Source organism: Ornithodoros turicata, chromosome 1 (assembly GCF_037126465.1).
Source record: "Ornithodoros turicata isolate Travis chromosome 1, ASM3712646v1, whole genome shotgun sequence".
Taxonomy (NCBI): Eukaryota; Metazoa; Arthropoda; class Arachnida; order Ixodida; family Argasidae; genus Ornithodoros; species Ornithodoros turicata.
In genome coordinates, this window is record NC_088201.1 from 92,142,998 (window position 1) to 92,431,355 (window position 288,358).

Here is a 288,358-nt window from a genome sequence, read left to right on the forward strand (position 1 = left end):
CACAGCCATCCCGAAAACTATGCCCATCTTCGTTGATGCACCCACGAATCCACAGGAAGACCGCCGAGGCTTTCCCACTCGGATTATCTCGGAAGTATCTGTACCTTGAACTGTGAACAGTTTGGTGTACACTACAGAAAACGAGAACAGCTGATTGCCGATTTCATGGGCGCGGCCATGCGAGCCGACAAGGACAGTTCAACAGAGGAGCAATTTGAATGCGAATGTGGCGCTAGTGGTAGGCGCAACAATTTGCACTTCAAACGACGTAAAGTGACCAAAAATTAAGCAGCGAGGATGCGTGCTTGCTCATTTGTGATTATTTGGGCCTGTAATCCACATCACCGTTCAGAAAACGGGCAACGTCACGACTCACGCCCTGGGGGAATTTTCTGAACGGTGATGTAATCCACATCACCGTTCAGAAAATTCCCCCAGGGCGTGAGTCGTGACGTTGCCCACATACGTGAGGCCGACAACGGCAAGCCCTATCACCACCACCACCACCACCACCACCACCACCGTTCAGAAAAGCTGCTAAAAATGTCGATGACTGGCACAAGAAAAACGAGTTTGCAATGTTTTTTTACCCGTTGCGGTTCAAGCGAATATATCTTTTTTGTGCTTCCTTCCTCTTTTTTTCCTTCTTGTTTTTTCTTTTATTGTTTTTTACTGTTGTCGGTTCGTTCCGGAGCCCTAGCTTGGAAAGCTGCTCCTGTTTAGTTTCGGTATAAATCGGAATGTGGGGGCAGGGGGAACAGTCCACCGCTCCTCGAGTTTTCACGGTGCTGGCTCTGCCCCCCCCCCCCCGAATTTTCCCTCCAAGGACCTCTTTGAAAATGCCGTACTTCTCAATCTCCAACTCCATGTCCAGCAGTGCTCTCCTTCAGGTTAGGTTAGGTTAGGTTGGGTTAGGTTAGGTTAGGTCAGGGCTCGTTCCCCCTTGCCGACTTCCGAGTTACTACGAGCGAGGTATCTCGATAATGGAAAATCTTTAACGGTACACTAAAAATAAATGTCACCTCTGTGGATAATAATTCGAAGCATATAGATGAAGGATTCATCTCATATCTAAACCGATTGCCAGCAATTATGCTCTTTCTGTTTCTCGAAGAAAGAAAAACAGCGTCATAAAAAGAATATATCTTAGTGAATTATGCAAATTAGAATGCCAAAATACCTTGCAGATAAGGTTTTCCTCCACTTGCGTACGCGTAAGTGCGATGTACACATAGTCCTAGTTGTTTTATTTTAAAAAATATTAAAAATGGCTGCGACATGCGTTTGTGGCACCCCGTTTATTTTGTGTGTGTGTGTGTTTCAGCTTGGACAAACTTTTATAAAAAAGTCACGAGAGCACGTCATTTTAGCACAGTTTAGTTCTACGGGCGCGTATCTTTTGCAAGAGAGACTATAATGACTGATAAGGATATGACTAATCAATTAAATTCATTAATTAACTCTAATAAGGACGTCTTGAACAAAAGCCAGATACCGATATGAGAGACTGTCCTAGTTAAAATCCACGTTTAAAAATTTTGAAACGCGTACGTGTATTAAAATATCAATACCTGAATTTTGACATGCAAATGGCCAAAACCGAAACCGTGGCAACCACGTTTGGGGTAGTAGTCTTCACGGTACGGGATCTGTATGGGATACTTGTGTAAGTCAACTGCGCTCGCAACTATATTGTCTTGGCTCAGAAACCGTATCTTTCTGGAACGTAGAGAGGGAAAAAGGAATCACACAACACGAATATACTTCAAGTACTCTTCTCCTTGGAAGCGAGCAAGCGAAAGATTTATTGACTTTACGTTGCACTAGTGTCAGCGCGCTGAGCGGTTGAGCTGGAATTGGAATTAGAATTGGAAATGAATAAAAAATAATGATAAATATTACTAAAAAGAAAAAGAATGAAAACAGCGTTATCTGAGCTGATCGAGCTCGGTTCACTCTGGAAATTGTTGCACCGACGACTGGCGCCACGTTCGAACTTACCTAGAATTGCTCCTCTGTTGAACTGTCCTTCTCGGCTCGCATGGCCGCTCGCATGAAAGCAGCAATCAGCTGTTCTCGTTTTGTGGAGTGTGCACCAAACTGTTTGTAGTTCAAGCTACAGGTACTTAATACGAGTGGGAGAGCTTCGGCAGTCTTCCTGTGGGTTCGTGGGTGCATCAACAAAGATGGGCATAGCCTTCGGGATGTCTGTGTGTGTGACAGCCGGTGTCTTTCTCCGTCTGTTACGTCGCGAGACAACTGAGATCACCGTCTGTGTGCGCTCAGGAAGCTTGAAATCTGCCCTGATACATATACAGTAATATACACCTTCAATATACGCTGATACATATACGGTCAATAAATTGGGACTTGCTCCACGGCAATCTTTCCCGGAGTTCACAAGAGACACTGTTTGTGGATTTATGCCTTACATTTAATCTATCGCATGTCGTTCCACATCCTACCCGAATAACTCATGCCACGCAGTCAACCCTTGACTTGGTTTTAACCTCCCATACTGAGCACATCACTTCTTTGCATGTCACTGATGGTCTCAGTGACCACAAGGCCGTTCCCTAAGATATCTCTTCAAGTAGTCCAAATGTTCATAAATTCAACGATAAAACCATATACGACTATGCTCGAGCTAACTTCCAAGCCATCAACGAGGGTCTTGAAGCTCTGTATGAAAATTCGTTTCATGGCACCTTGCCTCACTCCATTGAGGATAACTGGTCCCTCTTTCGTGACAACATAAACTACCTCACCGAGTACAATGTTCCAAAGATAAGAGTGAAATCTTATGATCACAATCCTTGGTTCACGAAAAGTCTTAAAATCTTGCTAACCAAGAAAAAGCGCTTATTCAGGAAAGCAAAGCGTCTTGGCGACAACGTATCATGGGCTAAATTTCACTACTGTGAACGGGAATACAGGCGCTCGATCAAGGAAGTGAAACATAAGTTCTTTACCATAGACCTCCCGTCTCTCTTGACGAATAAACCAAAACAATTTTGGAAAAGTTTATCGCCACCAAAATCCCACCTTATCAGTCTAACTGACACCCGCCGCCAACGACTGCGCCAACGCTTTCGCTTCCTTCTTTTCATCCATTTTCAACACCGATAACGGGTACACCAAAACTCCATTATCAGTAATCGCCTCCTCACCTATGGTCCCCATTCATATCAGCACTCATGGCATTTGTAAAATCATTGGGTCACTTAAGCTGTCGTCAAGTGCTGGTCCGAAGGTTCTATACAACACGAGATCTATTCCCAGCAAGATTCTATGTTGCATATTTACTCAGTCACTCCAAGATTCTGCCATACCGCAGGACTGGAAGACGGCGAAGGTTGTCCCTATTGACAAATCAGGCACATCGTTAATAACTACTGCCCCATTTAACTCACTTCTATAGTATGTAAAATTCTCGAACGCATACTCCAACGTAGTTAAGTACCTTGAAGAAAAATGCTTCTTCTATCCCTTGCAGCACGGGTTTCGAAACCTCTTTTCATGTGAAACTCAACTAGCCAGTTTTGCAATAACAAACAACGTTGGGCTAGTTGGTAAGGATACGGCATGGTAGAAAGCACACAGAAACACGGACAAAAGAAGACGACGAAGAAGACAAAAGAAGACGAAGCGCAGGTGGTGTCGTCTTCTTTTGTCCGTGTTTCTGTGCGCTTTCTACCATGCCGTAGCAAGTTTTGTTCACGACATCTTTCTCCACGCGGACAATAATCATCAGACCGCTTTCTTAGACTTTCGCAAGGCCTTCGGTATGGTGCCGCACTCTAAGCTTCTATACAAACCCTATTTGCTTAACCTCGACCTGTATGTCGTCCGTTGGATAGCTCAATTTCTGACTAATCATACGTTATTTGTTACTTGCAACAACCACCTATCCCCAGATGTACCTGCGCTTTCTGGTGTCCCTCAGGGTTCAGTCCTCGGCCCTCTCCTTTCCCTTATCTATATAAATGACCTTCCTTCAGGCATATCTTCCACGATTCGTCTCTTTGCTGACGACTATGTAGTGTACAGGCAAATCCTCTCTCCTTCTGACCAACTAACCTTACAAAGCGACCTTTCACTAATTCGGCGTCGGTGCAATGAGTGGCAAATGCCTCTGAACATTGCAAAGTGTCGCATTTTGTCGTTTTCTCGAAGACGGGTCTCCTGTCTTCCTCCCTTCCTCTACATTCTAAGTGATATCACATTAGCCCGAGCAGATTCTTACAAATATCTTGGAATCCACCTTTCCTCCAACCTAACTTGGAACGAGCACATCAACCACATAATAACTAACGCTTCTCGCTCCCTAGGCTTTGTTAGACGCACCCTCAGGTTGGCGGCCTCCATCTTAAGCTCCTAACCTTCACGGCTCTTCTACGAAGCAAGCTGGAATATGCATCACCCATTTGGGACTCTCCCCAAAAGTATCTCTGCGACGCCATAGAAGCCATCCAGAATCGGGCTGCCCGTTTAATTTCCAACGACTACTAATTCGATACCTCTGTAACCGCATTAAAATCAAATCTTAATCTCGACTCACTCGAACATCGTCGCCGTCTTGCCAAGTTAGCCCTCTTCCATAGGTTCTTTTTCATCTTGCTACCGCACCAATTACCCATCACCTGCCCGAGTGTCATTTTTCCTCGCATCGACCACGCTAATAAGGTTTCCACGCTACTACGTTACCACGCTTTCATTGTAATACCAATGCATTATCCAGATCATTCTTTTGTTCAACTGCTATCGAATGGAACAACCTCCCGTCACCTCTCACAACTATTATCGAGCATACAGTATTTTGTAACACCCTCTCCCGTTCACTCCACCCACAAGACCACCACGCTTGTATGTCAGTTGCTATGAAAATTTTCACCTCCCCCGTATCATGTTTGTTAATTATCTGTACTTATGTGAACGAGTTTGTACTGTCGTCGTTTCTTTATTTTCCTGTTTACTTACTGCTAATCGTGTTGTTCTTTTCTGCTTGCTTGTTTGTTTCTATCATGTTGCTGTAAATGTATCTTACGCTCCAGTTCCCACCCACCACGTAATGTCCTCCGGACCCTTGGGGTTCTCGAAATAAAGAAATATGAATGTAATACTAGTGTTTGCAAGTAGCGTCTGATGTAGGTCCACGGTCTCGTCATGATACAGTGAGGAATACTGCGACACACTTGATTCAAAGCATTGCTACGAGTTAGGTTGTTTCCCGACTGATTGTGCGCTGAACTGAACATGCATTTTTGTAAAACGACTTCAATATAATGCAGTCGTAGAGAGATAGTTTCCTTGGTTTTGTGGCATATTGCGCTCACTTCATCTGCTTTCTCTTGTGCCCCGTTTGGGCTATCGCGGCCTCAATGGGGGTCCTGACACACGGTTTGGGAAACACTGAGGCATACTGTATATTGTTACATGTTGTAGTGTACTGAAGCCAGCTTCACTGTTGTATTGTTTCTTCGCATGGTTACTTCTTCAACGTTACTTGAATGAGGAATGCGGAGAATTAGGAAATGTATGCCTTGCATGTTCTGGATGTGCTCTAATTGCTGACCCCTGCTGTTGGGCTAAAATCCAGCAACTACACAAAAAAAAAAAACTACACTTAACAAATGCAGAACAGGAGACAGTAACACGGACACAATGACATGATTGAGATCATGATATGCTGTCAATCATTTTCTGTGTCTCTGGTTCTACAACTTATGAACATGCGCCACATTGCCAGCGCCCTTTCCCTCTAGCTACGAAGAGGGCCTCTCAGTAATAAAAGTGCAGGTTGTCAAATGCATATAAACAGTGCTTACATTTTTGGGGGTCTTTGCTCATCTAATGTTTATGGCAGAAAATGCTCCTCTAGTTCACATTGCATACTGAATATGAGTTGCTCCACAGCCACAAACCACATTGTAAACTAGCACTGCAGTATGTTTATCGTCACACATGAAATTACCCTTCATAAGTGCATCATGCAAGCTCATTGATTCTGATGCTAATTGCTCACGAAATAACACGGGGCGGATTGAAAGACACTGGAATCACATGTTGCATCACTAGCAGTGTCATACTCACTCAGCACTGACATCACAAGCAGTGATTTTTCACTGAAGCCCGCAACTCAACGATGTAATTCACATCTCGATTGCAGAAAAAGTAAGCACATGTTTGTTATTACTTGGTATACAGTTGAAACTTGTTAATGTGATGACGGTCATTCTCGTGGATTTTGGCAATGAAACCATTTTAGGATAAAAAAACACCTGTCAAGGTGTAAGCTATGAAAATAGTGAATTGAGTGAAGCATTTTAAATTGCCTTTTTTTCCTTTATATTTTCAATGCTGACATACATCAGCTTGTATAACTGTCAATCTGGGCTGTTCCAGCCAAAACCAGCCAGAGATGTAGCTTGCCTCTCTTAAATATCAAAGGGGAAAATTGTGTGCATTTTTTAGACGATGCATATATCGAATGTAACTCATCATTTTGTTTTCTTGAACAATGGGGGCGCATTAAACTGTACCAAAATATGTAGTTGTCCATTACGAGCTTCTGACATCTACATATACATCATTTGTGCGCTTTCCTTGCCTGGTGTTAGAGGGGAAGCATGAGTCTGCCATCCCAAAGGGCATGTAGAACGAGCATAAATATGGTGACATAGTGAGAACTCGAGAAAGGAGCACATTTGGGGTCAAGTTTACAATAACTTTCTGACAAATTACCATTCTTGAAGGAACCCCAGATTATTTATGCTTGTAACTGATTGCTTGTGATTAGCTTCACATAAAAATATCAAGCTGATCTACAGGGTGTCCCAGAAAACGTGTCATTGAATTATAATAAAAAAACTACACCACCTAGAGTCATGCGGTCAATGGCATTTGTTCTTACTGGGTTTTTGCCACCTCCTCATGTGAATGTCGTGTAACGTAAGTTTAATTATGTAAATTTTTGCGAGCTTAAGTCGGAAATTTGCCTAGTAAAGGTCACTTTTTTACCCCACCAATGTGAAGAGCGTGTCTAATTTAGTCAAATTAATGATAATTGACAGGGATATTCAGGGGCTATCCCATCGGAAAAAATAGCCGAACATCATGCCCTGCGGAGGTCGCACAGAATAGCGCACGATGAATTTTTCAGCGCAATCTTTGTCAGTCCGACGAAAGGAGGTTGGAAACCCAGCCCTCCCCGACATCGCAGAAAGAGATAAAACAGGCACGGCTTATCACGTCTATGGTGGGCTAGAAGGACTGGTGAGCCGTTCGGCGGTTGTCATATGTACCCGCCGATGTTCCTGCCGAGAGATGGCGCCAAGCGTATCTCGACGCTATGCGATCTAATCGCCTCTCGCGGCTCATTTCAGTGCTACTCGTCACGTGATTACACACCTGCCGTTAACCCATGAGCGCGCCTTTTCTTTGCTCTGCATGCAAAATGCCCCTTGAGTGTCACCTGCAGGAGCAAACGAATGGCACACCCAGATATCAGTGCTGACATTCGTCGGCGCGTCCCTATCAGCCCTCGGGTCTGGGACACGTGTACTTTGATAACGATAAAGACGTGTTCGAGCAGCCGGTTCTGCCTTTGGGTAGTGATATTCGTGATATGTGCTCATCGTTCCCTTCATCTGAGCGACCTTTACCTTCCAGTTTGCGAGGTCCGGTGACGGGGGATTGTGATAGAAATGTTTAAGTGGTGGGCTATAAGCGTGAGATATACGTTAACTGCAGCTAACCAACGGAAGCGATAGAACTGCTGATTACAGTCTGCATATGAGCAGTCAGTAGAGGGAAGGAATCCGGAAGACAAAGGGGACGACACGAAAATATAACGATTTATACATTTATTTCAGAATACCGGTCCCAGAAGGAACCTAGGAAGGAGTAGGGAACGTACATTAATTATATAATATATACACACAATCAGTGACGGCCAGTAGTTAACTACATGTAGTTAAACTACTAGTTAAACTACCAGATTGTAGTTAAAAAGTAGTTATCAACTACTTGCAGAAATGTAATGGCAACTACTAGTTAAACTACTATTTCGAGTAGTTAACTACACTAGTTAGGTTACTGAAGGCGCAAACTACTTCCGATTTTGCCGCAAGCTTTACGGCACGATTGTGGTTCCGACTTTTACCTTGAGGTACTTGTTTGATGAGAACGGAGGTGCAGAGCAATTGTGTCGTGCATGTGTACTAAATCTTCACTTTTAATGCTTGTCCAGCAGTGTTGCAGATTTAACGAGTCAAATCGGATTTAAATCAAATCCATGTTTTTCGGGACACCGCAAATCAAATCCAAATCAAGTCCGGATTTAAACTTGAGGCGACAAATCAAATCATTTTAAATCCGGATTTGTTTTTGGTGTGCTAAATCAAATCCGGTTTTAAATCAGGATTCATCAAATCCGTCAACGAATCCGAGGGCTAAAGTTCCCGAAATAACTGTAGCATGCAGCTGACCATGTGTACAAGGTCGTACAATTACTGCATGCATTCGCTGGATAAGACCCGTGACATGGTACAAACACCTATAAATCTCACCTGCAGCGAAGAGTATGAACAGCCAACATAGCGATGCCAAGGTTGACACTGACATTTTATTTTCACGTGGATATCGGAGTAACATATTTGTCAAATACGCTTACTCGGCACATATGATTAAATGTGACGGCTACGTGCTGCACACCGCAGTTGTGTTATAACAAACTCAATAGTACATCCGCCCAACACGCGTAAGCAGTCTTATTCTCTCAGGTTCTTGTATAGAAAGACCAGCTGCTCCAATGTAGGTGCCTGCAGCTTGTTTCTTTTCGCGGTCTTGATCAGGCTGGTTGCAGAGAGCACTCGTTCAACTGCTCCAGAACTTGCAAATATATGGTTCGCTACTTCCGAAAGCAGCGGTAGCGGGCCACTGCGGACATCCAATACAGAGGGGAAACAACATCATCCTTTACTGTACACTAGCTTAAATAGACGACTATTCCGTCGTTCGTTCTTGCGGTACGAGTTCTGCGGTGGCACCAAGTTGACCATAAGCAAGCCACTATGAAAAAGGGCAACCAACATTCACATTCCTGTTCCTGGACACAATGACCTCATACGACTGGTTCTCATGTGGACATTTCGGGACTTATTTTAGCAATCTCTGGGACACCAGTACGCGACATCAGTCGCAGTTCAGAACCAATAAAACAGACAAAATACGTGTATGGTAGTCCTTTTCTCGAACGTACATTGCCTGAGCTCAGTGCACCAGTGGTGTGCTTTCTCCAATGCGTTCCATTTCTAAGAAATTATAGAAAGCTGTGATACCGTTGTGAATTAGACATCGAACTACCCATGTGATTATGTGTGAGAGTATGACGTACCTTTAGTGCTCGGAAGGGGAGATGGCTATAGGCCTTAGAGGTGGTCTGTCTGACAGACAAACCAGCTCTTAAACTTGAAGCAGTCTACAAACAGTGTCCGTAGACTGCTTCACGCAATCAAAAAATCATGGGATATCTTTTTAAACGAAACATAACTTTTGGCGAGATATTGGGAACCGAGATGGAGGGATGCAAGGCAAGCCATCTCAAATCCAAAAATTTTTTAGACCTTCTCATCATTAAGAGTTGCATTGCATCATGTGTAAACAAATGTGAAATGCAATTCAGCCAAATGTCTTGTAAAAACGTAATTACAGAGACGGCCTCAGATACGACTGACAAAGAATATGCCCGCCCGTCAACGTCAAATTTCGCAGCAGTCAAAATCCAACCATTTTCCTTCAGGAGCTTGACCAAATACACATCCAATTCCGTCGAAAAAAACGTGACTCAATCCAAATCCAAATCATCTGCCAAAATTGTGATTAAATCCAAATCCAAATCGTCGCCATATTTTCCTCGTAAACCAAATTCCAAATCAAATCCACGAGCCCTTTGATGGATTTATATGAAATCCCCGGATTTAAATCCGCAACACTTTTGTCCAGTGAAGCCTCATTTGCTGTGAAATAATTATGCAACTTAGTTTATCGCGTAGGCACAGAAAGAACCCCGCTGCAAGCTTTGTATTTGACGATAGTAGCAGTGGCTTGAGCCAAAGTTTATCATTGCTTATGATTCATATTTAGGTGTCCAAGAACACTACAAGGGATTGGTGTTGATGGATAACGTTAAGTAGTTATAGGTGTAGTTAAACTACATTGCAGTAGTTAAAGAAGTAGTTTCTACTAGTTAAAGAGTAGTTCACTACTCCCCTGAAAAGTAGTTGAACTACTAGTTAAACTACTCCATCACGAAGTAGTTAGTAATTATAGTTAAACTACTGTAGAAGTAGTTAGTGGCCATCACTGCTTAACATATCGTGCATATAGACAAGAACCAGCAAAAGTCTCAAGACTGACTCCTGTCGTATACCCCAGGTGTATGGGGTTCGATCAGACAGGGAATCAGACCCGAAGCCAATCCATGGATCTTGGTATTATGTGTCAGCTTTCTATAGGGTACGTACACGGTCAAATGCCTTGGAGAGATGCAAAACCAATATTTCAATTTGTAGGTTATTATATAAAGCAAATGCAAAGTCGTGGATGAAATCAAACAGGGCCATGACAGCGGAGTAGCCCCCACGAAAGGTATGCTGCAAGGAATGCTGTTACTTGATCATGATGTTAATTGTTTGGAAAAGATGTGCTTTAGCAATTCACAAAAGCTGGAAAGAAGAGAAAATTCGAAACCAAAGTCGGGACTCCTGCCTTACATATCGGTTTTATACGAGCGCATTTCCATTCGTTCGGGACAGTCCCTTCGTCCAACGGTACCTCGAAAATAATTTTGAGGAATTGCGCAGCTTACTCGGCGTACCTTCTAAGTAAATCAGCGTAAATCGGCGTACCTTCTAAGAAAATCATTCGGAATATTGTCTTGCCCAGAAGACCACAATATCGCGTCCTGAAGTAATCAGTCCCGAGACTTCTTGAACTGGCATATCCACCTTTTTCCTTTGCCAAACTACCCGCAGAAGACTTCTTCCTGTTTACCTCCCACAGTGGCATAATAAGAAATAGAGACACAAGTGCTGCTTTAAAGTCATACTAATAATAATTCGGGAGTTTAAGTTGTGCGGCAACGGTGATAGATCTATTAGGAGTTTCCCACATCTTCTATATAATCTGTTCTCTGCTGTACGTCATTTTGTTCCTCTTTTGCTCGATACTTTGAGTAGTCATATGCCAAATTTGCTGGGAGTACGCAACAAAGACGTAGCTATAATATTTCTTTGTAGTCTCACTTAATTTCCTCATTTCCTCCTTCAGTGCCTTCGTCAAACCTGAAACCAGGGTTAGTTTCCATCGCCGTCTAATTTTGTTTATGCGACGTTTAAGATGCTAAGCTTCGCGTGTCAGCCATGGTCTTTGAGTGTAAACCTTGTCCTTTTCGTTTTCCCCGTTTTTTCCTTTATCTTTCCTTCCTTATCTTTTTCGTATTTCCCGTTTTTTTTAATAGCAAGCCGGCTCTTTGCCTCGCTAGCCTTTCCTTCTTTTTTTTCTTAATAAACATATTACCCCATCCCCCTGTAAGGCTTCTTGGACACGAACTTTCTTGTGGACATGTGTACAGTGGCCTTGAAAAAATTCAGGCCATTTTAGGCCATATTAACATTTCTCGAGATGCTACTAAATTTAAAAAAAATGTTAAAATTTGTACAAGGATCTGCCCAAGGAATATCGTGGAATATCTGGATTTTAGGTCTATCATGCTTAAGTTTTATATGGTGCATCTCAAAAACCATCTTGTGATCTGAATGTCAACCAAGTACTTGGAAGTCCCATTTCCAGTGAAGGGTGTTAGGCACCAGGAACAGATCACGTATTGAAGCAGAAGACTCTTGACTTCTAGTGTACCTCATAGCAAAATGCAATATCAAGGAGTGCATTTTCATTTATGAAGTCTCAAACTCCGGTTGGGGTTTCCTAATTTACACATCAACATGGGACCATATACTGAACAATCATGACATTATATCCTTAACCGTGTTCAATGTCAATAAGTTTCATTTGTAACTATGTTACACCCTTTTTAATATAACCTGATGATGGCGGTGATGAGGTAACAGAAAATGATGGGGATATGAGTCGCGACAGAGTCGGGGCCACCCCAGGACGCCTACAAGCGACGAAAATGCAAACAGGTGCAAATACGGTGAACGGATCAATTGCAAAATGTTGCAAAATGTAGGACAAAGGTCTCAGAACGAGTGAGGGTAGTATGACACAAGTAATATGGCGGGGGGGGGGGGGCACACCAAGCGGGCACTTCGCAAGTCATAGGGCATATGTATATTACGCTTTTCAACTTGAATCTTTATAATCTACAATGACGGCATTAAGGCTGTCGGTTGTGGGCCACACACCCAGGTGGCGAATTTCCCCATTTATCATCATCAGTGTATTTGTTGTTATTGTATAATGTCACGCAAACAGTGCTCTTAGGCCGCTCAATCAGTGGATAAAATGAGTTTAACATGATGTTCTAGGAACCCTTTGTATAACATCAATTCCATTCAAGAATTTTCGGTTAATAATACAAGTGTGGCATTCTTTTCTTCTCTCTCTCTCTATATATATATATTGTGAAGAAGACGAGCAACGGGCAGCCGCTTCGCTATCGTTGGGTTAGCACCCGCCGCTTTCGAATATTGAGCGTCGCTCAGTAAACGGTCTCTTGCCCTCCTATCCTGCCTCTACTGTCCTGCTTACAATATATATGCAACAAAATAAGGAGCAAGGAAATAAGGAATATATCTTTCGCGCTATATATATATGACTCGGTCGTTCTACTGGTCAACAGTAAAACCGTGCGTGCAGAGAGAATACTACTGCGGTGCTACAATTTCGTTTTTTATGGCCGATACCATGTTCGTTTATAGTTACATAGGGAGCAAAAGAATTACATAACATCTAAGATGTGCGGCGAGGTACACTGTATAGAAAGCGCCATGGTTTAGCTAATCGCCAATTTAGTTGAACAATCTACCATCGGCTTATGTTCCGTGACAAAGTGTTCCCAGCTTCCTGTACACAGATAATCTAGGCTGAAAAGAAAGAGTGAGAAAAAAACCATCAAGGAGGCGAGCTCTCGGACGCAGTAGCCGCCCTTTATTTTGTTTTTCGACCCGTCGGTCATCATCCAACGAAGATAAGACATGCGGTCACGTGCTTCGCAACATTCCGATATCTTTGGCTTGCAGGGATCGTCGGCTAGGCAGACGTGACGGTAGCAAATGTCACGTGGTTTAGTTACAAAGAACTGCGGATGCTGGTAAACAGTCAGTGCGGCAAACCAACGTAGTGCTGGTCCAAATATATCCACTATAAAAATAGTCAAGCACACATACACCGTCACACACGGCACATGTTGGACTAGTTCAACGAGAACCCGCTTGGTTCGCAGCGAGCGCATAGAGCAGGAGCTCAGGAGCTTGGCTTCAAAACAGGGGCATCGCGCATTCCATGTATTGAATATGGCGGTAAGCACACCAGTCTTTCTAGCCCACCATATCACGTCCGACTTCAGCTGGGATAATGCGTTCCCTCTCCCTATTTTAGGAACTGTTGCTTTTTCTACTATCACTCTGTGGGCTGGCTTCGGAACCTCCTTTCGTCGCACTGAGAGCGATCGCGCTCAAAAAGCCATCGCGCGCTATGGTCCGGTGCTCCGAAAAGCATGATATTCGGCTATTTTTTCCGACGGGATAGCTCGTGAATATCACTGTGAATTATCACGCATTTGAGTAAATTCGGCACGCTCTTCATATTGGTGGGGTAAAAAAGTGACCTTTACTTGGAAAATTTCTGAGTTCAGTTCGCAAACATTTACATAATTAAACTTGGAATACATTACATTCACATTAGGAGGTGGCAAAAACCTAATAAGAACAAATGCTGTTGACCGCATGATTCTAGGTGGCGTAGTTTTTTTATTATAATTCAATGACACGTTTTCTGGGACACCCTGTATATTCATTGTTTAACCATGTGTTTGAGAATATCAAGCAGTTGCAAAAAATTACTTTTTTTTTCAGATAGTATATTCACATATAGGTCGTCTAAAAGAAATCTTCCCTTATTTGTATAACTAGTCCTCTCCTGCAACATATTAAAAATCTAGAGGTTTATTTTTCTTTAAAAAAATTGTCACCATAATGTGCTGCAACTTGTTCGTCAGTTGAGGCCATCTAGGAAGCAAAAAAAAAAAAGATTGAGAACCGACAGGAGTACTTGCTCTTACGCAAGAAAAATGTTTCGTCAGCTCATTCGTATCCCATCTGTATGATGCTATAGCACACTTTGAACAAATTCCGCATTCAACCGTTCTGCCCAGTTCTACAGATTAATTGCAGTCGCTGCTTCATAACAGCTTTGTCAACATTTATGATTGTTTTCACATACCTGAAGTCATCTGGAAAGTGAACAAATCTCATCATTTCAAGGGCATACCCTCTCCTATAGCATGTGCAGAATCTGCTGGCATGTGTTTTCTGTAGATCTTATAGCATCAGCTGACCATATTGGCTCAGATCATGTCAGAATGCGACGTAACAGCTTTTGGAAACAATTTATTATGATCTCATGTGCCCTTCAACCACAACAGAAAAAAAGCCCACACTCTTTCTTTCAGTGGAAATAGGTGTTTTTGCTGCATTAACAGATGGCTCAAATTAATTGTACCTCCGTGTGGCCTGGGTGGAGCATGCCTCACTGTGCTTTATGTCCAGTAATTTCTTCTCCAACAGTATCTCTTTGGCAATGAGCCACAACGTATGCAGTCTTCAAGCTTTCTTTCACCCGGAAGAACAGCTTACAGCTCTGCAGGCATCAGAATATCTGCACACAATAGGGGGCTACAATCTAGCCCTATAGGTGCCAGCGTTTTAAATGGTACTGCGAACACAGTCATAGTACCCTATATCACGGCACAAAGTAATGGACCTTTTCCAGAGCGGAAAAGCGCCTCTAGCGGGAGGAGTCGGAAACACGGTTGGTGGCTCGCGCGACGCGCGGTGGCTGCACATTTGGTCGAACGCCGTGTGATTGGAGACATCTGATCGAACTCCGTTTGGTCGAAAGCCGGTTCATCGACACCGTTTGTTCGAAATACTTTTGTTCGAAGGGAGTTCAGTGTGTTGTTCACACCTATTGTTCTGTAACTTTTGACGGTACTCTCTGAGCGTACGTAGCAGGCAACCAGTGTCATCTGCTTTCTTTCTTTTTTTCTTTGCTTTTTCCGCTGAAGAGGGGAGACCACGGGTTATTTGCATATCTTTGTCTTTCACGAACAGCACAGTTGAATAGAACAGTGGGGAACAATCCAGCGTACCAGTAGGACACATCTTGAAGAACATGGCCTCATGTTGAGCACAGCCAATATTCCGTGCTTCCTCTGGGCACCCTTCTAATTGCTGGCGGCATATTTAAAGGGAACGATCTGGAATGGGATAGCCATATATGCGCGAAAGCCACTTAAAGTCTGTGGATGCTCAGAGGGAAATTTCGCCATGGTTCAACGAAAGATATCGAATTGTCAGGCATATAAAACCTTCGTCCAACCTTGTTTATAGTATGCATCTGCACTGTGGGTCCCTACACATGCACCCTATCAAAAAAGAAGAAAAGAAAAGACAGTACAAGGCTCTGCTCCCCTGCTTATATTGTCTAGGTTACGAAGGAGTTGTTCACTAACATGTATGCTGGAAGAGGAAATTTAGATTCACTTGAACATAGGCACAAAGTAAATAAACCAAAACTCTTCTCTCTCCTATACAATGGTCAGTTAAATACAAGCATTAATAATACGTTGCTAAAATTTGTCCACATTCGATGCGAATAAATCATCGAAAAATGTCATAGAATCATTTGATTTATTTATAAAAATGTTTAATATTTGACATCAATTATTATTTGACAAAGTGTTGGGGATTATGGAGGAAAATCATATATGGCATGTTCAGTCACTATGTGTAGGAGCAGAAAAACCTATCAAGTGGTCGAACGGGTAGGGTGAACAACCCAGGCTCTTGGACCGCTTTTTGGACGTGAAAAAGTGGGTTAGCATGAGGAATGTGTTTATGGGCAAGTGGATTACACACGGCGGATGTTCCTTCAGATAACGGCAAAGAAATGTAAAACAAGGTCCATGAGGGGGCCTAGTATACTTTTACAAGGCAGCAGTCATACCAGACACATTAACAACTCTTGGGTTTCTGTACACAGAATGGGTAGGGTGTGCGCCCTTTCAGCGGTACAAGAATGGCTTTTATGTGGTTGACGAACAAAAACAACCCATGAAGCTGAAGATAAGAAGGCTCAAATAAGGCAGCTAAGAGCTACATGCACTTGTGCAACCAACGGCAGCGCATCGTTTGGTTGCATTTTTCGCGCGGAATACGCGAACCAAGGGCGGGGCGGCCGTGCTATTCTGACCACCGAGAGCCACCAAAGATGATGGCGGCGGCGCGCCGCAGCTCGCGCATGCGTCGCACGTCCAACTGGAAAAGGTCCATTATGTCAAAGTTATGCTTGTGGAGGCAAAGCCATGCTTGCCAAAGCCAAAGAGGCAAAATGATGCAAATATTTACATACTTAAACTTGGAGTACATGACATTCACATTAGGTGGTGGCAAAAACCTAATAAGAACAAATGCTGTTGACCACATGATTTTAGGTGACGTAGTTTTTTTATTATAATTCAATGACACGTTTTCTGGGACACCCTGTATGTGACCACATGGAGGACAAAGAGGAGGAATTAGCTAGTTTGGTGTAGGAGCTCTCACACTGGCATAGCTGGTCAAAAAGAAAATGTGGGTCATACATCACATAAAACACAAATACCAGTATATTTTCAGCAAGCACTGGTTAATTTCTAGTAGGTGCGGTGCATATAGCGTGTCCATGGACTGATTTTTTTATTCTTAGAAAAATCATATTTTTGCAGTTATGAGTTGACAACATGTCCTACATCCAAAGTGGATGTACTAATTAGGTCACATTTAATTATTGGAAATAGAAGGTCGTTGCAAATGCAATGTCGGTTTCCCTATGTGCCGCTATAGTTTTCAAAAGTATGCTTGTGACCATTTAGTGTGAGGAGATGGCCCCGAAATAATGGTTGTGTGAGAGTAAGTCTCGGAGCGTTCTTTTTGCCTTTTCACTTGAACATGAGGAACAAACAACGCTGCAGAACTGCAAGCAGCACATTTAATGTAATGTCCCGCAGGATGCAAGTTTTACAGCGATTTCATATTTCAGCACAATATTTATAAGCTGTAAAAATAGGTGCAAGGGTACCATACAATGAAGTAGCTGGTACCGTAAATTTTAGACCTTATTTTAGAATTTAGATTTTAGAATTTAGTGAAAACAAAGTGCTTGAAGTATTATGTCTAGATACATCTTTTGCATGGCAAATCGTTGTCTAGGAAGGTGCGCGAATCAATGTGGATGTTCCTGAAATTAGAATCTTATTTCGTTACACTTTGAGATTACCGTATGCTGGTTACAAAAAATTAGGACCTCTGCTGACTCAAGTTATTCATCCGAGAGAAAATAGTTTTTTCTTGCAAACAAACAAACAATTTCTTCACATTCATATGCAGCTTATTTGCAGAAACGCATTTCGAGAGTCTGTCCAGTACCTGTTCCCTGCGTTAATCAGAACGTAGGCTCACAAGGAAAACCACAGGCAGGTTCCGATTTCACGATTCTACGCGGTTCTGAGGCTGGAACACACACAAAAACATACAGACGGATAAACACAACACATCCACACGGTATCGGAATCAGGCTTTTTCGTCGATCGTCACGTTTCAACGCTACGATCTTCACAACCAAGGCAGCTGCAGGAGAATGGCGATGTTCGCGACAATGTTCATAAAATAGCAGGTGTCCACCATAGCTGGGACCATTTGGTGACACCACACGAATTCAGAGTTCCACATACTCAAATTTGACAAGCGAGCAGCAGAACAAACAGAACAAATCAACAGAATCCTGATAGCCGGCGGAGAATACAGTAAACGATTCGTCCAGACTCGGTACTCTCGTTCCCAGCCCACCGCGAAAAGCCTCACCCGGCGAGGAACTATTTTGAGATGCGGGAGCCAAAAGCCTTCACTGCTCTGAGGCTGCCGTGCCTGTCGACCAATCAGAGACGATTTATTTTGAAAGTTTGAATCTGAAGCGTTTGTATCGCAAAAGTTGATTTTTACGGCTTTATCTTTACACCGTGGATTTTTTCGTGATTTATTTCGAGGTGTTTTTTCTCGAAGTTTATTTTGCGAAGTGTAAACCAGAGTGATCCCTCACCAAGCTTTGCCAAAGTGATTGTGAAATACGTGAGGAGCAATGTAAAGTGGCTTTGAGAATGTTCTAGAGGGTAGAATCATATGCATAATGCAGCATCCTTTGCTTGTCTTTGCAAAATATGCACAGGAATGACGCAAGCGCATGATGATATGAACTAATGCATCTCCATTGTGTGGAATTACTGCGTGGCCCGGCCGGGCCTGACTCTCGGGAACATATTTGTCGGCCCGGGCCCGGCCAGGCCCGCGGTGGTGGCGTATTTCGCCGGAACGGGCTCGGCCCGGCCCGGAGCACACAGCCAATAACAAGCCCGGGCCGGGCCGGGTCGGGGGCCCGGGCCCGTGCAGGGCTCTAGTAGACAGTAACTGAGTCAGAGTTCTGTTTTGCGGGCGAGTGTGTTCCATGATGGGGGGAGGGGGGGTTCGTACAACACATTACCGCGCTAAATCTGACAGTCACCTGCCGGCCATATTGGTCATATGTTGCGATAAGCGAATGCATGTTTATGGGACCGTCTCTCGCTATCATGAAAAAAATAAACAATTCATTCTGCCGCACTGTAATTCTCTCGTTGTTTACATTTCCTCCGCATTCGGCTTGCTTCCGCCTCTCGGCAGGGCTTTCTTTGATCACGCAAATTCACTTTCATAGTTACTTTTTGGTCCCCTTCATAGTAGGTCCATTCTTTTCCCCTGCACCCCGGCCCTGAACTAGTTCAAGCAGTGCAACCCTCTCACATTCTTTTCGCCATGGACTTCGCATGTATTTAAGAACTGGTGATGGACCGGTGCAGCACTTTCCTTTCGAAACGAATGAACTTAGTCTACGGGAAACAGCGAGACTCACTGCGACCTGTTAGTAAGAATCGAAAGCTACCCACGATCGAGCTTACTTCCCGCTCCAAGGAGTGTTTCCGCCGTTCTCGGCGGTCGAATGAATCAACACTCAACTATTCCGGTGCGGGCGCCATCTGTCGGCATTCCTCCGAAGCTTGAATATTGACAGGACACGAGCTCGATTGGCCACACTGAGAGCTTACCAGTTTGTGATTCGCCAAGCCCCACGATCTGGGATGAATCGGAGAGCACTGGACGCCCAGGACGCACATTCCCCCAGGGCGTGAGTCGTGACGTTGCCCACATACGTGAGGCCGACAACGGCAAGCCCTATCACCACCACCACCACCGGAGAGCACTGAAGGAGAGTCGCAAAGCCGGGGATCGAAGAACGATGAGAACTCATCTGAATCGAAGGAATAGGAGAACGAGGAGAACCGTTCACTCGCGAGCTGAATCGAAGAGCAACGGAATCGTTTGTTCTCAAACGGCGCACTGGTTCATGGGTTCTTCGGTTCTCCGCGAATCGCTGCGTACAATTGCGTTGTTCTTGCTGGTCTCCTTTGGAATCTTAGCGTTGGTTCACTACGGCGCGTCGATATCCAGCTTTGTGGCGAACGTCGTATGGGTGGAAGTATTCAGAATATTTGAAGATTTTTTGTTTATGATCGGCTCGCTCTACATATCGCTGGTGGTGAACTGCACTCGACAATTCCAAGTTATTTGTCAGGTATACGGGAAAAGGCCCTTTCTGGCTAGTATGTGAGATGGTGGACATGTTTTTCATGTACGTATTTAGTAATGATCAGTACTTAGAAATCTTAAACCAGTCCCCTGGTGCCTGCCTACTTCGAATTTGGCGCCTCAGTGGCTACGGTAGACGCTCCGCATAGAAAACTAGTAATGATCATGGTCATATGACCCACTGACGTCAATAATTCGCGAACGAATCTTTCGAACAAGTCCCTAATGTTCACTGATTTGAACGAACACATCAGATATTCGGGCCACGCGCGCTGAGCTTTGCCTGGCTAACTACTGCGCATGCGTTCAACACTGCTTTACAGCGACGAACATAGATGGCGACACGCGCACCATCGACTGGGGGAGAGTGGAGAAACTGTTGGCGATTTCGGGTGATGCATTTGGGGCACTTTTTTCTGCCCCGAACCCGAGCGGTAAATTCGGGTGGTGCGGCCAGAGCAAGAGCCGCGTGTTCGGATGATGCACTACGGAGCAGTTCGCTCGCCCCAAGAGCACTTTTTTGGCTCTTGCTGCGAGAGGCCGATGGCGATTTCGGGTGATGCACCTGGTAATCCGAGCGAGAGCGCCCAGGTCCAGTGCACGCTCTACACGAGAGTCGCTCTGGGGCAGTCATCACCCGAATTTGTCGGACGCTCTACCGCTCTTCTACGAAGGTCGCTGCGCTCGCTAGCATTGTGCGTTCGTCGTGTTCGTGAACTTCCGGCAGCGTCGTTGGCGTCGTCGCGCACTTTCACCTGAGCACAAGCATAGCTTGCGAGAAGCAGGTCACATCATCCTCTTTGTCATTCACATTATCGGTGTCAATTGAACTTTCATCGCTACTACTTTCGTAAAGATCCGTGCCGTCAATGGTGAACGCAACAAAGAGACAGATGACAAGACATGTGAGAGGCAGACAGCCGCAGGAGCAATACGTAGCAGACGACACTCGTGAGGCGCATATATGCGCATGCTCGCCGTCGAGAGCGGAAGAAGAGAGTTGAGGGCGGTTTTGGCTCGGCCTCTCGCAGCAAGAGCCAAAAAAGTGCTCTTGGGGCGAGCAAACTGCTCCGTAGTGCATCATCCGAACACGCGGCTCTTGCACGGACCGCACCAACCGAATTTACCGCTCGGGTTCGGGGCAGAAAAAAGTGCCCCAAATGCATCACCCGAAATCGCCATGCCAAAACCGCTCTCAACTCTCTTCTTCCGCTTTCGACGGCGAGCATGCGCATATATGTGCCTGGCGAGTGTCGTCTGCCACGTATTGCTCTTGCGGCTGTCATATGGCCAGTCATCTGTTTCTTTGTTGCGTGTACGCTTCCACGGCGGAGGCGTAGGACTTCTTTTGCTGCCGTAGCGACGGTGCCGAAAGAGCACAAAAACTCTGTAACGTATCATCTGATAGGCAGGGAGTCGAACCGAACCCGAACCCGAACCGAAAACCGTTATTAACCGTTATTTTTGACCGAACCGGAACTGAACCGAACCGAAAGAGTCGACGCCATCTTGGAGCTGAACCGGAACAAAACCGATAAAAAAATACCGGTTTCCGGTTCAAATAACGGTTCACACGGAATTAAGTCCGAAACTTTGGATGTTGTGCATGCACACAAAAACTATTTTTCGTACTTTTTCTTCATTTATTAGCTTCGTAGACATCCTCTTGCTTGCCGAAAAAGTCGTGCCTTGCAACAGTGATTTGGAACTTCTCGAGTCACGAAATAACAACAGATAGTAACTTAAAACTGCTAGGGCTACTAACGTCTAAGACATACACATGAATATACAGGGTGTCGCAGAAAACGTGTCATTGAATTATAATAAAAAAAACTACGCCACATAGAATCATGCGGTCAATGGCATTTGTTCTGACTAGGCTTTTGCCATCTCCTGATGTGCATATCATGTAACCTAAGTTTAATTATGTAAATTTTTTCGAACTGTATTTTGGGTAAAAAAATGACCTTTACTTGGGAAATTTCGGAGTTCACTTCGCAAAAAGTTACATAATTAAGCTTAGGTTACAAGACATGCACATCAGGTGGTGGCAGAAACCTAGTAGGAACAAATGCCGTCGACCACATGATTCTAGGTGGCGTAGTTTTTTATAATTCAATGACACGTTTTCTGGGACACCCTGTATAAAAGAATTAGGGATCAACAGGACATTAGGGACAGTTTTGGGTAGCAGTTAATAAGTGGCAGATATTATAATAACATATTAATCAGAGTCAGCTATACACAGGGTCTCCACCCTAGCAGCAGAAATGATCGCTGGTACATAGAACCGTCAATGGGAAACTGACACTCTCCTATGAAGTTTGTGTCAGAAACAGGTGCTGCATTTCAAGATCAGTCCGTTTGTAACACAAACCTGTCAGTCTTTCTTCGACAGCGCTACGTCTTCGATATCATCTCTACCGTTATCGCAGGCATCCTGTATATAAATGCGAATACGTGGACCAATCGACGTATATGTCGTCGGCTGCGACCTTCGGTCTCTCAAATATTCTCTCCTTCGTTTTTCTTTTCCTTCTTCTGTTCTCTTGTACGTAATGCATCGCGAAAGCAAACTACCTCAGCTCAGCTCTAGCACGTATTCGTGTGTACAACGCTGCACCATAATTCCCAACGTGTGCGCGTGCGAACTTACATAAGCCCCTTATACGATAGCCACACTGCAAACTTAATGAAACGGAATGCCGGTAAGTTCACCTCCTCACCAGCCATCATCTTGCGTGGCGTCGCTCTCTCCTGGCTTGTTGAAAACAGGGCGTGTTGAAAAACCTCTCCCCCGAAAAATACACCCCCGCTGCGTCGCAAGGGTGTCATTCGCGACGGTGGTTGGGCAGGAGGTGAAGTTACTGTCATTCCGTTTAATGCATTAAGTTTGTCGCGTGCCTAGGGTACTAGAAAGTAAAGCACCGGCCACACTCATGCTGGTCAGAATGAAAATAACGTGCCAAGTTGGTTTCTTTGTGAATTTAAAATAAAAGAAGCAAAAACGACCATACTGACACAGTATCTGAAAATCGCTAGTGGGTCTAAAATGAGTCTGTTTGCACTTCCTTTGTCTTTGTTCCACAGACACTTCACTCTAACGCCGAGCACGGCGGCGGTCAGTGCTGACACAATAACGTGCCCTTTACACATAAAGTCCCCGAGCTCACGATCGCACCATTCTAATACAACTACATACCACGAAGCGTCGTTATCTGATTAACGTGTATTCGCGATTCTGACTGGTAACCAATAATTTCAATTACTTAAATGACTTAGGCCAAGGTAGCAGGCTTGGTTGACTGTTATTCCTGGTGAGATTCTGCAAACAACCCGGTGGCCAACCAAGATGGCCAAATAAAAAGTCCTAACCAGTGTTGCCCGACGTGAAAGTAATTTTCCATAATCTGTGGATGATTGCGACGCACGGGCAAAACATGCGCCGATATAGACACAACAAAGTATCGTGCACCTTCCAGGCTTACAAATCTACATCACACCCCATGTCATCAAAGGATATAGGCCGGGGCGGCTCAGAGTCCAGTGTCAGTCAGAGTTACTGAGAACATCCAACTTGTGGAGCGCCTAATCCTCAAGGACCGACGGATAACATGTCTCGAACTGGCTCGAAAGACGGACCTTTCTGTGGGAAAGTTGAACACTATCATTCATGAACACCTCCAGTTTCGGAAAGTTAGTGCCCGTTGGGTCCCGAGGCAGCTCTCTGTGTATTGGCCGGCAGAGAATACTGGAAATCTCCCAAGAGCTAAGGTACCGTTTCGACACTGAAGGACAGCCAATCCTTGATCGAATCATCACGTGCGATAAAACGTGGGTGCACCATTTCACGCCTGAGTCTAAACGCGCATCAAAACAGTGGAAGCATCCGGGCTCGCCATGAGGTCATGTACTCGCCATGAGGTCATGAGCTCGCGGGTAAGGTCATGACCACGGTTTTCTGTGACAAGGCTGGCATTGTTCATGTTGATTTTCTGCCCAGTGGTACCACGATCAATAGTGCATATTACTGCCAGGTTCTCAGGGATGTGCATAAGGCGCTGAAGCAAAAGCGGCCGGGCCTCATCGCCAAATGAGTCCTCCTCCTACAGGACAATGCACGCCCGCATACCGCGCATCTCACGGCACGCACCTTACAGAAAATCGGCTGGGAGTTGCTGCCACATCCCCCTTACAGTCCAGACCTCGCCCCCAGCGATTTTCATCTCTTCGGGCCACTGAAGGCGTTCCTTGGTGCCGCCACTTCAGCTGCGACGACGATGCCAAGCATGCGGTCCGATCATGGCTGCTACGCGCCGGTAAGGATTTCTACGCTGCTGGCATCCAAGCACTCGTGAAACGATGGGACAAGTGCATTAGTGCAGCTTGAGATTACGTTGAAAAATAAAACTAATTTCTCCCCTGTAAGTTCATTTTACTTTCCCAAAAAATGAAGTCTCGGTTTGACTTGAACACCCCTCGTATTCCACTAGAATCCGTTATCCCTTATTCTAGTTCACTACACCTCCCTTATCTATTGCACTAGTATATGTTATCCTTTGTTATTTATTATCCCTTATTCTTGTTCACTACAACTCCCTCATCTATTCCACTAGAATGAGTTATCCCCCCCCCCCTTATTCTAGTTCATTATAACTCAAGTTCTCGGCGACGGCCGCGGGAAAACAGGGAATTTTGACACGACTGGAAAAGTCAGGCGATTGTCAGGGAATTTGGACAAAAAGCACCTAGAGTAAGGGAAAATCGCAGACAAGTGCTGTGACGACGGGTTGTAAGAATCGAATGCTGATCACTGGTTGAGCGGCCCTGCCGCAGCAATGTTGCCGCGAGCAGCATTTTGCTAATACGACAAGCTAGCTTGTCGTATTCGTCGTGTTGTGTTGCTCAGGCAGAAAAGTAGGACAGCCTTAGTAATACTTGATTAAGGGTATCTTTTATGAGAGATCTATATGAAAACGTAGGAGCAGCTAGCAAGTTCCCCCTTTATCTTGGGTAGGGAATTCGCTAGAAATAGTCAGTGGAAACCCCTAAAAGTTTTCAGGGTTCAAAAGAATTCAGGGAATTTGAAGGCTGCAATTTGGTAGACACCCTGAGAGTGAAGTTTGCACCTCCTGCAGAGGCGGAGAGTTTTCATTTTCCCAGGGGGGGCAAGGGCGCACCGCGAAGTAAGTACTCTGGCGGGGGGGGGGGGGATATGTTTATTAAGAAAAAAAAAAAGAAAGGAAAGCCAGATGGATGTCGGCTTGTTATTCCAACAAAAAAGTGAAAGGGGGAAGAAAAAGGCAAAGAAAAGAAGAAAGGCAAAAGAAAACAAAAAGAAGGAAAGAAAAGGAAAAGAAAAATGATGAACACAAAACTAAAGTTGAAGAATCACACACTCCGGCGGATCCTATGATGTATGCAGAACTGGTATAGAAATAAAAGGAAGGAGGAACAGAGAAAAAAAGAAGAAGAGAAAACAGAGAGAACGTAAACAGTGAACATGTGCACAACTGAAGGCATTACGCCTTTGAAAACTGAGTGCAAAAGGAACAAAATGCATTGAATCCTCGGTGTTTGACCCGAAATGCGCGCAATATATGAATATGAATATGGTCAATGAAATGGAGCAGTGGGAGTTGAACCCGCTCCCAACGGATATGCGTTCCGAAGATCCTACCGTTACACCTCGCAGCTGCTGGTACCTTTTCGACTGCTTCGTTTCATTGACCTGATTGCTTTGGGCGAAATTCAGTCTATGTGTTGTGCCATCCTCTGTGTTTCTTCGCCTTACCTTCTACTGTGATAATGAGTATGGTGGGCGGATACATATTTTACAAATTGCAAGATGCATTTTTGGGGTTGGTGCCTCTTCGCTCTTTTGACCCTGGCGCGCCGAGCCCCAAAGGTTGGTGTCAGTCTCTTAGCGGGACTTCCCGGGGGAGGCGGCGCCCCCCTTAGTTCATGTTCCGGGGGGGCAAGGGCCCCCGCGCCCCCCCGCAGTCGGCGCCTATGACCTCCTGCCTATCCGACTCCAAGGATTAAACATTACGTTTCCCTCTCTCCACTCGTCCGCTACGCGCTTTGACCCCCAAAAGTCAGCGTCCGGAAGGATGGAGATGTTGTCGGACTGCTCGGTCGCCGGACTGGTGCACGTGGTTTTCGATTGTGCATTATTTCGTAATGAAAGTCGTTTTTATGGTATGTGTCTTGGGAGGTCACAGAAAAGGGGCGAGACGCCTATTTAGTTGTGATGGTGAAAGGGCTCACTGTTGTCGGCCTCAGGGACGATATACCAGGTGTTGCTGCTTGCAGCGGGTAAAATCGTTTTGAACCGACGGGGAACCAATGAAATTTCACGTTGATTGGAAATAAGTCCGGCAACTCCATTAACATCCTTCGGTCGTTATGAACGTTATTGTCACTTTTTAGGTAACGTGGTCACACCCAAGGAAACAGTCTCGAACGATAAATTACTGATTCATCCATTAAGCATTTAAGTCCCACTCGTCCAGCTGCTATACCCTCAGATGCCATGACAGTCCTACTTTTGCCTCAGATGCTATTGAGGACTTCTCATTGCATAGCCATCGCCTCTATGTTTCCAACGTCTCATTGAGAGATGCTAGTGATCCAGCTGCAGATTGGTCTTCTTGCTGACATATTCCGATTAGCGCGGGATGGGTATTCGTCCATCACGTCCCTCCCAGTCACTCGTTACAACAACATTACAACACTCGCTGAAACACAGCTCAAAACTGGCACGGCCTTGCAGGCTCCACCGGCTCCTGTAGTCAAGTGTCCAAGTCAGTTGCTCTCCACGACGAGACCGAAAGGTGACCGGAGTTCGAATCCAGACACATTGTGTTCTGTCTCAGCGTTTTCTCTGACGCTGATAGCCATTACTGCCTTCCTGTAAGACTGACATCAAACGACGCGTGAAAGAAAGGGAGGAGGAAATGTTGTAGCACAGCCTTGTTGGTGCCATCCCGCGCTGACGTCTCGTGGCATGTGTCATATGGTAGCTTGTCGTAACGTGTCTCCGTTGTGTGCTTGTGGTGTTCTGCCGCTGCTCTACAATTATCTTGCATTGGGCTTCTCACAGTCTGAAGGTATGGCATCCGTTTATCACATTGTATTATAACCTAGCCACACGGGAAACCTAATGCATTAAACGGGATGGCAGCAACTTTACCTCCTAACCAACCATCATCTCGAATGGCATCGTTCTCTCCCCTGATTCATTGAAAAGAGGAGGCGTACGCCTTCGGTGTGACATTTATGCCGGACATAACTGTAACAAAAAAAAAAAAAAAAAAAGAAAGGCGTACGTCTCCTGTTTCCAACAAGTCAGGAGAGAGATGCCATTCGAGATGATGGTTGGTTAGGAGGTGAAGTTGCTGCCATTCCGTTTAGTGCATTAAGTTTTTCGTGGGGCTAGGGTAGTATAGAATGCAATTTGGAACCGTACTCAGCCCAGCCTGTACGTATATGTTTACCACCACGCTGCGTGGTGTAATGGCAGCGCTATTTCGTTTTAGCAAGTTGGGACAAAGCCGACTAGGGAGCAAACGACGCGGAAAGGAACAATTGCGGGACTTCCACCCTTAAAACTGAACTTCACCGCATACCACGCTCCTAGGCTACCATCATCTCGAGCGACATCGTTTTTCCTTCGCTGACTTGCTGGAAACGGGTGGCGTGCACCACTTTTGTGACAATTCGGAACTGCATAAGTATCCGGAAAAAGGCGTACGCCTCCAATTTTTAATAAATCAGGGGAAAGAAAGATGCCATTCGAGATGATGGTTGGCTAGGATCGTGGTGTATGCGGTGAAGTTCCCTTTTAAGACTAAGATAGGGAAGTTCTGGTACAGCCATCCTAGAAGCGACCTAAAGGGGATTCGGGAGCAGAGCTGTGTTTGTGATGTCTCCAGAAAAGGCCCTCGAGAGTCGTTTGCGCACGCCACACTGTGAGCTATGTAGACACGCTGTTGTGGAAACACACACACACACAAAAAAGAAATTGCAGGAAAGCCGACGTTACATGGAACGGCCCTGATTTTAGGTCGCTTCCGTCCCACAATAGGGTGCTTCCATTTTCTTTCTTCCTGCATGTCCGCACTACCACAGTGCGTACGTAGCGAAATTTTGTGGCCGAGGATATATATAATTGGGGGTTTACGTCGCGAGACAACTGAGATCATGAGCGACGCCACAGCGGTCGGTCTGTGGATTGCTTTTGCCCACCTGAGGGTTCTTTAACGTGCGATGAAAGCTCATCACACGGCACCCCGTATTTAACGTCCCTCGCGGAAGACGGCGTGTCTAAGCAACTTGTACCCTGCCACCAAGTTGCTGGCGTCCTCGGCCGGGTTGTGGCCGAGGAACTTGTTTGTTGTGTATAACGCAGAAAACAAGGACCGCATCACGTTAACTTTGTTTTAAATGAAATGATCTACTTCGAGTTCAAGTGCATGGTAGCGTCATGCTCAGTGCGCTTATTTTCTGAGAAAAAAAAACAGAAAAAGAAACGTGATCTCAGTCGGGTGGGTTTGCAGCTGCAAAGCGATAGCGAAGCCAGCGTGAATAAGGACGATGACATACGGAAGTCACTGAAAAGGTTAGCCAGCTGTAGGGCTCAACTCCACATCTTCTGGATTACCGGTCCAGGGCTCTACGTCCAGGGCTCTATAAGGACGTCCTGTGAATGATTCTGATCATAACTCAGCTCAGTAACAAAGACATAATTCTTGCCTTCACAATGTCCAACGCTTTCTTACTGATGTACCATATAAACAATCTGCACGTTTCGGTACTCGTGTTCAGGTGCTTGCCTCCGTTCTCGCATCTGTGTTTTTCCACATATTGATGGTGACATCCGCCACGGGCACGTTCGTATTACCCTACTGGCTCTCTACAATTAATCAGGACGTTTTGATAGCAGCGGTGGCCACTGGGTGCCTGCAATTTTGTGGAACAGATCTGTGTGCCTCATGCTGAATGTGTCCAATATGCCGGTACACAGCGCGTGCAGGAACGAACCCTTCTGGCCCGTTTTGACATGCTACTTCACAAAATCAGTTGTTTCTATAGACCTTTTCGCGTTACTCTCAAACCACCAGTCTCCGTGCGGTGTGGACTGCCAAAATCGCTCTTCCCATTGAGATGAATACTGATGGCCACCGTCCTTAATGAGTATGACTGACGATAACGTAACCGGCAAACATCTGAGTAGTGTACCAATGTTCGAAAGATCAAGGAAAAAAGATTGCTTGCTTCCGCGTGCGATATGCACAGTTGTTGACGTGAGCAGCGATGGCTGATGCGATATCTCTTGTACTCCGGTTACCGAGCGGGAGAAAATGAACGGACACGAAATGAGCGCGCAAATGAACGAGAACACACACGGGAAAATGAAGGAACTCGGCAAACGGCGGTCAACACGTACACAGTTAATGTGACTACCACGCGGTGTCAGCACTAATGGCTGAGCCCATTCCTTGAATTGCCTGTTGCACGACGTTTGGGGGCGCTCTGAACCAAGTCCTCGAGCGCCGCATATGGTCGAAAACGCGCAACTCAGTCGCTACCCGCGCAAACCGATCAGTTTCGGAATCATGTTGCGTCTGTACTGCGGGTTTCTGGAAATAAAAACCCTGAGTAAATCTGTAGGGACTCGAACTTACAGAAAGGAGAGGCGCTAATTAAGCACTTCTACGGATTAGAAGAAGATGTTTACGGCGACGCCGCGCTAATTAGGGGGTAATGCATCTGGGAAGTGAAAGACAGCGTCAACTACAACGTTTCTTTGAGCCCAAGTACCAGTTCCTCAAATCATTTACATAAAAGTGGGCGTGATCGGTAAAAAACCCTTTCGTAAGCCGTAAATCCGTATTCCGTTAGAGTGTAGCGCTCCTCTTACGTACTGCACTTGCATTCACGCGCACATGCAAACGCCTCCGGCGTTTGGAACTTTCGACTCTGTCCACAGTACGGGCGTTTCCAGGATTTTTCCAAAGGGGGCAAAGCGTGCACCTCCTCCTCTTTTCCTGGAAATGGGCGCTGCGGACTGTGTGGGTGTTCAGAGGTTCATATTATGACATCACAGAATAATCATGACGAACTATGTTTAAAGAGCCACAATTTTGGTGTTCCGGAAGGGGACACCCCCTTGCCCCCTTCTCGGCACGCTCGTGGCCCATAGCGTCAAGCGTCACAACACAATCTAACTTTAACAAGTTCCTGGGACAGCATACATATAAGTGACAGCGTGGTGCGTGAGTGAATGAATCACACAACAACGTGGCGTTTCGGTCTCTAGAGTCATATCCATAATCCCAGCTACCCCGCTTTGTCCCTCTTGTGGCATACCTATAATTCCTGAGCTGTTACCTCACACTTATAGCAACACAATTAACATGTTGGACTACGTGTCTATTTCTAACCACGTAATGACTTAACATTTGGTATAGGTTTCACAAGCCCCTCACACAGTGCATTCTGCCAGCTGCACCTGAAAAGCTGGCACAATTGAAAAATGCAAGCATGCTGCAGCTGAACAAGAGAGAAACTGATGTTCTGAGGCTGGAACAACATAGAAGGGACAGATACAAACAAAGCCTCAAATTGCCTAAGAAATCAACGATGAAAGATGAAAGTCACTGACTAACACGCCTCTCTTGTTCAACAGGTGCCGCTTGCGTCGATTTCCGTCGTATGAATGTGTGTATGAGTGAGCAAAAAATGTAACAGTGAAAGGAGGGTGAGTGAGAGTGAGTGGCTGGTTTGTCGTCCCTTCAGATGACGCACCCCGAAAGTCGCTTAGGAGAGACGTGTTAGCTTAGCTCAATTGGTAGAGCCCTGGACCGGTAATCCAGAAGATGTGGGTTCGATCCCTACAGCTGGCTAACCTTTTCAGTGTCTTTCATCATGCTGCAGCTGTTTGCTGCTACGTGAACAAAAGTGACAACAGTTCGTGCACCAGCATACCAAAGTGCGAAGTTGGGGTAGTTGATGTGACATTACTAGTTTAGGCTGCGAAGGGGGACGCCGGACAAAGTAGGAGACACGACAACAGAAATAGCTTTAGAAAAGAACAGAAAAGCTGTTTCTGATGTCGTGTCTCCTACTTTGTCCGACGTCCCCCTTGGCAGCCTAAACTATAGTAACGTGCACCAGCAAACCACAGCAATGGGAAAAACTAGAGATATGCCAACCGAATCCTCGAATCCACGAATCCTAGGCAAGGATTCGAGATTCGGGAATCCGAATCCCAGTGCCCAATACGGCGAATCGAATCTTTCGAATCCACAAACCGCGTATGTTTGTTTCTTTTTCAAATTGGCGCCTCCGGAGTCCGCCGAAAGCCTCATTGAGCGACGGGTGTTTTGTTTCTTTGTTTACGTTGCTCTGGACTGAAAGAGTTCCGGCAGGAACTGTTACATTACAAGTTTAAAAGTAATATGGTTTTGCTTTCGATTGTTGCTTTAGCCTTATGGAAATGAACTCGAGAATTTATGTATTTCTTGTTGTCGATCAACATATGTCAAGTAAACTATATCGGCATACTTTCTCCCGAAACTGAACTATTATTATTATTATTTTTATTAAACAAATGTATCATATCCTGCTTCAAAACAATCACCAGTAGAAGTTTTTTTCCTTGGCTTTTTCAACTCTTTTTTTAACGAAAGGATTCGAAAGATTCGAGATTCGTAAGATTCGTGGATTCGCAGAACCTTCCTTGGATTCGGATTCGGATTCGCAAAATGGTGGATTCGTCCCATCTCTAGGAAAAACCAACCGGAAAACCCAGGCGCCGTATGCTGCTGTCACCCGCGCTTCTCGCCTGCCTTTCTCTTATGGTTTGCGGTTCCACCCATTTACAGATCACAATTCCAACATGGCCAGAGTCGAGGTGGTCGGTTGCCTCAGCCCTGTAGTTTCCCTGTGTAGTTGCCCTGCAGTGTTCTGCTGGCCGGCAATCAATGTCTGTTTTGTTTATCATGTACTTGTACACCACTGAAAGAGAATCCAAATAAAAAAGTACAGTTTTGTAGTCGTTATATTGTTACGTATTGCCATGCTGGTTTTAGTGCGAAATATATTTGTTAAACAACGTACGACAGAACAAGCCCCATACATAGTGCGAAACTATATGGCATTGCACTGATAAACACCTCAGAAAAAACGTTTTTTCTGGGTGTTTTAAGAGCTGGTTCGAATAAAAGCATATTTTGTTCGCTTACGTGATTTCGGTATCTTGAGCCATCGTCGTGTGTCGTCCACCCATTCTGTGTCAGCGCTTACGGCAGTTACTACTTACATGTCGTACGTCCATGGTCATGATGAAGGAAGACGAGGATTTGCAAAGAAAATGTGATAAAGCGAAAAGGAAGCTCGCGATCGTGAGGCGGAGACTCCGACAGCGAGCTCGCTGAAGGGCGGCAATGGCGGAAGGTCACGTTACCTCAATATGGCGGCGCCCAGAGATTTATGGAGAAAACTGTCCATAATTTGGGGACATTGGATATCCTTTAAGAGTATCTTACGGCGATCTATAGGACATCGATTCAGGCGGTTTGTTCTGGGAGGATAACCGGACACCGGACAGATGTGGTTGATTGGGTGGCGCCAAAGTGCGATGAAAGGAGGTTACACTGACACACCATACGATGGGGAGGGGGTTAGCATCCCAACCCACAGAACAAACACGCGCGGTGAGTGTGGGAATCAGAGCTATCTTGTCAAAAACGAGGTCTCCCGACGTTTTGACAGGCAGGGAAGAAAATGAATTGTTTCATCCCAGCTTGGTGCTCAAACTAGGGCCGACAAAAAAGAGGCCTCGCCAAGGACTCATTTCCGCGGACTTTCGGCGAATTTATTTAAGCAAGTATCGCTGCGTTGCAGTGCGTTACAGGTGCTGCACCTAGTAAAGTGTCCACGAGGAACAGATTTCCGCAAAGAAAAATGGAGTTCAATTCAAGAAAGAAAGAAAAAAAAAACAATCAACCTTGACCGCATGTCTCCCCGTTGCCTACACTGTTAGAACAGAACTTCACCACATAGCACGCTCGTAGCCAACCGTCATTCCAAATGATAACATTATGTGCCCTTATTTGCTGAAAATGGGAGGAGGCGCCTATCTGGGACACATTATGCTTGTCCTAGATAGGCTCCTCCCCCTGTTTTGAACGAATCATGACACAGAATGATATCATTCGGTAGGGTGGTCGGCTAGGAGCGTGCTATGTGGTGAAGCTCTGTTTTAACCGTGTACGTTATTTATTTACTATGAATTTCTATCATGCTTTGTGGACCGCCCTGTAGAGTCGCAGGTCAAGTAAGAGATGGACCATATTGTTCTGTCGCTTTGGGGCCATTGCCAGAAGCATAGATTTGGAGTTGCTAAACTAAGTTTTTAGAAATCAGGAGAATGACGGAATATGGAGCTGTCTGTGTAGTTCCGACTTGTCTTCTTTCCGCGTCATGTCTACGTTTGAAAGCTACCTATGGGTTTGGCTTGGAGTGAGAGAGGAAGCAAATCTATAGTCCTTGTTTATGGTCTACGCGTCACCTTACAGCCACATTTTAGTGTTTAACCTAGCCAAATCATGCATATGGAATGCCTCTTCGGATGTTTTCTTACCTACCTAAACATGTTTCAGTGACACACCTGAACGCCATCTCACGGGAGCTACAATGTCTTCAAATGAAACGTGAGCAACGACATACCTCGCAGTACATGGGATGCAATTGTGCGCTCCTGGAGTAGGGCCGATAGGAACTCTTATGCTTGATTCGCAGTGGGTCGGTGCAGGAGGTCCGTACTATCCCAGGCTACCTCCAGGGCTACTATAGGCTGGTGGAGATCTTCATCTCGCTTATCATTAAGGAACCCAAAACTCCAGGTGAGTCATCACCTATTTCACCAGCGAAAGTGCCTATGACTACTAGAAATCAAAGACTACGCGCGCCGTGTCACTGTGGGCTGAACCGTGGGAGGCAGTATCAAGAGTTCTTCGACTGTGCTTCTGACTTTTTTACAACTGGGTGCAAGGGATCAATGATCTTGTTCACATGTTTCGCACTGATCTCGTGTGAAACAACTCAGTTGTGGGTAACTGTTGGAACATCCCTGATTTCAGTGGGCGAGTGGGTGGAAGTCATCGGTGGGTCCTTTGGTGGTGAGTGTGGCCTCGAACTCTGGGAACGGATGGGCTACTCTGGCAGTGCGAACCCCTTTCTATCGGAACGACGGCGGCTACTCCCAATTGCACGAATCATTACTGACGCGAGGCCCTCACCTTATTTCTTACAGAATATTTACGGTTCCGGGATTTCGGATTTTTCAGAAAAAGATCAGCGTTTGGGGTTTCAGTAACTGAGAGCAGGAAAAGCCACGTCCTGACGTCAGGTTCATGGGGTTTGCTTCTTTTCTTGTCGGGAGAGACTGCGTCGTATCTCGGGTTAGACGAGAAGGAAATGGGCCTTATTGACCCAAATCTGCTGTGCAGCTGTCTTTCACTTAAACAACGCGCGATGCACCCATCCGTGTAATGCGGGTGACCTCCGTCTTTGCTTAGAGGCACTTTGACATTGGAGTCACTGAATAGTCTACACATCTTGGTGACGGCATTTTGCGATAATTATGACCATTTCACAGGCCTACTTGGAAAAAGTCTAGAGTTTTCCGTTCTTTTTTTTTTTTTTTTCGAGATTGATACTTCCTCTCTTCGCGGCGGACAAGGGAGCACAAGTTGTTTGCTCGAAAGGACAGCTATTTGTTGCGATGGAATCAGTAAATCGTGAACAGCATGGCACGGAAAGTCGGGGAATACGTTCCGAATAGAAATCGGGACCGAACTACTTCAGAAATTGGAGGTTCTGGCCGAATACTATGACTGACCCTAGTGACTCTACTTCGTCTGTACGCCAACTTGGTCGACTGCTGCTTTCATTGTTTCCCCATGCCAGCGCGAGCGCACTGCTGTCCCAACACAACCTACACAGAAGGTGCCTTCTTTTTGAAAGAAATGTGCTGCACTCGTGCTGCACCAGTTCTGAAGTACACACGAGGTGTAGACACAGTTCTGAACCAGTCAGTGCCGTGTATGCCAAAAGGAGTCTGGCCATTAGGAGGAGCCTAAAAAAGAGGCTCGACCTGTCAATGAAACTTAGGCGCATTTCATTGGTTACTGTTTTCCATAAGAGCTGCCATGACACCAAAATTTCTCCAAAATGGAGGATGGTTCTTGAAACGGCGAAGCGGAGATTTCGTGACAAAAAAAAATTTCACAGACTACTTTAATTTCATACTGTGAGTATATATCCTCATGTACGCATCTGCAAAATCAGCTTGAACTTTCGCTCCGCCATTATTATTTACACGAACATGGGATGTTTCGCGCTAACGTTAGGCGTATAGTTAAGATCGTGATGCCAAGAAAATAGCAAGAAGGACGACCCTTATACGTAGGATTTTGCATTATATAATTTCGTTTTATTTATATATACATCATTGCTCATTTTTGATTCGATCTACTTACATTACGTGGTTTAAAACTTCACAGCGGCAGTCGTCTGCTACGAAGAAGCGGTTGTGCCGCTCTCCTGGCCAGTCACTTCTGCCAGCAACCATTTCTGCAATTCCTGAGCCTTCCCACCATGCCTCTTTCCATGCAGATGGCGTTGATAAAAGTGGGCGCAAAATCCGTTGTTTTAGTCTTTCACCAGTGATTCGATATCCGTTCCAATCAGAATCAATCGAGTTTCTCCAAAATGGTGGCACCCAGTAAATAGGGGTGTGGTATAAGTACTGGATGGATGTAATGATAGACAACAGTATTTCGACCTGTGATTGGCTAGATACCTCAAAAAGTGGGTGGAGCCTCAGGTATAGGCAGGTCCATTAATGGCCAGACTCCCTTTGGCGTACACGGCACTGGAACCACACTCTTAAAAGTGAACTTCACCGCATAGCACGCTCCTAGCCAACCATTATCTCGAATGATATCGTTATCTGCCCTGATTTGTTGAAAACGGGGGGCGTACGCCATTTCTGTGACACTTATGCTGTTCATAATTGTCACAGAAAAGGCGTACGCCCCCCGTTTTCAACAAATCAGGGCAGATAACGGTATCATTCGAGATAATGGTTGGCTAGGAGCGTGCTATGCGGTGAAGTTCATTTTTAAGAGTGCAGTTGCACTGACGCGACACTACCGGTTCCTAAAAAGAATGAGGAAGTGCAGACCTTGTCGTCTGCAACAGAGCGTTTTCTTGGGTGCGGTAGCATGGCGGTGTTGTAGCCTGTTTTTTTTTTTTTCGTTTGTTCGCGCTTTGTTTGTACTAAAAAATGGTCCCGTTCCTTCCTTAATGCCCGAATAATTGTTTCCGCAAAGTGGAATCTTCTGCTCTGGACGGCCAGCTATAATAAATTAAATACTAGTGATGGCGTTTCCGCGAGGTGAACCGGTGTTGTTCATCTGGGTCACGTCATTCTAGCTTATGTAGACCGTAACACTTCTCAGACACAGATGGAGACAGGAGGGGTACGAAAGAGCCAGGTGACGAGCGTACGTATTTATAGTTTGCTCTGCATTCACTGTGCCACGGCCACTCGATCGCTGCTCTGCGCTCCGCTGGTGGAGCGCAGAGCAGCGATCGAGTGGCCGTGACTGTGCAAACGTGAAGCATAAGAGGTATCTAAAAACCAAAACACACATAAATCTTATTTGATGTCACCAGTAAATACTCCCGAGCTTGAATGATACGCTTCCCGTTATCCGACGACACCGGTCCACATGCGATGCGCTCTCTGCCATCTTTGTCGTTTACTCCTCTGCACCCCTCCGTTGCACGACCGGGATACGTCGGGCAAGAAAATCGAGAGCTAGTGCAGAACTAGCCCAGCACTTTCCCAAAAAGGAATGGGGACGCGCAGGCGCAGTGTGAGATGCATGACAAAAATAATGCGAGAGTGCTGCACTACACCCTTAAAAATGAGGGGGGGGGGGGGGTAATGGCAGGATAGGCTCGCCGTTGTTGGCCACACAGAAGTGGGCGTCGTCACGACTATGGCCAAAAAGAAAAAAAAAAGAACACAAAACACAAAGAAAGGACAGACGGATGGAGGATAGAAGAGGATGAAGGATGGGGAAGGATGGTGGTGGTGATGGTGAAAGGGCTCGCCGTTGTCCAATCGGTGGTGGTGGTGGTGGTGGTGGTAAACCGGCTTGCCGTTGTTGGCCTCGCGGATGTGGGCTGCGTCACGACTGTAGCCAGGATGAGATGAGATAATGTGATAACAGGTGAAGGAATGAAGACGGCCGGAAGTTACGATCTAAGGCAGACACTGCCTTATGACACTGCCAGAGTTGATGAGACGTCCGAGCAGTGCTCATAGCCTTTGAGCGAGGCCCGATTCCTGCAGAAAGCAGACGAGGTTGCGAATTTCGGAGTATCTTTCCGTGAAAGCGTCACAATCCACCGTACAATCCATCATCCACCGTACAATTCCTGCAATGGCCAAGATATTTTTCCCGCACCGCAGCATATGCACCGCAATGCAGTAGGATATGTTCGATAGTTTCAATTTGCTGACAATGTATGCAGTTTGTGTTGTCTAAAGAGCCAATCTTGAGTAATTGTGATTTAGTGAAAGCGCTTCTTGTTCGCAACCTGAAGAGCAAGGTCTGTGCACTGAGGGAAAGACCTTTCAGTGGGAGATCAAGTCGACGATTTTCCAGGATTCTTAAAAATGAACTTCACGGCATAGCACGCTCCTAGCCAACCATCATCTGGAATGATATCGTTATCTGTCCTGACTTGTTGAAAACGGGAGGCGTACGCCTTTTTTGTGACAATTATGGACAGCATAAGTGTCACAAAAAAGGTGTACGCCTCCCGTTTTCAACAAATCAGGGTAGATAACGATATCATTGAGATTGGTTTTGGCTAGGAGCGTGCCACGCGGCGAAGTTCATTTTTAAGAGCGTAGTTCAGGAGGTGCTGGTAAAAAGAACGCAGATAGCCCGCTTACTCGTTGACGTGACGTACACCTAATAGTCAGTCAATCAGGATCGTGCTTTCAACGGCCGTAGCGAGTCACGAACGTGCTTCTAGCTGTCGTAGCCATGGCACGAGCTACCGTCAGCTGTATGGCAGCCACTGTCGTCTGGGAGTAATGAACGTCCCCGCGTACTAAAATGAAAAACAAAGTAAAAATAAAGATTTTGCAGAACAAAGCTTACGTTTCTTACACATCAATTTCACAGTTCAATCACACAGTTTCAGAAATGCTACATCAATGTAGCATTTCTGAAACTGTCGATGCCCAGAGACTACGAATAAAGTATTTCGTTCAAATGCCATAATGATAATGATTGTTCAATAATGTGCTTCATCACTCGTAATTGTCGACAAGATCCGCATTTCATACAGAAGGAGAGACACAATGAGGGAGCGCACATTGACCCAAAACTGTCGTGTTGAATGTGTGGCTAAAACGCGAATACAAGGTGCAAAAAAGAAAAACAACAACCCAACAGATCGAACGCCTCCCTTACAACGTACGCGGTACAACGTCCTAATAAACTGCACATTCATACATCTATAAGAAAAAAAAGGAGTACAACAGGGAGTAATTGCAGCTTCTACTCCCCTAGATTGCAATTACTCCCCTTTTTAGTCCCCTAACCCGACATTTAGTCCCGACATTTACTGCCCAGGACTGCAAATTGTCACTGAACTTCGCGAATGGTCTCCTGAATGCAACAGTCTACGTCAATATGTGCCCTTGGTCAATTTTATGGCATAAGGCTGTATAACTCAGCCAACGTAGCAATTTTCCAGCCATACACACAGAGTAAGAAACAGTTAGCGCAACTTTCTTCGCAAATTGTGCCCTATGTATGGCGCAAGATTTTATATAACTCGATATATCACGGTTGACGGTTTGCTTCAAAGTATTTTCATGCATGCACACGAATTATGTACCTGGGACTCTTACAACAGCGCGTGAAATGCAGTCTCCACTCTGTGACATTCATTTACTCCAGAAAGGTACTATTTTTTGTGGCAATGCAGTTAGTCCCCAAAAGGAGTAAAAGTACTGTACTCCTTTTTTTTCTTAGAGTGTACGGCTGGATTTCAATTATACTCTGAGGTAACTTCTACTGCTTCTACAATGACATGTTAGACAGGAGTACCAGGATACTGATTAGCTGATACATAACGGCGAAGACGACGATACCCGACAACACACACACAAAATTTTACACAACAAACTTTAATGAACGGCAAACCTCTGTATATTCAAAAACCTCGGAAGCGGGGAAAGGGGAATTAAGGAACGCAATTACCGCGTGTGGTTATCTGAATGGTTTCCTCGAGAAGTCTCAGCCACGTAGTACTTCCTTTGCACAATGTACGGGTTTCACAGAAAAGAGGTTTACGATTGTTGCATTCAAGAAGATGCAGGACAAATTCCTGTCGCTAAACGTTACAATAAAGGTCACCGAGTTAGGCGCCATTTTCGGAGAAAAAGTGAAACATTAATTTGGGAAAATTCTGTCACACCTCTGAAGAAGCATACTGTATGTAAGTCATTTAAATGTTTCTCGGTGTCACGAAAACCCGTGAAAAGAACCTCTAGCTTTATAAAGGTACAAAAAAAAAAAAAAAAAAGAAAAAGGAAAACACGTTCATCGCTGAGCCACCTGAAACTTGTGGCCGGCCTTCCGGTTCGCACTACTGCGGTCCAATAAACGCGAATGCGCGCGTGTGCAGGTTGCCGTGGTAACCAAGCTGTGCGTCGCCCCGCGCAACAGAACGCACGAAGAAGAACGTTTGCTGTCCTGTATTTTTGCTGCCGCTTCCTCTTCTTCAGTGATGAGACGGAATACGCTTATTGGTTGTGGCTTCTGGTTGCTTGCGGTGCCCGCATATATGTAAACGGTTTTCCTCAGACGGTTTCAGACATTTGTCGGCACAGTTCTCTTCGAAGTCTGCCCAGGGCGCACATTCCCCAAGGGCGCCAGTCGTGACGTTGCCCACCTCTGTGAGGCCGACAACGGCAAGCCCTTTCACAACCACCACCGCCACCATATCTGCAAACAGACAGACGCCCCAAGCAACAGCCTCTCAGGCTCAACAGGCTCGCGTGGCTCAGTGGGTAGCGTGCTTGCCGTGTCACGTCGAGTCTAGGAGGTACCCAGGTTCGAATCCCGGTGCCGGCTGTGCTGTCTGGGATTTTTCCTGGGTTTTCTTCTGACCCTCTCTGACATATGTCGGCACATTTCCCTTAGAAGTCAGCCCAGGGCGCACATATTCCCGCAAGGGCGTTAGTCGTGACGTTGTCCTCCTCTGTGAGGCCGACAACGGCGAGCTCTTTCTGCACTACCACCAACCAACATCGATGCCCGATCCTCCCTACGATAGTCGTGACGTCGCAAGCCTAAGCGTGACCGACTACGGCAAGCAGATCCACCACCATTGCCACCGCCCAACATATGTCAGCGCGTTGCTACGCATACGTACGCACGCACGCATTGGAACGCAACGGTGTGAACCGGACTTATCTCCATATGGCCTGCACAGTAGACGCAGCCACCGTATACTGGATGTCAATTTCCAAACATCTCGGTTCAGGTGAAAGGCTTCATTATGCGCAAGAACACAGCAGCCATAAATATGTTGGACACTTTAGCATACGATGTAACGCCCAGCCCAATTTGTTCCCAGCAGTTCTGGTAGCACGACACCGTTCGTTCCGATAAGGGGTTGCGCTGTCGGCGTTATTATCTTCACCGCTCATAATGCTTCTTTTCTCTTTTATGCAGCGCTAATAGAAGCCATTGTACATCCTAAGAAGGAGGAAAGCGGAATTTTTGATTATTTTCATTCTGTGAGTACATTTTTAGCGTTACCATAGATGCGCACGACAGCAGACAGCGTTGAACACCACCTACACTAGAAGACCTGCTTTCTCTCTTCTTCTCTACATGAGCACATAAATTTGCGACGTCGTCCACTTCACCTAATCGCCGCAGAGGGCTTCTAAGACAGAAAGCTTTTGGATACCAGTGGGAGCCCCTCTGGCGGATGGCCATTGTATAGGCCATTTTCATCCTCGCGGTCATGGCTGTGACTGCCAGACTCTGTGCTATCGATTAGTGCTCGTGCCTTATTTAGTATAGATGGCGTTGGCAGCGGCTACACGTTCTTAAAAAGTATATAACTAATTAAATACAAGTAATTAATTACTCCATCTGAATACTTCCAGACATGATGTAATTAATAGCGATAAAACCAGACGAAGAGACGAAAGCACACACAAATTGCGCACTAACAGGAACTTTATTACTTACATGGGATATGCTTAAAATCTTTGAGGAATTCCATTCAGGCCAAGGTGCGAGGTGCGTCCTGACTATGCCGATGGAGTATGCGGACCGGCATAGTGAGGACGCACGTTTACACAACCATCTCCCCCTTACTTCGATCAAAAATGCTTCCCAGACAACGAGAGGATAGAGAGGTTGATTTCCCTCTCCCTACCTTCTCGGAATCTTCCGAGGAATCCCTCAAGAAAGAGAGGAAATTCCTCGAAGCTTTTAAGGGAGTTGAGAAGCCAAATGCAACTAACTAAATGTATGGCATCGTTTCGTACGTTGTAGTCCATGGAGCCGACACGCAAAGTCCCACATTCATCACTTGAACGTTTTTTTTTTTCTTTCAGTATTGGCTTTTTAAAAACGGCATTTCTTTTCAAGCCACCGCCGTCGGTGGCGCCGAACAACGCTGTCAGACATTGGCAGACGAACAGGAAGTGACGTTTTATGTGTGCGCGAAAATCCCGAGGGTCACCGTGCCGAATTCGTTCTGGCGGCCGTCTCCCTCTTTACAACAGCTTACGTCGTCATCGAAACGGAAAATAATTGCGCTTCCTTTTTCGAACATGAGACGTCATTCCTAAAAATGCCAAGGAGGTTAAGAACTGATAGCGATGGAGGAGTTAGCTCTCAGTTGTCTCGCTACGTAAACCACCAATTATTAGAGGAGTTAGCTCGGCGCGCGACCTTTGGATTGCAGTAGCTTCGTAACGCGGGATCGCAGAGACTCAAAGCAGAGCCTTGTAGGGGATAATGGACCGTGGACGACAGTTCGAATCCCATCTCTTCGCGGACCTCCTGCACTTTCTGGGAACACATCGCATACGAACTACCGCTTACCATCCGCAAGCAAATGGCTTAGTCAAACGTTTTCATCGTCATCTGATGGCCGCTCTCTCGTGTACTCAAGACCGCTCATCCTGGTTCGATGCCATGCCAACTGCCCTTCTCGGAATCCGCACCGCCATCAAGCAAGACCTGGGTGCCTCCAGCGCGGAGCTTGTGTACGGCACTCCACTTCGGCTTCCATCCGAATTCTTCGAGCCTGCCGCTTCTCCCGATCTGGCGGATGCGTCTTCTTTTCTTGCACAGGTTCGTGCAATCATGTCTCGAATCCGGCCCTCCCCGACCTGCCGTCAGCTTCGAAGCCATACGTTCGTTGCGCCGGACCTTGCGACGTCAACGCACGTTTTCGTTCGGCGCGACTCACGCGTTACAACGCGCGTTACAACCACACTACGACGGCCCCTACACTCTAAGAAAAAAAGGTGTAATTTTCTACCTTTTGGGGTAGAAGTGTGTTGTCACAGATTCTCAACCCTTTTGGGGTAGAAAGTGAGGGGTAGAAACACTTCTGCCCCTTCATTTCTACCACACTGGTGGAACAGTTCTACCCCTGAGTGTGAAGAGAATTCTACCCTGTTAGTGGCAAAATTCTGCCCCTACATGGTTAACTGTTATTCCTCTGGGGGGCCTATCTTTTCTCTCCATATCGAAGACACCTCTACCCCAAGGATGAGAAATATCTGCCGATCTTGACGCTAAATATTCAACCATTCTCGGAAGACAGTTCTACCGTGAGTAGAACTGTTCTCCCTTATTGGAAGATAATTTTTTACCCGAAATGGTAAGAATCTCTGCTATTATTCGTGCCTACCGGTGGCATATCTCTACCCGTAATGACGGGGCATTTAGACCTTGTAGGGAAATATTTACTCCGCCTTTCATGAAGGACGTTTGCCCTTTTGAGAAGAACTTGACGTATAGTATTTGTGTGGATAAGATAGAATATATACGTAGACAACTGTTACTAGTCACAGCATTTTATTAGCACGTCACAATTGGAATCATACACTTGCGCTTACCAATGCGAAAGGTACATCCATTTTGAAGAAGCATGAGCACGGAGACACGAAAGAAAACACGGCACAACACAGACGACTCCATTGTTGCATCCATCAGACTGCACAGCACTTGCATTAACTGTCTTGCACATAAATTCCACATGCATGCACCATAACAAGGGCATCGGGATAACTTCTGAGGGCTTGACGTTTCAGACTACTGTGTCGCTCTAAATACACACGAATCTTCGCTCGGTGTGTAATATCTGCCCGGAGGAACACGTGGCAGGACGGATGATTTCAACTGAAATTAAATGTGTCATTAATAGAGCATTTAAGATAAGCGATAAATAATAATGACGGTACATGTTTCACTTCTCAGAAATATGTTTACATGTGTGATTCCCTATGAAATAAGCATGCAAAAAGAAGAAGGCTAACCTGGCAGTGGACAAAAGCCAAGAAAAAATAAATAAATAAATAACACAGCGCACATCTAAAAAACCATGACTCGAGCGATGAGTGCCTTCTCCCATCAAACAGTGGCTCACCGTATATGTTATGGCTCCGTTTCTTCATTTTCGAAGTGGATCCTGTAATCACATCCGGCGGGCGCTGATAAGGTGCCGTTCCAAAAGTTGTCATGGTGACCTGCGTGTATTACACAAACGCATTTGCTCATATTGCAGTTTCATAGGATGCTGAAAAAGTTTCAGACGACATGCCGGTCAACCCGAACACGCAATGCGCAAAACACATCTGATCACTGCATATAAGGCGCTCGGGAAGAAAAATCTTGAATATCAAAATTACTCACCTGATTCTGTCCTAACTCCACCTTGCTTATGTTCATACCATTGCAGCTGAACCGATAACACCTTCCACCATGCAGATGTGAATACCCGACTCAGCATAGCCATTAGGCCGCACGCATGGCCTTCGGTGCAGCAATGTCCACGTGCAAACCGACAGTCTGTCACTTTCAGCGTTCGTCTCTATACTGAGTACTGAACCCTTTTACACAATCAGGGATTCCGCGCAAGCGCACACACTCTGTGTTTGGTCGCTCTGGCTAATCTCTTGAACAGTAACCTCGAAGCTGGACCAAACGCCTTTGTGCGCAGGATTAGTAACCCTCAACTATTCTCGTCGCTTGAGTGACTCCATTTACACTTCCATTAGTGACCCTGCTACGAAACACACAAAAAGAAAAAAGAGTCACTTGAACCCTAATAGTGACAAGATTGCCACAGTGGTTCTACCGTTAGGGGGAGAGAGTTGAGCAAAAGGGCAGAAACAGCACAACTTCAACCTGCAGTCGGTAGAGGGAAAATAGGTCGGGGAGAACTGTTGCGCTTCTACCCGTTTTCAACCTTTTTTTCTTAGAGTGTACCTCGTCATGGAACGGCACCCTAAGTGGTACCGGCTGTCCATCTAGGGACGCCCGGACACAGTATCTCTCGACCGTCTCAAACCGACCCACGTCGAGGCCACTTTCACCCTGCCAGGAGACCTGGGCCCTGACACCCCTACCCATCCGCAAGGCGTCGCAACGACTACTACCCCTGCTCTCGTTCCTCCCAAAACCGTATCTTGGAGCCCCATTCTACGCCGTTTCATATCGCCCAGGCTTCTGACGTTTTTTTTTCTTTTCCATGGGGGAGGGGGAGTGATGTGGCAGCACCAATGCCAATTCTCGTCCCGCGCCTTTGATTTAAGCTACGCGCCACCGGCGCGAGAGCAGTTAGTTCGGCTCTGGCTTTAGGACCATTCGCCACATTAAAAAGCTACCTCCTCTCCAGACCTGTTTGTCGTGTCATTCACAACAGACTCAAAAAGCATTTTGATGTGCAGGTTAGGCACACATAGATCAATATGTACGAGGTGATTTCTTCAAAAGTTTGTAAATGGTTTCAGAACCCCTTTAAGCTTGTCCCATGTAAGTTTTTTGTTAGTGCGCCATTTGTTTGTGTTTTCCTCTCCTCCTCTGGTTTTAGCGCTTTTAAACGTGAAAGCAACTGTAAAGCAGCACCGATCAAATGTCATTTAGTGTGGCTATTCTATAGTCCAAGCCACCAGGACAAAAACTGCGCAAGTTCCGTTCCAATCGACGATGCAATTAATTAGAAAATTACAATTAAAGATTACGGGCAATACTGTACTAGGTATTCGAAATGAATCCGTACTCCTGACACATACGGCGGCACCCACATTGCATGCGTATGACACTGGGCCCGACATAACAATCGACCACAATCCACCACAAAATCCGCCCCTGCAATCCACACAACGATCCACATCTGAGGATAAACGGATAAGCGAACTGAAATGAAATGCTGAGCCGTTGAAAAAAATGTGTCAGACGTTCAAGAAGCCAGACAGCGTCGGGTCTTGTTTGTTCACAGAGCTATGCAGAGAAAGTCGTTCGTTCGAAAGAGGCCGCGAACAGAAGGAGCGCGCAGGCGCAGCGGAGAAGTAGGGAGAGCCTCCATCGAACAGCGGCCAGCACTGGGTTACTTCGCAAAAACGGGGGTTAACAGGTTAAACTGTTAACAGGGGTTTCAGAATGCATAGGTAAACAGGAAAACTAATAATATCGTTACTAAAATAACGAAGTTCCGATGTAATAGTGTGTAATACCAATTTTCAGTGTTGCCTGCTGTACAGGGGGTTGTTTGACACCAGGCGTCGCACCGCTCCACTACGCCGCATTTTTCATGGCAAATTAAAAATATCTATAGCGCGTTGTCGGTCGTATGGTTCCGCATATGGTGTTTAGAAGCAACAAATAGTCTCTAGTCACATCACCGGCATATCATGCTTGTCTACTGCTTTACAGTACCTTTAACTTCATGATCTCCTACCAACAGGACAAATTCGACGTTCTACGTTCCAGAGGAGCGTAACTGTATCTGTAATTTATTTACTTATTTATTTCATAAAATTTTCTCTGTAACTTGTACTGGAGGGGGAGAGTTCCATTCTGCTGTCTACAGCATAGGTGGGGAGTAACGCGTTACAAAGTAGTGCGTTACCGGTAACGTGTTACATTCGAGTAGTGAAATATGGTAACGCATTACATTTGGGAGAAAAGTAATGAGTAACGTAACGTCATTACATTTTTAACAACTAACGCGTAACGGCGTTATGCGTTACTGCGTGTTCGAGAGCTTGAAAGCTTGAGCGAGGACCGTGCCTGCAGAATCCGGGAAAATCCCCGATTTTTTCTATTCATCTTCAACAATGACAAGAAGGTCGCATCGACACCCACGAAGAACGCGAAAGAAGGGTTGTTGACATACCCTGGTTGAGGTGTCACCTTTGTTTACCACCTCTGTTTTTCACTCCCTCTGGTATTTTTCGGACGAATGGGGCAAAAGCGGCAGAAAAATAGCCTCTACCCTCTGAACAAGTAACAAAGTACCAAGGAATTGGCTGTTTGGATTTGTACTGTATGAGATAAAAGGTCACCGTCTCTGTCAACCTTGACAAGGAGCACTCACTGGTCATTAGGCGTCCTCTCAGCCCAACGGGCGAAGCTCACCAATGAAAATTTTGAACATCAACTATACTTCTGCGTTGCAATAAATCGTACGTGTAACTTGTGTTCATGCGTGACTCTTGTTTGTGCCCAACATTGCTTGTATTGATTTGTGGAATGCACTTATGTGACTCAACCAAAAATGGTACATATTATAAGGACAACTGGTGAAGTAATGCAAAAGTAACGGCATTACTTATCAGAAGTAACGGCGTTAGTAACGCGTTACCTACTACCGCAACAGTAACGAATAACGTAACGCGTTACTTTTCGAAAAAGTAGTGAGTAACGGTAGTGCACTACAAAATAAAAGTAGCTTCCCCACCTATGGTCTACAGCATTTGTCTTTTGGAACTCTGTCTTTTCTACTGCCCCCCGTTCAGGTTTTCCATGTTTCTCATAGCTGCCAGTTTCACACACATTTTTGCGTTAATTTCAAATATAATGTAGTGTGGATTGCGCATACGGACACCCATCTTATCTCGCAATGCAAACTCCAATTTTCATAAATTTAACTTGCGATAATCCGTATATCACTCCCTGACGTTCAGTAATGGTGCCATGAAATTACTAATTTAACATAGGTGTCCCGTGTGCTTTCTGTTCAGCGTTCCGCTTTGGTATTTATTTTGTGCACATAAGTTGCATTGTTCCAGAGGTGGATGAATTACTTTTATATGTTTATTTATTTATCTATTTATATCATTATTTTTTCAAGAGGTAACGCATTACGTTACTCATTACTTTTGCGTGGTAGGCAATGCGTTACTAATTTCATTACTTCTGCATAAGTACGCCATTACTTTTGCGTTACTTCGCCCGAAAACTTTATGATAAGCACCACCCGTTCAGCTGAACCAAGGGACGAAATGGCGGTGTTATGTCGTACAAACAGCTTCCTGGTTGTGGGATAGCTACCTAGGGATTTCGTGCTTCGGATTCCCAATGTCCGAACTCCTCAGAACGAAGGAGACTCCTCCTCTTCGCTTTGAAAAAGGCATCACCTGAGGCACGTGATCCATGTGGGACTGCAGTCTTTTACGCATCAGTACAAGTCCAAAACAGCCAATGCCTTGGTACTTTGCCACTTGCGGAAGGCGTAGAGGCTACTTTCTGTAACACTTACCCTTCCTCCCCCCAAAAGTGTAGGAGGGAGAGAAAAATACTGGTGATGGAAAAACTACGTGAACCTCAAGAAGTGTTAACCTACAGGCCTATAACCCTTCCTCGGTGCTCTCCGTGGGTGAGAGTGTGACCTTCTTGTTATGGTCAAAGGCTAATAGAATAATCCAGGGATTTTCCCAGCTTCTACACGGCACAATTCTCACAGTTCTTTAGAGTTTATCCAGTGAGGGAATGTTGTTCCCGAATCCTGAGTAACGCGCAATGCCACTACGCTTTCTTGGTAAAAATATAATGACATTACGTCACTCGTTACTTCTCTCCAAAATGTAATGCCTTTCCTCAACTACGCGTTACCAGTAACGCTCTACTTTCTCACTAACTCTGCGATTGTTCACATAAAGATTATGACAATCGTCAGTTATGTTCCATTTTTGTATTTTGTATTGTGTAAGGCAAATACTGTTCCTCTACATAAGTCCTGATCGGGGACGATGGAATCGGGGATTTGTGGCAGAGTGTGTAGTGCTTGGCCACGTTAAACGCATACGGCCTCGAGCACTTTACCTTGAACTTATAATTAGCTTTGACGAGTAGCTGTAACTGAATTTCATTTCAGTGTCAGTAACTTCGCCTGTGACGTAAATACTTTCACAGTAATGTACGTGTAACTTAATTACATTTTCTAGTAACTTGCACAGCTTTGGTCGTAGCTATAATGATGTGTCGCTATCGGCCACATGGGCAGTCAGTCACCCACAGAAAGCCTCTGCGGCAAACGGCTGAAGCAGGTGACATCCCGACTGTATGGAGAGAGAGCAGGCCTTCTATAGCCGTAGCGTCGGAAGTGAGGAATGCTATAAGGTGCCCTAAGCTCTGTATTAAAAGGGAGTCTGGCTATTGGGAGGAGGCCCCCAAAAGAGGCTAAACCTCACCTTCGGTTTGCTTTTTATTATGACACCCGAGTGCCACCCACAATGGTGACAGAAACAAACATAGTGAACCGGGAACTTGGTGATAACATTTTTTTTTTCATATACTACTCTGATTTTACGCTGCGCACGTGCATCTTCTTAGAAGCTTCTGGAAAATCAGTTTTACTTTATGCTCCGCTCTCAATACATTTTGTCCTCGTTGTTAGGCGTAGTAAACACCGCGATCACAGAAGTATCCATTCAATACTTGCCGATCATAGTGGTGCTGCCCGTGTGGGATATGGTGGACGGATAGTGAGAATAGGCTAACTGATAACGCCCCGTATTGCAGGACATCATTGGTCAGACAGCTCAAAATGTGGTGGAGCATCAGGTATAGGCATGTTCCATTAACGATCAGACTCGCTTAAATATGTATACACTCTTAAAAATGAACTTCACCACATAGCACGCTCCTAGCCAACCATCACCCCGAATGACAACGTTCTCGCCCTAGATTTGTTGAAAACGGGAGGAGGAGCCTATTTTGTGCCATTATGCACGGCACAAAATAGGCTCCTCCTCCCGTTTTCAGCAAATCAGGGGCGAGAACGTTGTAATTCGGGATGGTGGTTGGCTAGGAGCGTGCTATGTGGTGAAGTTCATTTTTAAGAGTGTACGGCTCCGAGGATGCCTGCATACTAGCTCCCTCTGTATAGGGCGGCAGTGATTAATCGAGATCCCTCCCTACCCCGCTAACACCCCCAAATGTTCAGCGATACCCCATAACTTTTACACCTGAGTACCCCCTACAGGGGGTGCCCCTGCGGTTTCAGTTTTAGACACATGTCGGTAATAATATGTTAAGTTGTAATGACGTAATTATAATAATCACCCCCCATTTTTTCCGACACCCCTCCGTGCTAAGGATTCTGGATAAACCACTGGGGTGGAGTAAGTCTTTGGAAAAGCGAGCGTCGCCAAGCCTCCATTTTGAAGCCCAGATTCGAAATTGTGGTGTATTGGTAAGTGTATAGCTACACCTACACTCTTAAAGATGAAGTTCACCACATAGCACGCTCCTACACTCTTAAAAATGAACTTCACCACATAGCACGCTCCTAGCCAACCATCACCCCGAATGACAACGTTCTCGCTCTAGATTTGTTGAAAACGGGAGGAGGAGCCTATTTTGTGGCCATTATGCACGGCACAAAATAGGCTCCTCCTCCCATTTTCAACAAATCACGGGCGAGAACGTTGTCATTCGGGATGATGGTTGGCTAGGAGCGTGCTATGTGGTGAAACTCATTTTTAAGAGTGTAGCCAACCTTCATCCCGAATGACAACGTTCTCGCCCCTGATTTGTTGAAAACGGGAGCCGGAGCCTATTTTGTGCCTATTATGCGCGACACAAAATAGGATCCGCCTCCCGTTTTCAACAAATTAGGGGCGAGAACGTTGTCATTCGGGATGAAGGTTGGCTAGGAGCGTGCTATGTGGTGAAGTTCATTTTTAAGAGTGTAGGGTCACTGAATAGCTTCAGAGTACTGCAACTGATGTTCTACAACTGATGCAAATGCAAGTTCTACGTCAGGGGGCGCCGTGTGGGGGCGCCATATTGGCCTCATTAAGTTCGTCTGCTATATTAATGACGAATCCCGTCTGGAAGCGTTCGTCCTTTATTGTTTACTCGACCACGCTTTTGCGTCTTCCTTGACGACAATGAACAAGGCCCTCTAAACATAATCGCAAGTGCTGTTACGGTCAACGCGCTGCAATGTCTAGTAAGTTTGCCACATCATGCGGCCTTTGCTAAAATAAACTGCACTCTTAAAAACTGAAATTTACCGCATAGCATGCGCTCTTAGCCAACCATCATTCCGAATGACATTGGTCTCTCCCCTGATTTGTTGAAAGCAGGAGGCGTACGCCTTTTTTTCGTTGTTGTTGTTGTACCGCTTATACAGTACATGAATGGTACAAAAAAGGCGTAACCCTCCAATTTTCAACAAATCATGCGCGAGAACAATGTCAATAGGGGTGATAGTTGGTTAGGAGCGTGCTATGCGGTGAAGTTCATTTTGAAGAGAGTGGTGGCGGTGAAAGCGTTCGCCGTTGTTGGCCTCAGAGGTGGGCGACGTCACGACTGACGCCCTGGGGGAATGTGTGCCCTGGGCCGACTTTTAAGGGAACTGTGCCCACATAGGTCTGAAAGCATCTGAGGAAAACCCAGGAACAACCCCCAGTCTCGACGTGACATGGCCGGCACGCTAACCACTGAGCCACGCGAGCTGTTTTTTCTTTTCTTTCTTCTTCCTTTTTTTTAAGAGTGTGCGGTTCCACTGCCGTGTCAACAAAACTCCTCTGAGTAGCAGATTTTGTCCAATGGGAGAGCGGCGCTCTCAATGTTGCCAGACGGCTGTCGGCATAGTGCCAGGGATGAGGAATGCAATACTCTGAGCGAAGCTATTCAGTGACTCTAGCTACACCTTTGTCCGAGTTGCGCGTGGGCTTCAAGATAGCGAAAATTCGTTGCAGAGGACGCAGTATCTTCACCCTATAAAGGGGGCGCCAGTATTCAGGCACTTAGATGACACCGGCGCTGATTTTTCTTCGAGGAGTTTGTTGTATGCTCAGATGATAAATGTGTGAACGATATCAAAATGGTTGAGGGAATGTTGCACGGTAAAAGCTTTTGGAAGCTAATATGTTCTACTAACATGATGCCTTGTGTTTAAGCTGACCAAGCACCAGCCTGCGGTGACTGTTATGGTGGTGATCAGTGTCTTCCTTATGCTCTGCTCACTCTTCGGAGGTTTCTTCTTCGTACTGCTTCGCATGGCTGGCGCGTTTGGAGGACGCAAAGTTCAAAATATCACCTCGTGGTACAGCACAGTCTTGCGGCTGCTTTCGACGTGCATGCTCATTTGTATATCTCTCAACGCGTACGTATTACCTGATTTTGTACTAGATCTAGTTGAGGATGGTCTGAGTGAACAAACAGGCAGGATGCCCTCTGGTAGCCCATCCCCCCCCCGCAAAAAAAGAGACAAAAATGAAAAATAAAACGGCCTCCCGATATCTCTAAAAACAAACATGAGGCTGTCCCAAGCATAATATCTGCCATTTCCCAATAGCCTATACGCAATTGATCGTGTCCAGCCTACGCATCCTGCGCCTCTAATACACAGGGCATCATATCTATCAAGCCTTTCTGGGATTGCACGTCCCGTGCCCAAAACTGGACGTTACAAATACAGAGAGAGAGAGAGAGAGAAAACGTTAGTCATAAAAATATATACAGAAATGGCCATGTTACTGTTCATTACACTTCATCCACTTCCTTTTTCTTTTTTTTTTCATATTTTTTTTCTACGAAGACTTTTATTTGAATTGTGTCGTGGTCGACTTCTTTATCGCTTGAAAACTGCGTCCACGAATACATTTTTCAAGACGGGAATTAATCCAAGCGAGGCCATGTCGGTGGACATTTTTGGCTAGCAACCTCGCTCAAAGAGGTCAGGTGGGCACGGACAGAGTGCCGAAGAAAACCAAACCGAACAACAAAAATAGGTTATTTTTCGGCTGAGCCGGAACTGAACAAGATTCAATAAATTATTTTATCGATTCACAAAAAAAAAAAATCAAAAACACTGTAGTTGCCTCTTTAGGCTCCTTTGAGCTTCATTGTTTTTCAACGTTACTCAGAGGTGTCTTTTACCGCTTATTTCTGATTACGTACTCTGTGATGCACAGTAGGAATCCCAGCAACGCAAGTGAACGTGAAACGAGCCTTTTGTCCTTGAACTGAAAAGGGGCTTACTCCTTGAAGTCCTGTCCTGGAAGAGTGGCTTACTCGACACTCTGGATAACTGCGCTTTGTTGTAAACTAGTAATATGTGCGTCGTTACAGGCGGCGGTATGATTGTTTCACTGCCCCCCCAGATAGCCTGGATTTATACTATTTTATCAGTTTGTTTTATTGATACGCTTTATTTTGTATGTAACTTTGTCACGTGCGTTCTTCCTGCTACATGCTTTCATTATGTTCGTCCTCGCAACCATAAATAAAGAGTGAAAAAACGAAAAACAAATAGAGCTTATCGGTGTCGTTATTGCATATATACTATTGGTATCTTGTAGATGGTACCTACAGGTTCATCGCGCATATTTTATACAACGAAACGGTTTGAGCAGATGAATACCTCCGTGTACTTGTTTGAGCTAGCCGATACAGGTGTCACCTTGGAGCTGAATCCTTTGTATCTAAACGTGAGCCGACAGAATTTTCAATGTTCTGCTCCCGAGAACTAATGGTGGAGGCGCTCGCTCTTGAGAGCTGGAAGCGAAATGTTGTTCAAGGGTCTGTATATGTAGCAACATGCAGAATAATGATGATGATTTTTTCCTCAGTTCTCTGATATGGGGTGCAATGCGTGCCTGATGCAACGAAACACATATATCAAAATGACACAACCCGTGTTTAGTCGCTCTTTATCTTGCCATCGGATTTTTCTACCTGCAATTTTCAGCCATAACTCATATAGACTGAGGATCTCGCGCTCAAGCCTACGAGCATTTCCAAGTTCTCAGAGCACAGGTGTTCTCTGTACTTCCAAAAAGGTGGAATAATGTTGAGAAAGTTTATTGCTGTTTAATGTTGCTTGTAAAGTTTCGTGCTGTCCGCTCGAATCTGAGAAAAGCACCACGCTGAGACTGTGAGTGTGTTCCACGAGAGATATATCAACATGCACAGGCACGCTATTTCAACACGTTCATTCATCTTCCTTCGTACTCCCGCAATGCGTCTTGCGTAAATACAGGAAGGTAGCCCCCCCCCCCCCCGTTTTCAGCAAATCAGGAGAAAGAACGATGTCACTCGGGATGGTGGTTGGCTAGGGGCGTGCTATGTGGGGAAGTTCTTGTTTTAGTTGTTTAGGGGAAGTTCTTGTACTGCCTGAAATATTGCACGCCAACATTCTAGATGCGCGCTCTGTCCCACTCCTCACTTTAGCCGCCGTCACTTCCTAAATGGTCACTTCCCTTTAGTTCTGTCGACGCTTCAGGAGGCAAGGCGAGCTTCGGGGCAGGCCACCGTAGGGGACCCCTACCGACCAGCTACGTGTAGCGTAAACATAACGCAATAATAAACGTGTAGCTACGTGTAACGTCACCTGTTTGCAAGTCCGTACGGTAGCGCTCGCTGCTGGCGTGCCAGTCCGTGGAAGGAATGCGGAGGGTGTTCCGTAAACTTTTGTCCAGCGCCGTACATAGGAGAGCACATAAACTCATGCAGTCATTGATACAGGCACCTCGGTGAGTGTTTCAAGTGGTACCTCGCGAAAATGGCCAAGGTTATGACCCTGTGGAGCAGTCACTACTTTCGAGGAGTGGCACATACATATCGAATGACGTCACCCCAGTACTGTTAGTTGTTTGGTAGCGCTGACAATACAATGGAATCCTACAAATGAACGTCGTGCACGCCAAGAGGACCTTCATAGACACCGCACAGGAAGAACTGGGAATTTCACCGTTTCAGTGGGATATTGGTGCTGCTGTCCTAGCACAGAAAATGATACCTCGCTGTCGCTCTCTCGGCATCGTCGTTATCGTTTGCTTGACCAGCTTTGTGCCTTAACCTGTTTCCATCTTAGTTCTCTCACGTCGTTAAGCGTACACCGTCATGGGTTCCTCCTCCAGTGAACATCTGCCGCTGTAACCTTACCAATTAACCTTATAAATGTGAGACTTTGCTTTCTTGGCCATTAGCGTTCACTTGTACGAGACTGCAATCGCTTGCCTCAGTCATTTCAATGCCTAGAAGTGTAGAGCAGATTTTCCCGTGTGAGACCTGAACGTTTCTTTCTGTCCGGACTGACATTGGATTAGCCTAACGTTCTAGAGTGCGGCTTCATCGATCTTCAAGTGGAAGATCCAGCGATCATAGAATGAAGTAAAATCCTAGGGTCGGGAACCGTCGATAGAGAAGAACAGAGTGTTTCACGAAAATACCCCGGCTGAATGATTCGAAAACGGTGCCATCTATCGGCAAACTTTTTTTCGGTTAGCATCCTTGGAAACTGGCCGCGCTCAGTTTCTCATTTGCATGTGCTCGTCCTCTTCTGACATCCTGAGCCTGACTACTTTGTTTTACTTCGCCGGGCTTTGGTACCTGTGCCGTAGCAATGGCACTCTGAGACAGTGCCAAACCAGTAAAAAAATAGCTTAGACATTTAGTGAATTTTTCGAGTAATTAACTGGTTTCAGTTTACAAATTTCTTGCGAGGAGCAATGCGGGAACGCGCTCAAATTCGTGTTCATCCGCTTGCATTGGTGGCGGGGGAGCCGCAAGATAAGGAACAGCCGCTAGCGAGGGTTTGATACGGCTTCTCGTTTTCCGCTAAACTCACAAACAGGATTGCGGTCGTGTCATTGGATGAGCCAGACAGTGCGCCTTTATCGCCATAATGACAAACACTTACCAATGGCGATAAAGCTATTTCGCGCGGGACGAAGGTGGGCTGCTGTTAAAGGGACAGTCGCATCGACCACAGATCGATTCCGAAACCACAGTGAAATGAGATTCCCCGTCCTTCACTGACCATGACTCCGAAAGTCCCATTCCCATCGTCGGAATAGTTTTTGCATAATTCGTGTGTAAGCGGCGCTACAGCAGACGGCGGATGCGGTCGTCAAGCGGAACTCCCTGCTGAGAATCTTTAGCAACGTCACAAGGAATCTGACCAATAAGAACGCGGCGAGTCAGAGGAGTCCCCGCGGCTTGCAGCTTGCATGAGCAAGGTCAGGGAGACGAAGCCGAAGGCACATACCGAGATGGAGGACTCGGAACGCGGAAGTGGCGAATCGTGCTGATCAAATGCCTTTAGTAATAGCTCCCGTGACGAATATACATGTTTGATGACGGCCCATATTCGACGGATCCGCTTCTTCTGCAAGTCGCTGGTGATGTACGTGCCGCAGCTACGTTAGCGCAACAGAACGAGCCTCAGGACCACTGCTTTAGGTACGTTCATGATCGGAGTGCTCAATACTTAATCCCGTGACATTCACACTACGACGCAGGAAACAATCAAAGTGTTGGTGCGGCGTCTGTGCTCCCCAGGAACCGGATGAGTACCTATATGAAAACCAATCATGTCTACCACATTCCACAAAAGTCACAGGTTCAGTAACAGGGAAAGTTTCATGATAACGCATCCGACAACGAGAAAAGCCAATCATGTTCATATGAATGACATCATGTTCTTTTACTTGTTTATTGTATTTTATTTATCTAGTTATTCATCATAGGTTAGGGGATACCTTACGTTGTACCGATTTCGTCTTTTGCTGCTATGTTACTCACGCGCAAGAGTGACAGATCTGATTGGGAAACTGCATAGACATTGTGACTTACTGTCGAAGTTGCTGGCTCGCTTTGTTCGTGGAACACTGTCGGAACGGCGTCAAGTTTCAATTCGTTCCTTTTTTGTGTCAATCCAAGTTGCACTTGCATGATGTTCTCATCCAGGTACACATTATCGGTGAAATGCGAGGAGCATACACGGACAGCATGAACACTCCTTGCTTCATCTGGATACCCGCTAGTGATGTAGCTGCTTCCAACTTTCGCTTCTTCTGGGGTCTGGCTGTAGCTGTATCCTTGGCGTGCGAAATCAAACATCGAGGTTTTCGAAGGAAGTTTTCCGGGAGTCAGGAACGCTGCGTCGGTTTCCAAACGACATCTCACGCGAAGGATGCGAGCGTAGAGATAGTATCCGCGTCACTAGAAAGTGTCACATGTGAATAGGGGCGACGTGCCGGAAAAAAACAAAGCAGCCCCAGACTTGGCGGCAGACGACAGCATCCTTCACAGCGGATTAGCCAGATTCCACCTTGCATCACGCGATGTTGTTGGCGCTGGCGCTTTCGAGGATCAAAACGAAACCGGATCTTTTAAATTCGATTCCTCATCACCCGGTCCGTTTTGGAAGGAGAAAATTTGGCAAATAGCTCGTGGTAGTGTACCGAACACATTGGTATTGGATTCGTAACCACGATTCCGGATGCGACAGTCCCTTTAACGTGGGCAGCATTGCCACTGGATGAGGCCTTTTGTAGCGAAATGCGCAGTTCGTAATCAGTACATTACAGTGTACTATCCCAAGAAGGATTGCTAGGTAGAAATAATATATTTTTATGAAACCACAAATAGCTTTATCGCCATTGGCAAGTGCTTGTCATTATATCGATAAATGCGCACTGTCTGGCCCATCCGCGTCAGTAATCCTGTTTACGAGTTTAGTGGAAAACGAGAAACCATATCAAACGCTCGCTCGAGACTGTTCCTTATCTTGCGCCTCCCTCGCCACCAATGCAAGAGGATGAACACGAATTTAAGCGCAGGGCAGCTGAGAGAAAGAGCGCATTCTTCCACTACTTCGCGCAAGAAATTTGTAAACCGAAACCAGCTAATTACTAAAAAATCACCTAATGTCGAACCTCTATTTTTTACTGGTTTGGCACTGTCTCAGAGTGACCATTGCTACGGCACAGGTACGAAAGCCCGGCGAAATAAAACAAACAAGTCAGGAAGTTTATTTTATTAACGCGCGCATGGAAATGAGAAATGAGTGTTCAGTTTGTAACCGGTGCATCAAGGATGCTAAAAAAAGGAGAAAGAAGAAAGAAAGAAAAGAGGAAAGGAAAACCCGCCACCGACAGGTGGCGCCGTTTTCGATTTATTCAGCAGGAGGATTTTCGTGAAACACCCTGTATAGACCCTCGGAGACCAGACATGCATTTCAGGTGCAACTCTCCAGCTAGTTACAGTGGAACAAAATTTTGGCTTCCGTAGGCAATAGTCCGGAATACTGTATGTTAGTCTTTGGCTCTGTTGCTTCCGGGTATTTTCTAGGTTTCCATTTTCGCTGCGTTTATTTTTAAGGAAGCGTCGCTTACCTCTTGCCTTGGTTATCGTACACCGTACAAAAGAGAACTTTACAGCATAGCACGCTGTGCGCCAACCATGACCAGTAATGACTGGATTATCACTTCCGTTTTGGGGAGAAAGGGGGGTACGCCTTTTTGTGGCAATTTTCACGTAGGCCCAATCTCTCTCTGATGAACAGAAGCGATAACCGACCATTCCTGGCAATGGTTGGCGCCAGACCCCGGCAAAAAAACTAATGAGCGCGATAACTCAAGATACGCACAATCACGATCGCCAATCGTATCGAGTGTTTGAGTCCCACTCGTTTCACACAGCATGGCAGCACCTATGCAATAATCTGCTATCACGTTGACATGGCAACGCGATTCTCGTCATCGCGCTCACGTTGCCGCGAGGTGTCATGTGCTTGCTTTGTGCACTCATGCTGGGACGTCACACAGCGGTACTAAGGGGAACCACTGTAGGGCTCCGATCGAAATCATTCCCTTCAGCGCTATTATCGTGCGAGTCCGCACTCATCTTGTCGCGAGGTCGCCGTTTTCTTCTACATCGGTCTGACGTTGATGCTCAAACTGCTACTGGCCGGTTTTTCACGTCAGTTCAGGCAGGGAGGGTCCCATCGACCTCTTGGATTTTCATTATTTTTTATATTTAGAAGCTCATCGTACATGATGACCAACAGCGGTGAAATGAATAATTTCTACGGAATAGTTTTCGCGCAAAAAAATCCAGGAAATCTGGCCCTGAATTCAACTGTTTCAGTTTTGCCATGTTTGCACGCCTATATCTCTCGAGTCTTAAAAGATACTGCAGTGAATTTTTTTATGCTTTAGTATGCCTACAGATCAGCAGTCCGAGCGCAAATTTTGGTGCGCAGGAGGAACGCTCTGTGATATAAAAAATGGCGAACATGCTCTCTCGTGCGGTTTTGTTTCAACTTCGACGCGTGATTTCTCTGACTGTAGATATTCCTCGCCACCCTGCTTGGTATCACTTCACTCAGTTTTAAATGCTCTTTCATCTGGTATATATATCATGCGTATACCCCCTACAGGTATCCGCTGAAACCGGCAAATGTTAACGTATGTTTCGAAAAAATAAGGATTCTGAGCGTCCGTTTCTCGAATAGGCTCCTTTTTATTTCTTTTATATTTTGCAAGGACATGGCCCGATGTTAGACCTTTCATATTACGTAAAAAAATTCTGCTTCAAAAGGCGCACACTGGCGATTAGCGCGTTAAAACGCGGCCCTGGGCTGCGTGCGTACGTGTCGGAGCCCGGCTGCCTGTACCGCGGGATAGCGGGCCTCGTGTCGATGCTCCCTTTGTTTGAGCAAGGTTGTCTGGCCTTAGCCTTACCTGAGCTATTCGTCCGCAAACTTTTGACGTCCTTCTGAAGAAATAATTCACTTCTAGGAGTTAGTGATTTCCAACAAAGCATCAGAATGAAATTCCACGTTGTCGTAAAGCCGTATTAAAGGCTAGGTCAAACTTAATGGTCAGCGAAGGTAAAACCTCACTCTTGCAAGCGCCGTACACGATGATACCAATACTGTACAAATAAATATCGAGTTGGGAATTTCTTTTTCCAGGGTTCCCGCAAGTTCCTGCGAAGCTTGCTTTACTTAATTTTACGATATTTTTAAGTTATGCAGAGGGCTTTTAGCACAAAATGCGTGTTCTGTGCTAAACTTGCAGCAGTACATTTCTTCTCAGAGCTAGGGAAGTGGGAGGGTTCTCGCATTTGTCAAAGTTACATTAGATACGTTCAGAGCAAAGCCATACGGGAGACGCACCTAATGCACTTCGATTTCACTCAAAACTGGACAGTAGCCATGCCTAGCGAAATACAAGCGTGCCACTGCGGAAAACAGATTTCCATATTCACATGTGTGGTGTAACAGCTGGCACGGAAACGCACAGTTTTGGTGTGGTGAGCGAAGACTTCTGTCACGATTCAGCACAGTCACTGTTAGCTTCCATAGCTATTGAAGAATGTCTTGACTAGAATGTCCCTCTTGCAGCTAATGATTTACGTTTCAGATGGAGCGGTGAGCCATTTTAAAAATCGCCATAGGCTCTATGAGCTCTCCAAATCTACTTTTGCGAGCGCGACATGGTTGTTCAGGAACAGGCCACGACAAAAGTGCGTGTGACAGGATCGGTGCACAGGATCGGTGCACAGGATCGGTGTGACAGGAATCAAGCACCATGCCGCGACACCTAACTCGAGCAAGACGTCATCTTAGAGTAACAAGATATGATAACGTGCTTGCCAAAACACCTAACGTGCGTCCATTTACTCCATGTACACTCTTAGAAATGAACTTCACACCATAGCACGCTCCTGGCCAACCATCATCCCGAATGACAATGTTCTCGCCCCTGATTTGTTGAAAACGGGAGGTGGAGCCTATTCTGTGCCGTGCATAATTGGCACAAATAGGCTCCGCCTCCCGTTTTCAACAAATCAGGGGCGAGAACGTTGTCATTCGGGATGATGGTTGGCTAGGAGCGTGCTATGTGGTGAAGTTCATTTTTAAGAGTGTACGGGCTGAGGACGTGGCTGCTTTTAAAATGCAAAAGAAAAAGCAATGGGTAAACCTATATCGCATCAAAGTGGCATACAGGGTTCGCATGCGTGGCAAAGCAAGACACCGGAAAGTGATCACATCTTCACCAACATCTTCTGGATTGTCGGTCCAGGGCTCTCCCAATTGAGCTAAGCTAACACGCCTTCTGAGCGACTTCCAACACTCTTAAAAATGAACTTCACCGCATGGCACGCTCCTAGCCAACCATTATCTCGAGTGATATCGCTATGTGCCCTGATTTGTTCAAAACGGCAGGCGTACACCTTTTTTGTGACACTTATGCGGTTCATAATTGTCACAAAAATGGCGTACGCCTCTCGTTTTCAGCAAATCAGGGCAGATAACGATATCATTCGAGATTATGGTTGGCTACGAGCGTGCTATGAGGTGAAGTTCATTTCTAAGAGTGAAGGGTGCGTCATCTGAAGGGACAAACCAGCCACTCTCTCTCACTCATCCTCCTTTCACTCTTACATTTTTGCTCACTCATACACACTTCACTCACTCATCATCACTTTGTGTATGAGTGAGCAAAAATGTAAGAGTGAAAGGAGGACGAGTGAGAGAGAGTGGCTGGTTTGTCCCTTCAGATGACGCACCCTTGGAAGTCGCTGAGAAGGCGTGTTAGCTTAGCTCAATTGGTAGAGCCCTGGACCGGCAATCCAGAAGATGTTGGTTCGAGTCTATGGCGCAGCGGTAACGCGTGCGCTTGGAGACTGGGAGGTCCGCGGTTCGAATCCGCGGGCCGGCTGTGCCGTCTGGGGTTTTTCCTGGGTTTCCCTCAGATGTGTAATAGGCGTATGCCGGCACAGTTCCCCTGAAGTCGGCCCATGGACGCAGCGTCCATGGGCCGACTTCAGGGGAACTGTGCCGGCATACGCCTATTCCCTTCACCCACCCTTCACCCTTTCCTCTCCTCCTCTCCACCACCTTTCCCTTCCCGAGAAACATGCCGCCTATTCAGGCAGGCAGACCTCTCGGTTCCTCCCAACGACAATCCTCCTCCTCCTCCTCCAGTCCTACAGCTGGCTAACCTTTTAAGTGACTTTCATCTTTCATCGTGAATTTCATAGGCGAATTGAGGCTTTGTATGTATTTGTCCCTTCTATGTTGTTCCAGCCTCAGAACATCAGTTCTTTCACCCCGGAAAGTCTAGGCCGAGAAACATTTATAGCTAGTACTGTGGACAGTGAGTACAGAAGAGTGACGTTCTCACAGAAAGTGAGTGAAATCATTTGTCGCTGTCATTCCAAAATACTGCTGTTTCGCAGTCTTGTAAATATATCGATATAAACTACCACTTTTGATTGCACAAAGTTGTCCCTTTCTTGTACGACATCGACAGGAGGCCCGCCGTCCCGCGGTACCGGCAGCCGGGCTCTGACAAGCACGCACGCAGACTAGGGCCGCGTTTTAGCGGGCTCATCGCCAGTGTACGTCTTTTGAAGCAGAATTTTTTTACGTAAGATGAAAGGTCTAACATCGGGACGTGTCGTGGCAAAATATAAAAGAAATAAACAGGGGCCTTTTCGAGAAACGGACGCTCAAAATCATTGTTTTTTCGAATCATACGTTAACATTTGCCGGCTTCAGCAGATACCAGATGAAAGAGCATTGAAAGCTGAGTGAAGTGATACCAAACAGGGTAGCGAGGAACATCTACAGTCAGACAAATCACGCGTCGAAGTTGAAATAAAACCGCACGAGAGAGCATGTTCGCCATTTTTTTTATCACAGAGCGTTGCTCCTGCGCACCAAAATTTGCGCTCGGACTGCTGGCCTGCGTTGATTGGTGTCTCACCCGTGCAACATTACCAGACGAGAACACACAAAAAATAAATCGTATCAGGTTTAATGAAACATATCAATACGAAATACATATAGTTATCACATATATTGACAACTCCAAGACAGAAGGGCACCGTGATGATCACACAGAAACTAGGAAGGTTCACTTAAGCTCCATTTCTCACCTAGAGCAATACGTACACGCAGTGATTAGACGTTTGCATTTATTCAATGAGTGGCCATTGCAACAAAACATGACATCGTTGGTGCATAGCTGATTCCTGCTAACACTCACGCTATCAGGCCGCTCGTCCCACGAATTTTTTATTTTTTTCTCGCGGGGCCAGCAACAGGGGATGCATTGTACTCATCAGTGCACACGTGTTAATCTTGGCCTACAGCTCCGAAATGTGAACGTCGCTTCCTGTCCCAAAAAGTGTACGAACTCCGCATTACAATGCACGGACACACGGCACGGATACACAGATGCACGGATAAACACGCACACTGTGATACATGCGTAAAGGAGAAGGATACGGAAATGTACTCCGGTGGTAGATGATTTCGTATATGTGCACGAGTGGGGCAACAGAAATTTTTTTCTACATTGAAATTATGAATAACCTATTAGTACGCACACAACCCATGCCCGCGTTCTAAAGTTTTTGTGTTTACGATCGTACCTCTACTGTCAACACGCAGGTATGGTGGGCTAGAAAGACTGGTGTGCTTATTATATTCAATATACATTACATTCAACATATTCAATACATGGAATGCGCGATGCCCCTGTTTTGAAGCCAAGCTCCTGAGCTCCGGCGCTATGCGCTCGCTGCGAACTAAGCGGGTTCTCGTTGAACTAGTCCAACATGTGCAGTGTCTGACGGTGTGTGTGTGCTTGACTATTTTTATAGTGAGTATATTTGGACCAGCACTACGTTGGTTTGCCGCACTGACTGTTTACTAGCATCCACAGTTCTTTGTAACTAAACCACGTGACATTTGCTGCCGTCACGTCTGCCTAGCCGACGATCCCTGCAAGCGAAAGATATCGGAATGTTGCGAAGCACGTGACCGCATGTCTTCGTTGGATGATGAGAGACGGGTCGAAAAACAAAATAAAGAGCGGCTACGGCGTCCGAGAGCTCGCCTCCTTGATGGTTTCTTTCTCTTCACTCTTTCTTTTCAGCCTAGATTATCGAGTTGCTGTGTACAGGAAGCTGGGAACACTTTGTCACGGAACATAGGCCGATGGTAGATTGTTCAACTAAATTGTCATTTAGCTAAACTTTGGCGCTTTCTATACAGTGTACCTCGCCGCACATCTTAGTTGTTATGTAATTCTTTTGCTCCCTATGTAGGTATAAAGGAACATGGTATCGGCCATAAAAAACGAAATTGTAGCACCGCAGTAGTATTCTCTCTGCACGCGCACGGTTTTACTGTTGACCAGTAGAACGACCGAGTCGTATATATATAGCGCGAAAGATATATTCCTTATTTCATTGCCCCCCCCCGCCATATTACTTGTGTCATACTACCCTCACTCGTTCTGAGACCTTCGTCCTACATTTTGCAATTGATCCGTTCACCGTATGTGCATCTGTTTGCATTTTCATCGCTTGTAGGCGTCCTGGGGTGGCCCCGACTCTGTCGCTACTCATATCCCCATCTTTTTCTGTTACCTCATCACCGCCATCATCAGGTTATATTAAAAAGGGTGTAACGTAGTTACAAATAAAACCTATTGACATTGAACACGGTTAAGGATATAATGTCATGATTGTTGAGTTATGGTCCCATGTTGAAGTGTAAATTAGGAAACCCTAACCGGAGTTTGAGACTTCATAAATGAAAATGCACTACTTGATATTGCCTTTTGCTATGAGGTACACTAGAAGTCAAGAATCTTCTGCTTCAATACGTGATCTGTTCCTGGTGCCTAACACCCTTCACTGGAAATGGGACTGCCAAGTACTTGGTTGACATTCAGATCACAAGATGGTTCTTGAGATGCACCATATAAAATTTAAGCATGACAGACCTAAAATCCAGATATTCCACGATATTCCTTGGGCAGATCCTTGTACAATTTTAACTGGATCTGTAGCATCTCGAGAAATGTTAATATGGCCTGAAATCGTTTCAAGGCCACTGTACACATGTCCACAAGAAAGTTCGTGTCCAAGAAGCCTTACGGGGGGGGGGGGGTAATATGTTTATTAAGAAAAAAAGAAGGAAAGGTTAGCCAGGCAAAGAGCCGGCTTGCTATTCCAAAAAAAATGGAAAAACGAAAAAGAGAAGGAAGGAACGATAAAGGAGAAAACGGGGGAAAACGAAAAAGACAAGGCTTACACTCAAAGACCATGGCTGACACGCGAAGCTTAGCATCTTAAACGTCGCATAAACAAAATTAGACGGCGATGGAAACTAACCCTGGTTTCAGGTTTGACGAAGGCACTGAAGGAGGATATGAGGAAATTAAGTGAGACTAAAAAGAAATATTATAGCTACGTCTTTGTTGCGTACTCCCAGCAAATTTGGCATATGACTACTCAAAGTATCGAGCACAAGAGGAACAAAATGACGCACAGCAGAGAACAGATTATATAGAAGATGTGGCAAACTCCTAATAGATCTATCACCGTTGTCGCAACTCCCGAATTATTATTAGTATGACATTACCTTAAAGCAGCACTTGTATCTCTATTTCTTATTATGCCACTGTGGGAGGTAAATATGAAGAAGTCTTCTGCGGGTACATTGGCAAAGAAAAAAAGTGGATATGCTAGTCCAAAAAGTCTCGGGACTGATTACTCCAGGACGCGATATTGTGGTCTTCTGGGCAAGACAATATTCCGAATGATTTTCTTAGAAGGTACGCCGAGTAAGCTGCGCAATTCGTCAAAATTATTTTCCAGATATCGCTGGACGAAGGGACTGTCCCGAACGAATGGAAATGCGCTCGTATAAAACCGATACGTAAGGCAGGAGTCCCGACATTGGTTTGGAATTTTCTCTTTCCAGCTTTTGTGAATTGCTAAAGCACATCTTTTCCAAACAATTAACATCATGATCAACTAACACCATTCCTTGCAGCATGTCTTTCGTGGGGGCTACTCCGCTGTCATGGCCCTGTTTGATTTCATCCACGATTTTGCATTTGCTTTATATAATAACCTACAAATTGAAATATTGGTTTTGCATCTCTCCAAGGCATTTGACCGTGTACGTACCCTATAGAAAGCTGACACCTAATACCAAGATCATGGATTGGCTTCGGGCTGATTCCCTGTCTAATCGAACCCTATACACCTGTGGTATACGACAGGAGTCAGTCTTGAGACTTTTGCTGTTTCTTGTCTATATGCACGATATGTTAAGTAACATTAATTGTAAAGGAAGTTTATTCGCTGATGACTGCATAACATATCGCGCGATATATTCCGAAAAACATAGGAGTGTCTGAACGTGCGTCCTCAATATGCCGATCGTTCTCTTTCTCTCTTTTTTTTTCTTTTTTTTTTCTGTGTGCTTTGCTTATGGCTCACCTTGCTCGCGTCACACATGCTCATCATCACATGCTCACATCAACGAGTGGTGTTACAAATTGCAAATCAATTTGAACACCGACAAAACTGTGTCTATGCTGTTATATGTAGAACAAAGGCTTTGCCAACATCATAGTATACTTGCAAGAGAGCTTAGTACAAATATCTTGGGGTCGCCGTCCCGTCCGATTTTAGATGGAATTTTCACGTGCGCTTAATAGGCATCACAGTCAAGAGAAAGCCTCTTCTATCTCAGAAGAACACTTCATTATGCTACTGCTGAGGTCAGACTACCGGTATATAGAACACTCGTGTTACCGATGGTCACGTTCGCTAAGGTAACTTGGGACCCCTTTGCTGCGTCTCTTTTGCTGGTTTCTTTCGAATTGTCGCCACTATACGAGTGTATTATGTGTATATATTATACGTTCCCTACTCCTTCCCAGGTCCCTTCTGTGACCAGTATTCTGAAATAAATGTATAAATCGTTATATTTTCGTGTCGCCCCTTTGTCTTCCGGATTCCTTCCCTCTACTGACTGCTCATATGCAGACTGTAATCAGCAATTCTATCGCTTCCGTTGGTTAGCTGCAGTTAACGTATATCTCACGCTTATAGCCCACCACCGACTTAAACATTTCTATCACAATCCCCCGTCACCGGACCTCGCAACCTGGAAGGTAAAGGTCGCTCAGATGAAGGGAACGATGAGCACATATCACGAATATCACTACCCAAAGGCAGAACCGGCTGCTCGAACACGTCTTTATCGTTATCAAAGTACACGTGTCCCAGACCCGAGGGCTGATAGGGACGCGCCGACGAATGTCAGCACTGATATCTGGGTGTGACATTCGTTTGCTCCTGCAGGTGACACTCCAGGGGAATTTTGCATGCAGAGCAAAGAAAAGGCACGCTCATGGGTTAACGGTAACGGTAGCACTGAAATGAGCTGCGAGAGGCGATTAGATCGCATAGCGCCGAGATACGCTTGACGCCATCTCTCGGCAGGAACATCCGCGGGTACATATGACACCAGCCGAACGGCTCACCAATCCTTCTAGCCTTCTAGCCCACCATAACCCAGGATCGCTCGCGCCTCATGATGGTAGCCTTGCCGATGGGTCTCATTTAGTATTTTCACTTGTTTTCGCTACCAGTTTAGATATACCTTGCTTGCCCTCTAAGTTGTTTCTGCGCTCCGCCGCAAGGTGGCGATAACAAATGAGCATGCGCAGGTGGTATTTTTGAAAGAGGCGCATTTCAGGAACTGTCACTTTTTCTACTATCACTCTGTGGGCTGTGTTAACAACCTCTGTTTGTCGGACTGACAGCGATTGCGCTGAAAACGTCCTTGAAGCATGATGTCCGGCTATTTTTCTCGATAGGATAGGTCCTGAATATCGCTGCCAATTATCATGGATTTGGATTTGCAAAGAACATAGTTTGTTTCTTGATACGGATCTGTACCCTGGCCAATGACCTGCCAAGCACCGGCCACCTTACATTGTGCCAAGATACCTGCGCCGTCACTCATATTCATACTCAATTGTCTCGCGGCGTAAGGTAACGACTAATCATTATTTGTGTTTTGCTCGTATATCTTTCAACGGACAATGCGCACGCTGTTTCAAAGTGGCAAAAAATAAAAATTGAGAAGGAGAATCATAAGAGCTCGCAAGACGCCCGACTAAAACCAAACAACTCACAAAGAAAAGCAATTGCATTTCTTTCCTGAGGAAGAAACATGGGTTGTCTGTCGAGCTTCCACAAATTCGAGAGTCCTCTTTGCCTGTTAGTCAAAATGAAGGGTGAGGTGTCTAAGTTTAATTCGATGTGGGTACAAACAATAGTGAAATGATGAATTGCTTGTTGTACTAACTCACCATGAAGATAACGTCTCTGTTCCTTACTACTTTTGGTTTGAGACGTTCACTTGGTCCATCAAAAGTCGAACTTATTCGCTGCTACACCATTCCGCGTTACCCTCTACCCAAGGCGACATACCGAGATTGAATCAAGCTTGGCAAGTACTTCGCCAACGAACTTGTTTCATGGTATGGATCTGTCCTCTGGCCGACAGATTGCCAAACCTCGCTCTGCCTATCTCTATGCAACATTGCGCCAACGTTGCCTAGCCGAATGAGTCGTTGGCCAGATGTCATCCGCTGTTTCGCCAACTGTCAGCCATCGGCTATCGCTCGCTTTAGAGCCCTGCACCATCCGCGGATGGAAGCGGATATCCGCGGATATCCGCAAGATACTTGCGGATTCGGATGAAAATTCCGAACTTTCTGCGGTGTGCGGATCGGATGCGGATGGCGCGAGGTCGGATGCGGATCGGATGCGGATACGAAGGCAGCGGATCGGTAGCGGATCGGATGAGGATATACCGCGTGCTGTAATTTTTCCACCAGCAATTTATTTGTATTGCGCTGCGACTACGAGCGAATGCTCGGGTTCACATTTGACCATGCACGGCCAAGACGGGAGAGAAGGCATTCTGGCGTCTCGAACCGCGCTAGCACCGACGAGGTAGCGTTCCACGCGTTACAGAAGGCTCTCCGTAACGCGTTTGTCGAAATGTTTACCTTTGCTGGTCGTCGTGAGTCGTTCCGTGACAGCATGGAGGCATCCGAAATTATACCAACATATGCTTCCGGCGGTCTTTACGCGTCCTTCGAAACGTGCGGATTTTGCGGATCGGATGCGGATGGTGCGCTTTGGTCAGCGGATCGGATGCGGATGTAAACTGTTGTGTGTGCTGCGGATGCGGATCGGATGCGGTAACGGTTGCGCGGATGCGGGTCGGATGCGGATGCCAAAAATGTCATCCGCGCAGGGCTCTAGCTCGCTTGCACATTTGATTTGATCGAGGAGAGACGTTGGCGATGGGAAAGTGGGAGACGTGTCCAAAAGCGCATGTTCGCGTCTCCTTTCTTTTGTTTATGTACATATAGTGTCCGCTCCGACCGTTAATTTCCGTGCTCGCGGACGCTAGCGGGTAGTTTCAATGGCTTCGAATGCTTCCGTTTAGATTGTGGAGAATTACTGTGAACGGGCGATCTGAACACGGAGTGTCCGATCCAGCTGATCACAGAAAAATGGAAAGAAGGAGGACATCGCAGGAAACCCTGCGTGTGCATTCCTTCTTCCGATGTCCCGCCGGTGAACGGTAAGACAAGTTTGGTGCTTTCTACTCAAGGAAACAATGCAGGTCTGTCGTGTGAAGCGTATTACAAGTAACTCACTAACGTTCGAGGCGTTTCAATGTGCGTTGCTGTAATATGTTCAGTTTGAATGCCGCTAATCAGATTGCGTGTGCTAGCTGTACTAGTTGTGTGTCACGTAGCAGTTATTTATCTGCTGTGATCTACGAACGCTTGTGACGACGTTGTGTTTTGATGTTCAAATAGGAAACCAGCATGGATTGCCTGTGCATAACGCCCTCACCTGAATGACTTGTCAGACTCAGCTCTCAATAATAGACCACTTCACACTGGATTGCCTCTTCTGCCAGAGTTGGGTTGAAAAGAACAGCTCCCCGTGTGTTGGCTGCAAGGAAATGGCTCAGTGTTCCCGTGACAATCGCCGAAAACTTCACCTGTACCTATTGGATGTATGGACTGCGATTTGCTTGAACTGCTCTTCAGTGTTTAAACGCGTAATGCTCCAGTGAAACCTGTCGCAAGATATGTGTATGTAGTGTTAGTTTGTTGGTACAATTTATGAAAGCAAATAAATTTTTGATTCATAAACCTTCATCAGTTTCGTTCCTGAACTTTGAGCAATACATTATGACGTTACTAGCAATCACGCAAAGAAAACGCGTGATGTTGGTGGAGCGGGTGCAGACGACAAACCCGAGGGAAGAACGGAGAGGAGGTTAGGAGAGGTGGTGAGCTTGCGCATGCGCACTTGACTCACGCGCTGGGACCCGAGAAGCGCTGTGAATGACTCCTGGAAATCACGTGGTTTGGAGGCCCTCCATTTTCCCTGGACCGTTGCGGCTATAGGGTTTATTCACATGACGTCATCCGTAGGAGACCGCCACTGTCGCTAGCAGGCAGATGTGCTGCCACCGGCCGCCATATTGTAGGTCCCATCCAAGCCGTCACCCATATCACACTCGCCGTATATTTGGTGTTTCAAAGCTATATTGTGCTGTGTGATTTGTAGCATATCCGAGTAATTTCCATGTTTGCGACGTTAATAGTCATCCAAAAAGCATATGGCAGCGAACTAATACGGGAATGTAACTTCGAGGGACCTACAGTATGGCGGCGAGGTGACATCAGTGAATAAACCCTACAGGAGCTTCCTGCGCCTAATTGTACTCTATCGTGTGCACTCAGACAAACCTTACGTGTAACATCACAGTACCATTACCATACCATCTGGTGTGCACTTCTCAACATCCGTACGAGTCTAAAGGTGTCACGCTTTGGCGCACGCCGCTTTCTTTCTTTCTTTCTTTATTTGGTAAACTAATTAGCCGAATACAGAGTCAGATATGGGACTGTTAGGGCGGACACTGTTATACAGTCCCTGAAAAAAATTAAAGGAAAAAAACATAGCAGCATACTGTCCCGAGAGGGCAAAGATGCTAGATATACCACATCTTGCGTAAATATGCACTTTTGGACACTGTGAAAAGATTACTTCAGCAAACACTAATTACAGACATTGATGACATTGATTACAGGCATTGATAACGATACATACATTGATTGCATAATAAGCATGGTCTAGTTTACGGATATAATTAGTTGCAGAGGAAGTATTTTCGACACTTGTATTTAAATTGATGAAAAAAAGTGAGATTTCTAATGTCTACTGGCAAATTATTTCGTACCGTAGAGCCGTATAATTTGAAAGAGAAAAAACCAAAATTAGTCCTCGGTGTAGAGATCTCAAGCATGCCCGTGTTACTTCTGAAAGCGTAATTCATGTCACGACGACTGGGTAAAAGGTGTAGAATGTTTACATATCCGGAGAGTATTCTGTGCATTAATAGGGACACTTTATAGCGGACAAGATGATAAATATCATAAACCCGCAGAAAGTTAAATGCAAATGTTATTGAATCCCGAGGGCTAATTGCCAGCATGATCCGAAGTGCTCTTTTCGGTAACACATGGAGCGGGTGAATATTATGGTGATAGGTGATACCATAAAGTTCAAGGGCATATGAGATATGGGAGTAAATTAAGGCGTAGTATACAGTAAGAAGCGTAGTGATAGGAACCAGGTTGCGAGGTCGGGCTAGAGCGTATAAGCCAGGCGATATTTTTTCACGAACATACAGGATGTGTTCGTGCCAGTGAAGATTTTCATGGAAAACAACTCCGAGGAATTTGACGCTTTGAACCCTGAGAAGAAGGTGTCCCCCGAAAGATAGATGGTTATCTTTGATGTTCAGCCGTTTCTGGTGGGGATGGAATATAATGTACGAAGATTTTTTTATAATTCGCTACCAACAAGTTCCTGGTTAGCCAGCAGTGTAGCTTCTCCAGGGTGAGATGAGCCTTAGTGTATAACGAGGTAAGGGTGTTAGCTTTGATGAAAATTGTAGTATCATCGGCGTAGAGATAACATTGCTCTGGGAGAAAGTCGTTTACGTAAAGCAGAAATAAGAGGTCCTAAGAGCGAGCCCTGAGGCACCCCTGTGTCAATAGGACGGATGTTTGAGTTGTGCTTGTTTACGACTACGTACTGACTGCGATCGTTTAAATAACTGCGAAATAGCTGAAGAGGTCTCCCTCTTATTCCAGACATTTCAAGTTTTTGTAATAGGATACTATGGTTTATTAAGTCGAATGCTTTCGATAGGTCGACGAAAATTCCCATGGAGATTAGTCTTTCCTCAATGTTATTTTTAATACATTCAGCTGCGCTAATGAGTGCGTGCGTTGTGGATTTTCCCCTTCGAAACTGGTATGGATTAAGAATGTTGTGTAAATTGAGAAAACCTTCCAATCTCGTTAGAAGAACTTTCTCAAAAACCTTGCTGAAGGAAGGTAGCAGAGATATGGGGCGATAGTTGCTAACGTCTGTCCGGTTGCCCTTTTTAAAGATAGGAATTATTTTGGCCTTTTTCAGTACAGTGGGGAAGACGCCGTCATAAAACATTTCATTCACGCTTCATGACCTTATCGGGCGCAAGCGGCTTACGTCCCTTAATAGAGAGTTTTAGTGCATCGTACGAAAGGAATCGCGTGGTGGTTCTGCGCAATGCGTGGAGCTTTATGTTTTACACGTGCGCAGATCCACCAACGCTATCTCTTACGTACGCAAAGGCGGCAGCGTACGATATACTAAAACTCACTATTTTCGCCCACCGCGTCTACGTATCTCGCAGCAATGGCGGCACATTTCCGGCAATATGTTCCGCAGCACGCCACCTACGATATAACTGCGCGGCATCCTTGTTGCCAGACAACGTCGGCGACATCACGTGAGACGCTGCAGACACTGCGCAGAGATGCATAGGCGTTGCTCCAAAGTCGTGCGGAAGGTAAGGAGGTGGTGGGTTCGAGTCCTACTACTGGCTGTGCTGTCTAAGGGTTTCCCTGTGTTTACCGGCAGAGTTTCCAGTCGAATGTCAACACAGTTGCGCTGAAGTTCGCCCAGGACGCACACCAGCCCCCTGTGCCCCATTCCTTCCTGCTGCCCTTTCTCACTCTATTGCTTCGTGGCGCTAACACAGGACGTTACGGTTGTGTAACGCGCATTTCAGCGACAGCTGTTGTGGATGAATGTTGATACTTGAAATTGGTGATGTATGCTCAACAATTTTGGAACAACTTATTGTAATGATGGGGAATGGAGAGTTTCGTCGCCAGAGGCGGTACTCTATCCCATTGCTGGTTGCGATGTGAACTACTTCAGAGTGACGAGTACTGCCCAAGGTAAATTTACCCAGGTAGCGAAGGCGAAAAAAAAAAAAAAAACAAATCTGACCCGGCAACACTGCCATCTCCGTGACTCGAGCGATCCTGGGTGTTGGTAGCACAGGTACGGTCGTAAACAAAAAAATATTTACGACGCGCGCGTGGGTCTTGTATAAACTAATAGTTTATTCATAATTCAAATATAGGAAAAGCTATTTGTTGCACCACTAGTACACATATACGAAATCATCTACCACCTGAGTACGTTTCCGTATCCTGCTCCACTGCGCATGTGTAGCAGTACGCTCGTTTGTCCGAGCATTCTTTTATCCATGTCGTGTACCCGTGCATTGTAATGCGGAGTTCGTACACTTTTTGGATTAAACAGGAAGCGACGTTCACATTTAGAAGCTGTGGGCCAAGATTAACACGTATGAACAGATGACTGCTATATGCATCCTGTGTTGCTGGCCTCGAGAAAAAAGGGTTTCGTCATGGCAAGACTGGCCATGATAGCGTGACTGTTAGCCAATAAGCTGTGCACCAACGATGTCATGTTCTTTGCAGCTAATCACTACGTGTACGTGTAGGTCTAGGTTAGGAATGGATTAAGTGAAACTTCCTGTTTATTTGTGGTTATCACGTACCCTTCGTCAAAACCTGTGATAACTCTATGTATTTCGAACTGATATGTGTCATTAAACCTGACGTGATTTATTCTTCTCTGTTCTGGTCTGGTATTGCTGTCGTGGGTGACTAGTATGGTTCGGTAAGGAAAAGGGGAAGGGTATACAACGCAAACGAAGTACGCGAATGCAAACGTGCCATGGCTAATTATGCACTACTTATTATCCATGCTGATGACGTCATATGTGACGTCATTTATGTACAAAAGTGGTAGTCCGCGCAACGGTTGGATGGCGCTGACAGTCTCTATCATGGCACCTCCATGCATGGCGCCATCTGAAGACTCATGACCCTATGGGAGTTTCGCTACCTGTCTATATATACCTTGTACTGCCTTCTGATATGTGAAGTAGGTTGTGATGTGGTCGATGTCCTTGACGAGGTCTTGGATCGTCGTCGATCTTTGACACAATCTCGGGGGAACGAGACACTAACGGCTGTCGCTGTAAAACGTGGCACACATTAGGGAGTTCTAGGACATCGGAAGTGCTCTACGAAAACTATACTATAAAGGAAGCTGCGAAATCAGCAACGTAATGTCAGCCGCATCGCAAGAATCAAGTCTTACCATGTTTTCGGAACCGTTATCGTATCCAATCTGTTCAATTTCGTCTAATCCTCGCAGTCCTTCTAAGCCTCCCCTTGAACGGGCGCCGCGATAATGAAGTGACGCGATGCGGATGCCGAGGCCCCGAAAGCGCGTTATAAAGTGTTATCGCGTTTAATAGCGAGCGTTAGTAGACCGCGTCTACCGCAGCCCGGTGGATAAGTTAACGGCGACGTTATCAGCGATCGCTATTAATGGCATCCACCTTCGACTGTCGATCTACAGCGCTCCATCTTCGACTGGTCAAAAGGGACCGCTCTGACAACAGCTTGGGCTGTTGTTTCTTTCTTCCATCTTCTTTCTTCCTCCAGCTCGAAGCGGCTTAGAGCATTGGTACCGCAGGTCGAAGGTACCATAAGTAAGAGATCACTTGGCGACTGCACGTATTTGGAAACTGACCCCAACTCCATATACATTGAGTTGTTTACATCTGTCTACCGGACAACTAAGAGGGGCATCGTCCTCATCGGTTCATTTCATAAAGCAGATGCGAGAGGTGTGGAACGCGCACTTCGTCACCGTAATGCGAGAAACGGTTGTAATACGTCGCCCATAATTTTTTTTAAATATGTAAATGAAGGCAATTTGGAACGATGTAAATAGGTGGTCCCACTCTTACAGCAAAGGGAGCAGGATAATAGTCGCGTAGGAAATACTAAAGCCGATGCTACTGGACGTCGTGGAAGGCATAACCTTTGAGAACCAAAGGTGTGACCGTGCTCTGACGCCACAGGTAAGAATTGTTCTTACTGGTGGACTGTGGTGCGGAGTGTAATAGTTGTCGCGTATGTTGCGCCTAAAAGGTTGCAAAGTTCTACCTTCTACCTAACTCTCAAAACAGAACTTCACCGCATAGCACGTTGTCCGTTAACCATTGCCACAAATGATAGGGTTATCGCTACTGATTCGGTCAGCGAGGTTGGGCGTACACAGTAAATTCAAAAACACCCTTTCTGGGTAAAAAAAGGTGTTTTTAAGCAAATATACCTTTTTTAATTCCACAAAGTTAACCAAAGCCCGAAAAAGGTGCTAAAAAAGGTGTATGAGGAAATACACTCTTTATTACACCAAGTGCTGTATCAAAAAGGGTGTTTTTATGCGTTTACACCTGTCTTTACACCCTTCAAGTAACACTGGTGTCGAAAAAGGTGTTTACGTTATATACACCCTTTCTACACTGGTGTTGAAAATGGTGTTTTCATTCGTGAGAGAAAAATTACATTGGCTTGACAGCTCCGCTCATTACGTAATCACATTATAGACGATAGCTTGAGTTGGAAACAGAATATTTGACAGGGAGGGTTGTCAGGAAGCTCGCTGATATCTTTGACTCGTTACAGGCGTACGTGTTAATTGCAAAGACACATTTTCGTCACCGTTACAGACGAGTTTTGCCGCACTAAGCTTAGCGAACGTACTCCAACGAACTGTATTTCAGTATATAATCAATCTGATACGCCAATTTAGGCTACCGAGGGTGCCCGGGCTCATTACTGGCATCGTTTGAAGATGGCAGCATCGTAACGCCGCTCATTTCACGAGCACGGACGGCGTTACGATGTTGCGATCTTCACCGCTTCCCTTACGCATGTCCAACTGTTTTGTTTCATTTTATTTGAATTGTTATTTTTTTTTGGCTCACTCACAGTGTTGCTAGGACGATGAGGGTTGCCAGTGACGCGCTGCGCTCCAGTTTAGGTTCTGCGGTGGAACCACGGCTGGAATTGTGCCGTCTCTAGGGTGGTTGTTGCCATACAAGCAAAAACGTCGGACTGCATGGCTCGGCATGCTGCCGCGGGAGCTTACACACTTTCGGAAGGGTGTAAGAGTGTTAAACACCCTCCTAAAAGGGTGTTTAAAGGGTGCAAAACAAGGCATTTTCAAGGAAAAGCACCCCTTCAAAGGGTGTTTTACACAGAATACACCCTCTAAAAAGGGTGTTCCAGATCATACGGTGTAAAAAGTGGTGTGAGTTATAGGACAAGCCATTTACACCCATAAGGGTGTTTTTCAGTTTACAGTGTAGGCCTTTTTATAGCAATTTGGGTATATGATAATTTCTTTTACCACCCTTTATCAGACGCCATGTTGACCTAGGTGGTAGCTATAGAAGTTATCACCTTTCGACACCCTTTTTTTAAGAGTGCAATAACTGCAGATATGTAAGTGTGTGGACTCCTAAGGGCGAAGCGTTTATTGCGCGCAGGACCTGCATAATCTGCATGTGGGGCAGCGTGGAATTCCTCGTCCTATTTTCCAGGGACAGTAACGCCGTCATGAAGGACGGAATGAAGGTCGTAGAGAACTACCTCGTCGACACTATAGCGGTAAGCTCTGTTTCGCATGGTACATTCGCGGATTCTAAAGCTTCCCATATTATGGCTCTGGCAACTAACTTACTCCACTCAGTTGCTAATAATTTAATGTATTTCCCGCTACTACGTAGGAGTTGTAATGGCAGATCTGGGAATAAGCGCTTTATACCGTGGCTGGTGCGACAATACCAAAAAGCGTCACGGCTGAGCCATGAGCACGAGTCGTCAAACGCGAACGCCACGCTGGCCAGATAGGCTACAAAGGACAAGAACAGTATCGCTTTAAGGATGTCCTACCTGTGCCTTGTATCTCGAAAGCTAGCGAACTCACGATGATACCTCGGTCTTGTACAACATCCCTCACACAACCCCGTGTACAAGGAACTTTACAGCACTATATGTTAAAGTTCTAGGGAATCACAAACGTAACATGGAAACGGTTAAGAGCATTTAAGGTTTATTTGAACGAGAACTTTCGTGCAAATAAGTCTTAGTAACCGTTTTCATGTTACGTTTGTGATTCCCTCATCGCTAGCTCCTTGGCAATGTTTTTTCTTCTTTTTTTTTTGTTTCCCATTTCGACGTATCTACAGCTTTTTCCGGCGTTATTAATCCTCTTGTCGTACATTTTAATCCTTATACCATGACATTTAATCCATTTGCCATCGGAATTAATCCTCCTTTCATTATTTTTAATCCTCATTTCACATAATTTAATTCGTTTCTCATGCACTTTAACCCAAGTGACTATGTGTGGGCTACGTGACTTTTTTTGTGTCATGAGAGAACTGTATTTTGGGACAATTCCCATGTGTACGCGAATTGCACATGCTTTTCACTAATATTGTGGGTTTCTGCACCATAATGGGATACTGTGAGACTGTCAATCTGGATTACGGTATAGTGGGACTATTCCCATGTCCACGAGTATTACCCATGGTTTTCATTAAAAACGTGGGTTTCTGAACTGTAATGGGATACTGCGGGACTGCCAATCTGGATTGCGACATTGTGGGACTATTTCCATGTCTACAGATATTACATATGCGTTTATTAAAAACATGGGTTTCAGCATTGTAATGGGATACTGTGGGACTGTGTATATGGATTACGATATTGTGGGACTATTCCCATGTGTACGGATATTGCCCATGCTTTTCATTAGATATGCGGGTTTCTGCACTGTAATGGGATACTGTGGAACTGTGGATCTCCATTACGATATTGTGGGACTATTTCCATGTCTATGGGTATTACCCATGCTTTTCATTCAAAATGCTGGTTGCTGGAATATAACGGGATACCGTGGGATTGTCTATCTGGTTTAGGATATTGTGGAACTATTCCCATGTGTGCGGGTATTACCCATGCTGTTCATTAAATATGTGGGTTTCTGCACTGTAATGGGGTACTGTGGGACTAGCAATCTTGATTACGATATCCTGGGACAATAAGCATGTCTATGGGTATTCCCCGTGCTTTTCATTAAAAACACGGGTTTTTGCACTAATGGGATACTGCGGGCCTGTCAATCTTGATTAGGGTATTTTGAGACAATTCCCATGTCTACGGGTTTCATTAATACGCTATTCATTAATAATGCGCGTTTCTGCACCATAATAGGATACTCTGGGACGGTCAATCTGGATTGTGTTATTGTGGGACTATTCCCATGTCTACGGATTTATACCCATGGTTTTCATTAAAAATACGGGTTTCTGTACCGTGCTACACATGCTATTCATTAATAATGCGCGTTTCTGCACCATAATAGGATACTGTGGGACGGTCAATCTGGATTGTGTTATTGTGGGACTATTCCCATGTCTACGGATTTTACCCATGGTTTTCATTAAAAATACGGGTTTCTGTACCGTAATGGGATACAGTGAGACTGTCAACCTTGCTTACGATATTGTGGAACTATTCCCATGTGTGCGGGTATTACCTATGCTTTTCATTAAATATGCGGGTTTCTGCACCTTAATGGGATACTGTGGAACTGTTATCTTGATTATGATATCCTGGGACAATATGCATGTCTACGGGTGTTCCACTTCCTTTCCATTAAAAACGTGGTTATTTGCACCGTAATGGCATACAGCGGGTCTGTCAATCTGGATTACGATATTGTGGGACTATTTCCGTGTCTATGGGTATTACGCATGCTTTTAATTCAAAATGACTGTTTCTGCGCTGTAATGGGATACTACGGGACTGTCTATCTGGATCACAGTATCTGATTACAGTGCAGATGTTTGCATAATTAATTAAAAGCATGGGTAATACCCGCACACATGGGAGTAGTCCCACAATATCCTAAACCAGATACAGTCCTACAGTATCCCGTTATACTGCAGAAACCCGCATTTTGAATGAAAAGCATGGGTAATACCCATAGACACTGAAATAGGCCAACAATATCGTAATGAAGATTGACAGACCCGCAGTATCCCATTACAGTGCAAATAACCGCGTTTTTAATTGAAAGCAAGGGGAATACCAATGGACATGCATATAGTCCCAGGATATCGTAATCAAGATCGACAGTCCCACAGTATCCCATTAAGGTGCAGAAACCCGCATATTTAATGAAAAGCATAGGTAATACCCGCACACATGTGAATAGTCCCACAATATCGCAAGCAAGGTTGACGGTCCCACTGTATCCCAATTACGGTACAGAAACCCGCGTTTTTAATCAAAACCATGGGTAAAATACGTAGACATGGGAATAGTCCCACGATACCGCAATCCAGATTAACCGTCCCACAGTATCCCATTATGGTGCAGAAACCCGCATTATTAATGAAAATCATGTGCAGTACCGTAGACATGGGAATTGTCTCAAAATACCGTAATCAAGATTGACAGTCCCGCAGTATCCCATTAGTGCAAAAACCCGCGTTTTTAATGAAAAGCGGGGGAATACCCATAGACACGCTTATAGTCCCAGGATATCGTAATCAAGATTGCCAGTCCCACAGTATCCCATTACAGTGCAGAATCCCACATATTTAACGAAAAGCATGGGTAGTACAAGTAGTAATTGGTCTGGCCGAGAGAAAAGCGGGATTAGTACACGGCGCGTTTATTGACCCCTGCGCCGACTTTTTTCGCGACTTTTTCCCCGTGCGGCGCCAGTGCGGAGGGTTGTCTGCGCGCTTATCGGTGGGGGAGGGCTGCGCGTGCGCTCATCGTAGCGTATTTTTCAGCCTGGGCAGACTTCTTTGGCCATACATGGGCCGACTTCACATATTTTCCGATACAACAGGTGAGCGGTTTACATGCAGAGACATGCAAAGAAGGGTCATACACAAAAAGTACAAGTGAAAATATATTTATTAATGCCAATCAAGTTGCCAATTGTAAAGCCAGTGCTGGGAATTGTGATGCCAATCAGGTGAAGGAGAAAAACCCGACCGAAAAACCTTCACAACCTGTAATAGAAGAAACACAACACACATAATAAAGAACATACTTACTCATTACCAATTTCACAGATATGGATATGACTCAATGGCATTAAAGAGGTATCTCTTATCAAAGTGGGCCAACTTCTTTCCTCATTTTTCAATCTGCGCCGAATTTTTTCGCGACATTTTCCCGTGCGCGACAGGCGACGCTCGGGTAGAGGGCTGCTGCGGTGGGCGGAGCGTGGCCGGAGGGCTGCGTGAGCGCTTACTTGCTCACATTTTTTCAGCCTGGGCCGACTTCTTTCATCATTTTTCAATCTGTGTCGACTTCAATCGCAATTTTTTTCCCGCTACAGCAGGTGTGCAGTAGGTGATTTACATGCAAAGGATAGCTATACACAAAAGTACGAGTGAAAATATATTTATTAAAGTCATTAGTGTCAGGAATTATATTATGACTCAGTGTGAAGGAAAAAAACTCAGTCAAAAAATCTGATGCAATAGCATTGAAGGGGTATTTTATTAGTGATAATCACGCAAGTTTTCAATTAAGCAGAAGGAGTAGCACATTTTTAATAAAAGAAGATATTTTTAATCAATATGATTACAACCAAAATTAAAAGTTTTATTATAAAAAGTCTAACATTATTATACGTGACCACCATACTGGAGCTTTAATTACAAGTGCCGATATATGTATGTGAACAGCAGAGAACATGGAAGACCATGGGACACGAACACAAGAGGAAATAAAATCTATAACACTACATTGGTTAATCAAAACAACAGAGGAGGAGACTATCATTTTAACTATCATAAAATCACCCTCGTGACTTCCCCATACAATTTTCATTCTAAGAGACACTTTGTTTTATGAATTCAACACAGAAAATATATTAAAAAATGAACTTCACCACATAGCACGCTCCTAGCCAACAATCAACTCTAATAATATCTGCCCTGATTTGTTGAAGACGGGAGGCGTACACCTGACAGTTATAAACATTTTCGAGCGCAATAGGGAAGATTATTCAAACATTACACAATTAATGAATTTCTTATTAAGTAAACAGCATAGACATACGGAAATAATGAGAAAAAACGATCAACAGCTAATAGAGAACCAAAACAGATCACATAAACAACAGACACATGCAGGAAAATAAATGGGAAAGAATCTATCAAAACGATCAACATGCACGGATGAATGGCAGAGAAACACTTTGAACGCCACATGATGAATAATTTAATACAGCACAGAGCTAACGCTAAGAAACACTCTAAACGGCGCATCTGCCAACGTGTAAACAACAGACAGGAAAATATTACTGAAACAGCTAATAGAGAGCCAAAATCCAAAACGCAAACAAGAGGTACACAAAGGATAAATAGTTGAAGAACAATCTAACAAAACAAGAAACATGCATGAATGAATAGCAGAGAAACACTCTAAACGGTGCATCTACCAACGGTAAACAACAGACACATGCAGGAAAATAATTGAAAAAGAATCAATCAAAACGATAAACATGCACGGATGAATGGCAGAGAAAGGCTTTGAACGATGCATCTGCCAACATGTAAACAACACACAGGAAAATAATAGCGAAACATTACAATTTGAAATAATATATCTTTTGAACTATCATAAAATCAACCTTGCGAGCTAACAATATCCTACTCAGGCACTTACCTTGACAGAGTTATCCAAACACGCACCACAGCTTTACAATAATACAACTAGACTCGAGACACGGTGGGGTCACTCTCTCCATCTATGCAGACCGGTGGGGTCACTCTCTCCATCTATACAGTCCAAAAAGCGGGGAGCCTGTTGTCAATCTGCGGGTGGGGAAATCCTCTCTCTTTTTCAAATTCTTTCCTCCAAAAAGGAAATATTCTTAGGACCGGTGTACAGAGGCGAAATTTTTCATTGATCGCAAATAGACATTGGAATTATTCGATTCTAAAGAACACAATAAGAATTATATAAAAAAAATCTAAGAATAGACTTTCTAAGCAAATGAGAAATATTATCGGCGCAAACAATACCAAATGAGAAGCGATGAATTTTATTGTATTTCAGATCAGACAAAACTATTAGGCATACATTATTCTCAACTCACAAATATCATTCGATTGAATATCTGAAGCAAAGAGAGAAAGTCAAATTTATTCAATGATAGAAACAATACTCATTCGAAAACGAGAATCAAATTTAATTACATCATTTTATGTTAACTTTGCAATACACGCAGAAGTCGCAAACAACTCATCTGAAATGCAAATTATTGTGTTTGCTATAGCGGAAATCAACGCACACAACATTCCCAAATAATATAATATTTTCATTAATATCAATCGAGTGATCACCTGAAACAAAGTCAAAAGCAGTAATTAATTTAGGCAAACATTTTTCGTAATCACACAGCGCAAATATACATCACAGAAACATGTCTTTTTTCATTCAGGACCCACTAGTGGAAACGAAGTGAGAGAGTTCCCGTACACATTCGTTAAGGTTACGCCCGCAGGGAGTAGGGGAATCCAAACAATGGTCTCGGTATACAAAGCCATAAAATCGCTCCTACAAGTCAAGTTAGGGAAGGAGGGTCTCTTGCGCTGTCTTGTACATAGAATCACTGAAAGCAAATGTTTTTCCTTTACACATCACATCTTTTTTGTAAATTGACTTTCATAATTCTAACGTCAGGTGGGAGATTATGAACCTGATAATAAAATTTTAATAAATAAAATTAGCACCAATATGATTTAATTAAATGTCGAGGCGCACTACAAAACAGAACAGACAATTGCTATACATTGAAGAGATGGACGGATTTTGTACTCGTTACCATACGTCATGGGAGGACCTGATAAAAAGCTGCTTCGAAAAGGAGGAGCCGCGAAACGATTCATTTATCGCTGCATTTCAATACGTCCTAGACATGGTCGTATTCGGAGATATGGCACAAATTATGGAATTCAAGATGCGAGAACTTGTATGCCGAATCTACAATAGTTATAAAAATATTTGCACGTCATCATCGGAAGGACCACTTGGGTTGATGGTGGAGTTTTTGAGGTTTGCTAACGAAGAATTGAAATACACTAGACCAAATGTAATTGTAATCATTGCAATGGGTATTGCATTAATCAAGAAAGCAATCAGATCAAATTATCATATACAAGCAGTCTATATCGCACGATTCATTACGGATTTGTTGAAATTACACCTAACGGTTGAAATGGAAAGTACATAAAAAATCTTATCACGTGGTATATCCTACCCTAGAACCTCTACACATTTATTTTATTCTACCAGTCAAGTATGTCGAATGAACAGAAGTTCAATATTGTCGTGCAAGGTCTGATGTATCATCACTTATTGAAACTCAACAAACATATCAATTGTGGTGGGCCACCGGACGATTTTCATCTAATACTCTCTTGTACGCCATTCAAGAATCTTCATACAAAGAAAGGAAGCATCAATAAGAGACTGTGCAAATTCGTCGCAACAAAGTGCAAGTTGTTGAAGCAATACAAACACGGCGACAACATATCACCTGCGTTAATCAACGCTGGATTCAAGCGCCCAATAATCAGAATAAATTACTTGATGTCTTCGGAATTCATCAATCAAGACAACAAACGAAAACTTCGAAGTTTGGAATAGAACTGTAATTTATCGAAATAAACAAGTGTATAATTGAAATAATAATTGTATTCTTTGTCATCATTCTAATGTATTCTACACAGCGCAACGAAAACAGCTTATGACTAGATTGCTAAGGAGACACTACATACAAGGATCTTCGCATGGAATCAGCGCCGGCAATCAAAGAGATTTTTTTACACGACCACACTCTATACAACACCGACACCCGAAGGAAAGAATTGTAGAAGAATCGATAATAGAAATTTAGAGGCATGTTACATCAATCTTTGTTTACAAAGAGGATCACTAATATTTTGCGAAAGCTTATTTTACGAATTAAATTGCACAGTGTATATATTTTCTCAGACTATTGGGCAGTTGACAATACTATATTGAAAGGAATCTATTATCAAATGACGCGATGCAAGTGATGGACATGCATGACGCGCTAGCGGAGTCTACAATTCTAATCATCATAACATGCGGCACACAATTCCAATAAGATTTTGGGAGAATCGAATCACGCAACTGTCATCAGAAATACTTAACCAATGAAGATGTGCACTATCCATAAGATATGTAATTATAATAAGTAAATATTCCTTTTGCAAACTTAACCAAAGCAGCACCCATAAACAGAGCTCCAATTCACAGAATGTACCCAAGGTTTTTAATTAGTCATACTGAAAAACTATGAGTCTGTTCATTATGTCACGACATATGAGGCACTACAAATGGGAATGGCATACTTTAATTTTAGGAGATTTTAGCTCATAATGAAACAAAACGCAAACTGCAACACCAAAGGTTCTTGTTTAAATTTTCAAAGCCAAAACTGTATACTCTTTCTTACAATTTTTTAATATATAGATTAAAAAGCTGTCTATATAGTCACACATTGTATACAATATATTTGTTTGTACATTAATTGCTAAAATTTATCAGATCACATTCCGGAGCAGTGGTGACTATCGGTAAGTGTTTAATTTGAACTGCTGCCGCAATTTACGAACTGAGTTGTAGAAAGTGTAATTTCACGGCTTTGGCTGGCTCACTTTGATACGCGAAGGTTTTAAGAAATCTTTCACGACGACAAAGAATTTAATCGAGCGTATTGATATTTTCTATGCACTCTATAATGTAATGTGAATTCTCCATGATGCAGATAGTAAAAGTTACGAATATTTTTTTTTCGAACAAAATTTACTTAAAACTCGGAGAAAGGGTCATCCGCGTCGTCGAACCCGTTTCTGGAAGAAAGCAACACGCTAGCGTGCGGTACCGCGTTAACGCGTCGGGCGCAGAATTGCGTTCGGTTTCGGGTACGGCATTCGGGAAAGGCGGCCCGGCGTGTTGCCGAAACGCATTCGACGACGCGGATGACCCTTTCTCCGAGTTTTAAGTAAATTTTGTTCGAAAAAAAAATATTCGTAACTTTTACTATCTGCATCATGGAGAATTCACATTACATTATAGAGTGCATAGAAAATATCAATACGCTCGATTAAATTCTTTGTCGTCGTGAAAGATTTCTTAAAACCTTCGCGTATCAAAGTGAGCCAGCCAAAGCCGTGAAATTACACTTTCTACAACTCAGTTCGTAAATTGCGGCAGCAGTTCAAATTAAACACTTACCGATAGTCACCACTGCTCCGGAATGTGATCTGATAAATTTTAGCAATTAATGTACAAACAAATATATTGTATACAATGTGTGACTATATAGACAGCTTTTTAATCTATATATTAAAAAATTGTAAGAAAGAGTATACAGTTTTGGCTTTGAAAATTTAAACAAGAACCTTTGGTGTTGCAGTTTGCGTTTTGTTTCATTATGAGCTAAAATCTCCTAAAATTAAAGTATGCCATTCCCATTTGTAGTGCCTCATATGTCGTGACATAATGAACAGACTCATAGTTTTTCAGTATGACTAATTAAAAACCTTGGGTACATTCTGTGAATTGGAGCTCTGTTTATGGGTGCTGCTTTGGTTAAGTTTGCAAAAGGAATATTTACTTATTATAATTACATATCTTATGGATAGTGCACATCTTCATTGGTTAAGTATTTCTGATGACAGTTGCGTGATTCGATTCTCCCAAAATCTTATTGGAATTGTGTGCCGCATGTTATGATGATTAGAATTGTAGACTCCGCTAGCGCGTCATGCATGTCCATCACTTGCATCGCGTCATTTGATAATAGATTCCTTTCAATATAGTATTGTCAACTGCCCAATAGTCTGAGAAAATATATACACTGTGCAATTTAATTCGTAAAATAAGCTTTCGCAAAATATTAGTGATCCTCTTTGTAAACAAAGATTGATGTAACATGCCTCTAAATTTCTATTATCGATTCTTCTACAATTCTTTCCTTCGGGTGTCGGTGTTGTATAGAGTGTGGTCGTGTAAAAAAATCTCTTTGATTGCCGGCGCTGATTCCATGCGAAGATCCTTGTATGTAGTGTCTCCTTAGCAATCTAGTCATAAGCTGTTTTCGTTGCGCTGTGTAGAATACATTAGAATGATGACAAAGAATACAATTATTATTTCAATTATACACTTGTTTATTTCGATAAATTACAGTTCTATTCCAAACTTCGAAGTTTTCGTTTGTTGTCTTGATTGATGAATTCCGAAGACATCAAGTAATTTATTCTGATTATTGGGCGCTTGAATCCAGCGTTGATTAACGCAGGTGATATGTTGTCGCCGTGTTTGTATTGCTTCAACAACTTGCACTTTGTTGCGACGAATTTGCACAGTCTCTTATTGATGCTTCCTTTCTTTGTATGAAGATTCTTGAATGGCGTACAAGAGAGTATTAGATGAAAATCGTCCGGTGGCCCACCACAATTGATATGTTTGTTGAGTTTCAATAAGTGATGATACATCAGACCTTGCACGACAATATTGAACTTCTGTTCATTCGACATACTTGACTGGTAGAATAAAATAAATGTGTAGAGGTTCTAGGGTAGGATATACCACGTGATAAGATTTTTTATGTACTTTCCATTTCAACCGTTAGGTGTAATTTCAACAAATCCGTAATGAATCGTGCGATATAGACTGCTTGTATATGATAATTTGATCTGATTGCTTTCTTGATTAATGCAATACCCATTGCAATGATTACAATTACATTTGGTCTAGTGTATTTCAATTCTTCGTTAGCAAACCTCAAAAACTCCACCATCAACCCAAGTGGTCCTTCCGATGATGACGTGCAAATATTTTTATAACTATTGTAGATTCGGCATACAAGTTCTCGCATCTTGAATTCCATAATTTGTGCCATATCTCCGAATACGACCATGTCTAGGACGTATTGAAATGCAGCGATAAATGAATCGTTTCGCGGCTCCTCCTTTTCGAAGCAGCTTTTTATCAGGTCCTCCCATGACGTATGGTAACGAGTACAAAATCCGTCCATCTCTTCAATGTATAGCAATTGTCTGTTCTGTTTTGTAGTGCGCCTCGACATTTAATTAAATCATATTGGTGCTAATTTTATTTATTAAAATTTTATTATCAGGTTCATAATCTCCCACCTGACGTTAGAATTATGAAAGTCAATTTACAAAAAAGATGTGATGTGTAAAGGAAAAACATTTGCTTTCAGTGATTCTATGTACAAGACAGCGCAAGAGACCCTCCTTCCCTAACTTGACTTGTAGGAGCGATTTTATGGCTTTGTATACCGAGACCATTGTTTGGATTCCCCTACTCCCTGCGGGCGTAACCTTAACGAATGTGTACGGGAACTCTCTCACTTCGTTTCCACTAGTGGGTCCTGAATGAAAAAAGACATGTTTCTGTGATGTATATTTGCGCTGTGTGATTACGAAAAATGTTTGCCTAAATTAATTACTGCTTTTGACTTTGTTTCAGGTGATCACTCGATTGATATTAATGAAAATATTATATTATTTGGGAATGTTGTGTGCGTTGATTTCCGCTATAGCAAACACAATAATTTGCATTTCAGATGAGTTGTTTGCGACTTCTGCGTGTATTGCAAAGTTAACATAAAATGATGTAATTAAATTTGATTCTCGTTTTCGAATGAGTATTGTTTCTATCATTGAATAAATTTGACTTTCTCTCTTTGCTTCAGATATTCAATCGAATGATATTTGTGAGTTGAGAATAATGTATGCCTAATAGTTTTGTCTGATCTGAAATACAATAAAATTCATCGCTTCTCATTTGGTATTGTTTGCGCCGATAATATTTCTCATTTGCTTAGAAAGTCTATTCTTAGATTTTTTTTATATAATTCTTATTGTGTTCTTTAGAATCGAATAATTCCAATGTCTATTTGCGATCAATGAAAAATTTCGCCTCTGTACACCGGTCCTAAGAATATTTCCTTTTTGGAGGAAAGAATTTGAAAAAGAGAGAGGATTTCCCCACCCGCAGATTGACAACAGGCTCCCCGCTTTTTGGACTGTATAGATGGAGAGAGTGACCCCACCGGTCTGCATAGATGGAGAGAGTGACCCCACCGTGTCTCGAGTCTAGTTGTATTATTGTAAAGCTGTGGTGCGTGTTTGGATAACTCTGTCAAGGTAAGTGCCTGAGTAGGATATTGTTAGCTCGCAAGGTTGATTTTATGATAGTTCAAAAGATATATTATTTCAAATTGTAATGTTTCGCTATTATTTTCCTGTGTGTTGTTTACATGTTGGCAGATGCATCGTTCAAAGCCTTTCTCTGCCATTCATCCGTGCATGTTTATCGTTTTGATTGATTCTTTTTCAATTATTTTCCTGCATGTGTCTGTTGTTTACCGTTGGTAGATGCACCGTTTAGAGTGTTTCTCTGCTATTCATTCATGCATGTTTCTTGTTTTGTTAGATTGTTCTTCAACTATTTATCCTTTGTGTACCTCTTGTTTGCGTTTTGGATTTTGGCTCTCTATTAGCTGTTTCAGTAATATTTTCCTGTCTGTTGTTTACACGTTGGCAGATGCGCCGTTTAGAGTGTTTCTTAGCGTTAGCTCTGTGCTGTATTAAATTATTCATCATGTGGCGTTCAAAGTGTTTCTCTGCCATTCATCCGTGCATGTTGATCGTTTTGATAGATTCTTTCCCATTTATTTTCCTGCATGTGTCTGTTGTTTATGTGATCTGTTTTGGTTCTCTATTAGCTGTTGATCGTTTTTTCTCATTATTTCCGTATGTCTATGCTGTTTACTTAATAAGAAATTCATTAATTGTGTAATGTTTGAATAATCTTCCCTATTGCGCTCGAAAATGTTTATAACTGTCAGGTGTACGCCTCCCGTCTTCAACAAATCAGGGCAGATATTATTAGAGTTGATTGTTGGCTAGGAGCGTGCTATGTGGTGAAGTTCATTTTTTAATATATTTTCTGTGTTGAATTCATAAAACAAAGTGTCTCTTAGAATGAAAATTGTATGGGGAAGTCACGAGGGTGATTTTATGATAGTTAAAATGATAGTCTCCTCCTCTGTTGTTTTGATTAACCAATGTAGTGTTATAGATTTTATTTCCTCTTGTGTTCGTGTCCCATGGTCTTCCATGTTCTCTGCTGTTCACATACATATATCGGCACTTGTAATTAAAGCTCCAGTATGGTGGTCACGTATAATAATGTTAGACTTTTTATAATAAAACTTTTAATTTTGGTTGTAATCATATTGATTAAAAATATCTTCTTTTATTAAAAATGTGCTACTCCTTCTGCTTAATTGAAAACTTGCGTGATTATCACTAATAAAATACCCCTTCAATGCTATTGCATCAGATTTTTTGACTGAGTTTTTTTCCTTCACACTGAGTCATAATATAATTCCTGACACTAATGACTTTAATAAATATATTTTCACTCGTACTTTTGTGTATAGCTATCCTTTGCATGTAAATCACCTACTGCACACCTGCTGTAGCGGGAAAAAAATTGCGATTGAAGTCGACACAGATTGAAAAATGATGAAAGAAGTCGGCCCAGGCTGAAAAAATGTGAGCAAGTAAGCGCTCACGCAGCCCTCCGGCCACGCTCCGCCCACCGCAGCAGCCCTCTACCCGAGCGTCGCCTGTCGCGCACGGGAAAATGTCGCGAAAAAATTCGGCGCAGATTGAAAAATGAGGAAAGAAGTTGGCCCACTTTGATAAGAGATACCTCTTTAATGCCATTGAGTCATATCCATATCTGTGAAATTGGTAATGAGTAAGTATGTTCTTTATTATGTGTGTTGTGTTTCTTCTATTACAGGTTGTGAAGGTTTTTCGGTCGGGTTTTTCTCCTTCACCTGATTGGCATCACAATTCCCAGCACTGGCTTTACAATTGGCAACTTGATTGGCATTAATAAATATATTTTCACTTGTACTTTTTGTGTATGACCCTTCTTTGCATGTCTCTGCATGTAAACCGCTCACCTGTTGTATCGGAAAATATGTGAAGTCGGCCCATGTATGGCCAAAGAAGTCTGCCCAGGCTGAAAAATACGCTACGATGAGCGCACGCGCAGCCCTCCCCCACCGATAAGCGCGCAGACAACCCTCCGCACTGGCGCCGCACGGGGAAAAAGTCGCGAAAAAAGTCGGCGCAGGGGTCAATAAACGCGCCGTGTACTAATCCCGCTTTTCTCTCGGCCAGACCAATTACTACTAGTACACGAACACATGGGAATAGTCCCACAATATCCCATTACAGTGCAGAACCCCACATATTTAACGAAAAGCATGGGTAATACCCGCACACATGGGAATAGTCCCACAATATCGTAATGAAGATTGACGGTCCCACAGTATCCCATAACAGTGCAAAAACGCGGTTTTAATGGAAAGCACTGGGAATAACCGTAGACTTGCTTATAGTCCCAGGGTATCGTAATGAAGATCGAGAGTCCCACATTATCCCATTACAGTGCAGAAACCCGCATATCTAATGAAAAGCATGGGTAATATCTGTACACCTGGGAATAGTCCCATAATATCGTAATCCATATACAGAGTCCCACAGTATCCCATTACAATGCAGAAACCCACGTTTTTAATGAAAACCATGGGTAATACTCGTAGACATGGGAATAGTCCTACAACACCGTAATACAGATTGACAGTCCCACAGTATCCCGTTATGGTGCAGAAACCCACAATATTAGTGAAAAGCATGTGCAATATGCGTACACATGGGAATGGTCCCAAAATACAAAAAAAAAGTCATGTAGCCCAGACATAGTCCCTTGGATTAAACTGCGTGAGAAACGGATTAAATTATGTGAAATGAGGATTAAAAATAATGAAAGGAGGATTAATTCCGATAGCAAATGGATTAAATGTCATGGTATAAGGATTAAAATGTACGACAAGAGGATTAATAACGGCGGAAAAAGCTGTAGAAGTTCCAGCTTAAATATCACCTTGTTACCCAGCCGCACGGGATCTATAATATCGGTGCCACACAGGATATCCATTACACAACAAGCCAGAAGAAGTAAGCAAGGAGAGAAAGCTATAAACGCAGGCACGATCACTGATTTGAGTGAGAGCATTTGTGTTGTGAGAGCTGTTGTGACAGATGCCCCATCGTTACACGCTGCGCGCCGAGCCCACAGATATCTCTTAAATGTGGTGGAGGAGCTCGTTTACTCCCGCTGTTTATCACTTCCAAGAGAACAACAACAACAACTTTATTTTTGACTTTGGAGATTGGGGAGGTTCATCGCCACAGGCGATACTCTACCCCATTGCTGGTGGGAATGTGGGGAATAAAATAACGAGCCCCTTCACAATAACGAAGTCCGTTGGTGTCCAGAAATGTCAGAAGAGCTTTGAGCGCAGAGCGTTGCTGGGCTGGATTAGGCCAGGGACCAAGCAATTTCGATAGGTAGAAGGGGCGAGAGTCCAGCTGACGAAGAGACTCGGAGAGTGTGGTTCGGGAAGGTTGGTAGTAGGGGCAATGAAGAAGAATATGCTCCAGATCCTCAAGAGCACCACAGTGGCAGTAGGTGGGAGAGTCGACTTGTCTCGAGCGGTAACGCCACTGAGCTGTAAAGGCCACATCGAGGCGCATTCGGTGGATTAATGCAGAATCTTGACGGGAGGTGTTTCGTGGCACGCGGAAAGCGAGCGTTGGATCAACTCTGCTCAACATAGAGGGGGGAAGAATGTCGGTTGTCCTTTGGCGGGAAGCCAGGGGTGTCACTAGGCGTCGCAGAATTGAACGGCGGTCTCCTCTCAGCAGAACAATACTGGTCCGTTTCCGAAACGAGAGTGCTGCTTCTGCGGCGCTGTCGGCCTGCTCGTTCCCCACGACACCACAATAGGCTGGAACCAAGAGAAAAATCCAAGAGAAAAATCATGAAAGACGCCCCGATAGACGACACAGAAGCTATGACTCTTACTCATTTGTGTAAACTTTCTGGACTACAGAAAAGAAAACATAAAGAAAAATCAAGGACTGAAACCGGAACGTAACAGCAATTCACCATCAGTAATTAACCGAAACCGTAACATGAACCGAAAAATGTGATTTCGGTTACCGGTTCATACGAAGCTTCAAGCGTGAACGTGAGCGACTTTGGATGCGATATTTGTATCGCTTTACAACACTGGTTAGTGGTGTTGTACGTGCTTCGTAAATCTCTTCGTCATGTGTTTTTCATTCAGAAGTTGTGTAGACAAGGAACCACCTTACGCGCTTGGCCCCGTAATCGGATTACATACGCATCGTATGACGTGTTGCGTACGTTCCTTCTGGGTTATAACTGTATTATTGTGATCGTGTAAGATACGAAGCGTTGCACGTCGTTTCTTTGAACACCCGTCTGCTTAACCTCTGAACGTACGCAGTTTTTCTTGCCTTGTAGCATGTTACAGCACGAGCGAAATGAGTGTGCAAGGCGGCAACAAATTATTTTACGGGGAATGTCGCAAACGACAAAAGTGCGTCGAAGAAAGCGTTCACTCTTTCTTCGACATGGCAGATGACACTGCAGCACCCTTTCGAAGCGCAACATGTTAATATGAATTCATTTTTACCCGTTTGCACTTTGTAGCTCATTTTGCGACATCCATGTAGCCTGCAGATACATCCTTGAGAAAACCGAAAAAATAACGGTTCAACTGTTTGGTTACCGGTAACCGCAAATTTTAGAACGGTGAATCCCGTAACCGTAACTGCGAAACCGCTTTCAGAGTTCTAGCACTGAACCGTAACCGTAATCGAACCGATACTCGTTTCGGTTTTAGTACCCGAGAAAAATGAAGAATCGCTTGCTTCTGTTTAATCCCGTCTTGTCTTACGTGCTGGTTCGTGATATTCGGAATATTCTTCTATCGTCGACTATTCGGAACAGATCGTGTGAATGTCTTCGTTGCCCTCCCGCTAGGCGATTTGTCGGAGGATGGTACAACGATTCATGGTCTTGTACAGTTTGGGACAAAAGTTTCCGGAACACCAGGGTGTCACATTTCTCTATTGGGGCGACACCGTAGCAGCAAAGAGGAACGGACAGACATACCGAGAGACGGATAGCATAGCCGGTCACCCGTTTCTTATTCGGCTTCCCCCACAGGCCTACGCTGGGCCGTTTCGATGAAGAAATCCCTTGCAAAAAATTTTTTGGACATGCTTTAGAATTCCAATTGAAAAAAGTCAAAAGAGGCAATTGAAATTCAATAGAATTGCTTTTGAATTTATTTGGAAAAACGTTTGGAACTTCTTTTGACTTCATTTGGTTATTTGGGACAGACTTCCTTTTGACTTTTGTCAAAAGAATCTCTTTTGAACTTTTGCAATTGCCATTCAGTTGACACTTTTATGACTTCAATTGGTCTTTCTTTTGACACCTATTTGCCACTAATTTGATTTTCTTTTGACATAATGCCCAAATGTACCTCGTTGGCTCCCCAAATAGCACCCAGTACCCCTGGTATTCACGACAAAGAAGCCATCTGTTACTGATAATATACATAATTTATTACGGGTGATTATTTCATTTTCGAAAGCATGGACACAACGCTCTCCTTGATCTCTCGCAGACTTGTTGTTTTCTTGCATCTGTATGGTGCCAAAGAAGTGCAGATTACCATCTTGGTCTACTTCCGGCAGTCCAGCTCCAACTCTTAGAACATGGTTGTTGCTGCCAATGGCACTGCAAAAGTGTGCCACATGAATGTGATGGTTCCAGCAAGCCAAATCACGAGGTTGACACTGCAGGAGTACAATTAACTGATTAAGCAGTAACCAGCTACTTCATGTAGACAAAGCCAGAGTTTGGCCAAATCAAAAGCCAATGGACCTGCAGTAATGAAGACAGAAAGGGGTCCTTACCCAGAACTGCTTCATGCCGTGTCTCATCCACTGCAGGTTTCAGAGCAGCACCTTAGTGGGCGTTGCATGGTATCCCATATGAAGTTCGCCCAATCATCTCCTAAGGAGAAAACACTGCCCAAATGAGGGCACGGGCCAGCCTGCAAATTAAAGAGAGATAGCTATGCTTATGCAGTCGTACCTTGTCCTATCCCCTTTGCTGCTTCTCTCTATTCTGTGCAGAACACCAGCGTCCACGCAAACACCTAAGCCGATGTCCAGCTGCATAGAAAAGAGGTATTACACGTATTGTCCTGTTGTTAACTTCAAATGATATATCTTCCAAGCACACTCTTACGGCTCATCCGCACTAACCAAACACAAATAAAATATCAAAATCCGAGTTCCACAGGTGAGACAAACATTACCACTGGAGCTGCTGTAACAGCAGCAGCGTTCTGGCTGGAGGCAGTCTGGATTAGATTTTCCATTTGATCCACCATGTTGGTTATGACTGAAAATAATTACCTGCTACATGCTTGTCACAACATATGTAAAAAAAAATATATATATCAGCTTACCACACTTCTCTTTGGCTTTGCGAAGCTTCTTTGTCAGGCGGGCATTTGCATGCTCAAGCTCCTCTATTTTCCGGTTGTGCTCTGCACAATGTGTACAGTGTGCACCCTGAGGCCTAGTGGAATATCAAGTAGTTAGGCTTGTGGCAGCAGCAAATCAATGAACAAGCAATCAAACATGAGAAATTGATGTTCTGAGTCTGGTTCTACAACAGGACCAATAATGCAGAACCGATTAATGTCTTTTTACTGTAGGTAACCGTAGGTAAGTCTAAATTGGTAGCGCTAAATGACACGCCATTCCACGTCTGCGGTTGATTTAGACAGCGTAACAAATACTGGGCAGAAACAGGGCCTCTCGCGCTTTGGAAAAACAAAGCATATTTCTCTGTACACGCTGGACTTACCCGCAGCAACGAAGAAGGCTTCAGAGGGCTCTGCATTCTTGCTGCACCGTATGAGGAATGTCTTCCCCTTAGCGATGTCCACGTTTGCCGGGACGGCCGGGACATACGAAATACTTAAACCTAATTCGATATCTTGCAGGCTGTCGACGGGATAAACGTCCAGCATATTCACGCCTGGCCACTTCACCAAAATGTGCATGTTGCACGTAGTTATACGCAAATAGAAAATTGTGTGAATGAAACGTGTGAAATACAGGACACCACACAACATGAACACTCAATTCAAAACCACGTGCGGCGACCAAAGCAAACAATACCCTACACTTCGCTTGCGGCTTGGATTGGCTTCGATAGCCCTAGCAGTTTGCCTTGACTAAAGGAGAGGAACGGCGCGCAACCTGAACCTGTAACTACAAATATGCAAACAACGCCGAATAAAATTGCACACTCCAGTTCTGTTGTTTAATCATATTATTAATAATACACATGCCTAAACAGCGGATAATAACACAGTGAATAGATTCAAACAAAGAAGACACTTCGATATTTCGGGCCACTTGCGGTGTCGGACTGGGCAGCGGGCAGCTAATGAAATGTTTTGTTGATGTTTGATGTGTGCAACATTTGTTGAACGCTGCGTAGCCGTGCAGCGCAATAACGTTCGTCATGATGATACACTCTAAAGGCGTGTTCCCAAGCGCGCGATTTGCGAGAGCGACAATTTTTCCATGTCTCGGCTTTCGTTCAACGATTCATATGCGAGAGGAACCTGAAGCGATGTTGACAAGCAAACCGTGCGGTTGTGAGAAACCTGTTGTTGCTTCTGCCTGCGCGGAACAGAAAAAAAATAGTCGCTTTCGCGACGCCCCGCAAATCGCGTGCTTGGGAACGCGCCTATAGTGTGTATCATCGTGACGAACATTTCGACGATATGTATCTATCTTCATGTTGGAACGGCATCAGTAGTGAGACATAGCTTATGTTCGGTCGGGTTTCGGTGCACAATTCATGCCGGGGTATCTTCATGTTGGAACGGCATCAGTAGTGAGACATAGCTTATGTTCGGTCAGGTTTCGGTGCACAATTCATGCCGGGGTATCTTCATGTTGGAACGGCATCAGTAGTGAGACATAGCTTATGTTCGGTCAGGTTTCGGTGCACAATTCATGCCGGGGTATCTTCATGTTGGAACGGCATCAGTAGTGAGACATAGCTTATGTTCGGTCAGGTTTCGGTGCACAATTCATGCCGGGGTATCTTCATGTTGGAACGGCATCAGTAGTGAGACATAGCTTATGTTCGGTCAGGTTTCGGTGCACAATTCATGCCGGGGTATCTTCATGTTGGAACGGCATCAGTAGTGAGACATAGCTTATGTTCGGTCAGGTTTCGGTGCACAATTCATGCCGGGGTATCTTCATGTTGGAACGGCATCAGTAGTGAGACATAGCTTATGTTCGGTCAGGTTTCGGTGCACAATTCATGCCGGGGTATCTTCATGTTGGAACGGCATCAGTAGTGAGACATAGCTTATGTTCGGTCAGGTTTCGGTGCACAATTCATGCCGGGGTATCTTCATGTTGGAACGGCATCAGTAGTGAGACATAGCTTATGTTCGGTCAGGTTTCGGTGCACAATTCATGCCGGGGTATCTTCATGTTGGAACGGCATCAGTAGTGAGACACAGCTTATGTTCGGTCAGGTTTCGGTGCACAATTCATGCCGGGGTATCTTCATGTTGGAACGGCATCAGTAGTGAGACATAGCTTATGTTCGGTCAGGTTTCGGTGCACAATTCATGCCGGGGTATCTTCATGTTGGAACGGCATCAGTAGTGAGACATAGCTTATGTTCGGTCAGGTTTCGGTGCACAATTCATGCCGGGGTATCTTCATGTTGGAACGGCATCAGTAGTGAGACATAGCTTATGTTCGGTCGGGTTTCGGTGCACAATTCATGCCGGGGTATCTTCATGTTGGAACGGCATCAGTAGTGAGACATAGCTTATGTTCGGTCGGGTTTCGGTGCACAATTCATGCCGGGGTATCTTCATGTTGGAACGGCATCAGTAGTGAGACATAGCTTATGTTCGGTCGGGTTTCGGTGCACAATTCATGCCGGGGTATCTTCATGTTGGAACGGCATCAGTAGTGAGACATAGCTTATGTTCGGTCGGGTTTCGGTGCACAATTCATGCCGGGGTATCTTCATGTTGGAACGGCATCAGTAGTGAGACATAGCTTATGTTCGGTCGGGTTTCGGTGCACAATTCATGCCGGGGTATCTTCATGTTGGAACGGCATCAGTAGTGAGACATAGCTTATGTTCGGTCGGGTTTCGGTGCACAATTCATGCCGGGGTATCTTCATGTTGGAACGGCATCAGTAGTGAGACATAGCTTATGTTCGGTCGGGTTTCGGTGCACAATTCATGCCGGGGTATCTTCATGTTGGAACGGCATCAGTAGTGAGACATAGCTTATGTTCGGTCGGGTTTCGGTGCACAATTCATGCCGGGGTATCTTCATGTTGGAACGGCATCAGTAGTGAGACATAGCTTATGTTCGGTCGGGTTTCGGTGCACAATTGATGCCGGGGTATCTTCATGTTGGAACGGCATCAGTAGTGAGACATAGCTTATGTTCGGTCAGGTTTCGGTGCACAATTCATGCCGGGGTATCTTCATGTTGGAACGGCATCAGTAGTGAGACATAGCTTATGTTCGGTCAGGTTTCGGTGCACAATTGATGCCGGGGTATCTTCATGTTGGAACGGCATCAGTAGTGAGACATAGCTTATGTTCGGTCAGGTTTCGGTGCACAATTGATGCCGTGGTATCTTCATGTTGGAACGGCATCAGTAGTGAGACATAGCTTATGTTCGGTCAGGTTTCGGTGCACAATTCATGCCGGGGTATCTTCATGTTGGAACGGCTCTTAGCCAGACCTGTAGCTTCTATTTGTTCAGGTTTCTGTGCATAAGTCGTGTCAAATGGTGCCGTCAGCTTGGAATGGCTTGCGTAATGAGGGTCAACTTCTCTTCAGTTGGATTTTTTCTGTATAATCCATGCCGGAAGGTGTCTTATGTTGGAATAGTTTACATGGTGACATTCATGCCGTATTGTGTTCTCATGTTGGAAAAGCTTGTGTAGTGACTGCTATCTCACATTCAGTCAAGTTTTTGTGTACAACTCCTGCCTTTTATTTGTACGGTCTACTTCAAGGTAGAAGATTGTTACAGGAAACATTTTGGCTGTTCAAGGGAAGTTAAGCCAATGACATTGTTGGGGGTTTCCAAAGTGGCTGAACAAACTTAAACTAAAGGAAATCTAAAATATATAACTAAATTATCTTAGAACAAATCCAAAGGCACAGGCAAAATTACACCAAAATAAGCCAAAGGTAGCCAACAACTTTTCTTTGGGCAACAGGCCAAAGAAAGTCAAACAAACAAAACAAAAAACGCCAAAGATGGTCTGCAGATTTTATTTGGGCAACCGGCCAAAGAAAGTCAAACCAAAAACAGCCAAAGGTGGTCTATAGATTTTGTTTGGGCAACCGGCCAAAGAAAGTCAAACCAAAAAACAGCCAAAGGTGGTCTATAGATTTTGTTTGGGCAACCGGCAAAAGAAAGTCAAACAAAAGAAAAGCCAAAGGTGGTCTATAGATTTTGTTTGGGCGTTGGTCCAAAGAAAGTCAAAGTCAAAAGAAATACCAAACAACCCAAAGGATGTCCAAACAATGTCAATTGACAGGCAAAGTCCATTTTCATAAGGGATATGCCAGTGCCGTGTTCCGTAAACTTTTGTCCCAAGCTGCACCTCCCCCGTTTGAAAACGGGAAACGATATGTTTGAAATAGTCCAGTGAGCCCCGGTTTACCCTGTTTGGACTTACTGAAGAAAGAAGTTTGCGTGTCAGATATTAAGCCTCAATAAATATACTTGGTCTTGCAGCAAATGATGTCAGTCACGAAAAACATGGCTGCAATCAAGAGCGGTCTTCACCAAAACATTTCTGACATCCAAGCAAGTAAGCAGTACATAGCGGATATTATGTGGCCCGTCACATAAGCATCTTTCTCTTGCAGGCCTGAATAGTTCATTGATCGAGAGTCTTGCCACGAAGTCTCTTGAATCCTGTCACCTACCGTCACCACGAATGTTATCTGAACTGAGCAATTGTATGTACTCAGCCCATTCCCATGCATTACTCTACATTGTCCTACCAAAAGTGTCATAACAACAAGAACTCAAGTGTCAAACTCATAACAAGAACAGAAGAAGTGTCGAGTCGGAGCTGTAAATAACAGGGGCAGCCTAAAGGCCTTTCCAGGGAAGGGCCTTCCCAACGGTGTTTGCTACACATCAGACACGATAAAGGCGATACTCCTTTTCGTAAGCGGGTCTTTGCGGAAGGGGATACTGCTTATCTCAGCGATTCGCGATTTTCCGCAGCCGACCCAGATTCGGAAATTCCTTGGTTTGGTGGCTTAACCCCGAGCACAGAACTAGCCGACCATTATTAGACCACAACAATGACTGCAATTGAAAATACGAATGCACGACTTCAAGATTATAATTCTTTAACGGTTGAAGTTAGAAAGTCATTTTGCAGCTAATCTGATCATTGAAGTTTATAAGATATCATGAAGATTCGTACGTACCGTACTCTCGAGCAACATTCTAGGTGGCGCTACAGAGGGAGACCGACGGCGTCGTGTATCACTGGCGCGACCTCCTTTCATCAAGGTGTCCCTCAGCTTTCCCGTTACGCGTTTGAGGATCTACCGCACCCCAAAAACGGGTTTTGCGCATGTGCATCATCCAACATTAATTTTAAAGAACACCGCAATATTGAGAGATGTGCTCAAACTAACGCCTTCCGAATGCCCACCGCAAACAAGTTCTAGCTGGTGCGTGTGTCGGGAGCAGGGTTGCGGAATGGGATCACCCATTCCATTCCAGTTCCATTCCGATGAATGGAGATTTCTGACAATTCCATTCCTTTCAATTCCACGAAATGAAAAGGTATGGTCAATTCCCACTCCTGGAATGGCTTGGCAATCCCATTCCATTCATTTAATTCCACCAATAAAAGAAATGGGACCGGTAACCGTACTAGCTAGCCCAGCAGTACAGATGAGACTGACATTACCGAGCACGGAAAAAGCACAAAGACAAGGTTATTTCGCCCTCCTCTCCTCCTCCTCTTCATTGGCATCATCATTACAAGAGTCTTCCACCAAAGTAATAGTGCAAGTGATGTGGAGTTGCGAGCCTCACACTAGTGAAGCCAAAATCTCCATTTTATTTTTCTTGCCAAACCCAAAACCAAACCAAACGATCGTCCTCGACCGTGTGGCACCCAGATCATTCCATTCCCATTCCATTCCGGGCTCTGATAAGTCTGAAATGATTCCGGAATCATTCCAACCCCGGAGTGACAACTCCGCAACCCTGGTCGGGAGCATTAGTTACTGAGAAAATGCAATTGAGTTACGGTTACATGACTCGGAAAGTAATTAAGTTGAAGGAAAAGTCACTGAAATTGAGACATATCTCAGTTGCAGTTAGTTACTTCTCAAAGGTTATAAGATGCAAATACTTCGTAATCACGTATCTAACGTACTCTCTCCATCTTTACGTTGCCCAATCCTCTTTTCAACCTCAGGCGTCCTACCTCGAATCGAGAAACCTTGTTTTCTGCTTGTGTGTCGTACAAGGGGAAGTTGGGGAAGCGCGAAAACTAATAAATAACTAAAGGAACAGTCACGCGCCGTTTCCTGTCATTGCTGAGCGCCTGGCCCATACACTACTAAAATACAACTTCACCGCATAGCATGCTGAAGGCCAACCATTGTGCAGAATGATACCTTCTTCACTGTCGGTTTGTCGAAAAACGGGAAACGTACGCCGTTTTGTGACACTTATGCAGCATAGGTATTGAGTTTTTCATTGTCGGGTTAAACCCGATTTTTCACGATAGTTCCCCCCCCCCCCCCCGTCCCGAACAAATTTTCAAGAATTCGGGTAAAACCCTATATCTACCCGAAATCCTTGCGGTCCTTCAGCTTGTCGTTCTCGGTAAACCATCGGAATAGTGAATCATAATACCAGCAAAAAGAGCTATTTGTGACAACCTATTTGTCCTCCTCTTACGATTCCCTCCTGCAGGAGTCAAAGAGGATCTCTTGTGGAGCTCGGGCAAGTGTTTGAATACCGCGTTAATTCCCTGCTCCAGTCCCTAGCGGAACTATAAAGATTCTTGTTTCTCGTCCTGGTGTCACAGCAGTGGCTTGTTTGATATGCCTTTCGTTTCACCCGAAAATTCCCCGGTAACATATCAAACAGAGATCATAGCGCCCGATTTCTCCCCGAGTTCTCGTGTGTAAATATCACCCGACTTTTCCCTTCCGAATTTGAAAAATCATAAAACTTGAAAAGAAGAACCCTAAGTACAGGCTAATTGCTATGTTAAATTATGGCTAGAATACGGACCGTTGTTTATAGCTTACGATTTTGTTTTAGAAAACTAAGAGATGTACAGCGCCGGAGAAAAGTTTACGGAACACGCTCCGGCGCATTAATTCCTCGGATTGACCCGCAGGCAGCGAGTGGAACAGTTCGAACTTGCAAACAGGTGACTGTATCACCTAGGCACATGTCTGTAAGTCCGTACGGTTCCATTCGTTGCTAGCGTTGCACTCAGCGAAAGGAATGCGCCGGAGCGTGTTCCGTAAACTTTTCTCCAGCATTGTAGACGCGGTTATCAAAGGTGAGTTATGCGGCCAACATGTATACAATAGAGTAATATTAATAATAATAATGTATAACGTCGTAGTGGATGCTGTAATTAAATATAGAAAGGATAACACGACACAAGACGCCCTACTTCCATGCTTCAATGAAAATAATTCAAATTCTTCAGCTGCCATCATTTAGAGGTCTGTTTCATTTCGAACCGAGGAAGGTGTGGACTTAGCATCTATTAATTAGAAGGAGAAGAAATATACGTTTTTTTAGCCTTCACAGAGTTTTATTAATAAATGCTATGAGAGCATCATACACGGCTTTTTTGCAGTTGAGTTCTACGGGTAGGCAGACATCCTGCAGAAGACTATGTAACTGCAAGGCGACTAATTCCCTGAAATTTATTAATTATCTCTTTAATTTTAAGAATTTGGAGCAAAACCGAGACAACAGGATGGGAGACAGTCCTCGTTGAGGCCTATTCTATCTTTTAAAAATCGAGAAAAGAACACTGGCCGTGAAATATCCATCGCTGAATTTCGGTATGCAGACGAACCGAAACCGAAAACCACCAACACCACCTAGATAGAGAAAGCCTGCTTACTCGTCGCCGTGAGGTAACAACTTAGAGTCAGCCAATGAGGATGGTGTTTTCAACGGCCGTAGCCAATCGGGAACGTGCTTTCAGAGGTCGTAGCCATATAGAGACGAGTCACCGTCAGCCGCATGAGCAGCAATTTGCGAAGCTAGCTGCAATCATTTGCTAGTACTTGAACTGACAGAATGACGAATCGCTGTAGAAGATGAATTCTGACTATGTGTCCACGTAGCGAAGGCGGGAGAGGAGGCATTAAGCAGGCCTTCTCTATCTAGGTGGCGTTGGCATCACCCTCGCCGACGTATATAGGCTTATCTGGCCAGCTGAGCGGCACCTTCTCCAATCATCTCCATTGCTCCAAATCACGTGGCACTCTGACGTGAAATGAGCGCTGTGCTTCCTGCGTTCCCGCTCGAACGCCTCTGCGTTCAGTGTAGGTGCTCATTAGATAGTGAGACCGCCGTCTTGGGGCTGCGTCGCCTAGCGATGGGACACCAATCTCCCCCTTCCCTGCGCAGTCGAGCCAGCTTGGAACCGAGGAAACCGGTTTTGGATGGAGGGGACTCAACATGGACGGCGCGTTCTTGGAAGGAGAAACCACGTGACACGACCGGCCCAATCGCGGACACCGAACGGCAGCCCCGGCGCGGGAAAGGAATGAGATACTCTGTAGTCTCTGTGCCTCTATTTAGTGACTCTAAGTATAGGCGCCCCTCTTTTGGCGCACTCAAATCGGGAGTACGAGACACTCGGAGCGGCCCCTAAACAGCAAAAAGCGAATTGGAGCACTACAGTGCGCTCTCTCTCTCACTGTTTACTGTGAATGTGAAGATGGCTGCATGTCGCAAAGATGTATTTCTCACGAATCACCCCCAATATCCGCGTGGAGGTTATCCACTAATAGAAAAGCGTGATAACAGTTATAAAAATACTAGTCTCGTGCTCAGGGGCGCTTTCGGAACGCACCCATTACAAGCGGCCTTTCGAGGAAAACTGTAGAAATGGAAGTACGCTGTGTGAGAGAGGAGGAGGATTGTTTCGAGTAAGGGAAAGCAGGTAACGGAGCGGAAGGGTCTTGGCGGCGGGCGAGATGCGCATTGGAGTCTGAACATACGGATGAGCAAGGCGCGTATGGGCTGAATTAAAGTACACAATGGAGTGTGAACCGAGTACGAGTGCCGGGCCAAGCAGGCGCCAAAAGAAGACGGATTCTGAGCTAAGGCGACGAACTGCCGAAAACAAGGAACAACGCAAGCAATGTCAGGCAGCGGATGCCGCTGCTGGGCGCCGAAAGCGGGCGACCAAGTCGGAGGAAGAACGAAAGGAGAGTTTCAAAATACGTTGCCGGCGTGGAAGAAGGCTAACGCCTGCTTTGTGGTGTTAGTGACCGATAGTGATATGTAGGGGCGGATAGTGGTAGTGGGTCGGTCGGCTGAATGGAACGCACCTCCGCCGCATTAATTACATTAATCGTCCTTCAATTTAATTTTCTGTTCATCTTCTGGGCATAGACACACTGTTGTAGAATACATTCTTAAAACATCCGCCCATACTTAACCACCGTCCCTCAATGACATGGTTCACTCCCTTGACTTGTTGAAAACTTGAGTACGCCCCTTTTGTTACACTTATGACTAATATTGATACTTGTGAGACCGGTAGCATTCTGGGCTATGGCTCGCCCTCAGCGTGCCGTGTGGTGAAATTCAAATCACTTCCTCTCCTGGAAACACTGGTCGCCTTCCAAAGTCGGTCCTCTCTCTACTTTATTGCTCCCCGCATGATTTCAATAGTGTGTAGTGTGTAGACTCTTTTGTGTGATGTAAACAGGAACGGTAATTTCGTGTTTTCGCATTTCAGGGGCCTCTGGTCTTTCAGGACCATTAAACAGTCCAGTGAAACAAGCTATTGATGTGGATATCGACAGTTTACGAAAGGTAGGGCCATTACCGTCATCACGTCCAAGTCACGAATAAATCTAACTGCCGTCGAACTGAATCTAGCTCCTCTTCCAGGTGCTGACACCGGTTTTCGATAGCTTCCGGACAACCTATTCTGAGATGCTAAAATCCTTCAGCAGAGGTAACTGAATGACCCTGTGCCTGAACATACTTTTCTCAACGAATATGCCGCAAAATTATGTTTTTAACGCGTGTGGTCAGACATCTTACGTGACATATGCATGCTTCATTGATGTCTTTTCCACGCCGTTCTTTTTTTTTTTTTTTTTTGTGCATTCAACATTGTCCCTCCACGTCATCGCGAGCAGTCCTTATGTCGTTGAACGAGTGAATATCAACGTACCTTTTCCAAACCAAGAATGTACAGTTTTAAATATTACTATGCACACAGAAATCTGTTCATGTTGGTTCGCGTTTGGTTTAAAGCTCTCGGTCAGATTTTTCTGTTCCGGAAGGAAGATGTGATTGGCTTCGAGAAGTAAACTAAGAAGAAAATGAGCGGACTACCTTTGGTCGCGCGTCCGCGCTTATCGTAGTCTGTTAATCTATCGTGGAATGATACACCCTAAAAACAGAACTTCACCGCGTAACACGCTCTGCACCAACCATTGCCACGAATGACAGGGATATCGCTTGTGATTGGAAGAGAGAGGGGGATGTACGCCTTTCTTGTGGCAACTTGGGTATATGAAAATTGCAACGAAAAGGCGTACGCCCCCCTCTCCCTTCGAATCAGAACCGATAACGCTATCATTCGTGGCAATGGTTTGCGCACAGCGTGCCATGCGTTTTTTTTTTTTGTGCGGTGAAGTTCTGTTTCTGTATTTGTATCTTCCTGACCCATCCCACTGACACGTGAGGTTGACCACCTGTTCTTCCGTCTAGTGGCGCACCAGAGAAACAACAAAAATGTCCACAACTTGTATATCAAACATGTAACTCCACCACAACACTTTACATACGTGCGTGCGTGGAGTCCCATGCTTAACTACGTCGATGCTTCTCGTTCGGTGTAGCTAGAGTCACTAAATAAGCTAGGTGCAGCGAGTGGATTTATTAAATCCATTTGGAGCAGCAATTTTTAGTGCAGAAAAAGTTTGAGGTGAGGCGAGGTGAGGAAAAAGTGTTGTGGAAAATGTTGAGATTGGATATTTTTCACAAAAATTGAGGTGAGGTAGGAAAGTAGTTTAAAAAGGAGGGTGAGGTGAGGTGAGGCAATACCTTCAGGAAAGGGTTGAGGTGAAGTGAGGAAACTCTTTCAAGAACATGGTGAGGTGAGGAAGTTCTTGCAAGAATATGGTGATGTAAGGTGAGGTGCGGAAAAAATTCCCCCAGAATTGCGGTGAGGTGAGGAAAAACATCCGCACTCTTAAAAATGAACTTCACCGCATAGCACGCTCCTAGCCAACCACCATCTCGAATGATATCGTTATCTGCCCTGATTTGTTGAAAACGAGAGGCGTACGCCTCCCGTTTTTAACAAATCAGGGTAGATAACGATATCAATCGAGATGGTGGTTGGCTAGGAGCGTGCTATGCGGTGAAATTCATTTTTAAGAGTGCGGGACGAAAAGTGAGGTGAGGGCAAAGACCCTGAGGGCATTTGCCCTCGCTTGTGTGCAAGTGCGAGCGATCTTACAAATGCTATCGTGCAGAAATCTGGCGATCTGCGATAGCTGATAGGTGCTGCTATGGCGCCCATCGTGAGATAAACCAAAGCCCATCCGTAAGACCCACCTATGTGTGAACTTACCCACCACGAACGAAAACTCATAAAAAAAAGAGAAAAGAACATTCTTGAATATCGGTATTCGATTCTACAGCTGAATTGAATATGTGACTAACTTCCTTCAAATCCTTTCGCAAAAGTCCTGGGTTGTGCCTCATATGCACCAAATGCTCATAACCTCCAAACGCTCAAAACCTTCAAACGCCCATAGGCACCGAAAAAAAGTTGGTGGTTTTGAGCGCTTGGTGAAAATGAGCAGGAGGGGAGAACGTGCTCATAAGCACCAAACGTCCAGAACATCCGAATGTTCATATGCACCGAAAGGCGGGAGACTACAAAGGCCGGTTCTTCCTCTCCCGCATTTGGAACAAGGTCATAGGGTAAGAAAGGTGGAATGAATGGCGACTACCAAGGCTGCTTAATGTGTCAGTTTGAAATTTATGTAACAGCTTGGTCCTGCTTGTATGTAGCCAGAACGAATAACTCCTTCTCGTTTATGAATTTCAATATGAGCTTTATTTTCATAGACATGGAGGCAGCCTAGTACAAAAGACTTGATTTTGGTTCCCAGGGCTGTAGTTACAAAGAACGCCTCCTCCAAACATATGTCCGGGCTCACTTACAATTAGGGAGTGACTTTTTCGGGTTAAACCCGATTCCGCCCGGTTATTCGCCCCCGAACTGACCTCCGACCAATTCGGGTTAAACCCGATTTCTCCCCGAATTCCAGTCACTATGAAATCCTCAAGTGACGTTTCCATTGAAGACGAACAAAGGTCGTCACGTGTAACACATGTAAGAATGGGTCACTTACTTTCCAAGCAATACACCCAGGTGTGTCAACATTGTCTATACCTTCGGGGATTACCGCTGGAAGGTCACGATCTCGCAAAAACAACAACAAAAGAACAAAAAAGAGAGATTAGGAAAGGACTTAATAGACAAGAGGATAAACAAAAACACCCGATAACACCCGAAGGCACAATTATCGCCCGATTTCTCCCCGAATTACAGATTTAAAAATAGCGCCCGATTTTTACCCCCCGAATCTGAGAAAGGCATTTAATTCCAAAAAGTCACTCCCTACTTACAATGCAGAAGCTAGAATACGATATTTATGTAGGGTTTATATTATGCATTCATAGGCCTACAGTGAACTACTCAACAAAACCCTTCTTTCGAGCCGCCTTCTTCGCAAGTTGGTTAATCAATGCGTCATAGTCTAGAGATATGATAATCTTGCTTTCGGTTGACTACAAACTCAGAAGGCCTGACATCTCTAATGGTTGAGCGCAGGATATTCTTGATCGATCAGTTTCATTGTGCTGAAGCTTCTTTCAGCATCAGCGACAGTAACTGGTGTGGTCAGAAAATTGAAGCCTGACGCAAATGCAAGAATTCTGATAGGCTCCTCCTATCCCTATTCTCTCCTAAGCTCTCCTGGAGGCTTTCTTGTATGTGTCTCTCTGTTTGGCATCCTCTCTTTTGCTCAGTGACACAAAACGATATTCCAGTATGAGTTCGTAGGCATCAATGTCTACCATTTTTACTTAAATTTTTTTTTCTGCGACCACCGTGCTGCGACTCTCCAGTTCAAGTTCTCATTCACACTGCTCCAAGCTGTTAGCGTTTTACAGAAATCCAAACAACTTTTTACCATTCCACGAGTTGGTCGACGAAACAGAAGATATGGCCTGATCAGTGAGAATAAGAAACAACTGCGATTTGAATTTTCGTTCTGCAGAGAGACGACTCTTACTCTTTTTTCTTTTTGTCACTTTTAGGAGAAGGTAGCAGACATTGCAGAATTGCTTCCTGATCTTGTCGCGTTGTCTGTACTCAAGCAAAATAAAGAGAGGCACAGCAAGAACGGACGCGATTTGTACAATACAAGCGGTGTAGCAAATGGAACCGCTTTTATGTTCCTCATTAAATGGCGTGCAGCATTTACTGTTCATTAATTACGTTAAATTAATGATTAAAGATAATGTTAATTAAAAAATCATGTCTTCCAATTTCGAACAAATTAGGATGGCGAATGATAGCACTTGATTGGCTATGATCCGGTTCATCAGATGTCCAGGACGACGCTCCTGTATTTTTGGGCGCACGGAACTGCGCGGGACAATTTTTTCCGCCATGCAACCAGGGACCAATTTTTCCGATCTATTTTTTTCCGGAACTCCATCCAGCATGCTCTACACATTCTCGCTCCTATAGTTCTTCCATCTTCGCCCTGGAAGATGACTGACTTGGTTCTTTGGATGATTGGTTTTCAACTCATTTCTGTTTGCTCACCGTTTCAGGCATTCAAGATCAACGTTACTTCCTCTTATAAGTAGACCTCGGAAATTTACGTGCTAAAACCATGAAAACAGACAGGTATTTAGGCTCTCAAAAACACCTAAATAGGCAAGAACATGCAAAAACAGACATGTTGTAACACATGCCAAAACTACTTCTAATGTACGCTTCACGACGCAGACTACTGCGGAATTGCCATTCGATGACGCCAGTTCGACTGCGACGCTGTGCAACGTCAAGCCTCCTTCCTGTGCCGCTACTTCAAGCTCACTGGGTGTTATCGTTCATCCTCTAACATATATTCAGTTTAATTTTATTTCAGTTTATTTTTACTACTCGTTTTCTCTAGGATATGTAGCTTTAGCCGCTATGGAGTAGACGGCGTTTCATGTTGATTATATTATCCGTCCATCGGTCATATTTTCTCTTAGACATTTTGTCAACCACACTTAATTTAATCCACTGTGGTGATGATGAAAGGTCTCGCCGTTGTCGGCCTCACAGAGGTGGGCAACGTCACGACTGACGGCCTGGGGGAATGTGCATCCTGGGCCGACTTCTAAAGGAACTGTGCCAACATATGTCTGAAAGCATCTGAGGAAAAACCCCAGACAGCACAGCCGGCACCGGGATTCGAACCCGGGTACCTCTCAGTCTCGACGTGACACGGCAAGCACCACGTGAGCTGTGACATCTCTCATGATCAAAGTTGTCTCGCGACGTAAGTTCACCAATTAGGAACATGCTGCATGCGCATGCCAATAGAAGAGTGACGGCGGACGTGTTTGTCACGTTCAAACACCCGTTGACTCACGATAACCCCATTCAAGCCCACACATTCAGCCAAATTCAAACTTCATAAACATCCAAACTGACACATTAAGCGGCCTTGGTAGTCGCCATTAATTCCACCTTTCTCACCCTATGACCTTGTTCCAAATGCGGGAGAGGAAGAACCGGCCTTTGTGGTCTCCCGCCTTTCGGTGCATATGAGCGTTCGGATGTTCTGGAAGTTTGGTGCTTATGAGCAGCTTTCCCCCTCCTGCTCATTTGCACCAAACGCTCAAAACCACCAACTTTTTTTCGGTGCATATGGGCGTTTGGAGGTTATGAGCATTTGGTGCATATGAGCTACTACCAAAGTCCTGGGTTGCAGAGCGAGAGACAATGTACAAAGTTTACGCTTCGACAGTAGGTTCAAGGCTAGACTATGTAAGTATCATCTGCGGCTCAGCTCGTCCTAGACCTTGTGCACTCTGTACAAAGGGCTTCGGTTGATAACTTGTGCTTTCCGGACTACACCGGTTGAAAGCCTATGTGTGGAAGCTAATGAATGGTCCCTATATAGACGACGGCTTTATCTTGAGGCATTTTATGCATAAAGAATAACAGGCCGCCCATCCAACATTTTCTTGCGTTAAAGACACACGGCGTAAGCAACTGTTTCTCAACAAACCAGCGGCCATCCCTACGTTCTCTTTTCGAATCGTGCACAGTATTAAAGCATACAAGTTTTCTTCTTATAATTGTTCCATAGTAGAGACGAGTCGGACGATTCCACCGTGGGAACCAAAGTCTGACCTTGCACTGACAAAGAACAGCAAAATTTAAACCCCTGCACCAGCAATAGAGCAGGAATTTGAACATCTGAACGAAAGCTTCGGACAACATATTGAAATCTATAGCAGTCTATCTATATCGTCATTCGTCTACAGGGTGTCCCAGAAAACGTGTCATTGAATTCTAATAAAAAAACTACGCCACCTAGAATCATGCGGTCAACGACGTTTGTTCCTACTAGGGTTTTGCCACCACCTGACGTGCATGTCATGTAACCTAAGTTTAATTATGTCAAATTTTGCTAAGTGAACTCGGAAATTTGCCAAGTAAAGGTCACTTTTTTACCCCCATCAACATGAAGAGCGTGCCGAATTTACTCTAATTCATGATAATTGACAGTGATATTCAGGGTCTATCCTATCGGGAAAAATAGCCGAACATCACGCTTCTCGGGGCACTTCAGTATAACACGCGAGGACTTTTCGAGCGCAATCGCTGTCAGTCCGACGAAAGGAGGTTGGAAACCCAGCCCACAGAGTGATAGTAAAAAAAGTGACAGCTCTTGAAATTGGGAAAGGGAAGGTATGGTCCCAGCCGAGGCCGGACGCGATAAGTCATCTCTCATCTCTCTCTGCCGTGCCGGTGTGGGCTGGGTTTCCAACTATATTTCGTCTGGCTGACAATGACTTCGCTGAAAAATTCGTCGCGAGCTCCGTCGAGGACGATTTTCGGCTATTTTTTCCGGTACGATAGCTCCTGAATATTCCTGTCAATTATCATGAATTTGAGTAAATTCGGCACGCTCTTCACATTGGTGGGGTAAAAAAGTGACCTTTACTTGGCAAATTTCAGAGTTCAGTTCGCAAAAATTTACACAATTAAACTTAGGTTACATAACATGCACATCAGGAGGTGGCAAAAACCTAGTAAGAACGAATGCCGTGGACCGCATGATTCTAGGTGGCGTAGTTTTTTATTAAAATTCAATGACACGTTTTCTGGGACACCCTGTATATATCCTTCCAGATTCCAGCAAGGCCGCAGCTGTATACACAGATTCCCTCCGCTCCATAAATGCAATTTGTAGTACACGTACACAAAAGAACCTTCTTGTAGACTATGCGCAATACTTAGCCAGCATAATGCGGAACAAAGGTTATTCTCGGTACCCAGCCATAGAGGTATACGGGGTAATGAACAAGCAGACCGCGCTGCTGCATCTACTATTTCACGTGTCGTTTGGGATACCTTATCAAGATATCAAATGAGTAACAAAAAAGAAAAAAAAGATGAAAAGAAGACACAAGCGACACAAAATGTCAGGTATTTTGGAGCACACAGCACACTCTAAAAACAGAGCTTCACCGCATAGCACGTAGTGCGCCAATCATTGCCGCGAACGATAGGGTTATCGCTTCTGATTCGAGGTGAGAGGGAGGCGTACGCCTTTTTGTGGCAATTACCATATACCCAAATTGCGACAAAAAGGCGTACGCCTCCCTCTCTCCTCAAATCAAAAGCGATAACCCTATCATTCGTTGCAATGGTTGGCGCACAGCGTGCTATGCGGTGAAGCTCTGTTTTTAGAGTGCAGAGCAGTAAACTTGATTTGATCAAACCGTACACCAGAAGCTATGCAGTCCTCTTGGAGAACATCATCCAGAACGTCATCAGATGCAGTTGACGGTTAGACCATACTTTTCTCACATACGGATTTCTCACATACTCTGTCTTACACATACTTATCATGTGTCACTGCACGAAACCCATCAACAACACTATTTTAGAGAGCTTTACAAGACATTTTCACCTCTTCACCCAGCCCTTTTGGTTGGTTGATTTATTGTTTTTAGCGCTATTGGTTATCTTAGTGAATTGTAATTGTAATATGTTCTGATATTAGTTTGTACAGCTTGCGACAAAAGTTTACGGAACACGGCATCTGCGTATTTCTTATTCCAAGTGGCCCCCTGCCAGCTATCAGGAAGAGATCGAATAAGAAACGGGTGGCTGGCTATTCCATCCATATCTCAGTATGTGTGATCCACTGATGTTTACTGCTAGGTTCTCGCTCCATTGGAAAAATGCGACACACCGGTGTTCCATAAACTTTTGTCCCAAACTGTACATATGATTGTTCTACTTTTACCTAGTCAAAATTAACACTCCATCATCGTCAGCTTTATAATAAACATCCTGCTGTTTTGTAGCAGAACTTTTTATCTCTAAATCTCGCTACGTCTTCCCGCAATTTGCCATTATAGCAATAGAGTAAACAGACACAAGCAACAACTTTATTTTACTGATGATGATTCGGGCGTTTCATCACCAGGGGCGATACTCAATACTCCATTGCTGGCAGAAGTAGAATATTCACGTACGTGAGATGTGGATTTTGCAGATTTCATGCATCTTCCTCGTATTTCCAGCAAAAGTATCGGATAAAATATCACGTTGCTTTTTTTAAAGTAACCGCAACGATACTCCTTCACTTTAAAAAGGAAGTATCGATATCAGCACTTTGCTGCTTGTTAGTCTACTTTCTACTAACGAGCATCGTTATAGCGATACCATGTCTCGGTAACGGGTACCACACTTCTCTAAAGAAAGTAGAGAAACTCCGACTTATCATAACAAAATAACAAGGTTTACTCAGACGTTTCGTCCGTCATGCGACGGACATCATCAGTGCCAAACTGAATGAGAGATTACACAACCGGTCGCTATTTAAGGAGATGGGGGTATTGTTCGGGAAGGGGGCCACGGTTTTTGTTACAAACCGAGGGGTCACCGCGTATGTGCAAAGACTCTAGAAGCTTTCTGGGTCCCCATTTTTGTTCTCGAGCCAAGGTCACCGCGTTGTCGAAGTCAAAGTAATGTGTAATCAATCAAACAATCAATCATACAATGTAAATCAATCAAACAATGTGTAAACAATTGTGCAATCTCTCATTCAGTTAGGCACTAATGATGTCCGTCGCATGACGGACGAAACGTCTTAGTAAACCTTGTTATTTTGTTATGTTAAGTCGGAGTTTCTCTATTCTTTTGTCCAGTTATGTCGTCTCCCGACTTTCGGAGTATTTTTGCATCTATCCGATCCAACCACGGTTCAGCTGCTTTAGGCAGTGTGAGAGAGTACTGCAACCAGGCCACAAAGATTATTCGCTTGGAGTGCCATCAACGCTTCAACCAGGAGTGCCTCAACCATAAAGGGGCGCGGACAATTGCTCACCGGACAATTGCTCACCAAAAACTGCGGAGGCCGGACAATTGCTCACTGCCTCTTTCACCACACTTATATTGTGATTTTATTTCGCGTTTATGGCGCTTGACTTTTTTATGTTAGCTGAACTTCTTTTTTAGCTGTGTAAGTTGCTTCAAATAGATCTAGGAATCCACCAGTGAGGAGGGTGAGGCGAGAGGTCGTCCACTTGAAGGCACACCTGAAGCGTCTTTGTCAGGACCTGCGTCCATGGGGCGTTCCTAGAGGATTATTTCCCAAGGGAGGGGGGCAGCAAAGTGCTTCCAGGGGGCAAAGCGTGCAACCACGTCACCTCCTTCCCTGGAGACGGACGCTGCGGGCTGTGCACTCTTAGAAATGAACTTCACCGCATAGCACGCTCCTAGCCAACCATAATCTCGAATGATATCCGTATCTGCCCTGATTTATTGAAAACGCAAGGCGTACGCCTTTGTGTGACAATTATGAACAGCATAAGTGTCACAAAAAAGGCGTACGCCTCACGTTTCCAACAAATCAGGGCAGATAACGATATCATTCGAGATGATGGTTGGCCAGGAGCATGCTATGTGGTGAAGTTCATTTTTAAGAGTGTGCGGGTGTTCACAGCAGAGCTGTAGCCAGGCGAGTTTGCGCCCGGGGCAGGGCAATTCTGAAGCGCGTCCTCCCACCCTTACTGCCGTCAAAAACCTCGTAAAGAAAGAAAGAAAAACGCCCATTTGCACTGCCGGGACCGTAAATTCTTGTCGTCTTCGTGTCTCCGGTTCCAGCCTTTTGTATGCACCAGCTTGTCTGCGCTCTCTATCCTTTTCCGTAAATTCAAATTCTCTTCATTCCTACTTTATACTGTCCGACCAACCTGCCAGGGATCGCCGTTCGGCGCCCTCTCTTTCGAGGGCGCCTGGGGCGGCTGCCCCTCTCGTACCCCCGTCGCTACGGCTCTGGTTCACAGGTTCATATTATGATGACTCTGAGAAAAAAATCATGACCTATGAATAAAGAGTGCGCAGTTTTACAAAGTGACCTTGTCCCCCTCTCGGTACGCTCATGCCTGCGTCACCGGGATCTTCCAAGACACGAGACGGGGAAGATTTAAAATCACATCATTATTTAACCGCTAAAATTCAAGAATTTTCTACATCTGTCCAAGTCGGTTTAGCGAACGAAAGCCACATTTTAGCGCCCGTTAGGCTTAGTAGGGCGGAGACGACTGAACAGCACGGTTAATTTATTATTAGGTTGGTCCAATTTCAGTGTTTGCACCGCTACGTCCAGGTTAGTCTAAGTTCGCTGTTGGCAGTTTCCCGCGCGCGACTGTGCATTGTATAGCCAGATAACATTTATTTACAGTAGTTTGTTTTGAAATCGGGATTTCGATCACTTTATTTCGAGGTACACCCAAGCTCAGCTAACAAATAAAAAGTCAAGTATATGAGCACCATAAACGATAAATAAAATCACATCACATAAAAACGCGAAATAAAATTACACATAAGTGTGGTGAAAGAGGCGATGAGCAATTGTCCGGCTTCAGCAGTTCTGTGGTGAGCAATTGTCCGATGAGCAACTGTCCGGTGAGCAATTGCTCTGGATACAGCATAAAGTCCAGCGGACCTTGCGGGGCTGAGCCAACGCCACCCACAGAAGGCCTGCTCATTGCCTCCTCTCCCTTTTTCGATTAAGAGCCAGAATTCGTCGGCTACTGCAATTCGCCGTTCTGCGAATTCAAGAACCCGCAATTGATTGCAGCTCGATCACCTGGAACCTGCAGACCTAAATATTTAGACAAACAATCGCAATACGCTTTCCAAAAATCAGTTTTGAGAAATATTGAAAGCTTTTTCCGCTTTATTTCCAAGTTTTACCATTTAGTACGCGCGGACGTTCCATCATAACTCGGAGACGACAGTGGTTCGCCATCATTGCCACGACCAATGAAAACATGTTCGTGATTGTCTACGGCAGTCAAAAATACGACCCTCGAGGATCGTATTTTGATCAATGATCATTGGCTGACTCTTAAGTCTGACGTCATGGCGACGAGTAAGCAGGCCTTCTCTATCTAGGTGGTATTGGCCGAGCACCGCCAGAGTTCGGCCGGCTCGCTGGGCTTGGCTAATGTGGGTGACGACTTCAGCCGAGGTCTGGGCTGGAGCGTGGATGGTTCTAGAGGTCTACTAGACATTCCGTGTCGGGTTCTCTCGTTCGATAGCGGAGTGGACTGCACGCTCCAGATCTATCAGTCCAATTCTCCATTACAATGATATCGCAGGGTGATACTTTGCGCACATGTGAAGATTGCATACCATACAGCTGCACTTGTATTCCACCTTACCTTGCACCAGCTCCCGTGGCATACTGGTTAGGATGATCGCTTTCCACGCCGAGACTGGGAGGTCACACGGGTTCGAATCCTGTCACCGGTTGTGCTGTCTCAGGTTTTCCCCTGGGTTTTGCGAAGACTTTCCAGACGAATGTCGGCACAGTTTCACCTCAAGTCATCCCAGGACGCATACTAACCCCCTGTCCCCCACTCCTTCCTGCTGTCCTCTCTCCATCTGTCCACGTCTGTACGCCGCTCATAGCCACAATTGCTTCGCGGCGCTAACACGGAATTAAAAAAAAACCTCACCTTGCAAGCAGGCGTGATTGCTGTCGACTTATCGTTTTGCTTCCTGTCTTGCTACAGAGTCGATCGTGAGGACCGAATACGACTACGCCTCCGACATCTTGACAAGGAAGACGCAGGACCTCATGGTCATCTCTGTTGCGGTAATTGCCGATATCATCGAGGTATATTGTAGGAGTTTTGGAAAGGAGTGAAGGGACATTCAATCATTCTATAGAGCGTTTTGTAAAAAAAATGTAAAACGCAACAGTTCAGGAAAAAGGCAGCGTGTGGGCACCTGGCAAGCTTACAAATCAATAAATAACGTGTAAAAAAGCCAGCAGGTAAAAAAAAAAACGTGTTTGAAGGGGCACTAAATTGCAAAGAGGTGCCGTTACGTTGACAGCAATACAAGACGAAACTGATGTTTATCCTTTCCCTCTCAGAACCACGGCCAGTGGAGCGGCTTGTCATTGGTTCTATTCAAATTATGTCCCGCGATAATTGGACAAATCGTTTCGGGAGACCAATGAGAGGAGGCTCGCGAGAAGGGAAACAGAAATGAGGAAGACCGCAGCGGAAGAATCACGTTCCTTTTGCATTGCTGTCAAGGTTCCGCCAAGAGGAGCAATCACACTGGAATATCTTCTAATTACATTGCAGCTGTTACAAAGCAAGTTTTAACTACCTCAGCCAAACTAACGTATTGGTCTCATACACATGTTTCGGGATGGGATAGTCCCTTTAAAGTGAGTCCCCGGCACAAAATGAGCACAAAGGTTGTAGTATATCTGGGACCTTCTGTTGCTGTCAGAAAAATGTGTAAGAAATGTCTCCCTCCGCAGCTATGGATGTGATGGCAATGAATTTATTACGAAGCGGGCGAAAGTTCTCTGAAAGCAACGCAGGGCCCTCTCTATCGGGTGCTTTTGCACGGCACCCAAGCGGCAGTAGCGCTTCGGCCATGCCGGTGTTTTGGAAGGACATTTTTCTAAAATACATTTGTTTCTATCCTGTTGAAATGGACACCATAACCGTCGGGTCAGTATGTTTCGTAAGCATTTCCGATAACACATAGCGCTACATACCGGAAGCGGGGGCTACCTGGAACGTCCTTTTTGTTTCGTTCTTTCAAAACACGAGGGCGAATGCAACCCGAAGCAGACGACGCCGCTGCCTTGACGCGGGTGACGTTACGGGGTCCATAACGTCAAGTGAGAGCAGAACAAAGGACGTAGACAACAGAAGAAACGAGTTCTTCAGCTGCGAGTTCAGCGAGTACTTCTGATCATGAGGACTAATAAGGGATTCGTCTGGTTGTCTACCTTTGTCCTGCTCGTCGTTTCACCTTATGGATTCGTACCAACCTGACAGGACGAACAGCCACAATAGCATGAGGTTGCTGGTGGGGGTGTGCGGAATGGGGAAACCTAGGGGCGCGAGGCTGAAGGCAGCCAGGGGAAACGGAATATGTGGGCCTCGCGTAGTCTCACAGAAAGGATGGTTTGAGTCGTTCAAAAGAAATGGTTTCGGTGCGACCTGCGATGTTAAGGGTGCAGTCCTCGGTCCACCGTTGAATGACGTGGTAGGGGCCGGTGTATGGGGACTGTAAGGTTTATCCGTATCACTCTTAGAAAAAAAGGATGGAGCAGTTACACATTTAGGAGGTAATAGTTGTCGCATATGTTGTGCCTAAAAGGTTGCTATCTCACTCTCTGCCATGAATGATAGGATTACCGCTTCTGACTCGGTGAGCGAGGGAGGCGTACGCCTTTTTGTAGCAATTTGGATATATGGTAAATTGCTTTTACCACCCTTTTACACCCCTTATTAGACGCTATATTGACCTAGGTGGTAACCATAGAAGTTACCACCTTTTCGCACCCTTTTTTCTTATAGCGTGTACCATCGCGTCCAACGAAAACGTGCCTCCTGTGTGGAGATCTGGGTGCATGAGTGGGGCGCGGAAGGTGCAAGGTTCTGGAGTGCGAGGGACTAGGTCATGCATAAGAGCGTGTAGACGTTTGGCATATGAGGAAAGATCGAAGACACCAGTTGGCGGTGAAGATCGCGCAGGGTATTCGAACGTTTTGCTTTCAAGGTTTTGCTTCACAGTGTCGCGTACGTAGACGAGCATGGGATAGGCAGGGCTTCAGTCCAAAGAGAGTATGAACGAGTTTCACTCCTCAGAGCCGACTTTAAATGACGTTGCATGCGCCCGACCATGCAGTTGTCCGTGTGCGATGACACCCGTGCAAACGTACCAGCTCGGCGAATAGGACATATCTCGGACTATTAGGGTGGTGGGGACGCCAAAACGGGCGACCTTGGTGTGCACAAGAGCAGCAGCGCCCGTGGAATCGGTGGCTGAGATAGGTGAAAGGAAACAATATCGAGTTGGATGTGTTCGAAGCGATTGTCGGGATCAAGGAATGGACCTTTTCCAGTTGGACGTGCGACGCATGCGCGAGCTGCGCCGCGCCATCATCTTTGGTGGCTCTCGGTGGTCCGGGGCGCCCTTGGTTCGCGTATTCCGTGCGAAAAATGCAACCAAACTATGCGCTGCCGTTGGTTGCAAAAGTGCATGTAGCTCTTAGCTGCCTTATTTTAGCCTTCTTATCTTCAGCTTCATGGGTGGGCTTCATTCTTGTACCGCTGAAAGGGCACACACCTTACCCATTCTGTGTACAGAAACCCTAGATATGTTTAATGTGTCTGGTATGACTGCTGCCTTGTAAAAGTGTACTAGGCCCTCATGTACCTTGTTCCACATTTCTTTGCCGTTATCTGAAGGAACATCCGCCGTGTGTCATCCACTTGCCCATAAACACATTCCTCATGCTAACCCACTTTTTCACGTCCAAAAAGCGGTCCAAGAGCCTGGGTTGTTCGCCCTAGCCCGTTCGACCACTTGATAGGTTTTTCTGCTCTGACACATAGTGACTAAACATGCCATATATGATTTTCCCCCATAATCCCCAACACTTTGTCAAATAATAATTGATGTCAAATAATAAACATTTTTATAAATAAATGAAATAATTCTATTACATTTTTCGATGATTTATTCGCATCGAACGTGGACAAATTTTAGCAACGTATTATTAATGCTTGTATTTAACTGACCATTGTATGGGAGAAAGAAGAGTTTTGGTTTATTTACTTTGTGCCTATGTTCAAGTGAATCTAAATTTTCTCTTCCAACATACATGTTAGTGAACAAGTCCTTCGTAACCTAGACAATACATAAGCCGGGTAGCAGAACCTTGTACTGTCTTTTCTTTTCTTCTTTTTGATAGCGTGCATGTGTAGGGACCCACAGTGCAGATGCATACTGTAAACAAGGTTGAACGAAGGTTTGATATGCCTGACAATTCAATATATTTCGTTGAACCATGGCGAAATTTCCCTCTGAGCATCCACAGACTTTAAGTGGCTTTCGCGCATATATGGTTATCCCATTCCAGATCGTTCCCTTTAAATATGCCGCCAGCAATGAGAAGGGTGCCCAGAGGAACCATAGATTATTGGCTGTGCTCAACATGAGGCCATTTTCTTCAAGATGTGTCCTACTGGTACTCCGGATTGCTCCACACTGTTCTATTCAACCGTTCTGTTCGTGAAAGACAGAGATATGCAAATAACCAGTGGTCTCCCCTCTTCAACGGAAAAAGCAAAGAAAAAAGAAAGAAAGAAAGCAGATGACACTGGTTGCCTGCTCCGTACGCTCAGAGTACCGCCAAAAGTTACAGAAAAATAGGTGTTAACAACACACTGAACTCCCTTCGAACAAAAGTATTTCGAACAAACGGAGTTCGATCAGATGTCTCCAATCACACGGCGTTCGACCAAATGTGCAGACACCGCGCGTCGCGCGAGCCACCAACCGTGTTTCCGACTCCTCCCGCTAGAGGCGCTTTTCCGCTGTGGAAAAGGTCCATTGAATGGGAGCTGTAACTGTATGGCGTGACATTTTGCATCATTGACGGAAGGCAGTACCTCACAGTGCCCTTCATGTCGCCGTTCATGCGTTAGTCAAACGTCGCGGCCGAAATTAATTTCTGACGGGCAGATTGTGGTATACAAAGGGCCGAGGTTTTTCCGGAGGTGATGTCGTAGCACAAGCGTCTTTCGGCGACAATTGCCCAACCGAATTATCAATGGTCGTGCGAGGCAGGAGATGTGCGGTAGGAAACAGAATGATGTTGATGGCAAGCTCGGCTACAAATTGCAGTAAAAACCGGGACTGGTGTACTTGAAAAGGGGGAAAAAGGGGGAAAACTATACTTAAAGTTTCGAGCGGACGCTCTTCATCAGAAAAAGGAGGGAACAGGAAGCTAGTGCCGGAGGATGTTAAACATTCTGCCCAGCCCGCTAGGGGGCTGCACGTGATGTACAAATTGTTAGTACAGCTTGGGACAAAAGTTGACGGAACACCGGGATTTTCTACATTGGAGACATTTCTACATTGGAGCGACACCCTAGCAAAAAACAGGAGCGGACACATATAGTGAAAGGTGGATAGAATTGTCAGTCACCTGTTTCGTATTCGATGTCTTCCTGGTAGCCAGCAGGGGGGGGGGGGGGGGCTACTCCGATGAAGAAATATGTCAGTGCCGTGTCCCGTAAACTTTTGTCCCAAGCTGTACGTTGGTTCGAGATGTACGAGAGGACGACTCAATCGTTGGAGCGTAACGTCGATGCGTCATTGACCCAATGGTTCTCCGAGTGGCACACGTCAAGAGTTCCGTGGTGCAGCAGCATACGAAAACGTCCCGCGAAATTAAGGTTCCGTCAAACATTCCTCAAACGTGCCTCTAAGCGAATTCCCAAATTATTAGGAACACAAAATTAATCATGTATACTGTGTACAGTACCCAATGTGTTTGTGTTACCAACACATAAGCTGTGGGAGAGATCGGATCTTTCAGGTAAGACGGTGATAACACAAGAACAATATCGCTGACACTGTAGTGGGTATGGAATTTGTTTCTGATGGCATCTTCGACTGGCGTCACCACTTCGACTGATCAAAAAGGAACGCCCTCTGACAGCAGCTTCGGTAGTTTCTTCTTTCTTCCATATTTTCTTCTTGTCGTCTTCTTTCTTCCTCCATTGGTTCCACCAGTCGAAGACAACCCTTCAGTTATAGTCGAAAACAGGCAGGCAAATTTGCTCATGGCAGGTATGCGTGTTACCTTCTTCAGGTTGCAACGTATACGCACAAATAAATTTGCATATGTTGGTGGCTTTCTCTGCAGCTAAACAAAAGCCTCCCGTTGCCAGAGCTCTCTATCATGGGCTTTCTGGGCAAACTCACCCTCACGGATGAAGTCTTCAGGTACTTGTATGTATCTTTTCTCTATATTCTATTCCAGGTTGACGACAATGGTTTGTTTTCTTAAGGGAGGGCTACGGGACGCTGGTGTGTTGGTTAGCCGGCACGCTGCTTTCTGTTGTGTTCCTGAGCACCGTTGTTGGTATTTGTTGTCACAGCGAGGAGATACCGCCCAACAAGAGGGGATTCCTGTCGAACCAGGCAGGCATCATGATTGTCATGTGAGCCGCTATACTCTCTACAACTCAATATTCTTCAAATGAATGAATATTCTTCAAATGAAATTCTGAAGCAGGTCTTCCTTGGTGATGTGGCTCTTCTGTTCTGCCATGATGCCTTCTACGATCTTGTTCATGATGAGCGGTGTGATTACCGAAGCCTACGTCTGCAATCCGTACAAGGAGCACAACATACAGTTTTTGGACACGGTATGTCTGTTCCATAGGACCCTCGTCATACCAATAATCTAAGATAACGACGTGGGCCGTCTCAAGAACTGAGCTGCCATGATATACAGGGTGTCTCAGTTAAATCCCCGGGCTAAATAATTCGCGAACGGGTGCACCAATCGATGAACTGCCTCTTTTACAAATATCTGTCCGATACCACTTACAGGCTGCGTGCTGTGTGACTGAGTAGGAGGCGCTCATTATTTAAATAAAAATTCAAATGAGTTCCTTGAAAAACATAACTTCTAAGGCCGGGCGCCGTCGGCATTAAAATGGGTGCTACCTCTTGTGGGACCTTCAGTGGACACCTTTTAGAGAAAAATCTGCCACTGAAGCGGGTCATTTGTTGCTGTTATTGGTTTCGGTTTACATATTTTTGTCGCGGCTGGTAGCGGCGAAGCGCAAAAGGACGCTCTACCACTCCCTTATCCACCAATGAATTACGTGTTCTTGAGCTTACTTCGCAACGGGGAGTGCTGAAGGAAGAGTAACAGCGTCAGACAGGCTACGCCAGTCCCCACATCGCTTATCTGACTGATATGCGCCCTTTCCCTGTTATGATCGCGCGGACGAAACACAGATAATCACATATTACCTTGATATCACATGCTTTCCATTGTTCTTCAGCACTCGCCTTTGCGAAGTAAGCTCAAGAACACGTAATTCGTTGGTGGATAAGGGAGTGGAAGAGCGTCCTTTTGCGCTTCACCGCGACCAGCCGCGACAAAAATATGTAAACCGAAACCAATTAATTACTCCAACAAATGACCCGCTTCGGTGACAGATTTTTCTCTAAAAGGTGTCCACCGAAGGTCCCAGAAGGGGTAGTACCCATTTTAATGCCGACTGCGCCCTGCTTTAGAAGTCATGTTTTTCACGAAACTCATTTGAATTTTTATTTAAATACTGAGCCACTCGCCCTCATTCACATGGTGCGCGGCTTGTAGGTGGTATAGGACAGATACTTGTAAAAAAGAAAGTTCTTCGATTGGTGCACCCATTCGCGAATTATTTAGCCCGGGGATTTAACGGAGACACCCTGTATATGGTCGCCCTCACACGTTATGAGCACTATCCAGAATCTCCTGCAAGCTCTGGTCTCATATGTCGCAATAGAAGATTTACATAGTGCAATATCCCTTTCTTACGCAACAGCAAGCAACCCAAGCACACCCGACGGTAGCAGACAGCACACTTCTCCGCGCACCACAATCTCTAGGTTTTTCTTCTTATATCCACTCCAAGACACTTCAAATCACGAATCCCAGGGGAAGTGCATGACTGGGATTGAGCTAGATGTAAGGAACGCTGAGAAGCGCTAGAAGGACGTAGCCATAGCCACTATAGTGGCTCCAGGGCTCGGACTTTGGGAGAGGGCGTCGCTTCTTTGATTTTTATATCGTATTTGTATCGTACATACGGAGTTTTAGCGCAGCGGGAGGTGTTCACGATAAGAGTCCGTAAAACATGATAAGGCAATCGCCCTCTTTCTTTGAAGCGAGTGACATCAGATTGCTAAGCTTGCATTTGTCAGAGTTCTTCCTTTATCGTATCGTTTTCGTAGAATTCTTCCGATGTACTAAAGCTCGCTAAAGCGCCAACCGCATGAGGATTTTCTCCAGCGTTTATCGAGCGTCCTGCCGCGGCGTTTGGCGAGCGTCAAGCCAAGGCGTTGTGGAACAATAGTCGCGCGACACTCCCCTCGAAGTCCGAAGCGAATAGATAATTCAGGGTTGGGCGACGGAAGAGGCGGGGACGACGCGCGCAAGTGGCCAATCAGGAGTTAACCTCGGGATAGGTTCATCCGGTCGCGCCAATTTTCGGGAGCCCCCATAGATGGTAGCATAGACTGCTGTTCGGCCACGGCCCAGTCAACCACGAAATGTAGAATCAACGTTGAAATACCAATCCAGATCTACAACACTATCGTAGAATCTGCGATAGCGTGCAGCGTAGATTCTACGTAGAAAATGTCTGGTCAAAAACACGTAGAATCTACGATAATTTGATACCGCTATTTCTACGTTGACTGTTGTTTTTTCTACGTTGATAAAACGTTCACCAAATGTTGTGAATTACTGCTTATTCCACGTTGTCTATTGCTACCTGTTCTTACAATGCTACCCCACTTCTGCTGGGGCAAAAGCGCAGGTATCCCCAAACCTAACTGTGTCAAAATACAATGGTACAAATATGTAATAATGAATATTCAATAAGATAATGAGGGGCATGACCGTTTATGTGCTTGTTTATTAAAATCTGAAATCAAGTAATGAAACATGCACAAAAAAGATAATCAGTGATAATGGTCGAAGAGATGCGAACAAAGATATCTGCATTTTGCAACTCGTAACATCTGAAATAACTGCGCTACGTACTGTTTCAACGTGCGACTTCAACAATGGAGTAAAGCTCCGTTGCAAACTGATGTCGACACTGGGAAGGCATTTGCAGCAGCCACAAACCAGACAGCATTAAACCTTACCCCAGTAGGATATCATCAGAACATATTTAATAAACATTCGGATACACCAAACTACATATCACACACGCACACCACACACCGTCCCACAGTTCGCATAAAAATGTCAGTGATACGCAACCAGATTCTGCAGGTACAGAAAACGACACAAAGCTGTTTACTTCGGATACTAAACTGTTATGCACCACGCTTCTACCACATGTGCTCGTTGAGAAAACGAGAACGCACATATCTTAAGTGAGGCAAAATGAGGAAAGAAAACTTACCTGTAAAACTTGAAGGGTGGAGAACGAAGGAACGCTGTCTCTCGCACACTACAGCATTCGCTGCTACGCTCAACATAGTTGTTCAACGCATTGGCCAGTGCTGCCTCGATGCTCCAGAGATTGCAGTACAAAATACGCATGATGCTGACGTTCCCAAGACCTTCCCCTGTGACAAAATGAATGTCCATCCTACCGAACTGCCACGACGACGCGCCTCGCCACTCACCAGCCTCGACTATTTGAAAGGGCGGTTTGAGAATGTTGGTGGTGATGAGGCAGACGTAGTTGCGCTCGGCTCGCGCTTGTTGGGAAATTGATTTCTTGTTATATCCCTCAACCTCCGTGACCGATCATTATAATGGCGTGGAAAAGGTAAAATATGTTTTTTTGCTTTGTTTACTGAATACGTGCGATTCGTGATGAGTCGTTTACAAATACGGGTAAAAAATGTAATGCTACGAGGGTATAAAATAAATAAATATTATTAGTAATGGCAGCATGAGTGATATAAATACCACGTCTACAGGCCTTACTCTACACGCGAACGGCACAATGGAACGTAAAAATAAAATACAGTGCGAAACAATTGGGTGCGCACTGAAGAAGCAACGGGTTTCCATTCGTGATAAAGGTTGACAATATGTTGAAGGTACAATGTAGAACCAGTGGCGTATCTAGAGCTACCTGCGCCTATGGCAATATCGTTAACATGATGTTCTTGGGGATGCATTTTCGTGTGGTCCGCACTAGGTTTCATACTACAACCTCTCTAATGGCGGGTGCTCTAGATCATTTATGAATGTGCCAGGTTGAGTGCCCGACCTGACACATTCACACCCGACCACATAATGGCGCCCCTGTTCACCTGGCGCCCATGGCACCTGTCCACACCTGCCGCACCCTAGATACGCCACTGTGTAGAACCAACGCAACTATTTGCTGCGTATAACTACAGTTGATTCTTTCATAAAAAATCAACGTTTCTTTACGTTCACAATCCACTATTGACCAGGTACAGTTGAAACAGCGTTGGTTCAGCGTTATGATTCTACATTCAACATTGTTCAACATTAGTCAACATTAGACAACGTAGATTCTACGTTCCACCAACAGTCGGTGTGAACTGGGGGTGTTCGGCAGAAGAACAGAAGTTTGTTGCCAATGTTAAGAACGCAATTCTTGTGTGAGTGTCCAACATACAAAACACAAGTAGAAGTGTGCAACAGCTTGATGAAGATGTCAACCGGAATGCTGAGTTCGTTCTGTCTAAATACACGAAGCGGGTACCTTGTGAATAGCGGGACCGGGATTCACAACAAATATGACTTCGTGAGCGTGCAGTGCTGCAGTATCTTGTTCGTTACAGCGTGTTATCACTCAAAAGCACCTGTGTTTGAGATTCTTTACTTGTAATCAAGTGTTTATCAAGTTACGTAGAGTTGCTTTCCCCCAGAGATTACGGAAACGTTCGCATGAGACGCCGTCCATCCGCCGTTGTAGAAACGTTGCATGCGGTGAGCTCCGAGCGTTTTTTGCCAGCGTCGTTTGTCGCTGAGAAAAGCGCGACGCCCTGCCGCTCGCAAAACGTCTCATGCGGTTGGCGCTTAAAGGAGCATGGGAATGATCGGAATAAAATATGACGGGAGAAGTAGACATTACGATTCTGAGCCCTGTGATACATATTCGCACAAAAAGTTTGAGCGTAGCGCGTAATTCTGGCGCGAGGGAGCTTTGCTTCCAGGTACGAGGGAGCGGTACTTCCATCGTCGCCTCAGCTGGTTTGACGTCGAACGCAACTCGACTGGAGGCTCGTAGGGAAGGGCTGTAATAGGTTTACCAACCCGGATGTTCTAGATTCCGGATGCTCCATCAGTTCAGGGCATATCAAATACCTCTTACAGCTGACGTTGAAAAAGCATTTTTACAGATCGTACTCGATCCACAGGGTCGCGATTCTTTGCGCTTTCTTTGGTACGCCACTGCGCCGAAGGCAGACGAGGCTTTGCCTCCTATTGAGACTTGGAGAATGATGCGGGTACCGTTCGGCGCAAAGTCCAGCCCGTTTTTGTTGGCCGCCACTATCCGACATCATTTGCAATCTGTGATTTCACGATATCCTCGAACGGCTTCTCTTCTATCAAGTCACTTTTATGTGGATGACCTGGTTGTTGGCGTGGATTCCGTTGACGAAGGAAATACGCTCTACCGTGAATCGCGTGACATCTTCATTGAAGCAGGGATGAAGCTCGCCAAATGGACCAGCAACGACAGCACCCTGTGGAAGTTATTTCAAGCGGAAGGCACCGCTTCATCATCCACCACTTCCCTTAAGAGGGTGCTCGGACTCAATTGGGATATCGACTCTGATGAGATACAGCTCTCCATGAAATCATTATCCGATTTTCTGGAACGTCCGGTTGACACTAAGCGTTACGTGCTTTAGGCTGTTTCTCGGATTTTTAATCCTGTGGGCTACGTGGCGCCGTTCGTCATTACGGTCAAGATCCTACTGCAATGCATCTGGCTTGCTAAGCTTCAGTGGGACGATATTCTTCCTGACGACATAAGGTCTGTATGGAGCAATTGGTGTCAAGAGGTGCCTACGCTGGCTCGTTTCCGGCTACCTCGGAAGCTAACAGGTGCCACAGCTCCGTTGACGGAGCTTTCAAGGAGTCTGCATGTTTTCGGCGATGCCAGCACCAAGGCCTACGGAGCAGCTGTTTACTTGGTTTCTCAACGTGGCGAAGGCCTATTGGAAGCATATCTTTTGCTGGCCAAAACCAGAGTCGTCCCGGTGAAAGCAATGTCCCTCCCGCGCCTCGAGTTGATGGGCGCCGTTCTAGCCTCACGACTGCTTAAGTTTGTCCGGCACACGTTATTCCTTTTAGAGGTGGAAGCCATCTTGTGGACAGACTCCGAGGTTGCTTTGCATTGGATCCATGCCGACGCCTTCTGAACACTACGTGTTGGTGGAATGGCCCGAGTTGGCTGTGCAGTCCTGAATCCTGGCCGCCAGGGTGGCACTCTACAGCCAATGCTCCAGGAGGTGTCTACTCCGAGGCTAAGACCCCCGACGTTCTCGCAGTGATGACAGTGATCAACGAGCCCATCCTGCAAGTACGAAAGTACAGCTCGTTCTCCAGACTGCTCCGGGTTACGTCATGGGTGCTACGGTTTGTCCACAACAGCGGGAGCCCTTCCGTCAAGGACAGGGGTATGCCAAATTCAGAAGAGATTAATGCGGCAGAGCACTATTGGATTAGAAATGCTCAGCGTGAGTCTTTTGCATGAGAGGAAGTCTCCGAGTCTCTTCGTCAGCTGGACTCTCAGCCCCTTCTCTCTATCGAAATTGCTTGGTCCGTGGCCTAATCCAGCCCAGCAACGCTCTGCGCTCAAAGCTCTTCTGACATTTCTGGACACCATCGGACTTCGATCGTTATTGTGAAGAGGCACATTATTTTATTCCCCACTTTCCCACCAGCAATGGGGTAGAGTATCGCCTGTAGCGATGAAGCTCCCCACTCTCCAAAGCCAAAATAAAGTTGTTCGACGTTGAACGAGCATCATTTAGTGCACTATGTAATTACTATGCGCTTGCGAGAAACAGCCTAAAAAAGGCATGCTATTGAATTGACATTCAGGGCCCTCAACGAAGCAAACTTTGAGCAACAGAATGTGAAGCTAGCGTTTAAAATTTCCAGCACCTTTTTAGTCGAAACGCATACGTGTGTTGTCAATGCTGCTCTTTATGAATCATAATTCGTCAGTTCTGCATGAGCTAAACAGAAGAATCAGAGATTCCTCTCCCACAATAATTAGAAAGGGATATTCAGCGTCGTTGCTCAATACACTCGGGAGGAGGAAGATAGCAATAGGTGTTCAACTCAGGACATATTCGGAAACTTTTGTTTCAACACGTTCTAGCTGTAAACACGCTGTTGAACAACAACATTAAGCTGCGACAGATCAGTTGCACAGGGAGAAGCAGCAAGCAACTTCTCAGAAACAAAAGATAAAACTCTACAAGTGCCATTTGATCAGAGCGTTATACGGGTGTCATTTATAACGTAGTCAATGTTGCATCCAAAAACTGTAATTGTACGCCTCAAAGTACAACTTTTGCAAGTATTTTGAAGTATGCTGCTGACAGACCGTTCTAGAAGTTTTACGGACGAAGTATTAAAAGCTACACGAGTCTAAACGAATAGTAAAGCTGTTCAACTCACCTTTATTCGTGCTTTCGTATACTCGTAACAGAACAAGCTGTAAGTTGCTACGAGTCGATATCCCAACACTTGCAATAGGATCCCATTCTTCGGAATTACACGCTGGTTCGCTGTTTCACATCGAGAAAACGGGTGAATTTTTCTTCGAAATAGCATCTCTGCCGAACAAAACCACAGCAAGCGGACGCCATGTTGTCTTCCTGACGGACGGTGTTCGGTGACGTCACGGAGCTGTGGAGGGGCCTTGTGTATCTTGATGGTGTTGGTGCAGGACACTGTATTTTCTTTCTGTAGTTGGAAATCGTGCCCGCTGGCGCCCAGTCGACGTCAATGACAGGTCGTTGCGTTAAATTAACCGACTATTACGGGCCCTGCGGACTCCAGTCAGGATGACAGCACACCGTCCACTCCGATGGGGGCTACAAATAAAGTTCAACATGCCATGCGCTGGCGCGTGCGTTAGTACTACAGAGAATAGCGCGGTCGATATCGGCGCCTGTATAGAGAAGCCATCGGTGGTATCTGACGACACGAAGTACAAATACCTAAAGAACTGTTGGACGCCTTCAGGAGACTACAACTTCAAGAGCAACTGCGATAAGCGAAGGTCTCTCCTGCACCGGTGGGTAGAACGCTACTCCCCTTGGCTGTGCTATTGGAGAACGCTGAAGGGAGCATTGTGCCGTCACTGCGTGTTCTTCCCTCAGAAAGTAAAAAGGGGGATGCAGGGTGTTTTCATAGTTAGCCCCTATACGGACTTCCATGCTACGGCAGAGAACCACGTAAAAAGTGAGTGGCACGGGTCGTCCCATGACGACGCCGTAAGCTTCTTAGCAAGGATGGACAAGCAAAAGCCGTCCGTGCTGGCTCAGGTAAATCAGCTTTATGCTAAGACAATAGAGCAAAACAGGAGAACGATCAGTTCAATCGTAGAATGCATCGTGTTTTGTGGTACTCATGACTTGGCACTATACGCGGTAAAGAATCTGGTGCCGGCAACTTCGCGGACATCGTAAACCTCCGTGCTGAAGCAGGCGACGCACGTCCCAAACACCATCTTGAGACAGCACGGAGAAATGCAACGTACCTGTCTCCGAAGACGTAGAACGAGATTGTCGACATTTGCGCCGAGGTCCTGGGAAGGGATATTGTGAGCCGCACTAACGAATCTCACGGATTCTCCATCCTCACCAGACAGCGCCGCCTTCCACACTTGCCTGCAGCAGCTATTTTTTTTGTTCATTCGTTCACTGAAGACATTACCTGTGCTGTCGTCAGAGTTCCAATAAAGACGTACATTTCAACAGAAACTTAAGATTGTGGCCTCACAGACACTGTGCCTTTTTTTTTACTTCAAACCTTTGCGCGTTTGAGCGTTTACGATACAGGTAGTCCTCCTTAGATGTGCCCCTCAGACGGTGCACTCTGACTGTTTCAATCATTTAGTGCGAGGACACTTCATGCTTGCCTTACAGTCACCTTCAACAGCTTCCCTGAGACAGAAATGATTGCTGGCCATCAAGAGAAAAGATGTTCAAAGTTCAATGCTTTTATTTTGTACCAAATGTTTATGCCCTATCAATAGTTCTTAAAGGGACTCTGACCAGAAGTTGTGGGAGCTCTTTCGTACTAGCAGTCGATAAAGCACCCATCAAGGACTCTCCATGCGAAAATTCACGCATTAGAACCCCACGGTTTCTCTAAACTCCGGCCCACCATCAAAATGACGTCAATATGAGGGCCACTGGCAACACCCACAATTGGCTCGAACGCGTCACGTGGTCACGCAATACCCTGTCAATTCCCTTTATGAAATGTCATTTATATGTTAATATGTTTTTTGTTACATAGTGTCAAAAAGAAAAACATACCCTGCATTTAACACATGCAGTAAGTTCTACGATTGCCTTCTCAATCTGCGTTCTGTTGTCTTGCGTTCCATATGGTTCCGTATCTGGTCAGCTGTAATGGTTGTCATATGACCAGCTTGCGAACTTGTGTGATTGCCGGCGCATCCTGCCTTTTTCGGGTCATCGAATTGGTGTTGGAGTTGTTCGCCATATTCTGAACGTTTCACCTATCATTGCGGCGCACTGTTGTTGATCTGCGAAGCAACGAACCGCAACGGCAGTCACTCGCCTCAGTTAAATTCTGTCTGCTGCATATCAAAGGAGCATCGGGACCTGATGATGTACTGCAAATGCTGAAGTTGAATTCTTTGAACCTTCATCTAAAGAAACCAAGTGTGATCTCGTGTGGTTCTGACGGAAAAGCAGTTTCAACAAGGTTACCACATTTATTTTTCACTTCCAAGTCTATGCACTCAAAACCATGCATGTGCATCCAATCATACTCGAAGCTGTTGTGTAACACGAATGGCTTTCTTACGTATCCCACAGAATCTTCCGCTTCATGAACCCGGTTATACTTTATGTGACCCTTCTGATGGCTCCTTACTAGGCTATGCCGCTCTGAAGCATTGAGGTGACGAAAGGTCATGGGGGCTGCATCTCTGCTTTCGAAAGCTGAAACAGTCATTCCACACTGTGTTTACTGGCTTTGTATCGAGTCTGACAAATCCGACAGACCTGGACTGCCTTTTTCAAGAAAGTTTGAAGTGTAAGTATGTGTTATATTGGTTTCACATATCCCCACACCACATATTGAGTGTGTATATCGCTGTACTTTTGATGCTATAGCATATCTAGCGTACATTATTATTTAACACCTAGCGTGGAAAACTCGACACCAGCCACACAATGCCAACAATTGTTTCTGCCATTTCTTCAACTGCTTATTTTTATTATAATATTATTTTAGTATAATCGTCTGATTGTTAATAGTCACAATTTTTCCCTGGTTTTGGCGCACTATTGCCTAAGTTGCTTACGCGCCATTAAAACTGAATCATCATCATCATCTTTCACTGCCATTATTCAATTGAAGTGCCATGTTTCAGTTGGATACAATGATATGGCCAGATATATTTTTTGCTTTCGTTCTGGAGTTGCTCATTTCAGAAGAATAGTCACTGTGAAGTTTGTTTTGGGAAACATTAAGAGGACTAAAACAAAACACTTTTCTTTCAGAGCATCCCTTATGCACCTACATTTCAATTAAGATCTGTGTTACAAGAATGACAGACCACTCAACAGCGATGAACATTTGGAGGTGGAAGTGCTGGAAGGAAGATGCGTTAATCTGTGTGAAACGTGCTTTGTATGTGTAGAGGTGTTAACTATGCTCCTTCTATCTACTAACCAGCTACACTTTTTAGGGTTCCCTGTAAACTAATGGAGCACATCATATACCAGCACGTTTGTTGAGTCTATCAATTTCTTTTTTTAAATTCCAGCATGGCTTTAGAAAAGGGCATTTAGGCAAATTTAACACAATTCGATCACAGCATTTTAAAGTGTCTTGATTTCTGGGTCCACATAGGTTCAGTATTTTTGTTATTTTGTAGAGGTTTTTGACACTGTGCTTTATGCTCGCTTGTTTGCCAAACGAGCCTCGTTAAAATTTGTTCCTGCTACCATTAACTGGATATGCAGTTTCTTGACTAACCGCAACCGTGCCAACAATTCGTGAGGAGAACCTATCATGTCGCCACCATGCAGCATTTGTCACGTTACATTTGCATCACATTTTAATCTAGTGTGAAGCAAGGCCTTTTGGTGATCGGCCTTGTATAATTACACACCCCTCCGTTATGTAACGCCACACGGTTCTTCAACCTATGACAGCTAAATAAATATATTGCCAAGTAAATTGTTTACAAGGCTCATTACCACATTTCACCACATTACCGCAAGCAGTTGTTAGAGTAGTGGCCCAGGGTATGAAGCTCGGCAATAATCATCATTCAAACAAAGTTCGTAATGTAGAATCCTTTACTGAAAACACCGACTTAAGATAACGATTGAGAACAAAGAGAGTGAACGTTTCGTCGCCTATCCGGGTGGCCTAATCCCTACAACAGAGAGCAGTCAAAAACAACATCGAAGGAGTCAAATCAGTGGTGTGCATTCCTTTCATCCAAGGTGCTTCATACACCATTTGAAGGGCACTCTGCTCATCAGGCATTAAGACTATGCATATAAAGTTAAGTGCATAGACTGTGATGCCACCTGCATTGGCGAGACAGACAAAGACGTGGGACAAGAGTAAAAGAGCACACAAGGGACATTGCCAGGACTTCTAATGCTGCTCAAACCAGAACAAAGGACCAGGACCGAATTAGTCTACCATTGTTGAGCTAAGGGACGTGTATTTAATTTTGACGGTGCGGTAACCTTTGCACATGACTAGCGATGTGGCCCTAGAAAGTTCTTAGATTCCTGGTTTATCAGACGTGATGCATCAGCCTGTAATACAAACCGTGGCCCCCTATCGGATGTGTATGACGCCCTCTTAGATAAGTAGGCTGATGTGCTCGTCTTTGGCCTCTGTTGTACTGATAATGCCACCCGGATAGGCGGCAAAACGTTTACGCTCTGCTTTTAATCGCTGTGTTAAGCGGTCTTTGCAGTAAAGGATGTTACATTATGAGGTGGTTACTCGGCATTTGGAACACATTTTCAAATAAAGCTCATTACATTGTAGAAATCATTCTTATTGCCTATTGTTTAGGGGATACCATTCTTGCAGTCACATGAAGCACTGAAGGGCCAATTTCGAAAGTAAAGGCAATCATCTTTATGTTCTTGCCGACATGGCACAGCGTGTGCACGAGCTAGCTCCATTTCAGAAGCTTGAGAATACTCAAAGCAATTAGTGCGCTAGCATTAGATATTGTCTGCAGCATTACATATTTGCTTTTGCTAGGGCAACTAAGAAGGGTGGATAGAAAGACAGTTACAACCTGTTTCCACAAAGGCAACTCAGATTCATTAGCAATTTCCTGCAAGAGAGCTAAGGCTTTTCCAGATTACTAGAACATGGGTACCTGATTGTAGATAACAATGATTCATACACCAGAGGTCAGTGTTACACACACCCTGCTTTCCATCGAAACTGTTAAAAGGCGTGACCCCCCCTAAACCTACACACAATTCCTGGAGTGTCTTCACTGGGCACTGTCACTGTTCCTCTCACAGAGTGCTCTCTATGAACCTGACCCCCAGTTATGGATGGACTGCCTGAAGTAACTTCAGCATGGTTTCCCAACATGAATGGTCATAACTTATATGAGCAGTGTTGTACTTACTGAAAGCAATATGAAATGCTATGCCTTGACAGGTTATGTTGATATCCTTCTTAAGACCGTAGAGAGATGTTCCTTGCTCCCTTTATTCCAAACCGCATTATCAGACGCAAGCCCACTTGCCACCAAGCCGATGAGTGTTGCCTCACAGTCAGGGCAATCAAGGGAATCAATCACTGGGGCTCAGAAAAGCTGTTTTCTATGAGGATCTGATCCAGAACTGAGACATGAGTCGCCCCATGAAAGCACAAGGGTTTCTTTGAATTTTAGATGCGTCAGCTTTTAATCTTCTCCTTCCCCCTTTTTTTTATGTAGTACCTGATTACTTTAGCCTTGTACAGCTTTCGAGATTGAGGATGTGGAGATGATGTAAGAGGTGGAATTAAGCTTTAGGCACGATGAAGCAAAGTGTGACAACGTACCTTCTGATAATGTTTATGTATCATTCACACAAAGAGAGGATAGATATTACAATAGATGTTACATCTTTTTCTGGTTTCGATATTTTTTGTTTATTCATGAATATACCTCAAAGACACTTGCGGGCATTACATGAGGGGGACATCAACACGGGTCACTTAACATATACAGAAGTTACAAGGAAAATGCATCTTTGAAAGACAGACTCTGCTTTTCGGTTGTTCATCAGTCTTGCTCAAGAAATTTTTTATTGTAGCAACGGTACACAATGTCACGAAAGGAGTGCTCATGTATCGTTCCGCGAGATTCATTAAAAAGGACTAGTGTTGTGCATGAACACAACATATTGAACTCATGAGCCATGTATCATCCCGAGAGCTATAAGTCATCCTAATTACAGATGCTGAATTATTTTAAATGCAATAGACGAGCTGTGCGAAGAGGTATCTCCAGTTAGGATGTTTCGTACCTGAAGCCTGTGGCAGTTTCTGTGTGGAAGGCTCGCCAGATCTGGGATGACCATGCTCTTGTTTTTCTCAAGCTTGTGGTAAAAACACCTTGCAAAATGCTGATACGCAGTATATCCATATCGTATACATAGATGTACATAAAATATAGTTTATACAAATAGGTAACCGGTCACAGTACAGGGTGTGTGTCGTGGCATTTCCACATGCACTTGAGAGCGACTGCAATTTATCTGCACACACCCTGTATATTACTACACGTGCTGTATTCTTTTAGAAACCAACATTTTTTTTTTACTTTTCAGTGAATCGAAAGTAAGAACACTCAACGATGAAAGATGAAAGTGATTGTCCCTTCTATGTTGTTCCAGCTTCAGAACATCAGTTCTCTCATGTCGAAGAACACTCAATATCGCTAAAAGCCTACGGTAAAAACCTACACACAGGGAAATATATAAAAAGGTGACTTAAGGCACAGCACAGTAACAATTACACAGTTGCCTATATTGCTTTTCTCCAATTAACAGTTCTGTATTGTGTCGTCTTTTATATGCTGCGCCCTTTACTGGAGTTTTTAGCGACTTTAATGCAGGACCAAACCAATTTTGAGCGCCCAAATTTTAACATCGTTCGGGAGGGCCACATGTGACTTACTTGTGAATATGGTCGCTCATAGGTTCGCGTTCGTAGAGCTTTGACTTCGGCTAGCATTTGTGGCATCGGCGACGTTTCGAAAGCGAGGCTCCCGAACTGTTCAGCACACAGAATTTCCTTGTCGATTGCAGAAAGGCCAGAAAAAAGTTCCGGGCTCGAAGTCTCCGCATTTCTTGCTTCGACGTCCATATTGAAGATCGCTTTCCGGATGCCGCCGCTCTCACAAACTCACTAACAACAGAACTTCTGGTCCGGGCACCCAATGAAACATGAACCTTATGTTTTCGACACGCACACGGAAATTGGCGGATATCCACTACAAAGAGGCCTAGGCTGCGTTCCAATACCTCGCGCCCGCGAAGCCGCCTGACTAGGCAGCTGAGTAGACCCCTTTGCTTGTCACTATTTGAACAGGCTCGTCTAGCCGAGGCGCCTGTGGCGCCATCTCGTTCCTCACGCAAGAAATGCGTACGGCGCAAGCGCAGCAGGACTCTAATGCGCTAAGTTTGTAGGACATCGTGCATAAACTGTCACCTTCACAACTAAACATGTGTTGCAACTCTCTACGCAGTTTTAAAAAGCGTACCACTATGTGCAACTTTACAGGTAAAGCCAGCAGAAACAGCGGGCATGCTGGTACCGTCAACGCGCGTCTCCATCCCGGCTGTCAGATGGTCAGGCGTATACCTAGACTGCATCGATGCGCACTAGGCGGTAGCCGACTGAATAGCGGACTTGACGAGATTTGGAACGAGACTTAACATGGCTGCACTTCCGGTTAGATCGCTTGGCAGTAGACTAACCGGGGTATTGGAACGCAGCCTAGATTTCGGCGCCGATTGCGCGAGTTGAGGAGGAAAAGCCAAGCCGGTTTTCAGCTCACCGTTTGGCAAACTTTGCCGCCGCGCACAGCCGAAGTATTTCGCGTGTGTCTTGGAGGCATATTATATCTTCGTAATAGATGCAAACGAAAGATTTGTTGAACTTCTGGTCAGAGTCCCCTTAAATGGACAGTACTGAACTGTCTAAATATGTCATAGGATGGCATTAAAGTGCAGCCTTGCAGTATGTTAACTTAATTATCCCTCCCAAAATCGAAATGACCGCGCTCCAATGCACCAAGGAATTCAGAAGCACTCTTGCCTTGCTTGCATTACCTTTTGATCCCTTCGTCTCACCATGTGAATAACATAGTGAAACAACACATGTGTGAGGCAAGACACGTGATAGAACAGCTGGACGTGAGTCGTGTGTATGACTCGGGTCGGGGAGGGAGCCTCAGACATGGCGGAATGCCGGAGGTTTCCGTGCGCGCTACAAAAGGGCGCTGCGTTTTGCATATCGTCCAAGTATATACAGGGTGTCCCAGAAAACGTGTCATTGAATTATAATAAAAAAACTACGCCACCTAGAATCATGCGGTCAACGGCATTTGTTCTTATTAGGTTTTTGCCACCTTGTAAAGTTAGTGTCATGTACCCCAAGTTTAATTATGCAAATATTTGCGAACTGAACTCAGAAATTTGCCAAGGGAAGGTCACTTTTTTACCCCACCAATATGAAGAGCGTGCCGAATTCAATTCATGATAATTGGCAGTGATTTTCACGAGCTATCCCATCGGAAAAAATAGCCGAATACCATGCTTTTCGGAGCACCGGACCATAACGCGCGATGTCTTTCTGAGCGCAATCGCTCGCAGCCCGACGAAAGGAGGTTCCGAAGCCAGCCCACAGAGTGATAGTAGAAAAAGTAACAGTTCCTAAAGTTGGGAGATGGAAAGCATTATCCCAGCGAAAGCCGGACGTGATAAGCCATGCCTGCGTTATCTCTTTCTGCGATGCCAGGGTGGGCTGGGTTTCCAACCTCCTTTCGTCGGACTGACACAGATTGCGCTGAAAAATTCATCGTGCGCTATTCTGTGCCACCTCCGTAGAGCATGATGTTCGGCAATTTTTTTCGATGGGATAGCTCCTGAATGTCCCTGTCAATTATCATTAATTTGAGTAAATTAGACACGCTCTTCACATTGGTGGGGTAAAAAAGTGACCTTTACTAGGCAAATTTCCGACTTAAGCTCGCAAAAATTTACATAATTAAACTTACGTCACACGACATTCACATGAGGAGGTGGCAAAAAACCAGTAAGAACAAATACCGTTGACTGCATGACTCTAGGTGGTGTAGTTTTTTTATTATAATTCAATGACACGTTTTCTGGGACACCCTGTATAGACAGGTAGCGAAACTCCCATACGGCCCTGCGTCTTCAGATTACGCCATGATAGAGACTGTCAGTGCCATCCATCCGTTGCGCGGACTACTACACTTTTAAATAAATGACATCAGATGTGATGTTAGCAGCATGAATAATAAGCAGTGCATATCAGCCACGGCGCGTTTGCATTCGCGTAGGTCGTTTGCGTTGTATTCCCTTCCCCTTTTCCTGACCGAACCATACTAATCACCCAGGGAAGCAATACCAGACGAGAACAGAGAAAAGTAAATCATATCAGGTTTAGTGACACATATCAGTTCGAAATAGAGATGAGTGCGGTGCTGGCATACCCGCGGGTACCCGCGCAAGTTTGCTCTTTGCGGGTACACATTTCTTTGGGGGTACACATTTTTGTCATCGCGGTTCGCGGGTAAGGTGCGGGTAGACCCGCACTACCTCCGCGGATTACGCAGGTATGCCCGCAGTACCCGCAGGCGCAAAACCAACCCGTCGGATTTTGGTGTATTACCCGATTCATGGCGAACATTTGGCCCAAAATACTTTCCAGACGTTCCATATCCAACTCATCATCTCAAAATAAAGTTGTTGTTGTTGTTTGCCACATAGGGTTAAGTTTGGCTATCTTTCGACACCAAGACTGGTACACTTCGCATCAGTAAGCTGGCAACCATGTCAGCAGTGGCCACAGCGTACCCGTTGGGAAAGTGGCTCGCTAACGGACAGTGTCCTTAGCATCAATAAATCATTTCGTGCTGTCACGATCATGTGGCATAACTGAAACATGCGTACGCATTGGGCTGCGGGTATATCGGCGGGTATGCGGATAGGCGTCGGGATGTGCGGGTGCGGGTTATGCCCCCGCGGTTGCGGGTACGAATTTTCATACCCGCACTCATCTCTAGTTCGAAATACATAGAGTTATCACAGGTTTTGACGAAGGGTACGTGATAACCACAAATAAACTGGAAGTCTCACTTAATGTCCATTCTTCACCTAGACCTAAACTTACAAGTAGTGATAAGCGTTTATGTTTCTTCAATGAGTGGTCATAATAAGTCCGTTGTAAAAACAAGGCATCGTTGGTGCACAGCTGATTCGCTAAGATAGAGTTAATAGAGGAAGACACTAGAGAACGTACTTGGCGCGCCGTCAACGGGATTCTCCTATCCCCGAGCATGACCGCCCGGGCGCAGCTACCCGTTGGTCATGCACAGTTTTAGTGATCGAATTTCTGCAACTAACGTAACTACAACGGATATGCTCTATTTCTTGACAACCTTGTGCAGTCACGTGGGATAACAAACGGGGAAACGAGCTGATGGAGGGAACGCCGTCCAGCGTAGGAAGCACCCAGGTGGAAAATATTTGCAAGTGGAACCACTTGCAAGTTGTTTATGAAACAAATACCCCTTTGAGAAACCACTTGGAAATTGTCCACTTTAAAATCCATTTGGAAGCCGTTCCACTTTGGAAACCACTTGGTAGTGGTTCCACTTCGGAAACCACTTACATATCCTTTGCCACTTTGGGACCTATTTGCAAATGGTTCCACTTGCAGAACCACTTGTTATGAGAGTCCACTTCAGTTTCCAGCTTACACTCTACGCCCAGTAACGGTTATGTACCACACGAACATGAGGTACATTATCTTCTTCTTTCTATGATTCAAGAGGTACGGCTTAGAGCCCTGCACCATCCGCGAATGGAAGCGGATATCCGCGGATATCCGCAAGATACTTGCGGATTCGGATGAAAATTTAGCACTTTCTGCGGTGTGCGGATCGGATGCGGATGGCGCGAGGTCGGATGCGGATCAGATGCGGATACGAAGGCAGCGGATCGGTAGCGGATCGGATGCGGATATACCGCGTGCTGTCATTTTTCCACCAGCAATTTATTTGTATTGCGCGCCGACAGCCGACAGCGAGCGCATGCTCGGGTTCGCCTTTGACCATGCACGGCGGCAAGACGGGAGAGGAGGCATTCTGGCGTCTCGAACCGCGCGAGCACCGACGAGATAGCGTTCCACGCGTTCCAGAAGTCTCTCCATATCGCGTTTGTTGGAAGGTTTACCTTTGCTTGTCGTCATGACTGAGTCCTTCCGTGACAGCATGGAGGCATCCGAAATTATACCAACATGCTTCTGGCGGTCTTTACGCGTCTTTCGAAGCGTGCGGATTTTGCGGATCGGATGCGGATGGTGCGTTTTGCTCAGCGGATCCGATGCGGATGTAAACTGTTGTGTATGGTGCGGATGCGGATCGGATGCGGATAACGTGGGCGCGGATGCGGGTCGGATGCGGATGCCAAAAATCTCATCCGCGCAGGGCTCTACGGCTAACGTGATAAAATATTTAGTACTGCGCACATACAGTTTCGTGCATGAGGTACACATGCGATACGATGCGCCTTCGCCACGTACGAACGAGACCAGACAAACGTCAAACATTGTCAGTTCTCATTTCAAGCTTCCAACCTGACATGGACAAGGGAATCATGCCGCCAGCGAAGTCCAAACTGAAACAGTCTTACACATTCGCGACGTGCATAAAACACACACACACAATGAGGTATTGAGCAACACACTATTTTATTACGAAAATACATACCTTGAAAGTGGCATCTGTGGTGGCGCCACTGGTGGCTAACGAAGAAGCGCGAGAGCGCGTACTTCGTATTCTCATTCTGGACTTGGCTGCGTACTAATCACAGCATGTTTATTCCCTGCATCTCATGTCACGGTCATTAAACGGTTACACACCCACGACTGCCTCACGAGTCGCAAAAGGAATCGGTCGTGGCTTGAAAAACTTCGGCTGAGCGTCGTTTTTGAGATGGAGATGAACCAAGGTTTTGGTACATCTACCGAGCTGATTGCGAAAAAGATCTTCGTACGCCCCCAGAATCTCGTCCAACGCAGCGATTGAGCTAATGGAACCAACAAACAGCTCGTTGAGATTGATGCTTAGCTTGCGTATCCACTCTCGCCCAAGGAGATTAGTGTGCTCCATCTTGGTGAAGATAACTGGTAGGGTTTCTTCTCTTCCATCGATGAAGACATGGAGGTCTGCCGCCCCACGAAGCGGAATTTCATTCTTGTTGAAGGCGCGTAGACGGACTGGAGAGGGATGTAGCCTGGGCTCGCCCAATTTCTTGTACGTCCGATCATCCAGAAGCGTGGCACGGGAACCAGTATCCACTTGTAAAACGATCTGCTTGTCCTTGATCTTGCAAGTAAGGAACTTCCCGCCCTCTTCATCGGCAAGGAACACGTCCGTCACAAGCTTCACCTTGCGGACCCTCTTGCCTTTCTTGTGTTTTGCCTGTGGCTGGGATGTACGGCACATCTTTGCAATATGGCCAATCTTCCCACAAGCGTGACACTCTTCGTTACGAAATCTGCAAGATTCCTGGAGGTGGTTGGAATTTTCACACCTGAAACAAGACTCCTTGCTGGCATTCCTGGATGTAACCTTGTGCACGGCCGTCCCCGCATGCAACTGCTTCGATTCAGCCTCTGCGGCCAAAGAGCTTTCAGCCAGTCGAATCGCTGTGTCCAAAGTTAGACTCTTCTCGAGGACGAGCCGGGCGCGAATGCGTTGATCACGGAGACCCACGATAAAGGCTGTTAGTAAGGAACAGGCTCTGACATCTGTTTCCGTTTCGTATTCGCAACGGGAAATTATTGCAGACAAGCGCTGAACGAAGTCTTTGACGGGTTCGTCCTCTTGCTGACGTGCGGAGAAGAGCTTGGACCTCTCAAATTCTCTGAAGCACTTTGGCGTGAAATGTTCCGATAACACGGCCGTAATGTCTTTGAAAGGTACCTCTGTGACGATCCGAGGCTGCAGTAAGTTGTAGAGTCGTTTAAAAACGTCCGGACTGAGTGACGAAATCAAAAGTCCACATTTGTCCGCGTCGTTGATGACCCTTGCTACTTGCAGCGCTGCCTGGAACCGAATCTCATAGAGCTTCCAGTCCTCCTTCTCCGGATCGAACGTGCCGGGACTTCGAAACCGTCGTACTGCATCATCAGAGGCTGCTCCCGACGTTGGCGTCGTTGCCGATTCGTCCCCTTGCATTTCAGTCAGAGACCCGCTCGTCGCCTGTTGAGATAGCCGTGGGTGTGTAACCGTTTAATGACCGTGACATGAGATGCAGGGAATAAACATGCTGTGATGAGTACGCAGCCAAGTCCAGAATGAGAATATGAAGTACGCGCTCTCGCGCTCCTTCGTTAGCCACCAGTAGTTGAGATAGCCGTGGGTGTGTAACCGTTTAATGACCGTGACATGAGATGCAGGGAATAAACATGCTGTGATCAGTACGCAGCCAAGTCCAGAATGAGAATATGAAGTACGCGCTTTCGCGCTTCTTCGTTAGCCACCAGTCGCGCCACCACAATACCTCCCCTTTTAGATCGAGCCGTAGCGGTCGACAGGATGACGATCCCGTAAAGGGTAGCGGCGTACACTGCTGTCCGGTCGCGTTGCTTCGTTTCCTGGTGCCGACGTTGGCCTGCGAACGGGAGACGGTTCAGTTGATGTCTGGTTGTCGCCACAGGAGGTGAAGGTGTCATCGACTTCTGGGAATGGCAAGAGGCAGTCTGGTGAGAGACAAGAGGCAGGCGATGCCCTAGGAAGTTCGTCCTCCCAGGATTGAAGACTTCCCCTTTGCTTCAGATGATCTTTATGTACGCGATGCATCTTACCATCAGCGTCTCGCACTCGGAATATAACCTTCCCCTCCTGGCCCACAATGGTCGCACTACTCCAATGTCCCTTTTTGTGTGGGTCGTGCATCCAGACACACGTGTTGGACCCAAAAGATCTGTCTCGTGCTCGTTTGTCGTGACATCGCTTCTGACGTTCCTTAGCGGCGACGTCTCTTGCAGGAGGAGATGAAGACGGACCCGCGGGCCGTACAAGATCCAGCACGGACCGATAATGCCGATTGTTGAGTAACTCACATGGTGGACGGCCGGTCGACGCATGTGGGCGACCGGCACTTGCCCGGGGGCGTTTATTCCCTGCATCTCATGTCACGGTCATTAAATGTGGGCACTGGCGACGAGCGGGTCTCTGACTGAAATGCAAGGGGACGAATCCGCAACGACGCCAACGTCGGGAGCAGCCTCTGATGATGCAGTACGACGGTTTCGAAGTCCCGGCACGTTCGATCCGGAGAAGGAGAACTGGAAGCTCTAAGAGATTCGGTTCCAGGCAGGGCTTCAAGTAGCAAGGGTCATTAAGGACGCGGACAAATGTGGACTTTTGATTTCGTCACTCAGTCCGGACGTTTTTAAACGACTCTACAACTTGCTGCAGCCTCGGACCGTCACAGAGGTACTTTTCAAAGACATTACGGCCGTGTTATCTGAACATTTCACGCCAAAGTGCTTCAGAGAATTTGAGAGGTCCAAGCTCTTCTCCGCACGTCAGCAAGAGGGCGAACCCGTCAAAGACTTCGTTCAGCGCTTGTCTGCAATAATTTCCCGTTGCGAATACGAAACGGAAACAGATGTCAGAGCCTGTTCCTTACTAACAGCCTTTATCGTGGGTCTCCGTGATCAACGCATTCGCGCCCGGCTCGTCCTCGAGAAGAGTTTAACTTTGGACACAGCGATTCGACTGGCTGAAAGCTCTTTGGCCGCACAGGCTGAATCGAAGCAGTTGCATGCGGGGACGGCCGTGCACAAGGTTACATCCAGGAATGCCAGCAAGGAGTCTTGTTTCAGGTGTGGAAATTCCAACCACCTCCAGGAATCTTGCAGATTTCGTAACGAAGAGTGTCACGCTTGTGGGAAGATTGGCCATATTGCAAAGATGTGCCGTACATCCCAGCCACAGGCAAAACACAAGAAAGGCAAGAGAGTCCGCAAGGTGAAGCTTGTGACGGACGTGTTCCTTGCCGATGAAGAGGACGGGAAGTTCCTTACTTGCAAGATCAAGGACAAGCAGATCGTTTTACAAGTGGATACTGGTTCCCGTGCCACGCTTCTGGATGATCGGACGTACAAGAAATTGGGCGAGCCCAGGCTACATTCCTCTCCAGTCCGTCTACGCGCCTTCAATAAGAATGAAATTCCGCTTCGTGGGGCGGCAGACCTTCTTGTCTTCATCGATGGAAGAGAACAAACCCTACCAGTTATCTTCACCAAGATGGAGCCCACTAATCTCCTTGGGCGAGAGTGGATACGCAAGCTAGGCATCAATCTCAACGAGCTGTTTGTGGGTTCCATTAGCTCAATCGCTGCGTTGGACGAGATTCTGGGGGCGTACGAAGATCTTTTTCGCAATCACCTCGGTAGATGTACCAAGACCTTGGTTCATCTCCATCTCAAAAACGACGCTCAGCCAAAGTTTTTCAAGCCACGACCGATTCCTTTTGCGACTCGTGAGGCAGTACAAGCTGACCTACAACGTCAGGTAAAGAATGGTGTGCTGGAACCAGTCGAGGTGTCGGAATGGGCTACCCCCATTGTGGATGTTCCGAAGCCGAATGGAGCTGTTCGAGTCTGCGGCGATTTCAGCGTCACAGTGAATCCCCAGATTGAGATCGCGCAGTATCCTTTGCCTCGAACGGAAGAGCTGTTGGCGGTGCTAAATGGAGGCCAGAAGTTCACCAAATTGGACTTGTCTGAGGCGTACCTCCAGATGGAGTTGGATGACGAAGCCAAGAGGATATTGGTAATAAACACGCACAAAGGTTTATATCGGTTCAATCGAATGCCGTTTGGCATCGCATCTGCCCCTGCGGTGTTTCAGCGCACAATGGAGCAAGTGATTGCCGGAATTGCGTCTGTCGCTTGCTATCTGGACGACATAATTGTCACTGGCAAAAACGACACGGAGCATCTCAAGAACTTTGAGCAAGTCTTAGAGCGCCTTCGACAGTTTGGTTTCACACTGAAGAAGGAGAAGTGTGCCTTCATGCAGCACCAGGTGGAATACTTGGGACATGTTGTTACAGCGGAGGGATTTCGACCATCTGCTAAGAAGGTGTCGGCAATTTTGAACATGCCTCCTCCCACGCAAGTGTCAGAGTTACGGGCGTTTCTCGGCATGATTCAGCACTACGCAAAGTACTTGCCCTCGTTGGCGGACGCCTGCGCTCCGCTTAACAACTTACTCAGGAAATCTGTGCCATGGCAATGGTCGGCGTCTTGCGTGGATGCGTTTGAGGCAATCAAGATGATGCTCACTTCTGCCCAAATTCTCACACACTACGGTCCGCGCAAGGAGATCTTCCTGGCCGTGGATACTTCTTCGAAGGGGCTTGGTGCAGTCATCTACCATCGTATTAACGGCCAAGATCGACCGATTGCACATGCATCAAAGACATTGACACCAGCTGAGACCAAATACGCTCAGATAGAGCGGGAAGCCCTCGCCATTATCTTTGGGGTCAAGAAGTTTCACCAATATTTGTGGGGGCGAAGGTTTACGCTTTTCACAGACCACAAGCCTTTAACGGTGATTTTCGGGTCTAAAAAAGGCATTCCCGTTACTACAGCAAGTCGTCTACAGCGGTGGGCAATCATCCTCATGAGCTATTCGTTTGATATACAATTCAAGTCTACGAACAACATCGCCAATGCTGATGGACTATCCAGGCTTCCAGAGGGCCCCGATTTGACGTTTGATGAGCAAATGCAGCGAGGAATTTTCAACGTCGAGGACGAAGGGATTAACGCGGTACACGACTTTCAGATGTCTACTCTGCCAGTCACCGCTAAGCATATCGCAGACGCCACTCAGAAAGATCACTGCTTGGCGCAAGAGTTTATTGTCAATGGCTGGCCAAAGAATCCGGAGCCACAGTTTGCCATATATTTTCAGAAGCGAACTGAGCTGACATCTCACAGAGGATGTGTCCTTTGGGGACTACGCACCGTGATTCCGGAGAAGTATCGAGCGGATTTGCTCGACACTCTACATGATTGTCATATTGGACAGACCAAAATGAAAATGCTCGCCCGCTCATACTTGTGGTGGCCAGGTCTTGACAAGGATATTGAAGCAAGGGTGCGACGTTGCGATCAATGTGCATCCGTCGCGGCACAAGAATCTCCGGTGCCACTTCATCAGTGGGAGTCACCAGAGAAGCCCTGGTGTCGACTGCATGCTGATTTTGCAGAGCTGCAAGGGCATCATTATTTTATCTTAGTAGACGCTTTCAGCAAGTGGCCAGAAGTTGTGCGCATGGTGTCTACCATAGCAATCAAGACTATTGAGGTGTTGAAAGACATCTTTCTTCACAATGGTCTTCCCGAGGTACTGGTGTCGGACAATGGCCCTCCTTTCACCAGTCAACTTTTCGAACGTTTCTTGTCGGAACAAGGAATTCATCATGTTCGGACACCTCCATATCATCCCAAGTCGAACGGACAAGCAGAGAACTTTGTCCGAACTTTAAAAGCTGCGCTGTCCCGTTCAAGCGTGGAGGACAGGGAGGTTTTGAGAAGTTTCGTTTTTAAATACCGGGTAACCCCACATGCGTCGACCGGCCGTCCACCATGTGAGTTACTCAACAATCGGCATTATCGGTCCGTGCTGGATCTTGTACGGCCCGCGGGCCCGTCTTCATCTCCTCCTGCAAGAGACGTCGCCGCTAAGGAACGTCAGAAGCGATGTCACGACAAACGAGCACGAGACAGATCTTTTGGGTCCAACACGTGTGTCTGGATGCACGACCCACACAAAAAGGGACATTGGAGTAGTGCGACCATTGTGGGCCAGGAGGGGAAGGTTATATTCCGAGTGCGAGACGCTGATGGTAAGATGCATCGCGTACATAAAGATCATCTGAAGCAAAGGGGAAGTCTTCAATCCTGGGAGGACGAACTTCCTAGGGCATCGCCTGCCTCTTGTCTCTCACCAGACTGCCTCTTGCCATTCCCAGAAGTCGATGACACCTTCACCTCCTGTGGCGACAACCAGACATCAACTGAACCGTCTCCCGTTCGCAGGCCAACGTCGGCACCAGGAAACGAAGCAACGCGACCGGACAGCAGAGTACGCCGCTACCCCTTACGGGATCGTCATCCTGTCGACCGCTACGGCTCGATCTAAAAGGGGAGGTATTGTGGTGGCGCGACTGGTGGCTAACGAAGAAGCGCGAGAGCGCGTACTTCATATTCTCATTCTGGACCAGCTCCCGTGGCTCAGTGGTTAGCGTGCTGGCCATGTCACGTCGAGACTGGGAGGTACCCGGGTTCGAATCCCGGTGCCGGCTGTGCTGTCTGGGGTTTTTCCTGGGTTTTCCTCAGACGCTTTCAGACATATGTCGGCACAGTTCCCTCAGAAGTCGGCCCAGGACGCACTTTCCCCCAGGGCGTCAGTCGTGACGTTGCCCACCTACGTGAGGCCGACAACGGCAAGCCCTTTCACCACCCACCACCACCACCACCTCATTCTGGACTTGGCTGCGTACTGATCACAGCATGTTTATTCCCTGCATCTCATGTCACGGTCATTAAACGGTTACACACCCACGGCTATCTCAGCATCCAGGTTGACACAATAATGGAAAACATCTCGCGCACAGTGTCGGGAAATGTTTCACACGTATACACATGTTTCAATGTCACAAGGTATCGCACAATGGACAGACAATATGACAAGCTGCAGTCCGCGTTTCTTAAGGTGATCAGGTACGATATGAATCTCGGGACATTTCGAGATCCAATATTGGAAGCGCAGCATGAAGAAAGCCAAATCTGAAATGTTCAAGGAAAAGTTCAGTCACATATTAGTTATGTTCGAACTGTAAGTTGGTCCACTGGCTTACCCTTCCAAGAAGCGAAGTCAACAGAATCGAGACTGAAAGTAGCAGAAGCAGCTCACGACGCAGAAATCACATTCTCCTTTGTTCTTCATCCGAGCCATCCGAGCGAGCACCGTGGAACGCCTGTTCTGTTGCAACTTGCAATCGGGTGATATCAGCGGCGATGGCGGTTTCGTGCCCAGGCGAGGCATTGAGTTTCACCTCCTATATGCGCCTGAAACACGCTGAACTTGGAATATAATGCTGGGCAGTTTCAGTAGCTCCATTGTATTGCTCTATCCAACCGACGCAACTTCGAAATCGTTCAAATGATACGAAGACATGGATTGGATTGGATTGCCTTTCCTTTCGTGTTTAGTGTTCCTCATGTGATACCCGAAGCGGATCCTGTCTAACCCACTCTGACTTTCAAAGTGGTTACAGTTTAACCCACAAGGCTCTGGCCAAACCCACTTTGACATCGGAGTGAACACAATTTAGCCAGAAAATGATTCTATTTCGAACCACTTTGCTGACCAAGTGGTTCCAGTTTAGCCCACAACAGCTCTGTCTAACCCACTGTGACTTCCACACTGGCAAGATAATGGTTCCATTTCAAACCACTTTGCTGACCAAGTGGTTCCACCTTAAACCACTTTGCTGACAAAGTGGTTCCACCTTGACCCACTTTGTTGTTCAAGTGGTTCCACTATATCCCACTTGGGATTCCACTTTATTTTTTCACCTGGGGAGGCAAGCAGTGTAATTGCGTTGAGTAGGTACGAACCTTCGGGATACGTGCGGAATTGAGTAGTGCAATCGGAATCAAAGTAAACGTTGTCATATCAAACGTGAATCATATTTTATCTATGAGACTACCTGCGACACCGCCAACCCTTTGCTTTCCACCAACAGAGATGAAGATATGTTTACCGCCTATGACGTGTTGAAGTGGCGTTTGTATGCTTTGCGAGCGGAATCGATAAATCGTTACCCATCGTAACAAATGTAGGTATGTATTTCCGAAGACAACAATAATCCAAAGATTAATGCACACAGTAAACCGTCATCTTCATGCTGCTCTACGAACCAGCGGGAACCGGAAATGGCAAAAACGAAACCGCCCGCCATTCCATGCTCTGGTCTGTAGGGCTTCGTCATAATAAAGTGACGAACGAACGACAGCACACAAGCCAATGATGTAGTGGGAAAATATTCACTGCTTATTTGTTTACCAAATACATATGAGATACCCACATAGTACGCCGAATGTAGATAGCAAGTGACGACTTTTGGAAGAGAGCACATCAAGTTTAGCGAAATGAAGCAGCGAACGGACCTTTGCACTGGAAACGGAGGGCTTTGCAAAGGAAATATTTTGCGTGACAGTTTCTGTCGGTATAGCATTCTATACTCCTTCAATATTTACTCCGAAAGGCGGTTGGGAAAGTGAAGGAGGATAAAGGGCACGGGTTCCGCAATGTTTATCTATCGTTAATACGAATATTCATTTATCTTTTTTTAGCAACCAGTTAATTAGCGTGTCTTTGTCAATTATGTAATAAGCACAGGACTCCAGAAGGATAAGGACACCTCCGTCCGATGAAATGGGTACACCGCCTGGAGCAAGGTGTCTGCAGTCAGAGCTTGAGTTGATGTGAGTTCAGAGTAGACTTCTTACCGCATAAGCGTTGAGCTAGGAACGCCTATCTTCGCCCCAAACAGATAAGCAAGGTTTTATTGTCCTCTGTACGGTGCCTTGTGCGGTAAGCCTTGGGGTGCAGTTAATGTGCAATACATGGTGCAGTATTTATTTGTTTTCTCTCGTTTGTCATTGCAATTGGTTGCATCCAGAATGCGATACTTCCGTCGTAGGGTCGACTTATTGAACATGAACCAGGAATAATTAAACAATTTTTTACAGGTAATGTATAAAATACATGTAGTTACTTATAAACATATTTACAGGTAATATACGAAATGTACGTCCGCTCAGACGCTGAGCCGAACCCCAACCTCTACAACACAACAATGAAACCCAGTTTGATAATGAGGTAAGCATTGCGTGGGGGACCAGAAGGTCGTCGAGGGGTTCTTATACCATATCGGGCTTGTCCTGACTGCGATCTGTCTTCAACATGGCTCGAAGCCCTGTTTCATTCCGAAGCCCTCTGGGATACAGCGGTATAAGCGGACATGTAAAGGGGATATAAGAGGGTAAATGTAAATGGAGGTAGATGATTTGAAATTGGAGTAGACGAAGTTAATTAAGAGTAAGAGGTAAGAGTAATTGAAGGCAATTAGAGGTAATTAAAGGAAATTAAAACAAGCAAGTTCAAGGGTTATGAATGTAACCTTCATATGTAATTAAGAGAACGATTAAATGAAATTAAAGATTACCGGAGATAACCCCAGGTTACCGGCGGTAATTACATGTCAATAAAGATAATTAAAGGTAATTAACGTCAATTAAGGGGGAATTTGGAGTAATTAAAGCAAGTAAACGTAATTACAGGGAATTAAATGAAATTCACGATTACCTCAAGAATGGACCGGAGGTGGACACCCGGAAGTCCAGTTAGATCGGAAGTAGAGAACCGAATGTCGAGTTGGACCGGAAGTGGATACCGGAAGTCAAGTATAGCCAAGATGACTAATTACCTAAAATTCGTTAATTAACATTTAATTAGGGGAATTTGGGCAAAATCGAGAAAGCAGATTGAGACACTATCTTAGTTGCAAGCCATTTCACGTTTAACAAATCGTGAAGCATGCATGTTCGTTAAACTATCCATCCACGAATTTTGATATTTGTTAATTACTGAATATCGGTACTGTGACCACAGCGGGGTGCAGCGTCCAGTTGAGTTTTTAGATGGCGTCAGCTGCGCGTAGAATGGGCCCCTTTCATAGCTGCTTACGCCCACGTACTGCAGCGCCAATGACCTTGGGTGCGCCGAACATACTTATATTTGTACTAAATAGAGGCTGAGGGGGGGGGGCGATTCATGGGGGCAATCTTCAGATGCTAGCCCGACGGGTGTGGAGACACTGCGGGTATTCGCGAGCGACACTTCAAAGCCGCTTTTAATGTACTATGCCGCCGACGTGTGTGCATTTTCATGCACGACAAGTGTTCCCGGGGGATCCGCTAGGATGCGAAAGCGAGTGTGAAAAGCCTCCACTGTACACGTGCCAGATGTGTTAGGCTCGCGTTCCTTGCAGGAAAATGTGGAGTATATAGGATGTTCTGCGGCTATCGGAAACAGATTTGTTATCGGGGCCCTTAAAGGCCAGTGAAGAACGACTCGCGAGAATGCTGCCAGGCCACACGCCGTGCTGAAATACGTGCGTCAAACCGCATGAGGCGCAGATCCCGTACCTGCGTACACAACGGGTTTGTCGTGTGCGCTTGCCAGAACAATCTACCGCAGCCGCTTTCTCTTCATACAGCATTGGAATCGAAATGTTAATTTTTGTAGTCGGGACGTTGTATGTCCAACAAGATGGTTCTCTCCTTCGCCTCATAATTACTTTCTCGTTTTCATGGGTCTTCCGCAACTTTTTCGTAAGAGAGTCATTGCTAAAAAGGATGTAGGCAACACCACTCAAATACAGAAAGCCCTCGTTGACGTGGCGTGGCAACTAAGAGTAAGCTAATTAGGATGGGGTTTTCAACGGCCGTAGCGAATCAGAAAAGTGCTTTCAACGGTCGCAACCATGAAGATGAGCAACAGTCGGCTGCATTGGCAGCAACTCTCGTCCGCGAGGTAAGTCCCACGTAATAAATGGGAAAACAAAATAAAGGGCAATGTGTTCCCATATTTTTCGCAGGACTGATTAAAGCGTGTTGCACTTTTGGTGTACAGGTTGAAGTTTGCGAAGTTAACTGCAGTCATTTGCGAGTTCCGCAGAACGGCGCATCAGGATAGCAGACAAATTCTGACTTTCGATGTCGGCGTAGCGAAAGGGGTAGAGGAGGGGAAATAAGCTTGTCTTCTGTATCTAGGTGTTGTCGATTTAGGTCTCTTCTTCTTCTTCCTCTTATTTTTGTAGGACGCGGTAGGACGGCAGGCCAGAGTCAGAAATGTCCTTCTGCACTGCGGTTGGTTGCTATGGACGCCCGTCAACTGACCGCTCCGTGAAATATGAAATCTGCTATGATGCAATGCTGATGATGATGCTAAATCGCGCGGTAGGAGCAGCTGCGATGCACGGAATTGTGCGTAAAAACGCAGCTTTCGCGCATGAAATATGCACCATGCGAGCCGGCCTTTAAATTGCTTTTTTTCTTACAAGAATGGAGCATAGCGCTAATCCACGCTGTCGATATCCCCTTCATACCACGTCGGTGTCACTCACACATACGGATCATCAAAATTGGGACGTAGAACGTACTAGTCATAATGAACTGAACAGTGGCGAGAGAATGCTTGAAGACAGTAAATTTATCTCTATCGCGCGCCTTGGGAGACGGAATATTGGGCTCCGTTTTGTTCACCTCCCACTAACATGGCAGTGAGACTACAACAGATCTGAAAAGCATCTCTTTTGCAGCTATTGCCCAAATAATCCGGCGCTCGTGAATTTAACGAGAAACCAGGACCTCAAAGGATTTGAAAACGTCGTCTCCGCCTACGTGAGTCTTTGGAGTCATATTTATTACACGGTGCGCGACGTATTATTATTTCATATTTATTACTTTTTTTGCCACACAAAATGAGAGAGAATTGGCCACAGCGAACGTGTGTCCCTGCCTTAATGAACATGACATTGTTATGTTTACAAGAGCGGTAGCTCAGTCGGTAGCTTGCTGAGCTCAAGATCGCGGGTTCGATGCCGGCCCTAGGACGATAGCAATATGGGGGCGGTAAACATTGCAACCATGACCGCGCGTCGAAGATTTCCGACGCACATCAAAAGAACCCAAGGTGGTCATAATTATCTACAGTCCAATCCTTCGGCACGAGCATCATGCGCCATACAAATAGGCTGACTCATCTTACGTGTAAATGTATTTTGATTTTGTTTTTTTTTTTAGTTTGCGCGATTACTTTTCGACAGAGGTATTGAGATGAGATATTTAGCCCGGTAAATGTTCCTACAAAGGACTTTTTTTTTTCATTTTGACCAGCGTTCTAGAACGAGTAAGGTAAAACCCAACTCCAAGCGCGGTCGCTCGATTTTCGGCAAAATAGTTGTCCCACATATTTGAATGAATATGCCAGGAAACGTGAAGGAGAGCTCTACAACAAAATAATTTACTAACGAGAAACATGAGTACCCAGTTGATAGCGCATGCAGCTCGGTACGTAGAATCACTCCTGGGAAGTTAGAATATGTTTCGAGAGGAAAAAAGACGCAATTGCGCAGGTGCAGTAATAAATAAATAAATAAATACCTTACAGCCTAAAACAACAACCTGCAAAAGTCCGCGCGCGTTCTTACGTAGTGCTTATTCCATTAGTCCGGTCTCTACGTTGGAGAAGTTCACGAAGCTTCTGGCGTTAAATTGACTGGAACGAATAATTTAGTTTTGTAGTTGATAAAGGGGCATTACGGGGTTATGTGTTCCCTCATGGGCTCCCGAAAGAAATTTATTTATTGCCGTCCCCTCTCGTCGGTGGTAGCCAAGGTCGTGCTGAAGACTGAGAGGTGGTGGGGTCGAATCCTACCACCGGCTCTGCTGTCTGAGGTTTTGCCCGTTTTTTTAAGACTTTCCAGACGAATGTCGGCACGGTTCCCCCTGAAATCGGCCCAGGACGCATACTAACCCCCTCTCCCCCACTCCTTCCTGCTGTCCTCTCTCCATCTGTCCACATCTGTGTGCACGTTTTGAAATGTGTCCTGAGTAGTAAGAGGGCTGGCCGAGAGAAACCGGGGGTGAGTATGGGCGAGCAACGGCCCCCCAGTCCCCTAGCAACGGCCAGGCGCGTCTGGTCCGTTCCATGGACCCCTGGACCTTGTGCCGTTGACCCCTGGGGCCTTCGCGTATTTTTCCCGCTAATCGGCGGGTGGCGCGTGTGGGGAGGGTTGTCCGCGCGGTTATAACATGCATATACATGGTCATACACAAAAAGTACAACTTGCTGGGAATTGTGCCAATTGCAATGCCAATAGTGCTGCCAATCGTCATGCAAACCAGGTGAATAAGAAAAACCCAGCCGAAAAACCTTCACGACCTGAAACAGAAGAAACAAAACGCAAGACAATGCATGTAAAGAATATACATATTTTATTCACTATTAATATTTCAAGTCATCAGATTCTGAAAGAAAACATAAAATCAACATCCATCACATTGCTTACCAATTGTTCACTTACGGAGCCCCGCACCAATGACCTGGAAGATGACTTATTATTACAGGAAACTACGTTCGTATTCTATAATACATGCAATACCGAGGCCACACTTGGTAATCTGAAAAAGGTGCATTTTAATATCAACAACCATACTTGAATCCATGGAAGACCATGGGACACGAACGACAAGAACGACATGAACGCAAGAGGAAATAAAATCTGTAACACTACATTTATTCTCTTAACCAATACGACTACAATCAAAATTACAAGTTGTATTATACAAAGTCTGATACGTAACCAACATTATTGCAATAGCGGGATTTTAATTACAAGTGCCGATACGATAGATGTATGTAATTAATTGTAAAGAGCAGAGACCATGGAAGACTATGGAACAGGAATGACAAGAACAACACGAACACAAGAGGAAATAAAATTTATAACACCACATTTAATCAAAGGAGATATTCTTAATCAATACAATTACAATCAAAATTAAAAGTTTCATTATAAAAAGTCTAACGTTACAATACGTGAGCACCATCATTGCAACAGTGGAGCTTTAATTACAAGTTCTGATAGATGTGCGTAATTTCAAGCACAATAGCTAAGTTTAATATTCCAACATGACACAATTAATCAGTTTCTTATGAAGTGATCGGTGACCGACACATTGGCGGAGGGCCGTACGTTCATTTACCATCGAGCATTTTTCACCCTGGGCCGACTCTGGCAATTTTTCCGCCTGGGCATAGCACTAATATAGAACCAAACCGACATATCCTCCAACAGTAGGGAAATAATAGTTAAACTATACCATATCAAAACCAGAAACAGACACCACATTTAATTAAAGAAGATATTCTTAATCAATATGATTAGAATCAAAATTACAGGTTGTATTATAAAAGGTCTAATATTTCTATACGTGAGAACCATCATTGCAGTAGCAGGAAGTTCTGATAGTTGTATATAATTAATTGTGAACAGCAGAGACCCTGTAAGACCATGGGACACGAACGACATGAACACAAGAGGAAATAAAATCTATAACACCACATTTAATCAAAGAAGATATTCTTAATCAAAACAACAGAGGAGGAGAATAATCTATCATTTTAACTATCATAAAATCATCCTCGTGGCTTAATCTAATCGAACGCTATACAATTTTCACTCCAAGAGACACTACAAACCTTACTTTGTTTTATGAATCCAACACGGAAATAGATATGTTAAAAATGAACTTCACCACATAGCACGTTCCTAGCCAGCAACCAGCTCTATTGATATCTGCCCTGATTTGTTGAAGACGGGTGCCGATAGATGTATGTAATTAATTGTGAACAGCAGAGACCCTGGAAGACCACGGAACACGAACGACAAGAACGACACGAACACAAGAGGAAATAAAATCTATAACACTACAAAGAAGCTATTCTTAATCAATACAATTACAATCAAAATTGAAGCTATTCTTAATCAATACAATTGCAATCAAAATTACAAGTTTTATTATAAAAAGTCAAATATTTCTATTCGTGCCCACCATCACTGCAATAGCGGGAAGTTCTGATAGTTGTATGTAATTAATTGTGAACAGCAGAGACCCTGGAGGACCATGGGACACGAACGACATGACGACACGAACACAAGAGGAAATAAAATCTATACCACTACAAAGAAGATATTCTTAATCAAAACAACAGAGGAGAATAATCTATCATTTTAACTATCATAAAATCATCCTCGTGACACAATCTAATCGAACGCTATACAATTTTCATTCTAAGAGACACTACAAACCTTACTTTGTTTTATGGATCCAATACCCAGGCACCATGAGAGGATCTTGGTTTTTCTTCAAAGCCCGGAGACACTATCTCTCTGTCTATACGACCAAAGGACTGCCCATGCTTTATCACTCAAAGGGTTGGGGGCTATATTCCTTTTCCTTCCTCAAGCAAACAGGGCGCTCTCGAGGGTAGATAAGATAGTACAGTGCTGGACAAAAGTTTACGGAACGCGCGAGCGGCGTATTTTCTCTGGGCAGAGACACCCTAGCGGCGAGCGGAAGCGGGCGAGTCCACTCGTTCAGAGGGATGGACAAGTGCGCTTGTGGCGACCCACCGTGGTAGTAGTGGTAACTTTGCTTTTGAGTGTAACGAACGCCAAAATGGTTTCGTCTTCGGTCTACTGCACTGAGCGGGAATGGCTATCGCGGGAAGGAAGTCTCTCCGCTATCGGAGAGATAACGGGCGCTAAGATGAATTGAGGTGACAACGGGCTCGCAGTGCCTAGCTTTTTTTCTTTTTTTATTAGACAAAAACAGAAGAAAAGAGCGTATACCCTTGAACACACACACACACACAAAAGAGGGAGGGGAGACGATACTGTCTCAATACTTTGTCGGCCCCCTTTCGCAGCAATAACTTGGGCCATACGCCCAGGAAGGGAAGCGTATAGCCGACGGACAAGGTCCACGTCTTCACGTAGCAAGGACCACTCTGCTTCTATAAATTCCCAGAGTACGTCCTTGCTCCTTGTAGGCGTCTGTCTCTTGCTCATCCTATTCTTCAGGCTGCCCCAGACGTTTTCGATGTCCGGGCTCTGCGCAGGCCATGTCAGCTGCATTACGCTGAGGCGTAAAAAAAGAAAAAAGCTAGGCACTGCGAGCCCGTTGTCACCTCAATTCATCTTAGCGCCCTGTTATCTCTCCGATAGCGGAGAGACTTCCTTCCTGCGATAGCCATTCCCGCTCAGTGCAGTAGACCGAAAACGAAACCATTTTGGCGTTCGTTACACTCAAAAGCAAAGTTACCACTACTACCACGGTGGGTCGCCACAGGCGCACTCTTCCATCCCTCTGAACGAGTGGACTCGCCCGCTTCCGCTCGCCGCTAGGGTGTCTCTGCCCTGAGAAAATACGCCGCTCGCGCGTTCCGTAAACTTTTGTCCAGCACTGTACAAAGGCGATATATTTTACTGTGCAGCGCAAATAGATGCCGATATTATTCGTAGTGATCACTATCTTTTCGCATCCTTTCCTTGAAACGGAAGTCTTTCGTCAAAGTGGATGACATATACCCTAGTTACACTAGCTTTCTCAACCACTGTTGAGTCAACTGCAGTCGAATGCTCGACCACGGTCGAGTGAACTGAGCAAGGAAATCAGTTACACGGGCTTCTGTGAGCTCAGTTGAGAGTAGCGCTAGCAGCAAGGTATATCTAAACAGGTAGCGTAACTCCCATAGGCCCCTGTGTCTTCAGAATGACGCCATGATAGAGACGGTCAGCGCCATCCATCCGTTGAGCGGACTACTACCATTGTAAATAAATGACGTCAGGGATGACGTCACCACTATGAATAATAAGTAGTGCATAATTAGCCATGGCACGTTTACATTCGCGCACTGTGTTTGCGTTGTATACCCTTTCCCTCACCCAAGCAACAACACCAGACGAGAATACAGAAAAATAAATCACATCAGGTTTAATTAAACATATCACTTCGAAATACATAGAGTTATCACAGTTTATAAAATTCCAGACTTAAGGGCATCGTGATGACAACTACAGAAATTAGGAAGGTTCACTTAAGTTCCATTTCTCTCCTAGAGCTACACGTACACGTAGCGATTAGACGTTTGCATTTATTCAGTGAGTGACTATTATAGGTAAATTGCAACGAAACGTGGCATCGTTGGTGCACAGCTGATTCCTGCTAACACTCACGCTATCATAGCCGCTCGTGCCATAACGAAATTTTTTTCGCGGGGCCAGCAACAGGGGATTTTCTGTTTACACAAGTGGTTCTTGGTCTACAGCTCCGAGATCTGAACGTCGTTTCCTGTTTAACCCAAAAGAGTGTCCCAACTCAGTATTACAATGCACCAGGGATGGGCAGTAATAGTAATACATTCTATTATAATACTATTACTGTAATACTTTTAGTATTACTATTACGTATTATAATACCCGTTCTGGAAATGTATTTGTATTATGTATTATAATACCGAAAATTGGACTATTATCTGTATTATAATACTCTTAAACCAGTAATACAATGGAAAGTCAGAGGGCCAAATCCCTCCATTCCCATACTCCACGTGTGCACTGTGTACGTCACTGTTCCTAAGCCCCAGCTAAGAACTATTGGATTGAGGACGAAGCAGGTGCCGGCCTGCCTGGCCATAGCTATGCGAACACTGCGCCTTTCTTCTTTCTTTTCTTCCTTTTCATTCGTTAAGACGCCTTTTGGGAATTCAGTTACGATCGGTGACCTCACGATCAGAACAAGGGCCACTCCTGCATTCCTATGGGTCATTGCCCACTGTTTGTCACCTCTGAGTCATATAGCACGGGGTCACCTGCGCTTCTAGAATGGTCTCGGTACTTTCAAGTAGCGTAGCGTCGCCCTCAAGGGTCTTGTGGGCAGATGATACGGAGACCAGGAATGGATGGTCGAACGATTTTGGACGGCCGATTTTTTGTCGTCGATGGCAACGCGAACCAGGACGCCGCCTCCCTTAAAGCAAGGTGCTTGCTGTGCTCTAAGTTAATAAGTTCGTCAAAGCACTCAACGTCGAATTTAAAGATTCACTTGAAGGTAAGTCGCTATTTCTTTTCCATTTGGTGTTGTTTGACTCCGACTGCATTAACTATGCATTCTGACAGCATTGGCATAGTGGAATTTTGTGACTTGTACTCACTTTCGTGAGTGAGCACAGCTTTTCGTGCTCACCCTAGGAGGTTTCTCGCTTTTCTTTATCTCGACTATTTTTTCTCAAAAACTGCAGCGGGTACATCCTTCTGCACATCTACAATACGAGGAAAGCGTGAAAGAGAGGCCTTCATCGCGAAAACGGACGCACAATGAGGCTGGAGAATCCACTTCACGAAAACAGCTGCGCCTAACAGAATGCACTACCAGGACAACGCCTCAGGTGTCACAACAAAAGTTTGACGAGCTGTTGCTTAATCTTGTTGTCAAGGGGTTCCATCCACTAACCTTCGTGGAGCAACCAGAGTTTCGTGCATTCGTCGAAGGTAAACCGCTTCTTCACCTGTTGCAAGCCGCGATGATCCCAATAGCGACGTCCCTACAACGCGCTTCTTACCTTTAGGAATCTGTCCTCAAGTTGACGTTATTTCGCGGAGGACCTTGGGTCGGCGTATCGACATAGCCCACACAGAAATGTTGCGCCAAATGAGTGCTCTTCTGGAGAACCAGCAGTGCCTGTGTCTTACGGCCGACATATGGTCTACTTCAACGAAGAGTTATATGGGCGTTACCGCACACTGGGTATGACTCTTCCAACTCTTTTTGTTATCCGCTCTAATCTATGTTAAGTGCGGTTAATAGAGTGTCATGCTCTTTTCAGATTTGCCCCAGCACATTCGAACGAAAATCAGCTGCGCTGGCGTGTAAGAGGTTTACTGGGAAACACTCTTATGATCGTGTGGCAGATATTTTAAGCGACATATGCTTTGATTTTAAACTCTCCATGGAAAAAGTTGTGGGCACCGTAACAGACAACGGATCAAATTTCGTCAAGGCCTTCAAAGAGTTTGGTGTGCAAGACGATGATGTGCAAGACCATGATGACTGCGACGAAGAGTGCGAGTTCCTCTCCATCAGCTACTCCGGGTCTGTGCTTTCACGCCATATCCGCTGCGCCAGCCACACGCTCAGCCTTATTGGGACGACGGATGCGAAGCGTGGTGTATCGCAAAACGCATCGTGCGCCCGATGCCACACAACCGTGATTTCCAAATGTTCGCAATATTGGAGTGCGTCCAAGAGGCCCAAATCAGCGGAATTGGTGCAGAGTGTTCTGGGGCAGCAACTTATCACTCCTTGCATAACCAGATGGAATTCGTTTTTTGACGCCGTGAAGCGCATCCTCCAGAACCAAGACAAGCTTCCGGAGTTGTCCGACGCCCTAGAGCTTCCACGGTTTAAAGGCTCTGAGCTGGCCTTCCTCGAGGACTACTGTAGGATTTTGGAACCCATCTCTACAGGTAAGGATCCTGAGAACGCAGCTTGATGGCATGCATATAGTGATACCCATGCTTTTGATGCAGCACTAGATCGCCTCCAGGGGAGCAAGTCTTGCTTCTACGGGGAACTCCTCCCCACGCTGCTGGCTGTGAGGAGCCGACTGAAGGCAGCTAGCCAGAACATCAGAGACAAGACACTTTCCTGTATTGCCAATGCGGTGTCAGATGGACTGGAGCGACGGTTCCAGGATGTCCTTGCTCTGAAGGATGAACATGCCCTTATTGCAACAACATCACATCCCTACTTCAAAGCGCGGTGGCTTCCGGCCAGTGCGCACTGCGACCTGGAGACTTTGCTGTTCAGGGCCGTCGAAGCTGCCGCGACAGAACCATCCGACGAAACTTTACAGTTACTTGGGGACGCCGATGCTGACACGTTCTACGACTTTCCTTTCTCAGAGAGAGAAGGCTCGTCGCTCTCAACGCCGGCGTGCCAGCCGAAACTGCAAGTGCTTAAGTATTTTGACGACAGGAGAGTGAACCTTTCGATGCTAAATGACTATCCCGGTGTGAAGTCTGTGTTCCTGAAGTACAACACCAACCTCTGCTACTCAGCCCCAGTTGAAAGACTGTTTTCCTTCGCAAGCCTTCTTCTGCGACCGAACAGACGAAGACTCGAGGACCGTCTGTTTGAACAGATGCTATTGCTAAAATGCAACAATCTAAAATAAAATGATGTTGGAAGAGATTACTGTCTCCCGCTGTTGTGTGACTCCCAACAGGTGGCCTGTTATAGCGAGCTACAAAGTATTACTTGTATTACTCAAGTAATACAAGCAAGTATTACTATTATGTATTATAATACTTGAAAAATGAAAGTATTATGTATTAGTATTATAATACCGATATTTCGCAAGTAATATGTATTTGTATTATAATACCAATTTTGAGTATTACTGCCCATCCCTGCAATGCACGGACACACGGCACCATGCACGGCACGGACACAGAGATGCACGGATAAACACCGTAAACACCCACTGTGACACATGCGCAAAGGGAACAGGACACGGAAATGTACTCGGGTGGTAGATGATTTTGTATATGTGCACGAGCGGAGCAACAGAAAGTTTTTTCTACATTGAAATTATGAATAACCTATTAGTACACACACAAGCCACGCCCATGTTGTGAAGTTTTTCTGTTTACTACCGTACCTCTATACTGCCAACACCCAGGATCGCTCGCGCCTCTTGCTGGTGGCCTTGTCGATGGGTCGGATTTGGTATTTTCGCTTGTTTTCGCTACCAGTTTAGATGTACTTTGCTAGCAGCGTCGCCTGATGAGCAATAATAATTTCGAATATTACGTCGTCAGAAAAAGATAACGCTTTGGACGCTTTCCAGAGGTGTATAATGCCTCAAGAATGGTGTTACTGTGTATTGGAAGGATTTCGTACGCCACTCGACATTTTTACTACTGTTTCGCATTTCCAAACTTACATTTCAGCCGAATCGCGAAATATGTTGACAACACTAATTCGCACGAACGCTTCTGCTGTACTTCTGCTCTTTCGTGCGTCGCCGTGCATTTTTCTTATCCGCGTTATTTAGTCTTTTATTTTGTTGTACATGTCATTCTCCTCGTTGAGTTCTACATGTTTCGTGTAAATATTTCTTGTGCTGCCGTGTCTGTACTGTGCGTGTAGGTTCTGTTGGACAAGCGATGTGTTTGAGCAAACTGAAGAGCGATGTGGTGCGAGAGAGGGTCAGGAATGTTTTGCTGTACCTCCCCTAGTTCCAGTCTCGACTGAGGAAAATACAGTGTGAGCTGGATGCTGTGCGCGCGCGATAGATGAGCGACGAAAGCGGAAACCAGCACGGCAACAGGTGAAAATTCTGACAGCAACAGCCCTGCGATTGTGCAACAAGGGAGAAGCAACTGCGCAGCTACCGACGGCCAGCGTCTTGGTCGGAAACCACACTGCCCAACCTCGCTGGCGAGTTCTTTAAACCGAAACGGCACTATCGCGTCACCTGTGCAACGTTCAGCTACATGGTGGACGTTTGCCAAAGCATAGCTAGGAGAGACACGGACATGAGGCAGGCTGTGCCTTTGCAAAAGAGTGGCAGGTGCCCTTTATCGCCTATTAGCATCCGCAGGAGAGCCTTTTTGATGTCAGCAGGCATTTTGTGAATTATGTGTACTGGGAGTTTTACTTATTGGACAAACTACAATCCCAGTTTGTGAAGCTCACAACACAAGCAGAGCCACCTACGTCAGTTTGACGGAGTAACAGGACTCTCTGGACGGATGCCACATTGAGATGTGCCCTCAAAGGCCCCTCAAAGGCCAAGGCTCAGACTATTACAACTACAAGGGCTGGTACATAGAGACAATGCAAGGGCTCATCGTGGGTCTAGTCATCCTATGTGACCAAGCGTTTCCTTTGCAGCCGTATATGACGAAGCAATACTCTGACAGCAGCTCAATGCTTGACTGTCAGATGCAAGACACGCGCTTGATTTGGGAGAGTGAAAGCACAGCTCTGCATCCTTCTAAAGGGGATTGAATGCGACATCAATAACTGTGACATGATAATCATGATAATTAGAGGTTGCAACATTCTACATACCGCAATTAATTGCGGTTGTAGCATCCATGTGCAAAGGCATGAATGACAGTGCGTAGGTAACTGAATGCAGGACTACCGCCATCATGTCAGGGAAATGCCACAACATTCGACGCCACTTTCCACTGAAGGTGCGGCATGTGTGCAGGATGCCATCGCATTGCACATTTACGAAGCAACGCCTTCATGAAGTCGACATCTAATGCGTCACCCCCACACCAAAAAGGGCCTCAAAAAGGCCAACAGAATTGTCTCCACCAAAGGACATGTCAGCATTAAACAAACCCTGCTTCAACGCTAAGCATTTGCTTGTGAAGTAAATTATTAACATGGCCATAAACCAATGAGATTGATTAGCATAGAAAAACGGTGCAGTCCTATTGAAAATTTTTGCCGTAGCAAATAATAATGATTTTAAATGAGAGGTGCTGAAAGCGCCCACCATGCTTCAATAACATGGACGATTCCCCTCCCTCGTCAGGAAAAGCCACCCTAGCTCTACGAGTTGGGAGATTTTGTACGTGTACTGGTTAAAGTTGCAGCCAAGGGCAACTGTGTGCCCTGCTGTATGGTGTTCGGTCATGTCCGTTGCACTTAGCTGCAACTTTAGCAAGCAAAAACTGTCCATCATAAGAAAAAAATATCCACATTATCAAATCCAAAGAAATGAAGAAAGCAAAACCAATGACATTTTACAGTCTATGTTCATTTGAACTCTTATTTCATTTACTGGACACATCCATCAGGTGGGCCCTGTTTGTTTTTTGTTTGTTTGTTTTGCATGATTTTTCTTCTTTGCCTCTTCGTCATCTTGAGGTTGGTTTTTCTACTGTTTTTTATTCACGAGTTCTGCAGTACCTGACCCGAACACCTCCATATTTTTTAAAATCTCAATCAATCAAACAACGTTTTACAGCACTATGACAGCATATTTATTGCGGGCAAGTACATTCCTCTAAAGTGGTAAATTTTACTGTCATGTTTCCTTATATGTAGATTTTATAACTACGGTAATATGCCTATGTTTTCTTTTTTTTTTCACGCAATGATCCTTTTTCAGCTTAAGTAACAAAAGCCGAGAATCACTGACAATACACTATACACATATACATTTAATGAGGCTTTGCAAGGACAATGCACTGTTATAAAGCTAAAAAACAAACTATGCAATATTTCTCTGTTATGGAAAAAAGAAAATTATTGTGGTGGCGATGATTGAAAATAAGTCTGCATCGAGTGAAACATTTCTTTGAAGGAGGGAACATTTCCTTGAGTTTGAGGAAGACACAATATGAACTGTGTGTTCCTCAAACTGAAGGAAATGTCAGCTCTTTCCACAGTACACCATCTCGCTTGCACCATTTTAGTTTGCTTATCGAAGCATTTCTTGTTGCATTCTGTTAACTCCTTCCTGCAGCCTCAGTATTTTTCTTTGAAACCTTCGTTCCTTTCATCAGCTTTTATCAGAGCTCTAGGACCTGCATCATCACAGTCTAGTTTTGGGCTACTTTCTCTGTGAGGTCTGCGCAGGTTCCAAACTTGTCTCTTGTTGCTCAGTTGTTTGTTCTTCAGGCTGGGATGCTGCAGCAATGGTTTCCATCTGGCTGTTCGTGTACCATTGGAACCTTGAAGATACACAAGAACGTGTGAAGCATGCAGCGAGACGACACATTACTGAGGAAGATGCCTCGATGTTTCCTCTGCAGTTGCTTGCAACTTTTTTATTTGTTTTGTCCCTCCTTCGAAGTTTATCGGGACTACTTCCAACATAGCATGCTTATATATGCTTATAGTGCATCACATGCACATACACAGGGGATAAACAGCATGCATAACAAATGACATACAATATGCACAAGCTACTGTTATTGTTTTTTTCTTGTTTTGCATGAATCTCCCGACTATGGATCCCCACCCACTAGTTGCCTTGCTATGCTTAGTAGTAATATGCATATGATTCCATGCAGCATTACCAGCACTGGCACTCATTTTCAGCTTGGTAAATGGTCATCCATATTTATCATGTTAGTGACTTCAGAATTGTTGCTTTTTTATTTTTTACCGCTTAATAATACCTTTACAAACCATTACATGTTTTAAGCACATGCTTGGTTCACATGAGTTCGGAACAAGCAGTGATATACTAGCTGCAACACATATTCCAGCGAACAAGACGTACAACACCCCATTTCTATATCCCCTCATCATGCTGAACCAGATCAGTCACATGCAGAGTTCCACACATCATATCAGCACACATATTCAGATTGCAGCTGTCGTTATGCTCACCAATCATGACTTCACTGTTTCTGAAGTAGTCGTTTTGTAGCAGTGCGAAACCGTGCAGTGTGGCTGTAGTTTTCATAGGTGAAGCTGGAAATTCAAGTATGACATGTCATCAGTTGTACCAAATAGTATGAAACATCGAAGATGACACTAAACAGCATGTACGTCATACGCGCTCGCAGGAATGCGACGAAAACGCCACTGATCGCACGGAATCATCTACCAGTGTGTTCTGGTAGCTGGGTAAAATAGGCGTAAGTAGCTATGACATACACAACAAGCAAGCAGAAACAAGAAATAAACTACTACAAACTGCGTTTCCTACCTGTATTCCGGCGTCAGGTTTTCTATCTTAACCCGCACTAGCTTCCCGACGAAAACAGCAGTAATTGTCTCGACGCGGTCGTAATCGGCGGCGTTTCTTTTCTGGCCTCTTTGGTCCCCGGTACGGCTACACTGTCTTCCCAGGGGTTTATCAAGTGCATCGTCATAGCATCTGACGAAACGAAGTGTTTTTTACTGCACGTCAGCTCACTTATTGCTTCCGACGACACTGCAATGGCTGAAGTGGAGTCCACCATCTTGCTTTTCAGTTGACCCGACCGTGGTTGAGGAGCTCAGTCGAAACTCAAACGTGGTTGTGCAGTCAACCACGCTTGGCGCTGCAGTGTAACACTCTCAACCACGGTTGAGTTCAACCGTGGTCGACTGAACCGTGGTTGAGAGCACTAGTGTAACTAGGGTAATAGTCGGCTAAGTTTGTACAGAGGTAATATTTTTTATTGAACACGTATAGAAAGTCCAAATTATTAAATGATAGCAACAATACTCAATCAAAAACGAGGAACAAATTTCATTACATCAATTTTTGTAATATCTTGCAACAGAAAGTTCTATATAGATGAACCACACAGAAAAATCAAATGTGAAACACAACTCAGAGATATGAAGCATTTCCAACTCAGAGATTATTTTTACTGATGTCAATCGAGTGATCATTTGAAACAAATACAAGACAATAATTATTTCAGGCAGTAACTTTCTAAGCAAGCGAGGAATATTTAAAAGTTTTCCTATGGAGGAAATCGACAGAAACAATTAATACATCATGCATACATAATGCCCAACTCATAGAATATCAATCGAGTGAACACCTGGAAAAAAGTCAAAGCAATAATTAATACACCACAGAATCAGTACAGAAACTTGTCATTTCAATGAATAAACAAGATGAACTAGTGGGTTCAAGCGATAAAGTGACTGATGGATCAAAGCCGACAACCCAACCACCAACATCAAGTTATGGAAGGAAGGGAGGGTTCTAGCATGGTCTTGTACATAGAATCATTGAAAGCACACATTTTTTCTTACTCACCACATCTTTTTGTAAATCAATTTCCATAATTCTCACGGCAGGTGGATATTAATAACATTCTAAACAAAACAATAAAATAACAGATTTTTTACTCTCTACCATAAGTCATGGGAAAACTGCTTCGAAAAAAGACCGCGAAACGATTCCATTATCGCTGCATTTCAATACGTCCTAGACATGGTCGTATTCGGAGATATGGTGCATACTACAGAATTGAAGGTGCAAGAATTTGTATGCCGAATCTACAATACTTATAAAAATATGTGCACATCAACGTCGGAAGGGCCACTGGGATTGATGGCGGAGTTTTTGAGGTTTGCTAATGAAGAATTGAAATACACTAGAGCAGATGTAATTGTAATCATTGCAATGGGCATTGCATTCATCAAGAAAGCAGTGAGATCAAATTATCATATACAAGCGATATATATCGCACGATTCATTACGGATGTTGAAATTACATTTAACTTTTGAAATGCATGATATGTTCCACTACCACGGTAACACAACTATTTCCTTCTACCAGTTCTTGCAACGATTTCGAATGAGCAGAAATTCAATATTATCGTGCAAGGTCTGATGTATCATCACTTATTGAAACTCAACGAACATATCAACTGCGGTGGACCACCGGACGATTTTCATCTAATACTGTCTTGTAAGCCATTCAAGAATCTTCATACAAAGAAAGGAAACGTCAAAAAGAGATTGTGCAAGTTCGTCGCAACAAAGTGCAAGTTGCTGAAGCTATACAAATGCGGCGACAACGTATCGATTGCATTAATCAACGCAGGATTCAATTGACCGATAATAAGACATCGTTATGTAATACATTCCGAATTCATCAATCAAGACAACAAACGAAAACTTCAGAGTTTCGAATAGGACAATTGTAATTTATCGGAATAAACAAGCATATTACTGAAATAATAAATGTAATATTTGTCATCATTATAATGAATTCTACGCATCACAATGAAAAACACTTTGCATTTAGCATGGCTAGATTGAGAACAATGATCGCTAAGGAAACGAATATTCCACACCTTGTGTAAGAATTCTCATATGGAATCAGAGCAGTCCATCAAGTACGTTTTACCCGACTACACTCTGTACAAGTTCAACACCCGAAGGATAGAATTGCCGGAGAAGGATCGGTCATTGAAATTTAGAGGCATGATACATCAGTCTATGATTACAAAAAAGGATCACTAATCTTTTGTGAAAACTTATCATATTTCGTGAATAAAATTCCACACTGCATGTATATTTGTCAAACAGTTGGACTAGCCCTCCTATGCATTAGCAAACGAGAAATGTATAAATCAACTTATCATATTGCATGAATTAAATTCCACAGTGCATGTATATTTCTCAAACAGTTGGACTAGCCCTCTTATGCATGGCGCAAACGACAAATCTATAATTCAAAGTATGTTTATAACATCTTTTGACAATATATGTTGAAAGGAATCTATTATCAAATGCCGCGGTGCAAATGGAGGATTTTACAACCACGATGTGCAGGCGAAGTCTACATTTCTAATCACGTGATCTTCGTAACACACCACACAAACGTATATGAAATAAATTCTAAGGGGCAATCAGATTTTGGGAGAAGCGGATCACGCAACCGTGGTACAATGAAGATGAGCATTATACAAGAGATAAACTGATGTTCTGAGGCCTGGACCGGCAATCCAGAAGATGTGGGTTCGATCCCTACAGCTGGCTAACCTTTTCAGTGACTTTCATCTTTCATCTTTCATAAGCATTATGCCTAAACGCAATGGAAGATATGTTATCTTAATTATAATAAGCAGATCAGCACAGGTCACACATAAACGTAGATCCATTTCACAAAATATATTCGAGGATTCCCGTAGCCATACTGAAATACTATCACCTTATTTTAGTGTCATAGCATCCGGGCACTACAAATGGAAAGGCCATACTTTAATTTTATAAGTTTAATTTTATAAGTGTATATAAAATATGTATATTCTTTACATGCATTGTCTTGCGTTTTGTTTCTTCCGTTTCAGACCGTGAAGGTTTTTCGGCTGTGTTTTTCTCATTCACCTGATTTGCATCGCGATTGGCAGCACTACTGGCATTACAATTTGCACAATTCCCAGCAAGTTGTACTTTTTGTGTCTGACTCCTCTTTGCATGTATATGCATGTTATAACCGCGCGGACAACCCTCCGCACACGCGCCGCCCGCCGATAAGCGTGAAAAAATACGCGAAGGCCCAGGGGTCAACGGCACAGGGTCCAGGGTCCATGGAACGGACCAGACGCGCCTGGCCGTTGCGAGGGGACTGGGGGGCCGTTGCTAGAAAGGTACTCGCCCCCGGTCTCTCTCGGCCAGCCCCTGCTCTTACTACAGTCGTGAAATATCCTTAGACCTTGTAAAAAATTCGCGTCCCGGCGATGTGGGTATGTGTTTTATCTACTCGTCGCAGTGAAGTCGATGTTCCCCTCGGACGACGTTTTCTTGTCTGGGCAAAGGGATCTGGGGAGGAGGAGGGGGAGGAGTGTCGTTGGGAGGAACCCGAGAGGTCTGCCTGCCTGATTAGGCGGCATGTTTCTCGGGAAGGGAAAGGTGGTGGAGAGGAGGAGAGGAAAGGGTAAAGTGGAAGACCGAGCGGAATCCGCTCGGGGGGAGGATAGCTGCGTCCATGGGCCGACTTCAGGGGAACTGTGCCGGCATACGCCTATTACACATCTGAGGGAAACCCAGGAAAAACCCCAGACGGCACAGCCGGCCCGCGGATTCGAACCGCGGACCTCCCAGTCTCCAAGCGCACGCGTTACCGCTGCGTTACCGCTGCGCCACCGGAGCTGGTGGGATCTGGGAAGTGGACATTCCCGCGTATTTCCTTCGACAGTTGGGTGCGCTACACGTGACACACCCGTGAATGGATTTCGCTGCTTCGGAGGAAGGTAGTCACAAACGGTTGCACGGTTGCTTTACTGTTAGGGCGACGGAGAGAAATTAGCGTCTCTTCAGCATGGTTTGTTTTCGCTCATGACTGCATTAATTTAATTGACGTAATCCTGTACCAAACCACGACAAAGACGGGCTACACGAAATGTCATCAACATACGCGATCGGAAAAGCGCTTAAATGTTGCAGAAAAAAAAACAAGAAAGAGAGCAAGAATGGAAGAAAATTCAAGGTATATTTAGCCAGGTAGCGAAGGCGGGGAAGAAAACAAAATCTGACCCGGCAACACTGTCATCTTCGTGACTCGAGCGATCCTGGGTGTTGGTGGCACAGGTACGGCTGTAAACAAAATATATTTACGGCGCACGCATGGGTCTTGTATATACTAATAATTAATTGGTAATTAAAGTATAGGAAAAGCAATTTGTTGCCTCACTAGTACACATATACGAAATCATCTACCACCTGAGCACGTTTCCGTATCCTGCTCCACAGCGCGCGTGTAGCAGTAGGCTCGTTTGTCCGTGCATTGTAATGCGTAGTTCGGATATTTTTTTGATTAAGCAGGAAGCGACATTCATATCTCGGAATTCTAGACCCAGATTAACACGTGTGAACAGATGAGTGCTATGCATCCTGTGTTGTTGACCCCGAAAAAAAAAAAAAGGTTTCGTCATGGCAAGACCGGCCATGATAGCGTGAGTGTTAGCGAACCAGCTGTATATACTTTTGCGAACCAGCGAACCAGCAGTGCACCAACGATGCCATGTTTTTTTACAACGGACTCATTATGACCACTCATTGAATATAAACGGCTAATCACTACGTGTACGTTTAGGTCTAGGTGAGGAATCGACATTAAGTGAAACTTCCTGTTTATTTGTGGTTATCACGTACCCTTCGTCAAAACCTGTGATAACTCTGTGTATTTCGAACTGATATGTGTCATTAAACCTGGTATGATTTACTTTTCTCTGTTCTGGTCTGGTATTGCTTCCCTGGGTGATTAGTATGGGAACGCAAACGACGTACGCGAATACAAACGCGCCATGGCTAATTATGCACTGCTTATTATTCATGCTGTTGACGTCATATCTGACGTCATTTATTTACAAAAGTAGTAGTCAGTGCAGCGGATGAATGGCGCTGACAGTCTCCATGGCGTCACCTAAGGCGCAGGGCCCTATGGGAGTTTCGCTACCTGTCTACGTATACCTTGGGAAAATCCGCGTAAAGCTTTCCTTGTTAGAAACAATACTCGAGGCAATCTACTGACGTACAACTGACACAGCGGAAACTAAACCGGCATATTTTTTAAGGTTAGTTCTTTAATGTTATCCAACTAATTAAGCATAACGAAAAAAAAAAAAAAACTGGGTACCTAGGATACACGACTGCTAATAGTATCTTGTTTCATTTGCGTAAGAGCGCTTCACCTTTTGAGTCCTGGTGCATTTTAGCCGAGATCCTGGTAATGGTACATATTAGCAGTTGTGCACTGAGTGAGTCAGTATAGGTGTTATCGAAACGGATAATTTCGTAGTAATGCATCATGTTTCAGAATCCCCCCAAGTATTACGAGAGGCTCAGAAATGGAACAGCCTTCAAGGCAACGGCCCTCAACACAGATTTTCCGAAACGCACTTCATTCGGTGCGACGGGACGCATGTCGCTGATCGATCTCTCAGAAAAGATCACCGGACTCGACCCTGCTGGTCTGGTGAGAAACCCTTCATGCGCGTTGCACTGTCGAGCGGAATGTTCCTTGGAATAGGGGAACGCTATCAGTGTGCAGCTTAAGGGCGCGTTATTCAATGCGTGAAACCGCGCAGAATTCTGCACTGAAAAGTGCTTTGTGCTGCAGGCGTGAAACCAAGCTAGATAGATCACGCAGCACAGGGAGGCACGGGAGGCACAACCTACAGGGCGGCATCTGCCTAAAGTAGCACAGAAGTGATTTTTAACACACTGTTTTCTTCCTATAAAACTGTCAAGCAGGTAAGTAAGAGGCACCATGAGAAGTAATTCACACCACAGGCTCATAATTATCACAGAAATTGAATTTAAAGTACGCCGCAAAAAGCGACCGTGCGCAACGGCGGTCTTTGAACAGTACCAGCTTGATGTGCCTGCGACCTCGCGCTGACGCTACAGGGTCCAGGCTCGCCGATTGGTTCAGAGGAATGTTGTCTGCTACTCGGCTCTTTGGGATTCCGAAAAAGCCTTGCTCCTGGCTCGGTCATTATTCGGCCGCCCCTTCTATCCCCATTCCTCCAGGATTACTGGCAAAACAGCGGCAAAGGGACAGGGCGCTGACCTCCACTGACCAGCGAACAAGAGCGAGTTGCTCCTGTAACGTCTTTGGTGACGTGGCATCATACGTTATCTTCTTCGTTATACCCGGAGTGGCGAGTTAAGGGTGAACGCGCGCAGCCATGTTTATGAAGTTTTTTTTTTCTGGGAAATAAATTTTACGCATGAAAACCTTTCGCGCTATTCGATAAAATGACACACACACTTTCATTAGACGTCTTAATCTGAATTTTTTTCGATGGCCCTCTGTACTCCTTTAAGAGCACTCCCTGTACATGATACCCTGAAACCATGTAAAGAGTACGTCACTTTCACGTAGAACACCGTTACGCACAGTTTCAGGTACATTTACCGGCCTCGGTGGCTCAATCGGTAGCGTGTTCGCCTTCTGATCCCGAAATCGCGGATTCGAACCCGTCCGAGGACGCCAGCAACTTGTGGCAGGGTACCAGTTGCTTAGACATGCCGTCTTCCGCAAGGGACATTAAATACGGGGTGCCGTGTGGTGAGCTTTCATTGTACGTTAAAGAACCCCCAGGTGGGCAAACGCAATCCACAGACCGACCGCTGTGGCGTCGCTTATGATCTCAGTTGTCTCGTGACGTAAAACACCCGATTATTATTATTTGTTTCAGGTATTGAAAAAATGCACCACGCTGTACCATCCTGAGCGTACGTCACTGTGATTTACTGCTCGTAAAATGTGTCAATAACCACAGTTATACTAGAAGATAGATGCGTATTTACAGTTGGTGTTCTATAGAGGGAACCGTACAGTTGACCGTCTCAGACCGGATATACGAGGGGTGTTCAAGTCAAACCAGGACTTTTCATTTTTCGCAAAAGTAAAATGAACTTACACACGAGAAATTAGTTTTATTTTTCAACGTGATCTCCAGCTGCACTAATGCAGTTGTCACAGCGTTTCACGAGGGCTTGGATGCCAGTAGCGTAGAAATCCTGCGGCGCCGGCGCGTAGCAGCCATAATCGGAGTGCATTCTTGACCTCGTCGTCGCAGCTGAAGTGGCGGTCCCCGAGGAACGCCTTCAGTGGCGCGAAGAGATGGAAATCGCTGGGGGCTAGGACTGGACTGTAAGGGGGCTCTGGCAGCAACCCCCAGCCAAGTTCCTGTAAGGTGCGTGTCGTGAGCTGCGCGTTATGCGGGCGTGCATTGTCCTGTAGGAGGAGGACTCCTTTGGTGATGAGGCCCGGCCGCTTTTGCTTCAGCGCCTTATGCACATCCCTGAGAACCTGGCAGTAATACGCACTATTGATGGTGGTACCACTGGGCAGAGAATAACATGAACAACGCAGCCTTGTCCCACAAAACCGTGGCCAAGACCTTACCCGCAGACGGGGTGCTTCGGAACTTCTTGGGAGCTGGCGAGCCCGGATGCTTCCACTGTTTTGATGCGCGTTTACACTCAGGAGTGAAATGGCGCACCTACGTTTCATCGCACGTGATGATCCGATCAAGGAACGGCTGTCCTTCAGTGTCGAAACGGTACCTTAGCTCTTGGGAGATTTCCAGTCTTCTCTGAGGGTCAAACACGGAGAGCGGCCTCGAGACCCAACGGGCACTAACTTTCCCTAGAGGTGTTCATGAATGATAGTGTTCAACGTTCCCACAGAAAGGTCCGTCTTTCGAGCCAGTTCGAGACATGTTATCCGTCGGTCCTTGAGGATCAGACGCTCCACAAGTTGGATGTTCTCAGGAACTCTGACAGTGGGCTCTGAGCCGCCCCGGCCGGGATCGTCCTGCACTGATGTACGGCCGTCCCTGAACCGTTTGCACCACTCAAACGCTTTGCTGCGGCTAAGTGTATCGTGACCATACTGAGCCTGAAGTCTTCTGTGAATTTCAGATGACTTTACGCCTTCATTCACGAGAAACTTCATTACAATTCGCTGTTCCATGTGCGCACTCACCTCGTTGTTTGCCATCTCGTCCAGCACGTGTCTTCTGTTTTGCACAAACTTTGGACCACCACGTGGTGAACGCGGAGGCCTGTCGCGTGTGAAAATGACGAAAAATAGTAACGCGAGCCATTTGTACACTCAGGAGAGAGAATGTCCCGGTTTGACTTGAACACCCCTCGTACATAATTCTACTCTCTACCTCCTCTGGTTCCCTCTCCCGCAATTCATTGTCGAAAACACAGTCATTTTTCGTGTGTTGCTCTGTGTGGCCGTTTACTGTAACGTGCTATGGTTCGCCATCAACGGCAAACGTTAATGGAATCGCGGGTACTTTTTTTTCTTCTCTCTTTGGTAAAGCGATCGCCGATAGACGCTGGTGCTATGTCTATAAGGAGAGTGCTTAGAAGAAAACCTGGGAGAAAGTCATGGCGGAATGGGCAAACAGCGTCCCCTGGTTGCTGGTCGCCAAAGTCGTGCTGATGAATGGGAGGTACTAAAGTAAAAAAAAATGGTATCACATAGCTAGTGAAAGTCGCCAAGGGGTAAATGGGAGGTGGTGGTTTCGAATCCTGCCGCCCGCTGCGCTGTCTGAGGGTTTACCTGGGTTTTCCAGCAGCCTTCCCAGAGGACTGTCTTGTCTTGCCCGTTGAAGTCTGCCCAGGACGTATACTAACTCCCCTCTGCCCTGTCATCATCTGTTTCTTCGTCTGTACGTCACTCATAGCCACAGTTGCTTCGCGGCGAAAACACGGAATAATAAAAATTATGGCTCCGCCAATGGCACGTCGGCTGGTGCAGAGACTAATTATTTTATAATCAGGTTGATTGTGCTAATCAATCGGCACATTCTGAAATATCGTGTCCCCTGTATGAGCATTATAACGTCACGTATTACCGTGAGTGCACACGTTTTCAACATCGCAGCGCCCAGCCACCCTAGCAATACGGCGTTGTTGTGTCCCTTACCGAAACAGAGTACCGAAGTACTGCCTTCCGCTGCTTCACCAAAAAATCAAAAGTAGCGCAATACTATAGCGCAATAATATATATTTGAAAATGTGACGCGGTAACGCCACCGCAACCAAATGAAACTAGAACCATCACCTATGTTCTCGATAGTTTCCCGCCACTAACGTTCCGGCATATCATTCCGAAATGTCTCTAGCGATGTACATAGTAGCCGACGTGTAGTATAAACTACATGGCAAGTTACAGCCAAGATAAAATATGCTATTTCCGACGGTAGAATGGGGTACTCGTTGAGGCCCCAGCAGATGCCCAGAATCCTGGTAGTACCAACTCCTTGTACCAACTCATGCGCATTTACGTCATCTTCGGCAACGCAATACTTTTTTCTGCGAAAACAGTTCCGTGTTCGAAATATCCACAATTTTCAAATTCAAGCTCATCACTCTTACTTTCTCTCACCGGGTTCATTTACATGACCAGAATTCAGGTACACGTCCTCCGATGCAGGTTTTGTCTGATAGGAGAAAAATATGTAACAAAGTCAATTTGAAAGAAAAGCACGAGGTGAGGAGGAACGAAGATGGAAAGAGGCATGGACAGACGAGGAAGGGAATTTGTACATCAGCTCTGATAACTTTTACCAAGCTTTTCTTTGCTGTACTGCTGCTCAGGGTTCTGAGCTCCTAATCGTAGCGTGTGGAACGAGGTGATTGGCACGTGTAAAGCTGGCCCTGATTCATCAAAATACAATACTGTAGACAAGGTCATTTTAAAATCCATTTTAAACGTATATAACTTTTATCTACTATGAAGCCTTTACCCCCTTATAGAGCGCGTCAGAAAAAGCCGGTTTTCACATTTTTCTTTTCAAACGTTGTAGCGTTAGAGATTTCGGCTTCCGGTGTATTCGACAAAGTTCGCCACGGGCTTCTGATTCCGTAAAAGATGTTACGTTGACTAGGCAAATTTCAGAGTTCAATTCAGGAATTTCAATTTATTACAATTGAAGTTCGCCAAAAGTATTTTTGAAGATGGCAAACGCAATTGCCGCACGGGAGCCGTTGACCGCATATTTTTCCCTTCTATCGTTTTCTCCAAATGAGATGGTTCGTGAATCACCCTGTATATATATACAGGGTGTTTCGAAAAACGTCATTCGGACGACGGGCAACGGAAAAATATGCGGTCAACGGTATCTGTGTGGCAACTAAATTTGCCACCTCGCAACAGTATTTTCATTTCATTTTAATTCAAAGAAATTGAATTTCATTAATTGAACTCCAAAATTTCCCAGGTCAACCTAACGTGTTTTTTTTACAGAATTAGAGAGCCCGTTGCGAACTTAGTCAGATCCACCAAGAAATCCGCTCGATATTGCAAATGGACCTGCCCCAAAAAAGTTCCGAAATTGAGGCTTCAAAGTTTCGGGTATTCAACGGCGGAGCAAATAAGTCGCAAAGATGCGCGGGGAGGAGGACATGCTCCTGTCCCCATGAAGCTAGACAATTTATCGCCGGACCGGCGTGCAGCACAAGACGCGCCTATAACAAGGCGGGTGACATTCCACCGTACGTTCAAGTGGCAAACAAAAATGATGCGGCCTCTTTTTCCCCCTCTTTTTTTCGACCTTCTATCTTTCATAGGGGCAGGTACATGTCCTCCTCTCCGCGCATTTTTGCAACTGACTGTAAAAAAAGAAACAAAGAAAAGGAAAAAAAACACACACGTTAGGTTGACTTCGGAAATTTGCGAGTTCAATTAATGAAATTCAATTTCTCTTAATTAGAATGAAATATTTTTGCAAGGTGGCAAATTTAGTTGCCACACAAATGCCTTTGACCGCATATTTTTCCGTCTTCCCGTTTTTCTATAAAGTCCGAATGACACGTTTTTTGAAACACCCTGTATACAGGGTGCCCCAGTAAACGTGTCATTGAATTATAATAAAAAACTATGACACCTAGAATCATGCAGTGAACGACATTTGTTCTTATTAGGTGTTTGCCACCTCCTGATGTGCATGTCATGTATCGTACGTTTAATTATGTAAATTTTTGCGAACTGAACACGGAAATTGGCCAAGTAAAGGTCACTTTTTTACCCCACCAATATGAAGAGGGTGCCGAATTAACTCAAATTCATGATAATTGGCAATGAGATTTACGAGCTATCCGATCGGAAAAAATGGCTGAACATCATGCTTTTGGGGTCACCGGACCGTAATGCGTGATGACTTTTTGAGCGCAATCGTTCTCAGTCCGACGAAAGGAGGTTCCAAACCCAGCCCACAGCGTGATAGTAGAAAAAGTAACAGTTCCTGAAACTGGGAGAGGGAAAGCATTATCTCAGCGAAAGTCGGACGCGATAAGTCATTCCTGTGTTATCTCTTTCTGGGATGCCGATGTGGGCTGGGTTTCCAACCTCCTTTCGTCGGACTGACAACGATTGTGCTGAAAAAATTCGGAGCGCGCAATCTTGTGGGAGCTCCGTAGAGCATGATGTTCGGCTATTTTTTTCCGATAGTATAGCTGTTGAATACCCCTGTCAATTATCATTCATTTGAGTAAATTAGACATGCTCTTCACATTGGGTGGTAAAAAAGTGACCTTTACTTGGCAAATTTCCAACTTCAACTTCAGTTCCCAAAAATTTACATAATTAAACTTAGGTTACACGACATTCACATCAGGAGGTGGCAAAAACCTAGTAAGGAAAAATGCAAAATGCCATTGACCGCATGACGCTAGGTGGTGTAGTTTTTTAAATCATAATTCAGTGACACGTTTTCTGGGACACCCTGTACACAGGGTGTTTCACTTAAGAGTGACCCCTAATTATTAAAAAAATGTACTTGAGATAAAAATTAGAAACCTTCTGCGTCATACTGTTGAAGGTTTTTGCCGCCCAAACAGGTGGTTTCCATCAGTGTACCTCATTAATTTGTCTAATTAGCTTAATTTAACTAAAAAATTCCCAAGGAAAGGTTACGTTTGTTTTTGCGCTAATTAGAAAGGCCATGGCCACAACACCCCATTTCAGTCACAATTACAGGATCTTTCACGACCTTTCCACAAAAATTCGACACCCGAAAATTTGCCATCTCTGCAAGGCCGTTTTCGGATTTCCTCAGTGGCGGCCTATCGGCAAGGTCCGAAGACACTCCCACTGCGCATGGGAACAGCATGAGAAAAAGAGAAGATAAAAAAAGGAAGGCAGGGACCGACCCAATCGCGCATTTTGTCTTCGCAAGCTTATCTGTTCGCAGCTTCAGTTACCGATAATCACCGACATCGATGTCAGTGTTGCAGTTTATGCTGAAATATCTGGAGATCTCGGCAAATATCTGGAGACTTCCTTTTCAAAGTGAAAAAGTCAATTATATTTTACTTTTCAGTTTCAAAACAAGTTTAATGAAAACCACTTTATTTTTGCACATATTTATGCGTATAACAGTACGAAATGAACAGCACAGTGGATTTACTGGTCATTGTTGGCGTTTGCAGTTTTTTTGCAGTTTTCCTCGTGTTTTGCAGTTTTCATGTGCCTCTCAAGGTCTAGACCAGAGAGTCCAACCGAACCCGAACCCGAACCGAAAACAGTTATTAACCGTTATTTTTAACCGAACCGGAACTGAACCGAACCGAAAGAGTCGACGCCATCTTGGAGCTGAACCGGAACAAAACCGATAAAAAAAATACCGGTTTCCGGTTCAAATAACGGTTCACACGGAATTAAGTGCGAAACTTTGGATGTTGTGCATGCACACAAAAACTATTTTTCGTACTTTTTCTTCATTTATTAGCTTCGTAGACATCCTCTTGCTTGCCGAAAAAGTCGTGCCTTGCAACAATGATTTGGAACTTCTCGAGTCACGAAATAACAACAGATAGTAACTTAAAACTGCTAGGGCTACTAACGTCTAAGACATACACATGAACATACAGGGTGTCGCAGAAAACGTGTCATTGAATTATAATAAAAAAAACTACGCCACATAGAATCATGCGGTCAATGGCATTTGTTCTGACTAGGCTTTTGCCATCTCCTGATGTGCATATCATGTAACCTAAGTTTAATTATGTAAATTTTTTCGAACTGTATTTTGGGTAAAAAAATGACCTTTACTTGGCAAATTTCGGAGTTCACTTCGCAAAAAGTTACATAATTAAGCTTAGGTTACAAGACATGCACATCAGGTGGTGGCAGAAACCTAGTAGGAACAAATGCCGTCGACCACATGATTCTAGGTGGCGTAGTTTTTTATAATTCAATGACACGTTTTCTGGGACACCCTGTATAAAAGAATTAGGGATCAACAGGACATTAGGGACAGTTTTGGGTAGCAGTTAATAAGTGGCAGATATTATAATAACATATTAATCAGAGTCAGCTATACACAGGGTGTCCACCCTAGCAGCAGAAATGATCGCTCTTACATAGAACCGTCAATGGGAGACTGACACTCTCCTATGAAGTTTGTGTCAGAAACAGGTGCTGCATTTCAAGATCAGTCCGTTTGTAACACAAACCTGTCAGTCTTTCTTCGACAGCGCTACGTCTTCGATATCATCTCTACCGTTATCGCAGGCATCCTGTATATAAATGCGAATACGTGGACCAATCGACGTATATGTCGTCGGCTGCGACCTTCGGTCTCTCAAATATTCTCTCCTTCGTTTTTCTTTTCCTTCTTCTGTTCTCTTGTACGTAATGCATCGCGAAAGCAAACTACCTCAGCTCAGCTCTAGCACGTATTCGTGTGTACAACGCTGCACCATAATTCCCAACGTGTGCGCGTGCGAACTTACATAAGCCCCTTATACGATAGCCACACTGCAAACTTAATGAAACGGAATGCCGGTAAGTTCACCTCCTCACCAGCCATCATCTTGCGTGGCGTCGCTCTCTCCTGGCTTGTTGAAAACAGGGCGTGTTGAAAAACCTCTCCCCCGAAAAATACACCCCCGCTGCGTCGCGGGGGTGTCATTCGCGACGGTGGTTGGGCAGGAGGTGAAGTTACTGTCATTCCGTTTAATGCATTATGTCGCGTGCCTAGGGTACTAGAAAGTAAAGCACCGGCCACACTCATGCTGGTCAGAATGAAAATAACGTGCCAAGTTGGTTTCTTTGTGAATTTAAAATAAAAGAAGCAAAAACGACCATACTGACACAGTATCTGAAAATCGCTAGTGGGTCTAAAATGAGTCTGTTTGCACTTCCTTTGTCTTTGTTCCACAGACACTTCACTCTAACGCCGAGCACGGCGGCGGTCAGTGCTGACACAATAACGTGCCCTTTACACATAAAGTCCCCGAGCTCACGATCGCACCATTCTAATACAACTACATACCACGAAGCGTCGTTATCTGATTAACGTGTATTCGCGATTCTGACTGGTAACCAATAATTTCAATTACTTAAATGACTTAGGCCAAGGTAGCAGGCTTGGTTGACTGTTATTCCTGGTGAGATTCTGCAAACAACCCGGTGGGTGAGTTAACCCCCGTTACCTGAGCTACGTGCGGGGAAAGTCAACCCAAACCAGTTTTTCATGAAAACGAAAGGAAAGGATGTCTGTTTTCGTCCGGGTTTTCAAGTCATGGGCAGTTTTTCATGGCTATGCTCCTCTGGTAACCGCTACTAATCTTGTCTTTCATGTCGCACAAACTCTTTCAAAATCCTGAACGACCACTGACGCCTTCCTGCCCACTTCAAGCACTGTAACACACACACGGAAGCTTGTTTTAACATGCTTGTTGTGCTTCATTCGCACTCGTCGCCCCTGAACCGGTTCGGGAACCGAACCGTTTGGAGAGAACCGGTTTGAACCATTATAATTGCCTTCTGGAGCTGAACCGGAACCGAACCCTTATCGCCGAACCTAAACCCGAACCGGACCGTTAAACGTTTCGGTTCGACTCTCTGGATAGGTGTGATAGAGCGCCGAAGTTTGTTTTTTCACATGTTGTCATCATACGTAGGGAAATGTCTCAGTTCAGTCATTTCGGCCGCCAGCTGAACCGAACGGCTTCCCATTCGCAACTCCCGAATCCTGACTCCACCAAGATGGCCAAACAAAAAGTCCTAACCAGTGTTGCCCGACGTGAAAGTAATTTTCCATAATCTGTGGATGATTGCGACGCACGGGCAAAACATGCGCCGATATAGACACAACAAAGTATCGTGCACCTTCCAGGCTTACAAATCTACATCACACCCCATGTCATCAAAGGATATAGGCCGGGGCGGCTCAGAGTCCAGTGTCAGTCAGAGTTACTGAGAACATCCAACTTGTGGAGCGCCTAATCCTCAAGGACCGACGGATAACATGTCTCGAACTGGCTCGAAAGACGGACCTTTCTGTGGGAAAGTTGAACACTATCATTCATGAACACCTCCAGTTTCGGAAAGTTAGTGCCCGTTGGGTCCCGAGGCAGCTCTCTGTGTATTGGCCGGCAGAGAATACTGGAAATCTCCCAAGAGCTAAGGTACCGTTTCGACACTGAAGGACAGCCAATCCTTGATCGAATCATCACGTGCGATAAAACGTGGGTGCACCATTTCACGCCTGAGTGTAAACGCGCATCAAAACAGTGGAAGCATCCGGGCTCGCCATGAGGTCATGTACTCGCCATGAGGTCATGAGCTCGCGGGTAAGGTCATGACCACGGTTTTCTGTGACAAGGCTGGCATTGTTCATGTTGATTTTCTGCCCAGTGGTACCACGATCAATAGTGCATATTACTGCCAGGTTCTCAGGGATGTGCATAAGGCGCTGAAGCAAAAGCGGCCGGGCCTCATCGCCAAATGAGTCCTCCTCCTACAGGACAATGCACGCCCGCATACCGCGCATCTCACGGCACGCACCTTACAGAAAATCGGCTGGGAGTTGCTGCCACATCCCCCTTACGGTCCAGACCTCGCCCCCAGCGATTTTAATCTCTTCGGGCCACTGAAGGCGTTCCTTGGTGCCGCCACTTCAGCTGCGACGACGATGCCAAGCATGCGGTCCGGTCATGGCTGCTACGCGCCGGTAAGGATTTCTACGCTGCTGGCATCCAAGCACTCGTGAAACGATGGGACAAGTGCATTAGTGCAGCTTGAGATTACGTTGAAAAATAAAACTAATTTCTCCCCTGTAAGTTCATTTTACTTTCCCAAAAAATGAAGTCTCGGTTTGACTTGAACACCCCTCGTATTCCACTAGAATCCGTTATCCCTTATTCTAGTTCACTACACCTCCCTTATCTATTGCACTAGTATATGTTATCCTTTGTTATTTATTATCCCTTATTCTTGTTCACTACAACTCCCTCATCTATTCCACTAGAATGAGTTATTCCCCCCCCCTTATTCTAGTTCATTATAACTCAAGTTCTCGGCGACGGCCGCGGGAAAACAGGGAATTTTGACACGACTGGAAAAGTCAGGCGATTGTCAGGGAATTTGGACAAAAAGCACCTAGAGTAAGGGAAAATCGCAGACAAGTGCTGTGACGACGGGTTGTAAGAATCGAATGCTGATCAGTGGTTGAGCGGCCCTGCCGCAGCAATGTTGCCGCGAGCAGCATTTTGCTAATACGACAAGCTAGCTTGTCGTATTCGTCGTGTTGTGTTGCTCAGGCAGAAAAGTAGGACAGCCTTAGTAATACTTGATTAAGGGTATCTTTTATGAGAGATCTATATGAAAACGTAGGAGCAGCTAGCAAGTTCCCCCTTTATCTTGGGTAGGGAATTCGCTAGAAATAGTCAGTGGAAACCCCTAAAAGTTTTCAGGGTTCAAAAGAATTCAGGGAATTTGAAGGCTGCAATTTGGTAGACACCCTGAGAGTGAAGTTTGCACCTCCTGCCTATCCGACTCCAAGGATTAAACATTACGTTTCCCTCTCTCCACTCGTCCGCTACGCGCTTTGACCCCCAAAAGTCAGCGTCCGGAAGGATGGAGATGTTGTCGGACCGCTCGGTCGCCGGACTGGTGCACGTGGTTTTCGATTGTGCATTATTTCGTAATGAAAGTCGTTTTTATGGTATGTGTCTTGGGAGGTCACAGAAAAGGGGCGAGACGCCTATTTAGTTGTGATGGTGAAAGGGCTCACTGTTGTCGGCCTCAGGGACGATATACCAGGTGTTGCTGCTTGCAGCGGGTAAAATCGTTTTGAACCTGACGGGGAACCAATGAAATTTCACGTTGATTGGAAATAAGTCCGGCAACTCCATTAACATCCTTCGGTCGTTATGAACGTTATTGTCACTTTTTAGGTAACGTGGTCACACCCAAGGAAACAGTCTCGAACGATAAATTACTGATTCATCCATTAAGCATTTAAGTCTCACTCGTCCAGCTGCTATACCCTCAGATGCCATGACAGTTCTACTTTTGCCTCAGATGCTATTGAGGACTTCTCATTGCATAGCCATCGCCTCTATGTTTCCAACGTCTCATTGAGAGATGCTAGTGATCCAGCTGCAGATTGGTCTTCTTGCTGACATATTCCGATTAGCGCGGGATGGGTATTCGTCCATCACGTCCCTCCCAGTCACTCGTTACAACAACATTACAACACTCGCTGAAACACAGCTCAAAACTGGCACGGCCTTGCAGGCTCCACCGGCTCCTGTAGTCAAGTGTCCAAGTCAGTTGCTCTCCACGACGAGACCGAAAGGTGACCGGAGTTCGAATCCAGACACATTGTGTTCTGTCTCAGCGTTTTCTCTGACGCTGATAGCCATTACTGCCTTCCTGTAAGACTGACATCAAACGACGCGTGAAAGAAAGGGAGGAGGAAATGTTGTAGCACAGCCTTGTTGGTGCCATCCCGCGCTGACGTCTCGTGGCATGTGTCATATGGTAGCTTGTCGTAACGTGTCTCCGTTGTGTGCTTGTGGTGTTCTGCCGCTGCTCTACAATTATCTTGCATTGGGCTTCTCACAGTCTGAAGGTATGGCATCCGTTGATCACATTGTATTATAACCTAGCCACACGGGAAACCTAATGCATTAAACGGAATGGCAGCAACTTTACCTCCTAACCAACCATAATCTCGAATGGCATCGTTCTCTCCCCTGATTTATTGAAAAGAGGAGGCGTACGCCTTCGGTGTGACATTTATGCCGGACATAACTGTAACAAAAAAAAAAATAAAATAAATAAAGGCGTACGTTTCCTGTTTCCAACAAGTCAGGAGAGAGAACGATGCCATTCGAGATGATGGTTGGTTAGGAGGTGAAGTTGCTGCCATTCCGTTTAATGCATTAAGTTTTTCGTGGGGCTAGGGTAGTATAGAATGCAATTTGGAACCGTACTCAGTCCAGCCTGTACGTATATGTTTACCACCACGCTGCGTGGTGTAATGGCAGCGCTATTTCGTTTTAGCAAGTTGGGACAAAGCCGACTAGGGAGCAAACGACGCGGAAAGGAACAATTGCGGGACTTCCACCCTTAAAACTGAACTTCACCGCATACCACGCTCCTAGGCTACCATCATCTCGAGCGACATCGTTTTTCCTTCGCTGACTTCGCTGACGCACAAACTCTTTCAAAATCCTGAACGACCACTGACGCCTTCCTGCCCACTTCAAGCACTGTAACACACACACGGAAGCTTGTTTTAACATGCTTGTTGTGCTTCATTCGCACTCGTCGCCCCTGAACCGGTTCGGGAACCGAACCGTTTGGAGAGAACCGGTTTGAACCATTATAATTGCCTTCTGGAGCTGAACCGGAACCGAACCCTTATCGCCGAACCTAAACCCGAACCGGACCGTTAAACGTTTCGGTTCGACTCTCTGGTCTAGACTTCCCGCCCTTACCGAAAGGTGCATGCTGCACACTTTGCAATAAGCAAACGCTGTGCCCTTCGTGCTTGAAGTGAGCCACCGTTTAGTCGTCTCTTCCTTGGCCCATTCGGCGTCAAATTTTTGCTCGTAACGCTTCTTTTTCGGTGGCGTTGCAAAGTGATCATCGGATCTCCCTTGGTTCGACATCCCGACAATTCGAAACAATGCAAAAACGAGACATGCCGGTGAAGTTCAAGTTCCCCGGTTCCGCCGAGGCGTCTTGGCGGTTCCTGTCCGCGCATGCTCCGCACTTTCGCGTGCTCTTTCTCCGGGAAGAAGGAAAGGAGAAATCGCGCGCAATTTTGAAAATCTGGAGATTTTGGAGAAAATCTGTAGATCTGTAGATTCTCTAGAAAATCTGTAGATATCCAGATAAATCTGTGGCTGCTGGCAGCACTGTGTTGTCCTTTCCTCCTCCCCATACTTTAGGCGGGGCAACTTGAACGAGCGCACCTTGATGAGCGACCTTTTTTCGGGCAGTTTTTACGTACTTTCGGGTGTCCAATTTTTGTGGAATTTTTGTGGAAAAAAATTTGTTTCCTTCAGGGAAAGGTAGAATTCACAAAACACACATGAACTACGCACAACACGTCGATATAGTCACTTGAGGTAAAGGAACTTCGAAGTAGAGTCCTGCAAGACCCGGATGACGCGCGGGTACACACGGATGATCCACAAGTTGCTGCGGGTGGCGGGTCTGGGTTTTCGCTGTCGTGTGGGTACCGGGTCCAGTGCGGTCGACGTATTTTATCAAAACATTATGAGAAAGTACACCAACTTGCTCAATTTCTTACGTGTCTGTACTGCAGTCGCACGACATAAGACGTAAAGCGTCGCTGACAAGAGCGGAAGCAACGCACACGCCGTTAGGGTGCAACATCGCCTGTGTGTCCTTCTTTGTCCATGTCGCGTTTCGTATATCATCATGCCTCAAGTCACAAACCAACACGCATTTGTACCTTTTTGCCCCTTACGCTGATGTCGTGTAAGAAGCCATGCACAGACACATGTAATATATGTGGCATAGACCAGGGAGTACTCCCAGTTTACTCGTCAACGTTCATCGCGTTGCGGGTAGCGGGTCGGGTGCTGGTGAGCGTTTGGAAATAAACATGCGGGCTGCAGGCGGATGCGGGTCTGAATTTGTAACAGGACGCGGGTTGCGTGTCGGATGCGGATTTGAACCTGCGGGTACGGGTCGGATGCTGATTGGATAATTCTGACTCGCGCAGGACTTACTTGGAAGCACGTACCATCTGAAATCGTTACAATCCCGAAATCCCGGGATTGCGAGCCGAAAATCCCGAAATCTCGGGACTGCAAAAATGGCTCGGGATTGACAACCCTAGTTCCACCCATTCTCGATGCTTGGCTCGGCGCCGTTCTTTGGCGGCAGCTTATTGTGTAGGCGACGCCTTGGGACGTCCCATCCTGACTAGATAATTTCGGCACCTATATAACACATCCCGCAGACCGAAGAAGAGAGAGACCATACCACACGCACAAACACAGAGGAGCAACGCAGAGAAGGAAGGAGGAAGAGGTTTTTTCTTTTTTTGTCGATGTCTAGGCGTATGCGTGAAGGCTATGTGTTGCATTAACAGCTGCCGCTGTAAAACGGGTATGTCAACATGTAACATTTTCTCATCTCAGTTTCTCGCGTTCAGCATTCACTCTGGTGGTATACAGGAGGTCGAAAGTCTGAGGCCTATACATTTTTTAAATTTCCAATTACTCTCTTCATACGATTACCCAAAATTGTCCATTGTTCTACTTTTCCTATACAGAACCCCGTGACCCCCTCAAGGAGACTGCTCGTGGGAAACCGGGGGTTAGAATGCCCGCCTTGTCAGCTTCTGGATTCGCGGGTCCTCAGGTTGCATGAAAGCAGCGGTGCAAACTGCAGAGAGACCCTTCTACATACCTTACAATGTAACAGTGTGCGAGCTCGCACGCAGCGCCTCTCAGGAGCAAAAAAAGAAAAAAAGAAATATTGCGGCTCCAGCGACTAATCTCTAAAAGGCACATGTTTTGGCTCGTAGAAACTTCTTGCGCCGAGGGTCGTGGAAGGTCAGTGTCGTGCCTTTGTGGGTTCTGGGGAGCCCCCTAATGGAAACTGAGTCTCTTAAAGCACGACCCTCGACTCCGTATGTAAAGCGTTTCAAATAACTACGCGCTCCCATGCTGTTAATACTTAACGTGTGCACTCTTCCAACAAGGATCAGAGTGAGATGACACCGTCCGTAGGCTACATTAAAGTAAACGCACTTTATTCTACTGTATTCCAAAAGAAGCAATATATTCCTGTTCAATGTATATTTAGAATCATCTTCATATTTCACCATATTTTGTCTTCAGAACCGTTGCGTAATTAGGGCATTTCAGCACTGGTGTGGGATCACACTCACAAAGTACAGGATGTGTGCAGAAAAAAATGACCCGCATTTAGGCACATAGCTTGTTGTCTACCTAACTAACGAACTTCCGGTGGCGCACGATACGTACGAAATCTGCAGAAAAATTGTGGAAGCCATACTCAGCTTAAAAAATAGACAGAGCAACGAAAACTTCGGCATCCGTGCATCAGAAAAGGGCAACATGGTGGACGCGGGAGAGTTGTGTTCAAGTACCGCTAGGGGAGCTATCGGTGCAGAAATCGAAACGATGTCCCACACGGATGCTCATCGGCAGTACCCCTAGCGGTGCCTGCACATAACTCTCCTGAGACCGAAATGCGCTACCATGCACTGTGATGACCGCCCTATTCTAATGCATGGAAGTCGATGTGTTCGCGCTTTTTACGCTGAGTATGGCTTCCAGGCTTTCTGTGTAGCTTTGGCACGCATAAATACGCAATCGTACGCCACCGAAAGTTCCTCAGGTAAGTAGACAATGAGTTACATGTAAAAATGCGGGTCACGTTTTTCTGCACACACCCTGGAAATTGGGACCCTTTTCAAACGTTGTTTCTAGTGTTCACACAATCATTCTTCCACAGCCGTCTACTCCCATCACCGCACAGACAGCCATGGTAAGCTACGTCCTCCTCCATTTGAACACCAATCCGCGCAAACATAACGTCATTCTTTATAAGCTAACCATACGAGGGGGCTTTACCTGCACAGGCTTACGCCCACGGAATGAAGGAAGCCTACCAGAAATTTATGGACGGGTCAGCTACAGTATCAGCGCAGTGGAGCAAGATGGACGAGTGCATCGTTAAGGAAATGAGCGCGGTAACTTGCTCTTATTCCTGTGTTTTTAAATGTCTTCAACGCTTCTGTGGTAGAAGGACTGATGGTAGCGAATATTCTCTGTCAGAGCGAGCAATGCAGAGTTGCAGATAATCACTTCGCGTGCTTCCACCCCTTCGGTTTTTATGGGACATCCACACGTCTGGATTCGGCGAATATCTGTTTGTTCCGTAAGGAAAGACCGTTATGGGCCTCACTACGTCAAATAATGGGAGCACTACTCTACAAGATAGGAAATTAGGAACAAATCGTGAACCATCAATGTGCCTGCAGTTGTGCTTGAAGATTTCCTGAATATATGCAAGCTTTACTGACACAATTTTTACTCGGATAAAAAATCAATTTGTCCATACCGCTGCGCCATGTGGAGGCCACGCCTTTATTATTATTATTTTTTTTTTTCAAATCTATTTCATAGATGAAACGGTACGAGTTTTCATGTCCAACACTGAAATGCTGTTTGTGCCCGATTGGGCAGAAATATTTCCAGGTCGTGCAGCCTAAAACTGCCCCGTACGTTGAGAGGCTAGAAAACATATCTGATTACGTGAGTGTACGGACCAGCGAGCATAGTGCACTGTACACTTCATACCCTAATCTCATCCCTTCTCTCGTTTCTGAAAGGTGTCCACTAGTTTGGGAGCATGCAGGTCTCTGTCCGACTTCTACGCCAATGCGTTCACGTTGTTATGCGACGCTACCCTTGACAGCATGGTACGCTCCACCGTCATATCTAAATTTACTTGTTGTTATTAATAGTTAGCGTCTGTACTACAGGGTATTTCTTGTTACTTATAATTGAAGTTTAGTGAAGTTCCGCAAAGTTTTGTGAAGCATGTATCATATCGTTATATTTAACGTTCCTGCGCTCCAAAGGCTCGTGCAAGAGGCAGGCTCGTGCGAGAGCTTGCGGCGAGTCACGGGCGAAGCGATGCATTTGACGCGTGCTATGGAGATGACGACAAGTTGGATGCATAATGTAATTTTTGAGACTTCGTGTTATCTCTCCCCTTCGTGTTCCCTAGCCTCGGGTTTTTACATTATGCATCAACTTCACGAGCCCAATGGCGTTTGGGTTGTGCTTCCGAGAATTAAAAAAAAAGTGTTCGACATTTTGTTACAGTTTCTGCCTCTGTATCCACACGATTTTGAGACCTAGCCGTTCCGCGACGCGACGTTCCGTTTCCTTTGCCGCAGCGGAATTTTGTTTCTGTTTCCGAACTATTTTGGATGCTGGTTTCTGTTTCTGTTCCCTTGAAATTGTTTCGTTTGTTTCTCGAATTACGGTGTTCATTCTGTGTCTCGTTGTATCTCGTAGCAACACGTAAACAGAGGGACAGTGTTATTGAACACAGAAAGAACGAACACTTTAAAGGGCGTGTCGCATTCGTCAATTTCCGAAACTATAGTGCCGATTTACTTCTCTTCCATCGCCGCTAATAACGCCAAAAAATCCAACGCGAATTATTAGAGTATTTTCTGTTTAACTCGAGCGAACGAGTAATATTGAGAGTTTGCCGGAATTCCCTCTCTGGAGGTCAGAGAAAACGTCACTCGAACAAGGCTAATCAGTGGGCGCCCCTTGGCGCAGACGAGTCTAAGCCTGGAATGGCCGGGAGCCCCTGGCGCCCGAACGGCGCGTGGGAGGGACGACCTCTGCAGGTCGCGGAGAGTATGCGATCGACTTGTGGAATGTGTTTTTATTTTTTTTTCTGGTTAGCGTCAGACTTGTTCGTACAGCCAGGAGCACAACCACCGTTTTCCACACAACCGTGAGAACTCACACTGGTAGGCAGCGAAGACCAAATACTTTTCACTTATAGTATATTGCGGAGCGAATGCGAAGCGGACATCGAAGACAATCGCCTTCGCGTCGCTCCCCTTCGTGTGCCTGGCTTACGTCATCATGGTGTTATCTGCAGAGGGAGCGCGAATCCTTAAAACTCGTTTATTTAAAAGGGACACTCTCTTCAGTAGAGAAACTTGGGAGTTTGGCACAGATGCAGGACAGCTGGTGAAGAAACACCATGATGCGAAAAGACCGAGTATAAGCCACAAGGACAAGCATACGACTGAACTGGCCAAGTGTAGACTTACGAAGCGGTAACGAAAATCGGCCTCAACATACGTTTCCGGATGCGATAGAGCCCTTTATTGACGACTAAAGACGTCAGAAATCTGTTCATCTATGCATATTTGCAATCGAATTAAATTTAAAGAATGGGAGAAGGAGATATTACGTTAGGGGAATTGGGTTTCCGTTACCACTCTTGAATTTGGTTCCCGGTTCGGTTTCATATAACAAAAACGAAAATAAATTCGTTTCTTCTGGAATTCAGGTAGTTAACGTATTTCGTTTCTGTTACCTTTTCCTTTGATTAACTCCGTCTGTAACGAGTTCTTCACTGCATTGTGCGACAACTCCGACAAGTAGGTTACAGGAAGGCAGTGCTGAGAATAGTTAAAAAAATAATAAAAAAGACTGAGAATAGTCCCAACATATCGTTCCCATAAATGTGCGGTAGTGTATGAGACAGGACACTAGTGTGTACGCTGTGCATGAGACCATTTGCGGACACAGTGACATGCTCCTGCGACGTGACTGAAGGTTAGCTCGACTAATATCACTTGTAACATGATTCATAATTTGATGCAATCTAAATTACATGAGGGTCTTCCACGTTGCTACGGCAATAAGGGATATATATGATCTTGCAGAACGGCTTCTGGGTATCCCTGTGGCTAGTTACCTTCCTCTTCAGCTGCATGATTGCTTGTGGCCTGAAACTGTCTAAGTATTTCATGCGAATGGACGATTACACGTACGGGGGCATAGAGCTTGAAGAATCTGTGTAAGTCCCAATACATAAAGCGCTAGATCCCCGCTAGTACTATCAACCGATATAACAACGTGTTCTGCCTAGAGAGGAAGACGACGGCGCGGGCGACGGGAACAGCGTATCCTACGCACCCAGGTAAGAGAAGCACATATGGACAGAAATGTCATCTCATTTTCTGCTCATTTCCCTTTTGCAGCGGAACTCTCAGCTTTTCCCAGGGAAGACACAAATGGAGGTTAGTGAAATCTTGGAATTTCCGTACTCTAAATGGGACAGGCGCAATAGTTGTAGTATTCCTGCCGAAGAAGACTTTACCTAGCAATCCCAGTTCAGAGGCCGGTGAAAGAGTTGCCATCATGTTTCAAACTGTCGGTACTTTCCCGGAATACACGTTCTGCTGAGACCTGGCGCAGGAAAGCGTAATCTGTATAGGGCCTGGGAGTTGATACAAAATGCATACTTTTAAGACAGAAAGAAGATGGGCCTATTTGGTACGAAACTACTGTTGAACAGCGTACAATAAGACGAAGGACACAGACCCGACGATGATGAGCGCTGACTTCCAACTGAAAATTTTATTTAGAAAAACTACAAGTTGGTCATGCACCCGCACAGAACGACGTTCACGACGAAAAACAAGTAGCACAATTGACGGGGTGCAGCACACCTGGGGCGGAATCTAATGATTTCTTCGGCCTCAAATCCTGCAAGGTCTGCTGCGGAGGGTGCGCGCGACACTCGCAAAACGAATACGGAGGTGCTCCGCCAAATCCAGCCAAATCGAGCCAAATCGAGGATACCTAAGAAATATGCATCGTTTTTGGACAATGTATGCACATATTCGTCAAGCAAAAGCTTGCGGAGCAGCATTCGCGGCATCATAACATTTCTGCATATTTTGTGCATATTTAGATGTTTTACGTCTCATATTTGCCTGCACATTTTGGAAAATGTTTGTGCATTATAGTTCCTAGAAGTAGCACTTGGATAACATATGTGACGGCAGTTGCGGGCGCTTTGCGTCTGGGCGTCTAACACTCCTGGCCTGGCGGACATCTTTCCTAGCCGGTCGCATTAGTGTTCGACGACTAATTAACACAAATCCGAGAATTAACTTATTAATTAACGAGGTTTAGGAAACACTGATATGGCAGTATTAAAGACTGTCGTGGTCGAAAGCTATTCCAGCTGTAAGCGATTTCAAAATGTTTCTGTTGTGCTTCACAATACGGGCAGTTTTTGTTTGCTATCCAACTGAGCTGCAAAAGAACCCGTGCGCTCAAGTTGCTCCGGAAGGCACATCGAGGCCTTTGGTTGCGTCTATTAGCGCAGCGTTGCTGCCAGCGCTGCCAGAGAATGGCTAATTTCCGTCTACTAGGCCAGCGTACTGGTTTGGTAGACAACCTGCTGCGGCAGCGTCGCTGCTCCCGCTGAGCAGCATCGGCAGCAGGCCAGGAGATGCTGAGCGCGCCGCTGCTTCGTGTGTGACGCCACCGTAGCAGACAACACACAACAAACGTGCGCAGTTTAAGCATGGCGTCCACTACGACTGCAATGGTCTCCATATGGACGTCGAACAGCACAATAAATAGATTAGTATCTGGAGAAGAGGCGACACGACTTCAAAATGGTATGTATGTTTCAAGCAATAAATTAAGCCATCCTAAAGTCACTTCGAAACTGGTGAGCATTAAAGCGTGGAATGCTTTCGGCAAAGCTGTCCTGTACACGATAAGTGTAAAGATCTTCAGACTCCCTCTCTGTTTCGGTTTCTACAATTAATGCAGACGTCATGCCATCAAAACAAAACTCTTCGTCCAGCATAGCAGTTTCTGAAATTATGAGCTGCTTGAATCGCTTCTCAAACAACGTCAGCTGATCGCGCGGAGACATTTTTCTCGGCGATCAGGCAAGTCTGTCTCACCAGACAAGCAGCTGCTGCCATTAGCAGTGCCCCCTGCCGGTACTGCACTCGCTCTTGGGCGTGATTTGCATGCAGATCCTCAGCTTCTTGCGCAATCGTCTGTTTTATACTGACTGCAGAAGTCACACCACCAAGGCAACGCTCTTAGTCTTCATCGATAATAGTCTTCGTCGTCTGTAGCACAGCTGACGAAGCCTGAAATCTGTCTACTAAACCAGCAGGTGCTGCATCTAACAGCGCCGTCTGCACCTGCTGCCAGCACTGTTTTAGTAGACACAACCCTTGTGTGAGGGTTTAACAGTACTGAAGATATAAACAGGTCGGCGTTGCAGATGCGATCCGTGTTGTGTTTCGCTATCAGTAGAAACAATGGAAACGTCCCTTCCAGCGCAACTTGAGCGCACACACTCTAAAATTGGTCACTCTTAACGCCTTGTCACCTATCAAAAAATGTGATATCGCCACTTTCCCCCTTAGAACAAACCCAAGCAGCACAATGTACTGAAAGTCGAGTGCAATAGGGGTGGACGGTATGTGTCTTATCAATGTTCCTTAGTTTCAAGAGTCTGTTCAAGGTCTTCCACCTACTCGTCCACCCCTATTGCACTCGACTTTCAGTACATTGTGCCGCTCGGGAAGGTTATACCAGGGAAAGTACGTTCCAAGGGTGAGAGCTGGATCGTGCGATTTCAAAGGTGACAATGACGTTTAATCGATGTCACCCTTGGATTACCACCCTTAGGCACTGCTCGTCACCCATAAGGCTTGACGCAGACTTGTGCGTAACGCGTTACTAGTAATTGCGTTACTTGTAATCAATTACTTTTTGAGTAATTTTTCGAGTAATCAATTACTTTTCTGAGTAATCGATTACTTAGTAACTGATAAGTTTTCCAGGAGAGATTAACTTATCTTTCAGATGCTATGCCCCAAGTCAAGCCCCTCGCGCCGTCAGCATTTGTTGGATCGTTCTACTATTGCAATCGGAGGTCGTTGTAATAACGTTCAGGAATTTCAGGGTCTCTCTCCCTAATCTCTTCCTACACCAATGTGGTGATACCTGAAGCTTTGGAGGTTTAGTGAGTCACGGAGAAGTTCCATGCAATGCTCTTCCACAATCGGGTCAACGTCTTCGCGGGCCATAAATACAGTAGACGTCAGATCTACTTGTCCTACGCGTGTTTGTTTTTCGCGTTATTTCAGCTGTTTCGTTGTTGAACCTTTTCGTTTTTTTTCCCCTTTTTTCTGTGAGACACACAAAGACGGGTACAATCTGCGTGAATGCAGAGTAACGACCGGAGTAACGCGTTAGTTTTCTACTCGTTACTCAATTACATTTGGAGTCGAGTAATTTAGTAACGGTAATCAATTACTTTTTTCGAGTAACGTGCACAAGTGTGACTTGACGTCATCCATGAAACAACATAGGGTTGAACGCTCACCACTCTCCTCTCTATGTTGAGCATGTGTTAATCATTTGAACGCAACGAACTTGGATGCACTCACGTTCCCACGCTTTTCAACCAGTTTCGCAGTTTTTTACCTCGAACAGTCACTTCGGCTTGTGTGGGAATGTCATTCACTTCATGGAGTACATCGGGATCGCTGCAAAGAAAGTGAGTGCGACTGTACGGAATATACAGAGGAATAGACGACCAAAGTGGTGACCATGTGGGTTGGTGTGTGCACTGCGGATATCCTCCAACGCAGCACGGACGCCTACAAACCGTCGGTAAGTTCACAACCGCTGATTTCTTAGTCTAGGCATTAACGTAAACAGCGCAGTGAAGTGTTCGCTTTCATGGAATGACACAACGAGCGTCTTTTCCATAGTTGAACGTTACGACGTGGAATGCCAGCCTACCAGGCGTTCGTTGGTTTAGAAGAGGGGCAACGCCACGATATTTCACAGGCTGTCTCTGCCAGTGGGTGTTACTTTGACACTGTACTCCTTGTTCTATTCATATTTGCGAAGTGCCTGCCTTGTCGTTAATATGCTATCCTCTGACTTGCAGGTATCGCTACTGGTGGTGAATCGAGAGACAGTTTCACGGTGCTCAATCATGCAAATAAGGTGTGGTTATCTCACATTTCCCCATAAAACAGTATAGTGGAGGGAGCATTATTTCTTTTTTATGAAGAAAGAACAAAAAAAAAATGCTGTCAGTATTCTTTCTTTGTGAGCAGAGGGATGCCAAGTTATTCTCGCGTTCCAATTTATTGCTTCTTTTTGTGTGGCAATGCAAAGTGCTAGTCGCTTCTTGCTGTAAGTCTTGTGTAACTTTTGTTCTCTAGCCTGTACTTAGCGTAGTCAACCCCTGAAGTGGCCACTGAACGATGTCCACCAATGTCGGCACAGCCCGGAGATGATGGCAGCGCCGACGCCATTGACGAACGCCCAACACCAACAGTTGTACACACCATGGACAGTTCCAACGTCGTACACCAGCAGTGGCACAAACCGGAAATGTGGGCACCAGCAGGACAACGGTGGGCTTGCAAGCGTGTAGAACATGCAGATTGTGCAATATATAGCCTCTAAAAGTTCGCCGCCTTGTAAGGTACGCCGGAAGCCCAAGAATATGCAAGGTTCAAAACGAGATACTTTTTTTTTATGTTGATGAAAAACAACACTCTCAAGTAACAAAACTCATGAAAGAAAGGGAGAGAGACAAAACTGATACTTTGAAAAAATGGCTAGGAAGCAAGCGAGCTGGTGAAGATGATGCATGATGTAAAAACAATATACTTTTTTGAGCGCTCTCTGTCGTGTGATTATCTGACTTAACCTAATGATATAACAGATCTCAAGGTGGATCACACTAGAGACCCATTTGAAAAATGAGCACCACCTGTTGCGCTTTCGTCGAACTGCGCTGCGCCGGCCATGTTGCGGGAGTAGCCGACGCGTTGTGCTTCCTATACTATTCCCACTGCAGCAGACTGCAGAATAAATCAACCTATGAGCTGTTGTGAATTTATCTTTCATTTTCTCTTCGTTAAAATGTGTAAATGATGTAAAAAGTACACATTTGAAAGTTTCTTTTCAAGTATTTATTTGTTTTGTACTTGGCAATCAGAAAATATAGGCAACTGAAATATAGGCATTTCGAAAATGTGTCAGCTTAGGGTCTGCGCGAGCGCAGTCAGTCTCTGAGAAGAAAGTTTTTGCAATACACAACAAAGTTAACCCACCGTGCCCTTAAATTGCTATTTGCCCGAGAACGTGGTGGTTGTTCTCGTGATTTCTGTTTAATGAATCAGCGATAAAACTTGGGCGGGTTCGTACATTATAAAATCGCTAAAACCTCTAGTGCCGGGGGTTCAGGACAGTTGTGGACAGTGATGGGAAGTAGTTAACTACATGTCGTTAAACAACTAGTTAAACTACTGCATAGTAGTTAAAAAGTTGTTAGAAGCTATCTCTGGAAATGTAATTATAACTAGTAGTTAAACTACTTTTCTGTAGTTAACTATAACAGCAGTTAGGTTACTGCGGGATACAACTACTTCGCATTTTATGACTTCTTCTCCAACCTAATAATGATAATGATTGAAAGAAAAAAATGTAGTTAATCAGCGTCGGTAGTAGTTACAAAGTAGTTTTAACTATTGGTGCTATGATGTAGTTACACTAGTAGTTAAACGACAATTTCAAGAGGTAGTTAGTAGTTGTAGTTAAATTACAAAAAAGCAGTTGCAGCCCATCTCTGGTTGTGGACGAGCTTCTGTGGAGCCACTATGCCACAGCAGACCAAGGGCACGCACGCGATCACGAACAGCTGATCCAAACAGATCAGCAACACGGGGCAGAGCCTTTTTCTTACTTTCGTAGCACGATGGCTTGATGAAGTACACACCTTGCCTGCATATAATAATGTTTGTTTATATGTTTGCAAGGAAAAACGAACGAACGAACAAATGAACAAATTAACTCACTGTTCTTAGTGTAAAGCGCCCCAAATACTATATGATCCTGTTCTGATCCAGGTGAATAACCCGAACACAAAATCTGAATTTTCCAAAATGTGAACACGCAGGCTGCGAGCCAAATACTGTCTTCACTCCCCTAGTGTAATTTCCTTGAATTGAAGATGCGACTACAAACTGCTCAATGTAGAAGTTGTAACTTCTGAAATTTCGCTGTGACAAGCCAAACCACGCCATGCTTTCTTCCGAAAGTTTTTGGCAACTTGGATAGATCGGTCACCCATCCAGTCACGAGGAACATTTCCACAGACATGACGAAAAAGAAAAGAAAAGAAAAGAAAAGAAACAGGCAGTATGTCATGCGGCGAGCATAAATCGCGTACACCGTTCTTGCCGCCCGTATAGGCGCGTGCGTGTGTCTGATGCGATAAGTCTCTGCAACATGGCGGCAGCAGGTGCTCACGGCCGCTAGGTGGCAGTATTTCGAAATTGATCTAGAGAAACAGCGCAGTCTGATGCATTCCTTTCTCTCTGCACTTGTAGACGGATGTACCCTTCCCTCTGATAATGCCATGACCTACAATTTTCTTCGGGTCTACTGGCAAGTGTATTTATGGAGAGGAAGACACAAAGTTGTAACCGTAAAGCTGGATTGTACGCTCAAGCACGCTTTAATTTTGAATCTGACTGTGTATTACGTTAAAGGACTGTGGTACCCTCCAACTTTGGTCAGCTCCCGGGCCTTCTACAGTCCAAATTTGCAAAAGGCGACAGCGGTGCCAAATGATTCATGAGTACCAAGATGAAGAAGTTCTTATCAAAAATTTACTACATAAGTAAACGGGTATACCGATCCTGGAGTTCCAACTTTTCTGCAATAAAGCGTGGTGTGTTTGGAAAGCGTGGAATCTGAGTTGTATCACACAGGTATATATTTTTTTCCGGTTCGTTTATGGCAACAGTCTGCAGTCATGGCATGCTAAAGCTTGCGGGAACACACAGGTTTGCATGTCTCCCTTTAGTAGGCAACAGGAGACATTTAGAAGCGCAAGATGGCTTTCGCTGAAGAGCACAGTTGCTAAGAGGTGAAGCACACTAAAAGGGTCGTTATTTATACCCCATAAAAGCGCGAGATGCAAACTCGCGCAACAAGGGTGACGCTGCGTCACCTCTAGCTCACTGCAGGAGCGTGACCTTAATCATCCCCTTTGCGTAAGGGTTATAGCGTCACCTATCACGGCAGGGTGAGGAAATTGCAAATTCCTCACCCGGTCTTTAACGGTCCCGGACGGTCTTTAATACTGCCATGCTAGTTAACTAGTCATCGAACACTGATGCGACCGGCAAGGAGAGATGTTCGCCCGGCCAGGCGTCCAAACGGCATATCTGGGGCTTTCAAAGATTTTTAATAATCACGTGGCACCGAAAAAAAGACGCCCTGTATATGCTGTACACATGTTAATATCCTTCCATTATTTGCTGGTGTATCCGGTCCGGTTGTGCAACTAGTTGCTTTGTACCGATTCGCTTCGTTTCTAAACTATGCGCTTCGCACATGTCTCATTTTTTATAAATATAGAAAAACTTTGTTCTGAACCTCTCCCATACCACGTGACACTTTTTCGTTTTAATCGCATTTTGGTATTGCACAGAGAAAAGAGTCACGTAGGCAAGATGATACGTGAATAAGGTATCGAGCTGCTTTTAGCTCAATACTGTTCGCTTGATGAGACGGTGGATTGTGATGGTCGATTTTCCACTTGCCATTCTCACGCAAGTACCGCGCTTCCGGAGGAATACACCCGGTACACCTCAATCCTTGCAGGTTGAGTCTTTTATTCCTCCTGCATGACGGAGTATACGTTCCCTACTTGTAAATCCCGAAATGCACACTTTATGTGAATGGACCTCCTAAGTATCTGCTTATGCATAACCATGTGCTCAATTTTCCCTGTCCATCTACAGCTACAACAGCTACTCGCATTGAATATTCTGTGGAGATGTGTCGTTCTTAGTCTACATCGATTTCTTTAAATGATATTCTGCTTTCAGACGCCCTCGCATAGACCTGTAAGTCAACCACAGACTCTCTTTATTGTTTGAGAGTCTACAATAGTTGTCTGAAAGAAGTGTCTGATAAATTCTCATCGTATTTCTCTCGGTTTAGCGAAGGAAAATTTATGTAAGTATTGTGAGGAGGAACATACCCCGTCACCATCCTACTTCACCCAGTCAATAGGGAGTTTTAGCACACAGGACGCATTCTTATGAGAACAATACGATATAGGAAGTCGTGAAAGAAAGGTGTCCCTTTTCACACACCAGTTTCTCTCTTCCATATGCATCAAAAATACGGCTGAGCGGCAATCGAGCCCCGCACATTACTGATTCGCCTCCGTAAAAAAGACTGACGAGCTTAATAGGGACAAATATGGGTGGTTGGTACGAACCTTGAAGGAATTATGGTTACCAAATTCTTCGAACCGTTATCGTGACCACCTTTCGATATTACTTACTCTTCGCTTACGTTGGTTCTCATTTTTCTTAATATTCTGCGTTAGCGCCGCGAAGCAACTATGGCTATTCACCTCATCACTGTTCACAAACAGAAGGCACAACCGGAAGTTGTCTAGGGCTCCCAGCGTCAGCGGCTACATGTAGCGCCACGCTGTGTGACTCAGTTAAACCCTTTCACTATTTGTAAACGGCGAAAGGGTGTAACTCGAACGAGTGACAGGGCGTGTCGCCACATGTAGCCGCTGACGTTGGGAACCCAAGACAAACTTCTGGTTGTGCGTTCTGTTTGTGAACTGTGAAATGGTGAGTATGGGTTGCGTACAGATGGAAAGAGGACAGAAGGAAGGAGTGGGGACAAGGAGGTTAGGGTGGCCGACTTTAGGGGGAGCTCGGTTGAAATTTGCATGGAAAGTTTGCCTGAAATCCGAGGGAAAACCTCAACAGGGCGCAGCCGGTGCGCGGATTCGAACCCACATCACCTCCCAGTCGCAGCGTAGAAGGCGATCATTCTCACCACTATGCCACGGGAGCTGGGCTGGCATGGGTTTCGGTGCAACGTGCGTTCCGTTCAATCTACGTGCGTTTCTACGTTGAACACACGCCCGATTAATAGCGATAAGGGCGCACATAAACAAACAACACGACACAAGAGCTAAACGAACCCAGTACACGAAAACCACCTGCAGAATTCGCCCCAGAACTGGCTTTTTTAATCACGAGTTTCATCATAAGCCTTATTTATAGCGCTGTCTTTGTGTATGAAACTAGAGTAAAAAGTGAATTGTTATCACTCGAATTGTTGATCTGGATTGTTATCATTATCTTGCAGGAAGTTTGAAATAAACCCCTATCAAAAACCGTAAGTTGCAACGCATTTACCTTACCATTATTTACGCATTTACCTTACACTTGCACTGGCGAAATAACTGATGTCTGCTGTTCTATTGCAGTGACATGGAGGTTGTGGAAGCAGGGTAAGTGCAAAGGGGCAGCTGAGAAACATGGGGTGCGTCAATTAGGCGCCCCTCTTTTCGCGCACCCAGAGGGTATTGTAACCCTGACACACAGGCAGCATAAGTGGCGCCGCCGCAAGTGCAGTTTACTTATTATTATTAACATAGCAACTGGTCACCCAATAGTACATGATTCTTGATGTGATCGTACATGATGTCCATGGTGGGCATCAGGAATAAATAGCGAATTAAAAATTGGACGCAGTGGGTTTGAAGGTGGCAAATGGCACACCCTTTGGCAAATCTCGCCTTAATTTGCCCAGATTTATTTTTATTTTTCAGCGTACGTGGAGATGGGGTGAGTGCTTGTGAGTTTTGGCTTTGTTGGTATGAGGCAATGACTGGGATCCCGTGGGAAACAGAGACAGGAAATATAAGGGGTACACAACAGTGGAGGGCAGAGAGGAGGGCCGGCGCTGTCACTGCTCGTGACCTTGCCTCGTCCTTCTAATGTCTCTTTGCGTCGGTCGTTAAGAGCAGGGATCTGCCCACGTGACGCACAGCGAAGCGAAGTGGTGCACTTATTTCATATTTCTTGATTTGAGGGACCAGGCATACGTTAATAAATGTTCGTTGCTATGATTACGCGACTACCCCGTCGTGCTGATTTTTCGCTTATTGATTGTGCATCGGCATAGATTGCATATGCTCAGTGATCACATACGAACATAACCAGAGCATGCAAGTGTTCAGGGCTGGGTGACTACACTACAGAACGAGCATCCAGCAATCTTTAGGTGCAACCACTAAGAAGGAGCAACACAGAACAGAATATACTACCAGGGCACAAAATCTAGCGCACCAACTCGCAATTTGAATCCCAGGCCAATCACAAACGGGGCGCTCCAATCGAATCCATGACGGATATCTAAACAATTTTCCCCCGGTGTCATGTATTTGCATTGCTGGCTAACGAGAAGGATAGTCTATATCAAGAGTGGGTACGAGCTCATCTTCCTTAGCGTTTTGTCTATATCCACTTTCTTGCCCACTACATAGGCCAAGGGGCCGTTTGCCTCATTGCTTTGTCCTCGCTTCCTTAGGCATAAAACACGCCCCTACATTCACGCTACGCAATAACCTTACCTACGCAATAGCTGGGTTTCGCTACTTCACCAAGCTCGACATCAAGAAGGCTTTCCTTAATATTCGACCCAAGGAATCCGATAAGTCTAAAGCCGCATTTGTGACTGAAAATGTACATTACGAGGCCAACTGTATGCTTTTCGGCCTATGCAATGCTCCAGCGACCATGCAAAGCGTCATGAATGACGGGTTACGACACCTCACCGACACGGGACACGTTTAAGTCTACATCGACGACATCTGCATCTTTACAGACGACATGGACCTCCACCACGAACTTTCTCGACGGATACTGTGTGAACTTGGACTACGAATCGACATTGCCAAGTGTAGTTTTGCTAGCCCTTCAAATCCATTTTTGGGTCTCATCGTTTAGCAGGAAGGGATTTCTATCGATCCGGAACGTACCAATGCAATTGCACACTATCCTCGACCGCGGAGCAAGACCGAAGTACGCTCATTTCTTGGACTGACTTCGTACTATAGGAAGTACATCAACGGCTACTCAAAAGTCGCCCGCCCTCTTACCGACCTGACCAAGAAAGACGCAGAGTTCGTCTGGACAACCGATTGCGACACTGCGATGAGCTGGCTTAAAGAGTGTCTCACACAGGCACCAGTACTCGCAACCTTCAGTCATGACCTACCTACCGAAGTCTATGTAGACGCCTCACAAAAAGCTTTTGGAGCTGCTTTAGTCCAGCGAAAGGGCAACAATATTCGCATTGTCGAATACGCGAGTAAGAAAGTTCCCGTGTCCGATGAGAACCAACACTCGACGGAGCTTGAAGCAATCGCCTTGCATTGTGCTGCAACTGAGAAGTTTCATTGCTACCTCCAAGGACTCACACATTTCGACGTTTGTACCGACAACTGGGCAGTCATGCACATCATGACAAAGAAGACACCACACAGACGTCTCGCCCGACTTATGCTTGATCTTATGGAATACAATGTCACCATTCGTCACACACCCGACAAGCAAAACACAATCGCTGACACCTTATCCAGGTTACCAGAACGGGTGCACTCCCTGCTGGTACTTCGCGCAGAGGACACTCGTCTTAACCAAGCACAAACAAGCGATCCCGAGTTGAAGCTTATTATATACGACATCGAAAATCCTACTCGTCCCGTGAATACGAATACGCAGTATCGACTCGTCAACGGCACCCGTATGTCAACATCAACGCAAGGTCAGACCAATATAATGCATACTGTGATACCACGAGCCCTCGAGCACGCTGTTCTCACATGCTATCACGACAGGGACGGTCACAGCGATGCTAGTCGGACATTGTCTAAAATTCGCAGAAGGTACTGTTGGAAAACGATGTCGTAAGATGCGCATGCCTATGTCAAAGGTTGCACTAAGTGCCAATAGTACAATCACGTGCCAGCTGTACAATCACGCGAACCCCAACAACGCCTTTCGACTGCATCGCCATTGACCACGTCGGTCCAATCAACACCGACGACCACAACAAATACTTCATTACTGCTGTCGACTTCACCACGCGTTTCGTTGTATCCCGTGCTGTGCCAAGCAAATCCACTGAATATTTACTCACTTTCTTCGAAGAGGACATCGTCCATACATACGGAATACCTCGAACAGTCATTAGCGACAACGACAAAGTGCTCATATCTATGGCAGCGACAAAGTATTTCGCCGACCACCACATTGCACGACAGACTACAGTGCCCTACGCTCCGGAGACTAACGGAATCGTCGAACGGGACAACGGTAGACTTTTACCCGTGCTTCGCAAAAACATTAGCGGAGACATTGACCACTGGAGCGCGTACCTGAAGTGTACCACTTTTCAGGTGAACATCACCGACCATGCCGCATTAGGGTCATCTCCATTTCAGTTACTTCTCAATTACTGCCCCCGGCGATATATCGACAACGAACTGAACATCGACTGTGATGCTTTCGGCATAGACACTCGGCACGCACGTAACTACGCCCACGCCAATCTTACGAAGTATTTGGATGGTATGAAGACAAAAGTCGATTCCAAACACCGAAAGCCATCCTTTTAAATCGGAGGTCAAGTGCTCTTCTCCAACGGAATCAGAGATGGGAAATTAGGAGCCCTTTTTGACGAACCTTATATACCATCAAGAACAATGCCCATAACGCTTACGACATAGAACGACCGCTACCGAATGGGGCTACCGAAAGGAAGATATCCACTGCCCATGCAGATCCATGAAGATCAAACCCTGCCGCGAACCCTCTCATTTGGAACATGACTTTGACCTCAGTGAGCTGTTTCAAAAGGACGACCAGAATCAGCCTTCACCGGAGCAACCGAGTTTAACAAGTGACACTGCCTGTGCAACTCCGTTGCAAGACGTTTGCCGTCACAATCCCAAACGAACGGGGCGACCGCCTCGATGGCTACTGGACCGAAGAGAATTTCGATAATTGCGAGGACGCAATTTCTTAGACCGGGGCCGTGTTAGCGAGGAAGTCTTCTTGGCTTAAAATCCCCCTTTTTCTCCTTCGTCAGAGCGCATGCGTGGGCGCTTGTCCTCCTCTCCCACCTCCCATGTGTTTCCTAGCTTTTGGGAAACCAGAAAGAGGTCAATTGAAACCAAAACCTTTCGATGAGGATGACTAAGGGCACGGGCCGCGGTGCACGGATCCCAGGAATATTCGATATTCGCTCGCTGGCCTTCAGACTGTACGGACGTATTTCTTATTTCATTAAAGTTTACTTTTGTTACTTAATACGAGCCCGACTCTGATTCTTCTGACACTAGCAAACTATGGAGCCTATATAAACATGAGGCGCGTACCCTTTCGGGGATTAGTTAAAATAGGAAGGCCGCTCCTCTCACTCCCGCACTAGGTGGGTCACTAGTTTGGGAATGGTCAAGCGAGAAGAGTGCAATTTTAACGCTACCGCGTGCCAAAATCGCTCTTTTGGGAACGCAGCATATTTGCTGACACGAGATCTTGTATACTTATCCTCTCACTATGCTGTGGGGTCCCATATTTATGTTTGATATAGCGTTCGAGGAAAATGTGATAAGTGATGCATATATATATATATATAGTTGAAATAAATGGGAGACAGAAGACGAAAGTAGGGGAAGTAACAAAAAAGGGGTTTATTAAAACTTAAAAATCATAAAAGTTAGGGAGGATGTCTACGTTACGGCGGAAGCTCCGCCTTCTTCGGGACAAAAGAGCTAAATGTGGCCACGAGGCTGATAAGGGGCTTGAGAATGACGTGGTCGGTTGGGGGAAATTCCCGCCACCTGGCGGTTGTCAATTGGGGAAATTCCAGAGCGTTTCTGTGTCAGGTCCAGGAGTGGGGTCATCGTCCTTGTGGGTCAGTGGGGACCTTGATCTGGCTGAAACGAGAAAAGGCCGTAACGTAGACATCCTCCCTAACTTTTATGATTTTTAAGTTTTAATAAACCCCTTTTTTGTTACTTCCCCTACTTTCGTCTTCTGTCTCCCATTTATTTCAACTATAATTACGTAGCCGTCCGATCCAACTCCAACTTTTCAAGATATATATATATATATATATACATATATAAATCTCTTCGCATTTAGCTGGGACGCCCTGTATCGTGATGATGAATGATGTCCGTGACGTCATGAGTGAATACGCCGGCCCTACATCCTGGGCGCCTACTTAACGCACCCATTATTCGCTCATAATACGTTCATCGCAGCGAACAAGAGGACGAACAAGCCTTCATCGACCTGCCCCGAGTACAACAAGATAGGCTTCGAGAATTCGTCCCAGAGAACTTGTAAGTGGCTGTACAATGGAATGAGCGTACTATTTTCTGGTAGATATAGTGTATCGCGTGTAAACCCTCATGATTGAAGCCCAGAATGGAAAATTAAGGATCGACATCCAAGTAACTTTCCCGTTTGAACGTATGTCTCTAATATGGCCTAACCCGCGGTTGGTCAATACCCGCGTAACGGAAGTTACTGGTTTTCAGGGGGAATACACCGAATGTGTCTCTAGGCCCCGAGCACGAAACTTTGTGCCCAAAGCCACCTCAATTAAAACAGGATTTGAATGTCTTCCCAGCACCTATACCAAACATGGCGAATGACATCGTTCCCTGACCTCCCCTGATTTGTTGAAAGCGGGAGACGTACGCCTTTTTTGCGACACTAATTTTGACGGAAAAGTGTTCGTATACCTGGGTCATTCCACGTCAAGTAATCCAGCGATGCTGCTCGATTATCGTCGATTTTCACAAAAAAATTCATTGTGGCGGTAGGTGTTCTAGAAAATTCGTAAAAATTCCTGATTCGTAAATTTGGATATCCTTAAAAGGTGCACATTCCAGGGTTAAACTTTTCAATGGCGATAACAAGCAAGAAATATGCGCTTCACACAGAACTGCAGAAGAACTCCTCATTTATGCTTGAAGAAAAAGTTCGTAAGGTTTTCTTTTGATAAACTGGAGAAATATATATTCGTAGCCGTACTCGCGACGTGAGCTTTGCAGCGCGGTCACCGAGTAGAAGTGCACGCTGATCCTGTTGGCCTCAAAAAACGTAGACATAGAACTGAAATTTTAGAGGATTGAGCCAACATTGAAACAGGTAATTTGCCTATTTCGCCAGAGCTCTTTCTACCATCTCAATGCCAGGGCTGCACACAGTTCTCTGAAACAACCAACCGTTCAAATACATTCAAAGGCACGCAAGAATCAGCACTTGTGAGGACGTGTCTCACATGCATTCTGGAAGCAGACTCTGTGTGGAGTATCTGGTACTCAACGATGAAAGTCACTGAAAAGGTTAGTCAGCTGTAGGGATCGAACCCACATCATCTGGATTACCGGTCCAGGGCTCTACCAATTGAGCTAAGCTAACACGCCTAGAGCCCTGGACCGGTAATCCAGAAGATGTGGGTTCGATCCCTACAGCTGGCTAACCTTTTCAGTGACTTTCATCTTTCATCGTTGATTTCTTAGGCAATTTGAGGCTTTGTTTGTATCTGTCCCTTCTATGTTGTTCCAGCCTCAGAACATCAGTTTCTCTCTTTTTATCTGGTACTCCCGCGTGTCCTCAAAAGATATCGCGCACAGTCGGCGAGGCTTTTCCTCAAAGTCTGCTGCGCCGGGATCACAAGGCGCATGCGCCTGATCGCACAGCGATTCTTACTTTGGAGGTGAGTGGTAGCCGCTTCACTCATTGCCGCACAAGACAGCAGCAGTTGCACGGCCGAGTACAACCGAGACATGAGAACACCTCTTGCTGTTTGTACCACGGCCCTACACCGGTCTTTGTGGTATCTCACATGGTGAAGGACGGACTCCGTCCGAAAGCCTGTCAACTTAAACTATATTGATGCTTGTAACAGCCATTTATTTTTCGTGGGCATTCAAGCTATCGAATAGCTCGCGAATGAATAGTCAAGTTACACACTCTGTTGTGACACGTGAGTGGTGCACCTGTGTTGTAACACTGACTGAAATCATTTCTGGAACGTCGCAATTGGCTTTCATTGGCACAATTAATTCTGTGGCACACTTTGCACATTTTGGATCTGTATATATGCTGTCTCATGGTTTGATATCTTAAACACATAATAAAGGGTCTGTTCAAACGTTCCTGCAACACACTTCTTTGTAGTCCTGTTCCAGGCAACACAAGTCAAGAGTGGATTCACAAAAATAATTCTTGCTGTCAGGACGCTGCCAGTTCTATACCGGCACCGTCCTAGCGTGAGGCCACACACATGAGCCCGCTGGAACATTCCATCATTGCCGATCAGGACTCATGTAGAGTAACACCACCTCCTCTACATTTGGTGACCCAAACAAATAACACCATGTTCGGCGTAATTCGGCCATTCATCATCCTAAATTATTCGGCAAACCAGCAGCAAACCCCATGCTGGCAGGCAAGTCGCACTGGGACCCCATTTCCACAAGGGACCCGCAGGGATATCACAGCAAGTTCAGTTTCCGGCCTCCACCTGCTTCACGATGGTCCTTCCCGAGCACTGGCGACAACTAGCATTCACGCTCTCGTACCGGTCGCGGTACTGTCGCCCACTTAGCAACGCACTCACTCAGCAAGTCACTCAACGCACTCAACAACCGCTCAACGCAATCAGCAATTACTGAAGCATCAAACCACTCAGCACTGACACCATCGTAGCGCTCTTGTTCCCGCCATCCTGCTGCTGCTGCATCAGCTGCCACAATCACAAGTCGTGTGTCCTTTCGTTCATCATCCACGAGCCGTCATCATTCCCCTCTTCATGGTATTGACGCGTACCTCAACCGCATGCAACGCTCCGCGTCCGAGGGGGGAGTGATGTGGCGGCTGTGGACGACGACGACTAAGCGCCTCTGCTGCCGCGCGCTACTGCGCCCGCCAGTTCTACCGGCACCGTCGTAGCGTGAAGCCACGCACATATGCCCGCTGGGACATTCCATCATCGCCGGTCATGTAGAGGAACACCACTTCCTCTACATTAGTAACACAGGTAACGTAGGACGGCAGATTATTCCAATCGCGTACACAACACTGCAATGGCCAATTCAGGAAATATCCTGTACTAGCAAACGCAGCATGCACACGGCCCGGGACGAAATGGGCGGCTTTGAAATGGCGATCTGTTGCGAAATCGCAGATGGGTCAATGATATGAGTTTAACTAAGCGTCTATTCCAGAGGGGTACAATACAGTTTTCTAGTTTTAATGCCGTTATGCTAATGTTAATGTCATATGCATTATGAATAAAACACGCAGACTTCTCTGCTCTCTCCAATTGTTCTTGCAAATGTACCTGATATGGGCTCCAGATCTGGGACGAATACTCCAGTTTCGGACGAACTGAATTGAATTGGCTGTTTATTTCGATGGTGGACAATGGTGTAAATACCGAACACGTGCAGACTTATAGCAGTCTGCTAGTAGTGGGTCTGCTACAATGATTTACATAAGCAATTTCACGTGCAACAGCATGAAAAAGTCAGGTACAACAATACAGACAACACATTTATACAAGCTATTGTAGACATATATACAGCTATTGTAGACATTCAAAACAGAACCTAGTCACAGCATGTTTAAAGTTACACATAGGACTTAAGTCCTATCACATCCTTGAAACCACACCTTCAACACACACCTTGAACATCACACAACCACATCCTTGAAACCAAATAGGACTTAAGTCCTATGTGGTTTCTAGTGTATATTGCTGATCTGCCAGTTCCCTTACGAAAAAGTCAGATCTGATTTTTATCTGACCTGATCACAACTTCCAGATCTGTTTTTGATCAGGAATTGGGACATTTCCAGATCTGGCTTTCTTGTCAGGCCAGATCTGGAAATGTCCCAATTCCTGATCTGTCTGGTATCTGGCCTGATTAATATGCCAGATCTGTTATGTGTCAGGCCAGATCTGGAAATGTCCCAATTCCTGATCTGTCTGGTATCTCGCCTGATTAATATGCCAGATCTGGAAATGTCCCAATTCCTGATCTGTCTGGTATCTGGCCTGACTAGATCTGCTTGTATATCAGGCCAGATCTGACTGCAAACAGTGTCCCACATAAAATATTCACAAAGATGTAAAGAAGGTGGATATCACGCCACAAAGGTAGAAAACAGCATATGTATGTTTTCTACTTTTGCAGTGTGGTACCACTTTTTGAAACCATTGCGCATTTCAGTAGGACACACTGTGTGCGGCCAGATCTGGCCTTATATAGTTATTGCAGTTGTGTGGTAGGTCGCAGTACTTTTCTCTTATACCTCATTTAATTTGGAAAGACATACCAGCTAACACATGAACTTGTGCATTAAGGGCCAGAACTTGTGCATTGGAAATAATTACTTTGCCGCAGGATCTAAAGAAATGTGTGAGGGTCCTTGACTGTGTCTGCTTATCGCCCAACTTTACAGAACTGCATTTGTAGTGAACTCCACTTTTACTGGTTAGCATTAAAATTAACGTGAACAGTCGTACACTGATATTTGTCGTTGCTGTTTGACGACCGGGACTGAGAGACCTTAACTAGTTCCTCTCCTGTCTCTCTTCTCCATTATTCTTTCTAGATCACTAGTCGTTCGCACCGGACATTAATTGCGACGGTGAATTATCACGAAAGATTCGTCTAACGTGAAATGCATCACACAGGACATGCTCGTAAAGGGCACGATCATTCCGATGAGTTCCGGATCCGGCCTGTCCGGACCTTATATGGTCGTCAATCCGGATCGGACCTTGTCTGGTCGGATCTGGTTCCAGTTGATCTGGACAGGTGTCCGGATAATACTGATGAATCCGGACTAACACAGACTGGTTTCCGGATCTGCGTCCGGCACCTGTCGGTTAAAACCAGATAAAACCGGATATACCATGCTCGCTTTCAGATCTTGCCTGAATCCGGGCTCGTGTCCGGCCGATCTGGAATTTTCGTAAGGGTTCTCTTAAGTCCTATGTGGTTTCTACCTTGTGTTTCTAAACAGTACCTTGTGGCTCCCCAGAAATAACTTCTGTAATCTCGGAGACAGAACTTCCCCATTTTACATATTGTGTTCTATTTCGGAAGAACGCGCGAATCCAACCAATAATAGAAGCAGGTCATCAGTACCGAAGCCGGGGTTCTTAACTGGATCCGTAAAAAAGAATTTCACCACATAACATGACGAGCACGGACCACCGCGTTCAAATCAAATCAAGTCGGGGGAGATAACGATGTCATTCGGGATTATGGTTGGCTAGGAGCACCTGCCTGAATGGGTGTCCGCTTCCTCTCTCTGCCAGGGGAAGGGAAAAAATCACGACCCTACCGCTTCTGAGAACTTTCGTCCAGTACTGTACAAAAAAAGAAAAAAAAAAGGAAAAGAGGTCACTTAACGATTTCCATTCAAACTGCTGTTAACCTCTATCTCGATTTGTTGAGGATGCCTGGCGTACATCATTTTGTGGCAATTTACACACGTCTACTCATGTTGACACGTGGTTTGGAAAACTGGCGCACGTCTAGGCTACCCTCCGTGTGTGCCCAAGCTCAGGCGTGGTGTTGATGTACGCGATAGTTGCTGTACTGACACGATGGTTAATGAAACAAACAGCGAGAAAAAAAACGCGGACGAAAGGAAACAACACATACAAAGAACGTCATGTGTGTACGCGTATGCTACGTGCATGTTACGTGTGCAGGTTAATTGGCAGAAAAACACGTGATCCATTCCATTCATAGCTTAAATAGAATATCATTCTACTTGGTGCTTGGCTCTGAGCGACATTATGCGGTCAAGTTGAGTTTTAATGATATGAACGTCGTGGTATGAACCATACCACGATGAACAAAAGAGGGACTGAGGTTCCCGTTGATAGAGGATGAGGTGGGCGTAGCTAAGCAGCTGAAGGATCCGCCTTCTTGGGCGCACTTAATAGGGGCTGTGCCGGATGCGTAGAGTGTATGAAAAAAAAAATAATAAGAAGAGCTGCACACTGTTATAACAGAACTTCATCACATAGCACACTCCTAGCAAACCTCGATTCCCAATGATATCATGCTGTGTCCTGATTCGTTCAAAAAGAGGAGGAGGAGCCTATCTGGGAGATGCATACTGTGTCCCCAATAGGCGCTTCCTCCCATTTTCGGCAAATAAGGACACAGAATGATATAATTCGGAATGATGGCTGGCTAGGTGTGTGCTATGTGGTGAAGTTCTGTTTTAACAGTACGTGTACCAAACGTCGGTTGCATTACATCTACACTCTTAAAAATGAACTTCACCACATAGCACGCTCCTAACCAACCATCACCCCGAATGACAACGTTCTCGTTCTAGATTTGTTGAAAATGGGAGGAGTAGCCTATTTTGTGCCGTGCATAATGGCACAAAATAGGCTCCTCCTCCCGTTTTCAACAAATCAGGGGCGAGAACGTTGTCATTCGGGATGATGGTTGGCTAGGAGCGTGCTATGTGGTGAAGTTCATTTCTAAGAGTGTAGGGCTGTACTGTAGGATTTCTGGAAACACCAATGCTATTTTACGTCTTGCACGCAGGGTGCAGTCTCTTCCAAAGCTTTTTTTAGGAAAGAAGCTGATCTAATTTGACCGCAGGGCGGAAGACCTCAAACGTGCTAAGGCCGTGCTCCAGAGATACCCCAGGCCTCCCATTCAGCAGCAGCAAATGATGCTCCAACAGCAAATGATGCAGCCCCCAGTTGCAACGCAGGCGTCAGCGCTTGCTCCACGGAGAGTGTAGTGCAAGGTACTGCTTTTTCAAAACCAGCGCCTTTTCAACTGACTGCTAACGAAGTCTAGAACTAGGGCATTGTTACTTTCTTGCTTTCTTTACACAACTAGCCACCGGCATCCAGGATGGCATATCACATATGCAGGATTTTCGAGAAGACCTGTACCAGGGTCAATTAAAAAGAAAAAAATCTCTGTACAGATGTTCATTGAAATGTGGTAGCATTTATGAGCTCATCGTAGGCATTTTCCGATGATGGACAGTAGAGGCCTTTGGTGACTAATGCGCCTGACGTACCTAGCAACCCATTGTCTATGCCCCAGACGAAGGCACAATCTATAACTTTCCCGTACGGGTTGTGGAACTCTTGTCGTGACTCGCTTACATGCAATTCGAAGTCTTTCTTCATGAGATTTTTTTTTTGATTCCGTGTTAGCGCCACGAAGCAACTGATTATGAGCGACGTACAGACGTTGGCAGATGGAGAGTAGGCAGCAGGAAGGAGTGGGGAACAGGGGGTTAGTATATGTCCTGGGCCGAATTCAGGGGGAACTGTGCCGATATTCTTCTACATCGTCTTCGGAAAACCCAGGGAAAACCTCAGACAGCACAAAAGGTGGTAGGATTCGAACCCACCACCTTCCAGTCTTCAGCACGACCTTGAGTACCACCAATGAGGGGGACGCCTTAACCTGCTCGGCCATGCCGTGGTGCCTTCGCTAAAGACCGCGAACCACCAGTTATTGTGCCCCCCCCCCGCTCCCCCTGACAATCATGATCATGCCTTATGTCCCTTCAAGTTTTCTACGGACGGAAGTGTTGCTTGCAGAGTAATTGAAGTGTTTGGCTAGAAGGAACCTTTTGCGTTAAGAGGATACTGGTGTAAAGTATACCAGCACGATGAGGATGGGGCTATCCTTGTAGTCCACATCTACGACGCATAGCTGCGGTAACTTTGTAAATCGCCCTGGCGATTACCGTGGTGCAGAGAGCATCCCAACGAATGCTACTGAGGGATGTTTTCTGTGATGGGTTGTTCTCTGTGACTAGCTGATTCCCAGAGCAAGAGGGACTGCACGTCCCCGTACCATATAATCACCTTCCTGGTCTCTTTCACCCTCCCCTGCGTGCAGCGAGCCGCCACCCCCCAGCAGGCTGACCACAACTTCCTCAAACATCATCCAGGCTCAGCTATAGGCCAACTGGTCTGTTACCTTGCCTATTTTGAAAGTGACTGGCTTTCTCGTGTAGAAGGCGGCACCGACACTTCTGCGCTTTCTCCCTTGGCATAAGAAACGCATCATAAGCCTTCTATATGGCATCGGTAGTTTAGTCCAGGCCTCCGAAAGGACGTGGACGTTGCACCTAGCCTGCCTTGGCCAGTACAGGGTAGTCGCCATGTCGGTAACATGTGGATTGAGGCTCTGCGTGTTCAGGGCCCCTGTGACTATTGTTGTTCTTCATGGCCTATATTTTCGGAAATCTCGGAAGTTGTACCCTTTTTTTATCTAGCTCCCCTCTTTTGCATTGTAGCTAAAGGTGGTGCTGTCGTCATTCTCGTGAGACATTCCCGCCCTATTAGGCACCGTTGCTCAGAAGTCTCCTGCGCATACATACCCTTGTCGCTGCGGCTCGACACGCCGATATAAACTTGAACTGGAGAAGTTCCTTCGCCGGCAGCCGCTTCCAAACCAGACGGAGGGTAATCCCTGCCTAGCGCTTTTGCATCCAGCACATGTCAGAGGGGTCGAGAGGTGTACCAGGGAGGAAGCACACGGGCACGCTCTTAATCAACCATCATCCCGAGTGACAACGTTCTCTCTCTTGAGTTGATGGAAACGGGGGCTTACGTCACTTTCGTGGCCATTATGAATTGCATAATGACACAAAGAAGGCGTACTACCACCATTTTCTGCAAATCGGGGGCAAAGAACGTTGTCACTTGAGACTGATGGTTTGCTAGGCGCATGCTATGTGTTGAAGTCGTTCACAAATTGTTGCTGTCATTGAAGATTTGCTCCTGCATGCGACATGCAAGTGTCTATAGTCGCAGTCCGATTTCTCGGTGCAGGAACATTGGTAGCACGTGCTTCAACACTTTTTCGCTTTGTTTTTTGTCGCTCTGACCTCCGCAAAGCAAGCTGCTCTTGTCCGTGCTTGGGAGTCTCTGGTACAAGCCTCTTCCGCTCTGCTCCTGCATGTTTTCTTATGTTCTCGATATTCTCCTCTTCAGTGAGGGGCCGTTTTAACCTTTTGGGTCGCACCATGAGTATCTAAGTAGCACACATGACCAGCTCGCTATATAGTGGCCTGATGTCAAAGTGAAGGAGCCACAAGCTAGTTGGTCCCTAAATGAGTTTGAACGTCGCACAATACGGCAATCGTCCACCTTGCGCCTGCATATGTTTTTAGGGAGCCATAAACGAGCTAAAAAAATATATTCCAGAAGCCAGGAGAAGTCATGATAGAAAACAACGAAATTGCACACCGGCTTGACGCAACAAATAACAATTTTAATGCAGACGTTTCGTCTCCCATGCGGGGGACATCATCAGTGAAGATGTCCCCCGCATGGGAGACGAAACGTCTGCATTAAAATTGTTATTTGTTGCGTCAAGCCGGTGTGCAATTTCGTTGTTTTCTATCATAAACGAGCTTCATGCGCGGCACCCGTGGACACCACGCGACTACCGATTTGTATTTATGTTTTCCTTACTGCTGTTATAAACTTTTCTGCGCCAGCGGTTTCCGTGGCGCCTTCTATCCTCTGAGCTGAGTCTTCGGCGCAGAGACGCAGGAATTTCTGAGCAGCGAGGGCACTAATGCTATCAAATTGAAAGTGTTTACCCGGTAAAGTACGCAGAGAACGACGATGAACTCTACGATGGTGCACTACGTCATTACGCTATTTCACGTTACACTGATCGGCTTGTAACTTCTAGCCTCGATTTCGTACACATGCGGAAATGTCGATCATTCCTCGAAAAGTCGCATTCTGCGTGTTTGGAAAGCGTGACGCTTTGGACAGTAGAATACCAAAATATGCCTTAAAGCGCCGCGTGCAAATGACATTAAATAATCGAGAGACGCCTCACCAATATTAAGCCATATCTTATCATATCTTTCACCAGCAAAGTGCGTTGAACTGACGAATATTCATTTGCGTATAATTACCAATAAGTTCATAGATTTCTAAGAGTATAGTTATCCACACGGATCTTCGATGGCCTCGCTATGAAGCACCTTGAAGCCCAAGCATATCGATGGATTTCCACACTGAGCCTTACGAGAGCCTTAAGAGGGGATGTACTCCGCGCCGTTTCGTCGTTTCTGGGCACGAGATGGCGCCGGGGTCTACCCAGCCACGAGGTGGCGCTAGGGGCGCCGAGTGCTGTAACTAGTGCCGTTGTTCAAGAAGCGCGCGATACAGCGTGGGGGCATGTAGTCCCCGCAGCACGTGACCTTGTTTTTGGCGCCCCGACTTCGCTCGGGAATAGTGGTTAATCTCCTAAGAAAAGAGGGGTTCTTGAGGAGAACGCAGCTTTGGGGAACAAACGCATCTATTCATGTGTCTGTCGGCTGCTTCCTTGGTTTGCACTCTGTTCGACTTGTGTATCGTTTTACTGCTTCACCGAAATCTCCCGGCTGGAAGAATAGAAAACGGTTCACGATGGCGAAATAATTTATTCTGTGTTGGCATCAGTGGGGCTGTACTTATGCTATGCAATGTTCGTTTGCAATACCCTCACCAATTAAACAAAAATTACTAACTTGTGAATTTCGCATGTGATGGTACCAACTGTCTACCCCATGAACGTGCACCTTCAGCAACTACATTTTTGCGACAATCTCCAAATCGGCACCTAGTGACTAGCACGTGGTCCGCCAATTTGACCGAATGCTGTTCAGTTGAATACGGTTTTGTTCAAGACGTTTGACTGAACGCCACTTTTGACTGAACACCTCCTTTTGTGTACAAATTTTACGCGAGAGTATGACTTGTGTATTTATTCTCGCTCGGTACTGAATATTTATCTGAATTGAATGAATTATCCGGGCTGTTATGACTAGACGCCGTTTGTTCTATTTGGGAGGCCGCAAGACAATGGGGATGTGGTGCTTATCTCACTAGTATTTATTATCACCATTATTTTGGCGGGTGCCGAATTTTCAGTTGCTCAGCTCATCATCGCCGCTCGTCCCTGCGCCAAACATATCTTTCGACGCCTCCAGATGTTCGGAACAAACACGCACACAGGAACCAAGCGAATCGACTGGACAGTCCGAACTCCAAGGACCAGCCCAATACGGAGAATAGCATGCTGAGTCATTACATCCCACTTGTGCCCGCTTCTCAAAGGCCGGCGCGGATAAGCCGCACAGCAGGAAAAAGAATAGCCCCGCTGTAGTGGACCTTAGCGCACTTCTCTTTTTTTCCTGGGAAAGGGAAACTCGGATAGTATGCTGAAATAAGGGTCACACTTGGCGGATAAATACCTTCTGGACGTATAGCCCGCGTCGTGGCAGCACCGGGCAGCAGAAAAAGCTATCCCGAGGAAGCGCTGTACATACCCTCAGATATTTTCATTTATCTCAAGAACGGCTGACTTTACACGCGAGATAGTGGTACCAAAACGTTCAAGACACATTTTAGAAGATAATTGATTGAGCAAATGTCACCTAGGATGATTTCTTTTTTTTATATTCGCTTCAGAAGTCCAAGGTCAATTTTTGGCTATTTTCCACACGTTCTACAACGTCTCAACGAAAAATCCAAGCGAAAATTGAAAATTTGAAAAATCCATTTTCTCATAATTGTTAAAAGCTATCAAATGAGACCGATATCCTGAAGATCGGACGAGTATTTATCGAGAAAAATGGAAAAGTTTGCCCCATAGAAAATACATGGGGCCGCGACGGGTGATATCCCCTCTTAAGTTCACTAAGCCTTAGTAGAGGCAAGATGTTTGCAGCTCCCCGCTCCCTCGCTGAATTGCTACATCCTCATTTGGAGCCTTTTTCCTAGTACAGCTTTCTTTGTTAGTTTCGGTCCAAAGAACTGTCGAGATACGGCAGGTCTTTGCGCTCACTGAAGAACTTGGTGTTGGTATTACGTGGAGACAGGCAGCTGTGCGGGACCTGTAGCTGCGTGCACACAGTCGTCGTCACCCACTGTGCTGGAAAATTGGCCGATGGCATAAAAAAGTCCATAGGTTCCGTAACGAACGATGTACGAGGGGTGTTCAAGTCAAACCGGGACTTTCTGACTCCTGAGTATACAGATGGCTGGCGTTACTTCTTTTTCGTCATTTTCACACACGACAGGCCGCCGCGTTCATTACGTGGTGGTCCAAAGTTTGTGCAAAACAGCAGACACGTGCTGGACAAGATGGCCGACAACGAGGTGAGCGCGCACATCGAACAGCGAATTGTCATGAAGTTTCTTGTGAATGAAGGCGTAAAGTTATCTGATATTCACAGAAGACTTCAGGTTCAGTATGGCCACGATACACTTAGCCGCAGCCAAGCGTTTGAGTGGTGCAAACGGTTCTGAGACGGCTGTGCATCAGTGCAAGACGATCCCGGCCGGCGCGGCTCAGAGCCCAGTGTCAGAGTTCCTGAGAACATCCAACTTGTGGAGCGCGTGATCCTCAAGCACCGACGGATAACATGTCTCGAACCGGCTCGAAAGACGGACCTTTCTGTGGGAACGTTGAACACTATCAATCATGAGCACCTCCAGTTTCGGAAAGTTAGTGCCCGTTGGGTCCCGAGGCAGCTCTCAGTGTTTGACCGGCAGAGAAGACTGGAAATCTCCCAAGAGCTAAGGTACCGTTTCGACACTGAAGGACAGCCGTTCTTTGATCGGATCATCACGAGCGATGAAACGTGGGTGCACCATTTCACTCCTGAGTCTAAATGCGCATCAAAACAGTGGAAGCATCCGGGCTGGCCAGCTCCCAAGAAGTTTCGAAGCACCCCGTCTACGGGTAAGGTCATGGCCACGGTTTTCTGCGACAAGGCTGGCGTTGTTCATGTTGATTTTCTGCCCAGTGGTACCACCATCAATAGTGCATATTACTGCCAGGCTCTCAGGGATTTGCATAAGGCACTGAAGCAAAAGCGGCTGGGCCTCATCAGCAAAGGAGTCCTCCTCCTACAGGACAATGCACGCCCGCATACCGCGCATCTCGCGAAACGCACATTACAGGAACTTGGCTGAGAGTTGCTGCCACATCCCCCTTACAGTCCAGACCTCGCCCCCAGCCGATTCCATCTCTTAGGGCCACTGAATGTGTTTCTTAGGGGCCGCCACTTCAGCTGCGACGACGAGGTCAAGAATGCAGTCCGATCATGGCTGCTACGCGCCGGCGCCGCAGGATTTCTAAGCTGCTGGCATCCAAGTCCTCGTGAAACGCTGTGACAACTGCATTAGTGCTGCTGGAGATCACGTTGAAAAATAAAACTAATTTCTCTCCTGTAAGTTTATTTTACTTTTGCGAAAAATGAAAAGGCTTGAACACCCCTAGTAACGTACATGGCCGGAGCCCACATGGTCTTTGCTGGCTTTTGCTATGTCAGTCAGTCTATCATATATTCGGCAGTGCAGTGACAAAGTTCCGTCTGACGTCCTTTGAGGCCATTTCTATACTCTGTAGAGGAAATTGTCGCCTTCAGTCGCGATATACATGAGTGGCTATTCGAGGAACGGCAAATCTGTATCGGCGTTTGTAATGCAATCCGATGGCGCAGAACAAGAACGACGCCGTTTGCACTAAATTTCGTCAGCAACTGCGGATCTTTATGCTGTTCGCCTCTCTCTGCCGTAGCCACTCCATTTATGGACACCGCACAGTCTCGAAGGTCCCCGCTGCGAAGCATTGAGAACGAGGGCATTCCGGGATCGTCTGCTACTGTAGTGACGGCTGTGTTAATGGCTTACCGCCTTGGGTTTGTGGATTTCGGCATTTCTTTTCAAGCTAATTCGGGTGGTGTTTATCGGCATCTATATGATTCAGTAAAAATCGGATTATTTCGGCAGCTATATTCCGCCTCGAAAATTAATTCCCGAATGGGCACATCTATTCAATTCCACGCGAAGGTCTTGCTTGCTTGACCGTGTTTTAACTAGCCTCAGCAACGGTAACAAGAGCGAGTCTAAATCGTTATTGGACGGGTGTAGTCAGAAGAGTTCAAAGAGTAAATAGCCGAAAGAGAAGGCTAGGGAGTCAGTGGAACGGTTTGGGAATTCGGAACATTTTCTGGCGATAATATACCTCACAACCAGGTCATCATTCTATAAGCGCTGAAGCACAACGAAACATATGGGCACCGTCCTTAGAAAATAGTGAATTTTAGTGCATCGTACGCTATCGCCTGAACGTATATAAGGGACAGCATGATGTTTCTGCGCAGTGCGCGAAGTTCTCTTTATGATTTGCGCGTGTGCGGGACCACCACCACTATCCCTTACATACGGGAAGGCGATAGCGTACGATACACTAAAACTCTCTAAGGCGAGGCTCGACCTACGGTCAACAAGTGGGGCATTCCAACGGGTATTTCCCTTTTCCATTCAAAGGATTGCAGCTGGCATGGTACTCCATATTCGGATGTTTTTCGAAATACTCCGAATTTGGAAATAAAAATTATTCGGGGGGGAGGGGGGCATTTTTCGGCAAACCCCGAAAACCACAAACCTTACACAAGACGTACGATTGAGACCGGATGATAGATTTCCACTGTGTCTTGGACCACCGTGCAGTAAGTTGGAATCAGCAGGCTCACCACGCCGCAGGAGCACTTATCTTCTATCGGGCGGACGAGTATCGCACAGCTGAGATGCAGCACTTATTCCATTCTTCGGGTCTTCCCGGAACCCTTGTCAACTAACCCTCCTTTCACATCTACACACACTCTAAAAACTGAACTTCACCGCATAGCACGCTCTGCGCCAACCATTGCCACGAATGATTGGGTTACCGCTTCTGATTCGAGGAGAGAGAGAGGCGTACGCCTTTTTGTGTCAATTATCATATATCCAAATTGACACAAAAAGGCGTACTCCTCCCTCTCTCCTCGAATCAGAAGCGATAACCCTATCATTCGTGGCAACGGTTGGCGCAGAGCGTGCTATGGGGTGAAGTTCAGTTTTTAGAGTGCACTCTAAAAACGGAACTTCACTGCGTAGCCACGTATGATAAGGTTATCGCTTCTGATTCGAAGAGAGAGGTGGGCGTACGCCTTTTGTGGCAATTTGGATATATGAAAATTGCCACAAAAGGCGTACACCCACCTCTCTCTTCGAATCAGAAGCGATATCCCTACACTGTTAAAACAGAACTTCACCACATAGCACGCTCCTAGCGAACCATTATTCCGGATAATATCATTCTGTGTCAGGATTTGTTCAAAACAGGGAAGAGATGCCTATGTCGGACAAGATGGCGCCTCCTCCCATTTTCAACAAACCAGTACACAGAATGATATCGTTATCTGCCCTGATTTGTTGAAAAGGGGAGGCGTACGCCTTTTTTGTGACACTTATGCTGTTCATAATTGTCACAAAAAAGGCGTACGCCTCCCGTTTTCAACAAATCAGGGCAGATAACGATATCATTCGAGATTATGGTTGGCTAGGAGCATGCTATGCGGTGAAGTTCATTTTTAAGAGTGTATGTGTTGAACTTCTGTTTTAACAGTGTATCATTCGTGGCAATGGTAGGCGCATAGCGTGCTATGCGGTGAAGTTCTGTTTTTAGAATGTAGACTATCTGACCCTCTCACTCTGCGAAAATCACTTGGTTCCTGCTCAGTCCAGCTCAGCAACGTACTACCCTAAACGCATTGCTCTCCTCTCTGGACAGCGTAGGGTTTCGATGCTCACTGTAATTGCCGTCTTTATAATACTGCGAGCAATGGCAAGCAGCCCCACTCATCATTGAAACGAAGTGTTGTTGTGTTTATGCTTCATGAGCGCATAGTACAGCATTCATAGAGTATTGACTAAAGCATACTATATTTCTTTTCTACCTGCCGCAGTTACCGTTGAAAGATACTGATCCTTGCACACACTTTCGCTCGACCTATTGCTCCTTCCCATCGGTTGTCGACCGTACCCGACATGTAACCCAGAGCCTGGCTTGCAGATATGTTGCAGAGATGTCACGGATACATCACTTATGACATTCGCTATGCTGCTGTTTTATGCGCCTCTTTTACACTTTTACTCTACACTGTCGACAGCACCAGGTTGACATTTATCTTGCATAGTTTAGAGCCAGGTTACGTAATTTTTGTAACAGCAGAAATGTAACAACGTGAATTGGCCTAAGGTCTTTCTAACAATCTACTTTCTTCTCTGTTTTTTCCTCCGTTACAGATTTCCCATCGACGTCAAACCCAGGAGAACCTACATCTGCAAGGGACAAGTCCTGCTTATAATTTTGGTGAATGTGTCGGTGTTAATTTAAATTTGCTCTGTGCATTATTGTTATGTCATTAACAGAACGTCTCAATACACATATCCCAGCTACGTACTGCCTGTATTCACTACTTCATCAACGACGGGTACGGCCTGCACCGCAACATTATGTTGGTAGGATAAAACTGAACCCCACGAATAAACCATCATTGCCTTAACTCGTATACGTAAAATAGCACCAGCATTTATCCGTTTTGCCGTTATCGTTACCATCTCCAATTTCGGTAATATACCGTTTCTGTTTCCATTACCATTAACGTTACCCTTCCCTGCCCTTGACCATCATACTGTCTGTTTCGAAGGAATTCGTTCACTGTAAAGAAAATCAAATATCAGTTGTTTGAAGCAATTGTTTTATACTTAATCTCTAAACCTTGAAGAAGGTATGCGGCAGGTGTCGTTTGAAGTCTTCGTTCAATGCCAACGAGTACACTTGGAGAAAGCTGCACACGTCGGAGATAGAGCACAATTCGAGACACACTATTGTGTGCTTTTCAGTCTCGTTGGGAGCAGAGATTAATCTAAATTCATCGCCGGCTGGACGAAGTACTACTCTGATGTCAACAGTGAGGAGAAGGAATTTTTCCTGTTGAGAGATGTCCAGACTTGTGCCCGTTAGTCCAAAAAAGTAATTGATTACCGTTACCGTTAGTCTTCTAGCAAAAGTAATTGAGTACCGTTACGAATTACTCGACTCAAAATGTAACAGAGTAATGAGTATAAAAGTAACGTGTTACTCGGGCCGTTACTTTCAATTCATGCAAAAATTTCCGCCCCTGTGTGCTTCGAAAAAAAAAAAAGAAAAACCCCAACTCCCAAATGATTGGGACAGCTGAAATAGCGTGAAAGACTCGCGCGTGAGAAGTAGCAATAATATTTTTTACGCTTACTACAGTAGAATATAGCCCAACAAAGACACAGGAAATTTGTCACAGCGCATTGCAATTTTGAGTCAGACTGTGCTTCAAAAGTAACTGATTACTCGGTAATTGATTACTCAAAATTGTAATAGAATTACTTGAAAAATTACTTGTTCAAAAATGTAATTGATTACTTAAAAAAGTAACGCAATTACTTGTAACGCGTTACGTACAAGTCTGGAGATGTCGTTAAAGCTAGGAGAATGAAGATTGCAGAGAGTGGATCCTTTGGTGCACTAACAGCGGGGGAAAATTCCTTTTGGTTCAGCGGGGATAGCGAAATTTTCAGATTCTTCCACAAGATCTGGTTCAAAGATCATTGCAGAGAGTGCGTGAGTGACAGTAGCATTGTTGGCATTTGTAACAATGCCCAAGTAGGATCGACATGCATAATGTTCGAAATTAGAAACGAGTGTAGAATTAAGATGGGCGTGGACGTGATGAAAGACAGAAGATGCAAGTGCTTTTACATGAATCATATTCTATGTTGTCACTGTACTGCCTACTGTATTCAATGCTGTCTCCACTTTTGTGCACAACTTTGCATTGAATGTGTCAAAAACTCGACTGGAGATCAAAGATGCCCCACCAAGACCTGGAACGTTATATTCAATGACACCGTTCGAGGTAGGTGCAGGAATGGGAAAGCTCCACATATTCACATTTCTCTAGAGAACAGTTTGTCGGTGGAAGAGAAAACAGTCCCAACTCATTCATAGGGATGAAGCAAGAATTTTTATACGCTAAGGCAACGGTAGACATCTTCCCAAGCAGCACACAATATTGGGCCCATATTGGCTGGAGATTGGTGATAGGGGTCCAATGTGGGGCCTGTTTCCCCAAGTTTTCCCCGATATTGGCTCAAGCTGGGCAATATGGGCCCAATATTGCCCAGTTTGAGCCAATATGGGGAAAATCCCTGCATTATGGGTCCCATATTGCCCGTCTACACCCCATATTGACTGAAAATTTAGAAAATGGTACGTACTTGTGTTGTATGAATGCCCGAGCAGCTAGGCGAAATTGGACACTGAAGCGTGTGAAATGCCCAATTCAATACGTCGTTACATCCAGCAGATTCCCCTAGATGGTAAACATTGTTCAAAACAGCCAACATACGTGGTAATTCCATAACATATAACATTGTAACATTCACTAGAACTCAACAACTCAACTTTCCACTTGCTGGCAGTAGCCGCCATCTTGCTTCGCGATGCGAATGCCAATCGGTCGAACTGACTGAGAGCGTGGTCGTTTGAGCGAAATCACGTGTCCTAGAACTAATGCGCATGCGCGACAGTTGAATCGGATGTTTAATAAGGGCTAAAATGTCGCTGGTTCCTCTAATGATAACAGAATTGTGACAGGTCAAGTAAAAAACACAATGTTTGATAGGAAGGAATGGCTCTTCTGTAAAGCTAGGTGCCTTCAAGTTATGGCAGGCAGTGTGAGTTGCTGAGGCATATGTCCGTCACTATCACGAAAGTGTTTCGCTCCTTTGTAGTCTCAGAGCGGGTTGGAAGGTTTTGATGCATACACTATTGTGATCCCAATGAAGCCTTCTGAGGGATGTTTAGCATCGCCTGTTTTGTGGGACAGCCTGCCTAGCACTAGTTGATCATGTTCTTCATTTTCAGTGCGAAGGCAGTACTATTTTTTAAATGCAATGTGGGCAAGCTTCCGCTTGTCCCATCCTGCGGTTGGCAATACGACTTCCTGGGTTCTTTAGCAAGATGGGCATAGCACCTATTCTTCGTTTTTTGAGCGATGCTGTGTTTTTTTGCAATGCCATGCAACATGGATCAATAAGAAGATCTGCAGGAATGAAACAGCAAAAAGAAGAGAGAAGTGATATCAATCGTGGATATTACTTGAGTAATATTCTTGGGTAATAATAACCGGAAATTTTGAAAAAAAAACTTTTTTCGGTTTTTTTCCTCGTCTCCGGAAAAATTGCCCAAATTTTCCAAGCGACAAAATTCAAAAATGTAAATTTCCGTGCCTTCGATGCGTTCCAACCCGTCAACAGTGCCTTAGGTGCTTCTAATCCGCCAACAACCACCGACTTAGAGCTCCGTCTGGCTGCTCCAAGCGATCGCCATCGCGTTCACATAATGTTGGAGTTCTGGTCGGAGTGGATGGGTTGTTCCAATTATACCTATCGCTGAGTAGACACCAGTCTCATGGGATGCTCTGTTCTGCATTTATGCCTAGAGGGTGAACACGACTAAAGATTCTAGCTCATTGTATGCTGTGGCTTCGCCGGCAATGCTTCGACTCAGCGGTAACCGCGTTTGTTTCCATTTTTTCCAATTTTTCGGAAAACCCCCCGAAAAAAATGTTTTTTTTTTCGAGGGATTCAAAATTTCCGGGAATTTTGCATCTCTAATCCCAGCTCAACTGGTATCAACCCAGCTCAACATTATAACATTCACTAGAACTCAACAACTCAACTTTCCGCTCTAGAGTCTTCCATTCCAGAGTTTTCCATTCCATTCTTCCAGAGAATGGTAGAGTCGCTGTCTTGGGACAACTGGTCCGTGTTTGATGACACACTTCACACAGTCCCAGTTGCAACCCATCCCAGTTGAGACTGGGAGCAGTTAGAAACTTGTCGGGCCAATTGGTACCACTTGAGACTGGGACTGGCCAGAAACAAGTTGGGCCAACAGGTGCCAGTTGATCGAACTGGTCTTTGGTCGATAACACGGATAACTCAGTCCCAGTTGATCTGGTCCACTGGATTGGCAAAACTGGTTTCTGGCCGGTCCCAGTCTCAACTGGTACCAGTTGGCCCAACTGGTTTCTAACCAGTCCCAGTGTAGACTGGGACTGGTTGCAAACCTAATTGTTGAGCTGGGACCAGTTGCAGTGGCTACACTTGGAGTGGTCCCTGTTCGGACAGAGTTGATCTGGTACCACTCCAACTGGTATGTAAATGGTGCCCCTTTGCAGGATCGCTGTTCCTAATAAAGGCAGATACAAAGAACTGCAATGCAAAATGCATTTTATTTGTAGTCAAACATTACACATATTCTAATGTACATGTAGCGTAACTATAATGTAATTAAATTATAGGAGCCGAGGAACTACAGAGTTACATGTAATAGAAAATATTGCTTGTTTGATTGGTTCCTTGCTTGACTGCTTTGTGGACATCTTGAATCGTTCAACAGAGTATTTGAGATGTTCTTAATAGGACACGATGGATCAATATTTTCCTTTGAGCCCCAACAGCTTAAGGTTTCTGGAAAGTTGAAAAGGTGCAAGTAAATATGCATTCAATTGCAACATGTAATTGTAGTGCATGCCTGGACAGTCACTCAATTTGAACACTCGTGGTTCCAGAAAGCACGCGAATCTCTCAACATTTCCATTTTTATGTATAGCTGTGCATTTCAACTAAGAGATTCCGCCGGCTTTCGGGGGCAATGAGTAATACGAGAATAGTGAAGGATCTAAAACACAAGAATGAACGAAACAAAAACATGGGTATGAAAAGAGCTCGAGGTAACGTTAGCATAAACTGGATGTTACTCGTAAAACGGCATGCACTTGCAGATGCCAGGTATGTGGCGCGGAACAAAGAGAAGAGGTTCTAGTGGACGTAATATTTCTAAATGGTGCACAAGGCGGAGCACTTCAGCATAGTACTCACGATAAAGCGGTCTCCACATTTGTAGTCGAGCTGTAAACTTGCAATACCCGTCCGGCCGTACTGAAGCCGCTGGCGCTCATTGTACTGTCGCACTGTCGTAACTTACAGACAAATCCTTTAGATTATACGACCAACGACAGTGCCACACATCACGCTAAGAACATAAGGAGGAATAATCTCTGTTCAGGCGTGCTGCTAAGCAAGCGACCGTTACACATGCACAGTAAACACATCATTTATTGCGGGAGCAGGAACACGCAAAATACAAATATAACAATTCCAAAATAGCTTTTGTTAACACTAACGAACCTTACCAAAAATTGAAATAAGATTTTGTTTTGTATTATAACGTTACTTTCTAGCTGTTCCTATAACTTCGACTTGCAATCTTCATAGATACCTATCCCGGTACCAAAACCGAAACTTCCCTCAAACACGTCAACTGGTCCAGTTCGAACTGAAACCACTTCACTACCTGTTGCCACAAGTCCAGCTTGAACTGGTTCCACAAAATGCCCACTTGCCACCAACCTGGCTTGAACTGGTACCACCACGTGCCAGTTGGCACTAGTCCAGGTTGAACTGGTACCGGTTTACTTTCCAGTTGCCACCACTTGCCACCAGTTTGGTACCAGTTGACTACTAGTTGGTGCAAACTGGGAACGAACTGGTACCAGATGACTTCCCAGCTAATTTTTTTGCCTGGGTAGGACATAACTTCAGTCCGGCTCTCACTGGGAGAAGACGAAGAAGGGGTGCAGTTATATTACCTATACTGTTTCACTGTCTATGATATCACTGTAAACCAAAACATAATTTTGTGCTGGCGCAGACGTCATGCTGGGTAACTGAAACTGTAGGTTATTCATTTAACATTACACCTAAATAAGGGTGAGATGTAACATAACCCTCATTGCAATATTCCATTTGACAAACTCCATTGTAAGGACTGCAACCCCAAGAACACACTGTCATCCCAGGGCTATCCTAAGGTTGTCAGATGGGGACAGGTATGGCATCCGTAGGATGTCAAAATCTGCTCCTCAGAATGTCATAATACTGCCACTTTGGCATATGAGATGACGTCCCTGAGGCTGTCCCTCGCCCATCCTCAGGAACCAATTTAGGACAGTTGTTTAGGACAGTTTTTAGGACAATTTAGGACAGTACACATGGAGGACAATGCTTTCTCAATACCCTGCTTTGATTTGTTTTATTTTGCTATTTCTGGCACGCCCATCCGCCAAGTTACATCAAATTGTAATGACACCAAAGTTATGGCAGTATTTTTATTGTTCCAGTGAGAAACAGAATCTTGTCAAGGACACTAAGTCTGAGAAATCCTCGTATTGCCAACTGTAGGGTGAGGCAAGCTTAGGCTTGCTCACTCCGAAACCCAATCCCAAAAGGTACTAGAATTCTCTTCCGAAGCCAAAACAGATACCGTTTGTTGCTTATAACTAGGGCCTGACTTTTTAGGGTTAAACCCGTATCCGCCCGATATTTACCCCCCGAACGAAATCTGTAAAATTCGGGTTTAACCCGAATCTACCCGAAAACATCTGGGTCGCGTGGCACACTCATAAGCGTGCATTCAAATAAAGTTAGATAACATTGCTAAACATTAGTTCCATGTTAAGACAAATTTTTATTAAACAAAAAAAATCACCCGAATACACCCGAATTCCTGACGACAGAATATGCCGTAACGGGATTTAACCCGAATACACCCGAATTTTCAAATGAAAAATATCACCCGATATTTACCCCCCGAATCTGGCCAAAAATAAAACCCGAAAAAGTCAGGCCCTACTTATAACGTGACCCTCCGTAAATTCGAGAGTCCTGCTCGCCTGCTACGCAAAACGAATTGGGTGAGCTGTCCATGTTTCTTTCGATTACGCAAAGGAAAAATACACAAAGCGAGGAATTGATTGAAGTAGTAGCTCTGCTTCATTCCAAAGTCTATGCTTCTTACTTCCTTTGGTTTGAGGCGTTCAGGTAGGACCTTTGAAAATCAAAAGCCACAGAATCGCGCGTTTTGTTCTTTCCACGAGAAATCCCTCATGTATCATAGACAGTCGTTCCTTTTGGCGGCAGGGAATTTTACGCTGGGCCACTCTTTATTTAAGAACAATGTCAGTCAGGTCCCAGGATCGGCCCAAAAACAAAACAAATGTGTATATGGAGTCTGAGCAGGTAAACTAAACAAAATAATATTTCTCGTCCCCCTAGCTACCCACAGGGACGGGCACAGGACGTAACTTGCACAGGTCTCCGTTATATCATTAACAATATCTGCAGCATTATTAATCCCAAATGGGATATTCACGTCAGCCAGAGCAAATTCCCACTTTCCATCTATTTGCACTGGCTGAGCGAGTTTAATTTGGAACCTGCTCATTGTGTTACTAGGATATACATCACTCAATGAGTTTGACGGTAAATTGACATAAAACTGGTTCGCCGTTGTTTTTCCTTCTGAATGAAAGCTACATGATCGGAGGACTTCTTTTAAAGAGCATGAATAAAAAAGTGAAAATGTCTCAGAAAACTTTATGAACAGTGAAAAGTGTCATTACACTGAAATTCTCGGAGAGGGGCGGCATATTTGAAATTTTGGCAGAAGTAGCGCCATCTGTTGAAGATGAGTGTAAACTGAAAGCCTCGGAGGGAACTTCGGAGAGAAAATTTCTGGAGTCCTGGATGGAAGAGTAGCGCATCCCTTTTCCATGCACCGCCCGTACTCCGATTGGGCGAGACGCGTCACGTGGCTCTTCACCCTTCATGAACCTTCCAAGCCCCCGCCGGAGTGACTCAGTGGAAGGCAGGAAGGGAGTTGCCTCAGGACAGAAGCCGCCGATATTTCGAACAGAGACTGTTCTTCTTCTGGGCACCGTCCTCATGTATTCCATATATAGAAGAAGAACAGTCTCTGTTCGAAATATCGGCGGCTTCTGTCCTGAGGCAACTCCCTTCCTACATCTCTACCGGTTCGCTGGATTTCTACCCATCTCAGTGGAAGGCAGGCGTCTATGATTTCCGCCTTCGTGCCTCGCGTTCAACATGCCTTGCTGCTGTGCTGTCGGGTGCAGCGACCGGACAGAATCAGGAAAGAGCTTTTTTTCTATGCCATACGGGAGAGACAACTAGAAGCGGCGATCGGCGTGGTTGCACAGGATCGCGCGCAAAAGTTTTGTGCCGACGAAAAACACGCGCTTGTGTGAGGTAAGCTACTTGTCAACACAGCTATAAAACGAATTCCGGGGACACTGGCAGGTTAGTGGGAAAGTCTTCATTCGTGTGTCAGGAAAAGAAATGTGACTTCTAGGATCACTTCACTCCTGATGACTTTGAGAAGCAGCGGGCAGATGGACGAAGGAAGTTCAAGTCCGGAGCAACCCCCAGCATCTTTGCACATCGTTCGCCAAAATGAACGAGGAGCTACAAAAGAAAAAGCCCCAACAAGCAAAATGCGGATCTAAAAGCATTGGCATGCGAGCTGCTGTCGTTTCAGTGAGGTGAAGACGGAAGAGGAGTGCTTTGCTGAAACTTTTCTGAACATGTCATTCTAATCACTTCACCTGTGTATTTTAGCAAATGCCTTGTAAAAAATAGAGTACATAACATAATAAAACATAAAAGAGCAAGTTTTCTGTCACGGAACGTGCGCGGGTCGCAAAATAAGCAGACCAAGCATCTCGCGATCTCGCGCGTTGACCACTTAATCAGTGATGATCACGTGTCGTACATGCTCGTAGAATATGTGTCAGGGTCCCCATCATAAGAAAACAACAAAATATCAGCACAAAAGAAAAAAAAAACAGAATAGACGGGACGCGATTGAGAACCACGGCCCATCCTATGTTTACCTAACGGCGATTTGGAAGGCTCATGGGCGCCGTAGCAGACGACGCGGGCTGATTGCGATACTCTCCCCGTATACAGTGACTCCGAAAATTTCGGGGAAGCAGCGCCATCCGTTGAACACGACCCGAAAGTCTACGGTGAGAAATTTAAGCTTCGCGGAAGCAGCACCATCTGTTGAACAGGAACATACTGAGGCAAAGACTGAGGCAAAAGCGGTAAATTTCAGGGGAGTGGGACTCGCTCAAAAGAGCGTGACCACAAGGGAGTTGCCATCCGTTTGTCGTGGATAGAGATGTGTGCCGATGCCGTTTTTGTCGGCGGCAGCGTTGGGTCTATTTTGGGTCGGCGGCGGCGGCGGCGTGGATCGGCGAGCCAGCGGTATACCAGCGGCATCATCGCCAGCGGTGTCGTTCAGCGCAGCGTTCTCATCCGCGTGTTAATCTTACCTCCATGGCATTAAAGGGACGGTCTCGTACCCATTCCCCTCTCATAAAGTGTTCCCCTTTGTTGAAAATGGAATACTGCAAATTTAGTCGACAAAGCACGTCACGGTTATTAAATAACCGAATATATACCGAATAACCGAGTATATCTCTGACATTAGTACTTTTGTGTTGTGTTGTGTTGTGAAACCTTTATTGTTATCGCAGGTAATACAAATCATAATATACAGACGGGGGTCCCTAGCAAGCCAGTAGGGGACCCCGTGTTAGTTACAATGTGAATTTAGCAGCTCTATATACATTGATATAAAAGGTTATACAGAAAATGCAATAAACTATGTATAATATACGAGAAGGTGGACTATATGGCAGTTCAGAGGTTATAAGAAATGCATCAACATGGGATGACAAACAATGGGACGACAAAAAGAGAAAGAAAGGGAGAAATATATATATATATATATATATATTCGTCAAGGAGTATATTCATAGATGCGGAGCAATTTATTGGTGTTGGTGCATGGAGAGCAAATGTGGTAAACAAATGTGTTGGGATGAAGAACATGCTACTGTACAAGGGAAATATCTGTTGCTGTTACTGGTGCGCTTTGTATAGGAGGTGGTTCTTTAACTTCTTTTTGGAACATCCAAACGTACTTACCAACCGAATATCAGATGGTAGTGAGTTCCAAAGACGGGAAGTGTTGTAGGCAAAGGAGAAGCATCCATAATTGGTACGTATAGGGGGAACGTGTAACGTTTGAGTTGATGTGCTTCTTGTATGTACAATTGGTTGCAGAGGTGTTAGTGTTATGGAGTCTATTGCAACTAGGTTATTTATAATTTTATATGCTAATTGACGTGATCTGAACGCAATATATTTCTCCATAGTTAATATTTGAAGAGTATCATAGGCGAATGCTATGGGGTGATGTCTGTTAAGAAACAGTATGATTCGCAAGGCATTATCTACGATGGTTTGGACAGGCCGTATACATGTTTTATATGTTAATGACTAGTCGATTGATCGAAATCCAGTGTGATAATTTTTGGAGAGCTGTGTTACCTAGTTCATATAAGTGTGTTATATCTTTGCTTGTCATGAGCAGGTGGATGTCATCTGCGTAGAGGATGGCTTTATATCCAAGAAAGTTAGGTAGATCATTGATGTGAACTAGGAAGAAGAATGGACCTAAAATGGATCCCTGAGGGACGCCACAGTTAATCTCGCTTGGTTCTGATTTTCCTTTACCTAGTGTAACGTATTGTTTGCGATTGGATAGGTAACTTTTTAGAAGATTAAGGGGTGTGCCTCTCACGCCGTATTTGGACAGTTTCTGAAGTAAGATTCGAGTGGTCAAGCAGATCAAATGCTTTGGTGAGGTCAATGAATATTCCTAAGGAAAGGCAGTTAATTTCTATATTTCGTTTTAGATTTTCACTGACGTTAAGTAAGGCCAGTTCTGTGGATTTTCCCTTAGTAAAACCATATTGTGTTTTTGATAATAGATTTCTTGATGTAAAGAATTTTTCCAGTCGGTTGAGAATTAGTTTTTCGAATACCTTTGATATCGCTGGCAGGATGGCGATAGGCCTGTAGTTTTCAGGTTTTGTTCTGTCTCCTTTCTTCTAAATGGGGTTTATTTTGGCTATTTTGAGTTGGTCTGGAAATATCCCGGCTTCAAATGAATAGTTAATAATGTTAGCAAGCGTTGGAGCTATAATGTAACCTATTTGTTTAAGAGTGTTTATAGAAAGGTTGTCATGTCCTAGGGATGTGGTGTTACGTAATGATTGTATGATGCTGAGAACTTCTTGGGGATCGGTAGGACTTAGAAAAAAGGAATCTTCGTTATTAGGTACATCGGGCTGCTGTACGTCCGGGCTTGTGGGATGTCGTTCAATAGTATTGGCAACATCGGTAAAGTAGGCATTTAGTATCCCTGCTATACCATGTTCACTCGTTTCATATGTACCGTGTTTACTTTGAATCGCCGCTATAGGCGATTTAGTTGTGTGTTTGTTTAGCGCTGAGTTTATCACCTTCCAGGTATCTCTGATGTTACCGGTTGCTTCAGTTATTCTTGTTGCGAAGTATGCTTGTTTTGAGGCCTTGCTGATATGGGTTAACATGTTACGATATTTTTTTTAATATTTATTTAGGATAGTCAAGTTGCCAGGATTGTCGCGAACCTTTTTATATAGATTATTTTTGTGGTTGATGGATTTCTTCATGCCAGATGTAATCCACGGCTGTCGTATTAATTGTCTCTTGGAGAGTTTTTTGGTGTGTGAGCTATTGTAAATGGCTCTGCTTATTATATTTGTCAGATTTGCGTACTGCTCGTTGGGTGTGCATTGTGTCCCAAGATGTGTCTTGGAGGATAAGTTTTAATTTTACCTTGTCTTGGATAACACGTTGTGTATTGGGTGAGTGTTCGCTTGGTAACTCCTGATCTGATACCAGAAAGATGCCTTCATGGTCTGTGATGTCAATTGCAATGGTTCCAGTTATGATTGTCTCATCATGTAGATTCCCTATCATGTGGTCGATAATTGTGGCTTTATGATTGTTGTACCTCGTGCCTGTGGAGATCCACTGGGTTAGTCCTAGTGATCCAGTTTTCTGGAACTGTTACTTACTTGTACTATAATACAAACCTTGATTATTACTGCCGACACCTGCCAGAGGTGACAAGATATATTTATGTAAGTAGGTAAGAAAACAAATGTAAGTAATTATTTTCTTGACAGGCATCGTGTGTGTACACGACCTCATTCTTGCTCCCAGGTTGCTTTTATCTGTCCTGTTATTTAAAGGCCATACCACTTTTTGCATACGAAATAAATTGTAATGTACCACATCTTGTTCGAGTGTCCTTCCTGCATATTTCATGGACAAGTGTAAAATAAACATCATGGACCCCCGACCAGTTGCAAACGCTGCCAATACCCCGAAAATGTGTATTGAACTCTCTGCATCATAAAATGAAATTAATATAATACCGTGCCGCTGTCCTGTCTCCAGCAGAAAATAGTGGGGATACCACCTGGCTTCAGCCATTTCTTGTTGTGGCTAAAGTAAAAGCATGAGGGCTCGAAGTGTTTGGGACATATCCATTGAGTCTGAGAAGGGTGAGAGACTGCTCAGATAAGCTTTGAAGCCACTGTCTCAAAAGTATGTGGTCATGGTGGGGAAACCTGCAATATTGACAGAAGTAAGACCTGTGGCACCTCAACAATTCCCATCGCCTATGAATAGAAACAATGATTTGATTATTTCTGTGTCCAATAAAGGTGTTAGGGAATGTTAGTGAATAATGACACTCACTTCTGGAAAGATACTCCAGATATGGCAGAATGTCTTGTGTGACACCTTGGATGCGCGCATGACATGGGCATGACTTGTGCCCGAAGCACAAACACAATTCGGGAAACAAAACTCCAGATACAGTGCAGCAAGATTCGCAAGTCCACCAGCCAACACCAAACACCTTATTACAAATGAAGAAATGCTGACATGACAACGACAGTGGGAATAGTGGGTATTGCCGGTGTACATTGAAGAACAATATTCACCACGATCTTGCGGCTTGGGAAGCTTCCTTGCACTGGCTTCAAAACAGTAATCCACATCTCCAGGAAGCAGGCTATTACATTAAAAAGAAAGTAAGTCAGAGCCCCAAAGAATTCTCGCCGAGCTTGTGCTGTGAGGTACCACCCCTTCCCCGGGAGCACCGGGCCCGTAAATCATTCCAATTCGCATTATGTAATCTTTCTGCTGTCTTCGCTATTCCAGTGACACTCCTCTTCTCATATGTTGTATTTTCAATGTTTATTAATTGTGTAAAAAGAAAAGAAAACAAGTCGTCGTATCCGAAAGTTGAACGTAGGAGTGTCAGGCATAGCTATCATAAGGAGAAATCATCCTTTTGATTTCTATGGTGTCAGGGCCCCATGTCCTTAACGACGACAGAATGCACCTAAGGCCTTATGTTTGTTTGTGCGCTTACGAGGCTCTTCCGGGAGAGACGAATATTTTTCGGCTATGGCGGCAGTCCCACAAAGGAGGGACCGCCAGGATTGCCATCCCCAGGGCAAAACCAGTCTTGCAATCGTTTCATTACTCTGTCGGAGTTTCCCCTAATTCCACATGTTATAACGTTCTAGTCAAGGATGTCTGGTCAGTTGTTACAGCCGCATTGTTTCTTGTGATGCAGCGAGCGTCCAAGTTGCACTCCGCGTAATCGGCTTTAGCCGATAACCGCGGCCGGCTGTCGGCAACTCCGGAACGAAACTCTGCTAGCTTCTCCTTGCACTCAAGGTCGCCTTTTCTTTCTAGAACAGGTGATTATAGCACGGGAAGGGCGCAGTATTACTTACTTCATGTTTATTTTATGCTTACTGCAAATTTCTTTCCTCGTAAATTTATTACAGTAACAATATTCACCATTGAAACGGAGCTGCAAAGGACAGCGCGCAGTCAGCACTGGCACATGGCAACACTGACCGCCACAATATGGCGCATCCCTCGTTTTGACGCAGAGCCAGCGCCACCTTTGCTTCTAGCCTCTCCTTATGATTTCTATGTTGAGCACAGCCCCAGTAAGCTCCTGGACTCAGCCTGCACAGTAAAGGAACAATGCAATTTCATATTTCAGTAGTTTTCCGGCATGCATTCCTCTACACACAACATGTGGCACACATATAAGGTAGAAGTGGTGTTCTGATATATCCTAGATACATGACCGAGAAACAGCACTGAGGCAAGGAAACCTTTTTTTTTAATTCCGTGTTAGCGCCGCGAAGCAATTGTGGCTATGAGCGGCGTACAGACCTGGACAGATGGAGACAGGACAGCAGGAAGCAGTGGGGGCAAGTGGGTTAGTATGCGTCCTGGGCCGACTTCATGGGGAACTGTACCGACATTCGTCTGGAAAGTCTTCGGAAAACGCAGGGAAAACCTCAGACAGCACAGCCGGTGACAGGAATCGAACCCGTGTCACCTCCCAGTCTCCGCGTGGAAAGCGATCGTCCTAACCATTACTCCACGGGAGCTGGTCCCAGGAAACCTGTAGTGCACGCAATGACAGGATGTCCTTCAGAAGAGGACGTACATCCAGCATCCTCTCCAGCTGTTCGAAGGTTTCAGTCCCTGTAAGTGAGGAATGCAGGACAATTCCTTAGTAATCCCTGCTAGCTTGAAATATTGTAAATCGCCTTCATGCAGCCAAAGCTGCTCTCCAATGTCTCGATGTGCGCATCTTGTATGACCTTGATTCACATGAATATGTGAAGCAACACCATGATCCAAATATCCAGGATAATATCGTGAGCCACTTTACCAGGACCAACTTCCCATTATCATTGCTTGTCGAGGCGCACCAGTAGAGGTGGTTTAGAATGCTGTGGCATTGTTTTTGTAGCACCTGATGTTGCTTCACCAGTGCTGCTGCATGCATTGTTCCCTGAGGCCTGAGCAAGAAGAAGCAGAGTAGGATAATTATACCGGCGAAGGCTAACATTGCTAAAGAAACGTGCGAAAAGCATCTACAAATTTAAGCTTCAACCCCTAATGTACCCCTTGTAACAGGAAATATATTGTCGAACAATATACACAAGCTGGACTGCACATATGTGTGGCATGACGGGGGCACTAAAAAGGAAATTATGGCTTATTACCTCGTGCAGTGTGCAGCACGTCAAAGCGAAGATTCACAGACGAATCAGCCTAACCTGAGTCTCTGGGGTCACACCTGGGTCAATTTCATTCGCGATTTTTCAACTTGGGTCGACTTGATTCATTTTTTTCGCTACACCAGCCGTGTGGTAGGCGGTTTACATACAAGTAGGAACATGCACATCGGCAACCCCACCAAGCGATGGTGCCGTCACACCTGGGCCGACTTCATTCGCGATTTTCAGCCTGGGCCGACTTCATTCATAATTTTTTTCCGCTACAACAGCTGTGCGGTGGACGGTTTACATGCGAGTATAGTTATACAAAGGATAGCCATACACAAAAGTACAAGATGAAATATATTTATTAAAGCCAAATGGTGGCAGGAATTATGTTGTGACTCTGTGTCAAGGAGAAAAACCCAGTCAAAAACATGAAAGCAGAAGAAACGCAATACACATAATAAAGAATATGGGAAGCTAAGTTGAATATTCCAGCACGACACTATTAATCAATTTCTTATGACGTGAATGGCACACATGCAATGAAATAATGAGAAACACGATCAACAGCTAATAGGGAGCCAAACCCATGCATCATGCAACACGTAAACAAGAGATACATACAGGAAAATAATTGAAAACAATCTATCAAAACGAGAAACATGACGAATTTAATACTGTGACTAGCACAGAGCTAACGCTGAGTTGCAGAGAAACAGTCTAAATGGGCATCATCCACACGTAAACAATAGATGCATGCGAGGAAATAATAAGACGATCAACAGCTAATAGAGAGCCAAACCAATGCACCATCCAACACCTAAACAAGAGGCACACACAGGAAAATAATTGAAAAACAATGTATCAAAACGATAAACATTACAAATGTAATGCTGTGGGTAGCACGGACTTAATGCTGAACAGCAGAGAAACATTCTAAACGGCGCATCTGCCAACGTGTAAACAACAGACACATGCAGGAAAATAATATCGATACAAACTATGAAAACAAGAAACATTACAAATTTAATAACTTAAAATGCAAATAATCTATCATTTGAACTATCATAAAATCATCCTTGCGACCTAATCTAGTCGAATAATATAAATTTTTCATCCTACTCAGGCACTATAGACCTTTTCTGAAACGCAGCGCCATCTAGTGTATTCTACGCCAATTCACGACCGCCGCCATTGTAGGGTACGTTCCGTCGTTCCGTCGCGTCGGATGCGTAGCGAATGCCCGTTTGAACTGGGGTTGTTGATTGTTCCACGATGCCATCTTATTGTTGCGTTCCCTACTGCAAGCAGAAGGGCTACGTACACGAAAACGGGAGCAAGGTAAGTGACGTGTTTGAACAGGAAAGAATAGAGACCTTGTATCCCGTGCAGTTTGCCGACATTTCTTTGTTTATCCTAGGTGTCGTTTCATAACTTCCCGAAATCGGCTGCTGCTTACAAGAAATGGATAATCGCAATAAAACGCGATGAGGGGAAACTGTTTCGTGTCACACGTTCGACACAAGTGTGCTCGAGACACTTCCTGGAGTCTGACTACGTCCAGAACGTCGCTAGCGGGCACAGACATCTCCACAGTTGGGCAGTACCATCTGTCTTTGACTTCTGCAAACCTAAGACGCTGAGGAAACCTCCACGTCAGCGGGAAGTAGCAGCTGTACTGCCTCTCACCACAAAAGACCCTCAAGAGCCTGTGCAACCGCTACATGATATCACCGCGTCCGAAGAAAACCTTCCACCTGAGTGCACGCAGGAGATGGAACAACTGTGTGAGTGTGGTTTATCCGATACTGTGTCTGAACTGAAAGATGCACTGGACAAAACTGTGAAAGACAATGACGCATTAAGGAAATGTTTGAAGGAAAAAACTGAAGAAGTGTACCGGCTCAAGGCGCAACTTGAAACAGCTGAAGCAAAATGCAAAACCATGGAGGATCAGCAGGCTCCATTTAGCATTAACAAGTTTAAAGACTCTGATGAAGATGTGCGGTTCTACACGGGTCTCCCTTCGTATGCACATTTCAGATCACTTCACGAATATGTTGGTCCTGGAGAAAGTGGGAAAAACATAGTGCTGTGGCAAAGTACTGCTTCTAGTGGTGACAATGTTGGGCGACCACGCAAGTTGAATACAGAAGACCAGCTGTTCCTTGTTCTCATCAAACTGAAAGTTGGGCTATTCCACAAGCATCTGGCTCACTTGTTCAACGTGTCATTGGGTACTGTGTCCAGGATCTTCTTATCCTGGATTAACTATCTCTACATTCAGCTACCGTTGTGGCAACCACGCAGTTTTGTCGATGAGACAATGCCTCTTGCATTTAAAGAAAAGTACCCGACGACCAGAGTAATCATTGATGCTACCGAACTGCAATGTGAGGCGTCAAGCTCGTTTGTAACACAGTCTGGGACATACTCCACGTATAAGTCAGCGAACACATTTAAAGGTTTGGTTGGTGTTGCACCAAATGGCCTGCTAACATTTGTGTCTGAGCTGTTTATGGGATCCCTATCCGACAGAAAATGTGTTATTCGACGTGGGTTTTTAGAAATGCCTTTTGACGCACACGACTCAGTAATGGCTGACAAGGGATTCAGAATTGCTGATTTACTGCATGCTAAAAATGTGTCATTGAACATCCCACCATTTCTGACGAGAGGACAGTTCTCCCAAGAGGAAAACCACGAGACACAAGATATTGCGGCACTCCGAATTCACGTCGAGAGGCGGATTCAAAGAATCAAGACGTACCATATCTTTGATCGTTCTATCCCCATTTCTTTGGTACCAGTCTCTAATCAGATCTGGACAGTTTGTGCGATTTTGAGCAACATGCAGCCTGCCATTATTAAAGCTGCAGATTAGAATTTAACACTTCAATTTAAGAAAACTCTTGTTTTGTACTCTTGTGACCCACTCTAAATATCATGCATGTGCATAAAGGTACTGCACAATCTTGTAGTTTGTATATATATTTATTCATCACCAATGACCGTTACATGCAGGTTATCCAGCATTATGTATGCAAACACTTGGCAAAAGGTATCTACATTGTATGTAAATATGGTAGCATTATGTTAAAATAAAATGACTTCAGTTTATCATACAAAACCTTCCACTCATCACGGACAAACCTGATTCTCTCAACAATGATAAAACTTCTTCCGTACACCACAAAATCACCCCAAGCTAGTCCAGAAATTGCCATCTGGCCCAATATCTGGTAGTAATAAGGATGATCCCTCTTGAGTGTTGCCCTGTTCTCGTCAACGTGAAAACAGAACGCCTCATCCTTCAGTTCTGTCAACGTCTTGTCACACAGAGAGTAGGGACATTTTATCTCCACCACACCATGAGGCGAGTCCTCAGCAGGATCGAAAACAACCCTGTCTGGTGTGGCTCCAAGCCACGGGCAGGATGGGTCGACATATAACCCACATGGCACGACAGTAACCCCTGCTACGAAGTACTTCTTGGTATCGCTGTGCAGCAACTGGCTCATTTGCAATGCCGTACCTAAAAAAGAAAATAGTTATTTGGCAACCTATTTACCAAAGCAACACAGGAGACCTATCATATACACAGGATTTCAAGAAATGTATCGTAACGTGTAAAGATTCCACCATATTTTGTAGTTTTTTTTTTTTATGTAAGGTCTCCCAGCTGCTTCACATCCTTTGCAAGCAGCTGCTTTGCTATTTCGTGCTGAAAATTGTAACATACCTCACAGCTCGAACTCGTGAGAGGTCTTTCCTTGTTGTTAGGGCTTGCAAACCCTTGTGCGTCCAAACCTGCCTCTTCATGACGGTGCCAAAATTTGAAGCAGTTAGGCGCAGTCCACGCTCCTTCAACCACGTTTCGCTTTTCGTCTGTTGCCGTGTGTTCTTCTCCAACCTGCGGGCTGTCTCTGGGGAAAGGCACAGTGCCTGCAATTTGAAAATAATGTATATATGTGTGTACTAGTGCATTCACTTCTTTTTTCTACCTTTACAGTAGTGTCTTCTTTCAGGCTTGGGGGCACACTCCATGCTTGACTATGTATAAATGGTATGTATTCCTGTGGCACCATGTGTTGGTTGTCACTAACACCAGATATATCTGGAGAGATTACCACACCATACCCAAATGGAACCATGGGCTGCTGATACACCATAGGTGATAAGGCCGACGATGGTCCAAGTTTTGTTTTCTTGCATTCAGACTGAGATGCTTCCAACAACGCTCGTCCAAACAGGCTCCCCTCGTTCAGTCTGGCCAGGGATTCCCCGAAGGTTGCAGCGGCATTCTGCTGTGCTGTGAAAGCTTTCGGATTTCGTCGCGGGTCATAGAAGCGGCACAAGATTGGATTCTCGAGTCCACCTTCGCGTACACTTCGCCAATCCACTGTTTGCACAGATGTACCCCTTATCTGCCGTCCTCTCGGTACTCCCCAGCGCTGCGGCAAGTCCGTAACAGAAATTTCTGGCGGAGCTTCACTGAAACCTTTTTCCTGTAGCAAGACGACACTTCGCAACACTCCTAAAACATGATTGCACGATCCAAGGCCTGCTGGACATTCGCACTTCCCACGTACAATGTTTCCGCTAATGTTAATTTCAACTGCAACACTGTAAGGTGGTGCAGTCTTCTTCTTGCTTCTGTAACATTTGGCCGTCACGCAGAACATCCCAAATCTGAAGCAGACAGTGCGAATTACGTTGGGTACGTAGACAATGACAGTTTACATGCGAAACCAAAACCATGTGCGTTATAATCGAGGCGACGGCTCGAACGAATGTATATTTAGTTGTAGGAAATCACTATACAGTTACAAACATTTTCGTGCTTACCGCTCCTCTGAGTAGTTGGCCTTCACAGATTGCATATCGACGTACGATTCCACCAGGAAATTGTAACTTCGCTCTATGTGCCGCTCAGTCGACGACCTTTCTTCGTGGTACGCGCGAAGACAGTTCATAGTAAGCAGCGGTAGACGTGACAAGTCAGCCTCCCATCCAACAACTGGGAAAGCTGTCATTTCGCTATTCCAGCAAAGGCGACTTTTGCAGAACGCGCAACAGTCAGTCAAATCCGTGCGTGATGTATGACTACCCGGACAGCACGTATCCCCTACTATGGCGGCGCCTCATCGTTTCGGTTCAATGTTGCCCGACTTTCTGAAAGGGAGTATAAACATTACCTTGACGGAGGTATCCAGCACGCAGTACGACCAAGCCAGCTATCTTTCAGGGAAGGATGACGGACGTCTCTTGGTTACCGTTTCCATTTTCGTTACTGCTATATTTTCGTTTCCGTTACTGTTTCCGGTAATGGAGCGGTTGTTAGAGAGTTGCGGGAGGACAGCCCGTCCGGCTCTATCAGCAAGCTGTTTTGCCCAAGTGCTGCTTCGGTATCACGCGTACACACTAAACAAGTAATTTTACGTCGTTGGGATGCGAACATCTTGCAAGATAAAAATATATATATATGTAGGAACGTGTTTTCAGTCTTCAGTCACTCGGAGTCCAGCAACTCAAGACGGGCGTAACTTTCATCCAATGTCGCATTCATAAGCAGACGCTCTCGATAATAAATAATACTGCTATGGCCACAGTGAAAAGAAAGAAAAGTACAAAATAAGTAACTAAAAATCACAGGCTGGCATCCTCGTGCTATGGTGGAGTATAGTCATGTGTTGATGTCATGGAGTTATGAGGACTGGGGCGAGGTAAGTGAGGGATGCACCCTCGAGATCCAATTTGCGCTTTCTTTTCATGCTCTCGTGTAGTATTTAGAGCATTACAGGGAATGGAGTCATCAAAATACAAAAACATAAAAAATGCAAAGTCACTCCAATGTCATCGCACAACAGGAACAGCCATTATCCGAACTCAATACGGGATGATAAATTCGTTTCCGTTTCTGTTTCCTGTAATGGAGGACTGTGGTATGCGTTTCCGTTTCTGTTATCGTTACCATCTCCAATTTCTGTAATATACCGTTTCGGTTTCCGTTGCCATTACCGTTACCCTTTCCTGCTATCTTTGCTACTTGAGCTTGGTGGGGCCACTCTCTCTCTCTCTATAGAGCCCAAAGCGAAGAAACCGCACGTCCTTTGTCAATCTATGTGGTGGGGGACTCTCTCTCTCTCTTTCACATTCTTTCCTCCAAAGGGGAATATTCTTAGGACTGACCAGGTTTGCACAGAGGCGAAATTTTTTATTGACCAACAATCGCAAATAGGTGTTACTATTATTAGATTCTTGAGAACACAATAAGAATTCTATGAAAACAATCAGTAGCAAGCAAAAAAATATACGAACAGACATCAATATCACTGCAAACTGGTTTTAGACAAACATTATCTTATTATTATTATTAGGTTCCGCCCTCAGGGAGTAGGGGGAATTCTCCCGCTGTCTTGGTACACATAGTTGAGGGCCATAAACTCTCTCCCCACCCAAGTCAAGATATGGAGGGACGGTGTGGCCTTTTGTACACAACAGAGACAATGGAAGCATATGTTTTTTCCTTACACATCGCATCTTTTTTTAAATCGTTTTCATAATTCTCTCTCTCTGGATATTAATAACATTCTAAACCTGAATAAACTGAACACAGACATGATTTAAATAAGTGTAGAAGCACATTAGAAAACAGCATAAACAAGGAAGTTTCAGCGAAGAGATGGACGGATTTTGTACTCCCTACCATAGGTCATGGGAGGACATGATAAAAAGCTGCTTCGAAAAAGAAGAGCTGCGAAATGATTCTATTATCACATCATTTCAATACGTCTTAGACATGGTTGTATTCGGAGATATGGTACAAATTACGGAATTGAAGGTGCAAGAACTTGTATGCCGAATCTACAATAGTTATTAAAATATTTGTACGTCAACATCGGACGGGCCACTGGGGTTGATGGTGGAGTTTTTGAGGTTTGCTAACGAAGAATTGAAATACACTAGATGTAATTGTAATCATTGCAATGGGCATTGCATTAATCAAGACAGCAATCAGATCAAATTATCATATGCAAGCAGTCTATATCGCACGATTCATTACGGATTTTATGAAATTACACCTAACGGTTGAATTGTAAAGTACATAAAAAAATATTATCACGTGATATATTCCACGAGAGCGTCTACAAAATTATTTTCTTCTACCTGTTCTTGCAATGATGTCGAATGAACAGAAGTTCAATATTGTCGTACAAGGTCTGATGTATCATCACTTATTGAAACTCAACGAACATATCAATTGCAGTGGATCACCGGACGATTTTCATCTAATATTCTCTTGTACGCCATTCATATCTTCATACAAAGGAAGGAAACATCAATAAGAGGTTGTGCAAGTTCGTCGCAACAAAGTGCAAGTTGCTGAAGCGGTACAAATACGACGACAACGTATCGCCTGCATTAATCAACGCTGAATTCAAGCGCCCAATAATAAGACTAAACTATCTGATGTCTTCAGAATTCATCAAGCAAGACAACAAACGAAAACTTCAGAGTTTGGAATAGAACAACTGTAAACAAGGTATACAACGAAATAAACGAAACGAACAACGAAATAAACAAGTGTATAACTGAAATAATAAACGTAATATTCGTTATCAATGTAATGTATTCTACACAACGCAACGAAAACAGCTTATTAGTATGGCTAGATTGAAGATTGCTAAGGAGACGTTTATTCCACACTACGTACATGGATCCTCGCATAGAATCAGCGCTGACCATCAAACACGTTTTACACGACTACACTCTATACGACATCGATGTCCGAAGGATATAATTGTAGAAGAAGAATCGCTAATTGCAATTTAGAGGCACGCTGCATCAATATTTGTTTACAAAAGAGGATCACTAATCTTTTGCGAAAGTTTATCATATTTTATGAATTAAATTGCACAGTGTATATATTTCTCAAACGGTTGGACAGTTGACGATATATGATGAACGGAATCTATTATCAAATGACGCGATGCGAGTGAAGGATTTTGCAAGCATGACGCGCAGGCGGAGTCTACAATTCTTAGTACGCGGCACACAAACACAATCAGATTTTGGGAGTATCAAATCACACAACTGACATAAGAAATGTTTAACCACTATACAATGAGCACGATGCATGGAAGATATGTAATCTTAATTATAATAAGCAAATATTCCTTTTGCAAACTTAACCGAAGCACAGATCACAGATCACACATAAACATAGATCCAATTCACAAAATGTACCTGAGGTTTTCATTAGCCATACTGAAAAACTATCAGCCTATTCATAATGTCATAGCATATGGGACACTACAAATGCAAACGGCATAGTTTAATTTTAGAAATTTTTGGCTCATAATGAGGCAAACCGCAATTTTTTTCATTTTTTTAAATACATTTTCAAAGTCAAAACTATACACTCTTTCTTACAATTTTTTAAAGATATAGATTAAAAACCTGTCCATATAGTCATACATTCTATACAAGATATTTGTTTACGCATTAATTGCGAAAATTTATTGGATCACATCCTGCAGCAGTGGAGACTACCACACACCAGTAAGCGTTTAATTAAAACTTGAACGGGTGCCGTAATTTACGGACTGAGTTGTAGAAAGTGTAATTTCACAACACACAAGCTTTAGCGCGCTGACTTTGACACGCGAAGGTTTTAAGAACTCTTTCATACTGACAGAGAATTTAATCGAATGGATTGATATTTTCTATGTACACTATAACGTAATGCGAATTCTCTATGTCGTGGATATACACGACAGTTTTAAGTAAATTTCGTTCGAAAAATATTCGTAACTTTTAAGTTACGAATATTTTTCGAACGAAATTTACCTAAAACTCGAAGAAATGGTCTCCCGCGTCGACGAACCCGTTTCGGGAAGAAAGCAACACGGTCGCGTTCGGTTTCGGGTACGGCGTTGGGAAAACGTTGCCCGGCGTGTTGCCAAAACGTCTTCGACGACGCGGGAGACAATTTCTTCGAGTTTTAAGTAAATTTCGTTCGAAAAATGTAACGTAACGTAAACGTAACTTTTAATATCCACGACATAGAGAATTCGCATTACGTTATAGTGTACATAGAAAATATCAATTCATTCGACGTCGATGTCGTATAGAGTGTAGTCGTGTAAAACCTCTTTGATTGTCAGCGCTGATTCCATGCGAGGATCCTTGTACGTAGTGTGGAATAACCTTCTCCTTAGCAATCATTGTGTTCAATCTAGCCATACTAATAAGCTGTTTTCGTTGCGATGTGTAGAATACATTACATTGATGACGAATATTACATTTATTATTTCAGTTATACACCTGTTTATTTCGATAAATTACAGTTGTTCTATTTCAAACTCTGAAGTTTTCGTTTATTGTCTTGATTGATGAATTCCGAAGACATCATATAGTTTAGTCTTATTATTGGGCGCTTGAATCCAGCGTTGATTAATGCAGGCGATACGTTGTCGTATTTGTATTGCTTCAGCAACTTGCACTTTGTTGCGACGAACTTTCACAGTCTCTTATTGATGTTTCCTTTCTTTCTATGAAGATTCTTGAATGGCGTACAAGACAGTATTAGATGAAAGTCGTCCGGTGGTCCACTGCAATTGATATGTTCGTTGAGTTTCAATAAGTGATGATACATCAGACCTTGTACGACAATATTGAACTTCTGTTCATTCGACATCATTGCAAGAACAGGTAGAAGAAAATAATTTTGTAGACGCTCTCGTGGAACATATCACCTGATAATATTTTTCATGTACTGTACAATTCAACCGTTAGGTGTGATTTCATAAAATCCGTAATGAATCGTGCGATATAGACAGCCTGTATATGATTATTTGATCGGACTGCTTTCTTGATTAATGCAATGCCCATTGCAATGATTACAATTACATCTGGTCTAGTGCATTTCAATTCTTCGTTAGCAAACCTCAAAAACTCCACCATCAACCCCAGTGGCCCTTCCGATGTTGACGTACAAATATTTTTATAACTATTGTAGATTCGGCATACAAGTTCTAGCACCTTCAATTCCGTAATTTGTACCATATCTCCGAATACAACCATGTCTAAGACGTATTGAAATGCTGTGATAATAGAATCATTTCGCAGCTCTTCTCTTTCGAAGCAGCTTAGTATCATGTCCTCCCATGCCCTATGGTAGCGAGTACAAAATCCGTCTATCTCTTCGCTGAAACTTCCTTGTTTATTCTGTTTTCTAGTGTGCTTCTACACTTAATTAAATCATATCTGTGTTCATCTTATTCAGGTTAGAATGTACCGGAACTTTATGATTAGCGGCTTCCCTCTCTCACTTCGAATCCACTAGCGGGTCTTGTATGAAAAAGATATGTTTCTGTGACATTACGAACAACCTGTGCCGAAACGTAAAGCACACTTCACCACATTCGCCTGGGCATCATGGGAAGCTTGAAGCACAGGCTCCATAGAAATACATGTATTCGGCAGACAATGTTGCCTATAATTCTGGTCGCGTACGTAGGACGGCAAAGTGCTCCCGGATATGAAGTGAAGGGATCATGGTGACCACCTTCACAAAATTTGATGGCGATAGCACCATTCGTCTTGGTTCCCCAATGACTACGCTAACACATTGATCTCTATGGGGAAAAGGTGACAGCTAGGGAACCGACAGTTTTGCGTCTACAGGAAAATGGTCTGGACAGCAGGTACCTTAAGTCATGTAGTCCCAGAATCCGGGAGAACTTTTTCATAACGCGAGTAACGTGGGAGATATTGGCTGCAGAAGTAGCTCCCCTCACGTGCATTCGACAACTTCGTGCATTCAGGGAACCGACAGTTACGATGGTAGATGGAAATTGTTTGGACGACAGGTACATTTGGATATGTAGACTTGAAATCTTGGAGAACTTTTTTACAGCGCGTGTCACGAAGGAGATACAGGCTATAGCAGTAGACCTCGCAACCTGATTTTGACAACTGCGTACGTGTGCGAAAGGATTGCCGGAATTTATGGAAGCTGCTTGCGTGGCGTTATTCTGACATAATATGGCCAAATGGTAAGTTAAAGTGGATCTTACTGTGGACTATTGTCCAAGAAAAGGCTGTTGTTGGTGGTCAACCATACGCTGCGGGCAATGCTGGATACACGGAATACACAAATAAATAGTTTTACGGGTACAACTGCATATTTCGAGAGAGACATCCAAGGTGCGGATCGGGAGTTATTCATTACTTATCGGTCGGTTTCTGTTGCTCGCCCCTCAGGGTCAGTGATACCATGGCGTCCACGAGCATGCGAAAATATCTGCGTTACTTGAACAACTTCAAGCATGAACAATGTGCTCCTGGTACCGCGACGGTCACTGAAGGACAGTGTCTAAGTTGACGGTGTTGAAAGTCTTCGGTGACTTATCGAGCGTAACAACAAGTGTAGCGAGTGTTTCGATATCCAAACGCGCCGTTGTACGTGATACGGCCAAGTTGAAACGAAGACAACGTGACAGTTGACAAGATAAAAATTTGAAGCTTGGAACGTGTTAGCTAAGAAGTGTCTGCCACCTAAATCAGTAGTGTGCATCATTGCACTCCGTTGTTCGGCACATTTGACCTAATTAGCCTGAGAGAAATCTACAAAGTGAGGAAAATGTCTTTTATTACTTCAAGTAGAAACCCCCAGATTTCGGTCACACCGTTTCACTAACAAGTATGCGGTTTTCGGAAGTTATCCACAAAAATTTAACACTGCCGCTGACAATCGCCGCTCATCCGGCGTGCTGATTTTTCAGCTTCCAGCATGATAAGGCGAAAATAGCCTGCTGGTTGCCGCCAAGAGATAAGCTTGTGAAGGTGAAAAAGGTGATAGCACTGTGTTCTAGCTGCGGGCTCCTCTCTCGCTGCTGCTTCCTTTAGCCGATCGTGTGCCTTCGCGCGAAGCCGGCAGCTGCGATGATAGAAAATCTGAAACTGCATTGCTGAGAGGCGTGAGGTTTCAGGTGTGGAACATTGATAGTAAAAGAGTTGAAAGACCTTGAAAAATGTTCCTAAGTCTGACAATTTATCCAGCAGAAATAAATAATTCGGCTGATAACAGCTTATGCACACCAGCGGTCTGGGTCGCAAATAAAACTTGGCATCATGCAACCAGGTTACAACTTTTACCTCATGCATTCTTTTCTTTTCTATAAAATACTAGGTTACAACTAGTATACGAGCGTCCTCATCACCGACAGGAATGAAACTAGTTTTAAATTATCTTAATTTAATGCATCCTATTAACACAGACAACTGTCCGGCCATACGCCCTTCAACGCACAGCGTTCTACACAGCACTCTGCATAACAGACATGGCGTGAACTTCACAGGGAGGGTCATGAAAAGTCAGGTTGCAAACTCCACCGCCTGTACTTTCAGCTCGAGAATTTGTTATATGATATTTATTAATGCTAACAGGTCGGCAGCCTGATATGAAGGCGTACGCCGGCAAGGTGCCCTACGAAGTCGGTTGACCAAACAATATTCACAGGAGCAACATGTCGTCAAGTGCCCCATCATACCCGACGTCCCGATTTCCCCTCCACCACTCGCAGATGCGCAAAAATTAGTGCTTGTGAGTGTAGGGCACTCAGAATATGTGTAGACACATGAGTGACGTATAGGCCAGTATGCTTCCCATATAGTGGTACTCCGTGTATACGCCCGCACTGTGCACGATCAACTTGAGTCCTAACTGTGGCCCTAAAATATACTCACTGACATTAGTTCGGGCATACAAATACGCAGGATTCACATTTTTGTGTGAAAACGTCGCTCAGACGAAACGTTCCCACGGCGGCACTTATGCGAACGGAATCCCGACAGCTTTCATTGCTACCATCAGTCTATCCTAAGGCCTAGCTACCCTGCACAGCCCGGGAGTGTATAGGTGAAGCCAAATCAAGTTCCTGTCACAGATTGTTGGTCATGTGTATTCGCGCTGCTTGTTTAGAAAATGTTTGCCTGAATTAATTATTGCTTTGACTTTGTTTCAGATGATCACTCGATTGATATTAATAAAAAAATATTCTACTAGTTGGGAAGGTATTCTTGAGATGTTTGTGTTGATTTCCTCTGTAGAAAACTTTTACATTAATTTACATTTCAGATGTGTTGTTTGTTTGTAGTTTCTATGTGTAGAAATTATTGTTGCAAGTTATCATAAAAATGATGTAATTAAATTTGTTTCTCGTTTTCGAATGAGTATCGTTTCTATCACTGGATAAACTTGACTTTCTCTGTTTGCTTCAGATGTTCACTCGATTGATATTTTGTAAGTTGGCAATTATGCATGCATGATGTATTAGTTGTGTCTGTTGATTTCTTGATTGATTAACAATAATCTGAAATACATTCAATTCACAATGTTTCTCGTTTTGATTGAGCTTAGATAATGTTTGTCTAAAACCAGTTAACAGTGATATTGATGTCTGTTTGTAAATTTTTTTGCTTGCTACTGTTTGTTTTAATAGAATTCTTATTGTGTTTTCGAGAATCGAATAATACTAACATCTATTTGCGATTGTTGATCAATAAAAAATTTCGCCTCTGTGCAAACTTGACCAGTCCTAAGAATATTCCCTTTTGGAGGAGAATGTGAAAGAGAGAGAGAGAGTGTCCCCTACCCCATAGATTGACAAAGGACGTGCAGTTTCTTCGCTTTGGGCTCTATAGAGTGAGAGAGAGAGTGACCCCAACAGGTTCAAGTAGCAAAGATAGCTGGCTTGGTTGTACTGCGTGTTGGATACCTCCGTCAAGGTAATGTTTATAGTGCCTGAGTAGGATGAAAATTGTATATTATTCGACTAGATTAGGTCGCAACGATGATTTTATGATAGTTCAAAAGATAGATTATTTCCATTTCAAATTATTAAATTTGTAATGTTTCTTGTTTTGATAGTTTGTTTAGATATTACAGGGTTATTCTAGCAAAGGTTACACATTTCAATCGCATTGTAAAAATAGAAGACTGGGCTTGGCCCATCCCAAACTTTGCAGACATATAGCCATCTCTCTGAAGTTTTATTTGAATTTTTGTAAGCACTATGGGCATGTAAAAATAAAGAAAGAAATAATAATAAAGAAATAAGAAATAAAATTAAAAATCAAACAAAATCTTGCCCCATGCATTTTCAATGCCCACACAAACACCGCCATTTTTTCTTGTGTCTGCTTTACATTCACCTCACTTCACACAGGCGGCGCTGCCTACAACGATGTGATATGACGATTCTGACGTTATGCACCAATCCTCTTGTTCCAGTCTTGGTCTGTATGCTGGTGCCACCTGTGTGTGGTGAAACGAAAATGAAGCGCACACAGGAGAAAATGACGGCTTTTGAGTGAGATGGCCATAGAAAATGCGTAGAATGAAATTCTGCGTTATTTTTAATTTTTCTTTTACGGGACCATAACACTCGCAAAAAATTCCAACAAAACTTAAGACAAATGGCTACCAGTTTGCATAGTTTGGGATCTGATAAACCACGTCTTGTATTATTACGATGCGATCGAAATGTGTTGCGTTTGCTAGATTAACCCTGTATTTTCCTGGATGTGTCTGTTGTTTACACGTTGGCAGATGCGCCGTTTAGAGCATTTCTCTGCTCTTCAGCGTTAAGTCCGTGCTAGCCACAGCATTAAATTTGTAATGTTTATCGTTTTGATAGATTATTTTTCAATTATTTTCCTGTGTGTGCCTCTTGTTTAGGTGTTGGATGGTGCATTGGTTTGGCTCCCTATTAGCTGTTGATCGTATTTCTCATTATTTCCTTGCATGCATCTATTGTTTACGTGTGGATGATGCGCCATTTAGAGTGTTTCTCTGCAATTCAGCGTTAGCTCTGTGCTAGTCACAGTATTAAATTCGGCATGTTTCTCGTTTTGATAGATTGTTTTTCAATTATTTTCCTGTATGTATGTCTTGTTTACGTAACAAAAATAACAAAGACGGTTAAGAGCATCAGCTGTTTACTATATACATTAAAAACAAGACTTTCGTGCAGTAGGCTGCACTTCTTCAGGTTTGAGGACCTGTTACAAGTGGTGAAGCATATATCAAAAAACCAAGTCACATGGTACAAGAGAAAAGGGTAAGGGTGAAGAGAACTACAAACGCGATACAAATATCAACAAAAATGAAAATGAAAAACAAAACACAATCAGTAGGGGGTGGCTCGACAAGGTCAGACAGACATACATACAGACGAGTCGGAGTTGTACGTGGAGGAAACCAGTGAACAGCACATGAATAGGCACAGCAGCCAGTTGGCACAAAAGGCTTTAGAATGCGTACGGGGAATTAGGGCTCAAGGGCGAAGGATTGAGGACACACAGCACCTTGATGGCTAAGAGCCTCCAGACTCTGGGAAAGTAACGCGGAGTTGGTGTCTTACTGATTGTGTATCATCGTGTATGATGTAAAAATGGCAGACAAGTTATAATACAATAAATAGACTCATAGTGTAAAGGACTGTAATGGACCGCCGTACACGTTGATGCCGTGCGGCTGTAACGTTGCAAATTTCGAAATGAAAAAGGATTCTCGATTTTTGCGTTTGATGTCATTAGCGTACCCGGATTCTAAAATGGTGATAAGTATATGCGTATGCAGATCATGTCCCGGAAGATTAAAATGTAGCGATACAGGTGACTGGCGTTTATTAACAATATCTGATTTATGGCCATAAAATCTTTCACGGATGGTGTTACGTGTTTCGCCTATGTATTGTTTATTGCACAATTTGCATGTAATGAGATAGCAAACATTGAATGAGTTACAGTGAAGGGACTGCCGAATAGAGAAAACGAAACCATTAACAGTGCTACAGGTGGAGGTACATGTTGCAATAAATAAGCAAGTTTGGCAGCGGTTGCTGTTGCAAGGAGCGCAACCGGGACTCTGTTGATTATTGCGAGAGGAAGTGAGTAAGTCGCGTATGTTACGTGATCTCCGAAATGTAATAGTCGGAGCATTAGGGAAAATGTCTTTGAGATATTCATCGGCGTGGAGTATGTTTAAATGGCGTTTGAACACAGATCCTACATTACGGAGTGTGCGGTTGTAAGGTGTAATGAAAGTACATTTATTATGACTTGATGCCTTATTGGATTCACGAGAAAGCAACCTTTCCCTGTCTAGGGAGGTGGCTCTGGCTAGGGCATTGTTGATGAGATCGTCGGGATATCTACGCTCCTTGAAGTCATTGCACATGTCCTTTGCATGCTTCAAAAAATCTTGTGTATTGGAACATATGCGTTTTAAACGTGTGAGTTGTCCAAATGGAATGTTTCGCTTTTGGATATTAGGGTGATGGCTGTTGAAATGAAGGTACTGCCGTTTGTCAGTTGGCTTCTTATAGAGATCTGTGACGAGTTTACCCGACTCGAGAGAAACAGTGACGTCTAGAAAGTTGATTGAAGTACGAGAGTAGTTGCACGTGAATTTGATGGAATTGTGTCGCGAGTTAAAATGATCAAAAAATGAGAGTAGAGAGGTTTCGTCAGCTGTCCAGATGGCAAAAATATCATCAATGTATCGCAGGAATACTAATGGTGTCACTGGAAAAGAGTCTTTTCCAGTGACACCATTAGTATTCCTGCGATACATTGATGATATTTTTGCCATCTGGACAGCTGACGAAACCTCTCTACTCTCATTTTTTGATCATTTTAACTCGCGACACAATTCCATCAAATTCACGTGCAACTACTCTCGTACTTCAATCAACTTTCTAGACGTCACTGTTTCTCTCGAGTCGGGTAAACTCGTCACAGATCTCTATAAGAAGCCAACTGACAAACGGCAGTACCTTCATTTCAACAGCCATCACCCTAATATCCAAAAGCGAAACATTCCATTTGGACAACTCACACGTTTAAAACGCATATGTTCCAATACACAAGATTTTTTGAAGCATGCAAAGGACATGTGCAATGACTTCAAGGAGCGTAGATATCCCGACGATCTCATCAACAATGCCCTAGCCAGAGCCACCTCCCTAGACAGGGAAAGGTTGCTTTCTCGTGAATCCAATAAGGCATCAAGTCATAATAAATGTACTTTCATTACACCTTACAACCGCACACTCCGTAATGTAGGATCTGTGTTCAAACGCCATTTAAACATACTCCACGCCGATGAATATCTCAAAGACATTTTCCCTAATGCTCCGACTATTACATTTCGGAGATCACGTAACATACGCGACTTACTCACTTCCTCTCGCAATAATCAACAGAGTCCCGGTTGCGCTCCTTGCAACAGCAACCGCTGCCAAACTTGCTTATTTATTGCAACATGTACCTCCACCTGTAGCACTGTTAATGGTTTCGTTTTCTCTATTCGGCAGTCCCTTCACTGTAACTCATTCAATGTTTGCTATCTCATTACATGCAAATTGTGCAATAAACAATACATAGGCGAAACACGTAACACCATCCGTGAAAGATTTTATGGCCATAAATCAGATATTGTTAATAAACGCCAGTCACCTGTATCGCTACATTTTAATCTTCCGGGACATGATCTGCATACGCATATACTTATCACCATTTTAGAATCCGGGTACGCTAATGACATCAAACGCAAAAATCGAGAATCCTTTTTCATTTCGAAATTTGCAACGTTACAGCCGCACGGCATCAACGTGTACGGCGGTCCATTACAGTCCTTTACACTATGAGTCTATTTATTGTATTATAACTTGTCTGCCATTTTTACATCATACACGATGATACACAATCAGTAAGACACCAACTCCGCGTTACTTTCCCAGAGTCTGGAGGCTCTTAGCCATCAAGGTGCTGTGTGTCCTCAATCCTTCGCCCTTGAGCCCTAATTCCCCGTACGCATTCTAAAGCCTTTTGTGCCAACTGGCTGCTGTGCCTATTCATGTGCTGTTCACTGGTTTCCTCCACGTACAACTCCGACTCGTCTGTATGTATGTCTGTCTGACCTTGTCGAGCCACCCCCTACTGATTGTGTTTTGTTTTTCATTTTCATTTTTGTTGATATTTGTATCGCGTTTGTAGTTCTCTTCACCCTTACCCTTTTCTCTTGTACCATGTGACTTGGTTTTTTGATATATGCTTCACCACTTGTAACAGGTCCTCAAACCTGAAGAAGTGCAGCCTACTGCACGAAAGTCTTGTTTTTAATGTATATAGTAAACAGCTGATGCTCTTAACCGTCTTTGTTATTTTTGATTCTGCATCGCCGGAAACTTGCACATTGTTTTTCTTCACGTTCTACGATCTCTTGTTTACGTGTTAGATGATGTATGGGTTTGGCTCCCTATTAGCTGTTGATCGTGTTTCTCGTTATTTCCTTGCATGTGTGCCATACACGTCATAAGAAATTGATTAATTGTGTCATGTTGGAATATTCAACTTAGCTTCCCATATTCTTTATTATGTGTATTGCGTTTCTTCTGCTTTCATTTTTTTGACTGGGTTTTTCTCCTTCACGCAGAGTCACAACATTATTCCTGCCACTATTTGGCTTTAATAAATATATTTCATCTTGTACTTTTGTGTATGGCTATGCTTCGTATAACTATACTTGCATGTAAACCGTTCATCGCGCAGCTGTTGTAGCGGAAAAAGTTACGAATGAAGTCGGCCCAGGCTGAAAATCTCGAATGAAGTCGACCCAGGTGTGACGGCACCCTGGCTTGGTGGGGCTGCCGGTGTGCATGTTCCTACTTGTATATAAACGGTCTACCACACGGCTGATGTAGCGAAAAAAAAATGAATCAAGTCGACCCAAGTTGAAAAATCGCGAATGAAATCGGCCCAGGTGTGACGGCACCATCGCTTGGTGTGGTTACCGGTGTGCATGTCGCTATTTCCATGTAAAGTTCCCACGCACCACCTGAAAAAAAAACTGCGAACGAAGTCGGCCCAGGCCGAAAAATCGCCAAAAAAGTCGGCCCAGGGTGAAAAATGCACAACGATAAGGGCACTTCCATAACGTAAAAGCGCTAAAACCAGGACGAACACAGACACACACAACATCGAGCGCTCACTTTCAACAACTTTACTGACATGTCACATGGCAAGTGCTTATAATCATTGCAACAGGTACTCCCTTTATGCAATGACTCCCGGTGCAATGATTATAAGCACTTGCATGTGACATGTCAGTAAAGTTGTTGAAAGTGAGCGCTCGATGTTGTGTGTGTCTGTGTTCGTCCTGGTTTTAGCGCTTTTACGTTATGGAAGTCTATCACCAACAAGACCAAAGGGATGTTTTAACGATAAGGGCACGCTCAGCCCTTCGTCCCGCTGGTAAGCACCCGGATAACCTGTCACCTGCGCGCCACCCACCGCGCGGTGGAAAAAAAATTCGCTAGAAAATTCGGCCCAGGTTGAAAAATGCGCCACGGTAAACGAACGCACAGCCCTGCATCGACCACCGATCACTTCATAAGAATCTGATTAATTGTGGCATATTGGAATATTCAACTTAGCTATTGTGCTTGAAGTTACGTACATCTATCAGAACTTTGTAATTAAAACTCCACTATGGTGCTCATGTATAATAATGTTAGACTTTTTATAATAAAACGTGTAATTTTGATTGCAACCGTATTGATTAAAATATATTCTTTGATTAAATGTCCTACCTAATTTTAGTTCTGATTAATTGAAAACTTGTGTGATTACTATTAATAAAAAATATTGTGTATGATGTGTGATACCCCTTCAATGCTATAGCATCATACCTGTAATAAGTATAACCTTTGTTACATATATCGTATTGTGTTTCTTTTGCTTCAGGTTTTTCGCTGGGTTTTTCTACTTCACACAGAATCATAACATAATTCCTGTCAGTATTGACTTTAATAAATATATTTTCACTTGTACTTTTGTGTATGGCTATCCTTTGCATGTCTGTATTTGCATGTAAACCGCCTACTGCACTCCTGTTGTAGCAGGAAAAAATTTGCGAGTGAAGCAGGCGCAGGCGGAAAAATGGCGAAAGAAGTCGGCAGAGGCTGAAAAAATGTGTGAGGGTAAGCGCGCGCAGCCCACCGCCCACGCGCCGCCCACCAGTAAGCACGCAGACAACACTCCGCGCACGCGCCGCGCTGGAAAAAAATACGCGAGTGAAGTCGGCACAGGGGTCAATAAACCCACCTGTACCTGTCATCGCCGCTCCCGCCCAACGTAATATTACTACTCACGAAGCCTCTCTGACGTAGTGTTAGATACCCTTTGTCGGGCCGTCAAGCCTTCTTGTGGGGCATTAAGCCCATCTGACGGACTGTGGGACAGCGTTTGTCGGACCGCTAGCATCAACATATTCTGATGGACCATTAGAATTGCTGTCTTGTCGGATTTTTCAATCGGGTAAAGTGAGTGACATCATCAAAAAATCGAAAAATAGTTTTTCAAATTTTTCAAATGAAATCAACCCATATCAATTAAAACCAAATCAAATTTTAAAATCGAAAATTTAACTCTATGTCCCTCTAATGATAATCTAAGGCTTAGATGATTCGTATACGGAATGATTTCTAATCCAACCTATACTGTGGTCATGCCGGCAACAGCATGAGCGGTGTTGCTTATCGTCATCTGTTGTTCCTAACACAGGTTTCCCAGTTGGTATCTTCAACATCTGACGGTTATCATGCTCCGATTGACTTCGGAAAGCTTCGGAACGATTACCTGCATCCCACGTGTGCTGCGCATCAACACTTCACTACGTCTGATTGGACATCTACTGCAGCGACCTCTACGTTGCCGCAGGGCTTAAAAGACCATCCCCGCTTCTGCATCTTCAGTGGTCATGCCGGCAACAGCATGAGCGGTGTTGCTTATCGTCATCTGTTGTTCCCAACACAGGTTTCCCTGTTGGTATCTTCAACATCTGACGGTTATCATGCTCCGATTGACTTCGGAAAGCTTCGGAACGATTACCTGCATCCCACGTGTGCTGCGCATCAACACTTCACTACGTCTGATTGGACATCTACTGCAGCGACCTCTACGTTGCCGCAGGGCTTAAAAGACCATCCCCGCTTCTGCATCTTCAGTGGTCATGCCGGCAACAGCATGAGCGGTGTTGCTTATCGTCATCTGTTGTTCCTAACACAGGTTAGTTACTATAGCACACATGATAGATATGGGTTCAAATCGAGTGACGTATGTTTGCTGTTGCTGAGATGGCCACGAAATGCTTGTCCCTTACTTTTCTTATGTTCTGCTGAAAAAGTGTTGGGTGATGTTGTTGACGTCTTTCTCACCTCACTCTTGCTACTTGCTGGTGACGTTGAGACCAACCCTGGTCCTTCTACGGATAACGACGCTGCTGTACTTGAATTTCTATTAGAACTTAAAGCCGGGCAGGGTGCTATATTGGCTGACTTGAATACACTTAGGGAGAAGCAGCTAAACACGGAAAAAGCTATATTGGACTTGTCGAATAAAGTTGAGAATGTTGAGCAGAAAATTAAAGAACTTAGTGATATCCGTACAGAGGTTGGAAACCTCGTAGACATGTCAGGATCTCTCCGCGTAGATATTGTTTCCTTGCAAAAGAATTTTGATGATATGGAGAATCAATCCAGGCGATCTAATCTGGTTGTGTACGGTATATCCGATGTCGCGTCAGAGACATGGGCTCAGTCTGAGGCTAATATTATCGACTTTTTTTCTACACACTTAGAATCTCGTGTCGATCCTTCTGATATAGAAAGAGCCCACCGAGTAGGTAGATTCCAGAATGGTAAAAATAGGCCTATTATTGTGCGCTTTTTGAGGTTTAAACAGAAGGAAGACCTTCTTCGGAAAGGAAGTAAGCTAAAAGGCACTCCATTCACTATGAGTGAGGACTTTTCATCCCACACACGATCGCTCAGAAAAAAACTTACTGAATTTGGGAAGTCTCTTGGCTGTAGGTACAAACTTCGTCATGATAAGCTTCTTGCGAACGACAAGTGTTACATTGTTGATGAGCACTCTGGTGAGGTTACTGAACGTCCTAGGTAGCAACCACAGTCTGTGAAAACCCCCCTAGTTGAAGATTTCATTTTCTTAACATTTAACGCGCGTAGTGTCTGCAATAAAGTTACTCAGATAGAAGAGGTATTGCTCGAATGTAATCCCCACGTAGTTGCCATCACGGAGACCTGGCTATGTCCATCAATTATGTCCAGTACTATATTTCCATTGAATTATAACGTGATTAGGAATGATAGGACGTCTAGAGGAGGAGGTGTTGCTATTCTTGTACGTAGTGATTTAGACTTTTCTGTGATGGCTGTTCCTACCAATATGGAGTGTGTATGGTGTCAATTAAAGAGTGGAGGCGGTAACATAGTGGTGGGTTGCTTCTATAAGCCTCCTTTATGTTCCTACGATTTCCTCTATCTTTTAAACGAGTACATTAGTAAAGAAGTTCCTTCAAGGAGTAAAATCATTCTGATGGGTGATTTAAATATGCCTCACGTTAACTGGAGCTGTATGGTTCCAACCTCAAGTGAAACCGGAGGGTTATTAGACTTATTATTACGCTATCAGCTGAGACAGGTAGTTCACGCCCCCACTAGGGCTACTGCTTCCTCCTCTACTATTCTCGATGTTGTATTGCTAGGAAGCGACTTATTTCTGGCGCCTTTCTCCTGTGAGGTACTATCAGGTATATCGGACCATAATATGGTTCAGGTTACTGTTACTCTCGCGCATGCAGTCAGAAGGAGGTCAAATATGATTAAAATAAGAGATTACAATCATGCTAATCATGAAAGTATTATCGACAACTTGGCGATATCACTTAGTCAGTTCTGGTCATTGTCCAATGATAAAGATATTTCTGTTTCTCACTTGTGGGACTTTTTCAAAAACACTGTTCAGTACTGCATAAATAATTTTGTCCCTCTTAAGCGCAAGGCGGTGCACAGAAATAATCCATGGATAACCCGGGAAATACTGCAGCTGAGTCGTAAGGTTAGAAGACATAGAAAGAAACCCTGCAGTAATAGAAAAGACCTGTGCATAGTGTTGAAAGAAAAGATCACCTCTGCCAGATCGAAGTATTATGATACTACTCTACATAATTTTCTCCAGTCATCACCACAAAAGTTCTGGCGGCACATATCTACTTCCTTAACTTCACCAGACAAAGAGTCCCCGTTGATGGATGGCGAAGATGTTGCTGATAAATTTAGTAACTTCTTCGAATCTGCGTTCTCGACTGATAACGGTATCATTCCAAATGACTGCTTCGCTTCAAGTGTGCCCCCTATGCCTGACATTGACATCTCATTGCCTGGTATTATATCATCCCTTCTTAAACTAGATTCCAAAAAGACCCCAGGCCCTGATGGCATTCCTAATATTTTTCTCCGAACTTATGCGGAATGGGTAGCGGAGTACCTAGCGACTATATTTCATAGATCGTATCACAGCGGTGAGGTACCGTCAGATTGGAGAATAGCTAAGGTTATTCCAGTTCACAAGGGGGGCAACCGGAAGGAAGTTAAAAATTACCGCCCAATATCTCTGACGAGTTATTGTTGTAAAATATTTGAACATATTCTTACTAAGAGTATGGTTGCCTTTCTTAATGAACACAGTTTGATACACTGCAGTCAGTACGGTTTCCGAAGCGGTTACTCGACGACTACACAGTTAATAGAGGTCGTTCATGATCTTTCCGAGGGTCTTAATAATAAAGCTCAAACTGACATTATATTTTTGGATCTATCGAAAGCGTTCGATAGGGTTTCTCACACTAAATTGTTGCACAAAATTAATCAGTATTTGAAAAACCAGAAGGTCGGCAAATGGTTAGAGGGCTATCTTCGAGACCGTTCTCAATTCGTCACCTATAATAATAGAAACTCTGCACTTACATCCGTGACTTCTGGTGTTCCCCAGGGGTCAGTTTTGGGGCCCCTTCTCTTTATTATGTTCATGAACGATCTCCCAATACATATTACCTCTAAAATTAAAATGTATGCAGATGACTGCGTTCTGTATAGGCAGATCACTTCTGTTGATGACCAGTGGGAGTTACAGAGGGACATCGACAGAGTGTCGGAATGGTGCCAGAAGTGGCAGATGACGCTAAACTGCGAAAAGACGCTGTGCATGACAGTGACCCTGAAGAAAAATTGCCTTTTGTTTCCCTATACGTTAGCCGGTGAGCCAATTAAACCTGCAACTAAACACAAATATTTGGGCTTAACGATCAATAATAAACTTTCGTGGCAACCCCACATCACAGACGTTTGCTCCAAAGCGTATGGTCGGCTTTTTTCCCTGCGTCATGCCCTAAGATTAGCTACACCTTCCACTAAATTAGTAGCATATACCACTTGTATTCGCCCTTTAATTGAATACGCCTCTATAGTTTGGTTTCCACAAGCTAAGACGATGGTGTCACAGCTTGAAATGGTTCAGAGAAAATCACTGCGCTTCGTATACAGTAAATACAACCCTTTAGACTCTCCTTCTGCGCTGCTGGTACGGGCAGGCCTTCCTACATTAAAAACACGAGTAAGGATACAACGATTGAAAACCTTTTGGCAGATTCTGACAGGGATTTTTAAAATTCCATATGATGAATATTTTACATTTATTCAGAGAGGTGCCACCAGAACAACCCATACTCGTTACATTAAGCCCCCGTATAGTAGGGTTGAAGCCTTTAAAAATTCCTTCTTCCCTATAGTAATTAAGGACTGGAATGCACTGCCTAGCGATCTTGTCAACTTCAACTCTCTTGCCTCATTTATTCGTGGAATTGATGATTACTTTCAAAAAATGTAAACACAGTGTATCTTATTTTTGATGGTGTTTCGGTACCGTTCTGGTAGCAAAGTGTCGTTTGTTGTCGATGCCTACTCCTGTTTAAATGCGTGTTCAGTTGCTCGTTCAATTATTGTTTAATTGCCATTTAAGTCTTGCTAATTTTGTTATAATTCCGAGACGGTGGATTTACTTTTGCTGTACAATATGCTCATGACCTGTACATTTTCTTTTATTTTTCACACTCCTGCAAATGACATCTTGGTGATGTCAGCAGTATCCCTTAAATAAATAAATAAATAAATAAATACTACAAGGACCACCTTGCCGGCGATCTGCATAGACAACGTTTGCGACGTCACGACATTTCAAATCCTCACCATCCGAGGGAGAACCCTCGCCCGAAAACGTTGCAGCAGCCATCCAGTGTGCAGGGCGCGGTTTGCGCCAAAGCAAATTGTGGAGTCTGCAGTATCGCCTGTCAATGGAGATACTTCCCTGCTTTGGTACACACTGTGGTACATGTGTGACTTGCTTTGGGCAACGCAGATGCTGTGTTTCTCTAGCTCATAGGTCAGCAAATTCGTTCCTCATGTACATCGTGGGTGTTGTTCTCTCTTATATTGTGGAGAAATGCGTGACATCCAAGGAATGACCTGCCATATATGACATGACACCGGAAGTGAGTAGGAATGATTAGTTTTGAAATAAATTGATCAAATCATCTTACCTTCATCACCAATCACTCGACTTCCAGTAAAAAAAAAAAAAACTTAAAAATTATGGCTATAGCTGACTAAAAAAATAAAGCACCCTGGAGATATGCGTCCGCGAAAACACCGTGTGATAAAGGGATGTCTTCTAGAGGATGCCGTACCGTACACATGGAGCGAAAATAAATCCGGTGACGTCGTAAGAACTCATGAGCAGAGCGCGTTTTGGTCAAAGTTTACGACTAATTTTTGGCGAGTTAGCATTCTCTCAGGAGCCCGAGATTATTTATGCTGATAAGATACTACTGATTCGCATAACGTAAAAATTGGAACTTGATCTGTGTTCATTCCTTAACTAAGCAATTGAGAATATCGACCATTCGTAAAAAAGTGACACTTTTCAGAGAATATTTCCGCATACCTGAGCTGGCCTAGGAAGTGAAAGAATTCGTGACATTTGTACGACTGATCCTCTCCTATAACGTATTGAAAATCTACAGTTTTTTTTTCTGCAACGAGAAAAAATAGTTTCCTCTCACATTACTCCGCTGAATCTCATTCGTTAGTTGCAGTCATCTTGGAAGTAAAACGTGATCCCTTTGTGGCCCTGTGCTGTGAAAAGAGACCCTCTCCTTTACCATTTTGAAAATCTACAGATGTATTTGTTCTTACGCGAGAAAAAAGATTCGTCAGCGCACTTGCATCCCGTCTATAAGGTGCCATTATAACCCTTTGGACGAATTTCGCTTTCTGCTGTTGTGCCAAACTTTACGGAAGTAACACTCACAGTCGCTGCTTCGTACCAGATTCGTCGTCATTTATGATGGCGTTCACGTGAAGTCGTCTGGGAAGTGAACAAATCACACCATTTCAAGAACAGACCATCTTCTATAACACATAAAAAGCTGTGTATTTATCCTTAAACGAGAAGAAAACTTCGTCAGCGCATTTGCATCCGCTCTGTGAGGTACCAATATCATCACCTTTCTTTCGGTGTTTATTGTGGATCCTACTGCGCCAGCTGACCATAGCTATTGGCTCAGAACATACCAGAACTCTAACAGTCTTCGCAAACCATTTGTTATGATCTCGCGTGTACTTCCGCCATAACAAAAAATAAGAAAAGCAAATAAATGTAGCGCACTGTCAAATAGACGTTCTTGCTGCATATCCTGAACAGAAGATATGGGCTCAAAGTAATAGTACCCCCGGTCACGGAGTGCCCCTGGTGCCCTAGGTGGAGTATGCCTTATTATGCCTTACGTCCAGTAATTTCTTCATCCGTATCTCCTTGGCGGTAAGCCACGACGCATGAACTCTCTTCAAGCTTTCTTTCACCCAGAGTAACAGCTGCGCAGGTGTCAGCATGTCTGCAGTGAATAGGGGCGCTGTAAGCTAGCCCCATAGCTGCCGATCTTTTAAACTGTACTTCCAGCGCCATCATATTGCCCTTTACCATGGGATGACGCAAAAGGGTGCTACGTATCATGCCAAAGTCATGCTTGTGGAGGCAAAGGCTACCAATTGTATTTTATGTGTTTCCATTGCGGCGCAGTGGTATCAGCGAAGTACATTTCTTGAACATTGTTCAATGAACAAGTAGCGAATGGTGCGTGCCGCAACATTGTCATGGCTCATAGGTCGGGCAATCCGAAACGACGACGAAGCTACTATGAAGGGGCGACTTCCTTGCACTCGCGGTGGAACTAACGGTAGAAGGTGAACTTCCTTCGGAGTGTGACCTTACAGACGGGGTATGAATGCGCTGACGATTTTTTTCTTGCTTCAGAAAAAATACACATGTAGGCTTTCAAAACGTTATGAGAGAGGGTGTCTTCCGCAAAGCCACATTTATTTTGTTTCCTTGACGACCTCAACTAACGAATGACCTATAGCGAAGTATGGTGACGAATTTTTTTCTTCTGGTTTATGCAAAAATCAAACACCTGTAGATTTTCAATATGTTATAGGAGCGGACATATGTGTGCAAATACTATCTGAAAAGTGTCATCTTTCTGCGGCCGATATTCTCGATTGCTTAGTTAAGCCATGAACACAGGTCAGCTTCCAATTTTTACGTTAAGGTGATCTCCATACGGTAGTTTATGAGCATAAGTAATCTCGGACTCTGGAGAGAATGCTAACTTGCCAAAACATTATCGCAAACTTGGTCCAAAACGTGCTCCCTTCTTGACCTCTTACGACGTCACCGATTTGTTCTCGTTCCATATGCTCTTCGGGGAGCTAGATGAACCCTTCCTCTCTAACACCAGACAAAGAAAGCGCATAAATGCCGTGCGTGAATGCAGGACGCACGGAACGGACAACACTTTTAATGTGTTAGCACTAGGGGTGTCGAGTTGGAAAGCTGTAGTATGTGTGTGTGACAGAGAGATGGTGAAGCTTCACCGAGGCAAAGGTATAAGTGGAGATGTATAGGGGAGATAAGAAGGTAAATGTAAATGAAGGTAAATGATGTGAAATTGAAGTAGTTGAAGACAAGTAAGAGTAAGAAGTATGGAGAATTAATGGTAATTAGAGGTAAATAATGGTAATTCAAGCTAGAAAATTGAGTTTAAAGTTAGTGAATGTAAGATATACTGTATATGTATATGCATATACAGGGTGTTTGCTCTACCGTGTCCAGAAATGTTATTTAAAGTAGCACAGAAGTCATTTTTAACACCCAGTTTTCTTCCTGTAAAACTGTTAAGTAGGCCAGTAAGATGTACCATGCGAAGCAATTTACACAACAGAGTCATAATTATCGCAGAAATTGGATTTAAAATACGCCGCAAAAAGCGACCGTGCGCAACGGCGGTGAAGAGCAGTACCGGCCTGTGATCTGCCTGGAACCTCGCGCTGACGCTATCAGGAGAACGCTCGCTGATTGGCCTAGAGAAATGTTGTCTGCTACTCGGCTGTTCGGGGTTCTGATAAAGCCTTTCTCCTTGCTCGGTAATGCTTCGGCCGCTCCTTCTATCCCCAATTCTCCGGGAGAACTGGCAAAACAGGTTTACGGCGGCAAAGGGACAAGGCGCTGACCCCCACTGACCAGCGAACCAGAACGAGTTCTCCTTATACCGTCAACGGTGACGTGGCATCATACCTCCTCATCCTCGTTATAGCTGGAGTGGCGAGTTAAGGGTGAACGCGCGGAGCTATGTTTATGTGAGTTTTTTTCAGGGAAACAAATTGCACACATCAAAACCTTTCGCGCTATTCGGTATAATGACACACACACTTTCATCAGATGTCTTAATCTGAATTTTTTTGGATGGCCCTCTGTACTCCTTTAAAGGGAGTGATAAAAGAGAAACGAGCGCTACTTTTCAGCTACTTGACTAAGAAACAGGTGCTACAGGTGAAGCAGTACGTATTTCTTACTCAAGTAGCAGAAACGTACCACTTGCTTTTCTTTTATCGCTCGCTTCAAATAAAATTTCAAGACACGTTAGAGCAAACACCCTGTATATAATTAAGGAAAGGACTGAGTGAAATGGAGACGGACGCGTATTGCAATGCTGAGAGGAGATCGTCGTTCCGTACTTCGACGCCTCGTGACTCCCCTGGCTTCCCGCCAAAGGACCACTGGCATTCTCCCCCCCCCCCCCCAGTCATGCTGAGCAGAGTTGATCCAGCGCTCGCTTTCCGCATGCCTCGACATACCTCTCGTCAAGATGCCGCATTAGTTCATCGAATGCGCCTCGCTGTGGCTTTTACAGCACAGTGGCGTTACCGCTTGAGACAAGTTGACTCTCCCCAATGCTGCCACTGCGGTGCTGTATCTAGAGCACATTCTTCTCCAAATTGCCCACACTACCAACCTTCCTATCCAACCCAACCCGGATCCCTTAACGACTCTCGACCCCCCCCCCTCCTCTCTCTCACAAAATTGCTTTGCCCGTGGCCACATCCAGCCCACCAACGCTCTACCCTCAAAGCTCCCACGACCTTTCTGGATACCATGGGACTTCGAAACTTATTGTGCAGGGGCCCATTATATCATTCCCCGCGTCACCACCAGCAATGGGAGAGTATCGCCCCTGGCGAAGCAATTCTCCATTCATCATCTTACGATAAAGTTGTTGTTGTTGACTAAGTGAAATTAAAGATTACCGAAGCTTACCGGGGTAATTAAATGTAATTAAATCTAATTGACATCAATTAAAGGAAAATTCTGTGTTATAGCCATCGAAGATGACGAAGTGCGCATCGAGCGCGTGGGGATTTGGCGCGTGGTTGCGAGCCAATAAACGATTTTTGCATGTGGTTGTTAACCGGACTGGTCGCTTGTCTTGTTCGCTCCTGCTAGGACTAAAACATGGTGTCAGAAAGTTCTAGAACATAACCACGCTTCCACAACGATGTCTCTCCCCGACGGCGACACACAAGAGCGTTCGACGTTTACGGCATCCTTGGCTACATTCAATGTAACGCCACCGGAACCTTTCACGTTCAAGACGCCGAATGACTGGCCCACTTGGAGGAAACGCTTTCTACGTTTCCGTGCTGCCTCTGGCCTCAACGACAAGGCTGAGTTAAGCCAAGTAGATGCACTGATCTACATTATGGGTGAGCAAGCGGAGGACATATACGCCACGCTGAAGCTTAGTCCCGAAGACGCACGCAAGTTCGACAAGGTGCTAGAAGCGTTCGATGCCTACTTCGTTCCGCGCCGCAACATCATCTTTGAACGTGCAAAGTTCAACACGAGAGTACAACAGGATGGGGAATCTGTGGAGGAATTCGTGACTGTCCTGCATTCAATGGCAGACTTATGCAACTATGGAGCGTTGCGCGAAGAACTGATTCGCGACAGACTGGTTGCAGGACTTCGAGACAAGAAAGTTTCGGAACAACTACAGCTCGACTCTGAACTCACTCTACAAAAGGCTATCACAGCGGCTCGCCAGCGAGAAACTGTCCGGCTGCAGCAAGCTGAACTTCACAAAGGCAATGACGCTACAGTACATCGACTAACGACGCACAAAGTGTCACCGGGGTCCGATTCAAGGAGACTGGCAACCAGGAAGATTCACGCAGGCACAACTCGTCCTTCTTCAAAGTCAGCTTCCCAAAAGCTCTGCCGGTGGTGCGGCCGTGACAGGCACGCAAGACAGGACTGCCCAGCAAAAGACAAGATATGCTCCAAATGCAAGAAGAAGGGGCACTTCTCATCAGTTTGCCTTTCGGCTAAGCAGACCCAATCTGCCCCCGACGGAACTACTGCATTTCTAGGAGTTGTAGCTCATGGAGGAACGTCGAAATGGCAAGTCCCAGTCCTTGTTCAAGGAATACCGTTAACGTTTAAAGTTGACACAGGGGCTGACGAAACGGTTATACCAGAGAGCGTTTTCCTTAAGCACTTCACGGGAATCCGACTCGAACCTCCCAAACGTCGCCTGCGGGGTCCAGACGGCAAAATGCTGAAGGTCACCGGTATGACCTCTCTCCAGACAGTTTTTCAAGGACAAGAAAGCCAACAAGACATTTACGTCTTGAAGGAACTTCCTACATGTTTGCTTGGTCAACCAGCCATAGACAGCCTCAAAGTCCTTCCGACAATACAAATGCTCTCGAAGGCATCCCCATTCGAGGAATATGCTACGGTCTTTCAGGGACTGGGAGTTCTACAAGGAGATTATGACATAAAGCTAGCTCCTGATGCTAGGCCCTTTGCCCTTTCATCTCCACGGAGAGTACCATTGCCCCTATACCAAAAAACCAAAGAGGAACTTCAACGTATGGAGAAGCTAGGAGTCATAACGCCAGTCATGGAACCGACAGCCTGGTGTGCGCCAATGGTAACCGTCCCAAAGAAGTCAGGAGGAATTAGACTTTGCATTGATTTCACTCAGCTCAACCGCTACGTACTGCGTGAATTTCATCCTATCCCTTCTGTCGAACATTCACTCGCAATGCTAAAAAATGCAAAGGTCTTCAGTAAACTCGACGCAAACTCGGGTTTTTGGCAGATACCGCTGAGCGAACAAAGCAAGCACTTGACGACGTTCATAACTCCGTTTGGGCGATATTCCTTCAACAGACTTCCATTCGGGATATCGTCCGCGCCAGAACACTTCCAAAAACGAGTGGCAACGCTGCTGAAGGACCTCCACGGAGTTTTGTGTCACATGGATGACATACTCATTTGGGGAGCAAATCAAATCGAACATGACCATCACTTGGAAGCTGTAATGACACGCACCCAAGAAGCAGGGATGTCGCTCAACAAGGACAAATGCATATTCAGTGTTTCACAAGTGACCTTTCTAGGTCACATCGTCGACGGCTCAGGCATTCGGCCTGACGAAGAAAAGGTGAACGCCATTCTCAAAATGACTTCCCCTACGGACAAGACGGGCCTCAGGCGGCTACTTGGGATGGCAACGTACCTTACACGCTTTGTACCCAAGGTAGCAGAACTTCTACAGCCACTATCATGTATGTTAAGCTCCAAGCAGGAATTTGTGTGGGGCGCACCACAACAAGAGGCGTTTCAGAAATGGAAACAAATCCTCTCTACAAGCCCTGTCCTCGGCATCTACGACCCAGCCAAAGAGACGGTCGTCACCGCGGACGCATCTTCCTTCGGCCTCGGAGCTGTCCTGCGACAAAAACAAGACGACGGGAAATACCAAGTCATCGCATACGCCTCCAGAATTCTCACTGATGTCGAGCGTCGTTATGCTCAAATAGAAAAGGAGGGTTTGGCACTGCTTTGGGCGAGTGAGAAATTCCGAGACTACCTGATCGGGAAAAAGTTTCTTCTCGAGACCGACCACAAGCCCCTGGTGAGCCTGTTCTCGACAAAACAGCTTGATGACTTGACGTCGAGGTTACAGCGCATGCGGATGCGTCTCATGCGATATACCTACGAAATAACGTACGTGCCAGGAAAAGACCTTCTAGCGGCAGACGCCCTGTCCCGTACACCTCTCCGGAAAACGGACGGCACAGACCTTACAGAGGAGATCGAGTGTTTCGTCCACTATGTTGAGACTCACCTTCCAGGGACAGCGAGAAGTCTACTTGACATACAGCAAGAACAGGAGAAGGACGAGACGTGTCAGCATATCATCAGGTTCACCAGACAAGGGTGGCCTACTCGACGAGATCTCGGGCAAGACCTTAAACCCTTTTGGCTAGCACGGCACCAGCTGGCAGTAGCCGATAGTCTGCTAATGCATGGAACGCAGATTGTCATTCCCAAGACCTGTCAACAACAGATTCTCCAGCTTTTACACGAGGGCCACTTCGGCTTGGAAAAATGCACCACACGAGCTAAACATGCTGTTTGGTGGCCAAGTATCAACGACGACATCGCACAAACGGTGAAGAACTGTCACGAATGCTTGCAACTAAAGACAAACCGGAAGCTACCCCTCATTACAACGGACTTCCCAGACAGGCCCTGGCAGAAAATAGCTATGGACTTGTTCCATTGCCAGGGATCGTGGTGGCTCATTGTAGTTGACTATTACTCGCGGTACCCAGAGCTAGTCCGGCTACATTCATTGTCCAGCGAAGCCATCGTGAATCACTGCAAATCCATATTTGCACGACATGGAATCCCCGAAGTTGTGATAAGCGACAACGGTCCGCAGTTTTCGCAGAGCAGCAGCTCCCCTTTCGCCCGATTTTCAACGGAGTATGGCTTTCGACATGTTACATCCAGCCCAGGCTATCCGCAAAGCAATGGACTTGCCGAGGCGGCAGTGAAGATCGTTAAAATGTCTATGAAGAAGACAAAAGATCCGTACAAGTCGCTGCTAGCATATCGGGCTTCACCCTTGAAAAATGGCTATAGCCCAGCGGAACTTCTAATGGGACGACGGTTGCGCACGAACGTACCTGTCGCGCAGTTACAGCTTGTACCGTACACCCCTGACTACAAGAAAGTGGCAGCCTTCGAAACTAAAAACAAGAGGGACGAAGAGAGGCACTACAATAGGAGACACGGGGTGCGGGAGCTACCTCCACTTGGAGTCGGCACAGATGTTTGGGTAATAGATCTGCAACGGAAAGGCGTTGTCCAGGGACAGACTCCGCAACCCAGGTCCTATTCAGTCTCCACAGAGCAGGGAGAAGTCAGAAGGAACAGGACGCATCTAGTTCATCTCCCAGGCCAACCAGAGCCCAGTACATCGACAGCGAGCGCTCCGCAAAGCAGCCACCTCGAAACGGACACTTCAACCGACGTACCGACAGACCAACAGTGCACCGACACGACCCACTGGCACACAAAAAGAGGGCGTTGCGTCATCCCTCCAAAAAAGTATCAAGCTTGATCTTTATCTGACTTTGACTTTGACTTGACTTGACTTTATCTGCAAAAGGAGGGGGATGTGTTATAGCCATCGAAGATGACGAAGTGCGCATCGAGCGCGTGGGGATTTGGCGCGTGGTTGCGAGCCAATAAACGATTTTTGCATGTGGTTGTTAACCGGACTGGTCGCTTGTCTTGTTCGCTCCTGCTAGGACTAAAACAAATTCAGGGTAACTAAAGCAAAACGTATTAAATAGAATTAAATGAAATTCAAGATTACCTGAAGTAACCTCCAGATACCTTCGGCAATTAAAGGGTAACTGAAAGCAATTGAGGCTAATTAAAGGTTAATTAAATGGACTTATATAGAGTAATTGACAGTGTGGAACCGTAAGTGAAGTATAGACCGGAGGTGGACAACCGGAATCGAGTTGGACCGGAAGTGGATGTGTGGAAGTCAAGTATAGACAGGAAAAGGCGCTTAATGCCAACGCATTTCTCACGGATTTGCCGCCAAATCGACACTGAGTTTTTTCATATTTGGGCCAAGTTCGAGGGGCTCCCGATGCTCAAGAAAACAAAATATTGAGAAAAAATATATCCTACATACAAGCCTTTAAGGGAATTCACACAATTTTTTTCAGCGAAATCTAAGACATCGAGCTACACCTCTGGCTGGTTGCGGTTGGAATGGCACAGCAACTTTAGAAGCACGATCTCACGTGCATCAACCTTCCTTCCTAACCTCCTCTAACGCGTGTGCTTACATTTGCTGTCTCAATATAGCATCACGCTATCGCGACGTGGTAACTTCGCCAATGATCCTCGCGGTTATCTTCGCACAGTGATCATTCCAATGAAGGCTATTGAGGGGCGCTCTCATGTTTCTATAGTTGTTAGTTCTCTGCGGCTACTCGATTACCAGAGCAAGACTTACTGCAGAAATCTCCCTCTTCTCTACCACTAACATCTTCCCACTTCTTTCACCATTCCCTCTTACCCACTCGCGTTTTCTTTATTTGTACCGAGCCGCTATCCCCGGAAAGGCTGACCACACGTTCCCCAAACATCGTTTGACACCCTCAACGATTGAGGCAGGATACCTATGGGGTAACTTCGCAAAGCACCCTGGCAGTTACCATGAAACAGGACGCATCCGAATGGAGCTACTGGTATTCTGACATCCGTTGTAGTTAGTTGCTCTGGACCGCCCGATTCCCAGAGAACGAGGGTGTGCGCACGGCTTCCTTTCCTGTACCACCATCACATTTTCCCTCCCTCTCACCATCCCCTCATCCCATCTCTTGGTTTCACCGAGCCGCTACCTCCGGGAGGGCTGACTAGACCACCTCCAAATAACACTCCACACCCTCCAACGTTGAGACGGGATATCTATGGGTAACTTCGCCATGAATTCTTGCAGTTACGGTGAAACAGGGAGCATCCCAATGAACTCTACTGGGGGATGCTCACGTCTGTGCCTGTTAGTTCTTCTGGGCTACCCGATTCCCAGAGTAGAGGGACTGCATAGGTCTCCCAATCCTGTACCACCATAATATTTTCTCACCTCCTTTCACTCATCTCCCCCCCCCCCCCCCCCAGGTGCACCGAGCCGACATGCCCATGGATGTTGTAGTTTAAAGGGAATATCGCATGTTGGAACGTATGTGTGAGACCGATACGGTGATATTCGTCAACGCTTCACAGTCAACATGACCAAGTTTCTCTTCCGTAAAGAGCTTAGATATTAAAGAAACAAGATTTAAAAATTTGCACTCCTCTGCAGCTAACACCCTGATGACGTAAGCCAGGCACACGAATGGGAGCGCAGTGCAGGCGATTCTCTCTGAAGTAGCCTGCTTGGCGTTCGCATCGCAATATACTAAAGGCCGTGTCACACATCGACGACGCGACGCCGATTTCTGTCCAACATTGTCGGCGAAATTGTTTTTGTTGACGTCGGCCGCGTAGTCGCACTACAGCGACACCAACATGCGACAAGAGAATGATGGCCGATTCTGCTCTGCACGACGCCGACAGTACGCCGACGCAGATTACAGTCACACCGCAGACACAGTCAACTCGTGAGCACGTGATTGTGAGCCACAGCGAACCATAATCGCGAGCACAGCAATAGTTTTTGCGCGATTGCTTCCGCGGAAACAGGGACCCGTTGACATTGCCACGGCTGTAACAACACGGACTCATCACAGAGATCACCTGTAGGGAGATCGGCACAATACTGAGTGAGTATTTGGGCCCTTACGTATTAAATATATTAAATATGTGTAGTACCTTTTACTGTCCTGTCCCGTGTACTTCCTGTCAGCGTGATCCCACGCATCAGTGCGAGCCTTCACGTAAGTATGACATTTGACACTCTCATCTCAGTTGTTTTCTACATCATTTCGCTCACGCTACAGCTTTGACAGAGATGCGCTTGGATCAGTGTATTGAGAGTTTTCAGAGCTCGTTTTATTCTTTCAATTTCATGAAACATGAAAAAAGTGCAGACATCTCGCAGCGGAGCTTCATGTTGGCGAAGAAAATCGGTCAGCCCCCAAACCTGACGCAACAATTGGCCGACTCGTGTTTTCCCTGATTTTGTTGGCAGATTTATCGGTGTTGGCAGTCACACTAGGTTGACATTTTGAGTTGTGTCAGCTATCGTTGTCGTCCTAGTGAGACTTTCAAATCGGCCAACTCCGTGCCTGCCAACGGTTGCCGTCGTCATTGGCCGTCAGTATCGTGTTGAGATCGGCAATCGGCGGATAAACGTCGGCCTTCTATGGCATGGCCTTAAAGGAGCATGGAAGTCACCCCCAAAATAGTTTGTTTTTCGCTGCGGCGTCTTCTGTAACGAATAAAATAAGCTCCTGCGAAAGAACGATGAGCGCAGGTGACCTACAGAGCACGCGCAAGGCTGTTCCGCAAACCTTTAAAGGAGCATAGAAGTGACATTTAACATGGCTCGAAACCCTGCTTCATCTGTCACCAGGAGTGACCATGCAAAATATTTTCGCTCTGCTGCGTATTGTCACTGCGCAATCAAATTTACAAAAGACAGTCGCCCCGAACCCCACGAGCCCCGCTTGACGTACAAACTGCTCATTGCCTTTTTTCTTTCTTTTTACGTCTCGGCTCGCGCGTCGCTTATACATGCTAGAGCTGCAGGGCGCCTGCGCTCATCGTTCTTTCGCAGGAGCTCATTCTATTCGTTGCAGAAGACGTTGCAGTGAAAAAGAAAAAAAAATACCTTTGGGGGTCTCTTCTATGCTCCTTTAAGAAACCCACTCCACGTGCAAAGAACGCATCGGCGAACGAGAACACGTCATGACGTATCACGGGCTCTGGTACGTGACCAAGTGACATCCAACGGCACATCTCAAGCATGTATAAGTGGCGCATGAGCCGAGAAGAAAAAGCAAAGACAACAGGCAACTGAGCAGTTTCTACGTCACGCGAGGCTCCGCGCTTTCGTCCGCGACTGGTTTTTCTGACTGTCTTTCGTAAATTTTATTGCGCAGTGACAATACACCGCAGAGAGAAAAGTTTTGCATGATGACTCCTGGTTGGTAGCTTTACAGATGAGACAGGGTGTCGAGCCATGTGAAATGTGACTTCATTGCTCCTTTAAGTGAAAAATCCTCGCTAAATACGCCGACTTTCGCTCACCAGTGTGAGTTCTGACGTGACCATGTTGCGTGCAAGGTAACGAACACGGAACACGGTTTACGTTCCTTGCTGTACGAACGTATCTAACGCTAACCAGAAACAACATTCCACCAGCCGATCACAGAGCAGACGCCGTCCTCTTGTATTCCGGCTTGCCCTGTCGCCATGGCTGCCAAGGTCCCTCCAGCCGCTCCCTGATAGGCCGCGTCTGCACCAAAGGGCGTTTGCGGATTGGCATTGTGCGGGTGACGTTGCCAGAGATGGAATCCCGTAATACTCTCAATATGCGTCTTCTGCTTTTGCCACGTGCTACATCAAACTGGACAGGAACAAGGCTACCCGTTCGCGTCGGTTTTCGGTGTTATTTGGGAGCTTTAGGAAATCGTGAGCACCCTTCAATTTCTTTTTCATAACGTATCAGCCACTCAGCTATCAGCGTAGCAATAGGTGAATGACTGATAGCAATACGTAAAAGGAATCGGAGGCTGCTCGTGGTTTCCTAAAACTCCCTAATATCAGTCATGAACGCGGAATAAAACGGAACTACAGTTAGGAATCGACCGGGACGGATACGATAGTCCCTTTAAGGACCCGGGTGCCTTGAGATTTTTTAGATCTGAGACAGTCCCAGGATGGAATTGTCGTAGCACCCCCACACTCCTCTAATGCCCCCAAGGGTATATAGCCCCCCTCCCCCTACGGAACACCCCGGAGATGAAAATCTTGGAAATATACCTGGGTCAAGGCTCGTAGTGCCTGGGCTATAGAAGCCTCGATGGGAATAAAACATGCCTCACTTGGTTGTCTGAACTGAGGTCAAACATAAAGGAGCTGTTTCAACTCCACTGCGGTGACTACATTTGTGTTACTGGATTGCAACGGTGATATCAGTTCCACAAACAGAAATTTCAGCAAGCTTCCCTGAACAAGCGACAGATTTTCGGGTGCTGAATTTTTATGGGGAATATCAGTGTAATTCGAAAACCCTGTGATTTTGAGAGGACTAGTGCGTTATTGGCAAAACATTCTGGCCAGGTGGCAAAACGGTCCAAATATTTGGCTATGCTATGCGAAAATAGTTATTAGTGGCCATCACCCAGGAACTAATATCTAAATCAACCAGATGTTATTAATGCTTGCTACTACCAACACATGCGTCCGCTTAACTGGAGAACAAATGCAGCTAAGTCGACACCAAAGCCAAACTTGAAAAATTTTACGAAGTAAAACACCCGTAAATAAGAAAGCAAACCTGACAACCACTGCGAACATATGGCTGCGAAAATTAGTAATGTTTTTATATGAAGCGGAGAAGCTACTCAGGACTTCCAGTCCCAGTCCGTGAAGGCGTTTTGAAACGTCTCGTGTTGTCTGTGCGTCTCAATGATGTGCTTCACTACTCTTTCGAAACCATCCTTGTACAGGAGGCTGTGCTCAACGAAATCTTGGATTGCGTTCCGCAATTCATCTCGTTTGTCAATGAGGCGGCTGATGTTTTCATCTCTGGTCTTTGTGTCCGCGTAAGCCGTCTTGTCCAACCGTACCGTGCGTACCGGAGTATCAGGTGAGGCTTTGTGAACTATGAACTCTACGTAGAAGACGACACGCGCTAGAATGACGCGCACGTCGCTCGACCGATACCAGCGGCCATCCATGAAGATCTTCATGGGTGCTCGGTAGCTTCCATGGGTTGACTTGAACCTCCCCTGCGAGCCGTAAAGTAATGCTTAGGTGTCTTCAGGGATGAAAAGCATTATTGGGAATTAAGCAACGTTTAGCCAACCTAGATAAATGCATTGCAGATAATTAGCGCCTTGGAATAAACACATACCAACACATACACTATACCGCACATTACCTACCTATCTACCGCAAGCTACCGCACACTCGACATTATCACTGATGTAACTGCTACTTTTAAGGACTCACATTGTGGACTTTACGTTACCGTGGAACTTACGAAGCTCGAATTTACTTGTGTTTTCTATAATTCAGTTTCTTCAACTAAAAGCGAAAAGATCGAACAAGTGCAGATGTGTTTTGTTAAGTTATTTTATGACCAATATGTTGGGCATGTTGGAAGTTTAGCACCTTAGGCTCAAGTAAGCAACGCATGAGATTCGTTTCCTGTATAAGTGCTTGCATGGCATACATGATTACGTTCAGCTTTCTGCATCGATTGTGCTACGTGTTCCTTTCAAGCATGGCCGAAGCTCTGTAACATTTGACGTCACCAATTAATTCACAACTATGCCCAGTATGGCGAGTGTTTCTTCTGTATCTGAAATATTCTATAACCGTTGATATGTTTAATTGTAATGTCACCGTTTTTCGTGCGCGCTCGCTTTTTCCACTTCCGAATTACCGTATTTTCCGGTGTATAACGCGAGCGTTATACAGTAACAAAGTGCTCTGAAGAGCTCCTACGCGTTATCTAACGGTGCGCGTTATACACGGAAATATTTTCCTGCAGAGTTCTTTCTCAGGTCGGTGACGTACAAATTCTAGCCTCTTCCAGGGTGTGCTGTGACTTTCTCCCAAATCTCTTAGGGTCAGTTGACAAAACCGGCAAAAGGGCACCGGACCCGCTGTATGCGCTATAAACACAAAGAAGAAAAGGTTCGCATTTAGCTCTCTACATCCTCGCTTTATTGCCCAACCTAGCTCCCGCAACCTACCAACCTGCGCCCCATCTGGCGAAAGTGCCCGAGGTAGATGCCTCCCCCCCCCCTCGTCAGAGCGATCTGTCACAAATAACCAACGGTGTCATCATGACACCTATACCTTGCGACAACGTTGCGACAACACCATACCTTGTAGACAACGTGATCACTCATTACATCCATGCTCTGGCTGACAATGTCGACGTCTCCGAGGCCAGTTACTACTCCTTGTTGTGTCAGCACCCATAGGGGGACATCGGTCGTGGAGCTCATGATATAGTGGCCCCGCACGGCAAACTCTCTCAGCTCATGAGCTCTAAACAACTCGTCGATGACGTAGTCACCGATGCGGCTCTTCACTGTTTCCGCCGTTGCCCCTTTTGCGGCTGCATCACCAAGTGCGCCTGTGTGAGAGTAATACCTGTGTCAGAAATTAAAGGGGTTTCTACAGGTCATCCAAGGTTGCCTCAGAGAAACGTAAAAGACGGTCCTTTGCATGGCTGTGAACCTGCATTGAAAGTTTCACAGCGAAGAAAGTAATACAAGCGGAGAAAAAGGGCACCACGAATAACCGAAACTGATGCGGCTCTGACATGACAGCTCTCACCGCCGCCAGTGGGGCAGCCCACGAGACATCACGTGCTTCGAGCTGCCAGTGGGCAACTGTGAGCTCTCTGACGTCTGCACTTTGCTCGGGAGTGTGTTCGAGGGCTTGTACCTGGCTAGGTACGACACGTACAAGAATAATTATTATTTTCCTCAGTAATCTGGCGTGCAGCAAAATGCATCTATGATGTAATGAACCACGTCTACAGGGTGTCCCAGAAAACGTGTCATTGAATTATAGTAAAAAAAACTACGCCACCTAGAATGATGCGGTCGACGGCATTCGTTCTTACTCGGTTTTTGCCAACTCCTGATGTGAATGTCATGTAACGTAAGTTTAATTATGTAACTATTTGCGAACTGAACTCGGTAATTTGCCAAGTTATGGTCACTGTTTTACCTCACCAATACGAAGAGCGTGTCGAATTCACTCAAGTCTATGGCAATTGACAGTGATATTAGCGAGCTATCCCATCGTAAAAAACAGCCGAACATCATGCTTTTCGCTGCACCGAACCGTAACACGCGATGACTTTTCGAGCGCGATCGCTCTCAGTCCGAGGAAAGGAGGTTCCAAACCCAGCCCACAGAGTGCTAGTAGAAAAAGTGACAGTTCCTATAATTGGAGACTCAGTTGTCTCGCGACATAAACACCCAATTATTATTATTATTATTATTATAATTGGGAGAGGGAAAGTGCGATCCCAGCGAAAGTCTGACGCGATAAGCCATTCCCGTGTTATCTCTTTCTGCGATGCAAGTGTGGGCTGGGTTTCCAACGTCCTTTCGGCGGACTGACAAGGATTACGCTGAAACATTTGTCGCGCGCCAGCCCCGTAGAGCATGATGTTCGGCTACTTTTTCTGATGGGATATCCCCTGAATATCTCTGTCAATTATCATTAATTGGAGTAAATTAGACACGGTCTTCACATTGGTGGGGTAAAAAAGTGACCTCTACTTGGCAAATTTCCGACTTCAGTTCGCAAAAATTTACATAATTAAACTTACGTTACACGAGATTCACGTCAGGAGGTGGCAAAAACCTAGTAAGAACAAATGCCTCTGACGGCATGATTCTAGGTGGTGTAGTTTTTTTATTATAATTCAATGACACGTTTTCTGGGACACCCTGTAGACGAATGACGATATAGATAGACTGCTATAGATTTCAATATGTTGTCCGAAGCTTTCGTTCAGATGTTCAAATTCCTGCTCTATTCCTCTCAAATTCCTGCTCACGTGCTGTTTGCAAGCACAACAGTTAAATCCAACTCACTTCCCGGGCACATACAATAGAAGTGATACCGAAACTACCGCAGGGTGTCGCTAAGAGCGCAGTCGTCCACCGCTCAGAGGTAGTGAACCAACCTGATTTCACCAGCTTCCGCTTGCCGCTAGGTTGTCGTACCGAGGAGAAAATACACCGCTCGTGTGTTCCGTAAACGTTTGCGGCACCTGTACATCGAGCTCACGTGGCAGCAGAAAGCTGTCACGTGTTGCGCATCTTCAGCTCTAGTACGTATTCTGCGTAATGCCGCCAGTGTCAATACACGGTTGGTATCGTACAATGGATACACAATATACATTTCACATCAGCGGACTTCTTGCGTTCATTTTATAGGCGCCGCAACACAGCGCCAGTTTATGTTAACAGCGTACTGTAACAGGTTGTTGCATGTACAGTGCTGGACAAAAGTTCACAGAACACGCTCCGACGCATTCCACCTTAGAGTGATACGCTAGCAACAAATGGTACCGTACACAGACATACAAACAACTGACTGGGTTACCTGGGCACAGACTTAGAGGTATTTTCAGTACCTACTCTAAATACTGTACCTTAAATATTTTTATAGTATTTACTGCTCTATTCTCTAATACTTTCATTTCCAACTATCTTTACTGTATTTTAAACACACTTTACGCTCAGTATTTAGCAACGCATACTTTTTTGTAGTTATCTTCTACATGTCACATGTCTGTCAGTCCGTACGGTACGATTCGCTGCTCGCGTGTCACTCTGAGGAAGGTATGCGTCGGAGCGCGTTCCATAAACTTTTGTCCAGCACTGTGCACGCAGTGTGACAAGTTGTACGTACGACAGGCGCTCTTAATATGTATAGTAAAAAGGCTCGGAGCGAACGCCTCGAATGATTTCCTGCTCCTGATGGTTACGTAGCGGGTCTTTTTCGTTGTAGAGCCTGTGTTGTGCGCATGCAATGTAGTTTTGCCGCTGCACTTGACGAGATATGCGCGGTTGGGGCTGCCCCTAATTTTCAACCGAGTTTTCCAAGAAATCATGAGCACGATTGGTACATAAGCTTTTTTGCGGGAGTAGTGAGGGCTCAGGCTATCAAATCGATACATTTTCTGAGATTGCGCTCCATCTTACTTTATCGCGCCATTACTTTTTCAGTGCTCTGCCAAACGCGAATTACTAGTAACCTTCGACGACGGGACCAAGATGTGGCCGGAAACTGCGGTTCTGAAAGGGGAGTTTCTCTCCTCCTACACTCTTAGAAAAAGGGATATAAACTCTTTTGCCTTTGTCACATATATCACTCCCTTTTGGATAGTACAATTACTCTCAAAAGGGAGTCTCCTCACTCCTTGAAGGGAGTGACGAGACGCTTTAACTACCTACTGGATAGTAATTGCGCACTCAAAACGGAGTGGTATATGTGGCAAGGGCGTACTCCCCAACAAAGGAGTTCAACACACCCTTTCTTTCTAGAGTGTACAACTGCTCAGGAGCGCGATCTTCAACTTATCTTTATCCCCATAACCTCACCTATGATCCTCCATGAGTTCTTGCGACAGCCTACCAAAGTGGCTTTGGAGAGATCGAACTTTAAATATAACACTTGCTAGGTCAGAGTTCAATACTAGGTACGTGCTTTTTGAAAGAAAAGTGCTGCATCAGATCTTAGGTACACGCCAGGTGTAGACAGAGTTCTGAACCAGTGGCATGACGCGACACCACTGGCTGATGGATGAGGAAGTGCAGACCTTGTCGTCTGCTACATAGCGTTTTCTTGTGGTCGCATGGCGGTCTATTTTCTTCCGTTTGTTCGCTCTTTGTTTGTACTAACAATTCGTAAGGGGTATTGTGGTAAGGCAGAAACGTCATCGTCGATACCCTTATCATCGCTGGCGTGCATCTTTTGAGAATGACATTCCATTCGAATGGATCACTACCAACTCAAGTCTCTCCCTAGCTTTTAATGGAGGCTTCGTCTCTTCCCCTGCACCCCTGCTCGGAGTCCCCTCAATCTCTTCACAGCCTCTACATCCTCAATCTCTCAACAGCCTCTTGAACACTTAAGGGGTGCAACCAGAGTTGTACGTAACGCGTTACTAGTAATCAATTACTTTTTTCAGTAATTTTTTAACGTAATCAATTAATTTTGTGAGCAAGTAATTTTCCAAGTAATCTGATTACAATTTTTGGTAATCAATTACTGAGTAATCGATTACTTTTTTAACCTTCTGTCAACAATGGCAACTCTTTTCGGCAAGCCAATGTGTTCCTCTGTTCCACCACGAGTTCGACTTTAGCAATGACGCAGAGGTCACTGTGACGCCCGTCTCTAGTCCACACGTGTTCCGTGCACGCCACAGTAATATGATAATCCCTTATACCGCGACCTACTTGAGCAACAGTAAAATAGGTGACTGTATTGATAAATTGTGCCGGCTGAACATAACCATAGTAACAAAACGAAGGGGATGTTTCGACGCGGATCATTCGATATTGTTTTAAATGTGTATATAAATCTGTAATAAACCCGTGTATGCGTTTTGTATGTTGCTTTCAAATGTATTTGTGAATTTCTCTTATCAAGTATGTTGGTGTCTCATATTAGAATATGCAACAAGATCTGCATGGTTACATTCACTGCAGGCTCGTTGGCTTTGCTATGGTCCACAATTTAAAAGTAACGGGAAAAGTAATGCGTTACATTTTTAATCGGTAACGTACTACATTTTTGATGTAGTAATTTGTAACGGTAAAGAATTACTTTTCGCGCAGTAGTAACCGTAATTGTAATCAACTACTTATTTCGAGTAACGTGTACAACTCTGGGTGCAACACCCTCCTGCCCCAATCGCATTCGTCATGCATTTTTCAAACGCGTAACTTCGCCAGAAATTGCTCAATTTGCATAAAAAGTATTAAATGGAAGATCTCAATGGGTTCTAGTACTTAATGGTGCTAGAAGTTTATCTTTTATTTTGGAAAATTTTCCCCAGACGTCAGAAATTGCGTTTCGCGCTTCCTTCGATTTTGTTGGCCGGTCACAAAATAAATGGACCTGAGGTGAGAATTTTAATCCCACTAAGTACTAGAAAAATTTGCCTAAAATCGATATGTCCCGAAAGATTTTGTTTATGTCGAAGCATAGCGTTGCTACATGGATTCTTGCGAGCAGTGGTTAGCTGATGCTGAGCCAATGCTGAGCCGCTGGGATCTTGGCTGTGCGCGGTGGTGCCGTCTGTCTGCATGCCACAAAAATCTGCACAAGTGAGAAAAACTGGATAAGCTGTCATAATCTGTATTTTGGATTGTGATAGTAAATGGAGCGTAGACTCGCAGCTGTTTGCTCATTATCTCGGAATCCTTCGGTCCGTGCTTGTGCTGAGCCTCGACAGTCACGGTTTTTCGCAGGGTAGCAGGAAAACCGCTGTGTGCGGTGGGTGTTGGCTGTCTGCGGAAAACGGAGGAGACGCAAAAAACAAGCCCTGATCTTGAACAAAAGAAGGCATCTGGATAATCTTTCAGTAGCACCAGGCTCTCGCGAATCAAGCAATCTTTCATCGAGAGCTAGCTCAAGCTACAGTACGATTTTTATACAGTACAGATTTTTGGCCTATGTGCACTTGTTCAACAGATTTCAAGCACTGGGAATCCAGAGTCCATTCAGCAGCACACTTGCAGACATGGAGCACACATTGCGGAGCGAAATTGCGCTGCAATGCAAAATGTGCTTGCTGAAGGTCGTTGAAGATACTGAGGGCCCACTAGATAGCATATATGTCAGATCGTATGGACATGAACACACCAGCTGTTTCCTGTGTGCTATACAGTGGGGTTGGGTATACCTTGAGCGGTTCTATAATGACTAGCTCCTTCCAGAGCTCGTTGACCCACGCATACCACGCAGCACGCCGGTCAGGGACCCTGACTACAAGAAGAAATACAAAACGCAGGATAGGTCTTCGTAGAGCCAGTGTCCGGTTGTTACCAGGAAGGGGTAACGGTAATGCTAACGGAAACAGAAACGGTATATTACCGAAATTGAAGATGGTAACGATCACTGAAACGGAAACGCATACCACGGTCCTCCATTACCGGAAAGAGAAACGGAAACAAATTTATCATCCGGTATTGAGTTCGGGTAATGGCTGTTCCTGTTGTGCGATGACATTGGAGTGACTTTGTATTTTTGTTTTTGTATTTTGATGACTCCATTCCCTGTAATGCTCTAAATACTACACGAGAGCATGAAAAGAAAGCGCAAATTGGATCTCGAGAGTGCATCCCTCACTTACCTCGCCCCAGTCCTCATAACTCCATGACATCAACACATGACTATACTCCACCATAGCACGAGGATGCAGGCCTGTGATTTTTAGTTACTTATTTTGTACTTTTGTTTCTTTTCACTGTGGCCATAGCAGTATTATTTATTATTGAGAGCGTCTGCTTATGAATGCGACATTGGATGAAAGTTACGCCCGTCTTGAGTTGCTGGACTCCGAGTGACTGAAGACTGAAAACACGTTCCTACATATATATATTTTTTTATCTTGCAAGATGTTCGCATCCCAACGACGTAAAATTACTTGTTTAGTGTGTACGCGTGATACCGAAGCAGCACTTGGGCAAAACAGGGTGCTGATAGAGCCGGACGGGCTGTCCTCCCGCAACTTTTCCAACAACCGTCCCATTACCGGAAACAGTAACGGAAACGAATCGGTAACGAAATTGAAAGGCCGGTATCAGAAACGGATAACGGAAACGAAAATATAGCAGTAACGAAAATGGAAACGGTAGCCAAAATACGTCCGTTATCCTTCCTTGGTTGTTGCAGCCTGCCCTTGCTGCCCACCGATGGCGACCAGCAACATCGTGCCCGACGCTCCCGCACGCTGTACAATTCACCACAAGCACTGTACCGCTGGCACTGTGCTCGTGAAGATAACTGCCGCCGCTGTCATATGCAGCTTCATTCCCTTCTTTTAGACTTTGTGTACAAATATGAGTGTCGAAGTTGTGGCGTCGGCGTAAATGAGTCGACAATAGCACTGTCAACTATACGGAGACACCCATCACTGTTCAGGTGATCAGATGCCGTCAAGGCTGAGAATGAACGCCATGTAAGACCGTTTGCTGTTTTAAGATTTCGTTGTGATCGCCGCGTTCACCATAGGCCTAACACCGACGACTAAACGTGTTAAACGGATTTTCGAGGAACTTATATGAGGGCGTACATGTGCAGCGCAAAATCAGAGTAGTCCGTTAATTTTTCCTGTAACGAAATTCCCTCTTCACTGTGTTTGTTTTCGTCGCCATTTTGGGTGGTAGTTCGGCGTCATGGCGGCTCCTGTGGTAAAAAACAAACCAATCAGAGTCCCGGAACTGTGACTGACAGGTGGAGCTTTGTTTTGGGACTCCTCGTATGGCCAGACTCCCTTATAATATACGGCTCTGATGGAGGGATAGACTGCCTGGAATACACAACCTCTGTTAGTGTTGACTCTGCCCTGAATTACTGATGCACGGGCACGGAATGCACAAACGAGTGTTGCACTGGACTGTTTGGGAGTACAGTATGTCGTTCACGACAGATAGGAGGGATAGGAGGGCTCCGCCTCATTAGATTGCGTTATTGTGAGATACACTCTAAGTGGTGCAGTAACAAAAACGCACACACACACCTAAGTAATAAAACGAAAACTCACCTCGAAATGTCCCTCCTAGGCCTAGGATTGCGGTCGAAAGCAGTGTAGCACGCAGAGGAAGTACGCGCAACATCTCAAGCGCGCAGTGCCTTACAACGATACCTCAAACGGCGCGTTAGGCAGCAAAACTGGTTTGTGTGTTTCTCAGACACCACACTTGTATGCCGAAACTAAAGCAGACGGTAACGACGCCAAACAGTTGGTGGAAAGATAAAATAAATCTTCCTGGCGTCGTTCAAGCTCCGAACAGCGATGTGTACCATTTACGAGCCTATCTTGCGTTCCCAGAGTTAGCAAAGTAAGAAACTGCGAAACCCTACACCACAGTCACATTCATATTTCTCGATAAAAGATGGGTGTTAATAACGTCACACGTTAATAAGTAACAGTTTGTGAGTAGTTTGTGGTTGCACTTGGCGAACTGGCTTGAGATTCCGGAGTCGCGTCGTCGCCGTTGGTGATGTCGTCGGTGGCCGTTGTGCTTCGCGGGTTACGTTGACTCCTCGTCGCCATGTTAATAACGTTGGGACCGTGATTAGGAAAACACAAGAAAAAGCAACGTTTAATCCAGACCTGCGGCCGTCCGACCGGCCGAAAACGAAAAAAGACTCCAAAGATTCCCAAAACCTTCGTCGCCCTCTCACGAGCCCCGCCGTATATCGTACTCGTCTTCTCCTGTCGCTGACATGTGTCTAGTAGGAAATGCAAACTGATTATATACTACAGTGAACCCTCCTTTTACAGAATTTTGCAACAAATTAACCTTTTCATTTTTATTTTTTTCGGGACGCGAAATCTTATAAGGTACGCCGCTTGAAAGGTACAATCGTTATAAGGTACAAATCATAAGGGTTACACGTGACATAAGATACGCCTGTATCAGGTACTCAGATAATAAGCTACAGCGTATATCAGTGGCACTCCTTGTCTGGTACGATCTAGATAAGGCATCTTAACTGAAGGAGATTTCACAACGATCTGATAGAAAAATTGATCCGCATCGTAGTTCGTGCATAACATCCTGTGTATACCGGCCACAAGGTTTGTTTCTTCCTCATGTGAGGAATTATGTATCAAATTAAGAAGATATCAAACCGAAACAGGAACGTGGAAATGATGTCGTAGGAACATCTGCCTCCCAAGGCCACCGCGTTGACTCACTCTGCATGGAACAGACAACCAGTATCCCTCACGTCGTGACAACATAATTTCACGAAATACGCATTAACCATCTCCTAAATAGACGGGTTCTTCCTTATATATTGAGCTGTAAAAGTCAGCGTCATTACTATACGCGTGAGCAGCATTCCGGGACGCCCCATCTGAAACCCGGCTTGGCATGATAGCAGAGGACTACGCAAGGAAGCTAAGTTTACTGAGTGGTGCGTGGGTCACGTGAGCAGCAAAATATTTGGGCAGGGAGTGGAGGACATACCTGAGGCGAACAATTCCCTTCTCGCACCGCGACCTGATAACAACACGGAAAACACGCCCGGGAAATTCGCAAAGTTAAAGAATACGACGTGGTGTATAACTGTGGGAACGAGTATGAGACTTTCCCGCTGTCGGGAGATTGCTGGATGAAATTGGCAGTTTTGCGCCTGTGATTGCCTTCTGGACGACAAATTGACCAAATGCCAGTTCTAAGGGTGCAGCAAGGGAAACAGCTATGGTCTGCAGGCGATATACAGACTACGTAATTACATGATAATATCGTCAATATGAAGTTGATATCAAGAGATATTTCGAGCTAGAATAGAGGAGATTTACAATTTGGCGCCAGTGAGTGTGACTTGGACGACGATTTGACCAAATGTCTGAAGTATAGTTTGGGCTGGTTGGTGTAGACCCATTTTCAAGCGACAAAAGAACAAACACGAAACAACAACACAGCGACTTGTGTGTTGTCTTGTGTCCTGTTTGTACTTTGGTCGCTTGAAAAGGTTACCTGTCAGGCTGCAGCAGCGGAAACAGGCATGCGCCGCGGACTCATAGCTATTAAATATGGATATCCAGTCTACGTAATTAAATGGTATCATCTTCGATATTACGTTTAGATCACGAGTGATCACGAGACAAATGGAATATATTAGAGATGGGACGAATTCAGAATTTTGCGAATCCGAATCTGAATCCGAATCCAAGGAAGGTTCTGCGAATCCACGAATCTCGAATCTTTCGAATCCTTTCTTTAGAAAGAGTTTAAAAAAAGTAAAAAACAAACTTTTACTGAAAAGTGTTCTGAAGCAAAATATGATACATTTGTTTAATGAGCAAAAAAAATGGTTCAGTTTCGGGAGAAAATATACCCATATAGTTCTTCTTAAAGGGAGACTCCGCACCAAAAACGTGTTGAGGTAGCAGTGCGACACCAATCCGTACCGTAAGATATTTCAGTGAACAGTTTAAGTACAGTTTCTCAACCCCAACTGGCATAGATAATTAGTGAAGGAATATTTTCAGTTGAGTGATTAGGCGCTCCTCCATGGAAAAGCAGTCCGGCAACACTGAGTTTCACCTCACCGATATTCCTCATGTAGGGCTTTCGGTAGGTTTTGCTTCTACCGCCGGCGAATATTTTAGAACGAAATCGAGAAAGCAGATGACTGGTGATCCATGTGGCACGAAGAAGTTACAAAGGGCGTTAACCGTGACGTTGCCCACATCTGTGAGGCCGACAACGGCGAGCCCTTTCACCATCACCCCCACCACCACTAAGCGCGTGCCCGAAAAACAGTCGGTGGCCCACACAAGACTACCGGTGACGTCACGCATGGAGAGGGCACATTCAGCAGTTTCGGTTTCGGTTGAGCTTCCCAGCTCTTTTCGCAAATGACGAGTTCCAAGAAAAATATAAATTCTCGAGTCTGAATTATTTCCATAAAGCTAAAGCAACAATCAAAAGCAAAACCATATTACTTTTAAACTTGAAATGTTACAGTTCCTGCCTGAACTCTTTCGGTCCAGAGCAATGCAAACAAACAAACAAGAAAACAATCGTCGGTCAATGAGGCTCTCGGTGGACTCCGGAGGCGCCAACTTGAAAAAGAAACGAACAAACGTGGTCGGTGGATTCGAAAGATTTGATTCGCCGTTTTGGGCACTGAGATTCGGATTCCCGAATCTCGAATTCCTGCCTAGGATTCGTGGATTCGGTTGGCACATCCCTAGAATATATGATCAATTTGGCGGCTGGGCGATGGTTTGATAAAGTGCGACTTCGTTAGTGCAGAAACAAAATACATTCAGAATCGAGAGCGTCAATAATTCCCAATCCCTGCAGTGGCTAGGAATACATAATAATAACAATTGGGGGTTTACATCGCGAGACAACTGAGATCATGAGCGACGCCACAGCGGTCGGTCTGTTTGCCCACCTGAGGGTCATTTAATGTGCGATGAAAGCTCATCACACGGCACCCCGTGTTTAACGTCCCTCGCGGTGGACACCGTGTCTAAGCAAGTTGTACCCCGCCACCAAGTTGCTGGCGTCCTCGGCTGGGATCGAACCCGCATTCCATTCCCAGCTTTCGTGGACAGCGACGCCTTGCGCCCTCTCGCGACCATTGAGTGAAACTTGCCGCCAAGACAATAGAAAAGTGCCGTAGCAGCGGTTCTATCCAAGGTATCGTAATATTCCCGAGAATACACATTCAAACATCTATTCTAAGCTTATACAAACGAAAAATATCGTTATACATGCAATACCTTCGGTTCCACAGACATCCCGCTTTTCGGACCGTGAATACATGGGAGGTATGGCGATTTTCACGCAGGAAACGATTTCATCGTTTAATATCTCTGGTAATGTATGATGCACCGTAATATTCCCGTGGATATGCGGTGTAGGGTACCTCTAGATTCAACATTTAGAAGAAGTGCCAGGGTCACTCAATTGTCTGCGGTTCCCTTGCACGGCAAACTTGGCCCAGATGCCAAAATTCGGAAACAGTCAAAGTGGCTTCTCCGCGTTGCAGCGGTGTGCAGCAGGCAAATTACCTTTACGCGTCAGTTGAACTTTTCTCTGCCTATTTAGATTTAGTAACTGCTTTTTACCTTATTTCTTGAGTTTGGTACATTATGCGCACGGAGGTGGAACACGAATTTTGAAGCGTTATCTCTTGTCATATTAATTATTAAGATGTCGCTGTTCGATGAATTCGTTTGTGTTAACGTATTTGAGAAAATATTAGCAGTATACTTTTTGTTTATCACCGATTGCCATTCGGTTTTAAGTACATCTGACAACACTATTGCACACTGATTATATTGCACACTGATAATAACTTCCCAAAGCATTCCCAGAAGTGCGAGACACACTTTCTTGAAGTTGACTTGACCGGCGTACTCGCTGCCCTCCATTGAAGCAATGCATCCCATCTGGTTTTGTCAGAATATCTGTTGATCCTGAGCTTTAGAAAGAAATGCCCACACATGGGTGTTGTTGTGAGAGGACCTTCGATGGCGTACAAGTGGAATGGAAGCGCAAGAACGTCACAGTTTTGTTCCTGGAGGACTTATTTTCACCGTGTTGGCTTCGTGGCAGAATGCATTGGGGTGCTATTTTTCTCGTACTTGGCCGAAACAATGGGTTCTGGAGAAAATGCCCACGTCAGACATGAGAGAGAGAGAGAGAGAGAGAGATTTATTTTATTGATCCATCAGTGTGTACAAGTTATTTGGTAGGACCGCTAGGCGAACCTGTATTGCGGTCCCGCAAATCTGATGTAATGCTAAATGTGCATACAAATTAAATATATAGATGAGCAAAACAAAAGTAACAGCATTGTAAGTACAGTCCTACATGAAGAAACAGTGTCAGTCACGACAAAAATATGTTAGCTCACATCTTGCTTGAGAGCATATTTCTAAAAATATGAAGGCTAGTCGCTTTTTTAACCTCAGATGCAAGTTCATTCCAATTTTTGCCTGCGAAATATCTAAATGAATGTAAACCATAATTAGAACGTGGACGAGGAAGTTGAATACAATAATCGTTATTCCTTAACGTATATGGGCCTGTGCAATAACCAATAGAGATTAATGAGGATTTAACCATGTTATGAAGAAGTTTATACATCAAGAGAAGACACTTGTACTCGAGTAATGAGAAAACATCTTTAACATTAAGAAATTGAAAGGCGAAGGTAATTGAGTCAAATGGTGAAAGACCCATTATAATTCTCAAAGCTTTTTTCTGAAGCAGATACAGCGGCGTAAGATTTGATTTGTATGTAATACCATATGCTTCGATACAATAAGAGATATGACTATGGATAAGAGCGAAATAAACATTTAACGATACACTGATAGGAACTAAATATTTTAGGCGGGACAACGCAAACAACCCTTGTGAGATTTTTTTTCGAACGAAATTTATATGAGGTTGAAATGTTAAACACGGGTCTAGATATAACCCTAAGAATTTTACTGTATCTACTGCTTGTAGCCGAGTGCCACAGTACCTAATGTCAAGATTTTGATGAGCAATCCTCCTCTGCCTGGGGTGAAAGACCATATAACACGACTTTTTTAAATTAACTTTCAGCTTATTTGTCGCCATCCATTGGGAAAGCCTGTTAAGAACTAGGTTTGCCTTTTCAAAAATTTCATTTATTGACATGCCATCAACAAATATGTTTGTGTCGTCCGCATATAATATGGTAGTGGTTGAAAGTACCTCAACGAGATCGTTGACATACACTAGGAACAAGAATGGGCCCAGAATAGAGCCTTGTGGTACGCCACACGTAACATTTTTTGAAGATGAGTAATCATTATCAATTATGACATACTGTTTTCTACCCGTTAAATAATTTCGCAAAAAGTCGAGCGGAGGACCACGAATTCCATAGCACTCAAGCTTCTTTAATAAAATTGTATGATCAATTAGGTCGAATGCTTTTGTTAGATCGATGAAGATACCCAGGGTTAGAATTTTGTTATCAATGTTTTGTTTCAGGTATTCAACTATATCCACCAAAGCAATTTCTGTAGACTTCTTTTTTGTGAAGCCATACTGTGAAATCGAGAGCAAATTTTCTCGCATAAAGAATTCTTGAAGCCTGGTTAGAATGGTTTTCTCAACAATCTTACTAAAAATTGAGAGTAACGATATTGGACGAAAATTGTCAACTAATAACTTGTCACCCTTCTTAAAAACAGGAGTGACCTTTGCAATTTTCAACTGCCCAGGAAACACACCTTCCGCAAACATGTGATTGATCAACTTTGTTAGTGGACTGGAGAGTAGGTGTTTATACCTTTTCACAATAGAAACCGGAATACCATCATCTCCAGCAGATCTTGTATCTTTTAGGTTTTTAATTATGTTTTCTAATTCCATGGCGTTAACTGGAGCAAGGAAGAAAGAATTTGGATTACGACAAGGGAGCATCAATTCTAACCCGTGACCATCA

The 288,358-nt window shown here is 45.0% G+C and overlaps 4 protein-coding genes, 1 long non-coding RNA gene and 1 other non-coding gene across 11 annotated transcripts; 3 read left to right on the forward strand and 3 right to left on the reverse strand.

Moving 5' to 3' along the window:
- The first annotated feature begins 26,959 nt into the window (after positions 1–26,959).
- On the forward strand, positions 26,960–219,718 carry LOC135366363 (uncharacterized). 6 transcript variants are annotated; one of them, XM_064599033.1, is made up of 32 exons: positions 26,960–27,073; positions 33,632–33,682; positions 33,771–33,874; positions 34,112–34,150; positions 40,808–40,872; positions 51,523–51,728; positions 76,065–76,185; positions 98,481–98,556; positions 98,615–98,707; positions 103,735–103,811; positions 103,890–103,956; positions 115,362–115,465; positions 120,542–120,627; positions 120,687–120,839; positions 120,914–121,046; positions 148,762–148,847; positions 151,351–151,432; positions 169,909–170,067; positions 186,385–186,417; positions 186,512–186,622; positions 187,119–187,187; positions 187,265–187,354; positions 189,359–189,492; positions 189,565–189,615; positions 189,677–189,715; positions 197,387–197,404; positions 197,502–197,516; positions 198,681–198,710; positions 198,802–198,825; positions 203,653–203,733; positions 210,049–210,199; positions 219,567–219,718. In XM_064599033.1, exons 2-31 carry the CDS (start codon positions 33,666–33,668, stop codon positions 210,191–210,193), a joined length of 2,508 nt encoding a protein of 835 aa, XP_064455103.1. In that variant the 5' UTR covers positions 26,960–27,073; positions 33,632–33,665; the 3' UTR covers positions 210,194–210,199; positions 219,567–219,718. The 6 variants fall into 6 exon arrangements, with proteins under 6 accessions (XP_064455103.1, XP_064455108.1, XP_064455111.1 ...); XM_064599038.1 differs by having other exon boundaries at positions 187,131–187,187; XM_064599041.1 differs by having other exon boundaries at positions 115,362–115,444.
- On the reverse strand, positions 93,198–94,731 carry LOC135366361 (uncharacterized). Its single transcript, XR_010414141.1, has 5 exons — positions 94,528–94,731; positions 94,124–94,236; positions 93,971–94,056; positions 93,564–93,824; positions 93,198–93,443 (listed from the first exon to the last, which is right to left on the reverse strand). It is a non-coding gene; the product is annotated as an uncharacterized LOC135366361 (long non-coding RNA).
- On the reverse strand, positions 204,748–204,820 carry Trnat-ggu (transfer RNA threonine (anticodon GGU)). The gene has a single exon. It is a non-coding gene; the product is annotated as a tRNA-Thr (tRNA).
- A 15,798-nt stretch (positions 219,719–235,516) lies between the features above and the next one.
- LOC135378921 (uncharacterized) lies at positions 235,517–237,125 on the forward strand. The gene is made up of 2 exons (XM_064612089.1): positions 235,517–235,582; positions 235,662–237,125. The coding sequence occupies exons 1-2, from the start codon at positions 235,517–235,519 to the stop codon at positions 237,123–237,125; spliced, it is 1,530 nt and encodes a 509-aa protein (XP_064468159.1).
- Positions 237,126–264,122: 26,997 nt separating this feature from the next.
- LOC135378925 (uncharacterized protein K02A2.6-like) lies at positions 264,123–268,049 on the forward strand. Its single transcript, XM_064612100.1, has one exon. It carries the CDS (start codon positions 264,123–264,125, stop codon positions 268,047–268,049), a length of 3,927 nt encoding a protein of 1,308 aa, XP_064468170.1.
- A 4,854-nt stretch (positions 268,050–272,903) lies between these two features.
- LOC135366387 (uncharacterized) lies at positions 272,904–282,540 on the reverse strand. The gene is made up of 3 exons (XM_064599071.1): positions 281,940–282,540; positions 274,516–274,769; positions 272,904–273,408 (listed from the first exon to the last, which is right to left on the reverse strand). The coding sequence occupies exons 1-3, from the start codon at positions 282,010–282,012 to the stop codon at positions 273,022–273,024; spliced, it is 714 nt and encodes a 237-aa protein (XP_064455141.1). The 5' UTR covers positions 282,013–282,540; the 3' UTR covers positions 272,904–273,021.
- Between the last annotated feature and the right edge of the window lie 5,818 nt (positions 282,541–288,358).

What these genes read in the sequence shown, in the direction of transcription:
- LOC135366363 (XM_064599033.1), top strand. An exon ending in GCAGGCATCATGATTGTCAT is followed by an intron (nt 120,840 to 120,913) that starts GTGAGCCGCTAT and finishes ATTCTGAAGCAG; the next exon opens with GTCTTCCTTGGTGATGTGGC. An exon ending in TAGAAAACATATCTGATTAC is followed by an intron (nt 187,188 to 187,264) that starts GTGAGTGTACGG and finishes CGTTTCTGAAAG; the next exon opens with GTGTCCACTAGTTTGGGAGC.
- LOC135378921 (XM_064612089.1), top strand. Translation starts at nt 235,517, where the DNA reads ATGCCATCTTATTGTTGCGTTCCCTACTGCAAGCAGAAGGGCTACGTA. An exon ending in TACACGAAAACGGGAGCAAG is followed by an intron (nt 235,583 to 235,661) that starts GTAAGTGACGTG and finishes TGTTTATCCTAG; the next exon opens with GTGTCGTTTCATAACTTCCC.
- LOC135378925 (XM_064612100.1), top strand. Translation starts at nt 264,123, where the DNA reads ATGTCTCTCCCCGACGGCGACACACAAGAGCGTTCGACGTTTACGGCA.
- LOC135366387 (XM_064599071.1), bottom strand. Translation starts at nt 282,012, where the DNA reads ATGTTGCGCGTACTTCCTCTGCGTGCTACACTGCTTTCGACCGCAATC. An exon ending in CCTAGGAGGGACATTTCGAG is followed by an intron (nt 274,770 to 281,939) that starts GTGAGTTTTCGT and finishes ACTCTCACACAG; the next exon opens with GCGCACTTGGTGATGCAGCC. An exon ending in GTGATCACGTTGTCTACAAG is followed by an intron (nt 273,409 to 274,515) that starts GTATGGTGTTGT and finishes TACGGCTCGCAG; the next exon opens with GGGAGGTTCAAGTCAACCCA.